This window comes from Sarcophilus harrisii, chromosome 4 (genome assembly GCF_902635505.1).
Source record: "Sarcophilus harrisii chromosome 4, mSarHar1.11, whole genome shotgun sequence".
Taxonomy (NCBI): Eukaryota; Metazoa; Chordata; class Mammalia; order Dasyuromorphia; family Dasyuridae; genus Sarcophilus; species Sarcophilus harrisii.
In genome coordinates this window covers 364,248,656-364,491,154 of record NC_045429.1, presented here as the reverse complement: position 1 = coordinate 364,491,154, position 242,499 = coordinate 364,248,656, and the positions used below count along the sequence as shown (strand labels likewise).

The 242,499-nt window shown below is 34.9% G+C and overlaps 3 protein-coding genes, 1 long non-coding RNA gene and 1 pseudogene across 6 annotated transcripts; 3 read left to right on the top strand and 2 right to left on the bottom strand.

Moving 5' to 3' along the window:
* The first annotated feature begins 47,735 nt into the window (after nt 1–47,735).
* Nucleotides 47,736–49,814, top strand: LOC100933318. Its single transcript, XR_001120960.3, has 4 exons — nt 47,736–47,760; nt 48,124–48,193; nt 48,891–48,951; nt 49,316–49,814. It is a non-coding gene; the product is annotated as an uncharacterized LOC100933318 (long non-coding RNA).
* A 3,580-nt stretch (nt 49,815–53,394) lies between these two features.
* On the bottom strand, nt 53,395–135,827 carry TTC13 (tetratricopeptide repeat domain 13). 3 transcript variants are annotated; one of them, XM_003767830.4, is made up of 23 exons: nt 135,338–135,827; nt 118,937–119,034; nt 107,668–107,743; nt 103,625–103,695; nt 98,235–98,300; nt 95,521–95,613; nt 91,592–91,708; nt 90,695–90,805; nt 82,471–82,553; nt 77,989–78,130; nt 77,391–77,565; nt 75,604–75,760; nt 74,582–74,712; nt 73,751–73,883; nt 73,011–73,103; nt 72,083–72,166; nt 68,552–68,636; nt 63,854–63,963; nt 59,477–59,612; nt 58,059–58,138; nt 55,680–55,758; nt 55,447–55,526; nt 53,395–53,825 (listed from the first exon to the last, which is right to left on the bottom strand). In XM_003767830.4, the coding sequence occupies exons 1-23, from the start codon at nt 135,603–135,605 to the stop codon at nt 53,711–53,713; spliced, it is 2,583 nt and encodes an 860-aa protein (XP_003767878.1). In that variant the 5' UTR covers nt 135,606–135,827; the 3' UTR covers nt 53,395–53,710. The 3 variants fall into 3 exon arrangements, with proteins under 3 accessions (XP_003767878.1, XP_012403433.1, XP_023357837.1); XM_012547979.3 differs by having other exon boundaries at nt 63,854–63,960; XM_023502069.2 differs by lacking the exon at nt 135,338–135,827 and adding an exon at nt 122,349–122,652.
* On the top strand, nt 116,817–117,536 carry LOC111720459 (annotated as a pseudogene).
* Nucleotides 135,822–151,712, top strand: ARV1 (ARV1 homolog, fatty acid homeostasis modulator). The gene is made up of 5 exons (XM_003767832.4): nt 135,822–136,095; nt 143,339–143,458; nt 144,381–144,534; nt 147,742–147,966; nt 148,797–151,712. Exons 1-5 carry the CDS (start codon nt 135,925–135,927, stop codon nt 148,928–148,930), a joined length of 804 nt encoding a protein of 267 aa, XP_003767880.1. The 5' UTR covers nt 135,822–135,924; the 3' UTR covers nt 148,931–151,712.
* Nucleotides 151,713–168,761: 17,049 nt separating this feature from the next.
* Nucleotides 168,762–191,598, bottom strand: FAM89A (family with sequence similarity 89 member A). Its single transcript, XM_031966886.1, has 2 exons — nt 191,185–191,598; nt 168,762–170,339 (listed from the first exon to the last, which is right to left on the bottom strand). Exons 1-2 carry the CDS (start codon nt 191,500–191,502, stop codon nt 170,076–170,078), a joined length of 582 nt encoding a protein of 193 aa, XP_031822746.1. The 5' UTR covers nt 191,503–191,598; the 3' UTR covers nt 168,762–170,075.
* Nucleotides 191,599–242,499: the final 50,901 nt, after the last annotated feature.

The following is a 242,499-nucleotide window of genomic DNA, read 5'->3' as shown; positions in this document are numbered from 1 at the left end:
ATAAATTGTGGTATATGAAATATGGAATAATACTGTTCTGTAAGTGACCAACAGGATGATTTCAAGAAAGGCCTGAGAGACTTACGAACTGATGCTAATGAAATGAGCAGGACCAGGATCATTATATACTTCAACAACAATACTAGATGATGACCAGTCCTGATGGATCGGCCATCCTACAACGAGATCAACCAAATCATTTCTAATGACAGTAATGAACTGAACTAGCTATACCCAGAAAAGAACTCTGGAGATGACTAAAAACCATTCATTGAATTCCCAGTCCCTATATTTATGCACACCTGCATCTTTGATTTCCTTCACAAGCTAATTGTACAATATTCAGAGTCTGATTCTTTTAGTACAGCAAAATAATGTTTTGGTCATGTATATTGTGTTCTAAGTTATATTTTAATATATTTAACATCACTGGTCATCCTGCCATTTAGGGAGGTGGGGGGGTGAAAATGGAACAGAGGTTGCTTGGGTTAATGCGGTTACCCTGTATAATAAACCTAAATTAAAGGCTAAAAAAAAAAAAAAAAAAAAAAAAAAAAAAAAAAAAAAAGAAAGTCAGCGCATAAATCACAATCACAGATGTCCTTCAGAGTTTTGTCATGGGTCTTTTCCATCTATACTACTCATTTGATCTCATTAGATCTCAGAATTATTTGCCATTTTTATACTGATAAAAATTCTCAAATCACTGTTCTTGCCCCAATCTCTGTTGAGCTCTACAATTGAATTTTCAGTTGCCTTTTTAACATCTTGAACTGGATATTCAAATCTTAAACTAGGTTCAAAACTGAACCCATTATTTTTCTCCCTAAATCCTTGCCCTTTTCTCCTCCTATCTTCCATGTTACTATAAAGGGCAATACCACCCTCCCAGTCCCTCACCACCTAAGAGCCATCCTTGACTCCTTGCTATCTTCTTAGCTCCTGCCCCTAATCAATCTATTGATAAGGTCTATCAACTTTACCTTTTCAATATCTTTCATATATAAGCCTCTTTATTTCCCCTTACACTGTCACAACTATAATGCAGGACCTCATCATTTTATGCCTGGGTTGTATAATAGCCTACTGGTGGGTTTGCCTGCCTCATGTCTCCAATTAACCATGAAAGTGATTTTATTAAATCAAAAGTTTGATCACATCATACAAACACACACACACACAAAGAGAGAGAGAGAGAGAGAGAGAGAGAGAGATCAATAAGTTTCAGTAGCTTCTTATTGCCTCCAGATGCAAATATAAAATGCTCTGTTTGACATTCAAAGACCTTCATAACTTAGCCTCTCCTACGTTTTCAGTCTTCTTATACTGTGTTCTATGGTGATATGTATTCTTTAATCCAATGATGACATCCTGGTTGTTCCATGAATAGGATGCCATTCTCAACTCCCATTTTCTGTGACTGTCCTCCATGCCTGGAATGTTCTCTCTTCCTCTCCAACTATTGACCACCTTTGTTCCTTTTTAAGTTCCAACTAAAATCTCACCTTCTACAGGAAGTCTTCCTCATCTCCTCTTATTTCAGTGCCTTCTTTATGTTATTTCCTATTTATCCTATTTCTAGCTTTCTTTGTATATATTTGTTTGTATGTCATCTTCCCCCATTACATTGTAAACTCCTTAAAGGAGTGACTGCCTCTGACCTTTTCTTTTGTATTCCCAGTGCTTAGCACAGTGTTTGGCACATATAAGGTGATTAATAAATTAATAAGTTAATTGAATGACGAGGAGGAAGTCTGTTGGGAGGAGATGGGAAGAAATGGAATTGAGCAGGTAGAGGAGTTAGTCTTGCTAACCAGTAAGTGTATCTCATTATTTAAGACAGGGGTGAAGGAAGATATGGTGTCAGAAGGTGTATGAATATTATGATATGAGGAAGCAGGGAGAAGATGAAGCTCATGGTGAATGGCTTAAATTTCTCTATAAAATAAAAGACAAGCTTCTTAGCTAGGAGAATGGGGAGAGGAGTCACAAAAGGCTTGAGAAGGGATGAAAAGTTTGGAAGAACTTGTTTTGGAGAGTGAGATAGAAGGATTGCCTACCAGCAGTGAGAGTCCAGTTGAAATAGTGTAACATAAATTTGTAGGAGAACCAGTTAGAATAGTTGCATGATTTCTCCACCTTCATTCAGCAGCATGTGTGTGGGAGTAAAGGAAGTGAATAATGGGAATGATACAAGGCAGAAATTGGCAGGGTATAATGGGCGAAATAGGGGAACTAGGGATTCAATAAAGCAGAACAATATAGAGTTGAATTGGTTCACCAAGGGGTCAAGGTGAGGAAAAGAGGAGAGAGCGCCTAGTATAGGGTAGGTGAATCTGGAGAGAACAGAGTGGTTAAGGGACTGAAGGTTACAGTCCAAATGAAGAGTAGTGATTTATAAAGGAAGGCAGAGGAAAAGGTGAAAAGCCAACAGACACTGATTGGATAAGAAGATAGGTCCGAAAACCTGAGCCCCTATGATGGACTTGAGACTTGCATATAAACTTGTTATTGGGATTGTATTTTGGTCTACCTAAAGTTGTTTTTTGTATTGTTTTCCAAAACAAATGCACTGACTCATTCCACAATAATGATAAAATTTGTTTGGGGACATTCTGTTCAGCAGCTATGCATGATAATAATAGTGCAACTGAAGTTAAGAAATCACAGAAAGTTTCAACAGCCACATCTCTGTAGCTTTGTAACTGAATAGAGCAGGCAAAAAAAATACATTGTAGTATTCATTTTTACTGGACAGAATTCTAATGCCTTGGATCTATTAAAGTCTTCAGAAATGAAGGTTCTATATCAGTATATATATATACATCTATATATATATAGATGTATATACAAACATATGTATATATGTATATATGCAAATACATACATATACATGTGTATCCCCTATCCATTTGACAACCAATATGACTTCAGCAAACAAAATATAAGCAGTAGAGAATGGATAAAAATTTAGGCAGGAAAGGATGTCAACTTGTCAACAAAGGTCTGAATTTCAGGTAATCATTATAATTTTCCCTTTGAGGGACAGAGAGACTTCCAAAAAGAATGAAAGGGAAGAACCTGCAAAATGTTATTTTAAATATTGGAAGAAAAATCTATTTTAAATTTTTGTACATTAGTCCTTTACAGAAATCTTAAAATAGTCATAAAATAGAATTAATGTTACAAGCTTCTAGTACCAAATTCTATGAATAAAAGGTATTATAACTGTTATTATCAGCATTAAAATATGCAATCTCAGAGTTCAGGGAAAATGAATACAAGAGCTGAGTTGCTAGGCAACAACCTCAGTTTCAATGTATGTGAAGTACTGTATATGAGAACACTCTACAATTATCATGAGGAAAACAGTTTTACAGAGCTATGATGGGTCAAGACCAGGCCTATTATAAATGTTTTTCTTGTCTCCACCAATGATGCCATTGTATAGTCTTTGGAAGCTGGCCCAAGCCCCTTTGTATTAATTCTCCCTCATTTTTATTTTATAATGTGACTGATATCCACAGGTGTATTGTGAGAAATAAATCAGCCAGGATGGAATGCTTTGAAATTCATATGTGCAAGGTATTTTAAGTGTTATTAGAAGCACTGTCCCATGCTATGTTTAGTTTTCCAAAAGATACAAAGTGAATGAATTCCAAAATCTCTAATAATTTGCACCAAAATATAATATATTATAAAGGAGGGAAATGTTTAGACTTGCAAAATGATACAAATTTGAAATTGCCCAAAGATACTGGCCAAAGTATGCAAATTCCATGAACTAGATGATAAATCATAAAAGAAAAGATTTCCTTTGAGAAACTAAAAAGATCAAAATGTTTTGATAAAAGATTTACTAGAGAACTAGACACACGCGATCCCTGTTCCAAGAGAAAATAATAGTTTTGTCCAAATTCCAAATATGGAAGAAATAAAATAGTAGGATCCAGTGGAAAGAACTTTATATTAAGTGTCAGGAAACCAACATTTTGAAATTCACTTTTCTCTAGTTGTGTGCCCAATCCCTTTCTCTCCCATCACATTTGGGAATCGAACCAAATCACTCTCTTCTCCATCTTCAATATTTTACTCTCTACTGGTTCCTTTCCCCTACTATCTTCAAAGATGCTCAGATCCTCTCTATCCATTAAAAAAAAAAAAAGGGTGGAAGGTTGGCAAGCTAAACCTCTCATGTTATTATCCTATACCTCTTCTTTGTTGCCAAACATGCCCCTCCCCCGAAGTTGTCTACACTAAATCCCTCATCAATATGAAGTTACTTCAATCCCTTGCACTCTGGCTTCTGATCTCATTGCTACAATGAAATTTGTCTTTATTTTTCTTCTGCCCCATTGTGAATGTCTCTCAAGGCTCTGCCCCTTATGTTCTTTTCTCTTTTTATTTCATCTCTCCACTCCTTACGGTGTGAAGTGTCATATGCAGCAGGTGTCCCAAAAAACTTGGTATAGTTTTTAACACTTTTGGAATACCTTATCCACATATGTGTATATATATATATATATATATATATATATATATATGTATGAATATGTGTACATTCCTATATTTCTTACTGTAAAACCTTCCATACATTCAGTGGAATGTTTTTCTTTCTTCAGATTTTCTGAAGTCCACTTATTTGGATTTTTTCTTTATCAAGAAACTTTACCTTGTACTATATTTATTTGTATAGTTGTTATATCTTGTCTAATTTCTAGCATAAAATACATAATATGTGCTTGTAGAATTTAATTGGAGAAATGATGGCTTATTTGATGATCTTGAACAAGTTGATGGATCTTGAGAATAACAATTACTCGATACTTTATATTTGACAAAGCACTTTTTACAATAATACTCAGAGGTATGTTGTACAAATATTGTTCCCATTTTATAAAATGAAAAAACGTGAGAGTCAAAATCATTAAAATATTTTCCCCAGATCAAAACTCTAGTTATATATACATATATAGTTTTATATAGATACATATATAGTTATATATGTATAAATACATACATAGATAGTTACATAGTTCCAATAATTGGATCCACTACACAAATTGAACAGGATAAAGATAAATTTTTTTCCTGTCAGATACTATTGGGTGTCTGGTAAAGCCTATAGATCTCTCCTCAGAATAATGGTTTTAAATAGATAGTCAGATACATAGATTTGCAAAGGAAACCAATTACTGAAATACAGTTATCAAGTTATTTCAAAAATAAGTTTATTGACCCCAAATTGAGAACTCCTGCTCCAAAGCGTCCTAGAAAGTCTAATGATTCTTTCAAAATACTATTTGCTTCTTTATGGCTATTTCCCTATTCAAAAATGAGTCTAATGTGTGACATTTGCTTCACTGAAATGCCAGTGAGGATTTCCCAACTCCAAAGAATTTGAATAAAAATATTTAGAATGATTATTACTAGAATTGTTGGTCTAGTGTTATTTACTAGAATAGATTAAAACACCCACAAACACTTATTAAGCACCTACTGTTCTTTAAGACCTTGAGCATAAACTAATATTCCTGTCAAAGCAGACAAGTATGTAGATTTAATTAGTTCTTCACCCTCCTTTTCCTCTCTTAAGTTTCATGAAGGCTTTTAAATTAAATGAATAAACCCCTAAGGGAAAAGAAATAAGATTTTTCTAGTATCCTGTATTATAGTAGAGAATAAGCTATAAACTTTTAGTTGCAAGGTATTTTTATAACCATAATCAATCTGTGTCCTCATCTCCTTCTGGTAAATCAAATTATTATCCAATAATGAAGAAAATGGGACACTTAAAGAGAAGGTGAGAGTGACAAAGATGTAATTCATGAACACTTATAAGTGACCGTGAATAAGACCATAAGAAGCTCTTATAAAGGCTTCAAATTTGGTATAATCAATTAAGTACTTTGTTGCTAATAATCTGAGCATCTAGATTTTAAATCTTCCATGTTACCCATTCAATAAGAGAAAAGAACTAGTTTTTGCAGTTTAAAAGATAAACAATCCAAGATAATAATTGACATCACACTCATATGTCTGACCTCTCAGTCAGGTGACATTTCTCTGATACCCCTTTATCTAGGTATGAGGGGGAAAAAAGGTATGAATGATAATAGCATAAGAGCAGCAAGGTAACTTTGGAAGCTATTATAGTACCAGCTGAACTCACAGATGATGACTAACCCTCTAAAAGGATTCTACTTTGGGCCAACCCAAATTATCATCAGAGAGAAAACTATCCTCTTGTTTACCTAATATTGGAACATGTGACATTATTCTTTTGTGTATTATCTACTTCAAGTTTCCAGCAGATACTAAAGCTGGAATAAGGATGTTGTTATTAACCACCTTATTAACTTGATGCCTTGAGTCAGATGTCAAGACTCTTGTCAGTGCCAGGAGGTGAGGAGTTAATAGCTGGCAACCACTGAAAAGAATGGTTAGCACTAATTTCTTCTAGTTCTCCTCCTCTTTTTTTCAGTCTTTGCTGGTTCATCATTCATAGCATACCCCTGTGAATATTTCTCAAAATCGTTCTTGAGTCCTCTTCTATTCTTCCTTTATATCAAGGGTTTTTACCTTTTTTGTGTGTCGTGGACCTCTGTAGCAGTCTAATAAAATCTATGAACCCTTTCTCAGTATAATATTTTGAAATGTTTGAAGGAAATGCTAAAGGTATAATTTTTTTCCCCATCTATGTTTATGGATCTCCAGAAATTTAAACTCCATATGAAGAACCCCTGCTTTGTATCCTATCTTAGTAAACTCACCACCTCCAATGAGTTTAATTATCATCTCTATGCCAATGACTCACAGGATTCTATATTTAGCCAAAGTATCTCCCATGAGCTGAAGTTTTTATCATCAACTGCCTATTGGACATTTCAAACTGCATGTCCCAGGGACATAATAGACTCGATATATGCAAAACAGAATTCATTATCTCTTCCTTCAAATGCTCCTCTCTTCCAAACTTCTCTATTTGTATTGAAAGAACTACCATTCTTCCAGTTCATAAGCACAGCATTATCCTGAATGCTCTACTCTACCTACTATAATTTATCTAATCAATTGCCAAATCTTTCCATTCCTGCCTCTACAACATCCCTTATATTAAACTTCTCTCTACTCCTGTAGTCACTGTGTCAGTACAGACCCTCATCATCCCTCACCTAGATTATTGCAGTGGCACTTTCACATGTCTCCTTGCCTCAGGTCTCCTTTCTACACAGTCTATCCTTCATTCTGCTATCTTAAGCACAGAGATGGTTATTTCAACCAATTCAATAAACTCCAGTGGCACCCTCTCATTTCTAGGATAAAATATAAACTCCTCTAGATACCTTTTTAGAGCTCTTCTCAATCTGGCCCTAATTTTTCTTCCCAACCTTATTTTGAATATAACTTCACTTACCACATTCAAGAATTCAGTCAAATTGGTGGTCATTTTGTTACTCATATATAACATTCCATCTCATTTCTCTGTACTTTTATGCTGGCTATCTGCCACCTATGAAATGTATTCTGTTCTCATCTCTACCTCACAGTATCCCTGTCATCCTTCAAGATATATTTCAAGCATTACCTTCGATATGAGCCTTTCTTGAGCTCCCCAATTGCTAGTGCCTGCCCTTTCAAACTACCTTATACAACTTTACATTTATTTGTATTTATTTTCTTTAAATGTAATCTGTATATACTTATATATGTGCATATTGTCTCCCCTGCTAAAATATAAACTGAGAGTAGGAATTACTTTATTCATTGTATTCGTATCCTTAACTCCTAGGATAATACCAGCACATGGTAAGTGCTTAATAAATACTCATAAATTAATTTGGTGAAATCTAATACAAAACCATTCATTCTAATCACCGTTGGTGGATATTAAGCCTTCAAAGGAAACAAGTTTAGCTAATTGTTAGGGATAAAGGAAGTATATACATATATCCATACACACACACACACACATATAGAAAAACAGGGGTCACTGAAATTTCAAATAAAAAGGACAGGAAGATTCCTGTCAAATTCCAGAGTTTTAATTGAAAGAACAATTTAGTGATGCTGAGAGAAAACAGTAAAGGCAAGAATGAGAAATTAAATGAAAGATCATGACTGGAAGAAGCCTAGGTTGAGACCACTGAGAAAACAAGGATTGATCACCATGTAAAGAAATTGTATATTACAGAGTGGACCAATAGATGAGGCATGCTTCCATGTCTATCCCAACATGCAGATCTGACTTGGAATATTATAACAGCGGAAATTGAAAAAAGCAGTTAACTATCTTAGGAAATATCTCCTATATTAGAAGTGACCTCCAAGGTAATATCTAATAGTAATTCTATATTTTTATGTGTGTTTCTTTTGTTGTGATTTCATCTTGTTCACCTGATATTTTGTTGATTTGTTTTTCTTTCTTTTTTTTTTCTATATAAACAGTTTGCAAGAGACTTATCAGTTTCATTATTATTTTAAAATAACCAGCTTTTAGTTTTTCTTTTCATTTCCATAGCCCCTCCCCAATTTATTATCTAATTTTCCTTTAATTTTCAGTATTGCCCATTTTGTACTTATTGTAGGTTTATTTCTTGATTTTCTAATTTTTAAATATGAATATTCAATTAGCTAATCCTTTCCTTTTCTATTTTGTTAAAGCATGTTTTTTTAAATATAATTTCCCCCTTGTGGATTATTGTAGGAACATACCAGAAATTATGATATTTAATCATTATCCCCATCTTTTACATAATTATTATTTGTATAATTTGTTCCTTGACCCTCTTATTATTTTGAATTTCATTGTTGTCTCTACTTAGGCATTTTTATTTATTTGTGCTCTCTGAATTGTTTACCATTTTATTGTTCTATGGCCTATAAAGGATGTATTTACTACTTCTACCTTTTTACATTTATTTACCATATTTTTGTGCCTAAATTTGGTGAACTTTTGTAAAGTTTTCATGTGTTACTGAGAAATATGTATATACTTTGTGGGGCCTATTTAGATGTAAGTTCTTGTTATCCTAATTTCTTTAGTAATTTGATCAATCCTCTATTTTATTTTTTTGTTTATTTTTCTACCTCTGAAAGAGGGACATCAAAAGTTGCCTACTATAATTGTTTTGCTATTTGTGTCTTCTTTCAGTTCAGTTAAGTTTTCATTTATGAATTTGGATGCTGATATTTAGACCATAAAAGCTCAATTTTGAGATTGGTTTGATGTCTATGATTCTTTTCACCATGATGAATTTTTTTTTGCTTATCTCTATGTCATGAATTTTTTATTTGGCTTTGTCTGTGCCATGATTGCAATTTCTGCTTTACCACTTTATATTTCTTTGGTATGTATTCTTATGTATCTTATTCATTACTAAAAGTGTTTAAAAAGTTGAGTGGTCACTTGCTGGGGGTGTCATTTAAGGAAATTTACACTATAGCTGGGGGTTGAACTAGAGAATATAATGCTGGAGAAACTGAGGCAGGATAGAGATTAGAGAACAATTTAATAATTTATTAAAAGGGAGAGATTTACTGGAACCAAATGGATCCATGGTTTGGTCCTAGGGCTGAATGAGACTATCATCTCCAATAATCCAGCAAACAATGAGAGTTCTCAATGACCTATATACACATGGCTCAGACTCAGGGGGGTAGACTGAAGTAGAGGCAGAGTCAGGGTGCTGAGAGCGGGAACGGGACTCTGACAGGGTGGGATGAGCCTCTGGAAATGAGATGACATAATCAAGGGAAGGCACATGGAGAGAGGCATCTTGATAAGATGGTATCTGACATTCCAATAGCTTGGGATGGGGGAGAAGCATTGACATTCTAAAACATAAGATCTTTTATCCTTATCAAATATTCTGATAAAGAGGGAAGATAGGTTTTGCAGGACTGAGCTTTGAGAAGCAGGAAAACTGAGTCAGGACTGGGTCAGGATAATTAGAGAAACTGAGAACTGTGGCATAACAAGAACCTTTAAGGTCCTATCTAACTCAAAGATGCTGTGATTTTTTATTTTTTATTTTTTGTAACTTCTGCTTATATACAGAGAGAAAGAAAGAGAGAGAGTTTATGTATAAACATTTTAGGCATAGTCCCTATTCCTTATGGATTTTACTAATACTTGCTTTTCTTCTACACTGTCTACTAGTTCAGTGCTCTGCACAAACAATAGGAAGCCATCTTAAGATCCTAAGGTTGAATATAGTTTTTTTATTATGATAGAATAATCTGTCTGTTGTTCTTATGAATTTGAAAGTGACTAATAAACTACTGAATTTATAGTAGGCTGACAATTCATACTACTATTGGCATACTAGACAATTTACTTAAGAAATCTGCAAGGTGTAGACAATTGTTATTGTTATGGAAAGAGGTTTCCCATATCCTGGTTAACTAGCAAACAGTTTATTTCTAGTGCATATAAAATTTTAAAACAGGAAAAATTGCCCAGTTGATAAAGCTTCTGGTCTCCTTCTCCCACCCATGACTGCCAAATTGTTCTACCTAAACTACTATTTTCATTATGTCATCCTAGTATTGAAATTAAAAGTAGAATCTAAGGTGAATTACAATTGTATAAAATGTAAACTCCTCAGCCTAGAATTCAAGGTCTTTCAACTGCTCTCATCTTTTCCAAATGTATCTCTCACAATTCATCCCTTTTCATTATTAGCATGCTACTTCCCCGCCCCCCTTTCACATCTTGCTGTTTCTTTTTTTGTGCCTTAAAATTTTCTTAATTTTCTGAAGTGCTCTCCTTTTTATTCTCTGCTAATTAATCCTTGCTTTCCTTGACTTACTTTTCTACCTTCCCTAATCCCAGTCTTTTATAATCATTCCTCTAATCAGCAATTTTTTATATGTGTTTGTTCTTTTTCTTTCTTCCTCTCTCTTTTTTTTTTTAACCACATAATCTTGAAGCTCTTCCTATCTGGCTTATAGTTGTTCTCTTGAACAACTTTTTACTTCCTTACACTTCATTATAAACTCCTGAGGATAAGATTGACATCTTTTATTTCTTTTGTTATCATTGAAAGTGGAAATCACAAAGTAAACTTTCATGAATATTGAATTAATTTACTAATCCACACAAATTATTTATCAGTCCATCTTCCCAAGTCACATGAATTATCTGTCAGTATTCCTATTTATATGATTTTCTTTTTTCTTTTTCTTTCTCTCTCTCTCTCTTCCTTCTTTCCTTCCTTTCCCTTTCTTCCTTCCTTTCTTCTTTATTTCTTTCTTTCCCTTTCTTTCTTTTTCTTCCTTCCTTCCTTCCTTTTTTTTTTTCTTTCTTTTCCTTTTTCTCTTTCTCTTTGTTTGTTTGTTTCTTTTTCTTTCTTTCTCTCCTTTTCTTCCTTTTCACCTCTCCCCTTTTCATCACTAAAGTACTCTCGGGTTCCCAATGTCTATATGGTATCTCTTGGCCGCCAAGTTTCATCCTTCATGCTACCTTCTTGCCCTGCCCACTACCTTTCCTCTGCAATATTATTAGGATGAACAGTTTTCAGTTAATCTGATTTTTTAAAAGTACACTGAGGGTTACTAAATGATAATGTCTTAATATTCTTTGTAAAGAAATATATCTAGGAACTGGGGGGTGTCTTTAAAAGAGATTACTTTTCATTGTTCTTGTTTAAATAATGGCAAAAATAATCTGGAAGAATATTTTTTGGCCTTCTTGATGGATTACATTTAACTTGGTAATCTGAAAGAGAGGAACAGGACATTCTATAGGGAAGGAGTTTTGGTGCTTAGCAATAGAAAGCAGTTCCTGATCTTCCCTGAAGTCATACTTGTTTTAGTGGTTCTTTAATTTCACAGGAGACTACTAGAAAAAATACTTCAACCCAAAGGAATAAATTCAGAAGAGTGAAATTTCATGGACTGTGGCAGGTAGAGAAAAGAAATATCTTCTGGAAAGGAATCTTTTAATAGTGCTCTCCAATTATATCACATAAGCCACCACATACTCTGGCCTTCAGGCTGGCTATGTAAATCTAAGCAGTGTTCCCAAATTATAGTAAATTTCTGTTCTTATTACTGGTTATCATAGCTGCTTTCATATTGTTAGAATGCCTAAATTCTAATATTCACACTCCTCCAGTTTTACCCAAATGATAAGCAATAAGATCTATGAAATGATTTATGGTGGGTATGGTGGATAGCTATATGTCAAAGATTAAAATTCATAACATTTCCACAACTGTGTCCACAATTATCATATGGTAGAGATGGCAATAGATTCTCAGAAGTCTGAGTTCTCAGATTTGAACCTCAGAGACCCTGTTTAATGACTTTTAAAATTCCTAATCTCTAGTATTTGTAAGATGGGGTAGAACCCAATCAACCACTGTGGATCATATGACCTTTCAAGCTGTCTTTCAACTTAGATATTCTGGGCTTCTCACAACCAATCAATAAAAAATTTATTAAGCATCTACTATGTGCCTGACACTATGCCAGGGGATAAACATACAGAGATAAAATTAAGAATCTGCACTCAAAGACCTAATAATTTATGGGATATAAAAGGTGTTGATTATCTTCATAGATAATCAAATATAGTATAGGTATACACCCCACTAACATGAAAACTATTTCCAGAGACAAGCATTAACAAATGAGAGAATCTTGAAAAGCCAATTGAAAAGTAATGCTTACATTGAACTTTGAAAAGACCTAGAGTTCCAAGAGAGAAGGTCCAATGTGGTGAGGGAGAATATTCCAGGCACATAGATAGATAATCTGTTATCCCATACAAGCCAATATTATGAGAGAGATATAAGAGCAAGTAGGTCAATTTGGCTAGAGTACAGAGGGAGCAGATAATTTGTGATCAGTCTAAAAAGATAAAATAGAGCCAGATTGTGAATGCCAAAGAAATTAGCATTTTATTATAGAGGCCACTGAAGTTTCTTGAGTAATATGGTGAGATCTCTACTGCAGGAATATCAATTTGGCATTTGTGTGAAAAATGCTTTGGAGAGGAAAGCATCTGAAGGCAGACAAACCAATCAGGAGCTCATGCAATAGTCTAGGCAAGAGATATCTGTATAAGCAGAGAGAATGGGAGACAAAGGAAAGAATGCTGAAAAGGTAGAATTGACAAGACTTAACTGACTGAAGGAAAGTGAATGTGACTTGTAGGTTGCAAAACTGAATGACTTGAAAAATCAGTTTGTTAGAAATAATTAGGGAAGTTGGAAGGAGAGTTGGATTTAAGAAGAAAGATAATGTGTGTATGTAATAAATAATACCAATTTTATTGAAAAGCAGTTATCAAAATATTTAAAAAGCAGTTTAATAGATAACAATATAAAATGCTTAGAGATTTGTGGAGGATAAACAAGATGCCAGAAGATCAGTAATCATCAATTTTCAAGGAAGTTGAAGGATGGGGATCCAACTTAAGAAAAAAAAAATTTTAAGGTAGGAAGCAAGGTATTCTGGTATCTATAGACAAAGGAATTTGCCATCAATGCTAAGGGCAGCTTTAGAATTCTACAAAGGCACCAAGCTTCAGAGCTTATCAGAGAGCTCTCCCATATTCTCTTTGCTAAGACTCTTTTCTAAGTCTTCATGAAGGCTCTGGAATCCTAGGATAGCAATATCTTTGACTGTCATAGTTCTCTTGTGTCTATAATTGGCTCTCTTCTTTGCTGCCAGAAGAACCACTTCTTAAAGCTCCTTGAACAAGTCTTCTCTTTGCATTTATCTGAAGATTGCAAGTCTCTGCTTCCTGATGGATGCAGTGTCTCCTACTGGTCAAATAGATACACTTAAAATAAATATGGCTAATATAATGAAAAAAGAGAAATCCTTTCCACTCTACCCAAGAGCAACTATATTTTATGAAGTAGTTTTTTTCCTTTACTGTTGGCACCTGGCCTGGACAGTCCAAACAAAGGTATTGCTTTCCCTCTCCCACTTTGAGTTTAATAAGAAAAATAGTTTTCTTAATTGCTTTGGACAGTTCAAGTGTGATATGACTATATAAGCATCCAAGTGATGTCTAGAAGATATTGGAGATATTGTGCTAGAAAACTCAGGGCAAAGATGAGGCCTAGATATGTAGATCTAGGATTCATCTGCATAGACATGGTAGTTGAATTCTAGTTGAATCAGTAAATACAATTCAAGGTATTCAAGTACTGAGGAGATCTGTTCCAGTGACTGCAGGCTCAAGAATGGGTGTAATTTATAAATCATTTATAGCATATGAGACTGATAAAAAGCATCTAATTGATACTGATGTCCAACTCTGTTGCAAAATTAGATCATGGGAACAGAGAGGCTTATACTACCTTCTTCTCATGTATAAACATCAAGAGATATAACAGATGTAAAATGCTTTTGCAATCCAAATCACCATATAAGTTACTGTTATTAATCACAGTGTGGGGAGAATAATGGACATTATGGTCTGAATTAAAAATTGCTTAATATTTCACTTTCAACAATAGTTAATATTATTATAGTGCTGTCCTCATAATAGCTCTCTGAAGAAGGTCATGCAAGGTTTGTTATTCAGGATTCTGAAGTTGAAGAAAATGAAACTCAGTGAAGTTAAATGACTTGCTCATGGTCATACGATTAATATCAGAGGTGGCATTTTTTAAAGGTTTAATTTATTTTAGTTCTGAATTCTCTCCCTCCCACTTTCCCCTCCCTCACCCATTGGAAATGCAAGAAAAATAAAATCTGTTACAAAATTGTATAAGGAAGCAAAATAAATTCTTGCATCAACCATATGGGAGAGAAGGAAGGAGGGGAGGAAAGAAGTAAAGAAATTTGGACAATGAAAAATGACTAAATATTTGAGCAAGGAGTAACATAATCAGATCTGAGTCTTGCAATATTAATACAGCTATAATGTTTAGTATGGAATTGAGCCTTCCATATAGAATTCTCTTCAATTGATCAACAAGCATTGATTAAATGCCTACTATGTGTCAAGTACTATGCCAGGTGATAGGGTTACAAAGATAGGAAAAAAGAAAGAAAGAGAGAGGGAGGGAGGGAGAAGGGAGGGAGGGAAAGAGGGAAGGAGGAAGGAAGGAAGGAAGGAAGGAAGGAAGGAAGGAAGGAAGGAAGGAAGGAAGGAAAGGATGGAAAGAGAAGGGGGGGAGGGAAGAAGACAGAATTCTACCCTCAAGTATTTTATATTTTATAGGAAAAAGTAGTATGTACAATGATAGTTATATGTGAAATAAATAGAATTGATTTTTTTAATTCAGAAGTCCTTTGTTAAAATGTAACTTTACATATACGTTTCAAAATTATGTAGTACTTAAAAGTTTATAATATCTTCTATGACTATTTGACAAAATGTAGAGTAGAAAGAGTATTAGGAAAAACTAGAGTCAGGAGAAACTTAGTTACAAATGCTGCTTGGTAAGCACACTAGGATCTTGAGACTGGGGGCAAGTCTCTTGACCTGTTCATATCTTACTTTTTTTTTTTCTGCAACAAAACTTAACTTATTGAGTTGTGAAACTCAAGAAAAAAATTATATTTTAAAAATGTTTTGCAAAGCTTAAGGTACCATATAAGTCATCCAGAGCCATTTCTGGTCATCCTAATCTATATGTGGCTACTGAACCCAGATGGCTCTAGCAGAGAAAGTGAGATAAGTAACTTTTCACAGCCCTCCCTCACCTAAATGGCATCACCTCCCTGACATTATGGTCTTCTTCAAGAACAAAGGACAAACAACAATAACGACATATTAGTAATTATTGTAATAATTATTGTAATAATAAGGTACTTTCCTCATAAGAAACCTATGAAATAGTATATGTTTCATTATCTTCATTTTGCAGATGAAGAAGTAGAGTCCATCAAAGGGATAACACTGGAAAGAGGACAGTGAGAAAACTGGAATATAAACTTAACCCATTTCAATTTTGCCTAGAATAGACTCTGAGAAACTACAATAGATAGCTTCAATAATTTCTAAGATATTCCCAGCATAAATCCATATACTATGTATATGTAAGTGTCTTAAACTATTACTATTAGCTTATTTTTATTTAGCATTTTAAAGTTTTTAAAGTGCTTGCATGATCTCATTTCTGACTCTCTATGAGGTAAATACTATTATTGGTATTATTGCCTTTTAATAAATAAGGAACATGAGACTCAGAGATCAATTACCGTTGCTCATATAACCCTAGGTTATATGAACTTAGGTCTTTCCCCAAAATTAATGTGATCCATAGATTTAATGGAATGGTGTGTGTGTGTGTGTGTGTGTGTGTGTGTGTGTGTGTGTGTATGTGTGTGTGTATCTATATTATGAAGAAAAGACAGAAATGAGATCAGGAAGGGGAGGCAAAACAAGGGATATAAAAGATAGCTAAAAGAGAGAAAGAGAGAGGGAAAATGTGTAGCAATGATTTATTCATAGGAAAGAAGTTAAGGAAATTCTTCCCCCTCATCCTCTAAACTATCTGTTCTCTAGTTCTAAACAGTCCCAGCTGTGGAATGTATTTTTCTCCTTTCTATTCCTCTCTTCAGGCTGCACTGACATTTGCTAAATGGGTTATTGACCCACTGTTTGCTGAATGTCACAGTTTTAAGATCCATAAATGGTCATCCCCCATGCTCCCTCTGGGAGTTTCATGGACTCATCCCAGCCACAGTGTTTGGAAAGGATACTTGAATCTGTTTCTGTCCTTCACCCCTTTCTTCCAAAGCCAAATTTCAGAAGCTAAATGAAAACTTTAGGCAATCAAAAGGGCTGGCTTATGGAGATCCATGTATTTCCAATTTGTTGAAATTGCTTTTAGTTTTCTGGCATCTTTGAATCATGTTCAGTCTCTAAAAGATAAAAATGTTACAGTACTTACAACACTACAGAGAACATGCAGAATGTCATACATATTAAAAGGAGCACAGGACATATTGGTTAATAATCAATTGAAATACTAATTCTAATGCTAGGGAAAAGGAGGGCATCCTTAGTTGAGGGGTGTGTGTGTGTGTGTGTGTGTGTGTGTTTAAATTCTTTTTCTAGATATATAAATAGATGTAATTTATCCTAGAGTTTTTTTTTCTCATAAACATAATGGTACTTTAAATTTGTCATGAGATTTGAAGAGGTATAGTTAAGGTTGTTAAGTAGAAACCATTCACTTCCCAACTTTCAGTTTCTATTTTCATCATATCTAGCAATCAATTATTTTTCTTCCAAGTATCTCTTGTTCACTTGTTCTTTCATTTTTATTCCCACTACATTTCAGGTCATTGCTGTCTCATAATTGGACTACTAAAATGTTCTATTACATTGCTTCTTTCCTTAGCAGAATGACTCAATCCATTCTACTTGCCAGTGCCCAGACTAAACTCCCCCTAAACAAAAATTTGAGTAGTTCTCTCTTTATTATCATATCAGCTAAATGTTCCTCTAATTGATTTTCAAGGCCCTTCATCATCTGTCCTCTTCCTAATTTCTTTCCCAACAATCACTTTATTTCAATTGATCTCTCATTGTCCTACAAGTATATTATTTCTATTCCCACTTCTTTGCTTTTGCTCATGTTCTTTCTCTTATATGGAAAAACCTTTTCAGATTCTCTTCATCTTTCAGTGCCTAGCTTCTTGATGCTATTCCTCATCAACTTCCTTTCTTCTCAACAATTACAACATTTAAAATTGGTTGTACACAATTTATTAATTTATTTTATTATTTCTTATTTGATATGTTTGCTTTGTTTCCTCAATTATATTATAAACTACTTGAAGGAAGGAACCACATTTAATTTATTTTTCTAAAATACCTTCAGTGTTTATTCAGTCCTAAATGCTTAATAATTACTTATTAATAATCTTGTTGATTGATTATCACATTTCCTTTCAATTTCAGTCATTAGAAGGGTAGGTCATTAGATATCAAATAATAGAATAAAATTTGTACTCATATCCTTCATGCAACCTCCTTTTTCCATCTATTAATCTAGCACTTGGTGAATTTCTAGTAAGAGATCTATTCAACAGTAATAGATATTATGTTAGGTAATACTAGTAGAATGTGGTTTTGTCCAAAGATGTATAACACTCCTACTTATTCTCATGACTATAAAAGTACGTAAAGACATTATATGCATGATCTTGTATGTAGAGTTCCTAAGGAAGTAAAAAATTATGACTGAGGGACAGCTAGATGGTGCAGTATATAGAGCACTGACACTGAACTCAGAAAGAAGGACCTGAGTTCAAATCTGAACTTGAACACTTAACACTTCCTAGGTGTACAACTCTGGATAAGTCACTTAACCCCAAATGCCTCACCAAACAAACAAACAAGCAAAAAACCCAAACAAAAACTTATGATTGAGTTGCTTTTAAAATACTAGAATTTTTTAAAGTAGAAATTTCAGGGATATCTTAAATCCAGAAGAAATCAGTTCCTATGGAATCCTTTGGCTCTCCAAATGTTGTTGTTCAAATATTTCTGACTCCTCTTGACCTTATTTTCTTGGCAGGCATACTGGAATGGTTTACTGTTTCCTTTTCCAGTAGATTAAGGCATATAGAGATTAAATGACTTGCCTAGAGTCACACACTTGTAAGTGTTTGAGGCTAGATTTGAACTCAGTTGAACCTAACTGTCTCTTCATAATTTTTAATAATATGTCATATATAATCCATAGTTTTTTAAGGCAAATTTTTCCTATATCCTTCCTAAATATCTCACATATATATTTTATATAAATATATATTTACATACAAAAGATATATATTGAAGCAAATGAATTTAAAAAATCCTGAATCTCCTAATCCTATTTGTTCAGATAGTTCCTTTATCCCAGAAGCACTAAATGTTTTAAAAATGTTAACTAGTTTGTGTTGACATCTTCCAGGTCAAGTAGAAAGTCAATTTTTTCTTTCATTCATCCATCCATCCATCTATCAAAAAAAATTTTAAGTGCTTACTATGTGCTAGGTATTGCTAAGTACTGGAGATAACAATTTTTCAAAAAAGAACAAGCAAAAGACAGTTTCTGCTCTCAAGTTTACAGTCTAATTGGGAAGACAACAAGCAAATAGACATATACAAAGCAAACTGCATACAGGCTAAATAGGGAATAATTAACAGAGGGAAGGCACTGGAATTAAGAGGGGTTAGGGAAGGGCTCCTATGGGGGAAAAAAAATAATTTTTAGTTGTAACTTAACGGTAACCATGGAGGTCAGAAGTTGGAGCAAAGGAAGGAGAACATTTTAGGCACTGGAGATAGTCAAAGAAAATGCCTGAAATTGAGAGATGAAGTGCCTTGTTCATGGAATAGCCAGTGTCACTAGATCAAAGAGCATGTGCCTGGGAGCAAGGTATAAGAAGACTAAAAAGGGCTGGGGGAGTAGATTATAAAAAATTTTGAATGTCAAACAGAGCATTTTGTGTTTGAACTTAGAAGCAATAGGAAGCCATTAGAGTTTATTGAATAGAGAAGTGACATGATTGAATCTATGCTTTAGGAAAATCACTTTAGTGGCTGAATCATCATTCAAATAAAAGAGAGAGATTTGAGTCAGATCCACCCGCAGGTTATTGCTGTAATTATGTCATGAGGAGAAGGTGTTAAAGTGGTGGCAGTGTCAGAGGAGAAAAGGGGCCAAGTTTAGGAGATGTTGCAAAAATAAAATTGGCAGACTTTGGCAATAACTCAGATATGGGGAGTGAAAGATAGTGAGGAATCCCAGATGATTTCTACATTATAATCCTGAGGGACCAGAAGAATGTTGTTGCCTTCAGCAATTATTAGTGAAGACAGAAGAAGGGATAGGTTTAGGGAGAAAGTTAATGAGATTTATTTTGAACATATTGGCTTTAAAGTGACCTAATCGATATTCAGTTCAAGTTGTGTCTTATGAGTAGAGAGTTTGAGGTAAGATGGGTAGATTTGAGAATCATCAACATAGACATGGTAATGAAATCAACAGGAATTGATTAGAACACCAAGTGAAATAGTTTAGGGGGAGAAGACAAGAGGGCTCAAAACAGACAGAACTGAAACTGAAAAGAGGTAAATGGTTTTTCCAAGATCACACAGTCAATCAGTGGCCAAACTGGTAAACCATCTCAGGGTCTTTTGGTCTCAAACTGATATGCTCACTATTTTACATTACTTCTTTTTAAATTAGTTAACCTTTAAATGTTTCAGTCATTCTATAATTCGATCCTGATCTATAGCTGTAAGATGTGCTAAAATAGATGATATAATTGGATGGTGTAGCCAAGAAAGAAATATGAAAAATGTTTTAACTTGTGTGAAACTTCTTCATATGAGACATCTGTAGACAAAAAGAAAGAAAACAACAAATTATATGCATGCAGTCTGCAGGCTTAATCAGAAGAGTATGCTTCTACTTTCCTTCCTTTGAATTAAGCCTTCTGCCAACAAAGACTCCAAGCTTAGCTTTCCTAAACAACCACTCCTGTGGTTGTATCCTGATCTATGTCCAAATTTACTTGGCCAATTATATTAACTCCATTATAAAAGACAAAGAGCCACTGGATTTTCTACTTGAAGTATGTTGCTTTTAGGAAGATAGAAAGACAATGGTATGGTAAAAATGCATGTAACTGGAAATCAGTAGACATGGATTTAATTCCAACTTTGCTATGAACAAATTATATAATCTTGGGCAAGTACTTAACTTTCCTCATCAACAAAATAGAAAGATTGAATTCCTATAAAACAAAGAGACTCCACTCCTCACCATCCTGAAAACATGCTAAATCCCTGTGTCTTTGCTTATCTTGGAATAAATAGTAAAAGGAGATGAAAAGACAATTTTTAAAAGAGTAGACAAAATACATAAATAATTAATTGAAACTATTAATTAGAACTGTGAAAATTAAAATGCATGGGGTATTATCTTATCTTCATCAATTGGCCACAATGGTAAAAATCTAAAAATTCAATTTTAAAGAAATTTAAATAAAATTTTGAAATTAAATGTTGGTTGTGGGGGAAGTGTTGGTAGTGATGTGGTCCAATGGAAAGACCTCTGCCATTGAAATAGGGACAAATTTGAGTTTGAATCCTATCTCTGTCACTAATTAGTTGTGTGATCTTGAGCTATCCACTTAACTTTTTTAAATCTTAGTTTCCCTATTTATAAAATAAGGACATATTCCTCATCTATGTATAAGAATACTTATCATTGCTACTTTAGGAAGTTGTGAAGAAAGTACTTTGTGAATTTTAAAGTGCTACATAGATGTAAATTATTTTTACTTCTGGAATTGTAAGCAGGTAAAAATCTTTTGGAAAAGAAATCTGCAATTACAAAATTAGAGTTATGAAATTGATCAAACCTTTTGACCTGGATATAATAAGGCTATATTGGCTAAGAACATCATAAGAGTAAATGACCTATAGGTATAAAAGATATTCATAGATGTGTTGTTTATAATCTCATAAAACTGGAAATAATCTAGATATCCAGCGATTAGAGAAATGTGTTCACAAACTGATATGAGAACATGCTTATTTAAAATGACAAATAAGCCATATAAACAAAAGTAGAAAGATAAACAAATGTTATGAAGTAAAGAAAACACAAGAACAAAATAATGATTATCACTATATAAAATAACTTTACACAGAAGAAGACATTGAATAAATTTTTAATTTTTATATTGTTTCTTCTTTAAAATACATAGTTCAGATTGTATAGTTTCAGGCCTTATTTGTATTTGTTTAGATTATTTTTTAAATAAAGTTTATAATAAAAACATTCTTTAAAAGAAGTGTTTGGACTAAATAATCCCTCAAATTCCTGCCAGTTCTAAAGTTGTACAGTCTAAATTGCTTTTTTTTTTTTTTTTTTAAGTACTATGTTGGTTCCCATTTTAAGTGTGTTTCTTTCCTGTGTCCTGAGGACAGAATAACAGGTGTGGCAGCACCAGACTAAAGTTCTTTTTCAGAAATTCCCAGTATATATGTAAAATGTCTAAGTTTAGAGAACTGCAGACTGGCAGGAACTATGAAAAGATACTTTATCCTTCGACACCAACACAAGAACATTATGGGAAAGATTGAAGCGAGGCAGTCAGCCATTTAAGCTATGTTTGGGAGATTAGCCAATTGCATCCTGGACTTAAGGAACCCCACTACAACCCCCAAATAATCTATCTTGATGAGATATCTCAATACTAGTTTTCCATTTTATCTGTAATACTTGGTTATTGCTATTTTAATATAAGTTTTCATATCATATAATGATAAAGTCAATAAAACTGACATGGTGCTTTAAAATTTATACAGACTTTTGCATATATTATCTAATTTGATCATAAAAAGAATTCTTTGAGTGAACTACTACAGATATTATTCCTGTTTTATAGATGAGGAAACAGACTCATCGAAGCTAAATGACTTGCCCATTGTCATATAACTAATTCATATCAGTGACAGCATTCAAGCTTTTATTTATCAGTTAGAACTAAAAAAGATAGAGTTCGCCATACAATTTTTATTTACAAAGTGACTTCTGCCATAGGTTTTTAGAGGTACGGCTTTCCTGTCACTTTTAAATTAAAAAAAAATTAAAACAAAACACAACAAATCATTTCTTCTTATAGATGCAGTGATTTCATGATTTTTTCCTTCCCTTGGTTCCCCAAAACAGCTACTTATCCTTTAGCCATACAAGATTGCTTTGCTTTTTCAAGTTGATTTACTTTTAAAATTTTGGTAACATTAAGTAAGTATGGCTATTTCAGGATATATATTTCCAACTTCTTGGGATTATTGTTCAAAGAAGTTGTGAGATGGAGGTAGGGGGTGGGGAGGAGGCAGTTTGATAATAGTTCCTGTCAGTAGTGCCCTATTTCATTGCTCACAGTGGGGAACTGCTGCCAAAGGGAAAAAGAATAACCCTCACATATATTTGTAAAAATCAAGAAAATCTCAACCTGTATTTACAGTGGTATATGCTGTAATCAGAGCTGACAGGCGTAGGCACTGGAGATGGTGAAGAGAAGTGGAATTTTCCTACAGAGGGACTGATGCTGTGGTAATTTTCCTGACTAATTTGAAACAGAAAATCATTCCTGTGAATTGTAATAATCGAAGACCAAGGATGTGATGTCCCTATCATATAGATCATTGAATTTGAGTATTTATCTCCTAATAGGTGGTACATCTGGAAAGCCGTTAAAATATAAATTATGAGACTTACTCTAGGTCTTTCTTTGAAGAAGTTCAGAGCAGTTTCCAATCACTTAGGCCCCAACATAGTGATAAAGAGCAGATATTTACTCTGTAGAGGGGAAGTTTATAGTAACTTAGAATGTTCTCATATCAATTTGTGAAAAATGATAGTGAATCAGACTCAGGTGAGGCAATGGTTAGTTTTATTATTTGTTGTTAGAAGGGATGACTTCCTAGGTAAGGAAGGAGAGAGGGGGATATTCTTGGAAATGATGTGAATGTAAAAGCAAAAGATGTAAGTTAATCAAAATGTAAAATTTAAGAATAAAGAGAAGTAATAGTAGATTGGAGGCAGACCCCATCAACCAAAATTTCCTGTCTTGAATACTAGAATTGCATTCTAGTTCTTCATTCAAAGTTCATCTTTTTGTTCATTTGTCACTTTTACATTTCTAGATAACTATTTGTTTATAACTGTTGATGCGTAAGTTCTCCAACCAAAGATAAAATTGAACATATCTGTACCCCGCCCCCCCAAAAAACTTAATTAGCTGATTAGATTTAGTTAAAAATAAGGCTTTGCTTTTTCTTTTAAAATTTTAAATATCACCTAGATTTCCCTAGACCCATTCCTTACAAGATTTTTTTTTAAGAGAAAGAGGAAAAAAATTCAACAAACCTAAACAAAATGTCAACAAAATCTAACATTATATGAACATCTGTGGACTGTCTCCCCTCCCACAATCTCTGCAAAGGAGTGGGATGGTGGTTTTCATATTTTTCTTTAGGACCAATTCTATGTAATGAATAATCATTTTAAAGAAAAAGAGAAAAATAGCAAAACTAATCAATACATTTAAAAATTCTGAAATATGTACAATATAACACAATCATGGTCTTCCACCTCTGCAAAAGGATGGCATTGAAGTGTCTTTTAATTCTTCTTCATAGTTATGATTTTTCTTTGTAGTTTTGCAACATTCACTTTTGATTGTTTTATGGTTGTTCTTTATCCTTACATTGTAGTTAATACATATATTGTTTTCTTGTCTATGCTTAATTAATTCTGATTAGTTCATGTGAATCATTTTATGCTTCTCTATATCTATCAAATCCATTGTTTTTTATAGCATAGTAATAGTCCATTCTGTTCACATACCACATTTTGTTTAACCATTCTACAATCAATAAGGCATCTATTTTGTTTCCAATCCTTTACTGGTAAAAAAAACAAAACAACAAAAAACAAACAAACAAACAAACAAAAAAAACTGCTGCTCTACATATTTTATTGCAAGTGAGGTGTTTAAGGTCAATTCCAATGGTCTTGTGATGGAGAGAACCATTTACATCCAGACAGAGGACTGTGGGCACTGAGTGTGGATTACAACATAGTATTTTCATCTTTTTTTGGTTGTTATTTGCTTGCATTTTGTTTTTTTCTCATGTTTTCCTTTTTAATCTGATTTTTCTTGCACAACATGATAATTATAAAAATATGTATAGAAGAATTACACATGTATAACATATAGTGGATTACTTAACTGTCTAGGGGAGGAAGTGGGGGAAGGAAGGGAGAGAAAAAAATTGGAACACAAGGTTTTGCACCATTGAATGTTGAAAGCTATGCATGTGTTTTGAAAATACAAAGCTTTAATAAAAAAGAAAGAAAATATTTTGTTGCATATAAGGGTTTTTTTTTTTTTTAAATCAGTGATCTCTTTGAGGTATAGATAGTAGAATCTCTGAGACAAAGAGTATGGTCATCTGAGTTACTTTATTTCCACAAATTCAAATTGTTTTCCAAAATTTAAAAAAACCTAATTTGCAATTCTATTAATAATAGTGTACTTATATTACCACAATCCCTCCAACATTGACTATTCCCATCTTTGGTCTCTTACTAATTGGTTAGGTATTAGTTGAAGCCTCAAGAATGTTTTAATTGAATTTTACTTTTTAATTCTTTGGAGCACTCTTTCATATACAGATGATTCTTTATGCATTTATATAGTATGCAAATTAGATTTTCTTTTACATAAAGAATTCTGAAAGAAATCCAGATTTAAAAAAAACTATATTAATTTTACTATAGAGTACTGTGCTCTCTTTTTCTTGAACCACAGCAGTGTACTCCTTGGCTCCCCCATCCCAAGTAAAAAAGAAGAACTTTCTATTACCACTACCTTGATGGGATGAGGGCTTGGTTTGAGATCACCTTTGCCCCAGCACTACCCACTGGAATATGTATCTGTCTTGTCTGTCTTCTCTCCATCTGAGCTTGAATACCAGCTGTCTGCAGCAGGCTCCCACATGTCACTAATTCTTTTCTATCTGTATCACATGTTCTTTCTAGGGGTTCCTGCTAGATCCTAACCATTATTGGCCCTAGCCCCACTGTTTCTACTCATTTTCTCACTTTTCTATCCCTGATTCCCCTTGACAGGAGCAATCTCCTTGTTGCCTGTCTGCCACCTCCTTAATTCATGTCCACTGGAAAAGTCACTTTACATAAAAATTGCTATACATAGAGGTCTGCAGAACAGCAAGAACTCTCAATATTTGTTAAAAGTTTTCAATTCTTTTTTTTTTTTTGAGAAAACTCTGTTCATAAAATTTGAACACTACTAACAGGGAATGGTTTTTGCTCATATTTTTCTGATAATTGTCAATACTTTATATTTTGGATACCAAATACTCATCCTAGAAATTTGAGACAAAGATTTCTGCTCCCTCTCCACCACCATTTGAAGGATTGCCTTCTCATTCTAGATGCATTAAATTTTTAAAATGTATTTGTTTTTAATATTAACATTTAAAATTTTTTCAATTTCAAATCTTTCTCTTCTCCCCTCCCCAACCCATTAAGAAGGCAAACAATATATTGTTTATACATGTTAAATCCTATAAAACAAAATTCCATATTATCCACATTATAAAAAAAAATTTAAAGCAAGAAACATAAATAAAGAGAAGAAAAGTATGCTTCAATCTGTACTCAGAGTTCATCAGGTCTTTCTCTGGAAGTGAATAGCATTTTTCATCATGGTTTCTTTGAAATTGTCTTAGAGGATTGTTTTCAATATTGTTATTACTGTGTACAATGTTTTTCTGGCTCAGCTCACTTCATTTTGCTTAAACATTAATTTTGTGCAGAAAGTTGTTCAACCTCATGTAATTAAAATTATCTACTTATCTTTTGCAATTGTCACTATCCTTTGGTTAGTTAGGAAGATATATCAATCATAGCTGTGAATAATAAAGGATCTGTTTTTCTTCACATTTTTATGGTATGATTTTTATTAATCAAGTTATGTCTTTATTTTGAATTTATTATGGAAAACTAGGGAAGACATCAGTCTAACCCTAATTCTCTTCCCTACTATGCTTTTCTAACTTTTCCGACTTTAACACCATGCTGATGCTTGGAGATCCTTTTTCTTCCCAATCAGACCCTTCTGTTCCCCTTCCTTCATGTTTCAGTTTCCCTTTATGCATTAGCTTTTCATATAAACTTCTTGAGAGCAGGGATTGTCTTTCTTTTTGCTTATATTTGCACTCTTCGCATTTAACACATTGCCTAGCATATAGAAAGTACTTTATAAGTATGTGTTACCTTACTTGTCTGCCATATTGTTTTCCAATTTTCCTAGAAGTTCTTGTCAAATAGGGAGTTCTTTCCTAAATAGTTTATATTTCCAAGTTTACTGAATCCTGGGATATTTCCATTGCAATATTTTTTATTGTTTTGTGGTTATCTTTAAGTTTACATTGTTGTAATTGTGTATATTGTTTTCCAGTCTCTGTTTACTTTACCTGTTTTTCTTCTCATATGAAACTTTTAAAATTAGAATCTCATATAGAGCTCTATTGTCACAGGCAAATATTCCTTATTCGGACCTCTCACCCCCCATTTTACAATCAGGATAAGGCAAAGAGAAGGGATAAATATCATACATATAGTAGATTGTTCTTGTTATTGTTGTTACTCAAAATTCTTGAGGATAACAATTTGTTATTATAATCTGTGCATCAACATTACTTTAAGGTTGACAGTGTTTTCCACACAAGCATCTTGTGCTGTCAGTGATACAAAGTATTCTTTTTCTAAAATAGTATTTATTTTTCCAACTATATGTATGACATAGTTTTCAACATTCATTTTGGTAAGACTTTATGTTCCAAATTTTTCTCCCTCCCTTCCTTATCTGGCCTCCTCCACAAGACAGCAAGAAATCTGATATAGGTTAATTATATACAAATTTTTAAAACATATTTCCATATTTGTCATGTTGTGCAAGAAAAATCAGATCAAAAAGGATAAAACCATGAGAAACGAACAGTGAAAATACTATGCTTCAATCCACATTTCGTTTCCATAGTTCTCTCTCTGGATGTAGATGGCATTTTCCATCCCAAGTCTATTGGAATTGCCTTGATTGGCCGCATTGTTGAAAAGAGTCAACTCTATCACAGTTGATCACCACATACTCTTGTTCTTATAATCCTCTCCTGGTTCTGCTAACTTCATTCAGCATCAGGTCATGTTGGTCTTTCCAGGCTTTTCTGAAATCAGTCTGTTCATCATTTCAAACTAATACATTAGATTCTTAATAAACATTTATCAAGTTTCTATGACTTGCCCACAGATGGTAGTAAATTGGTGGCAAAAACAGGGATCTGGGTACTTTTCTTCCAGTCCACAATCACTATATTTGAACTGACAGTAACAATAAATTAAGCCTAATACATGACATCCTCTACAGAAACCCTTCCTAATTACTTACCTGGCTTTAAGGGGACCAATTGTTAGTCCTTTTGTAGGCCAATTTTCTTTATGCTCTGGAATTCTATGCTAAGATGAGGCCTTAGTTGAATCAATCATATTACTCTATATCACTGCAAATTAATGTTTCAAGATAAAGATGCCATCAAGCTTTTTTATTCCTGAGATGTCAACACATGCAGTAAAATGCAAAGTATTTAGTCCAGGTACATTCCTGTAGCAACAAACGTCTGGTCCTTAGCTGACAAAATCACATTTGCTAGGCCAACTGGATAGTCTTGATACCTAAAGATACTTTATTTTGATCTCTGCCCCTTCTTTCAAAAACATCCAAATTGACTGGTATATATAGGACATTTCCTTCCTAAATGTTAGGATTGGATATAAATAAAGCAGGATGTGTTGGTTTAATTTTCCTATTTTAGAATTTATGGATTTATGTAAATTAAAAGGCATTATAAATTTCTGTATTTACTGGAATCTTGGTAGATGGGTCTTTCACCAGGAGAATTGGTGTCCAGTACCCAGAAACTAGTTGGAGAATTCACTCTTAAAACCACACAATCAGAATGAAGAGGAGTTGGATAGGAAACTTTTAGTTTGTGTTTTCTTTGTTGTTATCAGAAAAATAAGTGACTTCTCTAGTAGGATTCTAGAGACAAAGTGGCATAAGCAGGTACAAGACATGTCCCTGTCTGTAGAGAACTCAAGATACACTTGCAACATTGAACAAAGGGGCACAGAAAACAAGGCTTTCATACCATAAACTATTTCTTTATCTCTAGTATGTGAACATCATACTTCTTCTCCATCATGTGGCCTGTTAGAACTGTGATATCTATTATGGGTATACATTGTGTTTTTCTTTGGGCAAGCTGTAGCCACATATATTTATATCTAATATGGTTAAGCTAGGGAGTGAGATATATAAAGTTCATATTCTCTTGTCCTAAGCATGATTTTAAAGTGTTCCAGCAGTGGAACTAGCTGTCTGCTATAGAGAAAGATTGGGGCAAAGCAGAGCAGAAATGGCCCAACAAAAAGGACCATTTCTATCAATAATAATTATCAATTCCATGATAGACAGAAAATGCTTTGTAAGCATTATAGCACTATATAAACAAGTTGTTTTCTTGTGTGTGAGGAAAGAAAAGATGAGGGGACAGTGTTGTTAATTTATTCAGAACCATCCTTCATCTCCAGGAGATGGCATTGGCATTTACAAGGCTCAAGTCTTTATGCATGCTTGGAGCTGAACAAAGAACTGGGACTGCAGAGATCAATTTGAAAATTAGGGAGAGGGTGAAATATAAGCTCTCTTGGTGATATCTCTAGGATGCCATTTTTTACTCTTGCAAGATTCTTCCTCATCAGAATATAGTTTGCATAGAAGACCTGGGAATTGGAGATATATGTCACTTTTGTAAATTAGTGGTTCTCATTATCATTTAAGTATGACACAACTGGCTTAAAAAGGGCAAGAGTAAGGAGCAGAAAGTCTTTATGGATGCAATTTCAATTGTGTGGTTTTCAGTAACTAATACAACAATGTCTTTAAAAAAGAATTATTTATATTAGAATGGTACTGACTTTCCTTTCATAAAGTGGTTCATTATTTGTCAAAATGATCTTCCTCTAGTTATGCTCTAACCATGTTACTTCCCCTAGTCAATAAATTCTAGTGGCTCCCTATCACCTCCAGAATGAAGTATAATATTCCCTGTCTGGAATTCAAAGTCCTTCAAAATCTTCCTCTTTATTTTTCCAGTCTTCATACATCATACACCCCCAGAAGTATTCTTTGATTCAAGAACACTGGCCTCCTTGCTATTGTCTGAAGAAGAAACTACATCTCCCATCTAAGCATTTTCACTGGCCATTCCCCCATACAAGAATACTTTCCTTTGACACCTCTGCCTTCTAGTTTCCGTCAAATCTAGGCTAAAATTCCACCTGCTACAGAAGCTTTTCCCAATCCCTCTTAATTATAGTGCCTTTTCACTATTGAGTATTATACTGTATTATATCTATATGTGTGTGTGTGTATGCATGCAAATACACAGATGGCATGCAAATATGTATGTACAAACAAGCTATATTTATTACATATAGTACCTATATGTTCTAAATATGTACATATATCAAAATGTAAATAACTATATTCAAACAAGCTATACAGAGAAATACATGCATAGACATATGGTTTATATATATATATATATATATATATATAGTTTGTTTATACATATTTATTTGCATGCTGATACAAGAGCATATTATATACATATAGTATATCTCTACATATACCATTAAATATATATATATATATATATATATATATATAAAACTTGTTTGTGCATAATTCTTTGTGTATCTGTATGTGCACACGCGCACACACACATACACATAACTTGTTTGTACAAAGTTACCTTCATGTTGTTTCTTCCTTTAAACTGTGGGCTCCTTGAAAACAGAGACTGTCTTTTACCTTTCTTAGTATCCCTGGTACTTGGCATAGTGCCTAGAATATTTGGTGTTGTTCAGTTATTTTTGTCACGTCTGACTCTTTGTGAGAATAATTGGGGCTTTCTTGGCAAAGATACTGAAGTGTTTTGCTATTTGTTTCTCTGCTCATTTTTCAGTTGTGGAAACTGAGGCAAACAGGATTAAGTGGCTTGCCCAGGATCACACACAGCATCTGAGGCCAAATTTGAACTCAAAATGAATTTTCCTAATTTTAGGTCTAGCACTCTAACCACTGTACTGGCTAGCTACCTCTGCCTGGAATGAAGATGCTTAATAAATGTATATTGACTAATGATAAATGGTCATAAATCTATGGTCTCTTGAATAAGTAAACTTTTACTGCATGCTATCCACCTGGGGGAGTTGTCCCTGACTATGGGAGTTTTGGGTAATTATTATTTGTCTATAGAACTTCTGATGGTCCTAGCTATTGTTTTTTTTTTTTTTTTTTAATTAATTTATTTTTTTTTATTATAGTAACTTTTTATTGACAGAATCCATGCCTGGGTAATTTTTTTTTACAACATTATCCCTTGCACTCACTTCTGTTCCGATTTTTCCCTCCCACCCTCCACCCCCTCCCCTAGATGGCAAGCAGTCCTATATATGTTGAATATGTCCTAGTATATCCTAGATACAATGTATGTGTGCAGATCTAAACAGTTTTCTTGTTGCACAGGGAGAATTGGATTCAGAAGGTAGAAGTAACCCGGGAAGAAAAACAAAACTCCTAGCTATTGTTTTAAACTGGTGCTGGTCTTCCTCTATCTTGTCTTTCTTTTTATATGACTTTAAGATAAATACACAGTTATTAAAATTAGAGTCATCTGGTTTAACTGTAGATTCTCCTATCTCAGGTACCTCCCATGATCTTTAACAAGCCCTGAGCATGATTAATTTCTCAGACACAGTTATAGATCTCTAAAGGAGATGAGAAAATTAATCAACACACAAGTTTAAGGTAGAAACTTAAATGAAGAGACCATCTGTGCTGATGTAAATCTAGTGAATCACTGCTAATCTTGAAACAATGCTAAAAGCTAAAAAGATCTGGCCCTGGAGAGCATGAATTCTGGAAACTGACTATAGAGAGCATCATAGAAACAAAACATGTTGGGAATAGAAGAAATAGAAACACTAGACAAAGAATGTTGGAAGATTGGAAAAGAAATGTTAAAAGAAAATTTTCAACTTTGGAAGAAATTAACAAATTTCGATAAGTGTAATGGGCTGAGGCTTGAGTTGATGCACTGAAGTCCCAAGCACGTGAGGCTAAATAGTAATTGGACTATACTCTATTAATATACATGCTTGGCTAAAGAATGGCCCCCACCCACTCTTTGTGCAAGTCCTGATGTATTGTATAGGAAATGACGATTTGGGTGGGTGGAGGCAGAGAGAGACAGGAAGAGAAGCTGGGAGAGATTGAGCCTGGGTTCCATACTCCCAGCTGCTAGTCATGTGGCTGCTGGTCTAGCTAGCTTCTTGACTCAGCTGCACACATTGCTATTGCCGGTTCCCTTCCACCTCCGATCCTTCTTCACTGAGAATAAAGACTGACGATTTTCCCCTAACCTGAATTCCTGACTCCGGCTGATTTTAAAATACGCGGTCTTCACAGATAAGACCAAAACCAAACCAAACCAAAACAACAGAACAAACTCAAACTTTAGAAACTCTTAGAGGAAGAGACGTAGAGTCCAAGAAAAAAAATAATTTTCTTTATAGTGAAGCTATAGTGGATGAATCGCATAATTTCCAACTTAGAAGGAATCTCAGATACCTTGTTGCAGAACAAGAATTCCCTTCACAATATTCATAGATTCAAAGTCAAAAAGTTGGAGTTGCAAGGGACCTTATAAATCCAATGTAGTACAACCACCTTATTTTACAGCTGAGGAAACTGTGGTACAGAATGTCAAATGACTTGCCAAAGATCAGAGTAAGTCATAAAGTTGGGATTTGAACTCGGACTCTGTGATTCCATTCATCATTTCAAGTTAAGCCCTCTTTCTATTGTCTCTACATTCTTGAGAAATGGGTCATTTAGTTTTTGCTACAAGTCCTCTCATTTTGGGGAACTCATAAACTTAGGTGACAATTTAATCCATCTTTGAAGAGTTCTAATTATTAAGCAGTTCTTCTCTACCTCAACCCTTAATTTACTTCAAATTTCTCTTATTTCTGCATTCTGGGACCTAGCAGAACAATTCTATTTGCTCTTTGACATCAAAATACTTGAAGATAACTGTCCTGTCCTAAGCCCTAAGAAATAATAATAGCAGCTCACATTTCATATAATGCTTTAAAACTTGAAAAGAGCATTACATACATGTCTTTATTTGAGCCTCCTCACCACCATTCTGTGAGATAAGTGTCCCCATTTTACATATGAGTAAACTGAAATTCAAAAGATTAAATGATATCCACAAGGTCATAATGCTAGTGTATGTGGGACAGAATTCAAGTCCAGACCTTCCTGACTGCAAGCTCAGTCCTCTATTCATGACTTCTCAATACCAGTCAATAGAAAAAGAGAGTAAAGAAAATACCACTTCAAATATAGGAATATCTAAATAGATAAAAGGGGAACTAGAAGAAAACATTAGTCATAAATAAATTGAAGCACTAGGAACTTTGCTAAAGTCAAATGAACAAGATACAGAGAAGAGAAGCCCAGAAAAGAAGGAAACACAGAAAGAGGAAGAGACAGTTTTCAAATAGGTCCCAAGGGATATGAAAAGTAAAAAGAGGACACCCAAGTACATTTTATAGGTCTCAAAAAAGGGGAACTTTAAACAATTATCCACTGATAGTCATCCATAAGGAGGCACTTTTTAAGCAACTTGGAAACCCTCCATTTAAAACCCTGATCAACTGGGATGACATATAGAATGCACCTGTGTACAGAGAGGACTATGAAGACTGAATGTGGATCACAACATAATATTTTCAGCTTTTTCGTTATTGTTTGATTGCTTTTTCCCCCTCTTTCTCATTTTTTTCCCCTTTTGATCTGATTTTTCTTATGCAACATGACCAATGGGGAAATATCTTTAGAAGAATTGCACATGTTTAACTGATATTGGGTTTTTTGCTGTCTAGGGGAGGGGAAATGGGAGAAGGGAGAAAAAATTTAGAATACAAGGTTTTGTAAGGGTGACTGTTGAAAACTATCTTTGCATGTATTTTGAAAAAATTTTAAAAACTATTATTAATTTTTTAAAGTGCACCAGTGTACAGGATATAAACAAAATTAAGATATAAGACCACAAGACTCAGCATTTGGAATTCCAAATGCTGAGAAGGCAACTACTCAAGGATCCAGTGATTGATCATGATGATGCTAAGTTGGCACAAACCTTTCCCAGACAGACCTTGGCAATCTGTGAACCAAGAATCTGCAGAGATGCAATGGGGAAAAGGAAGCATAAGAGAGAAATTATTGTTATTATTGGTTTGTTATGCCTGACTTGAACTATTTGGGAGTTCTTTTATTTGTTTTTGCAAGGCAATTGGGATTAAATGACTTGCCCAAGGTCACACAGCTAGCAAATGTTATGTGTCTGAGGTCAGATTTGAATCCAGGTTCTCCTGACTTCAGGGCTGGTGCTCTACTACACTATCTAGTTGCCCCTGCTATATCTAACTCTGCATGATTCCATTTAGGATTTTCTTGGCAAAGATACTGGAGTGTTTTGCTATTTCTTTCTCCAGTTTATTGTACAGATGATAAAACTGAGGCAGACAGGGTTGAGTGAACTGCTCAGGATCAGACAGCTTGAAAGTGTCTGAGGTCACACTTGAATTCAAGTTCTTCTGACTGCAGATCAGGTGCTTTATCTACTCTACTACCTCACTGACTAATTTGGTTTTGAAAATGGTTGTTTCTTTAACAGATAAGAGTTAGATATAAATTTACCAGCCTCAATTCAGGTATAAGTGTCTCATATGTTTAAAAAATACCTCTAAAGTGAAATTAATCTGGTTGAGAAGATCAAATTCTACACTCAATTGCTTTATTCCTTACACCTTTGCTAGGAAATTTGAAATATGTTCTGACAACAAATAAATGAGCCCACAAATAAACAAGGTAAAGCCAGTAGCATCCTAGGGTTGGCAGCATGCCTAAGCTTGGAGCCCTGCCTGAATTCAGTGGCACATCGGGGTTCTAGTCACTAAGTAGATTTATAGAATTAAAAAACTACAGAGGGTTGGGTATTAGTCATAACCATGCTGGCAGACATAACCAAAGGGAATAGGACAAACATTTTTCTTCTTGGGCAAATTACAGTACCCTAATATGGCTGACTGGCTATGATTAGGGAAATATGAAGTATTACTATAAAGCAATGAGGTAGCTAGGTAATATGGAGTCAGGCCTGGAGTCAGGAAGATTCATCTTCCTGAATTCAAATGTGGTCTCAGACACTTATTAGCTGTGTGACTCTGGACAAGTCTCTTAGTCCTGTTGGCCTCAGTTTACTCATTTGTAAAATGAGGTGGAGAAGGAAATGGCAAACTTCTCTAACAAGAAAACCCCAAATAGGATCATGAAGATTTGGACACAAATAAACATGTGAAAAAGACTTAACCACAAAAATTAAAAAAAAAAAACATTATTTTAAAAGAAAAAGTGAAACATACATTTGACTAAAATTTATTACCCTTAGAGGAGTCAGCTCTGGAAGCCATAAACTTACTTTAGATATACAGACATCATTCAAATAATTTGGAGATCGGGATAGCTTTGATCTGTAAAATTCAAGGTTTTGCAGGCAGGTAAAGGCATTTTGGCTGCTATTTGCCCAGTATTGTGATGTTTTTTCTGGAACTGCATCCACCTTCCAAGGAGAAACCTAGTCCTAAAATCTAACTTTGTAGATTTTTCTCCAGTGTAAGTTTAGCTTTATAGGTATAAAGAATAGCTGTTTTTCCTTAGATGTATTAGGATTAATTTGGCTTTGAGAATAGCTATTTCTTTCTCAGAAACCTAGCAAACTATGAAGTCATGTGTCTAAAAGTCATTAAAAAGTATTTGCACTTGAAATATATTAATTTCCTAAATTTGGAAACATTTTTGGACAAAGGGTCTATACTAAGAGTATTTCTATTTTTAATTTTGGCCTAAATATAAGTTATCTCTTTTAGATTAATCAAGGTGAAGGAGATAAAAGCTCAAATAGATCTTTTCTTTCTTGCTTGGGTCTGTGTCTTTTTTTCTTTCTTACTACCTTTCTCTTTCATCCTCTCTCTTTCTTTTCTTTCTTTCTTCCTCTCTCTCTTTTCTTTCTCTTCCTTCTTCCCTTCCTTCCTTCCTTCCTTTCCTTCTTTCCTTCTTTCTTTCTGAATTTTACTGTATTGATCTCTAAACTGTGAATGGCTGGAGCTGCACAAAGCAGGCCTAGACAGAATTTTAGAGATCAAGTAGGAGTTTAGTTAATTACTTGCAGAATAAGGAATGGAGTTTGCAAACATGAAGCTCTCCCGGGTAGTAGTTCCCTCCTGTTGCAGTAAAGACAGAGATTTTATACACAAATCATAAGTGGGAAGCTGGATCACAAAACAATCATTTTCAGAGCCTGAGTGGTTTCCCACAATAAGCCCACCAATACAGGACAACATGGGTGTTCTCCAGTCCTGTGGAAACAGTTCTTAAGTGATTGCTTCAAATCCTAGAAGTTGTTACTTGGTGGAAGACAGAGTTCTATGAGAACACGTTTTGCAATTTTTCATTCACTTCATTTCACACAGGAGAGCATTGTCAAGAATTGATTGATCTTTTTTTGAGGTGTGTTTTTTAATAGTAATAGCTTTTTATTTTTCAAAATATATGCAAAGATAATTTTTAACATTCACCCTTGCAAAAACCTTATATTCCAAATTATTTTCCCTATCTCCCCACCTTCTCCCAACCCTAGACCACACATAAGTAATCTAGTAAGGTTAAACATGCAATTCTTCTAAATATATTTCCATATTTAGAATTGGTTGATTATTTCAAGCAGCATTATAAGACTCTGATCCCAATGGTAGTTCTGGAAAATCTAGATTATTAGTACATTCATTATAAATATATATATATATATATATATTACATATATATATCATATTGATGATTATGAAAATCACAATTTCCTTTCACAATCTCTCCTTTCGATCAAAAGTCAGAATGGCTCTGAATATTGAAGAAGAACAAGAGAGTAGATCAAAGAAAGGAGAGGAGACATGTTTCAGAATGTTTTAGCCTCAGAATGATATGGAAAGATAAGGCGGAAAATTGGAGGGGATGTGGGAAAACTGGGACACTGATACATTGTTGGTGGAATTGTGAATATATCCAGCCATTCTGGAGAACAATTTGGAATTATGCTCAAAAAGCTATGAAACTGTTCATATCCTTTGATCCAGCAGTGTTACTACTGGGCTTATATCCCAAAGAGATCTTAAAAACGGGAAAGGGACCTATATGTGTCAAAATGTTTGTGGCAGCCCTCTTTGTAGTGGCCAGAAACTGGAAACTGAGTGGATAACCCTCAATTGGAGAATGGTTGAGTAAATTGTGATAAATGAATGTTATGGAATATTATTGTCCTGTAAGAAATGACTAGCAGGATGATTTCAGAAAGGCCTGGAGAGACTTACATGAACTGATGTTGAGTGAAATGAGCAGGACCAGGAGATCATTATATACGTCAACAACAACACTATATGATGATCAATTCTGATGGACCATGGCTCTCTTCAACAATGAGATGAACCAAATCAGTTCCAATAGAGCAGTCATGAATTGAACTAGCTACAACCAGAGAAAGAACTCTGGGAAATGAGTATGAACCACTACATAGAATTCCCAATCCCTCTATTTTTGTCCGTTTGCATTTTTGATTTCCTTCACAGGTTAATTGTACACTATTTCAAAGTCCGATTCTTTTTTATAGCAAAATAACTATATGGATATGTATATATATTGTATTTAACTTATACTTTAACATATTTAACATGTATTGGTCAACCTGCCCTCTGGGGGAAAGGGTGAGGGGAGGAGGGGAAAAATTGGAACAAAAGGTTTTGCATTTGTCAATGCTGAAAAATTACCCATGCATATATCTTGTAAATAAAAAGCTATAATAAAAATAAGAAATAAATAAATAAAAATAATGTTTTAGTCTCTATTTCATAAATCTACAACATCCCCAGTGATGGCACAGCATTCTCACCCCCAAACTCCCACCTTCAGCTATACCATGACAGCAAGTATAAATAAACCTGCATTTAAAGGCTAATGACAACTTTCCCTGTATGCACCAGGCTCATGGCTAGTTCTGCCAAGAGGTTCCCAACAGATGAGTTTGGGGGCCAAAGGTCTCTGGAGTACCAGTCAGGTGCTGATGGAGGGGCAACTTTAACTGGAGAGAAACATCAGCAGAGTAGTTCCCTGGAAATAGGGAGAATTTAGATATAGTGTAGACAGAGGCACAGAAGCCTTCCCAGGAGGCAAAGATGAAAAGGAAGAGAATTCCATACATGGAGGACAGTCAGTGAAAATGCATAAAGTTTTAAGAGAGAGAATTTTTTTGTATGAGGGAAAGCAAGGAGATCTGTGTCACTGGATCATAAAGTAAAATGTGAGAAGATTGGAAAGATAAAAAGAGACCAGGTTTTAAAGGGCTTTAAAAGCAAATAGAATTTTATTTTATTTTTAATAATAGCTTTTTATTTTTCAAAATACACAGGAAAATAGTTTCTAACATTCACCTTTGCAAAACCTCATATTCCAAATTTTTCTATCTTTCTCCCCCATTTCCCCTCCTTTCTACAGCAAGCAATTCAATATAATTAAACATGTGCAATTTCTCTAAATGTATTTCCACAACAAAAGGTTTTGCAACTGTCAGTGCTGAAAAAACATACAGGCACATATTTTGTAAATAAAAAGCTATAATAAAGAAAATTTTTTTCATAAAAGAAAAAAGAAATAAGGGGGGAGGAATGGGGGGAAGGAAAAGCAAAGGGTGGGGAAATAAGACAAGGAAGGGATCCTGATTTGGGGGGAGATTAAATAATAGCAAGGCAAGTTAAGGAGTGGATAGAAGGATTAGCAGAATAGGAAAAAGGAGATATACCCAAATTCTATAACAGAGATCAGGAGTAGACTTTATTAGAAAAAAAAAGTATGACTAGTAATCATTGATCTTAGTCATATTTAAGATTCAATGAAGAGAAAAATAATAATAAATAATAAAGTAAAATAAATAAGTAAAATGAAGTTTAAGAAGCATGCAGCAGCAACAAAAGAACCTACAATGAAGTAAAGACAAGAAGGATAATATTATATTATTATTTATCTTCTTGAACTGGATATTTATTGTTACATATTTTGAATCCTCTTTGATGTTCTGCTGGGCACATGACAATGTTTTGTTTTATTTTGTTTTTCTTTTGTGTCTTTCTTTTTTCTATTTTTTTAAATAAACAGAAAAAATTATATATATATCTATATATTTCCACACTTGTCACACTGTGCAAGAAAAATAACATCAAAAGGGAAAAAACTATGAGAAAGACAAAAAATCCAAGCAAACAAACAATAACAACAACAAAAATCATGAAAATAGTTAGCTTTTATTTACCTTTAGTCTCCATACTTCTTTCTCTGGATGCAGATGGTTCTTTCCAACACAAGTCTATTGGAATTGCATTGAATCACTTCATTGCTGAAAAGAATTAAGTCTATAATGGTTGATCACATAATGTTGTCACTGTGTATAATGTTCTCTTGGTTCTACTCACTTCACTTAGTATCAGTTCCTGTATGTCTTTCCAGGCTTTTCTGAAATCCTCCTGCTCTTCATTTCTTATAGAACAATAATATTACATAGCATTCATATACCATAACTTATGGTTATTCAGCTATTTCTCAATTGAGAGGCATCCAATCAGTTTACAATTCTTTGCCACTACATAAAGGGTTGCTGCAAACATTTTTTTTAACATATGGATCTTTTCCCCTTTTTTTATGATCTCTTTGAGATAGAGACCCAATAGAGACACTATTAGATTAAAGAATATGTACAGTTTTATAGCCCTTTGGGCATAGTGTCAAATTGCTCTCCAGAATGGTTGGATCAGTTCACAACTCCACCAACAATGTATTAATGTCACAGTTTTCCCACATCCCCTCCAACTTTTATCATTAGCTTTTCCTGTCATCTTAGCCAATCTGAGAGGTGTGAAGTGGTACCTCAGAGTTGTATTAATTTGCATTTCTCTAATCACTAGTGATTTAGAGCATTTTTTCATATGATTAAAAATGGTTTTAATTTGTCTGAAAACTGTTCATATCCTTTGATCATTTACAAACTGGGCAACAGTTTGTAGTCTTATAAATTTGAGTCACTGGAAATAAGGCCTTTATCAAATACACTGGATTTAAAATCCCCCCCATTTTCTAGTTCTCTTCTAATCTTGGATGCATTGATTTTGTTTGTACAAAACCTTTTTAATTTAATATAATCAATATTTTCCATTTTACATTTCATAATGTTCTCTAGTTCTTATTTTGATTATAAATTCCTCCCTTCTCTATAGATCTGTACCTCTATAGAGGTATAATATCCCTTGTTTTCCTAATTTGCTTATTGTATCACCCTTTATGTTTAAATCATGAACCATTTCGACCTTATCTTGGTATAAGGTATTAGATGTTGGTTAATGCTTTTTTTTATGTTTTATATTTGATTCTGTAACAGGGAATCACTGGAGTTTCTTGAACAGAGGAATGATATGGTAAGACCTGCTCCTTAGGAAGATCACTTTGAGAGTTGAGAGAGTGATGGACTGGAGTGGAGTGAGACTTGAGCTAGAAAGACCAAAAAGTTTCCTGTATTAGCTGAGGGATGAAATGATGGAAGCCTGCACCAAGATGGCAATAGTGTTACAGAAAAGAAGGGAGCTTATATCCAAATAATATGAAATGAGAAGGTCGGGAAAATAAGAAACTATCAGAGAATAACTTCATTTTTTTCAATGAAATATGAGGGATAGTTCTCAACTGAATCTGGGGTGGAAGAGCCATGTGAAGTTTGAGGGATGAAAAGGTTTGGAATACATTTCGTGGTGAATGGGACAGTGACTTAATTAGGAAGGTGTTAAAGGTTGCCTTACTGCAGGAAGACCCATCTGAGACCATATAAAATAATTTGTGGTGGACCCAATGGTTCAATAACCTAAAAAAATGGATGTCATATTTGTCTTTCTGCCAATAATGAGAAAATAAAATTATTGAGGATCATTATTTCTATTCTTCAAGATATTAGGGAGAAGGATATATTCTTTGAAAAGGCCAAAGAAATGTTTACACAGAATGTAAGGGAATACTATTTTAGTATTAGAAATGACAAAAAGAATTGTTCAGAGAAACATGATGAAACTATAGAGTGAAGTGAGCAGAACCAGGAAAACAATTTATACAGTTACAACAACCTCATAAGGATAAACTACTTTGAAAGATATAGAAACTGATCAGTGTAATGACCAGCCATAATTCCACAAGCTTTGTAATTAATCATACTTCCTACTAGAGAAGTAACAGATTGAGAGGGCAAAAGAAGACATGCATCTGTAGATAAAGATATATTTACATATATATATATATATATATATATATATATATATATACATATTTGTACATAGCCTGTGCAGGAATTTATTATATTTGATTGCATATTTGTTTCAAAGACTTTGTGTTTGTTTTCCAATGGGGGTTGGAAGTAGGAAGGAAAAAAATATATTTTTGTTCTTTGAAAAGAATTTAATTTTGAAAAAGTGATGGGATTAAAAAGAGGATAGCATTGCATGTTAAGAATATATATTTATGTGAGGAAATTTAAATTTTAAAATGGGGGATGGGAAATGGGGTGGAGAACATTTGTATGAAATTCAACAAAGGATCAAACGATAGTATTGTCCATGTATATCACAAACCACTTGGAATCATATTGGATGAAGACTGTAAGGAAAAGATCACACACACAAGCTTGGTACAGCAGTATAATATGTAGTCATGAAATTATGAATGTGAGGACATAGGAAGATTTATATGAACTTATTTGGAGCAAAGAAAACTAAATCCAGAGGATAATATGTAAAAGATTACAATAATGTAAATGTAGCATATATTTGGGGATGGGTCTTCCTCTCCCAACCCTACTGGGTCAAGGGTTCCAAAGGTAGCCACAGCTTCTATTTCTCTCCTTAAAATTATAGAGGTTAATCATGAAGGATTTGGGGTGGGATTGTTTCTAATGCAATTGCTTACAAGTCCTCCACCAGGTATACTTCCCCGCATTGATCATCTGTTAATAATCAACTAGTCAGCCAAATTTAATTGACTTTTGTAAATAGATATTTATTACCTGTGGTAATAATGTGGTAAAGATGGTATAAATAAATATGTAATAAAGTTTCCGAGACTTTTCTACAGATTCTCCCTAGAACATGGACTTCAACTTAGAAAACCCAAGTGATTATGGGTAACTCAACAGATCCTACTAGTTGGAAATAATTTTCTATCCTTTGTTAAGGAACTAATGAAATTCCCTTCCCCTTATACATGGTGCAGCTTTTCTGTAGGGTTGCTTGAAAAATCTTTATTCTGTCTTTCCTCATTGTATTTAATGGGTTCTTGCTTCTTAATGAAAGATAATCTGAGAGGGAAAGGGGCTTTGTGCAAAAGGTGGCTACAATTCACTCATATAGCCATTCTCCAATTGAAAAATGGTCAAAGGATATGAACAGACTATTCTCAGATGAAGAAATTGAAACTATTTCTAGTCATATGAAAAGATGCTCCAAGTCATTATTAATCAGAGAAATGCAAATTAAGACAACTCTAAGATACCACTACACACCTGTCAGATTGGCTAAGATGACAGGAAAAAATAATGATGATTGTTGGAGGGGATGTGGGAAAACTGGGACATTGATGCATTGTTGGTGGAGTTGTGAATGAATCCAACCATTTTGGAGAGTAGTTTGGAACTATGCTCAAAAAGTTATCAAACTGTGCATACCCTTTGATCCAGCAGTGTTACTACTGGGCTTATATCCCAAGGAGATTATAAGGAAGGGAAGGGGACCTGTATGTGCACGAATGTTTGTGGCAGCCCTTTTTGTGGTGGCTAGAAACTGGAAACTGAATGGATGTCCATCAGTTGGAGAATGGCTGAATAAATTGTGGTATATGAATATTATGGAATATTACTGTTCTGTAAGAAATGACCAACAGGATGATTTCAGAAAGGCCTGGAGAGACTTACACGAACTGATGCTGAGTGAAATGAGCAGAACCAGGAGATCATTATATACTTCAACAACAATACTATATGATGACCAGTTCTGATGGACCAGGCCATCCTCAGCAACGAGATCAACCAAATCATTTCCAATGGAGCAGTAATGAACTGAACCAGCTATGCCCAGAGAAAGAACTCTGGGAGATGACTAAGAACCATTACATTGAATTCCCAATCCCTATATTTATGCCCACCTGCATTTTTGATTTCCTTCACAAGCTAATTGTACAATATTTCAGAGTTTGATTCTTTTTGTATAGCAAAATAACGGTTTGGTCATGTATACTTATTGTGTATCTAATTTATATTTTAATGTATTTAACATCTATTGGTCATCCTGCCATCTAGGGGAGAGGGTGGGGGGTAAGAGGTGAAAAATTGGAACAAGAGGTTTGGCAATTGTTAATGATGTAAAGTTACCCATGCATATAACCTGTAAATAAAAGGCTATTAAAAAAAAAATGAACAATTCACTCATATTTTGTAATTCTCATCTCCCCCAAGGCACACAAAGGAGCAGACAGCTTTTTACCTAAGGGACCAAGCTTGTAAGTTTTCCTTCCCCCTTTCATTGACCTCAAATTCCCCGAGCTCATATCATGCGTTTTAGTGACATTGACTTCCTGGTTGTGCCTCAAAAAAACTCCATCTTTAGATCTGTCTTTTTGATGAACTCCCTATTGCTCCCGGGATAAAAATTAAAACTTCCTAGCTTGACATTTAAATGCCATCACCATAAATTTCCAACCAATCCTTCCAGAGTTTTCACCTCATTCTCCTCATTTATTCCATGTTCTAACCTAATTGTCTGAGGCAATCTTTTATATAATCTACTTTGATGCTTTTGCAGACTGTATCCTATGTGTCTTGGAGAAGATTGCAGTATGAAAAACCTGGATTCACTTCTACAGGAGGACCTTCCCTTCTCAGATTACTTTCCATCAATGCATATGTACCTCTTATATGTACCAAATTATTTATGTTATCTTCCCCATTAGAATGTATGCTACTTGATCATAAAAGAGGGAAAAGGACCCACATGGCCTTTTTTGTAATGGCAAGGAACTGGAAACTGAGTGGATGCCTATCAATTGGGGAATGACTGGGTAAGTTATGGTATATGACTACAATTATTGTTTTGTAAAAGTTGATAAGCAGACTGAAATCAGAAAATCCTAGAAAGACTAACACGAAGTAATATTAAGTAAAATAAGCAGAACCAAGAGAAGATTGTACACAAAAACAAGATTATGTGATTATCAACTGTGATCTACTTGGCTCTTCTCAAATAAGCAGTGATTCAAATCATTTCCAAAAGTTGGGATGGAAAATGACATCCACATCCAGAGAGAGAAATATGAAGAGTGAATATGGATCAAAGCATAATATTTTCACTTTTTGTTTATTTGCCTTTTTTCCCCTCATGTTTTTGTTTTTCCCTTTTTGTCTGGTTTTTCTTGTAAACATGACAAATATGGAAATGTTTCCCAAAAGTGCACATATTTAACCTATATCAGATTACTTGGGAGGGAAGAGTAAAGGAGAGAGAGAAAAAAATTTGGAACACAAAGACTTTCAAAAATGAATTTGGATTACTTGCTGTCCAGAGGAGGGGGTGGGGAAAGGGAGAGAGAAAAATTTGGAACTCAAGGTTTTTCAAGGGTAAATGTTGAAAACTATCTTTGCATATATTTTGAAAATAAATGCTATCCTTAAAAACCATGAATGTTGAAATTTATGGTGATGGCATTTAAATGTCAAGCTAGGAAGTTTTAATTTTTATCCTGGGAATGTTGAATTTACATGTATTTGGAAAAATAAAACACTATTGAAGATTTAAAAAAAAAATTTTTTTTCTTCCTTGAGGGCAAGGATCAGTTCTTACCTTTCTTTTGTGTCCTCAAGCACATAAAAAGTTATGAATAAATGCTTGTTAATTGAGCTAACTTTTATTTCCCAATGCTTGATTCAAATTCTCTAAGGATGAGTAAATATTCAGGTATGGCAATCAGAATAGATATATGTTTTCTGAAGAACTTCACAAGCAACTTCTCAGGCATTTATGGTCTTACAGTGAAGGGAAGTCTTGTCTATAATTAAATCTCCAAGCAAAGCATTAAAAGCTAGGCTTCTCCTTTACATTCTCAGATCAACAAGGGACAGAAATGAATACTAAAAACGTTGTTCCTGATTTATCTTCAAGGAGCTAGTAGGAGAATGGGGCCCGGCTTCTTGTAGCAGATTTTCCCAATAGAATGGAGGATAAAGAGATAATGGAAATGATCTTGTGATGAAAAAAGCCATCTACACCAAGAAAGAGGACTGTGGGAATGGAGTATGGTTCACAACATAACATTTTCACTCTTTCTGTTGTTATTTGCTTGCATTTTATTTTCTTTCTCATTTTTTCCAGTTTGATTTGATGTTTAAATCAAAGGCAGCAAGATAATTGGATAAATATGTATACATATATTGGATTTAATATATATTTCTACCATGCTTAACATATATTGGACTACTTGCTATTTAGGGAAGGGGAGGAGAGAAGGGGGAAAAAATTGGAATAGAAGGTTTGCAAGAATTAACATGCAAATGTTTTGAAAAATAAAAAGCTTAAAAAAAAAAAAAAAGATAAGGGAGCAAAAGTTTTCCAAGTCTCAAAAATAAGCATAGCTTTCATTCTCTTCACAATAATCTAGGTGCTCAAGCTGAATGTATAAATCTCAAGCTGAATGTATAAATGAGATTCAAGGCTTCTGGCACATTAATTTTGAATGCTAATTTTAAAAAATCATAAAGTAGGGGCTAAGGAGAACCCAAGTCTAGGATCCTTGAGCAACAGAGTCCTCTTAATTTGGAAGTGTAATTGTTCAGTCTAAACTATTTATCTGGAGATGAGATAAGGGAACTTTAACATAATAAACACATTCCAAATTAGCAAGGAGCCCTCAGAGAAGTAAACTGGAATGTAGCTTCAAGACAAGGAATTTTCTTCAAGTCCCTAGAACAGGAAATATAATTTCTCACACACTTTACTTTATTATATGTTGAATTGGGCTGAGAAATTTGGGTAGTTTCCCAGGATACTTTTCAGCAACAAAAGGTGCTATTACTTCCTGACCAGCCCCAACTATGCCAACTTTACTTAGAACATCACCTCCAGCAATCAGGACCTCAACCCCTTAAGACTCATAGGTTCTTTGGCTTTGCTTTAAGGACTGGGATCCAGATTTTTACTCCCCTTCTCACAAAAATACCACCAGCATCCTTCTAACTCACTTAAATCTTCTGTCCTTTAGAAAGCAAGCTCCTTGGGGCAAGACACTGATCACTTGATAACTTTATAAATGTTTGATCTATCAATCTTATTTTGGTATTAAGATATGCAATGGCACTTAGCTCCTAGGTTTGAGAACTAATTGTATAATTTTTATTTGAACTAAAAAGAGGTCTTTTGGCATAGCTAAACAGGGACTAGGTCTAAAAGCCAGATGTGTTAGAGATCTGTTGTCAGACTTTAGATAAACCACTTAGAGAGTGAGTGTGGGATTCATATCACTCCTCTTCTGCTTGACTACCATTTCACTTCTGGCAAGTCAGTCCTCAGTGAACTTCATTACTTTCTTATCTATAAGATAGGAAAGATAATTCCAATACTGCCTACCTCAGAAGGTTATTATGAAGAAAGTATCTTCTAAACTTTAAAATATTCAGTTATTTCCTTCTCCAGCTCATTTTAAGATAAGGAAACTGAGGTAAATAGGGTTAAGTGATTTGCCCAAGATCACACAGCTAGTGATAGATTTGAACTCAGGAAGATAAGTATTCAATCCACTGAATTACCTAGCTGCCCAAAATATTACATAAACATGAGCTATTTTATCTCTGAATGGGAAGTAGATAGGGCAAGATTCTATAACTCCAACAATTTAAACTCTAATGTGAGATTCTCCATAAAGGTATAAATTAGACACATTTTTTCTACCTGGTATCTTCAAGACTACAGGGGAACTAAGGGGAAAATGCATATATATAACACACACACACACACACATATATATATATATATATATATATATATATATATATATATATATATATATATATTATATAGTTTAGGAGGAAGGGAACAAGCATTTAGTGAGCACCTATAGTTGTATGCCAGGCCCTTGTACTAAGCACTTCAACAATTTTATTTGTTCCCCATAACAACCTCATGAGGGATGCTATTATTTCATTTTTCAATGAAATCAACTGAGGTATAAATGTGCCCAGGATCATGCAGCTAGTAGATGTCTTAGGTTTAATCTCTGGTAAGTAAGCTTTAATTTTATTTTATACCTTATTGTATGGAGCGCTCCCTTCCTCTCATATCACTGCAAGATAAACAGACGAATATAAAGTGGTTTTCAAGGATCAAGTAGAGGGACTCCTCAGAAATAATCCTGGAGAGCTCTAATAAAGGTTCAATAGCTCTGAAACATTACCTTCAGTTTCAACCAGGGAAGCTAGGTTCTTCAACCTTTTCTAAAAAAAAATCAGTGATATTTGATCCAGCAGCAATCTGATGACAGTAATATTAGTCACTGTCTTCCTTTTTTGAGTCATCTCTTGTGTCATCAGTTGCTGGATTCCTTCCTGGACAGCAAAAGCCAGATATTTAGGGGAAGGCTAAATGACCTACATTAAGGATCTAATTTTTATTATTTATTTCTTAGGTCATAGAGTGAAATTTTTTACCCCCACCTTTTCTAATAAATTCTACCAAACAAATATGATTTAATTATGGCAGTTTGCTTGACTCAAGCTCAAAGAACCAAGTTCTGAATCTGAATTTCAAATTCTGAGTCTGATCTCAAATTCCAGGCCCATCCTCAAGTACTGCTTTGTAATTCACTTTCATTACCAAGGTAGGGGTACAGAGTTGGTGGAATTACTTGGGGGAGGGAAGACAAGTTTATACTTTGTTTTCTGAAAAATGGTGGCAAAATTCTATTTATTCCTGTCAACATGTCTTAACAATTTGCCTAGTATTATAGTCTAAGAATTTATTCTATTTAGAAATGTTACTCAAGATAAACAAGACGAATTTGATTCAATAGTAATAGAAATTATTTGTTACTAACCACTTGTCAAGTTTTCTCTTCAACAAGCACTAGATCCCAACTCATCCCTCAGATCATTGTGAAGTCAGTGGTCATACCTTGAAGACTAATTGTGACAAAGGAAGGGTGAGAGGGTATAAAACTGGGATGCTTTTCTGTTTGTTTCAGTCTCCAGTCATCAGTCACACACAGCTCACAAACTGGCTCTGGGCAGGAAGTCTAGGGGCCCTCCCCTCAAGTGAGTACTTGTAGCTTTTTTTATTTTTAATTAAAGCTTTTCATTTTCAAAACATATGGATAATTTTCAACATTTACCCTTGCAAAACTTTGTATTCCAAATTTTTTCCCTCACTTAGAGAGCTGTACTTCTATCTTTTATAGAGGTGATTAGTGACTTCTAGAAGGGAGACAACCATTGTATTTGAATTAATTGTGTTAATGTACTAATAAATACATGCACATTTGGCAGCCTATCTCTAGTCAACAAGTTAATGGCCTGCTAAGCCCAGGGCTCACAAATATTACTTGACATCAGGTTGTGGCTTATGTCTATCTTATGCTTTCTTTTACTGTGCTACTATCATAAATTTTGTATTATCTGTTTTTGTCACATACCTTCAAATAGACTTAAGTTCCCCAAGGGCATAGATAGTGTTCCCTTCATCCTGACAGTCTAGCAGGAGAAGCAGATAACAAGGTTTTGTAGAATTGTTGGCTACAGATCCAGGTATAATTGAATATTACTTCTGGGATGGTTACTTGGGGGGAGGTCCCACTAAATCCAGAATTTCACAGTTCCTTAAATGGCCTTAAGGCCATTTGCCTTAGAAAGTAAAAAGATAATCAACAAGAACTAATTCAGGTACCTCTGTGTGAAAAAGTGCTAGGGATACATGTATTTTTTGGACTTGATTTCATGGATTGTTTCTCTCTAGGTTTCGGCTTGTTCGTCAGAATGACTCTAGAGCCAGAACTGTAAAAACAGAAAGAGCTGAGGTGAGTTTTCTACCCAGAAGGGCAACAGGATATCAATAAGTTCTAATCTAAAACTTTTTCCAATTTAACACTGAGGGATTGTAATAGATGTTTTCCTACATGTCATTGCATCAGTTAATCTTCTGTAACAGAGAATCTAGCCAGAATTCGAGACTTTTTTTTTCTCTACTAAATTATTATTTCTTGATAATAGGTTTGTGGGAAGGGCCAAAGGGTATCATACTGTTTATTTGGGATGCCTGATGTTGTTTTGAAACCCCCAAGTAAACCAGTGTTAGATTGTCGAATGAAGATGACACTTACCTCTTTTCTTTCTTGCCCATCAAATTCCCTACTTTTTATTAAATCTTTTCATTTGCATTAGATGATGGATTTCCAGAGAAGAAAACACTACAAGAGATGTTTACAGGAGACCACCCATACTCAGGATTCTCTAAGATGAAGGAACCACATCCTCCCATTTTGATCCACAAGAAAGAACCAAACATTTTCAAAGGCTAAGAAAAAGGGTTTATTGTAATTGTCCCTAGTGAGTAACATTGCTAGATGTATCCACCACTCTCAATAGGCTGATAGTAAGAATTCAGGCAGAATGATTCCTGGTTAGTATTGACAAAAAAAAAAGCCAAAACACCCTGCTCACTCCCCATCTTTTGATTCCCTTTCCTTCTTGCTTGTCTTAACTGTCCCAGTTCCCTTTTCTGTTCTTGATCCTGACTTTTACTCTCATAATTTAGTGCCTACTGGGGGGAGATATGTATGGTGAATTACAAACCTCATGCTTGGGGCAAAAGCCGATTGCCTTAGGGAGTCAGGAAGGAATTTTTTCCACCATCTACACAAAATTGGCCTAAAGTGTGATGGAGGTTTTTCGTCTTCCTCCAGAGCATCAGGAACCAGCTTTTAGCTGGAATTCTATTTAGATATTTGTTGTGCAAAACTTTGTTGCTTAGGAAAATTATTGGCAACTAGGGAATGTTGGAGGCCCTTATACAAAGATCCTATATGAACATAAGGATATTCCTCATCTTTTTTTCCTCCAAGTTGATTTGATCTCGGGGTGACAAATTTGTCGAATTTGATTTGTCAATGGGAATTGTATGACAAACTTTTTAAAGAAAATTCCTGAAACTGAGTTGAAATCAGTTATAAGAGTTGAATATCTACCATATTCAGAACATGATCAGGAAGATGGCAAAGATGCACAACCACTGTGTAAACAGAATTAGGGGATAAATTATATATTTCTACTTTTTAAAAATAAAAAAAATTGTTACAAAAACATTTCTGGTGTTTGAATTTTTATTTGTTTTGGAATTTGTGGTTTGAAAGTTAGCCAAGGGAACAAATGGTGAATTGATACCATCTATTTAAATCTATCCCTAGAAGTACCCTCTTAATGATACTGTGAACAGTAGTTTTCATGTCACACCTTGCTATTTCATGCCAGAGGGAGTGACCATACCTTGATTATATAAGGCAAAACATCAAAGTGAGGAACGTTACCTTAGTTTGGAAGATACTGTTTTGTTTTAAAGATGCAAGTTAGAAGTACTTTCTGCCAAGAAACTGCCCAGGACTTCAGTCTTTCTGCAGCTAATATGACATATTAATGATCCCCATGACCTATTTTTTTGTACCCAGAGACATTTTTTTTTTTTTAAAGATTATGAACAAAAATTTAACTGGAAAAAATGTGGGGCTCAGAAGGGGCAGGGCTTGCTCTATAGACGGGATGAATTACCATTATGGAAGGCACAAGTACAGGAATGGATGAGACACAGCTTAAGTGCCTAGAAGATACCTGGAACCACAGCTCCTACAAAACCAAGGCATCAATGCCTTATTGAAAATAACACATTTTCAGGTGGATTGCTAAGTGCACTAGAGTCCCCCATCTTGTCTTCTGACATTGATGTGGGAAAGATTCCTATCTTTGATTCCCAACCCCCCCACCCCCAAGTTAATGTAATTACTCTTTGACTCCCAAATCCTGGTCTCTTTGAATTCCAAGATCTGGACCTGTCCCAGCCCTACCGGATCTGAGCCAACTTTGGGGCTATACCCAAAAGCCCCTCGAGCTAAATCTCCCATTATAAAAGGAGACGCTGGGAACCCCTTTTTGGCAGATTCCAAACATGCTAGCCATATGAAGACCCTCTTGTCTGGTGCCCTTATCTCTACCTTCACCTATACTTTAACCTTGCTTTTACCTAATAATAAACCTCTTTTATCAATCTAGCTCTTGGGCCAATAAATACTTTTATTGGGGACTCACGCCGCTACTAGACCTCATTTACCGCCGTATCCTTTCGCCGAATCCAAGGGGGTTGTAGGGGATCTGTTTGACGGCCCTGTACCTCAAACCTGCCACTAGACCTCAGTTAAACCCTAATTTCACTTATATACCCCAAATCTAGACCTCAACAACATAACAGGCTAAGAGTATACTCTATTTCTTAGATATGTTCAATTAAGATATAAAATTTCTCTGCTGGGTGTTATCCATATTTGGAAGATATGTACAAATTTTATTCTGGCCTTTTACCACTGTCTTCTGTGACATTTTTTAGCAAGAATAAACCAAGTCTGGATGGAACTCACTCATTCATACACTATAACACTGGGACCTTCCAGTGAACAGTGGGAACTCCTCCCAGATCCTCCATATGAGGAAGGGGTTCAGGATAAGCCACCTCATCTTCCACTTGGCTACAAGTCTTTACACTATCCCAGAGTCAGGTACCCCTTTCATCCCAGCTCACTTTTCAGTTTCTTTTTGTTTTGTCTCCCATTAACTTGTGAGCTCCTTAAGGGTTAAAGGTCTGTTTGGCCTGCCTTTGCATTCCCAGTGCTTTAAGGCACAGCACCTAACAACACAGTAGGTGCTTTACAGATGATTATTGACTGACAAAAAAGTTTGGCCAAAGGAATGATCATAGTCCTTTGTAACACAGGAAAATAGGGTAAAATTACCATACCTTGATATGGTAGTTGTAAATTTAAATTGCTGGAATTTAATCCTACATTTCAAGATGCACATAATTTGAGAATTGAAAGGGATTTCAGTGGGTCACCTCAACTAAATATATATAGGTGTTTATGTATATACAGATATATACCAATATATTTATATATACTAGATACAGGTTCATATTTATGTACACACACTTTCCAAGCCATTTCTCTAATAGAGAAACCATCTAGATTACTTTAAGACTTCCTTTCTACATATGAAATTTTTTCAATTCTTCAAAAGAATAAAAATTTTCCATTTAGGAAATTCCTTACATGTTCTAAAATAAACATTAGCTTAGTTGTCCTGAACTACTTTAAATTTCTTTGTCTGGCATTCAAAGTCTAAAAACCTAATTTCCAATTACTCCCTTACACACATGTCCCCAAACCCTCCTCTTCGTCCTCCTTACACAAATTCACTCTTTGTTGCCAGCTTTGTATGCTTTTGTGAATGTTTTCTTCTTCTGGAATGCTTCTATTCTGTCCCACTTATCTTTCAGATTCCCTCTAAACTCTTTTTAAGAACTCATCTCATAGAAAATCTAGTCCACTAATCATTTATCCCATATCCCTTCAGAACAAATAGCTTCTTTGAAGGATATTAATGTATATTTGTGTATACAAAAAATGCAAATTCCATGTATATGTCGGTGTTATTTTAAAAATTTTTCTCCCCACTGTAAACAAATTACTTAACTGGAGAGAAAGCTTAGCCATAGTTCCTTTTTTCTCTTACATAATGGTTAGTCTCTTGCTAGTTTTCTACCAAAAATGATAGTGCTTTTTTTTGTGGACACTTCTCATTTGTTACCTATGTACAAATAATTCTGTGTTATACAAATGCAGGTCAATGTTATGTGTATTTGCAAGAATTTTAGAAAAATGGTCAAAGTTCTAAAACAGTCAAAAAAGTCAAAGAAAATTAATTTGAAATGTAATCTTTTAATTCATCAGAGTTTCACTGTTTTCATTATCATCTTCCCAAACCCCAAAGGGAAATCAGATTTTGTAAAATTAGTGATTTTAATTTTTGAATTTTCATACACTGCTTACCTGAAATAGCAACCAGTTAATATGACATACAACACACACAATCCAGTGCCAAAAACTGTGATGTGTATACACTTTTCAATAAAAGGAAAAAAAGCACGGTTGAGCAATTCAATGTTCAAAAACACTAGTTGGTAACTGAACCACCAAAATTTTCTGTGTGTGTTATGTGACATCCAATTGGCTGTATAATGTTTTCACAACTCAAAAACATTTGAGATCTTGGAACACAAAGCAGGATTTTATATGAGCTGAAAAGGGCAATCTTATCTGAAAGTTTATAAAGAGAAATATTCCTTGACAGGGGAAAAACCACATAGGTATATAAATAATTCATTCATTTAGGGTTATTTAATTTTTAATTACTAATTTCTGGTTTCTAAAAGTAAAATGTATATATTACTGTTTTTGCTATAGGGAAGCAGTGTATGGCTGTTAATGAAAACCAACAAGCAACATTGGTCAATAGTTTTTTTCCCCTCCCAGACTTTTAGGCCCACCCACAAAACTCTTTGATTTCTGTTTGTCTGGAAAAGTAAAGAAAATGCTTTCAAGTATTCAGTTCCTATCAAAAACTGGTATCAAAAGTAATAAAGGACCTAATTTCTTCATAATTTCACTTTTCAAAAAAATAACTTAAGAGAAGCAAGAGGTCCCAGCCCTTTACTTTATAATAAATACTATAGAACAACTATAGTTTCTTAAAACACCGTGGAGAAGAGTCTGTGTTTAGCACCTCAATCATTGTTCTTAATGTTGGAAATGTCTCTGATACTGATGGAAGACTCTTGTAAGAAGGAGAAATACTGAAAGAGAAAAAAAAAAAACCATAAAGACTACACAATTTACCCAAAAGAACAAGATTCTTATTATTTGTATTCATACATTTCCTAACACACATAAATAAACTGGGTAAGGAGAAAGATTAGAGAAAATAGCTTTGCCTTGTTCAACAGATAACAAAAAAAAGATCATTTTTGTTATTAAGCAGCTTGTATGTTTGAGGCACTGTGTCAAAAATAACAAAGACAAAACCAAAGGGTAGTACCCACTCTCAAAGTTTACATTTTATGAGGGTAAGAGAAGCATAAAAAGAAGTGGAGAATAACACCCATTAAAAAAGCAAATATGTATACAATATAATTTATGGAATAGGATGAAGGGGATATCAAGAGGTTTTTTCCCGTAAGAGATGTTACTCGAATTAAGTCTTGGAAGGTGAACGCTAAAATTAGCTGGGTTGGGAGTTTTGCTTAATAGAAAAATAAACTGAACATTTTCTCTTCCTTTGTAAAGTAAATAGCTCTTCTTTAAAATGTTATTCTAAGGGTAGAGGTGGTTCAAAATTATGTGATAAAAGAAAATCTAATTTCTAAGGCACAGGACAAAGCATGAACATTTCAAGTGTTGACTGCTGAATTAAATATAACAGTTTCAGAGGAGCATATATCTGGAAGGCTAACTAGTACTTTTGTTTTTTAAATGAGGAAAATGAAGGTCCATTAAGGCAAAGTGACTTGTTAAAGTCACACAGACAATCATCCAAAGTGGGATTTGAATCTAGGACCTCTAACACCAGAACCAGGGAACTTTCCAATTTTAATAATCTTTAAACTTTAGAACTGAGTGCATTTTAGAACTGACTTTGAAATTCTTCAGCAATTATAAGGATGGCTATCTATCAAATGGATTTGAAAGCAAAATGAATAGATAGATGGAACCTTAAGCAGGGAAAGGAGGAAAAAACAAGAGAGTTCAGATAGCATAATCTGCTTACTTCTCTGAAGCTTAAAGCATGTCTCACTTTGATTTAACCTAGGACTGATTTTAACCCTCTTTGAGGTTTCCGCAAACAAAAGCCAGGAAACAATATAAAAGCTGCAGTTCCCTTCCCCCACCACTTACAGCAGAGTTACTGGTCTTTTTGTACTTCATTATTAAATAACAATTACTGAAACTTATACTTCTAGTTAAATTGCAGTGAACACTTAACATTGAAAACATGGAAAAAAGGAATAAGATATTTTCTTCTGCTCATTAAAAAATATGAAAAATTTTTGAACTTTCAACAATTTAATATAGGATAATACTATCAAAGAATTCAGTGATTTTTCTAATGAGGTGGAAATAAGGATCTGATTATTTTTAAAAATAAGTTAGAAATAAGATTTTTTGGGGGCAAATAAATTTTGCTTTCAACAGTTAACCTCATTTTAAAAAATCCATTCTATTTCAATATAATTACTCTTAATATGGTCCACTATAGCTAGAAAAAAAAAACTAAAAATTTAAAACATGAATATAACTCATTGGTCAATAATGACTCATATCATAAATATTGATCCTAGAGATCTAGAGAGATCTAGGAGTTGACTTGCTATGCCTGGTCTGTAGCAATTTTCAGCCTTCCCCAAAATATTTATTTACCTTTGCAAGCTCATCCAGCTTTTGGCTATTTTGCTAAAGGCCTCTGACCCAGGAGCTGTCATGGCTTCAAAGTCAACTAGCTGGAGTAGAGGGGAAAAAAATGGAACTTTAGTTTATGTGGTTTAGTACTAAAGAAAATAGCTTGAAAGCAACTGATGTACCTTGAAGTAGAAAGAATTAAACTGAAATTTAACATACAATTGACCAACTTTCTATTACAAATCCCAACATACCTTTCCTTTGGGAATTTTTCCGGCTACTTCCTTCCCACTTGCCATCAATGCACCCACAATCACAGAATAAGCTATTACACTATGTGGACAAAAAAGCAACAATGATCAAATTCTATGCTGCTAATATGACCTTCCTCTTCACTATACAGTTACTTTGACTTAAATTATGTGCTAAACTATATCTATTTACAACAGTATTTTGGATACTAAGAATGAAATTTACAGAAAGACAAGAGTTTTAGAGCAAGAAAGGCCTTTAAGAGATTTAAGTCATTGGATAATTCAATCACTTTGTTTTAAACTCGAGTATTAAAATTAATGAAAATCAAATATTTGACACCAATTAAGCTTTATGGAACAATACTGAATCATATCTTTAGTCTCAGTCTTACAGCTACTTTAATTACAATGAAACAAAAAAAACCTTAGTCACTATATCTAAGATTAATATTAATACAATGTGCTTATTAATGATCAAATAGATCTATGATCTCATTGGTATGGATGTTCCTCCAACAATCTAGATCAAAACCCATCCATGTTTTCCAGTTCTCTGCATTGACACACATTTATTGGCCCTTCTGGATTTAAGAAAAGCATTCTTCATAACTATGCTGGAGATATTTTCTTTCCCCTGTAGATAAGGAAACTTGAAATTCTTGGTCACATGGCTTTCCCCAGTTCACATAGCTGATAAGTATCACAGCTGGATTTGAATCCAGAATTCCTGATTTCTAGACCCCACAGTATGGATTAATGGTTAGAGAGCCCTTGGCACTGGAGCCAGGTTCAAGTCCTGCATCTGACTGGCTGTGTGACCCAAGGATAATACAGCCACTTAACCTCTTGGTGTTCCAGGCAACTTTCTAAGACTATAAATTGTAGAGAAGGCCAACATTCTTGGTAGAGTTTCCACACCAGAGTGGCCAGTAAAATCACAAGTCCTATTCCCATGTCTATGTTCCATTCCAATATCTTCTCATGGAACACAAGTAATCCTGGATTTCCAAAGGTTTTTTTATGTGTGCATAGACTTGACCTATACAGTGCATAGGCTTACTACCTATACATTGATGTATTAAAAAAAAAATCTCCAGCTTTAAAACTTTATTACAACATTCTAAGAGAGTTAAAAGCTGAACTCTGTCTCAGCATGTGATAACCAGACCAATGTGAAAACTAACTTGGTTATAAAAGTTATAAAACTTTGTTAAAACTTTTGTTCATTATTTTATTTTTTAAAGACTATTTCCCTATCTTTTGCTTAAGGTGGAAGTTGAAAGGGCCCTCCACTCACAAGTCTGACTTTCTTTACTGAACCTGCTGGGGCTCAGGAGTCAAAACAATCTGCTTTGTTTCTAACCTGGGTTGGTTAGGCAATTTGGTCCAGGTTCTTTCCTCAGGAGCTCACTGAATTAATGTGGAACTTGGTGCAGACGCTAATCAGAATAGCCTACCTCAGAATTCTCAAGCTCAAAAGCTCCAACAGCCCGGCCTAACTGGAAATTACAAACATGAGATACTGCCTGGCAAAAGTTTCCTTCTTGAGAAGATACCTGGATATTTTAGATCTGTACTTTCTCCATACAATGAAATGTATATAATACATTATATGTATATAACTAGGTTCATTATATAAACATTCACTCATTTTTCTAGGCCTTTAAAGCAAATAAGGTAAATATATATATTGTACAAGAGAAGCAGTAAACATATGAATAAAATAAATAAAAGGTAGTATGTGCCAGGGCTAAAAACTAAATGTCCTGAAGGATCCAATCACCAAGAAAAGAAGAAAGGAAGATTTAGTTACTTAAAACATTATCAAAATTAGTCTGACTTTATATTGCTATGGAAATTAGCTTTATTATCCTGGCACTAATGATTCAAATCTCTCATGAATAATAGTTCACAAATTTGCTTTTCAGAAAATTCAAAGTGGGAACTCATCTTTAGAATTCCTTCTTTGGTATTAGCAGATCCCGAGCTTATTAATCTTTAAACAATAGTACGAGTACCTTTTAAAAAAAAAAAAATTGGCATTTTCTGATATGGTGTTTTATAAGTTTAGTCTTGTTTCATGGGACAGGAAGGGAATACTGCTAGCTAATGTTTTATTTTCTCAATATTTAATCTTCTACTTGTATTCTAAGAGTTTCTTAAATTTTTTCCACTCATGACCCTGTTTTTCCAAGAAATTTTTATATAATCCGAGATATACAGGTATATAAAACATTTACAATAGATAACAAATTATAATTTTAAGACCCTAACATTCAGTTATAAGATTCCATATGAGGTTATGACCAATTTAAGAAGATGAATTCTAAGGCAGTCCATACAAAGTGCACATTTTATATAATTAAGAATATCACTGACCTGGATCCTCTGGAGAGTGGCATTAAGTTATAGAAGTAGTAAACTAAGGATAAGATTAGATTGCAGACAGCATCAGCCTCCTGGGGAGTAAAACAGAAACCCACGAACATCAAATACTGGGTTATAAAATAATTAACCATAAAGGTGACAAGACACACAGGAGTTATTTCTATGAAGAAAAAAATCCCTACATGGAATGAAACTCTTCAACTTTCCATATCATATCCTTTGTAAGTCCTAATATGCAGTCTATACTAAACTGTCTTATTCCTTATCCTTTTTCATAAAAGATAAGGCATACCTGCAAACCAATACCTAGCTACATTTTAAAGAAATTTAGTTTAATGTGAAAATCAGATAAGTTTTAAGTCTTTTGCTAATATCTCATAAATCCTCATGATATATACAAACTAATAAACTGATATCAGAGAGAGGAAGTGATTTTTTTGGATCACAAAGCAAATCAATGCTGAATCTGAATTAAAATATAGACTAAGCAAACAATCAAGGCTTAAAGTTAATAAAATTAGGAAAAATCTGAAATACACAAAGCACAGATAACCTGAAGTGCACTCTTATTACTGGTAAGAAAGTCAAAAACATGGATGTGGCTCTTTTCAACAGCAAGGTGCCTGAGGCTAGTTCCAATGGTCTTGTGATAGAGAGCCATCTGTACCCAGAAAGAGGTCTGTGGAGGATTAGTGTTGATCACAACATAATATGTTCACCTTTTTTATTGTTTGCTTTCTCATTTTTCCCTTTTTGATGTGATTTTTCTTGTGCAGCATGATAATTGTGGAAATATGTATAGAATTGCACATATTTAAAATATTGGATTATTTTCCATTTAGGAGAGGGAGTGGAATGGAAAGGAAGGAAAAAAATTTGGAACATAAGGTTTTGCAAAGATGAATGCTTAAAATTATGTATATGTTTTGAAAATATAAAGCTTTAATCAAAAATCAAAAACAAATATATCATAGTTAATTTAAAAAGTGGATTTTACATAAGTAACTATTATGAATCAACTTGTGATCATTCATAGAAATCATGAAAGAAGAAAAATGATAGGGAAAGATCTTGCTCATGCCATTTTTATTACAGAGCAATTTCTCAAATTTCTCTAGCCAAATCAAAATTACATCATACTACAGTACCTTGCTTTAGTTGTATCATTCTGCTCCTAAATATGAAAACCAGATATTTTATTTCCTTTAACTGAAGCTGCTAAATTCTAGTTTTGTTATGTGTATGTTTAAAGAGTGTCAGAAAAGGAATGTAGATATTACATATAATAATTCCAGATCATTATATGGATAGAGAGTATATGTTTTCATAATGGAAAAAGAATGTTAGCAGAAACATAAAAGATTCATATTAAGAATTTCATTTGAGAAAAAGCAGAAATAATAACCTACCCCAAGTTCTGATGACAGAATTAATACTTTTCCTTTAGCTGTGAGATCTTTATATAGTGCATCTATTTCAGCATGATATAACTGTGTTCTTTCTTCTGTAGTTTGGGTTTCCACAGAAAATAATATATTGCCAACTCTGGAAGCACAAGAATGAATGAACAGAAATGGTATGGATTATACAACTCATTCAGAGATCCAAATACTGAGGATAAGAAAAGAAGCAAAACTCAGGAATTTTTTTTAAAGTGTCAGGAAGGCAATTAACTAAATATCTGCCTATCTTATCTTTCACTGCATTTAGTACCACTGGTTATCTCTATGCATTTAGACTAACAAAAGAGAAAACAGTTCTACATCTCAAAGGTTGACTTAGAGCTGCCAAAGCCATTGTTATAGATGAAAGTTACAAGTTCTGAAAAATCAGCTAGTCAACAGTTAACACGCATAATAACACTTACTATTTATTCAATAGTAAAGGAAGGTAACAATTTCTAGACCTTTGAGGAAATTTGCATATCTGAAATATCTACTATAGAACAACAGTCTTGATCCCAATGTAAGGAAACTAATCCTGGAAATTTCTTATAGTTTATTCAAAGGAATTTAAATATTTTAAGCCATATAAGTACTGTGCACTAAAAACTTCTAAATATAATTAATGATATTATTTTATAAGGTAGCTTTAGATAGGTCATTTATATATGAGTAATTTTATTCAAAGAGAATAGACTGATTCAATATATATCCTTTTAACAATGTACAAGAGTTGAAGAGTTGAATATGAGGCAAAATCTGACAGGCACACTAGACTTGGGAAGACAAATTATTTTAAAACCTTAGATAAGACCCTTCCCCCATAGCCTGCATTCTTAAAATGATTAACAATTACAAATTAAACACAAAGGAAAATGGTATCTATAAATAAACACCTGCAAAAATGTTTATTAATTAAAAATGTAAATGAAAACAACTTTTCACTTTTCGTGAAATTGGCAAAATAGATATATTTGTACATTACTGGTAAAATTACAAACTAATATAACCTAATTTTTTTCCAAGAAGGAATCATAAAACGGATTACTTCCAAAAATCCCAATACTGGACATACATACAAAGGACAAAATTAAACAGAAAAGTGTAATCCTTATAAAGACATAGCACTCAAAGGTAAAAAAAGACCTTGGAGATCTTACAAATGGTCTCATCTTATAGAGAAGGGAAATGAATGTGCCAGAGAAATAATTGCTCAAAGTTACTCAAATAGCCAAGTCAGAATGTGAACCTGGGTTTTCTGGCTACAAATCTAGTATTTTTTATATTGTAAACAATGTATTATTAGTAAATACATTGCTCTTTCCTCTATATCATACACCATTTATTTATAGCCAAACTATTATAGGTAAGCAAAAAAAAAAAAACAAAAAAAAAACCTACATATTCAAAAGTTAGAGAATGAACAACAGTTCGCTGAACAAATAGTAACCGATATAGGTGAAGTAAATTTGCTATTAAGAAGGATAATGAGAGACAGCATAGTACAGTACAGAGAGAACTGGAATCAAGTCAGGAATAATATTTTTATATATAGTAATTTAAAGTTTACAATGTACTTTATATACATTGCCATGTTTGAACTTCTGATTCTTATGGCTGTAACACTTAACTTCTCAATGCCCCAGATAACACTGTGGCTATTGTATGTGGATCACATACTTATCGGAATGAGTGAAGGGAGTTTCTCATTAAGAGTTCCCTATATATAGAAATGTAATCTTATCTGCCCTCCCCCAAAGTACAAGTCAAAAGAATAGTAAGAAATTAAATCAGACATGAAGTGGAAAAAAAAAAGAAATAAACCATCTGGAATAATATTGCTGATACAGCCACTGAACATATATAAAGAGACAATCAAAGACATTATTAGGAGCAACTGGTATGGAGGGAATTAATCACTGCTCTGAGGTTCAGTGTTGCCATCTGTGGGATGGAAATAGTGCAAAATATCTATCTCACAGAAATAGTATGATATATAAAAATTCCTGAAGGGGCAGGATTAAAGAGAAAGATTTTTTTTTTCCTTTTAGAAAAGTTTTATATATATATATACAATTTCTAAAAGGAAAAAGAATCTTTTTTATATTGTAAACAATGTATATTAGTAATATACATTAGTGTGTGTGTGTGTGTGTGTGTATTTATAGTTTTCAAAATTATCCCTGATACAATTCTAGAATTGGAATTAATAAGCTGATGGTTTGTAAGGATTTAGAACACCTGACTATTACAAAGCACTAAAATACAAGTCATGTCAGACATCCCATTTTCTGACATAGCTAATACATTGGTTAAGAGAATACTAAAGAAATAGTTTAACTGAACCTCAGCAAAGCCAAAAATCTCTTAATGATTAACTCTGAGGACAGGAGGGATGGGCAGGAACTAGATGATAGTATTTGTACCAAATTATAACCAGTTGAATAAATAAAGAGTACTGGCTAAAGAAATTATGATAGAGACTTGGTTCTCATAGTCATGTTCAAAAGACCTATTTCATGCTTATCAAATCCTTTGGCTGACATCTTTTATGAACATGTCCTAGCCCCCCAATTAGACAGGGCCTCTCAACTGTTTCATATATTACTGAATTTGCAGTGTCTACTCTAACAGATGCTTAATAAATGTTGATGGTGTTTGTTTATCCATCCCAGTAAGAACATTGCTGAGCCATGTAATGCATATCAACACTGCTTCCTTCATCTGTTTTATGAAGACTTTTCGCACCAACCTTCTTTGAACTTCATTGTAAAGGAACTTCAACCCCTAAAGATTCATTTGTTGAGGAATCACAGTATTCATTTAGGGATCCTATATATGCATGCATACATGGATGCCAAAACATTTCCTAAAGTGATATATATTCATGTGTCACACTATGGAAGCAAAGATCTGTAACTAACTAGTTCATGATTTCATATGCTTCATGTGTCTTCCTGGTCCTGGCTCTGACTTGTGACTTCAAAACCATACCTCTGTGGCCAGAACTTACAAAGCCTGGCACTTCTTTGACTTGGCAAATCCAACAACTAGGGACTTCTCAACTTGGAATATCTCTCGATAATTCCAATGAGTTCCTCCTAGAGATTCCATGATCTGGAGATGGCCCAGACTCTTTCAGCCCTATTCCTGGCTTCTGGATTTCAAAATCATGTCCCACATGTCAGGTCTTCATTACTCAACCTCCCTCACTTTCTAGCTCCCTATTGTATATCATATTTTCCCCCTTAGAATATAAGCTCTTAGAGGGGGAAAGGAGCTGTCTTTTTGCTTTTATTTGTTATCCCTAGAACTTGGCACATAACACTTAACATATGCTCATTTCCTCCCTTCATGTCATATAAAGGTAATATTGTCATCTTTATTATATTTGCTCGCCCTATCCAAGAGCATTTAATATTTTTCCAATTGGTTAGATCAGACTTAATTTGTGTGAAAAGTGGTCTGTAATTTTGCTCATAAAGTTTCTGATTTTCCCTTGGCAGACAGATTCCTAAATATTTTATATTATCAGTAGTTACTTTAAATGGAATTTCTCTTTGTAACTCTGCATGTCATATAAAGGAAAATCATAATTACTGAATGGGACCAACTGGATTTGTCATTTAACCAACTGAACAAATTTGGCTTTAGAGTTGCCTAAAATAAAATGATTAAATAAAAAACAGTAAAAACAGAAATTCTGCACTTCATTTCCCACTCTTTGTTTTACCCTCTCAATTTCCATGTTCCATTCCAAATCATTTGCCAATTACTTCTTCTGATGCAAATTTGATCATGCTTGATTTTGAACTTTTAAGTTATTATGCCCATTTCAAATAGATGAGTTTACAATTCTGCCAGTCAATGCCTATGCAGCTCTGTTTAATCTTCCCTCCCTTCCTTAATCACAAGTTGACACAATTCTTCCCAACTGTCATAATCACTCCAAATCTTAAAAACAATTATTGAAACAGTTTTCTATGGGATCAACGATCCAATAGGAGTTTTTTAAGATATGGGAAAAAATGTACTTTCTAGAAAGGCTATTAGAATACTGTATTTAAAATAGAGGAAACTAATGGATTTGGGCTTGCAGCATCTACTACACCAAATTAAATCTTTAGACATCCCAAATCAGTAGCCCCCCAAAAAGTCAAGGGTTCTAAGGCTATGAATCAGGTCTTCTTGTCTTTTATTCTAATATGAATGAAGCAGATTACCTCTGTATACTATTCCTTATGATAAACTTCTACTTAAATAACACATATATGTATTCTCAGCACATGTACACACACGATTCATGGTCATATTTTATACTCACACTTTTTAAAGCATACATACTTGTCTCCTGTTATAGTAATTGTGAATCCATCATATTCCTTCCCTTGATCTTTGAGGCTGGGAACTTTTGTATTCACAGTGAACCCATCTCTTGTTTTACTGTTAAACTGCTTTCAGGAAGAAAAAAGAACAATATTATTAGTCTGAAACTTCATAGTTGGCCCTACCATGGCTTAGTAAATGTTTTTATATGGCTATTTTAAATAGGGTCAATCTGATGCAATAAATGAATTGTTGTCTACCAATACCAATCAGTTATGACAAGTAGTATCTCTTGCTTGGTGTAATAGAAAAGGCTCAGGATTAGGAATCAGGAAATGGACTATAGTTCCTGCTCTCCATTATAGAAGCTATGGGGAAAACATTTAAAACTTCTCTAGGTCTCATCTTCTAAGAATAGCAAGTGGCACAGTGAAGAGTGCTGGTTCTGCAGTTAAAAAGGCCTGAAGTCGAATCCAGCCTCAGACACATATTAGATGAGTTGCCCTGAGCACAACACTTAACCTCTGTCTGCCTCAGTTTACTCAACTGTGAAATGGACATCATGATAGCATCTTCCTTGAAGGGCTGTTATGAGGATCAAATAAGAAAAATTTTTATATATATATATATATAGTCATTATCATAAACACTTTTTAAGGGCTGTTGTGAGAATCAATGAGAAAAAATATATATAGATAGATAGCATATCATAAGCATTTTAAGGGATGTTTCCCCCCTCCTCACCTCATATGTTAAATTAGAAGGTATAGCATACCATAAGCATTTTAAGGGATGCTTCCCCCTCCTCACCTCATATGTTAAATTAGAAGGCTAGACTAAAGATCCTTCCAAATATCAGATATCAGATAATTTTAGCTTATTCCATGTAACAAAACAGATTTATTGTAATGATCCAGGATTCTATAAATCCAACTTTTAGCTTATCTCCCTCCATATAGCCTGGCAGGGCCAGGAGGGAGAGGGAGGAGGAGAGGGAGTAGCAGCTCATAGACTCATTTTTCTCCTGTATGGTTTCTTTTTATGGCCATCCATATCCATGTTCCTTGAAAGGCAATAATATTCATTCCTAAGACAAAGTCAGTATAGCACAGTAGAAAAGAGCAATAGATTCAGAGTTGGATACAAGGTGAATTCCAAGCTCTGCCATTTATTATGTCACTTTTAGTAAATTACTTAATCTTTCTAAGAATCAACTTCATCATTTGTAAATAAGAGGACTGAAGAAAATTGCTTCTAAAGTCCTTTTAGCCCTAATGTTATGATCCTGGCACACAAGAGATGTTCAATAAGGGTTGTTGATTGGTTGATTAGCATGCAATCAGCCTATTTCAAAATAGAAAACACCTTGATGGATACACAGACCATGTGTAATCAATGCCCTGTCATTTTTGCAGTAGGGTTATTTTTAACAAGAATAGGACTTGAAATGGGACTAAATTTTACTATTTAGGCTGGGACATGCACATCATTCCTTTGTATTCACTGCACAACAGACTGAGCATAAATTGTTATTAAGAACTTAATATCTGTAATCTGGCTATTATGAAAAATAAGCTACCCTAATTTGTGTCAACAAATGCCACAATTACTTTTTATGTGCTGATCAGTGAGAGTAATAAGGCTAAATGAGCAGAGTCATTTAATTTTAAGATTATACTGCAATTTAAAACTGAAAATTTTGTCTGTCTATTCATGCTTAAAGTGCTAGTCTTCAATTTAAGTAAATATATGAAGGACTTCCTAAAATCACTCTTTTTTCTTTTTGTTATTTTAGTTATAGCTTTAAATCTTTTATAAAGCACTATACTTAACTATAAAATTAAAAACCCAACAAATTAGAAATCACTAATGCTCCTTGAGGGCACAGATGACCTCAATTTTGTTTTCTTTCTTTTTTTTTTTTGTAATGCTTATTAACAGTATAAAAATGCTAATAAGCACAGATTTTGCAGGAGAGAGCTCAATAGATGGCAGTAAAAACAATAAATAAATGATCACATAAAAACAAGACAAGATTTCATAGATGATGAGGCAAATCTTAATAAGTTATCAGTGATAAATGATTATTTCAGATTACATTAAGTTAAAAATATTGATATCAACATTTACTATTCACAAAAGAATTGAAAAATGAAAGTATTGCATTTGTCTCTACTCCTCACAAAAAAGAAGTAGATTCAACCTTACATGTTTCAAATTGCTGGCTTCCAAGTCAAGACATGGAGAGACACTGATGGAGTTAATTAAGAAGTTGCTTACTACAACCCTTTTATGGAATTTGGATAGAGAGAGCGCAACATAATTTAGCAGAAACTCTCACGCAAATCAGAGAACCAGTGACGGCACTTGAAGGATAAGAAGCAAAGATCAAAAAGTCTTAAAATGGGCAACTAAAATAACAAAAGTAACAGTTTGATGCTGAAGCAGAGAGTAACATCTCACAACAACTATCCAGTATAAAATGTAAAATGAAATGAAGAAAAAGGCTCAAGTGTATCTTTAACTTCTGCTCCCACTGTAACTTCCTTAGTTTAAGTCCTTTATTACCTCTTGCCTGGACTATTGTAGAAGCCTCAACTGGTCTTCCCGTCTCCAGTCTAATCCTTCTCTAAATCCATTCTTCACACCGCTGACCAAGTAATCTTCCCAGCAACACTCCTCTGATCACATCAGGTTCTTTTAAAAAAATTATTTAAAACCTTCAGTAGCTCCCCATGACCTTTCCCCATAAAATATCAACCCCTGATCCTTGAATTCTGTGATTTCTCTCCAATCTCTTTCCAAATCTTATTTAGTTCATACTACTTCTCTTTCATATGCTTTTTGTTAATAGTCAAAATGTACCACCTGTACCACTTTCTATCTCTCATTCTCATATTTCTCTGATTTTCTGTGCTTTTGCTCACATTATCCACCATGCCTACAATAGACATCTTTCCCCCTCTCTTTTCACCCCAATATGTCTGTGTGCTGAAGCCCCACAATTCCTTCAAAGACAAATTAGGGGCTGCTTCCTTCACAGAACTTTTCCTAATACCTTCTGCCTTTAGCTGAACATGATAACTTCCCTTCACAAATTTCTCAGAGTATAATGCTGAGCCCTTTGTGCTTTACCTTCCCTGGTCTCACATACATCTGTTTAAATATCATTTCTGGACTTTTTAACTGTGAATGTCTTGAAAGAATGTGTCATATCTATCTGCAGTATCTTTGGTGCCCTGTATTAGGCCCTTTAAACCCGATTCTTTTGTTGTACCAAGCCTTCTAAAAGAAGCATATATTTACATTTTCAATGTTCTATTATTAAACAGTTTATTTCACTCTTGGAAATTTTCTTTTTAAATTTAAAATGTCAAGTTAAGTACTTTTTAAAACATACACATTCATGATTCCTTTGTATTGAAGCCAGACACAGAATGTTGACAACTGTTCCATTCACCACTTCATACTCCAAATGACGATAACATTAGCAAATAGATGTGAACAAAATAAGCAGCAATAGGAAGCTTTGTTTTAAATAGTAACCAGACTGACTTAAAGGCTCTCTATACCTTTATCAAATTTGCCTTTTGCTTTTAAAATAAAGATGTTCACAAAAATATCTGCTTTCTTTTAAAGTCTCTTCCTGTGTATGTGTAAAGATGTTCCTTCTCATGATAAAGGTATCTCAAGATATCTCAAAGGCAAAGAGTTTTCATATAGAAAATCTAAGTGATTAAAATGTTTCATTACCAACTATAAAGACCATAATTAACTATAAGGAATTCAGGAGTTTTATAATATTAAATAATAACTTGAAAGCCTAAATAGTATCTTTTATTCAGAAATGTACACTTTCAAAACAATTTTTACATACATTAATCATCAGATACTCATCAATAACCACAACAGATGAATATAATTTAACAGATTAAAAAAAGTGAAGCTCAGAAAAGTTAATATGACTTTTTCAAAGTTAAGTGGTTTATCAACCAATTAAATACCAAACCAAGACTAGAATTCTAGTTTCTGGACTCTTAGTCCAGTTTTCATTATGCTATTTGACTTACTCATTCAACCAATACTCCAAGAGTAAGTTATTTATACTTATACAACAATAAAGTTCAGGAAATTCATGTCATTTATTAGACTGATGATAAATTAGTACATTCTGGTCTTAAATGAATAATAATAGCTAGCACTTTTAAGTTGTAAATCATTTTACATATGCATTATCATTTGGTCCTTAATACAAACTTGTGAGATTGGTACTATTATTATTTTACAGATGAGGGAATCAAAGCCATGCCAGGTAAAGTGACTTGCCTGAAATCACACAGCTAGTAAGTATTTGAACTCAGGTTTACCTGAGCATGCTATCCACTAAATCACCCTGCTGTCTCTATATTATGATTTACTTGATTAGATAAAATAGATGATAACCTCAACTACTTCCTCTAAAACTCACACACACACATACACAGAAAAAAGCAGTACTCCCAATGCCAAAACCAAAATAAGTTAAGGACATGATCTTAATCTCATATTTGTGGCACATAAAATTTGATCCAAGGGAAAAATATGGCCATAGTTAAATGATTTCACAATTATACTAACTAAAACCAGTCATGAAACAAGCAAACTAAGCATTTAGCAGTTCCTTCTGCAGAAAGTAATTTTATTTCTAAAAGCATCAAAGATTTATGACAAATTTACCTTCATAATTGGAAGAAGATCTTCTACTTTGTGTACCTTTTCAAGAGCTTCTCTAACTTCTAACAGTCCTTTGGGATTATTAGCACTAAAAATACAGAAAGGTGGCAGTTAAGGTTAATGCATAAATGTAATAATTAGCCAAGCTATTTTAGAGTAATTTTCCATTTTCAATTTAAGAAACTTTTTCTTAGTCATGAGTTATTCAAAATGTGCAAAGTTAGTGATAAGCTATATAGGAATTTTCTGAACCATGAAATGGATTTGATGATAATGGGCTTTGAGAAATAGACGAGAACTTAGGTGGATAAGTTATTCCCATTAAATTGACCACCATGAAAGTAAGTCAGTGTGTACAGTGTACAGCTGGTTCACAAAAATTTGCATCAATCTTTGTTTCTCCTATGCCAAAAATAAAAACTGGACACAGGTTTTTGTTTCTATTTTTTCCTTTCACAAACTACATTTTAAGTTCAGTTATAGAACAAAAGTATCTATTATCTTCTATAATACGCTTCTATAATTATGCTTTTATAATATTTGCATAGCAATTTACAATCACTTTTATAGAAGGATTGAATGAAGTCCTGAGCAAGTGGATGAGCAAAAAAGCAGAACTCAGAACTCTTTACTCCCACTCTTATATTTACTCTATATAAATTCAGGCATTTTTAATGTTGTATGCAACTTTTTATAACCTGATTGGGGTTTTCTTGGAAAAGATACTAGAGTGATTGGCCATTACCTTTTCCAGGTCATTTTACAAATAAGGAAAACTTGAGGCAAACTGGGTAAAATGATTTGTCCAGAATCACACAACTATTAAGTGTCTGAGGCCAGATATGAATGCAGGAAGCCTAGCACTCTATTCATTATACCACTGAACTATCACATATGTTATAATTTGCAATTCTTCCTCATTCTTAATATTCTCCTCTCTTGGTTTTTGTCACAATGATCTCTCTTGGTTCTCAGGTCACTTGTTTGGGCATTTTTCCCTCCTAGGTTTCTGGATTAATCATTTATATCTTAATTACTTTGTGTGAATATATACCAAGTTCTATCCTGGGCTCTCTTTTTTCTTTTTCTATATGCTTTCTTTGGGTGATTTCATCATGTTTCATGAGTTCAACCATCATCCCAGAAGCAGATGATTCTCAGATCTACATTACCAGACTCTAATCTCTTCTCTGTCCTCTAGTCCCATATGACCATTAATCAACATTTTACACTAGATGTCCCACAAGCATCTCAAACTGATTATGCCCAAAACTGAATTCATAATCTTTCCTCCCAAACTCACCCCTTACTTTCTAATTTTCCTCTTTCTGCTGGCACTGTTATGAGCCAGAACTTGAAACAAGGTGATAACTCAAGGAAGATGTTAGAATCCTAGTGTTAACTCAATGGAATAGATACAATGCTTATTGGTTCACACTTTAGAGCAAATCCTTACACAGTGATAAATCAGTTGCCTAATTTAGCATGGTACTTAGCAAATTCTCTGACTCACTAATGTATTCAAGTACTCATTGGAGTTCACAAGTATGGGAGATTCACAAAGTTAACTTTGTAACTTTTGAATTCACATCTCCCTTAATCCCTCCTTCAGAGGAGGAGTCAACTTTTAAAAGATAATATATAATAAGCAGCTCTTGGAGCTTCAGTTAGTCAGTTTGGAACATTGCCAGGAGTCGGAGAGGAGCACTCTGGGAGAATCAGAAGCCCACAAGCCCACTCTTGGAGGCAAAGTCGGATTCATTCCATTTTCCACCTTTGTGCTGACTGGAGGCTGAAGGACAAACCTTTGGATTTGGAGACATTCGGAGGGAGCTCTTGGAACCAAGCAAGAGAGATAGGCCTCTAAGAAAACTAACCGGGCTATTTTGGAAGGAGAAAATAAACGTTTGGATTTTATCAGCTGGCTGCATTTTGAGGTGATTATTACTCTGAACTGAAACTAAGGCTGCCTCCAGAAAACCTCCCCAAGAAACCTGCTCCTAGAGAGAACAAATATATATTGGCACTACCACCATTCTTTTGGTCACTCATGTTCACAATCTTAGCATCAGCTAAACTCCTCATTCTTCTTTATCCCATATACACATTCAGCCACCAAGTCTTGTCAACAATACCACAATCACTGGCTCATTTGTTCCTTTCTTATTACATAGACAGCCCCCTCCTCATTCAGGATCTAATCATTTCTCACCTGGACCCTGGCAATAAGCTTTCTTCCCAATGGGCTTCCTATCCTACCCCTCTCCTTTTCAATCCATCTAGATACCTGTCGAATTGATATTCCTAAGGTCTGAGCCTAATGATGAAATTCCCTTGGTGTAAGAATCTCCAATGGCCCCCACCTACCTCTAGGACAAGAAACAAATTCCTCTCTTTCACTTTTAAAACCCTTTGCAATCTGGTTCCAGGCTTCTTTTATATCATTCACCTCTACATACTCTATGGCTCAGCCAAACTGGCGTATTTATTATTTCCGTACACAACATTTTACTTCCCATGTCCATGTCTTTGTTTGCATAGGCCATATGTGGAATGTATTCCCTCTGTACTGTGGCCACTCAAGATCTTTGATTCCTTCAAATCTCAAGCTTGCAACACAAAAAAAGCAATTACTCCTATAGATGCCAATGCCCTCCTCACTAAAAATTACTTTATTTTTTTTCTCTTTATGTATACATAAATGGATAGATTTCAATCTATATCTTATCTTTTTTTTTTTTTGTTTCTTTTCTAGATACATGCTATTTCTTCCCAAAAGAATGTAAACTTCTTGAAAGCAGTGACTTACATTTTTGTCTTTGTCTCCCCAGAAACTGTGTTTGGCAATTAGCAGGTACTTAATAGACACTTGAAAGGATCAGAGAGGAAGGGAAGGAGAGAGGCAGGGATAGAAGAAAGAAAGAAGGGGAAGGAAGGAAAAAAGAAAGTAATGAAAGAAGTAAGGAAGGAGAGGAGAAGGAAGAAAAAGAAAGGAAGGAAGGTGATGAGGGAAAGAAGGTATTTAGATACATAGAAGACTATGACTTAAACCTCCAAGCTATAGTACAGATTCAAAGAAAATGCCTGTTCTTATAAAAGAACAGGGTTGAAGAAGTCACACTGTTTTCTGGAAGTTAATAAGACTCAAGTCTAAAGATTAATATTGCAGAGTTCCATGAAGTAGCAGGAAATTTTTAGTATATCCTGCAAAGCTGTTGTGAGGGAGGGTTAATGAAAAAGATTTTACAAAGATAATTAATAAGGGCAGCTAGATGGTCCACTGGATAGAGCACTGCCCCTGAAATCAGAAGGATCTGAGTTCAAATCCAGCCTTAGACACTTACTACTCACTAGCTGTGTGACTCTGGGCAAGTCACTTAATCCTAATTGCCTAGCCAAACAAACAAACAAATATGATTAACAACAAGCCTCATTGGCCTGTCAGTATAAACCATCTTTTCTCAAGGGAAATCTGATTACTGATTATAAAATATATTAGAAGCAAGTCAGTAATATAGAAAAGGAAAGGATTACCCATGATAGACAAGAATCCTGTCTTTGATAAAATGAAGTATTTTCTCAAAATATTCCAGGTATCTCATGTTAATCACTTGACCCCTGTAAGATTTAAATAAAATGTGCTCGTTATTTAATGAGAAATATTTAGAAAAACAATAGGATTCAAAGCTGGCACAGATGAAAACGTCATGTAAGAATCCATGTAATGGATTCATTTCCCATTAAACAAATGGAAGAACCAAGATAGTAAGCAAGGTTCTCACTAGATCTCATGACTTATCAAAGACCTCCCTAAATATGAAAACATAAAGTGAGCCAAAGTTTGAGAGCATAGGAGAGTCAAAAGAACCACTTTTTTTAGATAATATTCACATCAAACTTGTTGGCCATCTACTTTCAAAATATCAGATGCCTTAATAAGCAAAAAACTAAATTCAAACTTCAATATCAATTCCTTTTTGCCTTCAAGCATATTTAGTCTTTAAACCAAAAAAATTCTCTATAAAGGTCACAAATTATTTCATAAAAGAAGAATTCAAGAGATTATGAAGGGACAAGTAATTTATCTCCTGAGAATAGAAAATATTCAAGCACAAAAAATATCATTTTATTAAATATAAACAAATGAAAATGTCAAGTGATTTTTGTAAATTAATAGTCTAATTTCTAGAATCAGAAAACATTTAAGATGTGAAATGATGACGTTAATTTTTGCTAAAAATTTAAGAAATGGGATCTTGCCAAGAATTGGGGGCTCTTTTCCACAGGGCTAAGAAACTAGAGAAATAAAAAAAAGTTTACATTGGAAAAGATGGAACAATTAGAGTGTGAGCTTCCATAGCTGTATATTAGGAAATGAATAGTGGATCATTCATGATCTACCACATCTATTAAGTAGGGTAAACCTCCTTTTAAAACAGAAAAATAAGCAAAAATTTCATACCTGATTAAATTGATGTGGTTATTAAAGCCCCTACTAAGACTTCGAGCTGGCATTTGATCTAACCATAATACAGGCTGGTCTGGATCAGCAATCCTACAAAACAGAGCCTATTAAAATCAAAAAATTTATAAGAACTAGAAATGATCAAAAGTTTTTTTTTTTTAAAGATATGCAAAGTGTTCAAAATACAATGATTAAAAAAAAAAAAAAGCTGGAAGTTCATTTGTACCTGAGAATATGGATCCTTAACTTGGAGTATTATAATCAGAAATTTAACAAATGGGTCCTGATTCTCATAAAAATGAATCTCAGAGGAAGTCCCCCAACTATCTACAGCAGGTTTAATTAGGCACATTTTGAACAGGAGGAACCAATAAAAATGAAATTCACTTCCAAGGACCTTGCAACACAAGAGGTCTTTTTTCAAAGGGGACTGAATTGTGATGAAAATAAATAAAATACTTATTTGCAAATGTTCTCAAAGAAAGTGGTAGCAGCAATCTCTCTGTCATTTTGGGGGGGCAGTGGGGGCGGGATAGAGGAGAAAGCAGGGAAGAGTGATTCAGAACCTAGATTAGGATAGAATGTTATAATTTCATAAAGCAGGGAGAGCAGGACTGATGTAGTGTGCACTAAGCCCATCAATATGCAATGCCTTGTTTTGGTCAAGTCAATTCTTTAGTTCATGCCCATAAGCATCATTTCAAAATAAGGCTTAAAGCTCTGTTCTGGATCATTACCTTCGCCATTTTACTGCAATATCAAACATATCTCTCCACTGCATCAGTCGAGTTTTTCCATTCATTCGTACTTTTGAGTTAGCCCACGTCCTCTGCACTGCTTGCATGACTTCCAATGCAGCCAAACCCATTGCTGAAGAGCAAAGAATATTCAAGATATATATATGAGTTCAAGTGGTAAAGAACAAATTTTCAGACTTAACTGTAATTTTCCTCATTTAAGAAAAGCGTTTCTGAGACATTTTTAAAAAGAATAAAAAGATTTAAGAACATCTCATTATGCTAACCCTACTTAAATCCATAAATGGAAACAAGAGGTTTCTGCAAAGTAACCTCCTCCCTTCTAGGCTTATTACTAAAACTTCATGTGTGCCAGATTCCTCTTCCCTTCAACATGGGCCTCAACACAGCTGCTGTTTATGGAGTATTAATTACTGAGAACTATAATCCAAACTAACAGTAGTAGTTACAGACAAATTGCACAAGTGTCAGAGTATTCTTACCCCAACTCCCCCTCCAATTTCCACTCCCAACCTAAGGATGATATCTGTATAAAGTTTTATGTAAATAAGACAATTTACTTTTAATACAAGTTCTATTGTATAGGAATTCAATAAAACTTAGCAAGGGCCCTCCACATGCACAAGATAATATGACATTCCATGTATAAATTATTCATAATTTGGAATAGTAAACCATAAAACTATTTTTAAAAAGCTAATGCTCCATTCTTCTTGCAAGTCAGTAAAGAGTTACCTTAAATTAAAAATGCCAACCCCAACAAGAACAGGTAGAAATAATTTCCATTTTCAGATCCAATTTCCAACATACCTCTGTGTATTCTCTTATTTGGCAGGAAACCAGGTGTTTCATATTGCATCAGCGATCCCAAACGATCTGCTACACAAATCAGCTCCTGCACATCAGGCTTGTAGCTCTCAAAATTTTGAGGCAACACATCTCTGGGAGAAACATTACACACATGATAAGGGCTTTTACAACAGCCATTTGGAAACTCAACTCCACCCAAGGAGGGATCACTTCCTCCTTTGGGAAAACAGCTAAATCAGACCTACAGTTGAGCCTATGCTGAGGAAATATATTACAACATAATCTCCACTTTGATCTCTGCACTTAATCATATTCAATTAAAAATGAATCAATTAAAAAGAGAAGTTGTAGAATCATAAATGTATACAATAGGAAATCACTTCAAAGGTCATACATATTTATATAAGTTTTTAAAATGAAAGGTGTCTTAAAAGTCAATATAGTTTTAAGTTATTAAAACTTTAAAACTGTACTAAGTCTTTTGGTACCCTGTGTACACACCTACCCACGTACCAGAGTACTAGACTAGATGCTGAGGAGATAAAGACAAAATAAAAAAATCCCTGGTCACAAAAGAACCCATTTGTGATACTGAAGTTGAACATATACATACACTTTTATCAATAGACTTGATAAATAAAATCTTCTATGTACATATAACATGTCACCTGATTTACCTATTATTCCAGTAAGTAGGGAAGATGGTAGAGGAAAGCATGTATCTTTTCTCTGAGGGAACTAGTTTTGAACTAATAACATTTTAAACAACTTAATAACACGTCCACATAAGAGTCCCTTTACTTTGGAATTCAGCTTGGGACTATAGCCAATGGCATATAGCACATAAACAAGAAAGAAAAGCTATCTTTAAACAAGTTTCAACTTGCTTTGTTAAAAATATTTTTGGTCTTATTAACTCTAAGCAAAGTTAACTTGAAGGAACATGTACAGAAAATGTTATTGTGCATGTACAGGGCAGTGAACTGGGGGCCTAAAAAAAGACTTTCAGTTTGATTACTTACTTGATATGGGGCTGTAGTCCAGGCTGCTCTTCATAATCCTCTATGAGAAAGGGCAAATTTTTAGCCCAGTGATCTTTGAAGCTTCCAGGTAAATCAACATCAATATTATACTCTGTAAGTGGGGTATCGAGGTGTGCATGAAGATATCGGGAGTATTCTGTAGAAAAGGAGAAATTTTTGATCCACTCAAACACAGTGCCAACAGTTTTTTCCCTATGGCCAAGTGCCATATAATTGTCTTGTCAGCCAACTGTTATTTAATTTATTCAGAAACTTAAAATGGGCATTCTAAATTTAGCAAATTACTGTGATTAAATGATAATAAAACAACACTAACTTCAAGTGCTAAGGTCAAATGAATCTAGGCTACTTTAGATTAAATTCATGTATCCTTCCATGCACAATAGCAAAGATATGATTTTCTCAATCCTAGAACTAAAAAGGTTTTAGATGACCACAAAAGGAGCATATTTATCCTGAGGAAGATGACACCATGGAACCAGAGTTCTGATTTTTATCATCATTATTATAATGCTACCATTTCCATAGAGTTTTGAAATCTCCAAAGCTCTTGATCTAGCGCAATAATCTTGTGGTTTACAGGCTACTATTATCCCCCTATATTGCAGATAAGGAAACTGAAAAGTATTAAATCATTTGCCAAGAACCACATAACTAATAAGTACTTAAGGTAGGATATGAACTCAAGTTCACTTGCCTCCATGCCAAGTACTCTACTGCAAGACCTAACTGCTTCAAGATTGAAAGACAGACTAAAAATGCCAAATCCACCCCTAAATTAGACAATATGGAAACTAAATTCAGAGAGGAATAAAAATGACATGAAACAATGGAAGATATGATTTCATTGCTATAAGGAATACTACTGTGCTATAAAAAATAATGAGCTCAATGATTTTAGAAAAACATGGAAAGACTTGCAGAAAATAATGAAGAGCAAAATGAGGAAAACCAAGAACATTGTATATGGTAACAGCAAGAATTTTTTAATGACCGAACAAATGAGTTCTTTTGCCTGTTATAAATAACCAAATTAAGTGTAAAGAACAGAGGAAGAAAAACACTATCTGCATCCAGAGAAAGAACTGACAAGTAGATGGATAGAATAATCTTACGTGTGTGTGTGTGTGTGTGTGTGTGTGAGAGTGAGAGAGAAATCTATTTGTGTCTAATGGTTGCCATCTCTAGGGCAAGGGGGGAAGGGGAGAAGACAAAAAGAAAGAAATCTATGTGATAACATATTTGAAAGGATAGCAAGTTGTGCATGAAAGAATTGCAGTTTCATGTATAATCGTCTTTTTATTGTAGTTATGAAAATTATTTTATTCAATAAATTTTAAAAAATTGAAAAAATGAAAAACAGGTGAGGATAAGTCATTGAACTTTGTTTTCTTTCCCCAAAGCAAAATAATCAACACTTATTCTATTAAAGCCACAAGATGCTTTCTGTGAAGAAGACCAATGATTCATAAAACACTGGCTCAAGGGACCTTTACCTGCAAAGGATTCCGTTTTTTGTTTTGTTTTGTTTTTACCACTCTTATCCAACCTATTTTTAGAAGATGACAGAGCTCTCAAATGAATGAAGAGACAATAGAGCTGTTATAGTCTTTGACCAAATATGTTCTTTAAGGATAAGCAATATTTCATTTTTGTCTTTATATTTTCAATGCCTTGCAAGTAAATGACTTGGTGAATTAAGTCAATATAGCTCCAAAGAGGTAAAAGTTGAGAATCAGTTATTGTTTTTGTCATTTGAGCCTTACCTCGGAGGTATTTTACTTTTAGATACTCTGGGCTAGCCTTCTGGCCTGGGAGAGGGTCATTTAACATAACTTTAGTTTGTGCTTTTATTCCTTCATAGAAATGCCCCATTGCCACGTGGCTGAGTCCTTTCATATACTGACACACTTCATTGTATGGCTCTAGTTGCAGGCACCTCTGGAGGATTCAAAAGAAAACATAGTCATATAATCTGTCCAGGTTAAAACAATATCCAAACTCTTTATTCAGATGATACCTATAACTTAGTCATTAGATTTCCACTGCAGGACAAACTAGATCAAATGCATTATAAATTAATCTCTGTGGTACGTATTGCAGGATTTTGGATTCACATGGAAGGGATTTTAAATATAATCCAAACTCTTCATTTTATGTATGAGGAAACTGAGATCCAGAGGAGTTAAATAACTTGCTCCCAACCATACAGGTAGTAAGTGATAGAAGCAAAATTCACACCCTGACCCAGACTCCAAAACCAACCTTCTTTTTCATCTAAATGGTACCTAGTACACTTATTCTCCTGGACAGCATGTAAAAACTTCCACCCTTCATTCTAAGAATTCTATCTATACTGCTCACCTTGAAATTCTTTAGGGCTTCCTGTAAGCTGCCATGGTGATAAAGCATCATCCCACGAAGCTGTAGGGTCTGTACATGATTCTGGTTGAGGATCAAGGCCCTTTGAAAACTCTCAGTGGCTGCTTCAAAGTTGCCCAGTTCTCTAGGTGGTCATACAATAGTTAAAAAAGGGAACAGATATAATTAATGTACAAAATTTGTATTAAATGAATTCTAATCACATCACATTCTTAACATTTACCACTAAATGTTATTTTAAAAAAGTATCTGTGAAGTAGATTGAACATTAGTGAAAAATTTCACCTTACAAATAATGTGAGTAATATAATCAAGGGATTTTGTTCCTAGAAAACAAATCTGCATCTAATTTAGGGCTTATTTTTTTGTGTGTGACATGGAATTCTTTGACAATTTGGAGGAATCTATAGATCATTTCTTAGAACAAGTTTTTAAATGTATAAGATGAAATATACCGAATTTAAGCAAAACCAATTATAGTAGAATATGAATGAAACTCTATATGCATATAATGTGAATAATGTAATCACTTTGATTCACAAAGGGATTCTGCTCCTAGAAAATAGTTCACATCTTAATTAGGGATTCTTAATCTTGTTTTATGACATAAACTTCTTTGACAATCTGGAGAAATCTAGGGATCCCTAGAACCATAAGATAAAATACAGAGAATTTCAACAGAAACCAATTATAGTAGAATACAAATGAATCTATCTACCTACAGACAGTTTATACACATACACACACACAAAGTATACATTATTAAAATAGTTACCAAAATATTTTTTAAAAATCCAAACATGCTAGTAAATATATCCTATGCTAAGAAACCCTGATTTAAATGGTTATTGACTTAGAAAAGATATAGTACTTTCCTTTAAAAAAGGAAACAAAATTAAAAAAAACAACATCATTTGAACCAAAAAGATTTAAAAGTGGACAGGTATTTTCCTCCCAAACCTATTAGCAGATATGCTGAATGGTTGTTAGCTTAATAGGTAAGATGTGTCAAAATAGTCCTGTAAATATAGTGTGAAAGTAAGGTTTGTTGTTACAAAACAAGAAGAATAATATATAATTAGAATTCATCCTATGATCCTGATAGGCCTCAGATAAAATTTGGCAAGCAAAATCTCCCTTAAAATCAAAAAGCTATACAATTTGTAGAGGTTTTTTTGAACAGTTCTGTTTATTGAGTTACATTTTAATTTTGCAACAATCCAATGTTTTATTTTAACTGTTTTTCTGTCCTCTTAAAATATTGGAAAATTTTGTTGTCTCCCACTTTGATAGCATGGTAACAAATTTTTGTTGCTTTCTAAGTTACATTATGACTTTATTCTTCTATTCTGAAAAATCTTAACTTGCTTAAGTGTATATAAGATATATAAAAGAAGCCTTAATGAGTTTGTTTACATAATTTCATATTTTTTGTATTTGTTCTTGTATAATTGTTTTTAACTGTATTACAAAAACGACTGGAATATTTAGAACCAAAGTTATGCTTAATAAAAATCTACTATATGCTTGAACTATGAAAAACAAAAAGCAACCAAAAAAACCCATTATTTATAGAATTACAGAATTTTCAGATGACTACTGTAGGTAGGAATCTTGGTGATATTGATCCTATTTTGCAATCTAAGAACCCAAAGGTCAGAGATGTTAAGTGACCAAAGTAGAAAGACAAGAAAATAGTTTGCACTTGGGTGTTGCAGCTGTCAATCCGGTATTTATTAGTATATCTTCACTGCCTCTCATACCATGCATAATATGTAAAGCAGGGATAAGATGATAAAAAAGAATCACTTAATTTGCTATGTCCACTTCTTTGCCTCATATTAATTTCTCAACATCACTCCTCCTGCAGTCTGGATTCAGTTCCCCAAATAAAATTGCTCTCCACAAAACTCTCTCTTTAACTGCTAAATCTAACAGCCTTTTCTCACTTATTACCTTACTTAACCTGCTGAAGCTTCTAATGCTGTTGATCCTTCTCTGCTCCTGAGCAATCTCTCCTCCTCTGGTTTCATGGAATTTCTCTTAGTTTTCAACTTAACTTCAATGTCCTGGACTGGATCCTCCTCTTCCAATTTACTAAAAGTATAAATCAAGACTCTGTCCTTGGACCTGTTCTCTCTCTATATTCTCTTCTTTTATAAACTTATCAACAATCGTAAGTTTAATTATCTACTTCAGACTTATCTACCTAAGCCTAATTTCTCCTGAACTCCTGTTTCAAATTCCCAACTACCTACTCAATACTTAATTCAATAGTTGAATGAGCATTTAAATAGCAACTTTCTACATTTCTGTGCTAAGTGCCAGAGACAAAGATCGAATAAAACAGTCCCTAATCTCAAGCAACTTACATTCTATTGAGGAAGACAACACATAAGAGTCCAGCTTCATGGTGGACAGAAAGATCCAGAGATCCTTAAGTTGTATCCACAGGGCAGATAACAATGCCTGTGGTTCTGGTATGGCTCAGAGGGAACCAGGTCTCAGGGAGAGCTGATAAAGGGAAGGAGTGTGAGAGAAAGAGGTCCAGGATTAAGGGGAGTTTTGTTAATTATGGAAGAATTTCAGAGAGCACAGCAAAGGGACTGGATGATGTTAGAATAGGACTTGGGCAATGTAGGATTGAGAAAAATGGGGGTAAAAGTCCAAATTACAAAATGGACATGGTTTCTTTCTATATATAGTCAGTGATTGATTTATATAAGGACAAAGACAGAAATGGGAGAAACCACAAAGGTAATAGCTCAGTCTCCAAAAGTTGATAAAATGGCACTACAAACTGTTTGTGTTCTTCCTATATGGTAGCTGCCAGGCAAAGGGCAATGGTCAATCAGGCCTTAACCCAAGGCTTTTTCTACTCCCCTTCAAAGGGAAGCACAAGAGATAGTTTTCCTCTTGCTGACAAAGGATGTTAAATATTGTGCTATTACTACCCGGAGGAGTTATGAAATGATACTTCTTCCAATCTTTTTTGCAAAGATAGGGGGACTATAGGGGATGGCTACATATAATGACAAAATGACAAGCTTTTTTTCATTTCATTTAATATTGTGGAAATTTTGTTTCCTTTTTTTTTTCTTCATACTTTATTTTAAGGAAGAACTCTCTAAAAAGGGTGGAAGGAACATAGAAAATGTAGTTGATGTAAAATGAAAGCTATCAATGAAAATCTATTTTTAAGAAACAAATAAGAGAAGGCCCAGAACAGAACTCATTAGCACAAAGCATGAGGCAAGACTGAAGATCTGAATAGGAGACTGAAGAGCAGTTCAGCAGGCAGGAGAAAGATAAGGAGAGAACAGTGTCAAACAGAGAAAGGCAAAAGTATCTAGTAGAAGATGCTAGTCAATGATTTTGAATGCTGCAGGATTAAGAAGGTTAACGAATGGGAGGGAAAAAACCCTAACGGATTAAGAAGCTATAGAATTTTGGTAACCTTGGAAAAAACAGTTTTAGTTGAGTTCTGTGGTCAGTAAAATAGTAGGCTTATCGGAGGTATTTCACAATTTTGTACAAAACTGCTTCTTTCATTTTTAAGATTTTATCAGAGTCTAATAAAGTAATCTGTCATGCTAATGTATAAAACAGATTTAGTTTAATTTTTTAAGTGGTTATATATATAAAAAGATTAGACTGTATTACTTCCCGATTACACATTCATATACCTATGCAATTTAAACAAATTTAATTTTTTAATTTAATCAATCTTTTAATTTAACTAAATCTGTTTCATCATTAGCATAACAGATCCTTCCTCCCCTTCCCTGCCCCCATTTATCAAACTCTAGCCATCTAAAAAAACAAAAGAAAGAGCAGTTTTGTACAGAACAGTGAAAATACCATGGAGAAGAGCAGTTTACTATTTCCCTAATTTCTACTATGGGAGAATATATGATGAAAGAAACTTTGCTACTTTTTAAAAACTAATTTAAAATTTACAAGGTCCCACATTCTTTCTGCATATTTTTCTATGTTTTAGGAATTTGTGCTATCATAACATTTTGTAATAATGTCTTCCTTTTGTTTATTTGATTTGACTCTTTGCCCTCCAGCTCTTTTTTTTTTTTTTTTTAATTTCTTCTTTTTCTCTTGTTGCTCCTTGACTTCCCCTGATTCAAGAATCTGGTATAGGTACATCTGAAAAAATAATCTTCCTTAAACACTGTCTACCTTTATCAATGTCAGGTATACATTAACAGTATTTTTTTTTTTTTTGTACTGAACAAACTCCACAGTAAAGTATCTAATATTCATTTTTTACAACTAATTTTGCTTTTTAGGTTTCCTTTTGCAGCAATGGCACTAGACTCAGGAGAAAATGGTATATCCCACCAACTTCTTATCCCAATTTAATATTAAAAGATCCTTTTAATATTACTATTGTCTTAGATGTCATTCAAATCAGCCCCCACTCTCAAAAAATACCCAATCATTTTTACTCACCTGTAGGCTTGACCAAGACTTTTATATGCATCAATAAAATCAGCTTTCTGTTTCAAAGCTTCTTTAAAAGACTCAATAGCTTCCTATAAAAAAAGAATTTTTTGGATACAATTTTATTTTGTATTTTACTGATAGAGGCTTTTAAAATGTAGTTGTGTATGTATATATAACATGCATGACCCTTTTCAGATTCTTTATAATAAACTATTCAAGGTAGGGATGAGGGTGAGGTGCAACAAGTCATTAGGAAGGTCACTACTTTATGAACCAAATGAAAATGGTTTCCCCATTAACTCAAAGGAAAGAACAAAAAAAATTTTAATTTCTTACTCTACTCTGCAAAGTGGGAAAAATACTGTTACCTGCTACTTAATTCACTGAGTTCATAGATCACAGAATTTTTAATTCTGTAATGAATAATGATAAAATTCCTATGCTAAAACTACTCTTTGAATAAAAATCTAGAAAAGTACAATTAGTAACATAGTACATGGCTCAGATAAGCATGAACCAGGTTCAAATACTGATTCTGGTATATGCCGGCAATTTAACCTCTCAATATCTGGACCAACTCTTTTAAATGCTTTAAGATAGAGAACAATTGCCAAGCTTCTTCAGCAGAGAGAATTAAGATGTGAGCTCCCCACAATGATATCACAAGCCCATGCTACAAAATAATAAGAGGGTAGCTACTTGTTGTTTATATAAATTTTTATGGTGTGCAAAGAATTTTATATCCATTATCTCATTTTATCCAAGAAACAGCTCTGTGAGGTAAGTGCTATTATAATTTCCATTTTACAGAGAAGGGTACCCCAGCAGAGGTTAAATAACTTGCACAGGTCACACAACTACTAAGTATCTGAGGCCAAATTTGAATTCAAGTTTTCCTGACTCCAAATTCAGCATTCTATCCAGTGCATCACCTAGTTACTCCCAATAAACTAAACTACAAGAGAAAAAAATTAAGTTTGAATAGAAGCCTTCAAAGGAGAACTAACTCTAACTCCAAGTTTAAATGGGATTTAAAAGTGCTGAAAAGGCAAAGGAACAAAATTAAATGTTAATTCACCTAAATTTGGAAAAGTTTATGAAACTGTGAAATATCAGCAAGACAAACTTAGTGATTTTAGTCAGAGGGCATCCATTCTCTGAAATACTATTTTTGGAAGCATGCAGTATGCTCTAGAATCACTATGCAAATTTTATCTGGCTATATATAACCTATTAGTAATATGTGCTATTATATTTATGGCATATTGTAAAAGTTAATAACAAACAACCTATCCTGTTACATTGTTAAATGCTAGATAGAAGAGGGAAAAATCAACTATTTTAATTGTGAAAGTATTTTACACATGTATGTATTGCTACCTATATCAAGGAAAAGATAAGCTCTGAGCAGAACATCTGTTCTTTCATTACATCATCTTCAGTACTTTCAATTAAAAGGATTTTACTTCAAAAATCCTAAACGTGTATAAAATCACACCTAATGATTCTTAAGAGAAGATTATTCAGAAATTTGTCTCTTGGACATGGTAGGCACCCTAGCAATCTTTAAATAGACCTGCCAAGGATTTTTCCCAAATCATGACAATTTCACTTTTAAAAAAATTCTTTCTTCATGTCTTCTCTTTACTTTCTTATGACGAACAATTTTATTGGCTAAAGCAAGCAAGAGACTTTGTTTAAAAAAAAAAAACTTTTTAGAAGACTAATAAGAGGGGGGAATATGCCTACTTATTTGCTAATTCAAATGAATTTAGATTTGTAGTTCAGCAAGGACATAAAAGGAAAAATTAAACAAATATCTTCTATTTTGCCAATTAAAAAAAAACACACAATAATTAGATTTCTTTCCTAGATACCAACATGTTCTGCTTATTGCTTTTAAAGATTACCAAATTTTTAAGCCTGAAATTCAACTACATTCTGTTTTCTTCCATTCATTTCCTTTTTTCAATCCACTACCCATGTTAGTTAAGTCATATTAACTTTTTAAATTAACATTTAGAAAGTCACTCTTTGACTTTCTAAAGCAATTATGTCAGATTTCTCTTTGCTTTCAAAAGTGTGGGGGTCTCATTTTTTTCTTTCAAGTCACTGCTTGACCAAGTTATATTTTTTTTCTGTCTTCCTTTGCCAAAATAGGAGGGGACATGGGAGAAGCAAGATTTAAAACCTAGGAGAAACAAAAAGGCAACTGGAGTTGACCAGCAATCAGAGAACAGCAAATTCATTCATTATCACAAAAATAGTCATCTGTCTTACAGACGAATGAGATCTCTCCTATCTCATTCTGAGGTTATTTACCATTACAAAAAAAGACAGAAATGGCTTGTAAAATGATAGGCAATTCGAATTAGCTACTGGAAATGTTTCAGAGATATGACTGGCAATATGTAATTTTGAATTGTCCTAAAACCTATCCTAAAGCTAACGCTGATGGGGTTCAATAGGAATGTGACCTTTTTCTCAGTAAAACCTTGGCATTTTTTGATATTGTTTGTTAACTACTTTCACATCTGTGAAATTTTTAATATAACATTACTTCAATTCTACTTAATGCTATACCTCAAGGTTTTAGTACATTTTTGCTGTTATTGTTTTACAAGTCATTCATTTAAATTCATTTTTAATTCAATTTAGATCTAAAGGAACTATCATGAGAATATGAAGACAATAAACTCATTGGTCCATGTAATACAAAGACTCTAAAATTCACAAGAGAGACAATATACCCAACAAGATCAAGAATCTGAATTAATGTGTGTAACTTTTACTTTGCCAATGATTCAGTCTCCCATTCCATATTTCACAGACATGCTAAAAAGATGAACTATTTTACTTTATGCAGAGTTGAAAACCTGAAAAGTCTGACAACCTGCTTCAGTTTACTTAAATTTTAAATAGTATTTACAGGTCTAGGTCATTTAGCTTCAAAATGAACTTAATTAAATAGTCCAGTACTATAAATTGCACCTCCATTGCAAACTATAACCATCTGAAATGCTTTCACCAAGTACCATTTTGTGTCTGCCAGATTTGAAGGAGGCAGAAGCAGAGGCAGAAAAGCCCTGCTTGGTCTTGATTCTGCTGATTCTTTGTCAGACATCTTACTACAAAAAAAAAGATTAATATATTGCTTGATGATATCATTTGAAATATTTCCAAGCTTCTAATCATAGTATTTGTATATAATACAGTATAATAAAATCATAGTATTTGGAATTTAAAAAAAAAATTTCTTTTGTGAGGAGTGGGTGGAGAAGACTGGGTTAATAAATTATTTTAAAAGTTTTTTCTTCTTTCAGGTAACCATGAAAGTAAAGGGAAGGAACAAGGTATAGGTATAGGACAAGTTACATAAACTTACTTGAGAGCTAATACAAGTATCTAAGGGATTAGGCTCAAATGAGATAATAATATTTGTAAATCACTTAATACTGTCACATATTTGATATTAACAAAAACTTATTCCCTTCTTTTTGAAAGTTTGAAACCTTGCTTAGGAATAATAACATGGTAAATATAATAAAAAGAAAAAAACATAGAATTCTTTATGTTAAAATCCCAAATGAAATAATCAATGTTAGATTAAGAATAAAATGAAATCTTTGTATATTTTCTTATTGAGAAAAGAATGAACACGCATAATATGGGAAAAGTAAGGATAAGTAAAACTTGATTTTAGAAGATGTTGGTAAATTGATAATTATGATGAGGAATAGGGAGAGATGGATATCCATGAGGAAAGCTGATTTGTATTCTTGAATTTGTTAACGAACAAGTTGAATTTTTTCTAAACTCATAACTAATCTCATATAAACATGGTTAACATACACATATACACAAATCCTTTTTGCAAGGCAACAATACAATTACAGGATAGAAAAGATATACCTAGACAGAAGGAAAGAGTTAAAAGGTTTTAGTTGACTACAAGATGAATAAACAAAATGACACACATGTCACAAAAGCTAATCCAATTTTAACTTGTTTTGGTAAAAGTACTTTCCTTGTCTTACAGGTTGCCATGAACAAAAAAAAAAAAAAAAAAACAGTCAACACTAAATGACCAGTTTATTGGTAACTGGAGCATGTCCAAATGCAAAGCCCAAATAGAAGAGGAAATACCTACAGCTATAAGGTCCTCCAGATGCTCTTGTGAATAACATTGTGCTGAATGTGTTAAAACTAGAACATTTTGCTGAGTTTCAAAAATTAGATCTAGAGTTTGATACAAATCAGTACAATGTCATCTGCAAAAGGATTATCTGAAGAAATTCACTATTTAGATGAAATCCTCCTTAAGAATTGGACCCTGTTATTTATACCTTCTAAATCCTATTCTCCCTGAGCAACAAGAGAACTGTTCGGTTCTGCACACATATATTGTATCCAAGATCTACTGTAACCTATTTAGCATGTATAGGACTGCTTGCCATCTGGGGGAGAGGGTGGAGGGAGGGAAGGGAAAAATCGCAACAGAAGTGAGTGCAAGGGATAATGCTGTAAAAAAATTACCCTGGCATGGGTTCTGTCAATAAAAAGTTATTAAAAAAAAAAAAAGAATTGGACCCTGAAATATACCCTCCATGACAATGCCAAACACCTTTGGCAAACATAATTCTGCCTAATTTTATATTAATAATCAGAAGATCACAAAAAGTCATCTGTTATAGCACCAAGTAAATATTTGTTTGTTGGTTTATTTTTACCATTTTAGGTTAATATAAAAAACAATGTCAGAATAGTCTTTTAAACTATATTTAGTTATAGTGAATCAAAAGCTTTATAACATATTAACAATGATCACAATGGTAGCTTGTAATCTTACCTTTTAGTCAATTATGAGATTAAACATCATTTGTGAAAGTCTACAAACTCCTTTCTCATACCTAAAGGAATATGGATTTAGAGCTAGGAGGGAACTTGGAGGTCACAGATGACGAAACTGAAGTTAGCTGGAATATACTGATTGCAGATTTTTGTTTGTTTCAAACATTTTGTAAGTGTTGGGAAAGTAGATATAAGGGTAGGTTGTTAATATTTTTTTAAGTCACCTACTTAAAATAGTAATAGCATCTATAATTTTCCCAAGCTTTAACATTTTCTTTTTTTTTTTTTTTTTAAGCTATCTTGAAATACTGTGACATGCTTAAAATTGTTCGGAAATGAGCAGGTCTTTGTCTACGTATGCATGCCCTGGTTTAGCTGCTCTTCCCATCTCTGTTTTTTTTTTTTTTTTTTGGGGGGGGGGATGTTTTGTTTTTTTAAATATTATTTCTGCATATCATCATGTAACAAATCAAGGACTGTGATGGTAGAATACAAATGGGGTGAGTTCCATTATTAATGAAAAAGAAAAGACTAACAAAAACCCTGAGAAATGTTTTCCATTTTTGGTTTGTTATGCCAGCTGACCTTTAAATGCTCTTAGAATAACCTAGCTTAACTCTCTCACCAAGCTTTGAGTAAATTTTTTTTTCCACCTATTTTTTTTTTTTTCTCCTGGCTTCTGTCTCTTTCATAAAATGATACTACTACTACTCATTGTGCAATAAGTGGCCAGCTCAAAGACTTTATTGGTGACCTCCAATATTAGGGGGTGATATTAAGGGAAACTAAGGGAAACTCCAGAATAGTATTTTCTCTGTGTCTACTAGACAAGAGTCACACAGGTGAGGCAAGCATGAGGAAAGAAATTGCTATTTGCCTCAATGGAAGGGATATCCTTACCAAAGAAACTTAATCCTCCTCACAGTCTTCCATCATTCTTCATTAAGTTAGTAAGAATGAGTAAATATTTCAATTTAGTATAAATTTTGGCTTCCATCTCTTTCTTTGCAAAGAATATCAAATATTTGCTGATTAATGCATTTTCTATATATGTTTAGCTGATTAGACTTCCTAAAATAATGCTGATAGTCTGCGGCAATTTGTACTGTGTATATTTTCCATTTTTAGATGTCAATAGTTTATAAAAGTTGGGGTGAAACAGTTTTAATTGTATACCAGATTCTCATTTTTATTCTTTTTTTCTGATTTGTTTTTGATTTTAAAGGTTTGAACAACTGATATCAAAATGACTTCTCAATGTCATGGTACCACTGAACACTAGCTTTGGAATCAGAGAACAGTTTCAATTTCTGATTTTTATGATATATAAATTTGGATTCATTTAATGTTTTTGGTTCTCAATGTCCTCATTTATGTAAGGAAGCTAGATAAATGAGTATGATTTGTCTATGAGCCTATGATTTGTAATCAATTGCTTTCTATTCATTTAAGACAGAACCATATTTTATGATGTTATTCAGGACTTGTCATGCTTGCTGCCTCTCTTCTAGAAGAATGTTTTCATGATACCAAAAAAAACAAAACAAAACAAAACAAAACAACAACAACAACAACAACAACAACCTGATTTCTGCAAAATTTGTGACTAACTCCTACTCTGCAAGATTTTTCACTGTTCTTCCCTAAGCACAAATCACTGCAGGATAAAACATATGCTGTCTTAATTTGGAAGTTTTAGGAGCTACTGATATAATTTGTCCTTGTCTTTTGCAACAGATTTTAGAACCTAAACTGTAATTTTCTTCATGGTGGTCTTTTTGCAAGTGCCCATCCTGAGCAATGCAGTATAAGATAATCAAGGGTTTCAACAAATGTTTCTTGTTGCTTCTGATCAAAGAAGAAAACCCAATGTTGTCAAACTCTTTTAATTGCTACTCCAACAAGGACCTACGGGAACATTCTTCCATTTAGCTACAACTACAGAAGGTATCAACCTTCTAATTTTGTTTCTAAGAAGAAGATCAATGAAGATATAATTTGGGTTAACTAGCCATATCAATTTGTTGCTTACTGAACAAGTATCATATTTTGAGAATAATTAAGATTATTTTTATAGACAGCTTAGAAATTGTGTTATTCTTAATTCCTTTTGCCACTCCTCCTAGTCTGTCAACAAGAATTCAGAAGAACACGAGTGCACAAAGGACTGATACCCTTTTATGTTTACTTGTATTATAGGTGGGTCATGGTCAAAGAATTCATCACCTATTATCCAATCGACTGGTGAAGTGCTACTCTGTTATTCACTAGAATGGTCCTCCAAAACCAATCTGCTGCCAGGAACAGGCATGAAGTCTTTATAGCACAGCATATCAGATGAGAGATTAAGTCTTGCAGTCATATCCTTCCAGACCCAAGGATCACCCTCATACCACACCACAGTGAGGCATCAGAGTGGGACTTTTTCCCCCCTAGGGCTTCATACAATAAATAATCATTTTTTATCTGAAACCAAACTTTCCATGTTAAAACCATCTTTAATTTGCCAACTGGTTTAAAGGATTTGATTGGATTTGATTTTTTTTTTAAAGTCCTGACATAATATTAGAAACATGTTAACGGGATTCAATGCATTAACTAAAACAGGAGTCAATTGGACTACAGCTTGCAGGTCAAATCTGGGCCTCTGTCTCTTTCTGTACTGCCTGCAAGCTAATAATGATTTTTCTACAATTTGCTGACTGCTGAACTGAAGGAAACTTTTTATAACAAATTTTTTAACATCCATTATATTTTAAAAGAAATTCTTGTCATGTCATTTATAAGAACACAAAGAATCAGTGTCCTTCAGAAATAAAGGTTCCAATCATTCCCATATCCTATATCCAGTGTATCAATTTTAGTTGAATATGGTCGAACAAACTGTGGCATGTAAACATAATAGTCTATTATTTAGTACTAAGACATGATGACTACCAGAAACTCAAAGAAATATATGAAGATTTATATGAACTGATATAGAAGGAAGTAAATAAAACTAGGAGAACAATTTATATACAAAGACTAGAATAATAATAATCAACAAAAACACTAAAAAAAGCTGACTTCTGAGATGGTTGAAATAACCAATTTTGGTTCTACAAAAAAAGTAATAAAATACATCTCCTTCCTATTGGTTGTAAAGTAGGAGAAATATGGTGAGAAATGCTGCATACACTATTAGACACTGTCAGCTTTCAATGGTTTTGCTAAGTTTGATGGGCAGAGTATGAACTCTCCCCATACTGAACTACAACATGAATCTTCTATTTTGATTGCATCTGGAAAGGACTGTTGCAAAAACAAAAAACCAATAAAATTTACATTTCAAATAAAATAAGTGACTTTTACTCAAAGATATGTTTTACAACATTTTTACCTTCAAAAGACCTCTGTGGAAGAAAGTTAAGCCTTTATACAGCATAGCTATAGGCTGATTTTTGTTCAGTTCTAAAGACTGCTGAAAGTCTTCATGGGCTGTTGCATAATCCTACAAGAAGGGTAGAAAAACCATTGAGAAATGAAAAGTTTTCTTTGTGGAGACAAAATTCTAATTCACCTTACTATGCCAAGGCATCTGGTTTTTGGATTCACTTCAAGGTTTATATTTCATTCACCAAGACGTTTATGATTTTTTAAAGAACTGTTGGAAAGGAAAAATCCCTCACAAAGGCTCAACTACTCTTTATGTCAATTATAAAACTGAGATCATTCCAAAATATCTTTCATGATACTTTACTAGTCAATTTTTATCTTTTCCCTTACCATGAACCTTCTGTTTTGGCTCCATCAAAAATTATAAAGAGAGCAAATCTTCTTGCTATAAACTCCAAGGAACTGTTGAAATTATTTTATTACTAGAATCCTCACAGAGAAGCCAGACACATTATGATACTTGGTCCAGGCTCAGAATCACAGCTAAAAGTTAAATATTAATGTTGCTGGTATGCATCCACAATAACAGTTATAAAAGAAGTGAAAATATAACTTTTGAGCCAAATTTTCTTCTGCTTCTTACTTCTCTTATCCTAATCCAACCAGTCAAGAGGTATAGACCACCAGAGAAAGTAAAATATAGGCCCTTAACATTTTTCCACAGGTTATTACTGTGAAAAAGAAAATGTTTTCAAAAATGCTTTCCATTGCAAAGTTGCAGAAGTTAGAACTATATATCCCCTCTCTCCATTATTATCATCAACATTTTTCTGAGGCAAAGGGAAAGTAAAATTTTTTTCTTTTCTACAGTGGATAACGTCCCAAAGCAAAAACAGCTCACCTCTGATATGAAGTGCAATGTCCCTCTGTGTCTGTAGAGTCGTGCTGATGGCTGCAGTTGGATGGCTTTAGTGAGATCACTTACTGCTTCACTGATTCGTCCCAAAGGAGACAGTATCTAAAACCAAGACATTCTATTAAGCTGGAGGGAGATCTAGGTCACCTTAAAATTGATAGACTTTTAATTTTTTAATACTAATTTGATCTTTCTGTTTTAAAATTTATTTTACTTAGCATTAGCACATAGTTGAATACTTTATACTTTGCTCAAACATCTCCCAAAAAACAAAGTGGCATATTTCTTTGTCCAATGAAGAATACTGATGAATTTATTACATGAACAATTGCTTTTATATTATTTCACATTCAGAGGAAAAGTTGATGCTACTTTTCTTAATATGGTCACATTTTTCTACACTTGTTATATTTATCTTTCAAGTTCTACAAAAATCAGAATTTGATATGTATTGTTTAAAATATAGCTAAGAGGATTCATCTGAATGACATCTCAATCATAAAACTAAGTCACATTTCTGGACACATTTCATCGCTTACCACAATCTTTAAATACACACTCCAGGGTAGCAAGTTCTAAATATAGCTAGGGTAGAATAACAGCTTGCAAATTTACAGCCCTTCATTTGTGCCTAACTTGGTAGATGCTATTTTCACTGGTTAACTTTCTAAAAAATCCTCATTCTTTTATGATATTCTTTTATGTTTGACCGTCGCTTGGACGTGAAGTTATCTTGAAAGTTAAAGAGAAAAGACATGTATTGACTCTATGCCATTTCAATTATCTATAGGCCTCTTATGTAGCAACAGCAACTCTGCAGAACATAGCTGAGAACCTATAGGTAAGCCAAAAAAAAAAAAAAAAAAAAAAAAAAAGGGCGGGGAAGGGGGTAGGCCTCTGAGAAGCCAAATTAGGTATTACAGAATACTACTCAGAGTAGGAGTTCTTAGATCTCAATCAGTAAATATTTATTCTCGGAAATAACCCTAAAAATTATGGTATAAAGAAAAGAATGCTGGACCTGGCACCAGGAGAACTAGATATGTCTTAGACATTTACTAGATATATGAATATAAGACTGTGTTTTGAAAATTCTAAAGTATTAGATGGATATGAGTTTTTATTATTTGTTTTCCCTGCAGATCTGAAATGGGTGAAGTTGAGTTAGAAACAGTGACAGCAAGTAATAAGAAAATAGACAGAAATATTATTTAAAATACAGACATTAAAATACAGGCAGCTAGGTGGTACAGTGGGTAAAGTACCAGCTCTAAAGTCAGGAGTGCCTGAATTCAAATCTGGTCTCAGACACATAACACTTCCTAGTAGTATGACCCTGGGCAAATGGCAACCCTAATTGCCTCAGAAAAAAACCAAACCAAACCAAATCAAAACAGACATTAAGAACTCACAGATTATAGCACTTTGGGCACCCTCTGGCATATAGGTATACTGTCCTATGTTCCCTAGCATCTCTTTAGGGCATCATTAATTATCAGCATAAAATGAAAATGGATATTCAGGCCTCCCTCAGAATAGTTTAATTTAAAAAAAAATACTAGCACTTAAAAGGGTCTTAAATTTGAACTTGGAAGTTTCTTTATAGGTTATCTAGTCTCATTCCTTTATTTTACAGATGGGGAAACTGCAGCTCAGAAAGATTAGGAAATTTGCCTAAAGTCACAGGGATAGTCAGTGGCACAACTGGAATCTGAAATCATAAATTCTAACTTCACCTTCAAAGTTCTTTCTCACTACTATCTCTACTTGAAAGGATAAATATTATTATATTATCTGGAAAGTTCATTTCTACATGCTTATTCCTCAATGATGTTAGATGAAGTATAATTATTTTTCCTTTTTTATTTAAAAAATATCCAAAATATGTCAAACCACCAAAATCTGTTTTGTATTGTAAATAAATTTAAATTAGGATCACAATCAAAATCAAAAAGTAGATTATATAAGTTTTTATCAAAACCCTTGTTGTGCAATTAAGTCTCATTTTTGGAAATATTCAATCTACATTTTAGCAGAGTCAAAGATGGTCATCTTCTTACGTCCCTTCACTAAGGGCATAAGAATATGTACATATTTTGTATCCAGGACATAAGAACACCAAATCAATCATCAAATATTATATATTAAGCACCCAATTGTACATGGTACTTTTTGAGGCTATAAAAAACAGGAAAATCAATATGATCCTTCTATTGCCAAATGATAATATAACAAGTAAATATGAAATTCAATTTTTATTCCAGATTCTTATCCAAAACAAAAGGAGAAAAAAAAACTTAAACTAGCAACTGGTTTAAGAAAGAATTTAATTGTCAACTGATTTTCTGATTAATTGATACCATTTTTTGCTAAAATTTAATTTAAGAAAAAATTTTAAAATAGTTTAAAATTATCAATATTTATTGTTCCCTTTTCTTAATCTTTGCTTTCCCCAAGCAGTACAAATACAACAACAAAATTTAAACCAAATGGGAAAACTGCAAAGACAATATCCTAAGACTACCTAATTAAATGACTTGCCAGAAATCACACACAGAATTAAGTACTTTGGCCACAGTGCACGTAAGGAATGCACCGTATGTAATAAGCATTTAAATATTATATATTTGTTAAATGAAAGAATAAAAATCTCACATAAAGTGTATAATAAAATGAATACAAGATGAAACATTAATAAACTGTTACATCTTCACAGGGGTAAAAATAATTTTATCACAGCTTTTGTGGTTTTTACTTTTAATTAGGGCATAGTTTATAAAATAATTACATCCCTAAAATTAATGTTACCTTATATTTTAATTTGAAATTTCACAACATAATTCCACATACCCTCAAAATAAAAGTACAAAAGTTAATCTCTTGCTTATATTTATTGTGATCCTTATATATGAATTCAGAAATAAGAAAAAATTGTCTTGTTAGAACAAGTACTTTTTTTTTTTATTATAGCTTTTTATTGACAAAGCAAATGCATGGGTAATTTTTCAACACTGACCCTTGCAAAAACTTGATACAAGTACTTTTAAAGACATTAGTTACCTCTCAAACCTATTAAACTGGCAAAGATGATAGAAAAAGATAATGATAAATGTTGGAGGGGATGTGGAAAAACTGGGACACTAATGTCCCAGTTGGTGGAGCTGTGAACTGATCTAATTAATTCTGAAGAGCAATTTGGAACTATGCTCCAAAGGCTGTAAAACAATGCATACCCTTTGATTCAGGAATATCTCTATTGGGTCTGTATTCCAAAGAGATCATAAAAAAAGGAAAAGCACCCACATGTACAAAAATGTTTACAGCAGCCCTTTTTGTGGTGGCAAAAAAAAAGGAAATTGACAGGATGTCCATCAGAAATGGCTGAATAAGTTATGGTATCTGAATGTAATGGAATGCTATTGTTCTGTAAGAAATGATGAACAGATTTCAGAAAAGCCTGGAAAGTCTTACATAAACTGATGCTAAATGAAGGGAGCAGAATCAGAAAAACATTATACACAGTAACAGCAATATTATGTGACGATCAACTATGACAGACTTAGCTGTTCTTAGCAATACTGTGACCCAAGACAATTCCAATAGACTTTGGATGGAAAATGCCATCTGCATACAGAAAAAGAACTATGGAGAATGAATGTGGATCATATTTTCAATATTTGTTGGGGGAGGGGAGAGTTGTTCTTTCTTTTTTTCTTGTGAATTTTCCTTTTTGTACTGATTTTTCTTTCTCAACATGACTCACATAGAAATGTTAAAAATGATTGTACATGTACAACCTATATCAATTTGTTATCTTGGGGAGGAGGGAAGTAAAAGAGGGAGAAAAAGAAAAAACCGGAACTCAAAATCTTAACAATGACTGGAAAGGTAAGGAGAATGTCAAGGGAATTCACCTCAGCTCGCTGTTCAAATACTTCTGGACGATCTGGTTCCAAGGTAATTACTCGACTCAGTTCAAACAAAGCAAGTTCTGCATTCTTTATGTCCTTAAAAAGTAATTATAGAGTTTTTATGTGAGATATATTATTGCTCAAAAACAATTCTAGATGACTTTCTGATCAAAAACATCATTTGGTAATGCCACAAATAAGATAAAAATCTGCATGTAATGACCTAATACTCTTTCCCAAAATATACTTCTTTCATTTACAGATGTTTAGATTTCTTAGTTTTTCTACATATTAACTAACCACTCCTTTTTATCACGACTAATACTATTTTGAATTAATAGGGATTTAATTAAGTCCACCTTAAGCAAATTCACTATAATTACAAATATCCCCAAATGAAAGTATATAATAACTATTTACTAGAGTCAAGCATTTATTTAATATTCTAAAATCCATTCTCCCCAACTTTCATTTTAAAAAACAACAAAAACTCTGATGGAGACTTATTATCTCAATTTCTATGGTTATCATAAAAATAAATTCTCTAAACATGCCTTCATTGAGTCAATGACCTTCGAGGGCATCAGCTTTGCTGTGTGGCAATGAGAGAAAAACAGATTAAATCATAGTCACTATTAAAAAATCATATAATATAATTTACCTACTTTTTCAAAGGCATATAAATTTCAGAATTAACTTTGAACCAAGCTAAGAAGTTTACTGAAAGATACAAGGGGCAGTCATTTCTGTATTCCTAGAATGTACCTATTTCTAATACCATCAATTTCTTACCCTCTGGGTGAAATCATGCTTCTCCACATACTCAATCACATACTGAATGTTTTCTTTGTATGACAACAGGACCAAGAAAAGAGAAATGTAAGTCTTTTTGAAGACAGAGTCTATATTTCATTTTTTTAAAATCTTCATGATATAGCTAGTATCTTATATTACTGGTTGGTTTGTTTTTATCTGGACATTATTGAAATTAAAATTTTAGCTGAGTAAATTCTACCAGTCTTCTTAGTAGTACTTATTAAGTCCTCCTTTGTACCAGGCACTGTACTTACCAAGTCCTATTCACAAGGAACACTTATGGTCTAAAGGAGAGGGTTACAGGCAATTATGTCCAAATCAATAATTATTTAGCAATTTAGAGACTTTTGAGAGTTATCTAAAGCCCTGAGATTTTAAGTAATCTAGGATCTAGGATCACATAGTAAGCTTTCATGGGAAGCCAGATTTTAGCCCAAATCTTCCTGATTTTTAGCTAGACAATTATCTCTTATCTTGAACACAAGAGATGCTTATTAAGAGTTATGTTGGACAGTTTTGGATTTTTACAAAAACTTAGTAATTTCTAAATAGCAAAAGCTTTTAAAAGTCAAGATTCCCTTTCCTAAAAAGTATACCTTAAAGTTTTAGCAATTTATAATATAGTATTCATGGCACAAGCAAGTTTTTATGCATTACGTTTTAGACCAAATGCTTCAAAACCTGCCTCCTGGACAGCCCAGGTCTGACCCTCATTTTATGTCTCTGTTTCATAGTCATCATTTATAGTTGTTTAATACCACTCTCTTCCTATCAGGAGGAGTGAGGGAGGCAAAGAAATAACACCTGAATATTAGTTTGAGCTCTGAAGAATATTTAAAATATCCAAGACATTTTTGGAATATAAGAACACATTCTCCACTTCCACCCCAATTCAAGAAAACCTAAGAAAACTACCAGAGAATTAAAAGCAGTTCCTCATTGAACGTAATGGCAACTATTCTCCAACATGTTTTCAGTCCTCTGCATTTTTCTCTAAAGCTTTTGAGTCCCCATAGGATCATAGATTTGGAACTTAAGAGGAACTTTAAAAGTCCAAGAGTCCAACCCCCATCATTTTTATAGATGGAGAAACTGAGGCCTAGAGAAATAAATTCTGGTATACTGGAAGCTCTAAAAAAGCAGGTTCTTCATCTGTTTTTTTTATATTCCTAAACCCAAACAGGGCCGGGTTCTATCCAAAGTTCTATCATCTCCATCAGTGATGTCAAACTCAGAAAGAAACAGGGGCCATAAATTCCTACATAAGGATTCTTGTGATTGCATGATTTTTTAGTTTTAAAATGTAATATTATTTATGTTTCATTGCATTTTCATTTATTTAGCTAAATATTTCCCAATTACTCTGTCATCTTGTTCAAGGGCTCTAGAGAACATTACAAGTTGCAGACTTGGCCCAGTATGTCTGGCCCCTCTCTGGCCTACAGTTTGCTGACTCTCCACTATCCCCTGAGGAGGTGAGGTGCTATTCAATCCTCCTTTGCCCAAATCATTTACACAGGAGCTCCTTAATATAGCATAATTTCATCCACCTCTGTTATCTGCCTAAATAGAGTATATAAAAAATTATTTAGTCTTTCCTTAATGATCCAAAGGTAAATAATGATGACTTTCTATGCTTTAAAGTAGGATGACCTCAAAGATTACTGAGGTGTATAGAGCTGATTACCCTTATACCAAATGGCTCTAGATCACTATTTTTATTTTGTTTTTCTTAGCTTTTCTGTTTTCTCTTGAACAATAAAGTCTCTAAAAGTTTTCATGAAGAATTACTCAAATAAATTATAGCATTTATGGAGTTTCAAATATCTCAGAAGAATCTAATCTTGATGGTGCAAACCAACAAGACATTCCTATCAAAGCTGCCATTATCAAATACTCACCTGTAGTCCCTTCTTTCCATAGGCTATTCCTCGGCCATAAATTGCACTAACGAGCTCTGGCTCCTCCTACACAGAAGAAAAATATAGCATGGAGTTAACAAATAAAAGAAATCCTAGTTACTAATTAGGGTAGATGTGTGCCCCAGGTAAATGTTTTTCTCCAATAGGCCAATACCACCTATGAATTAATTCAAGCAGGAGATTCTAAACAGCTTCTGATTGAGAAGTATTAGGTGGAAGGGAATCAGAGGATTCTATGTTTGTTTCCATGGAAACCAGCAGGCAAAGGCTACAAGGACTTCTGCAGAGGCAACTGGGGATGATGGTGGCAGGGTTTCTGGTAATAATGACTCCCAGGGAGCAGTTGCAATAGTAGTTCCTTTAATAAATGGTTTGATGGGAGTGAAATGCAAATGAATAAGGCCAATTCTGGAAACAAGAAGGTAAAAAAGCTTGGGGGCTTGGAAAAGATCCAATGGTAAGGTAAGTTTGGTGGCTAGGGTGGAAAGAAGCTAAGATTGCCATGGGGAGTAAGACTGAGTTAACTCTAATATTGGAGGATGGAGAGGGAAACAGGTGAGGTAGAGGCAGATGTAACAGCAGTACAAGTGGCAGGTAGCCAAAATGTCTACTCTAGAAACAGTGTAAAAAGAATCTGGGTTCTTCTTCTAAATAGCTCTCTAAGCTCTCTGGGACTTCTGGAATGGGATGACAGACCCGAGTCATTATCAAAAGAGTGGAGTTTAGGAGTATAGTGAAAAGAAAGGCAAATCCCTAACGGCATGAAAGAAGAAAGGACTGTCTTTGGAGCTATATGAGCCAGAGAGTTGAGTGAAGGTGGCTAATGTTGTTGGTGTGTATCCCTTGTTTTCAGAAAGGACCAAGGACATCACAGAGTGATGTTTTGACTTGCATATGAACTGGACTTAAGTGAGGTAAAGTTGCAAAGTAGTCAACCTCACTGTTTCTTCCTGAATCATCCAAGTCTAGTAGCAAGACAAAATTCAAAATCACCTGTGATGCCCCAAGACGCAGTGGATGATCTTAGCTTCTGATATCTGACTAAGCCATAAATACTCCACATCACCTGCTTCAGCCTCCTTCATGGCCACTGGAACCAAGTGTTCTCATTATCCCATTCTGCTGGAGAGATGTCTTCACATGCTTGGTGTAGACATTCCCTAAAACACCCATGGGTTTGAGAAGGGCTTAGCTCTTCTGCTGAGGCTTTACTGGAGGGTGGCCACAGAATATGCTATATACCTTTCTGAAGTTACAGGCAAGAGTTGGGTGGTAGAAGGAAACAAAAGATAGATGAACAGCCCTAAAAAAGCTCAGCAAGCCCTCACACCAGAGGAGCTAGTCCTCCTAAACACCTTATAACACCCTGTGAATTCTTAGAGACTTTTTTGAAAGAATCAGATTAGCAATGATGATAGAAATGCCAATAAAATCACCAAATTGTTGAAATGATTTCATTTTGAGGGGCTAATGCCAGCTTCTTGGAAAAGTCCCACTGGATTTATTCTCTCTTACTACCTCTGCAAAATAAATTGAAGTATCACTACAAAAACAAAATTCGAATCACTTTTCCATTAATTTGTAAGTACTACACTTTTCTTGGTTCCCCAAGTAGGTCATTCACAAGTCAGAGACTCCTTGTAATAGGAACTTTATAATGAAATCAGAATGTTGTTCCAAGCTCCATCACAGCTCAAACAAAATAACCAACAAAAAAGAATCAACTTCCTTGATTCTTATTCCATACTTACCAATAAATCACTTTTGATTACTATTAAATTTCTAGGAATCCTAAAAATCAGAAAGAAATGTCTTTAATAATGAAATCAGAATTTAGTTTCCTGTGAATTTGGCTAGCATGAATAACCTCTCTTGAGGCTAATCATCCCTAATGAAGTTGAATTTCATTCAGTTTGCACCTCCAAGTCTCTGGACAAAGATGACACCACAAAAGGATAGAAGACTTTTCCTGAGACCCTGCCAGCTTCTTTCTAAACAACTTGATTATAACACAACTCATGACTAGGAGACCGTGTCTTATTTCTAGTCAGCATTTTCTACTTTATGAAAACAAAGATTTATGTGAATAAATGCTAATAAAAAGATTATAAATCACTTTGCAACTGTAAAGTTAAATTTGAATTAAGCTACAATGACGAATTCAGTGAACAAGGCACAGATAATATTTTTATGGCTCTCTGGAACTTCATTGCAATAAAGATGTTAAGTGAAAAACATCTTCCATTCACAGAACATCAGTTTCAACAGTACACATATTTTAAACAATCATATAAGTTCTATGAATCAATTCTAAGTTTTAAATTCTCTGTTATTTCTAATATCACCTATTTATTTCTAGGAGTATTTAGTGTAATGGAATGACAATAAATAAAGCAGTCTAAACTTCCAATCTGGAACTATTTCCAGAGGAAAAGTGTATACAGCAATATATCTCTTTATAAATTTGTTATAATCCTACTCAATGTCATATTTTCTCAAGTTTGTTCTACTAGTAAATAGGATAGGTTACATTTACAAAGTTATAAATGGTTTTTTCCTTGTCAAATCATAACAACAGATTGCTCTCCTTAAACACATGTACTGGGAAGGTTGCCAAGAGAAAGAGTTCTTGAATAATGAGCAAATTAGACAGTTATTGATTTCTGTAATTGCTTGTTTCAAATAGTTGTCAGGAATAAGCTAGTGTTTGCTCCTATAATTGTCCCACTGTAAGTAAGCCTTTCCTTGCTCAACACAGGTAGATTCCCTTAATGTAATTGGCTTCAATTTTTATAATGTTTCGATGGCAAGGAATCAGTACATTAAAAAAAAAAAAAAAAAAAAAAAAAGCCATTCACAAAGTAATCTAACTCTACACAAAACCTAATGAACGAATGATGATAATCCATAACAACTTTGTTCTTGGATCCTCAAATAAAATAAATCAAAACAGAAGGATGATGGCCATGTTATAATTAACTACAAAAAATAAAAAGAGATGCTTTAAAACTAATGCTCCAAACTAGAGAATAAAACATCTGTCATATCAATTACTTTTTGCTTAATAAACCTTTAATTTAGTTATACCTTTGATACTCATGCACAGTGATCATATGTATAAAAACAAAATCTTTGAGCACTGCTTGAGGCAGATAATGCAGAATGTTTAAAAGAGGGTATTAATCAACAAACTGTAATGAATATCTAGAGTGAACATAACTAGAGAACTAATAAAAGACTAGACTGCAAGTTATTTTCAATATTCATATATTTGTGAATATAAATAATATAAATTATTTCTCTTAATGTATGCTTTAATTCAATTAGCAATCTATGTGATAGTCCACATATTTCAATCAGAGAAAATTATGTCACTACATAGAAACAAAGCCATAAATGGAATCTAACTAATCAATTTCTGTACATAAAGTTAAGACAAATATCACTTATTCTTAGTTCAGTGATTCTCTGCCTGGAAACTAGGTAGTATTACTATTATAAATGATTGTTTGGGTTCTATAAAACATCTTCTTTATCTTCTATAAATTAGTATGTTTGCACATAAATACATTATTCTTTTTCAAATGCAGGTAAATGCAATTGTGATTAATAAAACCAAATTTTGGTCACCAAAACCATTTGATATTGGCTGAGAAAAAAATAAACTAGTGATCAGTGGAAGAGGTTAGGTTCACAGGACAAAATAGTTAATAACTATAATAATCTAATGTTTGACAAACCCAAAGACACCAGCTTTTGGGATAAGAATTCACTCTGACAAAATCTTCTGGGAAAATTGGCAACTAGTATGGCAGAAACTAGGCACTGACCTAAACTTAACACTGTACAACCAAGATAAGTTCAAAATGGGTTTATGATCTAGGCATAAAGAATGAGATTATAAGTAAATTAGAAGAACATAGAATACTCTCAGATTTGTGGAGGAAGGAATTTGTGACCATTGATCACAAAATAGAAAATTTTGATTATATCAAGTTAAAAAGTTTTTGTACAAACAAAACTAATGAAGACAAGATTAGAAGGGAAGCAATAAATTAGGAAAACATTTTTACAGTCAAAGGTTCTGATAAAGGCCTCATATCCAAAATACATTAGAGAATTGACTCAAATTTATAAGAGTTCAAGCTATTCTCCAATTGATAAATGGTCAAAGGATATGAACAGACAATTTTCAGACGAAGAAATTGAAACTATTTCTAGTTATATGAAAAGATGCTCCAAATCATTATTGATCAGAGAAATGCAAATTAAGACAATTCTGAGATACCACTATACACCTCACAGATTGGCTAGGATGACGGGAAAAGATAATGATGAATGCTGGAGGGGATGTGGGAAAACTGAGACATTGCAAATGCATCCAATCCTTCTGGAGAGCAATTTGGAACCATGCTAAAAAAGTTATCAAACTGTGCATACCCTTTGATCCAGCAATGTTACTACTGGACTTATATCCCAAAGAGATCTTAAAGAAGAGAAAGGGACCTATATGTGCAAAAATGTTTGTGGCGGCCCTTTTTGTAGTGGCTAGAAACTAGAAATTGAATGGATGGCCATCAATTGGAGAATGGCTAAATAAATTGTGATATATGAATGTTATGGAATATTATTGTTCTGTAAGAAATATCAGCAGGATGATTTCAGAAAAGCCTGGAGAGCTTTACATGAACTGATGCTCAGTGAAATGAAGAGAACCAGGAGATCATTATACAAGGAAACAATAAGACTATATAAGGATCAATTCTGATGGACGTGGCTCTCTTCAACAATGAGATGAACCAAATCAGTTCCAATGGTTCAGTAATGAAGAGAGCCAGTTACATCCAGTGAAAGAACTATGGGAAACGAGTGTAGACCACAACATAGCATTTTCATTCCTTCTGTTATTGTCCGCTTGTATTTTTGTTTTCCTTTTCAGGTTATTTCTACCTTATTTATAAATCTGATTTTTCTTGTGCAGCAAGATAACTGTATAAATATGCACACATATACTGTATTTAACATATACTTTAACATATTTAACATGTATTGGTCTACCTGCCATCTAGGAGAGGGGGTGGAGGAAAGGAGGAGAAAAGTTGGAACAGAAGGTTTTGCAAGGGTCAATACTGAAAAATTACTCATGCATATGACTTGTAAATAAAAAGCTAAAATAAAATAAATAAAATAAAACACAAATTAATTCCACAATGAAAAAGGGAAGTAACCATAAACTAACAATTATTCCAATTCTGAAAGAGCTTTGAACACCATTCCACAGAATAATTTTGCCCCTTGTAGAAAAGTCTTTAACTTGGTTAAGGACCATAAACTTTAAAATTATATCATACAGAGCATGGAAAAATTACCTGGAGCATGGATGAAAAATGTCTTATTGCTTCATCATATAGACCACTGCCAATCAACACATAGGCAATAGCTACAAAACAAAATGAAAGTTGGTTAAGATATAAAATTAAGGTATAAGAAAATTAAAGACAGTTATCTGGTGCAGTCAAGAAGATTTATCTTCCTGTATTTAAAATCTGGCCTCAGACACTTCCTAGCTGTGTGAACCTAGGCAAGTCATTTAACCTTGTTTGCCTCAGTTTTATCTTCTATAAAATGGGCTGGAAAAACAAATGGCAAACCAATACAGCATCTTTAGTGGAAAACCACAAATTGAGTCATAAAGACTCAGAAATGACTAAACAACAAAAATAAAATCATTACACAGAATAAAATGTGAGCTCCTCTTTTCTTTTCCAGTTCATTGATACAGGAATTGAAGAAGCAGCCCTCCATGGGTACTAGAGTCAAATGCAGCTGTTCAGAATGAACTGGATATTTTCAGAACACCTAAACTAGAGGTGTCAAACATGTAGTCCACTTGGCAGGAAAACCAGATTAAAATGTAAATGGAAAATATTTGATAAAATAAATAAAATATGATAAAATTAAAAATAACAAATAAACAGCTAGCATATACTCACTACTATATGCCAGGTACACTGCTAAACGTTTTGTAAATATTATCTCATTTGATCTTCACAATAACCCTGGGAAGTCAATATTATTATTATTATTCCTATTATACAGTTAAAGAAACTGACTTGTCTAAGTTCACCAAGCTAGTAAGTAAGTGTCTGAGGTTGGATTTGAACTCAGGTCCTACAGGCTCATCACTCAATCTACTGAGCCACTTAGTTGCCATCTGCCATAATAAAACATAGATAACACTGCAATTTAAAATTGTCAACCCCACCAGGATTTTTATGTATAGACTAGTAGTTCCCTTTTCTCTGTAAGTTTGACATCAATGATCTAGACTATTTAACCTCCATTCAAGTAACTAAATATATTCTTATCACTTTCTTATTGATAATTAACTTTCATCTGTACAATAATAATCATAATGCACTTCAAAGTGAGGTATGAAACCAATTAAGCTAAGTTATATCCAGCCTAGTTTTCTGTTGGATATACTTTCTATAGTAAGATTCTCTGAAAAGTCACAATATCAACTGGCAAGGTAATGGAGTTAGAAGTGGCAAACAGAGACCAGGTTCTCAATCTTCCCTGTGAAGAGATAAAAAAAATGCCTTTAAATAGTTAGATTAGTAAATTTAAAAGGAGGGAAAAGGGAATTAATTTAAGAGCCTGAAAAGACAATAATCCCTTGGATAAAGAAAAGGGAAAGATGAGGAAATGAGCAATTAGCAGCAAAGTCTCCCAGATAATGAGTAAATACAACAGATTAAAAGATCCAGAAAAGAAGTCATCAGAAGGGGGGGGGGGGGGGGGGGGGGGGAGGGGGGAGACATATTAACTTGAACATTGGACTATAAAAGGGAGATAGTTCCAATGGAATGACATATCTAACTAAATGAATATATTAAAGGAAATGAAGAGGAGTCTAGTATCTATCAGTAAGATTAGTTTAAACATTGGCTAAAAAAATAATAGCAAAAGTAAAAAATTCAAACTGATTAAAAAATTGAAAGAAAAGAATAAATTCATTGTTTAGAATGTCAATAGTTAGACGCAGAAGATATGGAAAAACGATTTTTAAAATAGTTGGAGAAAAGAGTTAGAAAATTTATAAGCAAAGACAACAGAAATAGAATATGGAGCTCAAAAAGATAATCTAAGAAAGATGATTTTAAAAATACAAATACAATTAAGTTTTAACCACAGATTTTCAGGAAATCACTAAAAATAAATAAATAAATAAACAAACAAACAAATAAATAAACCAAGACTCATTAAGATCATGTAACAAATACCAGGATTTTTTTTTAAGCAGTCAAGAAAAAAAATATATATATTTCAATTTAATTTAACTAGGATCAACTGTCTCCTGGATATAACTAACTATGCTAGCTAGGTACAAAGGATACAAAGTCAAATAAGGTGTTTATATTCTACTAATGGTAAACAATGCAGTCATCCCTCAATATTCATGGGTTTCAAATGTCTGTTTGGAAATCAATAACTAAATGGGAATTTGGGTGGATTTGCAGAATATTCTAGAAAACTGCAGACAATGCATGAATATAAAGAAAGACAAAAAAAAGGCATATTGTATGTTACTAACATATTTTTATCATTTATTACCATAAGTATACATACATAAATTTATTCTAAACAGTTAAATTTTATTAAAAATTTCAGTGCTCTAAAGAACTACAGGCTATATATACACACTCTCTTTAGGAACCTCTCCTCTTTTGTCTTTCTATCATCTACACTTGATCACTTGATTTTCTTTCACAGTGATGTTTGTATCTTGTTCTTTTCTTAGAAAAGAAATTTGTGAAGCAGTTGTTGCAGCCATACCAGCTATAGATTTAAAGACTCTGCATAGTGTGCAAGATACTAATCTCTCTCACATACAACCTGAATTTTTTTTTTTTTTGGTGGTACAATGTGTTGTTTTACTTGTTTTGTGTGTTAAATAAATGTTAGAATAATTAAAAAAAAAAAAGATTTTGGGTAGGTTCTAGAGTAATTTGTGCATTTTCACATTTTCAGGGGTTTTGCCCTCTTAATTCTCCTTGAATGTCAAAGAACAAGAAGGGCAACACAAATACACATACGTAAAATAAATGAAAATGGATTAACTTCTAAGAGGATCCAAAATTGCCACACACACCCCTCCCCAAAGTGACATTTGAGCCAAGTTTCTAAAAGTCCCTAGGGGTTCCAGGAGGAACCTGGAGAGAAAAAGGAAGAGCATTAGAGATAAGGGCCAGGCTGCAGCTTATACAAAAGAAGGACAAGAGATGGAATGTCATATATGTAGACAAAATAGATCAGTTTGTCTGGAATGGAGCACTGTAAAGAATGAAACTGTAAAGTATCTAAGAGCTTATTAGAAACTAAGTATTGGGGATATAAATAAAAAGGGTCTCTATGCTTAAGGGGCTCATACTCTAATTGGAAGAGGTAACACAAAAAGGAGGGTTCAGATTTGTTTATTAATTCATGGCAGATTGACAAGACAGTTCTTGGGAAAGGAAAGTAGTAGAACAGGTGGCAAGGTCTAGAGAACTTTAAGCTGTAAATATCAAGACAAATGATTGTTCTTCTAACAAAAATATGGTGGATTCAAAGGTCAGAGTCTAGTGGAAGTCTTGGGATAACTACGACAGAAGTAGAGATTTATAATCAATCTAGAAAAGCAAACTAAAAAAAAGATTATGAAGGGTTTTAAATGTTAAAAGAAGCAATATTTTATCCTAAAGGCAATAAGGAATCAGTGAAGCTTCTTAAGAAGAATGATTCAAAAATAGGCTTCTAAAATAGTAACATGGCAACTCAATGCTAAATAATACATTCACTAAGATGGTAAGGGGACAGGTTCTATTCAAGGAGAACAGTTAAATGTTTTTTTGACAGTATAAGGTCAGAGGTGATGCTTACTCAAGGTGATTACTGCATCTGTGGGTTGGGAAAAAGGGATGGCCAACACATGCTATGAAGGAAAATGGGGGTAAGATTAAAGAGTTGAGGATGACTGAAGTTTCAATCCAGCTCCACAAGGAATATTGAGAGATGTACAGAGATGGTAGTACCTTCTCCAAGTCTCATTCTCCCAACTTCCATAAACAAACATTAGGAGCTAGTGAAACAGGAAAAACTGAAAATGCAAATACCTTTTATCAAAACAATCTTTTTTTTTTAGAATCATAACACTAAGTATATTTAAAGATTATAAACAGGGTCTAGACCCTTCCTTTTACAATAATGAATTGAGGCTAAAAGAAGCTGTTGACCTGTAAAGTCTATACAGTAAGATTTGAATCTAAATACCAGATCAGTATTTGCATTACACAACAATGCCATATTGTTGGGAATGTGGTTATAAAAGCAGAGTAAATGAAGCCCTGATACTTCTAGAATATCTTACCTAATTCTTCATTCGTGTTGTCATTATCAGTAGCAAAAGGTAATCGCTTTTGTTCTGCAAGAGACTTTGCTTGGTTCTGTAAAACATCCAATAATAACGCTTTCAGTAATTGCAGGAATATAGGAAACATCAATTTTTAAAATGTACATTTAACAAACTAAAACTAGAAAAATCTAACAGGAAAACCATTAAAGGTAATTATAAAATTGTAGTAAATACTATAATGCATTTGTCTGTGAAAGGGACAACAATGGGATTGGAAGTAAATCAGGTCTATAAATTTTTAAATTGAAAATAGTACTGGCTGGTTGCACAAAAGTCAGTGCCATGATTCTAAAGATTTCTGGCAGTAATAACGCAATTACTCTGTAAAGACTATACATCAGGAATTATGAGTATATGAGTAATAATGGAATATGGCATTATAAATGTGAACATTAATATTTTAGAAAAAATAATTATGGCATTTATTGGTACAGAGCTGTAGAAAAAAGAAATAGATCCTGACCAAGAGTTAAAATATCCTGTTGTGTGAAGATCGCGTATTTTTAAATCAGCAGGAGTCAGGAATTCAGGTTAGGAGAAAATCATCAGTCTTTATTCTCAGTGAAGAAGGATCGGAGGTGGAAGAGAATCGGCGATAGCAATGTGTGCAGCTGAGTCAAGAACCTAGCTAGACCAGCAGCCACACGACCAGCAGCTAGGAGTATGGAACCAAGGTCCAATCTCTCCCAGCTTCTCTTCCTGTCTCTCTCTGCCTCCACCCACCAAAATCGTCATTTCCAAACAACACATCAGTACTTGCACAGAGAGTGGGCAGGGAGCATTCTTTATCCAATCATCTATATTAATAGAGTATAGCCCAATTACTATTTAGCCTCATGTACTTGGGACCTCAGTGCATCAACTCAAACCTCAGCCCATTACAATGTTGTATAAAAATAAAAACCCAAAGGGTTCTCCACTTAGATTTGTGAAAATCTCTTGCAATCTACGCTTGCCCCCACCACGGAACTGAAATTGTTCTCAAAGGTCACCAATGACATAATTATTGAATCTAATTAGCTTTTCTCAATCTTTATTCATCCTGACCTTTCTGAAGGACAAAAAAAGGGCTAGCCATTCCTTCTTGACACCAATCTTCCTTAGCTTGATGATGTAATCTTATGTTTCAAATTTGTTTTGTTCCCTTCTATAGCTTTTCTTCCTTTTCCATATTCTAAACATAGTGTTTTGTCTTTAAGTCTTCTAGTTTCAATTATTACCTCTAAGTAAACAATTCCTAAATTTATATCTCTAGTTCTAATACTCATCTATTGGACATTTCTACCAGAATAACCCACACCAAAATCTGAAACTCAACATTTCCAAACATAACCTTCAACCTAACTTCTCCATTTCTAATCATACTGACAATCTCACAGTATTTTAAACTCATAACCTTTCAGAAGTCTTTTTTAACTGTTCTCTCTCCCATACCCAGCACATCTAACCAGTTGTCAAATCTTGTCAATTCTACCTCCACAAAATCTCTTGGATCCACCCCTTCCTTTCTATTCTCATCACTTTCTGGTGTTCTTAACAAGGAGTTTGTCTTGTGAATAAATTTCAGAAGATCAGTGAACTTAGATGGGGAAAATAAATGACACCTTTATTTTCACTAACCTCTGGTTTACTTAACCTTAACTATTGTGTAACCTTAAGTATTTTATTGTATGCATCTTAAATCATCATTCTGAGAAAGGGTCCATAGGCTTTAGAAGACTGCCATAGGGGTCTATATCAGAGAAAAAATTTAGAACTGTTGTCTTAAACTTTTGTTACCTCTTAACTGGACCATAACAAAAGACTTTTAATCATTTCTTATACTATAATCTCTCCCTGCTCCAAATTAGTCTCCATATTGCCAGGGCCATTTTTCTAATGTACAGTTTTGATCACACTATTCCCCTGCTTAAAAGTGAAAGACATGTTCTCCCCATACCTACTGCAAATCTCAAAAAAGTCCAAATTCCTTGGATTAGAATTCAAAATCTGCCCACTAGACTCCAACTTTGCAGACTACTTCATTTATTCTATATTCCTGCACTAAGTTTTAATGACAAACTCAATAAATCACTGTACCCCAAAATCATCCTACCTTTCTTTGTGCTTTTATTTGCTCTGTCAACATCCCTTTCACTCCCAACTAATTTCTATTTGACTATGAATTTTTCTCTAATCACTCTAAAAAAGGGAAGAGAAGAAATTCTTTGAATTTCTACTTTATTCTTCCCTTTTACTCCACCCATTTATTGAATTGTAAACTCCTTAAAAGTTTTAATATCGTTGTTTTGCCTAGTAACTAAAATAAGAGCTATTTCAATTCAATTCATTTTTATTAGGCATCACCAAAGTTAAGAAAAAAAACAACAAAAGAAATGCAATTATATAGCTAAGATAGTTTTTTTTTTTATAATAGCTGAACATTTTATACATCTATGGCTCTAACATGTTTCAACAGTTCAAAAAGGCATCACTTTTATACACTTTCCAGACCAATGGGAGATTTAATTCCAATACGCAACTGTAATGTGCTTATCCAATTGAATTCACACTAAAATTATGAGTTCATACTAGATTCATCTGACTCATATAAAATTGGAACATATCATATAGGTGAGGAAAAATCAAATCATTGAGGACTAAGAAGCTTTGCCCTCTATTATGATTAGGATTTAATGACATCCTAGAGTTTCATGAATGAAATTGATCAATTTTCTTAAAAATATTTTTATTCTTTACCACTGGTTGGCATTTCTCTTTTAAGTATGTTATCAATTTAATAAAAATTTAAGTACTAGGCTGGACAGTTTTACTTTTTGAAGAGTATTATAAATTTAATAAAGAGTAAGTTGGGAGGCGAGGCAGGTCACTAAAATGAACTCTACAATTTCTTTGACGTTTACATAGAATTCTTTTAGCTAACAAAATTTAACTGCTTAATGCATCTGAGTCATTTATTGCTCTAAAGTCATGATTTTGGAAACCAAGTTACCTTAATACATATATTATTAAGATTAATAATTTATAATTAGGGCTTTATGATAATTTTAGGTAGGCATTTTTCAAGTTCCCTCTATGAAAAAGTCAAGATGATCTGATAAAATTCTATATCAAGTTCATCAGAAAGTTATAGAATTTATAACCCTAAATTTATAGAATTATAATGATAATGATAGCTAGCATTTATAAAGCACTTTGTAAGGTAGTATCATTATTATTATTATCCCTATTTATAGATGAGAAAGCTGAAGAAGAGTGACTTTTCCACAGTTATATAGAAAGTGTCGGAATCTGCAAATGAAATTAGATCTTCCTAACTCTAGATCCAGCACTCTACTGGATCACCTATCTACACATAGCACTAGCCTATAGGTTTAGAATCCTGCTAGGTAAATATACTTTGGGAATAATTAAACAAGCAATTTATTTTACATTATATCTTCAAGATCTAATTTACACACTGGACTTGCTTTCCAGGTAGTATATACTTCAGGAACTTGAAGCTAATCTCGTCCATCTTCAAAGGAGCATGCAGCATGAGGAAATTCCATTCTTCCTCTAGAACAGGGCTTCTTAAAACTTTTTCCACTCATAACCCCTTTTTGCTGAAGACATGAGCCCCAATATATAGGTATATAAAACAGGAATACAAATCAAAACATTGGCTGATTTTAAAAAATCATAATTTCACAACCCACATATTCAATTACAAGACTCCATAATGGGGCAGTAAACCAGTTTAAGAAGCTGGACTCCAGAAAATCAATCCTTGAGTCTTTAATCTCAAACTTGGGAACATCTGAATTTAGATCAAATGAGGAGTCTATAGTCTTCCTCTGCTATATACTTCTACATAAAATCTCTCTGTGCCCTGACTGCTACCAACTTTGGAATTCACAAGTTTCAGTCTCAGGATTTTATTCTGAGTTATATGCAGAGAAATTTTAGGTGAACACATGTAATTCTCATATGCCACTAGGAAAAGGGAGAAGATATAAAGAGAAATCTGGTTCTTTCTCCTTTGTTGTACTTTTGAGGTGTGGAACCAAATGGTGAGGTCTACATTTGGGGTACCTAAATGAAATTAGGGTTTAGTTAAGGTCTAGTGGCAGGTTTGGGGTACAGGGAGTCAAACAGAGTTCCCCTGCAACCCCCTTAGATTCGGCGCAAGGATACGGCGGTATATGAGGTCTAGTAGCGGCAGGGATTCCCAATAAAAGCATTTATTGGCCCAGAGAGCTAGATTAATAAAAGAGGTTTATTATTGAGTTTAGAAGTAGGAGATAGGTGAAGGTAGAGATAAGGAGGGCACTGGACAGAGGGTCCAGTGGACAGAGGGTCCTCACATGGGGACCATGTTTGGAATCTCTCCAAGAGGGGTTCCCAGTGTGGTCCTTTTAAGTCAGAGACTTAGCTCGAGGGGCTTTAGGGTGTAGCCCCAGAGTTGGCTCAGATCCGGGTGGGGCTGGGACAGGTCTGGATCTTCTATTGGAATTCAAAGGGACCAGGATTTGTGAGTCAAAGGGTAATTTACATTAGCTAGGGGGGTTGGGAATCAAAGATTGGAATCTTTCCCGCATCAGTACTCTACAAGAAAGGATCATGGAATGGAAAAGGTACTGAAGAAAGATTAAACTGATCTGTCAGCTTTTTTTTTTTTTTCTGGATTACTTCACTTTCTACATGGTTCTTGAATAGTGTCTTATTTGGAGTTAATTCGTTGAGTTACTCAGGCAGGGTAGAATCAAAGGGAAATGGAACTGCAGAGATTTATTTTGAGTAATTTCCTTGAGTAACAACAGGTGAGGACAATGACTCAAAGAAAGAAATTTACCCTTATGAATTAGCTCCCATGAGCTATTTAGTTGTATTAGGAAAGAAATTATTCTGATGCAAGCAATGAGATAGCATTAGTCCATCTAATCCACGTGAATCTGGCTTCTTGGGGGAAGAGAGAAACCTGGACCTATATGTTACTAAGGGTTTGACTTCCAATGGATTCTAAATATGTAATTTTGGGGAGTCACACATATTGGGAGTTCATACAAGTAATTAGTTTACTTGCAGGAGGTACATTAGAACAACTTTGCAGTAACCCCTTGCCAGACTGGCCTTCATACTGATGCGGGAAAGATTCCAATCTTTGATTCCCAACCCCCCTAGCTAATGTAAATTACCCTTTGACTCACAAATCCTGGTCCCTTTGAATTCCAATAGAAGGTCCAGACCTGTCCCAGCCCCACCCGGATCTGAGCCAACTCTGGGGCTACACCCCAAAGCCCCTCGAGCTAAGTCTCCGACTTAAAAGGACCACACTGGGAACCTCTCTTTGCAGAGATTCCAAACATGGTCGCCATGTGAGGACCCTCTGTCCACTGGACCCTCTGTCCAGTGCCCTCCTTATCTCTACCTTCACCTATCTCCTACTTCTAAACTCAGTAATAAACCTCTTTTATTAATCTAGCTCTCTGGGCCAATAAATGCTTTTATTGGGAATCCCCGCTGCTTCTAGACCTCATATACCGCCGTATCCTTGCGCCGAATCTAAGGGGGTTGCAGGGAAAACTCTGTTTGACTCCCTGTACCCCAAACCTGCCACTAGACCTTAACTAAACCCTAATTTCATTTAGGTACCCCAAATGTAGACCTCAACATGTGGTCTACACCTCAACATTCGGTTCCTGACCTCAACATTTGGTTCCTTACCTCAACAATACTACAGAGCTCTATTGCAGAAATTTTCAGATGGCACCTCCAGTTTGGATTACCCTATGAAATTATAGAGATCATTTGGATAAGAAACTCAAATTGGTCAAGGACTCTCTCTCCCTCTCCATACATATTTTCATTTTGGTCATGTAAGACAGAAATGTTATCACTTCCATTCTATTTCTGCCTTAGAGATGAGATACATTCTGAAACTCCAGGAGCTCCTTAATTTTCTCTAGGATAAAATAAAATCCCCACTGTTCAGTTTTTAAAGCTTTTCATGAACAGACCCAATCTCTCTCTCCAATCTCAATGGACATTATTCTCCCTCCTAAACTCTAAGCTTCAGCCAAACTGTCCTTTCCCTTAAGTTTTCAAACAAAACACTATCTTTTGTCTCTGTCTTAGCTCTGGTTACTCCCATATCTGGAAGACATTTTCTGCCTCACAGAATCCCTTTCTTCCTTCTAGATATAGAAAAAGAACCACTTTCTACATGAAACTTTTCCTGATCCCCCAAGTGAGTGTCCTCTCCCAAAGAACCTTGTATTTAACTACTTTGAATGTATATATATATATATATACATACATACACACACACACACACACATAAAAATGTAAGCAACTTATGACGGGTGGGTTAATTTATTCTTCATATTTTATCCTCAGAACAGTGTTTGTAATAAATGTTTGTTGATTGACTGCAATCTAACAGATTTAAGAAAATCTAAGGGATGTGTCATGTCCTGTGTGGCTGGGTGTGACTAGAATACTTTTCCTTCCTCTTTGTGGAGCAGTTACAAACACAGAACCTGAAATATTCATACCAAGCAGGTTGTGGGTATGTCTAGACACATTTGTTATGGCTTTTTTTTTTTTTTTTTTTTGGCTTCTATTTTGTACTTATAAGTTTACCATCAAAATCTTGAGTCCAAATCCTGTGGTCTCTCTTTTGTACCATGATACAGAAGAGAAAAGGCTGTCTCTTTGATAGGCCCAGGCTCTTCAAAATGAGGAGTATCTAGCACATGCTAAGTACTTAATAAGTGCTTGCTGATTTGCTAGGACAGGGGTCCTCAAACTATGGCCTCGGCCACATGCAGCAGCTGAGGACATTTATCCCCCTCACCCAGGGCTATGAAATTTCTTTATTTAAAGGCCCACAAAACAAAGTTTTTGTTTTTACTATAGTCCCGGCGCTCCAAAAGTCTGAGGGACAATGAACTGGCCCCCTATTTAAAAAGTTTGAGGACTCCTGGGCTAGGAAGTAGGCAGAAACTAAAGGCAGGACTTTGAATCAAAGCTGTTCTAAGAGCAATGGGTAATGTAAAGTTTACACTTTACAAATAAAATACCTAACATATTTCTCCTTAAGAAGTAAAGGTGAATCTAAGTGAATTTACACATTTATGCATTAAAAGAAAATATATAACAGAATCACTAAGTGATATAAAAAAATGACTAAAGCAGCTATTTGGATAGTTGAAATTAGCTGTATTAAGAAAAAAAAATTATCCTTATGCAAGCAATGAGATAGTGTAAGTCCAAAATCAAGAATGAACAAATTAAGTGAGAACAAATTAATGAATATGAAGCCAAAGTAATTGAGGTTCAAATCCCGGCTCTTTAACTTACTAACTGAATAACCTCATGAAAGTCACTAAATGTCCCTGACTTCCATTTTTCTATCTTCAAAACAAAGGGGTTGAACAAGATGATCTTGAGTGGAAATCATGATACACAAGACTATCTTCCTATCTCTTACAATAAAGCTATAGTATCTTCTATAAACAGGGGTAAGTAATGATGATGCACATCATATTAATGAATATATAAAGAAAGCACTTAAATGTTTCAATAATGTTGCCTTCTTATTAAGCAAGCTGACTGACAGTTTAAAAGAACATGTAACTTATTGTGTATCTAATTTATATTTTAATATATTTAACATCTACTGGTCATCTTGCCATCTGGAGGAGGGAGTGGGGGAAAAATTGGAACAAGAGATTTGGCAATTGTCAATGCTGTAAAGTTACCCATACATATAACCTGTAAATAAAAGGCTATTAAATAAAATTTTTAAAAAATAACTTAAAAAAGAAAAAAAAGAAGTATTGTAATAAAAGATAATTAAATAACCCAGGAGAGAGAAAAAAAAAAAGAACATGTAAACTGATTTACTATGGTTTATTATTATTATTTTTGCTGAGGCAACTGGGATTAAGTGACTTATCAAGGGTCACACAGCTAGGAAGTGTTAAGTGTCTGAGATTAGATTTGAACTCAGGTCCTCCTAACTTCAGGGCTGGAGTTCTATCCATTGCACTACCTACCTCCCTCTACCATATGTTTTAAATAAATGAGTTCTCTTAAGGGTATGGATATAAAACAAATTTCTATCTTGGTTTCTACCACTATCATGTAACTTTAAAAAATTACTCTACATACTCAAAATCTATAAGATGATCATGGTAGCAAATGACAACACAAATGTAGTGTAACAGAAATAGCAATGAGTTTGTAGTTAGAAAACCTCAGTTTTACTGATTGGGGAATGACTAAACAAATTGTGGTACATAGATGTAAGGGAATATTACTGTGCTGTGAGAAATGACAAGGGTGATGATTACAGAGAGCATGGAAAGATCCACATAATTTGATGCAGATTGAAGTAAGCAAAGCCAATAAATCAATAGACACAATGATTATATCAAATGTAAATGAAAGAACCACACAAAAAATGAATGCTGCAGAATTATAGACAAGTATGGTTCAAAAAAAGAGACATGAAAAAACATCCCCATTCCAACCCTTTGGGAGGTTCACAAGTATTATTCACTGCACATATTTTCAAACTTTTTCACTGTACTGATCAATTATGCTGTTTTTTCCCTCTTCTTTTTCATTTTTTCTTTGACTTGAAAAAAAACAAACTATTTGTTATATGGAAAACCCCTTTAGGAGAAAAGGACAAGGAAACATACTGAGGGAAATTATGATAATGTTAAAAAAAAAAATAAAAGAAAGGAACATCAATTTTTTAAAAAGAGAACTTGTGCTCAAATCCTACCTAATTTTTTTTTTTTTTACCACTTATGTAATTTTGGGCAAGTCACTACCTCTCTAAATCTGTTTCCTCTTCTGTAAAATGAGGCAATTTAAGTACATAATCTCTAAGGTCCCTCCCATGAGTTTTGGCTATGTCTTACAGCATCAGGACGCTCTTAGGCTACAAAGAATGCCTCTGTTGCCACAAAATCACTTGGCTTCCTCATATTAAATTAAGCCACATACATCCATTCAGGTTGTGATTGCTATTCATTTACTAACATGGCCTAGCTTTGGAACAGCTGTATTGAATTTTTTTCTTTGAACTCCAATAACCTCCTATTCAAATCATCATATTCTCATTGGGGGTTATCATAGAAAATGTGGTTAAGGAAGGATTCCTAACGCACATTGAAAATGATAGTAAAGACTGCTACCACTGCTACCTGTGGAAACAAATTCTCCCTCTCCCATTCCAGCCCCAGCACAATGACATATCATGTATCTCATGGCTCTGGGGGTTTCAAGGCAATGAATTCTTCTGTGAAATCCAGGACAAGTTCAATCTCACAAGGCTCAATGAACAAACACTATAGGCACCCACTAGACATGACCTTTGATTTGGAAGCTGTTACGACAATTCCAACCAGAAAAACTTAATTAAACAGACAAGCAAGATCCCGTACAGACTGATCCAGGCCCGCTACATTGCTCATAAAATATAGCATCACCCAGAAGTTGGAAAAATACCAATAGGGAGGGGTTCCCATGTATATTGTGAAAAGCATCCCACTGGACTATCTGAAATACCAGTAAGGCCATGGTAAAGCATTATTGCCCCAAGTAAATAGATGTTTACACACCCAAGTTGTCCAGGTACTGCCACACAAATGGTGATTACTTTGGCACTGACTTTTCCAACATGCTTTTCATGGTGCACCTGAATACAAGTGGTCTGCCAAACAATTGTACCCAGGCTGTATGGCTTCAAGATTTACCCTATGGCCCATGAACTAAAACTTAAGGCAGTCAGAAATTGCAACAGCCCCATCAATTATATCCATTGACACGTCTCTTCCTCATTCCCCACTATCTCAGCCTGTGACACCATCACCCCACTATATTTAAAGACACATACCTTTCCAGAACCAAGTTTTCAGTTTAAATTGGTAAGTCATCATTGTGGTGATGTGATGGGAGTGTGAAATAAAACAGAGAGGAAAGCAGGAAAAGAGGAAGGGAGGAAGGGAAAGAAAGAGGGAGGGAAAAAGGGAGGAAGCAGAAAAGGAGAAAAAGAAGGAGAAAAGAAAGGGAGGAAGGAGGAAAGGAAAGGAAGAAGGAAGAAAAATTATGGCAAATGAGCATTTACTATCACAGTTTCAAGATTAAATGTGCATAAAAATGTTCTCAATTTTAAGCTCTATATGAACTTATTACTGGTCATACTAGCATTACATTAAAGCACTGCATGATAACTGAAGGAGCCTATGCTTAGGAAAGGAGACCTCAGTGTGAAGGGCAGCTATAACACTTATAGTCTGAATGACTCCAGACAAGTAATTATCTTCTTCAAGGCCATTTTTTCCTCAAATGAAAAAGGGAAATTAAAAACTTATATTAGTTATATTACGAGGGTGGGACAACCACTACGTACTTTGCAAATATTAAGCCAACATATAAATGTGAACTATGTAATTTTTAACTTACAAAAAACAAATAATGGAGAAAAATAAGACTGATCCTCTTTTCTAAAGATAATGTTATCTTGAACTGATTGAAACAGGTTAGTTTTCATAGTTGTATGAAAATTATCAAGTTATTTTCTAATTTAAGCCCAATTATTTTCAATGACACTGGCATTGAGAGGGGAGGAAAAACACCTTTTTTATTTAGAAGAATCTTTTTTTAAAAAAATGCAATCCAATCCATATAGGTTTAAGTTTTCCCAGTTGGAAATCTGAATTGTGAATAAGAACATTCTGGATATATAATTATCTGGAAAGCTGTTTTCCCTGCATAGGATATGGGATACATGTCAATGTGTAAACCAAACCTTATGAAAATTACACTGCTGTTCAACTTTGGAGTACAAGAGAGAACTCTCTTGCACAATTGAGTCCATAGAGTCAAGAGATCTACATAAATCAGGACTGGAAAAATTAGGTTATGCTTTCACCTAATTAAAAAGTCTTCCCTCCTAAGAATCAAGTATTCAGGCTCCCACACATGGTATTCAATGAAAAGTCATAGGACCCAGGATGTTCAACTTCTCTAATTCACAACCAATGATTCAATATAGATCCAATTTCAGATGACTCCTGCTTATGAAACATACAGATTTTATCCATACAGACAACTAGAACTAAATTCTGGTCAATAAACACAATTAACTTAAGAGTATTTAGAATTTCACCATTTAATTGGGTCACAAGAAAGGCCATAGAAAGCAAGGATAAGAGAGACATACCAGAATCTTTTCAGCATTAAGGGAAAGCAAGGAGTCACAGGGTGGTGATCCTTTTGGCTCACAGTCTGAAGAATCATGGAAGTTCAAAAAAGATGCTTCTGCAAAACAGAAATTTTTCTGATTATTTTCTTCCCACTGAATTCAAGGTATTTCAACAAATATTAAGTCTGGCTTAGGTAAAAAAATTCAGAATTGTCTCAAAACTCAATTAGGATAACCAGTAATTTTGTTGGTGATGTTGGTAAGTACAGATGCTATGGTAATTAACATATTTTACCTCATTATCAAGACAGCATATTCCACCTGCACAGATAAGTACATTCAAAAGGTAAAAATGAGAAAACAACAAAAAAAGAAGCCACAAGAGGATAATTTAAGATCGTGAGATAAGTTACCCAAAGGAGTAATAAAAAACTTCTCATTAACAAAACAGCAAATATTTGTCAAGCAACTCCAGTGTAGCAGGCACTATATTAGGAAGGTATTGTCAGGGACACAAAACAATGTAAATTTAGCCTGTGCTGTCAAAGATGACATTTTGGTCTGGAGAAGATAACTTTTCCGTCAAGTATGTCTCTTATTTAATATTTTGAGTTCTGAGAAAACAAAGATTTTTATGGGTTAGTGATGTCAAGAAAGGCTTCATAAAGAAGGGAGGATCTGAACTAAAGTTTCCAGGACTCAGGCGGAAAAGAAAAAAAAGTACATTTTGAGCAGAGTCAGATAGTTGTACAGATGAAGGCATGGAAGAAAGACAGTACAAAGTTTTTATGGACACTGGAGGAAAAGGCTCCTGTCAAGGACATGAGAACTCAAAAATCTACAGCAACTAGAACCAGATTAAGGAAGTCCTTGGAAATCAGGGGTTGGGATTTTTATCTTTTTTTCAAATAAAGAGACATTTGAAGTTTTTAAACAAGAAAGTGACAGAAACAAAGCCATGTTTTAGGGATGCCAATTGGGCATGTACAAGGAACTGGAATATCAAGATATCAAGGTATGAAAACTAATTGGGGCTATGATAGCAATACAAGCAAAAGACTAATATAAGGACTTGAACCAGCAATATTATTGTTGTTTGTCCTTTGTTCTCAAAGAGGTCCATGACATCAAAGAGGGGATGCCATGACTTGCAAGTGACCTGGATTTTAATGATGGAGGGCTGTGCAAGGTCACCTGCCTCACTTTCCCCTCCAAAGACAACTGGATCCAGTGGCAAAATATGGATCAAGAGGACTAGCGATGGCCTGGATGAAATGGAAGACCTTTGCTTTTTAAAGCTAAGGTCTTCAACAGGTCAGTGGCAAAAAGGAAAAAGGAAATTTATTTCAATGGATCTCGGATCAATGGAGAAACATTCCCTAAGCACCTACTGCCAGGCATTATATTCACAAGATCTCCTTAGATGGGAATACTCATTTCAAAAAAGCAAATCATTACTTAGTTTTGTTTTTCCCCCTCCTTGGGTTGCAATGGCCAAATAATTGATTAGAGGGTAGGCTACTGACAATGAGCTTTTCTGAGGCTGCAAACTTTTTCCATAATTAGCTAGGCTGGTCCTCAAAATGTGAATTCAGTATGTTTAGGGGACAATACTTGAAATCTTTCCAACATGACAAAACCCACTAAAACTGGTTACCTGGCATATCTTTAAGAAGTTAAGTCACCTGTGGACTATAATAAAGCATCCAGAATAGAACTTAGGTGACAGGGGAAAATGGGAAAATATTAAAATGAAAAATCAATAAGGATTTTATTCCTGACCAGCAAATGGGGTGGGGGAATAGGGAGAGAAGGAAGAAAAATAAAAATATAAAGAATTAATCTGAGTAACTAGGGCTACTATACCATTGGTAGATACGGGAATTCAGAAGAAAGATACTTATCCCCCTCCCCCCCCAAACAAGACCAGTTTGATCTTAAATATATGAGTTTGAAGTAATGATATAACAAGTTAATTGTAGAAAAAGGATTGAGAGGTATCAGAAACCTGAAGAGATCATTTACTTGGATCTTCTCCTAAAATTGGAATCTCCTCTAAACCTGTGGTATCAAACTCAATTAGAAACACAAGGGAATGGGGGGCTACTCTATAAATAAAGATCCCTGCAGAAAGCATATTGACATTTTAAATGAATATTAAAAAACATAATAAAATAACAATATTAATTTATATAATACATATGATAATGCTATGTATATATGTTTTGGTATGTTTTTGTTAAAATATTTATATGTATACATTTATTATATTATTATCAATTAATATATTAAATATTTCTCAATTACATTTATTCTGGTTCTGACAACACTGGCTTTCTGTTTGACACTTCTGTTCCAAACCAATCCAAACATAATTTGACAAAGATAAGGAAATTGTTACTATAAGAAGCTTATCCTTATTCCACCAACCTTTGTATTCTTGTAACTTTCATTCATTAATTTAAGTACTTCCTTTTGAAGCAAAAGAAAAAAAGTTTACTTTCTATTTCTCATGACAGCTCTTCAAATGTCTGAAGTTAGCTAACATGTGGCACCTCAATCTTGGATAATTTCATTTCCTTCAACCATTTCAAATACAACATGATTCCAGCTAGCTATCTCTAGCTGAAGAGATGTTCCTGGAGTGTTGAAAGTCAACTTTTCTCACTCTACCTATAACAGCTGCTGTTTTTAATTTTCAGATTTCAAATGTTGTTCCTGTAGCTGCACAGAATGTTAGATATAGGGCTGGATCAGGGTTTCTGTCATGCAAAGTATTAGCTTTTGATTAAGCTGGTGCTTATGCTCATATAGTGCTTCAAGATTTACAAGACTTTAAGGGCATTTTTTTCATTTAGTCCTCACAACTCTGTAAGGGAACTGTTACAATAATCCCCCATTTTGTAGATTAATTAACTGAGGCTGTGAGAGAATATCTGACTTGCCCAGATTCACAGTTAAGTATGGGTTAAAATAGATGGTTGCTGAAGTTGCTTCCAACTCCCAAATTCTGTGATTCATGTGACACTCATAGTGGTAGCTATCCTGTATTAGATTACCATGTGTTATTTAGTTTTAATTCTATCTTCTCTTACTTTTTTTTAAAAATGCATTTCTACTATCAAGCAACAAAGAGAAAAAGGACTCTGATAATTTAACTTGTTATGCAAAAAGGGTGATCATTTACGAATCATTTCAATCCTCAAGCACTATCTACATGTTATTTTATTACTAATAGTTCTGAGTGAAGGAAAAGATTTAATAATTCTACTTTACCTACTTATATGGGATATATATGGTATGAGGGCTGATACCTTTTAGGCAATTTAAGATTTGCAAAACACCTTGGATTACTTAGAAAAAAAAAAAAGAGTTCTTCATTTCAAATTATAATGATAAGAATCTGAAAAGGTTTTGAAATTCTTCTTACCAGTTTTCATACTTTGCTCTCCTGTGAGAGATCAGATGCTTTTTTCTTCTAGTCAACTATAAACAGTTTCTTTTTCTGGGTGTTTTGCAATCTGGGATCAAAATAGGAAATAGTATGACTCAATGGATCTAGCAACAAGGGAAACTCTCAAGACATCTGAGTTCTAATCCCAAATCCTGGCAACGTTATCCTGTATAACTTGCTCATGGCAAAGGTATTAATGTCTCTTGTTTTTCAAAAGGTTGGACTCACCTCACAAGGACAATGCAGGAAATAGCAAAAAATTATAATAAACGAACTCCCCAAAATGAGTATCAAACACATCAATAACAACATGTGCAAGGTACATAAAAATGAAAAGATCCGGCTTCCTTGCAAATAGTATTTACTATTCCAAACTATTTTATGAGTCTACAAGTTTATCTGGGATAAAAGTTCTTAACTTGAAGTCTATGGACAGATTTCAAGGAGTCCATGGATTTGCATGAAGAAAAAAATTACACTGTTATTTTCACTTGCCTCTTCTATGAACAATTTAAAAATATTATTCTGAGAAGGGATTCCTAGGTTTCACCAGGCCACTAAGAGGGTGTATATAACATTGAAAAGGTTAAGAACACTAGATCTAGACGTATCAACAAAGAAACAGATCTACTGAAAATTATGTAAAACGAAAGGAGAAAGCTGTTAAGTAAGCCAATCTATTTTTATGTTTTGCTGGATATATTTATATTTAAAATAAAGTATTTTGCTAAATTTTTAAGATGAGGCATTGTCCAAATCAGTGATCAAAGGATATGAACCGGCAGTTTTAAGAAGAAGAAAAAAAAAAAAAAAACTATAGTCATATTTTAAAAATCACTTCAAATCACTATATATTAGAGAAATGCAAATTAAAACAATTCTGAAGTACCACCTTATAACTATCAGATTGCCTAATGGACAAAAATGGAAAATGACAAATGTTGGAAAGGATGAGGAAAAACAGAAACACTAATACATTATTGGCATGCTCTATTCTGGAAAGCAATTTGGAAATATGTCCAAAGCACTATAAAAGTGTGCATATCCTTTGACACTACTAGATCTGTACTCCAAAGAAATCAAAGAAAAAGGTCTTTATGTACAAAAATAATTATAGCAGCTCTTTTTGTGGTGGCAAAGAATTGAAATTGAGAGGAGGTCCATTAACTGAGTAATAAATGAGTATGTTTGATTGTGATGGAATACTCTTGTTCTAATAGAAAAAATGGTGAAAAACCTGGAAAGACTTCTATGAACTCATGCAAAGTAAACTGACTAGAACCAGAAGACCATTGTATAATACAATAATGGCAAGATGATCAGCTGTGATTGAGCTATTCTGATCAATACAATAATCAAAGATAATTATAAAGAGTGATAAAAAAAAATTCTGTACATCTCCAGAGAAAGAATAGAGGGTCTATAAACACAGATTGAAACATATTTTTTTAAATCTTCATTATTCTTTTTGGGGTCTTTTTGGTTTTGCAACATGGAATTTTTTTTCATGATTGAACATGAATAATCGATATTAAATTGTTTGCCTTCTCAAGGAATGGGAAGATGGAGAGACATGTTAAAAAGTTTTGTCTACATGTAATTGAGAAAAAATTAAATTTAAAATAATAGTTGTTTATCTGATGTATTATTCTTATTCTTCACAACAACCATGCCTATTTTTCTTTTCTTTTTCTTAAAAATGTTATCCTAAGACTATAGCATAATAGAAAATTAGGTTTGAGGTATTAATCCTGATGTGCTTCTTAAAAAACAAACTCACTAATTGAATATGAGCAAATTAACCTCTTTGGTCCTCCAGTTCCTCATCTATAAAACTAAACTAGGTGATCTCCTGTTAGCATAACTGTAGCCCCAATGGCTCCAAAGTTCAAAAATTTGACTTGTAAGTCTAAAGAAAAAAGTGAATGTTTAACAGAAGATACAAAAGTAATTGTTTTGCTTTTAAAGACAAAAAATAGTCCTCTTCAAATCATAAATTTGTGAGGGGTACATGAAGATTAATCAGAATGCAAACATCATATACAATAGGATCCATCATCTTCACATTAATCATATTACAGAATGATCTTTCTGAAATCACCTGAAGAACTGACAATTTTCCCCCCCACAAGTGTACTATGGCATACTTCCAATAGAAGGGCAAAGTTCCAGTACACAGAAGCTGCGCTTCTAACTATTCAGACTTCAATACCATTAGCACTCTTACTCCCTTTTCCAGCTCTCTTATTCTTCCCTGATTAGAACATATGTGCATTGTGGGACTGGCTTTTTTTCTTTGCTTGTAATTTATATCCCTATAGTTTAGTACAAATCCTGGTACATTTCGTGGTCGTTCAGTCATCTCTCTTTGTGACCCTATTTGGGTTTTCTTGGCAAAGATATTGCAGTGGTTTACCATTATTCCTTCCCCAACTCATTTTAAAGATGAGAAAACTGAGGCAAATAGCTAATAAGTGTCTGAGGCCACATTTGAACTCAAGTCTTCCTCACTCTGGTCCTCTATTTTCTATACCACCTACTTGCTCCATCCTGGTACATAGTAAACACTTAATAAATGTTTGTTGCATTGTTATCTTGCTTATAAAGAATACCTGATTAATTTTATTTGAGCATTACAAAGGTTTGATATTTAGTTACTTTGAAAAATGTGAAAGAAAACACTTGGAACTATAACACTATTAAAATTCTGTAATTTCTTCCAAAAACATTCTACTGATGCTCTACCAGTTTAAATGATTGAACAGCCATCCAACCTAGTCTTCCTTAAGCAATCAGAAGGTTAAAAGACACAGGGCTGAAATCAAAGTTACCTATTATATTAGAAAAAGAAAAAAAAATACCTAACAAGAAAAGCAGCTGCTAAAAGCTTCTTTTGCACACTGAGAAAAATAGGAGGAAAAAATGAGTTTTTAAGTCATTCATTTTATTAATTATTAATACTATACTTGAAATAATAAATTAGTATATATAATTAAGAAGTTAAACAAGGTGTGATTAAAAATAATACAACCAGAGTGGAGGCAGATGTTAGGTATCAGATAGGGAAAAAATTCAGAATGCATTAAGATGCAGGGGTTACACTATTCAGAAGCCCAGAAAAAGTGTCTAAGATGATAGAAACAAATAAAATTCACAAGGACTTAATATTACAATGTCAAGACAGTAAGGAATAAGACTCAACTAAAGTAGTAAATAAAAATGTAGAGACAGACAATATTTTAAAATTGTTTTGTTCAGATAAATGGTCAAAATATATGAACAGGAAGTTCTCAAAGGGAAAAATCCAAGTTTTCAACAATCATTTTTTAAAAATCCAAAACACTAATAAGAGAAATCCAAGTTAAAATAACTCAAAGGGCTCCACCTCACATTCAAAAGAGAGACAAATATGGCTATTATTGGAGAAGATGTGAGAAAACATGTACATTAATATACTACTAATTAGAGATTATGGATTGGTCTAGCCACACTAGAGAGCAACTAGAAACTCTACTCAAAAAGTCATTAAACTGTGTATAACTTTTGACCCAAAAAGTCACTACTACTGGATCCATACCCTAAAGATCGGAGAGGGACACATATAAACAAAAGTACTACTATCAGTTCGTTGTATAGTAACAAAGGGGGAAAAGGGGGAGTTAAGGAATGGCCAACTGCCATAAATGAATGTATTGTGTGCCATAAGAAATGAAGAAATAGATGGTTTCAGAAAAAACTGGGAAAGACTAGAGAACATTGTATAATAATAGCAATATTGTAAGAAAAACAACTTTTAAGTATCAAAATATGCTCTTTTCAACAATGAGATGATTGAGGCCAGTTCCAATGATCTTGTGATGAAGCAAGCCATTTACACCCAGAGAGAGGGCTGTGGGAACTGAGTGTGAATCACAACATAGTATTTTCACTCTTGTTGTCTGTTTGCATTTTTTCTTTCTCATTTTTTTATCTTATTTTTCTTGTACAGCAAGATAATTGTATAAATAGGTATACATATATAGGATTTAACATATATTTTTAACATGTTTACCATACATTGAATTATTTGTCATCTAAGAGGGGATGCAAGGAAGGGAGGGGAAATTTGGAACACAAGGTTTTGCAAGGGTCAATGTTGAAAAATTAACCATGCATATATTTTAGAAAAAAAATTAGAAGCTTTAATTAAGGGGGGAAAAAGGAAAAAAAAGCAACTTTTAAAGAGTTAAGAATTCTGATCCACAAAATAAACACTAGATTCCCAAGAACCCATGTAGTTAATACTTTTTCAAACTTCCTGACAAAGAAGCGAGGATCTAAGGCTTCAGAATAAGGTGTATATTTGTGAGCATGGCCAACATGGGGAATTGTTTAGCTTGGTTATACACAGCTGATACAAGCTATCTGTTTTTCTTTCAGAGTAAGGAGTTCACTGAGAAGAAAGGAGGCCAGCAACAAGTTTATAATTTTTTTAAGTTTCAAAAAGATCACTGAAGCATTTTTTTTTTTTTTTTTGAAGTACAGAAGGCAACAGAACAAAGACCAGTGGAAAAATGGCTTTGGAGAATTTGTTATAAGCTTAAAGTAAATAGCAAGCTGTTTATAAAACAGATCCACCACTTTATGTACAATCGTCTTTTTTGGATTTATATATGAAAATGCTCATTTTGCTTAGTGCTGATTAAGTTCAAAAGAAAAAGGAAAGAAAATGGTTTCATCCTAAGAATTTTCTTTCAAAGAGCATGCAAAATGTATTAAATGCATCGTAGCAGACAAACAGAAGTCATTGATCCAAATGAGCCCCAGGAGGCAGTGAAGCAGAGTAGAAAGAGCAATAGATTGACATGCAAGAGATCTGGGTTCCAGTGCTGGCTCTGCTACTTTTAAACACTGAGCAAGTTACCTGACCTTTCTAGGTTTCAGCAGCCTTTTCTATTAAAAGAGGACTAGATTATCTTACTTCCTGATATATAATTCTGTGATTCAAAAGAATAATGTGAAAAGAAATTATTTCTCACTATAAAAGTATGGTTAGGAATAGGATTCTAGTGGAACTTGAAAGTAAATAATTTTAGTCAATAAAAATAGAGATTATCTTGGACTATCTCGTTCAAGGGGTTTTAAAACTGACGTACATGTACTTTTTTTTTTTTTTTAATATTTTAACAACTATATTTTAGTATAATTGGTATTCTTTATAATTCTATGTATTTTATTGTAAGCATTCAAAAACATTTTTCTGAGGAATTTATAGCCTTTATCAGACAACCAAAGAAGTCCATAATACAAAAAAAGATTAAGGCACCTAATCAATAAAGATAGCCAGGTGGCTAGAGCACTTAACCTGAAGTCAGGAAAGCAGGTCATCATCTCTATTTAAGTTTCTCCATCAAAAAGATGGGGATCCTTAATAGCACCTATTTCCCAATATGGTTGTGAAGATCAAGGATGGATGGAGCCAAGGTGGTGGAGAACAGGCAACAATCTAGCTGAACTCTCCCCTCCAAACAATTTAAAAATAATGCCTCAAATCAAATTTTACAGTAGCAAAACCTACAAAACATCTGGATGAGACATTTTCCAGCCTAAAACAATTTAGGAGGTCAGTGGGATTGGTTTGTAACATCAGGGAGGAGACCTGTCCAGAATACAAAAGTAGCAGTATTAGCAACAAACCTTCAACATGGCAGTAACAGTTGCTTCCAGAACACTCAACCCAGGCAGACAACTAGTCAGAAAGAGATTATTTTGTTGGCACTGGATACAAGTAGACTTGATTGGCAATTCTATTGCCCACAGTTCTGGGTCACAGTTCTAGAGTGTTGAGGAGAGATTGTGGTCAGTCACAGGGGAGCAAGGACCCTGCCAAAGCAGGAAAGATATTAGCACTTGTGGCTGCATGAGAACAGGGGACCTGATCTAAGCGCCAAGGCCAAGGAGACCTTAGTACTTAGGGTTGCAAGGAAGCAGGAGCCCTCCCTGGGTTAAAACTAGAATGAAGAACAAGAGAGCAGTGACCACACTTCTTTCCATTTCATACAACTTTGGAGGTACCAAAATCTTGCAGACCCCCAAAACAAGCTCTGAAAACCCTGAAGTTTACAAAAGTACCTCTTCACCCAAAGATGAGCAGAGACCAATTTTAGCATAAGGTTCAAAGTCAAGAAATAGGAGATATTTAAAATAACAACAACAAAAACCTGACCATAAAAAATTATTACAACGGCATGAAATATTAAGACGCAAACTCCAGAAGAAGACAACATCTTAAAAATAGCTACAACCAAAAGTTTAAAGAAAACTACTAAATGGACAAAATAAACTCAATTAAAGAGATAATCAGGTTAACAATATTTTGTTAAAAGACACCACAGCAATATCAGAAATTTTTACAGCAACTTTCTCTGATGAAGGCCTCATTTCTTAAATATATATTGAATATAGAATTGAGTCAAATTTATAAATAGTCACAGAATATGAAAAGGAAGTTTTCAGAAGGAATAAAAACTATCATCATATAAAAATATTCTAAAGCACACTATTCATTAGAGAAATGCAAATAAAAACAGCTCTAGGACAGCACCTTATTTCTACCAAAAATAATAAATTCTGGAGGAGTTGAGGGAAAATAAATACACAGATAAACTATTGGTGGGATTATGAACTAGTTTAATCATTCTGAGGAACATGAACTATGCCCAAAGGGCTATAAAACTTTGACCCCATAAACTACCATTAGGTCTATATCCCAAAGATATAAAAAGAAAATGAGAACTATTTCTATGTACAAAAATATAGTAGTGCTTTTTGTAATGGTAAAGAATTATAAATTAAGGGGATGCTCATCAGTTGGAGTATAGATGAACAAAAGATGGGATATGATAGTATGGAATATTACTATATTAGGAGAAACAATGAGAGGGGTGATTTCAGGAAACAAAAAACATGGGAGGACATTTATGAACTGATGCAAAAGTGAGAAGAATTTGTTGATCACTGTGCACAATTAGACCACTGCTCTAATGATGATCAACTGTGAAACTTGACAACTCTGATTATTACAATGATCCAAGACAATTCCAAAGCATTCATGATGAAAAAATGCTACCCACTTCCACAAAGAGAACTAATGAACTGCATGCAAATTGAAGTGTAACTTTCTTGCTTCCCCCCCCCTTTTTTTCCAGATAATATGGAAATGTTTTGCATGATTTCACAAGTATAATTGATAATTTTAGCTTGCCCTCTCAGTGGGTGGAGGAGAGGTGGGAGAGAGGCAGAAAATCTGAAATCCAAAATTTAAAAAGAAAAGAATATTTAAAGTAATTCTTTTAAAAGAGGGGGAAAAAAAAGAAAGATCAAATATAAAAATCTTTGTAAAGCAATTCACTTGCTGTTATCACCCCTTCCTTTTAAAATAAAAAACTACCTCAGGACGTTTAAATAACTTGCCTCACATCATAATCCTAATTAGTATAGTAGGAACTAGAATTCAAACTTCCTAACTCCAACCTAATTTTCTTTCATTTTTTTAAATTTGTAGATCTCAAAATATGTCACAAAAATTATCTGCTGGAGCTTATAACCTCAATATACCTAGGTTTTTTAATCATGAATACCACCACCAGGCAAACACAGAAACTCAAAAAGAGAGTTAAAAAGAAAGTTTAATTTTCAATATCCAAGCAATCATATTATTTCCTAAGGACACTACGACATTTTTCATGTCTTTTCAGCACTGCATACAGTCAAAATAATTACATGTACAAGAGAAGCAGGATGGTCTGGAGCAGGGGTCCTCAAACTACAGCCTGCCGGCCAGATGCGGCAGCTGAGGACGATTATCCCTCTCACCCAGGACTATGAAGTTTCTTTATTTAAAGATCCACAAAACAAAGTTTTTGTTTTTACTATAGTCCGGCCCTTCAACAGTCTGAGCGACAGTGAACTGGCCCCCTATTTAAAAAGTTTGAGGACCCCTGGGGAGGATAGGTCACTGGACTGAAAGTAAAACCTGAGTCAAAACTTGTTGGAGAGTCTTCCTAACTGTGTGATCCTGGGCACTTAAGTCACTCAATGTCTCTGTGATTCAGATTCTTCAACTGTAAAATGACAAGGTTGGATTCAAGGGCTTCTGAAGAAGCTTTAAATTTTTTATTCTAAAATCCTAAAAATTCAAAGAAATTAGGGGAAGACTAAAATCAGGAGATTAAACTAATTTTAAAAAGACGACATCAACCACAAATTATTTTATGTTGCCTTTTCTAATTTCCTCTCTCTTTGATCTCCCTGAAAAAAACGTCAGTCAGTCAATCTGAATGAATTTGATTCAATTCAACAAGCATTCAAAAAAACATTGTAATAGGCACTGGGAATAAAAAGCAACACTTCTTGCCTACAAGGAGTTTACATCCTATTGGGAAACATACACCATTACATAAATAAGAATTTATACAAAAATAGATACCAAGTATTTTCAAGGAGAGGATCAGAAAATGTCTTATGTAAGATGTGGCAAATAGACAGAGCTTGATAGAAGCTAGGGATTCCAAGAGGTATTGGTAAGGGCGGAGTACACAAAAGACAAGGGGAAAGCTTACTCTCATAAAAGCAATTACTTGTCAGATGCCTTGTCATATACAAAAAACAGCAAGTAGGCAAATTAGGCTGAAAGGCTACATATGTGAAGGTTAGAAATGTAAGTCTGGCAAGAAAGGCTCTAGCTACATTATTGCAATAATCCAGATAAAGGCCATGAGGGCTTGAATTAGGGTGGTGGCTTTCTGAATTAAAAAAAAAAAAAAGATGTAAATGATACAGTGAATTTATGAATGAAAAAAATCTTTTAATAACAGAAATGCTAGACACTGGACTAAGTGATGTGGAGGAAGAATCATGATTTATCTCCTGTAATCTACCATCTTCTCATGGGCTAAGAAAGGAGGGAGGGGGAAAGTAAAGGCAAAAGTCAAGTATGATTGAGGTTGTTTGTGAAACTGCAAAACAAACAGGTAAGATGCTTTTGATAGAAAAAGGGAAGTGAAGAGGAAGGGTATGTTAATGGGGAAAAAACAGTAAGTTCTCTTTCAAATATGAGTTTGATGAGTTTGAACTACCTATGAACATCTAGATAGATCTAACATAAAGTTTACAGGATCATCCATTAAGAGATAGAAGGAACCTCGTGGATAAAGAAACAAAATCCCAGAGAGGTTTCAGGAAACCTATATGGGGATACACAGCCAGTAAATGTCTGAAACAACAGGACATGGGCACCAGGGACTTAAGAGCTAAGGATAGTAAAAAATTGATCAGATTCATTACAGTGTCAAGATTGTGAAGGGAGAACAAACCAGAGCGGGGGATGATGAATTGACAGAGTAGAAAGATGAAGAATATATTCAGAAATTAGGAAGAAAGATGAAAGGTAAGAACTTTTGGAACTCCAAACAAAACAGATCTGGAACTAATATACTGAATAGTACACTTAAAAATAACAACAACAAAAGCTGTACACAATGAGATCCATGGTCTAATATACAATCCTCTTTTTCTATTCTTCTTCCCATTTGAAAATGTTTTTATTTGTTGATGATTGTCAAGTTCAGAAGAAAACAAAAAAGCAAAAAAATAATAATTAAATTTATGTGGTCAAATAAGAATTTCAGTTTTGAATAAGGGAGGTCCAACCATCATTACAGTTAATGAAGAGATCGAAGAAATTTATTTTTACTATTTCTCTGGCAGAGTAAAAGTGGAGATCATAGGAACTGAGGAGACTGATAAGATGGAAGGCTAGGGTATTTGAGAGGCACAGCAAATAGTGCTGGATTCAGTCTGGAAGTTCCAATCTTGTCTCACAGTTTAATAGTTTTGTGACCCCATTCAAGTCAGATAACCTTACTTAGTCTCAATTTCCTCATCCATAAAATGGGAACAATAATACCTAGTACAAAAGGTTCCTGTGAGGATTAAATGAAATAATATGTAAACTGTTTTATAAGCCATAAATTACTACATATTAGATATTATTATTATTACTACTTCATCATCATCATCACCATTATATCCCAAAATATGAAGACAGAACGATAAGCTAGATTCTAAAACCCTTTTGAAAGAATGACCTTGAAAATGGCAAATAATAGCAAAGGTAGAGACAATGAACTTTAAGGGGGAAAAAATTATCCAGTGATCCAGTCAGAAGAGAAGGTTTTGAAGTGGCAGTGAGAAATAAAGAATATGGTTATTACTCTTCCTGGCCTGTATATATTGGGGAACATGAGAGAAAATGCAATTGGTACTAAGGAAGATGGTTAGGAATACAATGTTTTTGAGGTGGAGCCAAGAAGACAACATGTAAAGGGCAGGATTTTTTTTTTTTTTTTTTAACAGAAGATGGGTTATATGAAGATACTGGTGTTCTCTTAACCTAAAATGAAAATGGGAAAGAGATAAAGATGTATAGAAAAGTGAGAGCTTATCAAAGTAAAAACTGAGTCAAACAATTTCTGAGTTTGAGGATTTTTTTGGTCAAGTATCTATAATGCTGAACTTAAGAATGACACCAAAATAGATTCTCAAAGAGTAATTGTATAGAATAAGAAAAATTTTAATTATGTTCTTTTTCCTATCACTTAACATACTTTAACATTTCACGGATGTTAATATTTCAGGAACTCATGATTAACTGGTGTGGGTAATCTCCTATTTATATAGATTCCAAAAATCCCCCCCCCCTCCATGTCACCAGGAGGTTAACCTTCTTGTGCTCTATATTGATGAATTTAGATAAAATAAACCTGACAATTGTGTATAGTTATCACTCAAAAGGGGCCAGACAGAACTTGAATCCCACTAACTGCCTTCAAAAATCCAGGGTCATTTCCATGCCAACATGAAGCAACAGAATAGGACTTTAGTAGGAAAAAATGTACAAAATTTAAGATAAGTTTTGTGCAGGTCATCGAGTCAGTTTTAAGGGCCTCAAACTTACAGAATGATGTGGAGTTTCTGGGGGTTTTTTTGTGGTTTTTTTTTTTTTTTAATTTCCCCACCACCTAGATTCTCCCTTAGCCAAGAAGTCTTTAAAAAAACAAATTTAAAAGGGTTGAAAAAACTATGTTGTGATCCACACTCAGTCACCATAGTCCACTTCTAAGTGCAAATGGCTCTCTTCATCACAAGACCATTGGAACTAGCCTGAATCATCTTGCTGTTGAAAAGAGCCATGTCTGTTAGAATTGATCATCACATAATTTTGCTGCTGTTGTTCTTCTGGTGCTACTCACTTCACTTAGCATGAATTCATCTAAGTCTCTCCAGTTCTCTCTGAAATCATTCTGCTGATCATTTTTTTTTTTTTACAGAAAAATAATATTCCATAACATTCATATATTATAACTTATTCAGCCATTCTCCAATTGATGGGCAGCCACTAAGTTTCCAGTTTCTTGCCCACAATTAAATTTTTTATACAAAAAAAGGGTTGCTACAAACATTTTGTATGTGTATACAAGTCTTTTCCCCTTTTTTAGCCAAGAAGTTTTAAATTTCTAGTACAAATGGTTCTACTACTTTTGTACCATGCTCCTTGCACAAAACATTCTTCCTCCCAAAAAAGGACTATCAACAGAATTAAGAAATGACACAACCCCTCAGATTTTGTCCACCTCATGCAAATTAGGCTGTGGAAATCCTAGCCAGATCTCTCCCTTAGGAATCTAATTTTACTCACCACTAATACAGGCAAAAGAAAGTAATACAGCTGCACCTAAATAATAATAATACTGCACTTAAACCCCAGCTAATTGCAATCCTTGCAAATTCACTTCACTAACTCAAACAAACCCAGGAGAAAAGTTGGAGTGGAGGAAATCCCTTCACTTTTCTCCTCAATAATGCCTTTGAAAAGGAACAAATAAATATCAGAAAGTTTCACACATACACACAGAAAATTAACACCTGATCCACAAGCAATATTTGCTTTGTCTGTGAAACATTTCCCATTACTTATTAAACTGAGGCCAGTAACGTTCAGGCTTAATGAATGAGTTGGCCCATCTCCAATATACACACAACTTCTGATACACCCAATCCAAAGCCTGCAGAGCTTTTTTTTTTTTTTACCCTCTCTGAAGCTTCAAGATCACAAATCAGTCTTAATAAGTGAAACTAAAGAAGAAAAAAAGTTTCTTTTTTTTTCCCCTACTCCTTTCCCCTCTGAGTACATAGATTTCAGAGATTGTGCTTAATACACAGAATGAAGGCAGGGGGCCGGGAACCTCCTTCCCACAGCTTTTAAAAGGGTGCTTTCCCCTTTTCTGGTTTCTGGCTGTTAAAGGACGTAACTGGTGTCCTTCTAGGAGCACAATGGAGCAACGAAAGACGAGCGTCTCGAGGGCTTCGCATACGGTGCTGCTCAGCCTAGAACGTGAGCGGGGCAGGTGTCACTCACCCCCCACAGCCCTAGGACGCCCCGGGCTAGCCGGCCCTCCTCTCCAGGATGCACCCCACCCTGGCCCGCCCCGCCGCACCGCACTGCACCCCGGCTGCCCGCGCTCGGGAAAGGTCGAGGGGGAAGCTTTTAATTTGAGAACGTTTCCCTCGCTTTTTCGTGCGCTCTCCCTCCCGCCCCAGCGCAGGATCGGGAGCTGCAGCAGAGCAAAGCTAGAGCGAGCGCCGGGGAGGGGAGCAGAGGCGGGAAAGCTGCACTGGGGACCCGAGGCTATGCTACCGGAGAAAGAACGGCGGAGATTTGGGCGCCCCCGGGATCCGCGGCAGCGGTCCGGGGGAGGGGGGAGGGGGAAGCTGGCCCGCCAGACTCCCCCGGGACCCTCGGTCCAAGCCTGTCCTCCCCCCCGCGCAGCCTGCCCTCGCCAGCTCCCCCAGTTACAGCGCGGGCCGGGCACCGCGCCTCGGACTCGGGCCGGACTCCCGAGCGCGGCTCGCAGCTGCCTACTCACCGCTGCACTCCGCCGAAGGCTGTTCCCCCCAGTCCCCAGAATGCGGATCGCAGCCTCCGCCTCCGCCAGCCCCGGGCGCCGCCTGCTGCCGGTGCTGCAGCTCCTGCTTGAGCAGGGACAGCGGCGAGTAGTACTCGGTGCCCAGGGCGCCCGGGTGCAGCTCGGCGGACAGGGCCCCCAGGAGCAGCAGCGCCAGGAGGCGCCCGGCAGCGCCGGCTGCGGACACAGCGCCGCCCCAGCCGCAGCAACAGCAGCCGGCAGGTGCCATCTTCCTTCAAGGCGCATGTGCGACCGGCTCCTCTCCTAGACGCTCGAGCTTCCCCGCCTTTAGCTCGCTGCCCGGGCAGGTGGGAGGCGTGAATGGGCGGAACTAAAGAAAAGGGGACGGCCGTTGATTCCTGGGAATTGTAGTCCGTAGCTCGGCCTGTACTATGCTGGGAGCGGAGAGAAAGAACTACACTCCCGGGAGGTATTGCGCTACGTAGCCGTGAGCTCTCTACAAATTCTCCCGCCCCCTCGTCCCCAAACCAGGAAGTCGGGAGCTAACTTGAGCATCGGTGAAGGAGGCGGTGTCGCGGGTGGTGGAGATGGGGACCGGCGGGCGGAGCGGGCTACGGTTCGGGAAGGGAAGCGCGGAAAAAACATCGATGAACTACGCCTCCTCGGCATCCAGCAGCTACAGGTGCATCGAGTGTAACCAGGAGGCGACGGAACTATACAGGGACTATAATCATGGGGTGCTGAAGATTACTATCTGCGTGAGTGCCCGGCTTGACGGGCGCTGGAGGTGGGGACTGGGCAGGCCGGCGGAGGGGGCGGGGCGGCGGGCGCCAAGCGTGCCTTGGGAGGGAAGGTATTGAACGGGGGGGGGGGAAGGAGAAGAATTCGGGGGCGTACCCGAAATAAAGGGGAACCCTGTGGCTCCAGGTACCAAATATGGCAAGAGGGGCGCCTCTTATGTATTCTTATTTGGTGGGTGGTAGGACCTGGTGTGCAGACCTTTTCACCACCATCCCTGGCGAAGGAAGGGAGTTGTGCAGAACCGTGTTGAGTAACAATGTTTTTAATTCTGATTCATTTTTTCCCTTTTTACATTTTTATTTTTTTGAAAGGCATCATTACAAAGTATCAGGAAGACGCATATTAGAATCCTACTTTTGATACTTAGTAGCCTCTGTGCAGCTTCCTGCATCTCTCATGTACCTCGGTTTCCCTCTCTGTACATTAGGTTAGGTAACTCCTGTAGGTACCCAAATCGTTGGGTTTTCGTGGGCTTTGATGTGATTATGCTTACCCCAGAGAAATACATTGCCTTTCCCTTTTTTCTCCTTTAGTCAATTATTCAATTAATGAATAAAAATTTATTAAGCGCCTACTTTGTGCCGGACTCTATTCTAATCGCTGAAGATGCAAAAAAAAAAAAGCTCTTCTGCTCTCAAGGAATTTACAATCTAAATGAGGGATTGTGACAAATCATACAATCAGTATGTATCAGTGGGGCAGTTTGAATAAACTCTAGTTCTGACTTCTTAACTATCCCCTGTACCCAGTATACCATGTTATATACAAGTTAAGTTATTATAAGTGCATAATTGAGTATTAAGAATGGAGGAATTAGAGCTCTCTGGGGCAAAATAAGAAAGATATTTAAATGGAGTCCACATTTGGACTTACAGTTGATCCTTCAGACAATCTCTTCATTAAGAGAAATTTGAGGTCAAAGTATCCTCTTAAAATCCACATAAACGGGTTTTTAACTATCTTTTAGAGTAAGGATTATTGCATTTTATATATCCTTGATTCCTAGCATAGTGCTTAACACATAATGGGCATTTAATAAATGCTTTTTGGTTAATTTAAGATAGGAGAAGAAATATCGCAGGTATACTCTATTGCTAACCGAATGAGTTGAACTGGCTTAATTAAATATCTTATTTGAAAAATGAGCACAGACAGAACAGATTTTGTAGGGGGGAAATCTTAATGCATTTCATTTATTATTTGCAATTAGTTGTTAGCCTTAAAATCTGTGTTTATAGATCTTTGGCATTATATTTGGGAAATCAAAAATCTTTTTAAATTCTTCAAAAACAGTATTTTCTTCTAACTTTGAACTCTGCAGGGAGCACACTTTTGAGTAGTTTGTAATGTAATGGATCCTGTCATATATTATTGGTCTAATTTTTGTATAGAGTTATTTCCCTCATGAGGTGAAGCATATGATGAACTGATCTTAGCATGTTAATGCACACAATGTAGTAAAAGTTAAAGCATTTTGGAGATGTTCCACTTTCTGTTGTCAGAAAGCCTCTTCTCTTGATTGACTAAATTCTTTGTGAAAGCCATCAGCAATTAGTCTTTCGCTTTCCTCTCCTCTCTTTCACTTATAAACTCTAGGTAATCAGGTTCCCAACTTTATTCAGCAGAAGCTGCTCTCTTCAAAATTCCTAATAACCTCTTAATTATTAGATAAAATAACTCTTTCTTAATTCTCATTCTTCTTGTTTTCCCTGCATCATTTGACATTATCAATCACCCTTATTTTCTGCATGTTCTCTTCTCTGATTTTTGTGACACTCCCCTTATATGTCTTATGGTATCTGTCTGACCATTTTTTCTCTGAACTTTGATCCAGACCACATCCGTTATGCTAGGATATTTCACAAGGGTTTTTCTTGGTCCTTCCCTCCTGAAAGTACTCAGAGTATGGTCCAAAGACCCTTCAAAGTCCCTAAAATCTTTCAGAGGATCTGTGAAGTCAAAATATTTTCATCATAATATTGACATTCAAATTTATAATAAGATGTATTTGTGTATATATGTACACAAACACACAAACAACACAATTTGTGGAAGAATTTACAATAATTTTTTAAGAATGTAATGTTTAGCCTATATTGGATTTCTTATTGTCTGGGGGAGAGGGAAGGGGAAGGAAAAATTTGGAATGCAAGATTTTGCAAAAGTGAATGTTGAAAACTTATCTTTGCATGTATTTGGAGGGGGGAAAAAGATTCTATTAAAAAAAAAAAAAAGGAGAAACCAAAAAAAAAAAGTATAAAGGATTCCTGTGACCAAAATTTGAGAAATGGTTTCAAATAAATAAACGAGATTAGAAAAAAAATATATCTATATATCTATATATATATATATATAGATATATATATATAGAGAGAGAGAGAGTGCACTTTATAAAACTTTAAACACTATATAATACTAATTATTATTATTTTACTTGGTCATATCATCAGCTCCCATGGATTCAATAATCATCTCAATGCAGTTGATTCCCATATTTATATATCCTGATTCAGTCAATCTTTAACTCCAACTGGCTCTCATCCTACAAATCTAATCCATTGCCAATTCTTGTCATTTCTACCTTCATGTCCCCTTCTCTCCATTCACACACAGCCACCCCCTCAACACAGGGGATATCATTTCTGTCCTGGGATAATACAATGGCTTTTTGGTTTTTCTCCTTGCCTCAAGTGTTTCACTACAATAATCTTCCTTCCATTCAGCTGTCAAAGTGATTTCTTTACTCAGTAAATTTTAGTGGTTCTCTATTACCTCCAGGAAAAAATATAAAATTACATTTGGCTTTTAAAGCTCTTCATCACCTGTCCTCTTCCTACTTTTCCATTCTTCTTATTCTTTACTTTCCTTCACATGTGCTTCAATCCCCTGGCACTGGCCTTTTCACTGCTTCTCAGACATGCCATGCCATGCTATGCTATGTCATGCTGTTTTGCTGACTGACAGCCTGCCTGAAATGCTCTCCATTTTTTCTCTGCCTCTTAGCTTCCCCAGCTTTCTTGAAGATTCATTTCAAATACTACTTTTTAGGCCATCACAGAACTGTTTCCTTCTTTCAACTTCCACTCCCCTGATGTCTTCCCTGAGATTATCTTCCACTTATACTGTATGTATCAAGTGTATAAAATTTTTGCCTATTAAATGTGAGTTCCTTGAGGGTAGGGACCTTATTTTTTCCTTTCTCTCTATCCTCCTTATTTAGCATAATGTTTGGCACATAATAAGCACTAATGCTTCTTGACTGCCTATTGACTGATACTCATTTTCCAATGGAAATACCATTGCTTAGGAGTTACATTTTAATTATATTAAACTAGTATATAAAAAGTGCCTATCCAATTACATTTATTTAAATTCTTACTTGGAAAACTGAAATGCTTTTGGATATCTTGCTTCCCATAAAGTGGTTGTTAAATTGGAGGGAGCCGAGAGTAATCTATGGAACAGTTTTAGACTGAGGCTAGTCTAATAGGGTCAGAGCTGGTCTAGTAATTTCAGCAAATAAGTGGTACATATAGGGCCCACCTTTTAATTTCTTTCCTATGGTCTAACAACTCTATTTCATTCCTTCTGTATGACTTCTTGCTTATCCAAATCACCTCTCAGTGTACTTACATTGTCTCTCTTTGCCAAGGAGCCTGACAGCAGCACCCAGCTTAACTTTTTTTATGTTTTTCTGATTTTGTCCCCTACCAATATGTGGCCTGACATATATTTAGAAGAAAAATCCTGACATTCTTGTCAGTTTGATCCAAAAGATGAAGTGTACCTTCTTTTAGAGCTAAAGTTAAATTCTTGGAATAATTAGACCAGGGTAGCTGGAATTAATGGGAAGAGGGCAGTGGCTCCAAAAGAAGCAAAATTTGAATACTTTTCCCCCAACTAACTTTATTAACTGTGGCACTCTGCTTCTGACACTATCCTCCTGACTGCTAGTATAGTGGTTTGTCTATTGTACCATGCTACTTTTTTATACCTTGGTTACTACAGAGATCAAATTAAAGTGAAAAAATACATCTGCCTTCATTTATTCAATTGGGAATTGTAACTTCTTGTGGCTTTTCTTTTTTTTTCTCCTGTAAAATAACTTTTTGTTAGATTTAGGGGGTCAGATATGCTTCAGCTAATTTTACCCTGTAGCTCTATGATTTTAATTAAAATGCATTAAATTACTTATGTTTCTAATCTTTTTACAAATTGATTACCTTTTCACCTATAAATAATTTTTTCAAAGCTTCAGTAACATTCTCATGAAATTTGCAAATTATTGCTTCAACTATATGTGAAATTATTCATTGGCTGTGTAATTTCATTATGTTGAACAAAAATATAAATTTTCCAGTGAAGTTGGTCATGTCAATATATTAGGATTCTTTCTAAAACTCCTGTTCCGAATTCTGTTTCCCTTTTATAGGAGCCCCCAAAAGCCACTAATTTAACCCTGAAAAAGCCAGGCTCTCTCTTCTATTACACATAATTCCTCAAATCCTCCTAGAGCAGCCAAAAATCCCCACCCTGGCCCCACTCATAGACATCTTTCCAAAATTCCATATTGTTAAAGAGAAAGAAAGAGCAAGGCTTTTGCTTTCTCTCCCTCTCTTCTGACTAGCCTACGGCTGTTCAAATTATACCAAGGACTTTACCCATCCAGCTGTGAGTATGAAAATCTCTTTAATACAGAATTGGGATTCAAAAATCCTTAAATCAGGTAACAGCCTCTTTAAGGTTTGTTCCTACTGGGCTTCAGGAAACATTTTGTTGATGAAAACAATAAGTATATGTTCACTTTATTTGCTACAAAATAATCCTTTGCTAGCTATCGTTCGCATATAAAAATGGCCCGCTGTTTATCATCTTACAGTACTTGTCTTATGAAGTACTTCATTGATAATATGTTGAAATCTTCACATTTTCCATTGGCCTTTTAGGTGACCTGCAGTTTTAGTGCTTCAGAGACAACTATTAAATAATAACTTGTAACCATATAGTATCAACTATTAAATAATAACTTGTAACCATATAGTATCACGAGAAGAATATCAATGTATAAAGATTGCTATTTGTTTCAAGAAGAAATTTGAGGTTGAGCATTGCAAAATTTCCCAAAGAAAATACTGCCCTTTCTCTTCATGTACAATTTTGGACTAATTTGATACTAATGTTGTTTTTTCCTCCATCTAATCAATGGGATTAATCATACATAGGTATTAATTCCTATATAATTAACCAGTCTGTATATTTGTTGGAAAATAGTACATTTTAGGTTTTGTGATATTTCTTGGTGTTCACACCTAAGACCTACCAACTCTTTCTTTGAAGAAAGTACATACTCTTGATATATTGAAGCTTATGCATACTCTGTGAACCGTTAGCCTTTCTTCATTTATTACTCTTGAATCATGTTTTCCAAAATATTTTTTGCCATCTTCCCTCAAGCCTATCTTAGCATTGAAGCCACTGAGTATTACAGTATACTCTGAATAATAGAGAGGTATTTTGAGTAGGGTTTCTTTACTTCCTCATCCTCTATAGCATTTAGCTTCACTGGCAATCTTTTTTGCAAAAACTGATATGAACACTGTAATATACAGTTTGCAGGTATCCCATGGATCTTGGAAAGGAAGTTTTTTGTTGTGTTTGGAATTGTAGAAGGCTGGAACTTTGGAGAAGTATACTTGAAACAAGGATACTGACAACAAAGCCCATCCGAAGGACCTCCAGAAAGCTAGCTCGAACATTACAGGAATTATGATAAAAATCAATTCCACATATTTGGCTTTTCTGGAAAGGACTCATGAGCCATTACCCCCTTTAGCTACAACTTTTTTTTGTCTTCTGGTTTCAATTATAGCAAGAATTTAAAATTGGTATTATTTAGTTTCTCCAGTAATCTATAAGCACAGTTAACTACAGCGAATTTTGTGGCAGAGTAAACTGAGTGACAGACTTGGAGTCAGAAAGACTTAAGATAACTGTAATGTCTAACAATGCCCAAAGGGCTATTAAACTCTGCATACCCTTTGATCCAGTAGTTTCTCTACTGGCTCTTTATCCCTAAGAGATCATAAAAAAGGGGAAAGGACCCACATGTGCAAAAATGATTGTTAGCCCTTTTTGTAGTGGCAAGAAACTGCAAACTGAATGGATGACCATCATTTGGGGAATCACTGGTATGAATGTTACAAAATATTAACGTTTTATAAGATGATCAGCAGGATGATTTCAGAGAGGCCTGGAGAGACTTGCATCAACTGATGCTAAATCAACTGATGCTAAATAAAGTGAGAACATTTACACAGAGCAATAAATAGCAAGATTATATGATGATCCATTCCGATGGATGTGGCTCTTTTCAACAATGAGGTGATTCAAGGCAGTTCCAAAGGTCTTGTGATGAAGAGAGCCATCTGTACACAGAGGACTATGGGGACTGAGTATGGATCACAACATAGTATTTTCACATTTTTTGTTGTTGTTTGCTTGCATTTTGTTTTCTTTCTCTTTTTTTTTCTTTTTGGTATGATTTTTCTTGTGCAGCATGATAATTGTAGAAATATATGTAGAAGAATTGCACATGTTTAACATGTATTGCATTACTTGCTATCTAGGGGAGGGGATTGGGGAAAGGGAGGGAAAAGAATTTGGAACACAAGGTTTTACAAGGGCGAGTGCTGAAAATTATGTATGTTTATGTTTTGAAAATAAAACTGTTGGGGCAGCTAGATGGCAAAGTGGAGAGAACACCAGGCCTGAAGTCAGGAAGACCTGAGTTCAAATCTGGCCTCAGACACTTAACACTTCCTGGCTTGACCTTGGGCAAGTCACTTAATCCCAATTGCCTCAACAACAACAACAAAAAAAAAAAAAAAAAAAAAAGGAAGAAAGAAAGAAAATTATTATTTTTTTAAAAAAGAAGACAAATGAAACTATGTCCAATGTCAACCTTTGTATACAATTTTACATATAATTCTGAATTCGAGGTTAAAATATTAGTAGTTCTGGCCTGAAAGATTATAATGTAGGACAAACTTTGTCACCATATATGTATTTAATTAAAATGCGTGAAAATGTCAATGTAACCTGATTTTTCAACACCAGAATAGTGCAGCCATTTTTAAATTTGTAAGATTTCATAATGTGGGTTTACTTGTTCTGACATAATCTTCTATTGAAATATTTCAGAAATCTTGCCAGAAGCCTGTGGACAAGTACATCGAGTATGATCCTGTTATCATCTTGATCAATGCCATTTTATGCAAAGCACAAGCCTACAGGCATATTCTTTTCAATACTGAGATAAATGTAAGTTGTGCATTTTTCTCATTTTTGCTTCATTTGAAAACTTTTAAATGTCTAAGAGACTGATAAATTAAAAGGAATATTTACACTATTTACAAGTTGCTATTCCATACCTAGTTGCTTTTGAGTGACTGTGAATATAGTAAATCACCCTTCTGCCATTTAATCTTGAAAGTCATCATAAAGGAAGTAGGATTTCAGAGTTCCATTTAATTTATTGAATTGAAATCTGTTTAACATTTTACATCAGTAAACACTGCATAAATAGTAAGATGATAAGAGTTGTTTGCTCAATATTAGGAAATCTTAGTAGTTTAACAAGAGGGAAAGTCCTTGCTTTGTAGGCCATCCGACCCTATCTCCTCTGCAAGTTTAGGCCTGATCCCTTTGACTTTTAAAAATCTCAAAGGTCAGAAAGATTTTAATTTATAAGATAGGCACATGTAAGGAACATGTCAAAAAATTGCCTTGAATTTCCTAATATTGTCTATTTCTACAACAGCTTTAAACTTTAGCATTTTCCATTGATTTGTAATATGTTCCTGTTGCTTTGAAAACAAAGACTAGATAAGGACTAGAATCAGTTTTATTAGGAATTTTACTGTCAGTACAAATGACTTTAGTTAGTAAGATACCAAGATACCTTGTTTTCTTGCTTCTCTCATCTTTACATGTCACTCTTTTGTGTTTTCTTCTGTGTGAAAGGAAATAAAGAACTTACAAATCATATAGTTGATTAGTGAAATGATTTAAAGGATGAATGCAAATGGATTGTTAATGTGATAGTCCTAAATTTACAAAGGTATTAAGTGGGAACCTACTTAGCAAAAATAAATACTTCACAGTATTTTTGACTTATTTATGTTAAGTACATTTGGGCTGTTTCTTTACCTGACTTAAGTGCCAGGGTGTTTTTGGTTATCAGATCCATGGGAAGCTCTGCATATTTTGTTTGCTTTGTGAAGCATATCTGAGGTGGTTGCAGCTACAAGATTCAAGCCAGCACACTGACCCTGATGACTTAATAAGATATGCCAAAGAATGGGATTTCTATAGAATGTTTACAATAGCTTCTTTAGGTAAGAAGTCGCTCTTTCTATTCCTGTGGAAGTATTAATCTTCATTAAAACCTCATAGAGGTTTGATCAGTTAAATTAAAAAAAAAAAAAAAAAAGTATCTACTTTGTTCACTCTGCTAGAAATTAAAGAGTCAAAAACAGCTCTATCTCTGCCCTCAAGGAGTTTACAGTCTAGTGGAGGATATAGTCTACACACAAAAAAGTAAAAAGGGAATTTAAGGAGGGAGAGAATCATGGTATATGACACCTTTGCTGACCCTTAAAGAAAGCTAAAGATTTTAAGGGGCAAAGATGAGAAAGAGCTGTATTCCAGGCCTGACAAATGACTACTACAAAGGCACCGAGATGGGAGATGGGCGATGAACTGCTGCATTCAGAATGAAGTAGTCAGATGAACTGGAATGAAGAGGTGGAGATTAAGTTCTACAATCGGCCACTGAAGTGCTCTATGATTTTGATTAAATCACTTCAGCTTTTTTGTTGTTATTTTTTGCTTTTTCATATGAAATGGGTGATAAATCATTCTTCAATAAATCAAATAGCTTTTTTAAAAATTTTGTAATATATATGTCATTGTAATAATATACTTCTAATTCAGTATGTCTTATTAATTGGGTGACCAGTTATCTAATTTGAAGAAATTGGATAAATAAACTAAATAGATTTGCAATATATGCATATATATGCTTATCACATGTGTCCCACCAGAGGTAGGACTTAATACATTCAAATATTCAATTTGGTCAGTGGGAGGATTCTTCCCAGACATTCTTCTCTCTGAATGCTGTTGTTTTAACAAATGTCATATATGTAGCACTCACTCTGCTATGTGCAAAATATTTCCCATTATCTCATCTGAGCCCTGTAAGGATAAGTTTTATGTATGTTAATATCTCTGTTTTGCAGATGAGAGAATAAACTTGTTGTGGTTAATTAAATAACTTTCCCAGAATCACAAACTTAGTTAATTTGGCCTCAGGCACTTACTAGCTAGGTGATCCTGGACAAGTCACTTAACCCTGTTTGCCTCAGTTCCTCATCTGTAAAATGAGCTGGAGAAGGAAATGGCAAACTGCTCAAGTCTCTCTGCCAAGAAAACCCCAATAGGATTACAAACATGACTGAACAATAAATGTATTTATAAATAGAGATAACATAAATCTTTTTCAGTTTCTTATAAATGCTTTGGGGATTTTAAAGGAAATTTGTTTTTAATCAAAATTGAGATCTAAACAAATGTTAACAAATCAGGATTATCCAGGTCCCTTGTTTATTGAGGCTGGCTGATGATGTTAATAATGATAATAGCTGACATTTAAATAGTGCTACAAGGTTTGCCCAATATTTTATATAATTTTTTCTCATTTTATTCTTACAGTTCTGTGAGGCAGATGCTATCAGTAGTCTCATTTTACAGATGAGACTTAAAATTGCTTATCACCTGCTGATGTCAGTTCTAATAATTGTCTTATGCTTTACCTGGGGATAACTACTATTATTTTAAAATAACTGATGATAGACTTTCTGGCAACAAACATCCTAGTTTCCAGTATTTTTTTCCCTTAAGTATCAAAAGCTAAGCAGGGTAAGCTACACAAACTCTGGAAAAGGAAACCTTTAAACCCCTGTAGGAACACTTATTCTGTATTTACTTACAGTGGGAATTAAGTAGAAATATTGTATTATTTTCTACTTGTTGAATTTTTTTAATGTATGTGACATTTTCACCATTAGTTTGTAAGCTTCTATATCCCCTATAACACTTGACATAGTGTAGCAATCAGGTTCATTAATTGAATTTAGAAATAAAGTGTCTCAATTCAAGAAAAACTATACAATACCATACCTACAATAAATATTCTATAAGTATTGATGAAAAATGACACAGATACTGATCTATGTTTTTATTCCAAAGGGAAGCTATCAAAGGGTTTCAATCAACTTTTTAAAATAATGAGAGCCTACTGTAAATTTCAGAAACTATATTCTTCTTTTAACACCCTTTGTACTTGTCACTGGAAAACTTAAAATGACTTAATCAATATGGCTAAAGCATCAATTCACAAATTTTCTATAGAAAATTGTTGGAGGTCTTGGCTTCTGTTAAATAAGAGGGAAAAGCTTTTCAATTCAATAATACCATATTAGTTATGTTTTTATGGCTCATTTCCAAGGAATCCCAAGTAGAGTATTCATATTATGTCTTATCTTTCTTGTAAAGGATCATAGGTTCATAAAATTTCATAGATGGAAGGAATCATAGGATTTTTGTAGTCCAATCTTTTCTTTTTATAGATGGGGACACTGAGGTAACCTTATTTTTCATACTTTATAAATAAGGATACCGGAGGCTCAAATTTTACATTATTGAGAAGCAAATCTAAAACAAACTTATCTTTTTTTTTTAAGTTTTAATAATTTTTCATTTAGCAATCATTTGAAAATTAATTCTGTTCTTCTCTCTGGCTCTCCATTCCTGTTGAGAAATGAATGGATGAAACCTTCAATATATAGCTACAGTCTAGTAAAACATTTCCCACTTCAGCCAAGTCTCATAATGTGTGTTAAGACCAGTTTCTAAACCTTAAGTCATATTAAAAGGGACTCTAGTTAAAAGGGAAAGTAAAATACCTTTAGATAGCATTCTTTGCAGATAGTTATCTATTTTCTTTCATTGGAATTGTTTAAGCCAAGGATTTTATAATAAAAAGATAAGTATATTAACGGGGAAAAAAATCATCAGTATATATATATATAAAATCAAATTCCTTACATTTGCTATCTTTGGAATAAATCCTCTAATCCTCTGAATTCAGACCTCTTGTTCCCTTTCTATTTTATTCTTTCTTCCTTTTTAAGATACATCTCAGAAATTATAGACTTTTGGAGATTTTATAGATTATCTCTAGATACTGAAGAAATAGGAACTGAAAATCTAAGAGGAAAAAAAATTGAGTACTCAATCTATCTCTAGTTGAATTGTCTCAGATAAACACATAAATCAAGTTGAATTAAATTGTGTTTCAGAAATTACATTAGCACAGTTTGACTAACAAAAGCCACAGGTCCAGAAAAACAGATAAATTCCCGTAAAACATTATTCATGAAATCTACTGATTGGTTTTTGGAATTAGGGTTTATTTGTTTTTAGGTGGAGTTTGGTTTTGATGTAATGATTCATATTTTCCATTTTCATTTCTTCTATAGAACAAATGACTTTCTTTATTGGGATTTTTTCTGGTTTATGGCTAATCCAACCCACAACACTGAGAAGAAAGTCCAACTTCATTTTGCTTCTGAAAGCACTACTATTGTCCAGCTATGGGAAACTCCTGCTGATTCCAGCCGTCATTTGGGAACATGACTACACTCCTCTATGCCTCAAACTTATAAAAGTATTTGTCCTTACATCAAATTCTCAGGCAATCAGAGGTAGATTCATATTTTAATTTCTGTTTGTCAGTTTCCATTGTTTTTCCATTTGGCATAGAAATAAGTTAATCCCATATATCTAGGGCACATAACTTTAAGATCATAATGAATAGAATAATACATTGTACAGTGCTTATAAAAGCACTTTTCAAAGTACTTTTATATTTCTGTGTGACCAGTACAATGATATTATCAGCTAGGCAAGGTAAATGGTATTATCCCTATATTAATTGTGAAGAAACAAAGATTAAGAGACATTAAATGACTTGCTTGTGGAAGTCACCCCTTTGCATTTCTTGAATTTTTTTTTCATACAAACCCAAATCAAGCAGGAGAAATCAAAAGTTACTCTTTTAGGGAGTGCTGATTTTAATCTGGTATCTCTCTATCCATATGAGGACTTTTCTCAGCCTTTTTGCTGCCTTTGGTACTATTTTTGTTGCCTTTCACCTTTATATTATTTCTAATATTAATACCTTCTCACTGGCTTCCCCCTTTTATTTTGGGTTTCCTAAAGTATGGTTTTTATCTTGGGAGGATGAAGAGACTGTATTGTCCCTATAAGCAAATTTTGGGGCTCCCTCAATCTTGTGATACTGTTGACAGTAGAAAAGTATACAGATGCAAAGGTATGTATGGGAGAAGATAGCAGCATTGATAAATATGGTCCTGTGTCATTGTTCTGTAGAACAAATACATTTTTTAAAAAAATAACCTTTAAGTCTACAAAGTATTCTCTGTAAATAGTCTCAGTAAAAACTTGTACAAAATTTAAATGTCACCAGTTTATTAACTTTGTAAACAATGAGTGATTTTCATTTCTTTTGCAGTGACTCTAAACATCAGTCGAAAGCTTTCATTGTTGGCCATCCTAAGTGGATTAATATTTGAAAGCAGTGTGGTCTGCTTCTTCCAAAAGATGGGATGGGATGTAGAAAGTAATTGTTCCATCTATAAAACTTAAATTTTTCTTGAAAATAAAGAAGAAAAACTTCTTTTCAGGAAACTATCTTACATGGTGATATGAATTCTTTTTTTCTGAAAAATTCATTCAAAAAAGGGACGTGCACTAGCAAAGTAATTAGGAATACAGTGGCACTTCTGAAATACTGGTTGTATTTCAATATTTAATTAAATGGTTTCTTTGTGCTCAGTTCTACTGTGTTTTCTATATCAGGGCTTCTTAAATTTTTTCCATTCATAGCTCATTTTTGCCCAATAAATTTTTACACAGTCCTGGGCATATAAGTTTATAAGATAGGTTTACAAATCAAACTTTTGCTGATAGTAAATTATAATTTCTTAACACATTCTGTTACATGACTCATAGTGTAAGAATTTTTGTTCTCTATCCTTTACTTTTTTTTAATGGTTGTTCTAAAACATCTTTTCTGTTCAAATTGCCAATTCTGTCTTCATTTCCTATTTATATCAGATAAATTTGCCTTCCATTTTTTTTTTCCTGGGAAGGTACAAATCATGAATTCCTAGAATCACAGCTCCATAGACTCATAGAATTTCATTTAGTAAAACCTTCATAGGACAGCTAGTCCAGCTTATACTGAAACATGAATTCTTTTTGAATCTCTTCCAGCTTTCTTGAAGAGAGGTCATGTTCATCAGTGGACACACTACTCATCAACATAATCTATTTTGTACTGTTTTGTTTAAGAAATTTAGATAGGTAGATAGAAGATATAACTGAAATCTGCTTCTTCTCGCCACTCTTTTTTTTCTTCCAGTCTCAAAGATATTTTCAACACCTCTGTGTTTCTAGGGTCTCCTCCTTTCCTTCCATTTCTCAGATCTATCCCCTCTCATCTCAGAAACTGTCAAAATATCCTTCATTCTTTCTGGCATTTTCATTTGCTCCATTGCCACTAAATTGGAATTCTATTTTGCTGCCCTCCTGTCCACTACTGTATCTTTCCTTCTTTTCACTAACAGACTTCTAGAGACAACAAACACATATTACCTGCTGTATCTACTTTGTCACCACTTGCCTCATTTCACTTCACTTCAATCTATTTACTGCTCTACTGAAAGTAATCTCTTGAAAGTCATTTATAACCAAATTAGTTACCAAATTCAGTGTTCTTTTTTCCATCTTAATTCTTTTTTTGTTTCTCTCCAGAATGACATTTGCCTAATTTTTGAGCTTCTTTCTAATTGTTCTTCCTGTCTGTTCACTGCCTTCTTTCCTTCTAATAGCCCCTAAATGTAGCTATTCCCCCAAGCTTTTGTCCCTAACCATTACCCCTCATATAAATGTCTTATTTCCATGATTTCAGTTACCTCTTTGCAAATAATTTACGAATCTAGTCCCAGTTTCTCCTTCAGGTTCTGTTTTTGAATCTCTGTCAGATTTTTTTCACTTAATTATCCATCACCATAAACTCAAAGTGTTCGCCAGATTCATCATTTTTCTCATTTTCTCTCCCAACCAACTGTAAAGGAATTCCCTCTCCTGTGTCCCTCTTTATCTCAGTGGCATTCTTTCAGTCAGGCACAGAACCTCAACTTTCTTGGATTTTACCTTTGCTCCTTACATGCCATCTATTACCATTCCCTATCACACCTTCCCTTTGCAGTCTTACAATGGCTCATTTCTTTTAGTTATCACTACCAGCTCTCTTAATCCTGGGCCTTAATTATCATGCCTAGACTATTTAAATAATTTCCCAACTAATGAGATTCTTTCCTCAAGATCCTTTCCCTCCAATAGAATTTGCACATTGGTAGCAAATTGATTCTTCCTGAAGTGCTGTCTTGATCCTATTCCTCTTCCAAATCCTTTGGAAGAAGTCCCCAAACTTTTCCTAAGAGGCTACCTTTGACTTTCCCTCAGTTTACTGTTCTAATTTTCTTGCCCTATTTCTCAGCTCCCTCTTTCCATTTCCAAAGAAAGATTGATCTCAATGACCCTTAGATATTGACTGTATTAACCATTTTCCATTCTTCCCATCTGTATCTTTTCCTTTTTCATCTACTTCATTAAAGCCTATCATCCTTTAAAACCCAAGTTCAAATCCTTCCTAATTGAAGCTTTCACTCTTAAGTGATTTCTTCCTCCACTAAGTATTATTCGTTGCGTGTAAAAGTCATTTGATATGTTTGTTGTTTCATGACAAACATGACATTTTTGTATTTATTTAATTTTCATTTTATTTATTTTTTCACTCATTTTTTTAAAATCAGCATTTTGTTTTATGTTTTGTACCTCCCATAGGACCTCACATATAGTTGGTTTAGAGTAAATCACAACCTTAAAGGCTTTCTTGAGAGAGATTGAGGAAGGCAACCTGGAATGGCAATTGGCGGAACTCATGTTTCACTGTTCAAGCAAGCAGTAAGGATTTATTAAGTGTTTATAATGTAAAATACTCATTACCTTCAAGAAGGTTACATTTAAACAGTGAAAGATTATTATATATAAAAAGGAGCTGAAACACAGGAGGATACGCACTCAAGTCTATAAAGGACCAAACCAGTTCACCAATGGGAAAAGAGGACGAGCATGGCTGAAGCATGCTCCTGGGGAGGAATACCTAGGCAGTGAAGGAAAATCCCAAAAGGCAACTGAATTAAAAAAATATCTCTGCAATCACATGGCCACTTCCTACTACACTCATCTCTCCTTCTAAGTAAATGTGATCAGATCAACTCTGTCAATGTTCCTTAGATATGTTATGTTCCTCCACTTTCCTATAACTCTACTTACAATCCCTGTCATTTTCCAAATCAAATTAACCCTTCCTGGCCACCACCCTAAACATGAATTTTCTCTTACTACAATGAAAGCTTCTAAGAGCAGGGATTGTTTTTTCTTTTATCTCCTTAGCACTTAGTTTAGTGTTTGGAACATACTAAATGCTTTTTCTATTTGTTCATCCATCTTTTTGTTCTCGTCAAAATGACCAGAATAGAACGAAGCAATTTAATGTCAACAAAGTTCTTCTATCATGGAGGGTGTTTTGCACAAAGGGAAGTGGGATTCACTATAGATGAGGAAGTTCTTCAGGTTCTCTTATTTGAAAATGACATAGTGCTGATTTCATAGGGGGGCTTCTCTGTGAAATTCACAACTAGTCAAGAGAGATTAGCTTTAACATTACATGGGGGGAAAATGCATATAGTCCAGAGTATGACATGTAGTTGGAGAGGCAGTCTATTGAATTAGTTGGTATATGTGTCTAGGACAAGCACTATAGTCAGACTAAGTTGGGTCCAGAACTAAATAAAAATGAAAAGAAGAGTCTGGATTACATTTAGAAAATTAATATTTTGTATTTTTTAAAAAACTTAATGCTGCATTTTTACCCAACAGACACTTCCTAACACCCTAAATGACCCCACTTACAAATATATTCCCCCAAAGTTAATGAATTATTAACAGAAAGGAGAGCTGTTTTCTATCTCAGGCAGGAAAGTGCTAATGTTTGTTTTATTTGAGCAATTTTTCTATCTCTCTTTATTGACCTCATTTTAGTCATTTTAATAATAAAAGATTCTGCTTTCTTCATTCTGTATCACTTCATAGCATTTTCTCTTTTCATAGATCAAATATCAATGATTTTGTTGCTTTACCAATATAACCTGTTTATTATTTAGTTGACAAGTCACAGTTTACTAAGTTGAGTTACTACTCAACTTTTCATGTCTTTGGGTCCCATTAGGTACTACACATTAAGCCAGGAAAGAAAAAAAACTTACTCGTTGGCTCCGCTCTTCCCAGGTCTCCTAGGAGTAATCTAAATGATAGATGGTTTACTCAGTGACTCCTCTTTCCATATGCCCTCTGTCAGAATGAATCTCAAAAAGGCACAAAGGCATAGCTGACTTTTGAATGGAAAAAGAGTGACCTGGATTACATTTGAGAAATGATACCAATACATTCAGTAACCCCCAAAACTACTTTACACGGCCCATTTTCTTCCTCAAACCAACGTTTGCAGTGATAGAACTGAGAATCATGTCATGATTTACAAAAAATCAAAATCAGAAGGGACTGGAAGAATGATAGACCCTTGAGTGGGTATAACTTGTTACAACGCATTACCAATGAAGATTTAGCAAGATATTACCAAGAAGTATCATAATCGTAATCCTCCAGGTCACGTGATCAAAAAAGGAAGTAGGAAGGTTTTGTAGCAAGAATAAGGAGACATCCTGTGATTCTGGTTAACAGAATCAATTCTTTAATCCTCAGTTAAACAGAAATGCTCAATCTTGTTCTGGTAATCACCAATTTTTTTTAAGCATCTTAAGGAAAGTTTCCAACTATATTGCGTTGTACTTTGCAGGATTTATGCAGGCCCACAAAGAATTACACAGAATGAAAACCATGAATAAATAAATAGATATGTCTTCTCTCCATATCTTTGTTAATATTCTCTCTATTTGGAATGGCTTCAGTCCCTGCCCCTTCTCCACATCTTTTAAAATTCTACCTGTTTTTAAGGCCTTTCTCTAATGCTAACTTATAGGCTCATTTATTTTGAAGCCAGACAGGAGTCCTTTATGCTAAGTGACTCAAGATCACATGGGAAATAAATAGGGAAGCAGTAGTTGAACCCAAAGCCTTTTACTGAATCACATGCTCTTTCCACAGTACCTCCTCTGAGATTTTCCACAATCACTAATAACCCTCTACTGGCTACCCTTAGACTCACGCATTTCTTATGAATTATAATGTATTGTTTTGTATTATAATTATTTGTTTGGTTCCACCTGCCACCACTAATTTGATGTGTGTGTGTGTGTGTGTGTAATGAGCTTAAGAAATTAACATCTGGCTACAAAGGCAGTCACTAGAGCACCTGATTTGAAATCAGAAAGCATATGTTCAAATCCCATTTCTGCTACTTCATGCCTGTGATCGTGGACAAGTCACAACTGCTTCAAGCTTACCTGTCAAATGAGGATGGTTTCTAAGTTTCCATTTAACTGGATCATTGGTCCTGGGATATATGTTTTGACCTCTAAGGTGAAAAGTGTGGTGTTCTCTTCTTTAAAATATAATGGTTCTCTCTGGGAGAGAGCAGGTTTCTGGGGTAGGTTTTCTGGAGGCAGCCTTAGTTTCAGTTACAAATAATAATCAGTCCAAATGCAGCCAGGTGATAAAAGTTCAATCGTTTATTTTCTCCTTCCTTGGGCCAGGTAGCTTTCTTAGAGACCTATCTCTCTCCTCTAAGAGCTCTCTCCGAATGTCTCCAAATCCAAAGGTTTGTCCTTCAGCCTCCAGCCAGCACAAAGGTGGAAAATGGAATGAATCTGACCCCACCTCCGAGAGCGGGCTTGTGGGCTTCCTCCCAGAGTGCTCCTCTCCAACTCCTGGCAATGTTCCGAAGTAACTAACCTGAAGCTAAGAGCTTCTTTATTATATATGATCTCCCAAAAGGTTGACTCCTCCTCTGAGGGAGGGATTAAGGGAGGTGTGAATTCACAAAGTTACAAAGTTAACTTTGTGAATCTCCCATGCTTGTGAACTCCAATGAGTACTTAAATACATTAGTGAGTTAGAGAATTTGCTAAGTACCATGCTAAATTAGGCAACTGACTTATCACTTTGTAAGGATTCCAACAGAAAAGGAACAGCTTATTGAGATTTCATACATCTCTAATATTAGTCATAGCATATCCCCTTCAATTCTTCAGGGTGTCAATTACTGTCCTAAACTATCTCTAAAATAGGAAATAAGACTAGGGGAATGCTTCCTTTCAAGAATTGCATTTAGTATTTTCTAAAAAGTTAACTGGCTTTTCCTTATGACTCAATTTTAACTCTGCCCTGCCATCTAGTGGTACAAATCATGGAGAAGAGAAAGCAAAGATCTGTTTTTAAATTTTTAATTAAGGGCTTCCTAACTTGTCTGTGTCTTTTGACCAATTGGGGGGGAAAAAAACATTATTTCAGTGAAATAAGAGTATGTTAACCCTTGAACCTTCTTTGGATCTCTCTGTGTAAAGACTATCTTTGTAAAGACTTTACACTCTGTGTAAAGATATTACTTCAGAGATCAGGGCTTATTAAATTTTTTCCACTCATGACCCCTTTTAGCCCGAGAAATTTTTACGTGACCCTGGGGTATTGGTATATAAAATAGGTATACAAATCAAATCTTCATAATTTCATTACTCCCATAGTTTAAGAAGCTGGGCCATAGAACATACTTTTGACTTGGTCCCTAAAAGAAAGTGAAAATGGGTGTTTCAATTTAATACAAATTCATCTTTTTGGTTATAAATTGAACTACCCATTCTCAGCTTATTCCTATCGTGAGAGACAATTCAATCCATCCTTTCCTCCCCAATTTCTGACTATTGCCTAGATGCTTCCCTAAATCTTCCAAAGAGTGTTGCCTCCATCTCTTGATTTTTCGTGGATACTAAAAAAGGTGAAGATCATAAAATTCTGATTCTTTAGAGGTCACAGGAACTAAACAGATTATTTAATCCAATCATCATTTTAGGGATGAAACAAAATCTTTCACTCCTAGTTAGTTGCTAGGACAAGAAACAAGCTTTCCCGATTTCAGAGTAGGTAGAGTTCTGTGTCCATCAATCCCTGTTTGAGAAAGAATATAACCAACTCCCTTTCTATATCCTCATACACAGAAGCCATTAAGCAAGATTGTCTTGGAAGGACTAGAACCAGATTAAAAGGTTCCCTATTGAGGCAGCGTGGTACAATAGCTAGATTTGGCATTGGAATATTTGGGATCAAATCCTACGTTTCTGTGACCTGAACAAATGATTAAATCTCTCTAGGCCAGAAAGATTTGGAGTTTGCTCATCTGTAAAATGGGGAATTTGTACTGAATGACTTATGAGGTAGTTCCTTCCAGTTCTAAACTTATGATCCAAGCATCTCTCACCAATTCTCTCTCCATGAAGGCAAACAAACCAAACTACAAAAGGGAAATATCTCTTATACCAAGAATAGCATTCCTGCTTCTTAAAGTTGACTCTGAACCTAACCCTAAATAGTGCATTCACAGATTTGATGAGTTGTAGAATGCTTAAAACAGCAGGTCAAATAATCTTCTGTTAATGTTCAGGAACAGATAAATTTTCTAAAACACAAGCAGACAAAAACCATCTTCAAGTTTTCACATTACATCTACAGTAAATGAAAGGCCTGAAGAAATATGAAGTAGATCGGGCCCTGGACTTGGGAGGTAGGAAGCCCAACTATGTAATTATGGGCAAAGACACTTTTACACCTGTTCATTCAAATGAATTGGTCTTTATATTCCTAGAATTTGCTTAGTACTTACCAGGTAACATGTACTTAAATAGTATTTTTGTTGAGTGAATGAATAAATGTTACTTCCCTACAAGGACTCTACATTCCAGTCAAAGTTAACTATTCCAATTTCTGTAAATTGCTCATACTATTTTCTATTCTTGAAAAGCTTGTCTCTCTCCCCATTCCTATTCATTCTTTAAAGCCTAATTCAAATGCTACTTCCTTCAATGAAATTAAGCCTTTTAGTCCCAATACTGCTGATCATCTTAAAGTGATATAAATGTAGTCAGCCCATTTGTTCCTTTCTTAGCTAGAGGGGGAAAAAAAAAATCATGATTCCCTGGAGGAATTGTAAGAATACAGAATTTCTAATTAGCCATGGAGGTCCCATGAGCCTATCTTTGCTTTGGCTTTGTGTTGAGAAAGATAAATTGAACCTCTTTTTTTTTTTTTTTCTTCATTAAAGTAGAACTGAACTGTCAGCTCACTTTTGGTTCTTTAGCTGATCTTTTCCTTCCAATCCCTCTCTCAACCTCTAAGTACACAGAGAGCAAAGGATCTAACCTCCTATTTCATTAAGGAGATAAAGTTCTCTCAGCCTTCCTTTTCCATTTCTTAAAATTTCTCAGTATCCTCAACCAACTTCCTTCTGGTCTCAAAATAGCCATTTTTCTAATTATGGCTAATCCTCTCTATCAGCATTCCTGATCCCATTCCATCCTGCCTTCCCTAGGACCTTGCCCCAGGTGATTTCATCTATCACTTGCATCTTCTAGCTCTTCTTTTCCAATGAGTTATCTTGTTAGAAATATACTTAGGTCTTCTTAAAAGAACATAAAAATGCCTTCCCTTAAACCCTTCCTGCCCATATACCTACTAACCAGACTTTCCTGCCTATATACCTACTAACCAGTCTTTCCTCCCCACCACTGCTGACTTGTCTTGAAAAATTTATCTGCATTTCATTTTTTGTCCATGTTCCTCCCGACCTATTATCTTCTTTATCTCCTCTGTCCCTTTGCAATCAAAGCCACATCTCTGGCTTTACTGAAACTATTCTTTGAAAAATCACTAATGAACTATAGATCAAAATAAATGATCTTTTTTAAGTCAATATTTTCCTGACCTCCCTACTGCTTTTGACATGTTTACTACTTCCTACAACATGAATTACTACACATTCCTCTCTTGATATTTCCTCTTTCTACAGATATTCTCTTTCTCCTTGGCTACAGAGACTCCATACTCTTCTAGTTTTTTCTCTTGTCTGTCCACCATTTTCTCTCTACCAGCTCTAAATCACTGATCCTTTGGTCCTTTATTATCTTTGTCCTTTGCTAAAAGCAACATCTCACTTATCACCACAGCTTCAAAGACCAGCTCTCTGCAAATGACTTCTGAATCTATTCAGTCTTCATTGCTGTGAGCTAAAGACACATATTTCCCAATATCATTCAGGACATCTCTACCTAGATCTCCTACTACCATTCAAATGCAATATGGACAAAATCCAAATCATATTTCCCTCTACACCCGCTCCCTCTCCCTTTCCTTTTGACTTTACTATTTCTGTTCATGGTACCACCATTCCTCCATTCTCATGTTTACATTATTATGATCATCTTTCTCTCCTCTCCTTCCCTTACCATCCACATGCAGTTATGAAGTCCTATTGATTCCACACTGATATCTCTTGTATCCAATCCCTTCCTCTCTATTTCCCCAGTTACTAGCCCAGTTTAGGCCTTTATCATCTACCTAGGATATGCCAACTGACTCTAAAAGATATTACCGTTTTTCATCCACTCTGTAGTCCAGTCAATCAAAATGGTCTACTCTTTCCTGGATAGGGTATTCAGGTAGGACTAGCATTTCTGGTGTGAAAGCTTTTCAGGGCTGCTCATCTATCTTTGGTATCTAATTGCCACCCCCCTTTCACCTGTGGCTCCAAGAAGCTTCTAGCTACAGTGGTCACACCCAGTGAGCCATCTCTGCAAATAGGCTAAACCAACTTGACTCACAGGTGGATGTCAAAACTATCAGTGAGTTAAGAGGATATCTACCCCAAAACATGAAGCCTTCTCTTGGTAGAATTGGCAGAAGAGAATGATTTGTTCCAATGACCATGAAGGCAGCTGAAGCAGCAGTATCCAGTGTGCTTAGAATTTGGTTAGTCATTGAATTCACTGAGGTCATCCACTACATCTCAGGCTATCACTGGTCATCCTGACTTTTGTCTTGCCAATAGACTGATGACTTTGTACAACTCTGCCTCACTGAAATCCAATTCATGGACATAATATTATTGGTCCTCTTTGAAAAAGGACAAACAAAACCATCAGCCCTTCTACCATTAAGTTTTGTGCATGTTGTCCCTCCCTGGACTATCTTCCCTCTCTCTCTTTAGACTTTTGAATTTCTGCCCATCCTTTAAACCCTAGCTGAGATGCTCAAAGGCCATGCCTACCCCTGTTCCTCCATTAAGTCCCCTCATCATCCTCAATTTATTCCTTTCTCCTAATTCCTTCTCTAAAACATGTTCAGTTCTCTTCTGTTTGTTTAAATGAGATATATAGTGTATTGCAAACATTAAAGTACTACATAATCGCTAGCTACCATTATTAGTTTTATCTTTAAAAAAAAAAAAAAAACTACAACAAATCCCTTTTTTTACCTGATAGTCCCTCAACTTATCCATCTTTTTATTGCTACATTTTTAGTGGGAAAAAATGGCCTATACTCATGGCCTTCTTACTTCCCTATTACCTATTCCCTTCTCAGTTTCCTGTAATATGTTTTCTTGCCCAACTAACCTATCAAAATAACTCCAATTTCACCAGTGACCTGTGAGTGGTTATATCCAATGGCTTTTGGTCACTCCTCATCCTCTATCTTTCTAGAAATTTAATACCATTGGCCACACCCTCATCCTGAATAGTCTCTCCTTTCTTATATTTTGACTTTTCTCTCTCCTCATTTTCTTTCCTCCTCTCTGGACTTTCAATGGACCTTCATCTTCCTACCCTTTAAGTTCAGGTGTTCCACCAGACTCTGTCCTAGTTCTCTCTATATCAAGAGTTTTTAACTTTTTTTGGTCATATACTTCTTTGGCAGTGTGGTGAATCCTAAGGACCCCTCCTCAGTAAAATATTTTTAAATAAAGTAAAATAAAGAGGGTTACAAAGGAAATCAATGCTATTATAAAAAAAAAAAACTATTAAAAAAAATAAGACCTGGATCTCTGGCTAAGATCCTTTGCCCTATGTATAGTCTCTCCTTTAATGATTTCCATGGCTTAAATTATCATCTGAGCAAATGACTCCAAAATCTATAAACCTAACCCTACATTGTCTCTTGAGCTCTAGATTTATCTCCCAGCTGCAGGCTGGATAGCTCCACTTGGAAATCCTATCAACATATCAAATTCAACACATTCTACACTGAAATACACGCACACTATCAATCTAACTCCTGAAAGTTACCTAGGTTTGCAACTTCAAAGTGATTAGACTCTTCCTTTCCATTACCCTCCATCCTATCTAATCAATTGCCAAGAGTGCCCTATACAACATGTCTCCTCCTTTCTATTCATGTTGCAATCATCCTAATTCAAGTCTTCATCACCTGTCACTTAGACTAATTGGCTAACTTCTGCCTGCCTAGTCATCCTTCGCAGAACTTCCAAAATAATCTGAATGCTCAACTCTGACCTTTCCCCTCCTCAGAAGTTTTCAATGGCTTTCTAAGGTACCTTTCTAATTTATTTCATACAACAACCCTTTCCACACTCTATATTCCAATCAAACTCAACTTCTACTCATTCCTCAAATTCTCATATATGTGCATTCACACAGGTTATCACTGTCAGTTCAAATGTGCTCTCCCCTATTACCACCTATTGAATTCTTTTTCTTCCTCTATAAAATCTTTCCTTATCTCTCCAGGGAAAAGCAATTACTCTCTCCCCAAATGGGCAGGAGGTGGCTCAATGGATAAAGTACTGGACCTGACATTAGGAAAACCCATCTTCCTATTCCAATTGGGCCTCAGACACTGGCTTTATGACCCTGAGCAAGTCACTTAACTATGTTAGCCTCAGTTGCCTCATCTATAAAATAACATGCAGAAGGAAATGGCATACCATTCCATTATCTCTGCCAAGAAAACTCCACAAGGGGTCATGTAGAGTCAGGCACAATTGAAGAACAACACATATTTCTCCATCATTTATCTAGGTCTTTCCTTTACCCCATTAGTCCACTTGGAATTACACATACTTTTAAGCATGTCATATCCTCCACCTCTACCCTCCCCCATTAGGTTATAAACTCCTTGGGAGCATGATTTATATCAAAATGAGATATTCCCAGGTTTATATGTGGAACGTGAGCTATGATGTTTTTGCAAAGTCTCTAAAATTGAAACTAGTCTGTTCATATATAGGTTACAGAAGTATTGAATTTGGTGCAAATGAGAGAAAAACATTGCTGGTTAAAGTTTCAAACTATATTTCTAACTAAATCTATGAAAGTTTCATTCATTCAAAAAATATTAAGCACCTATACTATGTGTAAATCATCATGCTCGATTAGCAAATCATGATCTCTTACATTTGTAGGTCACCAAATTTCTTACATGTTTAGTTTTTACCTTTATCCAAGCCTAGTGGCAACTCAAAATCTTGAAAAAGAAATAATTTTCTTTATTAAAATCCCTTACCTTTAATCTTGGGTTAGGCTCAACTCTGATCCAAACTAGTTATTTAAAACCTAGATCCTGTCTCCAAATGACCATTTTCCCACAAGAATGATGAATGTTCGTGATTAGACAAGTCCCTCCCTTCAAAATTAATTATAGAGTCTTCAACACATTGGCTAATACTATGGAGTCTGAAATAGCTTGTGATCTTTTTAATCAAGTCAGAATTTTACAAAGAAATTTAATAAGTTGACTAGTTGGCTAAATATTAAACAGAAAGCAAACTTCAAAATTCAAAACTTTATTATAGTTTTTAAAGGTTGTTCCATTCATTTTCTTTTATTCTTTTTATTGAAGACATCTGGTTTACTACTGATTTTAAAACCAAGCAAAAATGCCTACCAACTACTTCTTTAGGAAGGACAAACACCCATCAGCAAACACAACTTTGGGAATCAAATCAAAATCTCACCTGCTGGGCAACTCCTCAGATTCCAGTGCTGTCAGAAAGTGCCTCCCTGAAACTCTTCAAGCATACCACAAGCAGGTGTCAGAGGGCAGTGTTCCAGCCTATCACTTAACAGCAACTCCATAAGCCACACCTGTGTGCCAGGAGCAGAAGCATTTTGAGGGATTTAACACATTCTTTTAAATTCCACTGGCTTAGTTGTTCTCTAAAGCTCCAAAAAGGGAATCATTGAAGAGGAAAGAGGTTGGCAAATCAGAAAACTGGAGTTCTAGAGAATTTCAACTTCACCATTAACTTATGATTTTACCTTAGGCAAATCACTTAACAATGATTCAGTTTTCTTATCTGCAAATGAGGATAGAAATATCTACCAAATATCCTTCCCAGAACTGTTGTTTTTTCTTTTAAAAGAAAATTATGATGAATTTAAGAGGGATAAGGACTGGATCTGTGACTTCATTGAAATCTGTAATTAGATAATAAAACTCCCTTTAACAATGCAAGTAAGCACCTTTTCTGCAATTTAGTCTTAGAGAGTTACCTAGAATAACCAAATAGTTAAGGAACTTGTTCAGTCATATAGCCAATATATGTCAGAAGTATTACTTGTACCTGTTGGAATCTTTACAAAGTGTTGTCATTAGAATTGATAGACAATAATTATCTAATTTAGCATGGGTCAGTATTGTAATGGGCTGAGGCTTGAGTTGATGCACTGAGGTCCCAAGCAGGTGAGGCTAAATAGTAATTGGACTATACTCTATTAATATATATATGCTTGGAGAAAGAATGTCCCCCACCCACTCTCTGTGCAAGTCCTGATGTGTTGTATAGGAAATAACGATTTTAGTGGATGGAGGCAGAGGGGCAGGAAGAGAAACGGAGACGGTTGGCTGGGTTCTTTTCTGGTGGCTACTGGTCTCGTGGCTTCTGGCCTGGCTAGCTTCTTGACTCAGCTGCCCACGTTGCTATTGCCGATTCTCTTCTACCTCTGATCTTTCTTCATCTCTACTGAGAATAAAGATTGAATATTTTCCCCTAACCTGAATTCCTGACTCTGGCTGATTTTAAAATACACGGTTATCACACGGTATGATTGATTTGATCTTGCAAGGAGATGTTATTGGCCAGAAGAAACAAGGTACTAAGTGGAACTAATAGAAACAATGCTTGTGTTCACACCTTTAGAGAGCTCTTATAAGCAAGAAGTATTTAAGTACTTATTGGAGTTCACAAGTATGGGAGATTCACAAAAGTTAACTTTGTAACTTTGTGAATTCACACCTCCCTTTAATCTCTCCCTCGGAGGGGAGGAGTCAACCTTTGGGAGATCATATATAAGAAGCGGACAGAGGCTCAATCGGGAGTTCAGCTGAAAAGATTGAGAGGGGTCAAGTCAGTTCAGAGAGTAGCCGTCTCTCCGAGGCATTCATTCCAACTTTCACCTTGGTGCTGGCTGAGACTTTCGGAGTTGAGCTTAGAGGAGTCAGATCCATTCCATCTTCCACCTTTGTGATGGCTGGAGGCAGGAGAGAGCAGAGACAAAGAATCAAGCTGCAAGAGCTCTTGGAAACAAGCAGAAAGATAGGCCTCTAAGAAAAAGTAATCAGGCTATTTTAGAGGAAGCAATAAAAGATCTGAACTTTTAACACCTGGCTGCCATTTGGGTGATTATTACTTTTAACTGAAACTAAGGCTGCCTCCAGAAAACTTCCCCAAGAAACCTGCTCCCAGAGAGAACTATTATATCTTAAAGAAGAAAAACACCACATGTACCTACATCTTTCTGGTCAATCTTCTATTCACTATATCACAATCAGCAAAAGCAATAAAATAAACATTCAAAATAAAATCACATTAGATTATCAGCATTTAATAAGGTAAAAACAAACATCAAACAACCAAAAATGCTTTGGTTTTATTCTTCCCACCTCTTAGGCACACCTCAAATTCTACTACTTTTTTAACCCTGATTTTTTTTCCCTATTTTTATTATTATTGATACTTTTGTTTTTATGTCACATTTGTTTCCAAATATATCCCTCCCTTCTCTCTTAACGATGGAGCCATCCTTTGTAAGATTAAAAAAGGCGGGGAGGGTAGTTTGGAACAGTTTGGCAAAATTAACTACTTCAACAGTGTCTGGAAGTAAATGAAATATTTTAAGCCTACAGTTGCCCTACTCCTTCACTAATGGGAGTGAACTCTTTTAAGAATATGTTTGGTCAGTATAATTACAGTGTTCAATTTAGTTTTCTTTTTTTTTTTTTCCATTTACATTGTGTGTATTATTTCCATCTCAGAGCTATTGTAAGCCTAAAATGAAATAATCAGAGCGAAAATACTCTAGAAAACAAAAGGACATTATGAATATATAAGGTAGTATAGTATCTATACAACAGATGATTTGTTTTCTGAAAGCCAGCTCTAGCCAAGTACGAAGAAGATCACCCTTGGGAGACTAGCCACTTGCTGATGAGTTCTTTGGCCACAGCAACATATGAAAAAACCTAAGACATTATATCATCATTTGTTGGAATCTACCAACTTGGTGCTGGCTGGAGGCTGAAGAAAGCAGAGGCAGAAGCCAAGGACAAAGCTGCAAGAGCTCAAGCAGAGAGATAGGTCTCTGGGCTAACCGGGCTAATTTGGAAGGAGAAATAAACGTTTGCATTTTTACCAGCTGGCTGCGATTTTGGAATAATTATTTATTTCAACTGAGACTAAGGCTGCCTCCAGAAAACCTTCACAATCATTACTGTATTAAAAGCATCTTCTCAACCACACCTAAGTGGAATCAAAGAATGAGTTTGATTGGTTTATATGCATCTCCATTAGGAGATACAAGTTAGCAAAAAAGAATATCTCCTGCACTGAAGATTTCCTATCATTGTCAACAATTCTCATAAACCTCACACAAAACTTTCCATTTTACTAATTCTGCTTTTTAAGGTGTTGTCCCTTTTTCCATTTTACCTATTCTATTTTTCAGAATTGTTTTCTTTTTCCATTTCATCAAATCTATTTTTAAAGAGTTATTTTCTTCAGTCAATTTCTGTTTCCTTTGCCAAACTCTCCTGCAAAGCTCCCATTTCTTTTCCCCAATTTTTTAAACTCTCTTTTAATATCCTTCTTAAATTCTTCCAAGACTAGTTGGTCTTTTCGGTTGGAGACCAGTTCATATGCCTCTGGAGGTGGTTTGCCTTTAATGTCTTCTCCTGAGTTTGGGTTCTGATCTTTTCTATCTCCATAGTAGCTCTCTATGGTCACAACTCTTTTGTCTTTTTTGTTCATTTTTAAAGATTGAGGTCAGTCCTAGGACCAAGAGCAGAATGTCCTGCCTCTGCAAGATAACAAGGGCTTCATGCTGCTCTGAGACCAGTGGTGCTGTAGATTTTCCCACTGTGATGGATGGGCCTGGCCAAGTCCCGCTTGTTATGCTGAGGTTTCAGGGGCTCCCTATTTGCCTTCTGTAGTTGTGTTAGAGGTCTCACAGCCAGATTGCTAATCCATTGATTTTCTGAACCAGAACAGAATAGCCAACACTGCTTTATTTTGGTTAAGAACCTCCCACTAGATTCCCTACATGGGGCCTCTCTGTTGTGGGCCTCCCCAAGCCATTCCCCCTACCCAGTTGAGACACACCTTTCCTGAAGTCCTTCCAACATATCTTATGCTGGAAAATTGTTATTCTCCAAATACTTGTGGATTCTGTCACTCCAAAATCCATTCAGAGGCTTGATCTAGTGTTGATTCTGAGGAAAGCCAAGAAGAGTTCAGGCAAAATCCTGTCTACTCTCCACCATTTTGGCTCCCCTTGCCCCCCACTCCACACAGGAAGTGAAAAGAAGCTATTCCCCCACCCATCCCTTGCCCCCCCTTATCCTTTTAGAGCATTTGCCCTTAAAAAAGACCCTTTTCTTCATTTATTCATCTCCTTTAGAGGCAGTTAGATGGACCAATGGAGACTGTACAAGGTCTGAAGGAAGGAATTACTGAGTTCTGATCCGAACTAGCTCTGTGATCCTGGACAAGTCACTTAATCTCTGTCATTCTCAGTTTCCTCAACTATAACATCGGGATAACAATACCACCTAAGTCATAGGGATCCTGAAAGAAACAAATGAAATAGGATTTATTAATTGCTTAGCACAGTGGCTGGGACATAGTAGGAACTTAATTCTGGTTCCTTTCCCTTTCTGAGAAGGAAACAAAATCATATGCTATTAGTGATTGGGACTAGAATTAAGGGTCCTTGACTTCCATACCAAATTCTAAAGGATGGTGCCTTAGGCATTGTAGCCCCCTAATTAGCTTCTTTCTGAGCTACAGTTTATGGATAATCAGGGAAGTGAATTTTGCAATAAGTCAAAAGTGGGAAAAGTGGATATCTCACCATTGGATTTTCTAATAAGAAGTGGAAAGCTTACAAAATCAGGATCATCTTGGCCTTAAGCTATCCAGTGACAGTCCAACATTAGCAAATGACATGATGTATTATCCTTATTTCATAGAAAAGGAAAAAAAACACGGTGAGGTAACTCTTCTTGTTATTCAGTCATTTTCAGTCATGGCTCTTTGTGATCGCATTTTGGATTTTCTTAAGCTAAGATATTGGAGTGGTTCACCATTTCCTTCTGTTTCATTTTACAGATGAGGAAACTGAGGCAATAGAGTTAAATGACTTATTCAGGATTACACAGATAGTGTCTGAGGCTAGATTTGAACTTAGGAAGATGAATCTTCCTCAAATATTTGATATATACAATACCCATACATAATATATAATTTCTGTAGCCTTAGAGACCACATAGGTCCAGCCATCTAATTTTACAAGAGCCACTAATCAGAACTAGAAGAACATTAAAGATTATCTCATTCAACTTTCTCATTTTATAAATGAGGAAACTAAGGCCCAAAGGGGTTGTGATTCACTCAAGAGCATGCAAGCTTGTTAATGACAGGGATAGAGCTAAAATTTCTAGCAGTTCAATGCTTTTCTCATGCACTTGTCCAGAGTTTCTTCCAGCCTTCTAACAGACAGTGTCCCATGACTGAACTCACAAGATCACTGTGTCCTTCCTGATGAAATAGCACTTGGTTCTCAATATGAGCATTGTACTACCGTTTCACTTTGGGAGGGTGTCCATAACCTACAGTGAAGAAGAATTTATGCCAAGTGGTAAATAAAGAAAATTCTAGTTTCATTTATTTATCTATCTGTAGACTGTCCCAGCCCCACCTCTTCCCCTGGGAAGGTCAGAGTAATATAACATGTGTGTGAGCTGGTCATTTTTAGCACTAACTTCCCAGGCTCTATTTTTAGCAGTACCTTATATACAGTGTGTCAGATTAGGACAGAAATGAAGCAGGATGGTGTATAAATAATTTTACCTCCATCAATCAGAAAGAGAAATGGGTGATCCAGCACCCTAAGTTAAAGGGATATATTGTCAGACCCTCCAGAAAGCTGGAGGATAGTGTCCTTCCACATCTCGCTTCATTTCCACACTACCAAGCTTTGGAACAATTGCATTTGAGAGAGGCATCATGCTCACCCTTTCCCCCAAATCATTCACAGTCTAGAACTAGAATGTCAGTCCAGATAACAGTAGTCTCAAAGATATTGCCTGAACTGGAACAGATCAAGTTATCCCCTTTGTAGTCACATGAAAGTGGAACCAAGGAGTTTGGGTGTCAGCCTTCATGGTCTGGTCTAGTACAGGTCAGCATTCAGACCTGAACAAGAAATGGTTCTGAATTATATCTGAGAAAGATTCCAAGGAGTTTCAAAGCTCAGAAATGACATGGGAGTTTTAAAGTATGAACTGCCCTCCCCCATGTTTGGGATCATACTACTCTGAAACCATCCAGTTCACCTCAGCTTTCCTGTTTTCTCAACGTCATGTAGCCCAGAACCCAGACAAATAAAGCATTTTGTTAGGTTTTCCTGACAGTGGAGAATAGGGAATAAAATTACCTGGTAAATAAAAGCCTGAAAAGCAGAATGAAAGAGTGGTTAAAGAACCCACCTTGGAGTCAGAAAGATCTGGATTGGAGGCTCACCTGTGACATTTATTAGCTATGTGACCTTAGGCAAGTCATGTAACTTCTAATTATTCTGGGCAACTCCATCAGATTATAATTTACAGATAAACTGCCAGTCATCATTCAAGGAGGAAATTTCCACACCAGCAGCTACCATACACCCAGATTTACTCTTGTGTGGATTTACCCATCAACACAGCAATCCACTGATATTCCCTGTTTGGCCCTTAATTTTGACTTCTTTTACCAGAGCTAATAAGTCATTTTATCTCTGGTATAGTATAATCTGCATGTAAGTGTTAACAATATTTTTTAAAATGATGATTTATTTATTTTCACTTCTCAGTCCTTCACACATTTGATGGAGAATCTAACAATGAAATGACCAAAAGGCAAAAGAAAACACAACAGCTGAATAATCCTCTAAAATAGAAGAGGGTTCTTAAGCCATAGCCTGAGAACTTCTTAAAAATATTTTGACCATATTCCTATATAATTGGTTTCATTTGTAATTTTCTTTTTACTTTACCTCTTTTAAAATATTTTTTTCTTGAGAAGAGATCCATAGGCTTTATTAGAATCTCAAAAAATCCACAGGACATAAAAAAGTAAAGAACTCCCACTCTAAAACCATAGCCCCCAGTAGTTGTCTGTAAACATTTATTGACTACTTACCAAGAGTCAATATTATATTGAATCAACAGAAACCAAAAATTCCTTAAGATATATCATGCCAACTATACCACTCCTAGGTCTGTACTCTAAAGAAATCAAAGAAAAGTTTCCCTTTTCTATTTGTACAAAAAATATGTATAGCAGTTCTTTTTATAACAAAGAATTGGAAACTGGTGAATTTCTCATCAATTGGGAAATGATTGAACAAGTTGTGGCATTTCATTGTAATTAAATAACTAGTGTGCTATTAAAAATGACAAGAAGAATAGTTGCAGAAAAATCTGGAAAGATATATATGAACTGATGTAAAATGAAGCGAGCAGAAGCAGGAGAACACTGTACATAGTAACAGCAATATTGTAACAATGATCAATTGTGAAAGATTTAGTTCTGCTTTGATCAAGGCAATGATCCAGCACAATTGCAAAAGACTCATTATGAAAAATGGTATACAACTCCAGAAGGAGAACTAGTGAACTCTGAATGCAGAATGAAGCACATTTTCTTTTACTTTCTTTATTAGGTGGAAGAGAATTTGTGTGTGTTTTCTCTTGCAACATGGCTAATATGGAAATATGTTTTGCATGAATGAAATACATGAAAAAATGTTATATTATGAAATATATATATACATGAAATAAATTATATATACATATAATTACATGTGCACATGTGTGTGTGTGTGTCTGTGTGTATCCATCATTCCAAGACTCCAACTCTGTCTGAAGCTTCAATCTTTTAAGGCCAGTCATTTCTAAATCAGAGGTAACTTGTGGAGGAAGTGGGGAACAAAAACATGTTTATTCCGTTTCTAATACAATGACCTACTTTAATGCATCCTAAATTTAAAACACAGAAAACTTTTCTCTCCACACTCATAGACCACTCAGTAGTAAACATACCCACAGATTATATAAACTATGACAAAGCTGAATGTTTTTTTTAAAGTATCACTTTAATAAATATGGTAAGGCCAACAGCAATTATTTTTGGGGGTGTAGGGAGCAGTTTGGCTTCTACCATATTAGAACTATACTTTCCAGATACACTTGGAGATTTAAAAAAAAATAACAGTTTCCAATAGTCTTATAATGAAAATTTACATAATACAAAATATTGCAGTTTACCCCAATTTGTCTTATTAAACATAACCTAATATTAGTCTCCCTTCAACTGCATTTGACTAGCAAATGTCTGTGATATCTTGGGAACCAGCAAATTGGCACCCAAATTATCTTAAATGGTCACTTCTCAGTAGGTGGCTCATAAAGTCAACTGTAAGCCAGTTAGTTATGTAGTTTATAAAAATGCCATTTAGCCAAGAGCCCTGAAAGCTCATTTAAACAGAAATAAAAGGCAGTTGAACAGCTGCAGAATATATTCAAAAAAAAGGAAGAGTAAAGTGTTATTTTTAACACATGGCAAACTTGAGGCCAAAAAAAAAAAAAAATCCATAAGCACACAAGACAGGGTGCAAACAACTCACCCAGGGAAGAGTCCAAATATAGAACCATATGGACTCAATAATTTCAGTCTATACAACACAGGTCAGCCTCCCACTAAATACCCATTTTGAAGAGAAGCCTTTTTTTTTCCTCGAAGGGATGCATATCTTCAGCAAAGTCCCCACTACAGGGACATCAAGCATCTTGCTCTAACACTGACAGTTTGCCGAAGCAGAAACTCTAGCCATCAGGATAGATTGCCCACATATTGTGTCAATGGTGAAGAGCCTTGCCCACAAATTAATCTGGCAGCTCCCATCTCAATAGATAGCTCAAAAGTACACACATTTTTTTTTCTTCCAAAGGAATTCTTGCAGGAAAAAGAGAGTGTATTGACTGTCTGCCAGAAACAAACAAACAAACAAACAAAAAATGGGCAGAAGTAACAGGAAAAGCGACTTTTGAGGATTTCCCTTCAAAACACACCCCCTCTACAGTCAGATATGTCCTTCCTACATGTCTTCTAAATAGACTCTAGGATCCAGTCGCTGTTGGAGAGAGGAGTGACCGGCAGTGTAAAGTCCATCTGGGCACCCTGTTCTCTTCCATTGTGAAGTGAACCATGCTCCTGGAAATACTCCTCCTCTTCATCAAAGAAGCCATTTTCCAAGGCATAAGAGCAGTCCGGGCTAGAAGCTGCTTGGCAAGCCCCCTTGTATTCCTGAATTGACTCATAGAGGGAGTACAGTTGACAGAGCAATGACATGTCCAGCTGTCGAAGGCCAACCTTTCATGGAAAAGGGGTGGGGGTAGAGGGAGAGAGAAGAAAACAAAGAGTCAGCATTTCCGTTTCACTTTGGTTCGACAGTCACATCTATATTCTGCTGGCATATACACATTCTTTCCCTGAAGCTGATGATTCAATCCATCGAGTGGGACAGAAGTTCAAGAAAACATGAATTGTGATATTACCCCACCTCAGACAGTTACTCAGCATGTCAAGGAAAGCAGACTGCCTAGGGGCTGTACACATGCCATGGAATTATCCCTGCACTCTTTATGATGATGCAGCAATGTTGGCACACCCTGCCACCTCCAGCCTGTTTCACTGTGAACGTTGGGACACAAACCTGACATGTACAATCACTGTGATCTGATCAAAAGAAAGCTCACCAGGCATTGGTCTCAGAGCAGCTTCCTTCCTTTTTCCCCTGCTGGATTAGAGACCAAGAAAATCAGCAATCCTTAAGATTAAGTGGCAAAGGTTTAGGGGCAAGGATCACAGCACTTTGAAAAGGTTTTTCCCTAAGTAAGTGCCCAAGGATCTTGAATTATTGAATTGCAATTGTTATTTATATTACTTTATTTATTGCATTTAAACTTTGCAAAATACTATATCTAGATATCTATATCTATATATATAAATATGCATACGCATACACACACAAAATAAAATCTCATTTGATCTTCACAACAATACTGGGAGGAAGGTGTTATTATTATTATTATCCCTATTTGACAGATATAAAAACTGAGACAGATCTAGTTCAGTTACTTGTCAAAGTCAATCAGTAGTACTTCTCTGAGGAAGGATTTGAAGCTTCTGGCTCCAAGTTTACTGTTCTTATCTATGATGCCGCTTAGAGCAAATAAATGAAAAATTCAGAGACACAAAATCCCCTCTTTGTCTCAGTGAAATTGATTCCTTCCGGTGGCAGCTGATGATGCATCCATCAGGACCCATAGTTTCTTCAGTGAGGTCTACTCTACTGTGGATTGGAAATAGGTAATTCTAAAGCAGAACCCAAGTAGAAAGCAAGTTCCTTAATCTTCCCCAAGTTCACTTCCTTGTTATAACAGACTAAATCATAAATTGATATACCATATTGCTCTTCAACTTGTCCCCATCCACCACTATCATCATTATGACTGCTACCATTACCACCACCACCACTATCACCATCACCCAGCCCTATGGCCAGACCAGATAGAAAATGATAAAGCATGCTGCTTATTAATATTATTGTGCTACTTCTATCCATTTTGACCATCTCAAAGCATTATAGAGAGGAAACCTGGATCAGAGTGAGTGAGTAGTACCCCCAAAAGCACCTTCATGCAAGTAGAACAAGTCAAGAGATGAAGAATCCTGATAGAATTTAGATAACCTTAAAGCTCTAGCTCTAACTAGCTGTGTTACTTTGAAAAAGTCATAGAAATCACAGAATTTCAAGTTCAAGGGACCTCAAGAAACATTAGCACAAATTACATCTGAAAAAAAAAAAAAGAAAGAAATCCTAACTACAACATACCCTATGGTGGTCTTCCAGCCTTTGATCTAAAGAGCTAAAAAAAAATAAAGAAAGAAAAAAAAATAAGGAAATCCTAACTAAAACATACCCTACAAATGGTCGTCCAGGCTTTGACAGACAGACAGACAGACAGACAAAAAGAAAGAAAGAAAGAGAGAGAGGGGGACAGAGAGAAAAAGAAAAAAAAAAGAAAGAAAAGAAAGAAAGAAAGAAATCCTAACTACAACATATCCTACAAATGGTCCTCCAGGTTTTGACCTGAAAGATCTACAGGGAGAAATTATCCACCATATCCACCTCCCTACGTAGTCCCATTCATGCACAGATCTAATTTTTAGGGAATTTTCCCTGACATCAAGTTGAACTTTGGCTCTTTGCAACTTCTGTCTGGGGCTTCTGGTTCTGCTGTCTGACATCAACCAGAACAAGTCCAATTTCTTCCCCACAAAAGTCCTTCAAATCTTTGATGACAGCTATCATTTTATCCCCTCCCAACCCTATTCCAGCCTCTGTTTGTAGCTAAAGCTAAAGCTAAACATCTCCAGTTCCTTGAAGCCTCATATGCAAGGATTCAATACCTTTTCCATCCTGACTGCCTTCCACTTTGTCCCTTAACTTGTCTCAGTGTCCTCATCTGGCCCAGCCAACTTACAAGGTTGTTGTGAGACATAAATGACATGTCTGTGAAAGTGCTTTTAAAATACATATAGGTAAGGCATCAATGAAATTATTTTTAGAGTAAGAAAACATTTAACATCAAATACTTGTAAAGACATCATTCTAGACACCAGTGATACAAAGAAAAAGATAAGTCTTTTCCTGGTACATCAAAAAGAGAAATGAGCTTGGAGTCAGAGGATCTGAGTTCAATACACACCTATTATCAACTTGGACAAATTCATTAACTTTTCTGGCCCCAGTTTCCTCACCTGTAAAATGAGGGGGTTGAGCTAGATGATTTCTAGGGTCCTACACAACTATAATCTTCTCATTCAATGATCTTTCATGAATTTCAATCTACTAGTGGAAATATGATATTTATCAATCAATCAGCCAATGAGGACACATATACCAGAGACAAGAAACAAAAATCAAGCAATCCCCATCCCCAAGGAACTTATCTTCCAAGGAGGGGAGAGGAGGAAGGGAGAGACATGTACAGACAACATAAACACAAAGTAAAAGGAGATAAATGGGGCAAGTAGGTGTTTGGAACACCAGATCTGGAGTTAGGAAGACCTGAGTAGCTGGGGGACCCTAGGCAAGTCACCTAGTCTTGTTTACTTCAGTTTCTTCATCTGTAAAATGACCTGGAGAAGGAAATGGCAAGTAACTTTGCCAAGAAAACTTCAAATGGGGTCATGAAGAGTTGGACATGATTGAACAAACAACAGAAGAAAATGAAGTTTCAGCAGAGTGTTGAAGGAAACTGAAGCAAGATAAGCATATGAAATGGATAGAGCACCAGCCCTGAAGTTAAGAGGATCTGAGTTCAAATCTGACCTCAGATTCTTTTTTTTTTTTTTTAATTTTTTATTTATTTATTTCTTTTTATTATAACTTTTTATTGACAGAGCCCATGCCAGGGTGATTTTTTTTACAACATTATCCCTTGCCCTCACTTCTGTTCCAACTTTTCCCCTCCCTCCCTCCACTCCCTCCCCTAGATGGCAAATAGTCCTATACATGTTAAATGTGTCACAGTATATCCTAGATACAATATATGTGTGCAGAACCGAACAGTTCTCTTGTTGCACAGGAAGAATTGGATTCAGAAGGTAAAAATAACCCAGGAAGAAAAACAAAAATGCAAACAGTTTACATTCATTTCCCAGTGTTCTTTCTTTGGGTATAGCTGCTTCTGTCCATCATTGATCAACTGAAACTAAGTTAGATCTTCTCTTTGTAGAAGAAATCCACTTCCATCAAAACACATTCTCATACAGTATCGTTGTTGAGGTATATAATGATCTCCTAGTTCTCCTCATTTCACCTAGCATCAGTTCATGTAAGTCTTGCCAAGCCTCTCTGTATTCATCCTGCTGATCATTTCTTACAGAACAATAATATTCCATAACATTCATATAACAAAATTTACCCAACCATTCTCCAACTGATGGGCATCCACTCAGTTTCCAGCTTCTGGCCACTACAAACAGGGCTGCCACAAACATTTTGGCACATACAGGTCCCTTTCCCTTCATTAGTATCTCCTTGGGGTATAAGCCCAGTAGTAATACTGTTGGATCAAAGGGTATGCACAGTTTGATAACTTTTTGAGCATAGTTCCAAATTGCTCTCCAGAATGGCTGGATCTGTTCACAATTCCACCAACAATGTATCAGTGTCCCTGTTTTCCCACATCCCCTCCAATATTCCACATGATCTTTCCCTGTCATTCTAGCCAATCTGACAGGTGTGTAGTGGTATCTCAGAATTGACTTAAATTGCATTTCTCTGATTAATAATGACTTGGAGCATCTTTTCATATGACTAGAAATAGTTTCAATTTCTTCGTCTGAGAATTATCTGTTCATATCCTTTGACCATTTATCAATTGGAGAATGGCTTGATTTCTTTTGAATTAGAGTCAATTCTCTATATATTTTGGAAATGATGGCCTCAGACTCTTAAACACTTCCTAGCTGTGTGAACCTGGGAAAGTCACTTAACTCCAAATACTTCACATTCCCCCCAAAAAATATAAAGACAAGGTAAACTGAAAAGGAAACATATTTATTAAGCACTTACTATGGGCCAGACACACTGCTAAGTGCTTTACATTTATCTCATTTGATTGTCTCAACAACCCTGGATGGGGTGCTATTATTATTCCCATTTGATAGTTAAGGAAACTGAAGTAGACAGGTAAAAATCACTAACTCTTAAGTAAGTGAATGAGGCTGGATTTAAATTTAGGTTTTTGAGGCCTAGTGCTCCATCCACTGTACCCACCTTTCTGCCTAGAATGTGATATAGGCAAAGGAAATGTTCTTTATACATTTTTCCAATAAATAGAGGCAGCATAAGAAAGTGGATAGAATACTGGCTAAGAATCTTCCCTCAATACTAGCTATATGACTCCAGGAAAGTCACTTAGTTCCTATGTGCCTTAGGAAATTTGCAGAGTAGTTCTCACACCAGGAAATCCCCACCCTGAAGTCACAGATGGTGCATTCATTATTGACATTTATAAACTCCAATTTTACTAATTAGGAAACTAAGCCCCAGCAAGAGGATAGAAGGATAGAACCAAAGATGGTAGGATTAGGAGCTAGTTCTTAGGGGTACTCTTAAAAGGAACAAACTTCCACAGCTGAATGAACATTTAGGATTCACCTCCATCACTGAAGGCACCATCTTGTATTTACATAACACCTTCTTCTGAGAAGCTGAAAGGAAGCTTTCTAGAGACTGAGCCAATTCTCCCATTGCTACTACTGTAGCCCACATGGCAGTAGTGAAATATGAACCTTTGGAGAGAGCAGTGATAAATCCTTTGGGGCTATCAGAAAAAGAGCATCCCTGGGAATCAAGAGTCCTTAGTCATCATCCCAGCTCCCCCATTTGACTTGAAACTTTGTGCAAATCACTCCTTCACTCTAATCTTCAATTTCCTTGTAAAATTAGTTTAATTGGACCACATGAACCCTATCTCAGTTCTAACATGTTATGATTCTATGTAGTCATTTATTGCCCTCCCCAATTTTTTTTTTTTGTTTCTGAATGATATCTGACAAATGAAGTAGTTGGTGAGCCTCCAAAGTCTCATGCCCTGTGGTAAAAGCTGGTTTCAGATAATTTAGAGCAACCCCCTCATTTTACAAATGAGAAAACTAAAGTTCAAGCACTTAAAATATCTTGTTCAGGGTCATATAGTTATGAAAAAGAGGGAGCTAGATGGCATGGTAGACAGAGCGCAGTCATGGAGTTAGAACCTGAGTTCAAATGTGACTTCAGACACTTAACTATTACTAGCTGTGTGATCCTGAGCAAGTCACTTAACTCCAATTGCCTCACCAAAAAAAAAAGTTACTAAAAAAAATAATCAGAACCTGAACTCAGGTTGTATTAAAAAAAAAAAAAAAGATATATTTGCAAGTAAGCAAGAGTATTAGAAATGAGCTCTGAATGCCACATATTTGTGTTCGAATCGGGTCATACTTCAGATAGTCACATGTCTTTCTTTGGTTTCTGGCATTCCCCTGTATTCTGCAAGGCTTAGGCCAAAATCAAACCATCTTTTATGCTATCTGCAGATCATCTCATCTAGGCTGATCACACCTCTGGCCTTAAGCTTCTTTCTAAATGATTGGCCTTCCTGGAGAGACTTACACGAACTGATGCTGAGTGAAATGAGTAGGACCAGGAGATCATTATATACTTCAACAACAATACTATATGATGACCAGTTCTGATGGATCAGGCCATCCTCAGCAACGAGATCAACCAAATCATTTCCAATGGAGCAGTAATGAACTGAACCAGCTACGCCCAGAGAAAGAACTCTGGGAGATGACTAAAAACCATTACATTGAATTCCCAATCCCTATATTTATGCCCACCTGCATTTTTGATTTTCTTCACAAGCTAATTGTACAATATTTCAGAGTCTGATTCTTTTTATACAGCAAAATAATGTTTTGGTCATGTATACTTATTGTGTATCTAATTTACATTTTAATTAACATCTACTGGTCATCCTGCCATCTAGGGGAGGGGGAGGGGGTAAGAGGTGAAAAATTGGAACAAGAGGTTTGGCAATTGTTAACGCTGTAAAGTTAACGCTGCATATAACCTGTAAATAAAGGGCTATTAAATAAAAAAAATAAAAAAATAAATGATTGGCCTTCAGAGGTAAACATGGTGTGAGCAAATATGTGTATGCACAATTTCTGGTTTTGTAGGAAGCCAAACTGGACTAGGTGCTAGCAATGATAGAAAGAGCATTCATTTCCTTGGGGATCTCAAGAACCTTAGCACCTTCCACACACCTCATGTTTCAGATTACACAGGCTGGTTGTGTATTTAAGAAAAGAAACCAGATCAGGTAATTTAAAAGTCTCTCCCAATTCTAAAATGGCTTAGTATTTTTCAAATGGAACTCATCCCATTATGCAGAATCATAAATTTTGATTCATCTCTAAATTAACTCAAAAAGATGGAAAATGGAAAACAAATGGAGGTGAGGAGAAAATAATCAAATCATGAGAAATGGATCCCACAAATTCAAAGCATGAGGATTAATATTTTCTGGGCCATAACTGGGCATATAATTATATTTTAAAAGACATCTATGATATTTTATAACCAATTCTGATATACAGCAACCATCCAGAAATTGAAATGATTCATTCTGGGCATCTCAAATGTATTGCTGAATTATTTAAATACAAACTGATATAAGAGATCCAAGAATTACACTCTCACTACTGCCTAATAGTGAAGAAATTCGTAAGTGGCAAGAATCGAAAAAAAAGCTACCTCCAAGACTTTTGAGATAATTTGTGACTCTTGTACCTATGGCTCAGAGATTAAACTAAAAATGACTGCAGAAGTCCTTTCCAGTCCATGACTTGTTGCTAGCCCAAAAGTTGTTCTAGTCTTTTCTTCTTATGCTACTTTTTCCAGATTTATAACAAGGGCTCACCTGCTATAAACTCTTGACTAAGGGCAGGAATCGGAATAGGGCCGAGTTTAGACCTTTTTGAACTGAAACACACCTGATGACTAATAAACCAACCTCTTTAGAGGGTGTGATCTAGTCCTGAAAACAGATTTGGCAAAGGAAGAATGAGTCAAGCTATACAATCTATTACACAATTCTCCGGATGCCAAATGTTTAGAATAAGTAATTAATAAGGCTTTAAATACAAACCTACATATGTTCCACTTTCCAAATTTTCTGCTTTCTCCTTCCCAATCATGCTAAAGAACCAACATTCTCCTCTAACTTCTCAAAAAATCCCTAAATACAAAAAGTCATGAGGCTAGAAGTCAAATGAACAATGCCAGCTTTCCTAGTCGGATCATCAGTCATTATCCAGTCAAAAGTAGCCAAGGTTGCCTTAGCAACTTTACAAGTTAAAGTTGGAAAAGCTGAAAATGCTTAGTTTGGCATTCGTTACTTTCCATGAGTTGGCCCTAATCTACTTTTCTGTCATTTCCTCTCACTAATTCATGCATTCTCTCTATTTATTTATACACACATATATACATATACATTTACATAGATACACATAAAAGTATGGTATATTTTTTTCTATGATCTAACCAGACTGGACCACTTGCCACTTCCTGACCCAAATCTTCATTTCCCCCACTGTAAACCTTTGCTCATGTCTTTCCCTTGCTGCCTAAAGCTAGAAAGGTAGCACAGTGGATAGAGTGCAGGGCCTTGAATCAGGCAGGTTCATCTTCCCAAGTTCAAATCCAGTACTCCAAAACTCAGATACTTATTAACTGTATACCTCTAGTCAAGTCACTTAACCCTGTTTGCCTTTGTTCCTCATATGTAAAATGAACTGAAGAAGAAATTGGCAAAACACTCCAGTATCTCTACCAAGAAAACACCAAATGGGGTCACAAAAAGTTGGACACAACTGAAAAACAACTCAACAACACTAACTCCCCTGCCCCCAATTTAGGAAGTTCTTGACTCCCAATTTTATTTATTAAACTCCTACCCATACTTTGATATAACTGACTGCCACCTGTCTGAATCTTCCCTAATGTCAGTATTTGTGTAAATGTGCTTTGAAAGCAAACTTGTTTTGCTATATTTTGTTGTCATCAGGCAAGAGATAAGTATTTTCACTGATAACTTGCAGATCATTCTGTTTTTCTGTGGTTAAGCCCTTTCCAAAGGGGCAACTTCAAGACTCAGTTTATAGACTTACATTTTCATGGAGCTTTTTCTAATCACCCCTATCTAAAAAAGATCTTTTCCCTCTTCTAATTCCTATTGTACATTGTATTCTTATGGCATTTCTTCTAAATGCATAAAATAAAACACATAAGGTTTCGAAGGAAACCAATTATATTAAAATGCAAATTATCAATACATATATATGTGTATATATACATATATAGGTGTATGTATACATATATATGTATCATATATTCAAAGTTCATGGACCACATGTTAAAAATCCCAGCCCTAGACTTTAAAAATTTTTTTAATTCTGAATTTAAGAAATAAAACAAGCATTTCAATAACATAATAGACTAGGAAAAAAAGATTGTACATGAAACTGCAAATCTATTATGTACAACTTGCTATTCCTCTTAAATATAATAAAATTATACAACAATAGCTACCATTAGAAACAAATATAAAACCATTCTATGCAGCTTCTATTTATCAGTTCTTTCTCTGGACAAAGATAGTATCCCTAAACTTTGATAGGAATGACTACTACCTGTCTGAATCTTCCTTGATGTCTGTATCTGTATAAATATGCTTTGAAAGCAAACTTGTTTTGGTGCCTTTTATTGTTGTCATCAGGCAAGAGATGAGTATTTCTCTGATAACTTGGAGGAGATCATGCTGTTTTCCTGTGGTCAAGCCCTTTCCAAAGGGGCATCTTGGGATAAGTGTACACAAAGAGCTGCCTGTTCCCTCTCCTGCCTCTTAGTTGTGTTCTTTGTACACAATTCTGTAACTGTTAAAGAGCCATTAACCAAGTAAGTCCTGCTTTATCCCAAGAAGCTCCCACTGTGGGATTTTGTGTTTTTGTTACCTGTGCTGGGATCATTTTCTTCTTTCCTTTCCTTAAATATTCTTATTGGATCTGTTTGATGCAAGGCACTTAGGAAATGATGAAAGGCTCAATTCTCCACCCTAAAACACATCCATCCATTTTAAGTCCAGTACTGCAGGAAATACAAAATAAGTAAGATATGGTCCTTAGTCTCAATGAGTTTAAAATCCAATTGGGGAGATAAAACAAATAAGACTGTATATCAGTAGCTTCTTAAGAGCAGGAACTAATTTCTGCCTTTCTTTTTCTTTTTCTTTTTTTTTATTTAATAGCCTTTTATTTACAGGATATATACATGGGTAACTTTACAGCATTAACAATTGTCAAACCTCTTGTTCCAATTTTTCACCTCTTACCCCCCCACCCCCTCCCCTAAATGGCAGGATGACCAGTAGATGTTAAATATATTAAAATATAACTTAGATACACAATAAGTATACATGACCAAAACATTATTTTGCTGTACAAAAAGAATCAGACTCTGAATTATTGTACAATTAGCTTGTGAAGGAAATCAAAGATGCAGGTGTGCATAAATATAGGGATTGGGAATTCAATGTAATGGTTTTTAGTCATCTCCCAGAGTTCTTTTTCTGGGTATAGCTAGTTCAGTTCATTACTGCTCCATTAGAAATGATTTGGTTGATCTCGTTGCTGAGGATGGCCTGATCCATCAGAACTGGTCATCATCTAGTATTGTTGTTGAAGTATATAATGATCTCCTGGTCCTGCTCATTTCACTCAGCATCGTAAGTCTCTCCAGGCCTTTCTGAAATCATCCTGTTGGTCATTTCTTACAGAACAGTAATATTCCATAATTTTCATATACCACAATTTATTCAGCCATTCTCCAACTGATGGACATCCATTCAGTTTCCAGTTTCTAGTCACTACAAAAAGGGCTGCCACAAACATTCGTTCTGCCTTTCTTTGTATATTCAACTTTAGTATAGTGCCTGACATAAAGTTAGTGCTTAATAAATGTTTTTTTTTTTGCTTGACTAAAATAACTATATTATAAGACAGCAAGTATTAAAATGAAATCTACAGTTATATTCAAAAACATATGGACAAAATTAATAAAAATGTATGTCTTTTCAGGAGAAAAAAAATCACACACAGAGCAATTCTCTAATACCTATTCCATAAGCAGGGGGTGTTTGTTATTTTAGTGATTTAATCCCATTTTTCTTGGGGTAGGGAGCTCAGCTTCCCAAGTAACAGCTGCACACAAGAAATCAAGTTCTTACTGAAAGTAGCTTTGTTTTTAAAAACAGAAGTTAATTTCATCCTGAAGAAAAACAGAATTTTAAAGAGTTTGTGGTTCGAAAAAACCCTAGATTTTAACAACAATTAGGAACAATCAACTAATTTCTATTGCTTAAAAGTGTTAATGCAATTCCTTCCTCTCTCTTTGTTTAAACTTCCAGCTTCCTTCCTGTCTGATCACTGATTCTTCTTCTCTCCCATACACATAACCTAGTGTTTAGAAAACAGGTGGTTTCCCAATATGGTACAACTTTCACAAAGGGACCAGACTTGAATCATATTTACCACTGTGTTTCCTTTTGCCTTTGAACTTTAAAAAATGACAAAGGAAGCCACATCAAGATATTTAAAGAGGGGGAGGAAAATCCAGACTCCTTGTAATCTGGTTTCAGGACATATGGTCTTATAGCAAATGTCCTTTAATAGGTCTGGAGTTTGGAGGAGAGGTGGTTTCTTTATGAAATTGTTCTATTTAGCTTTTTTTTTTTTTTAAGATCATAGAGACTGTCTAAATAACAGTGCCTCCCCTCTGATGGCTCTCACCAATTTGTAAAAAATTGGCAATGTGTAAGTATGTGTATATATGTATGTATGTGTATATATATGTGTTTTGTGTGTGTATATCTCGTTTGTACATGATTTTTTCATGTTGTCTCCCCCATTTGATTGTGAGTACCTTGTACAATTGGACATTTTTGCCATGTAGGCATTTTCCCCTTTATATGATCAATGATTAGAATACTTGGCACATAATACACAATAAATATTTAATGACTGATTATAGTCATTGATAGCATTCAAAATGTTTCATATGACTCATCTGACCCTCACAAACCGCCAGAGAAAGCAGTTCATTCACCCCCATTTTACAGATAAAGGCATCTGTGGCATTTTAAAGCTTCCAGAGTGTTTCCTATATATTATCTCAACTGAGTCTCAAATCAATCCTTAAATACTATAGTTATTGTTATGTCCATTTTACAGGGGAGGAAATGGCTAAGTTTAAATAATTTCCTCAGGGTCACATGATACATCTAAGATAGAATTTGATAGCACTTTCTGACTATAAACCCACTGTTCTGCAAGATATGCCATACTATAGATAAGAAACTGAGGGATTACCCAATTTACCCAAAGTGAGAAAGCTGGTCAGTGACAGTCAATCAATAAGCATTTATTAGACACCTAATATGTACCAAAGCCTGTGGCAAACACAAATATAAAGAATGAAGAGGGAGTCTCTGCTCTGCTTGGAGATAACAAATATCTACAAAAATGGTACATACAAGATAAATAGGAAATAATCAAAAGAGGGAAAGTACTGGAATGTAGGGATTTAGGCTTCCTATAAAAGGTGGGATTTTAGTTGAACTGTCAGGGAAGGCAGGAGATACAGATATGAAGAGAAAAGGCATTTTATACATGGAAGACAGCCTGGGAAAAGGTCTAAAACTGGGAAATGGAGAGCATTGTTCAAGGAACAGCAAGGAAATAAGCATCACTGAAAATGAAGAGTACATAGCAGAAGTTATAAGAAGACTAGAAAGGTCAGTGAGGGTCAGATTATGAAGGACTTTAAATACCAAACAGAAAGCTTTGTATTTGATCCTAAAAATGACAAAGAAGCTTATTTTAGTGATGTGGTGGGATCTGTGCTGACAAATTCAGTTCTTTTGATTTCTTTAATGATAGGATGATAGAGCTGAGAGACTGACAGAAGTTAAATGACTCATCCAAAATCCTACAAACAGTAAGCTGGAGAGGAAATATTCAAACTCAGGACTTCTAATTCCAAAATTTTTGTCTTTTTCACTGCACTATGGTGATTTCCAATGACATTCTTCTATAGTAGGAAAAGCAGGCAAAAGGAAAATAATAATGAAATTAATCATCTGTATCACTAATAGCCAGCTGTTTCTCTAAAACAGAGGAGTATATTAATAAGTTTTAAAGAATCTTTAAAAATAATAAGGCAGATTTCTAAACACTAAATGGCTGATTAAGATATTTAGAGAGCATAGATAAAAATACCCTCCTCTTCCAAATGTGCACAAAAACAGAGGAATATGAGCAAAATTATTACTCAACCACGTGCTCTATATCTAAGAAGAAAGAGGCCCAAAGAAGAAGAATCAAGAAAGCATCTTAGATTCATTAGTGAAACCCAAAAATGATAATACAAGCCACCATTTTCTCCAACTCCAAAGTTTTCCATCCCTAATACCACCACCATCCACCACTGCATATACATATGAACCCAGTGGGATAAACTACCATGACCTCTCCTCGTGTGGTGAAGGGTTCTTTAAATTTGAAGCTATTTCAGAGGGATGTCATACACCTGAATTTTTCCAAAACTAATACAAGTATAATTTCGTGGCAATTACTGTCATTAACTGAACATATGTACTTCTTGACTCCCCAATTAGAATGTAAGTTCTTCAATGATGAAGATTGTTTCATTCTTTCTATTTGTTTCCACAGAATTATGTCTGGCAAATTGTAGGCACTAAATAAGCACCATACATTTTCTTTTCATTTTATCCTTTACTCACATCCCATTTAGTTACATGTTTCTCCTTTCCCATCTTATATCCTCTCCTAGACGGATTTAGTGCAGAAAGATTCACCAACTCTCACTTGACTTTTTCCAGAAAACCTAATGGATTCTGTGGTTAGAGGGTTGAACTCCAAGGCAAAAGTATAAGCTGTCTTGCCTGTGGGAATTCATATTAAAGAAGTATAACCAGCCATCTGATTTTACTTGAGTTTCAGACTTTAGTTCACTGTTAAGAGTGGCCCAGTGTTATGGCCACCTCTGAAGAGTGCTGGAGTTCAGCCAACAAAACAAGGGAATAAGGAAAAAAGAATCATCAAAACAGAAATTGCCCCATATCAGGTTATTTTTCCTGGAAAATTGTCTCAATGGAATAAAAACTCACATTCAACTTCCAGAGGCCCTTGATGATCCCAACATACATCTCTGTATGAAGTGTTTTGACCACAGGAAAAATGAGCAACCTTTCTTTAGCTCATGCCTAATTATCATTCACAAACATCTGGAGGGTGTGAACAAAGAAATGTGAGAGAAGTGAAGCAAGACCTCTCAGGAATGACATTGAGCAAGAATGGAGGAAATATCTGGGCTAAACAGCATCAGGACTGGTTTCCTGCTAAGGAGGATTTGGAGGGGATTGGCTCTTCCTACTCCCAGGACTATCAAAAACTTAAGTTTTTCATACTAAAGGAACTGTATATATATGGCATTGTTCCAGGGGAATCATTGGAGACCAAAGCAACAAAACTTCAAACAGCTGTTTGCTAATAGCAAATGAAAAGGTGTGTGAACAAGGTAAGCACAACTCTATCTCTTCAGGTCCTCCCCCACTCTATACTGCTGAAGATCAAAGCTACAAAACATCAAAAAAGTATATGCTGTTGGTGCCTATCAGAACTACTATCCGTTTCCCTCCTGCATCTTCTGCCTCCTTCTTTCCCCCTTTTTTTTACTCTGGTGAAATGGAAATGTGGAGAATGGTTCCTGGAGCCTTAAACTTAAAGCATCACTGGGCTAAGGAAAGCCATCAGAAGTATGGTATCAGACAGAAAAACTCAGCACAGAAGGGGAAGGACTGAACACCAAGAAACCTTTATAGCATGTCTATATTTAAGCTAGGTTCATCACCAATAAGGAATTGCTGTGAAAATGTCCTCAAAGACCTATGGACAACTTTTCACAAAAGCATCTAAAGAGTAGATAATATTGAATCTTCTGTGCCAGACCATCATGTTACCCAAAACAATCTTCTCCTTAAGGTAAAAAAGATACTACATGTAGAAAGTGCTATCTACATATAAAGAGAGAATTATGAAGACTGAATGTGCATGGAGGCATAGTATTTTCACCCTTTATGTTGTTTGCTTGGTGTTTTTCCTTTCTTGTGTTTTTTTTTCCCCTTTTGATCTGATTTTTTTTTTTTTTTTTTGCACAGTATGGCAAATAGAGATATGTTTGGAAGAGATGCACATGTTTAGCCAATATTGGATTGCTTGTTGTAGGGGACAGAAGGAGAAGAAGAGAAATTTGAAACACAGGGTTTTGCAGGGGTGAATGTTAAAAACTATCTTTGCATGTATTTGGAAAAAGAAAAGATATCACATGAAGGCACGGCAGGTGAACAATGTATAGAGGTGAAAAAGACATTACAAAGTAATCTAATCTGATCTCATCACAGCATTCTTTCTATCACACTACACAATAAGAAGAGCATGTTTTGTAGTAAAAATTAAAATAAGACTTCTCCTATACCCAGACTTTTAAACAAATAGCAATTCCAAAAGATACCTAAAATTCTCTTATTTTGTTCAATACAAAAGGCCTACAGGAAATTGAAACCATTTTGTTCCTTTATAGAATTGGGGATGAAATTTTACTTTTTAGGGCCCAAACTCCTCCAGGATATTGGCTTAATATGCAGGGCAAGAAACTATATTTCTTTAAGGGTAGTTGGTTATTCAAGCTAATGTTTACCTCCAGGAAGCATCTGAGAGGCTCATTAATAGTGCCATTCCATGCATTTAAGAACTGATAAATTCAAGGAAACATTTTTTCTTTACAGTGAGTGAGCCAGGAAGGGAAAAAAGCAGAGCTGGTTATGGAAACCAAACCTTTTATTTCTTAAATTTCAAAAGAAAAGCTGTCCTTCAGTAGCCCCTTTCATTCCAGGAACTCAAAGTTCTCTACAAATTTAATGTTTCCGATTCATGTAGGAGTGGGAAGCCAAAATCACTATATCTACACCATAAAGCCTAGAGTAGTAGTAGCATTAGGAGGGAAAAAACTCCAGGATACATTTTTATAAAGTTCTTTTGATGTAGGCTGGAAAACCAGGGTTCCAGGCACATCCAGGCTGTTTAATGGCTTCACAGGTCAAAGGTTCTTCCTCTTCTGGTTTCTGTAGCCTATGATTCCAAGTTCCTTTGTGCCGCTATAAAATCCAGATATTAATTTGTTATAAGTATATTACAATCTACCTGGGAAGGATAGTCTGTATACAATTCTGAAAAAAAGAATATTCTTATTTTTTAAGCTAAATTTTTCAAAGTAGAGTTCCAGTGATGCTAAATTGGTAAATTCTAGAAGCATTCCTTGGAAAAATGTGATATACACTACTATTTTAGGATTATTTCTATAGAAAACTGACCAATGTCATGCCTCTTTCCAATTGCTACTATGATTCCAATTTCTTTTAATTTTAATAGTTTTTCATTTTTCCAAATTCATGTACAGAGAGTTTTCAACATTCATTTTTGTAAAACTATGTGTTCTGAATTTTTCTCTCTCCTATCCTTACCTGCTCTCTCCCCAAGACAGCAAATCATCTGATGTGGTTTAAATATGTGCAATCCTTTTAAACATCCTTTCATATTTGTCATGTTGCATAAGAAAAATATTATTCCATTTTTGAGAGAAACAAGAAATGTGTATAAATACACCAACAAAACAAACCTATTAAATTTTGTATTGAAAACTGCTTTCTTCTGTACAGAGTTAATCACCAGCTAGGAGCCAAGTGTTCTTGATGCTGTTTGGGGTTCATCTTTTTTATCCCACCCTCTGAATTTAGGCAGTCCCTCAAAGTTCTGACTTTATTTTTCTTCTCTTCTGATCCTCTATACTCCTGAATATCACATCACATTTTTACTTCCAATTCTGGCCTGATGAGGCACATGAGAATATTACTGCTTATTGGACATTTCTGCCTGAATATCCTACTTGCCTCCTAACTTCAACAAATCCATAAACTCCTTGTGTGAAACCCCATCATGGCATGAAGGTAGCCCAAGGTTTTTAAGGCTATACCAATAGCATATCCCTGATAAGTCCTATGAAAACAGCCTAAGTATAATCGTGGCAATGATGGCCTATTTGTTGTCCGAGCGCCAGGCTAGCTGAGCATGGAGGGTCATCACCAGAAGGTAGCTGCTAAGTAATACAGATCTAATGAATCAAAAAAATCAGTTTTTAAAAATGTCTCTTTGGATGAAGCAGGCATGTATAGAATGATGAAGATGTAAAGTGGATAAAATTAATCATTTTTTGAAGAAAAAAGTCCTACATTGGACACCTCTCCCTCAAATTCCTCACAATTTTTTATTCAGACTTATTCAAATTAAGCTTTTTTCCCCCATTTAACTACAATACAAATTAGATCATAGTATTTGTATAGATGTCTTTTCCCTTTACGAGATTGTTAGCTGCTTAATGATAGGGACTATGTCTGGTTCATCTCTGTAGTGCCAACAACTAATACAATGAATTGTATACTGTTAGGCACTTATTATATGTAGATTAGAAATCAATGTCCCATATTGAACTTATTCCTGGCCCTATACATTTAGTTATCAATCTCTCCAGATTTGGAGTTTCTCACCAGATCCATATCTTCTAGTTTTCTAAGATCTACTGCTGGCTTTGCTCTACTAGCACTATCTCTGAGAACCCCAGAGTCTCTTCCATGTGGTAAGATTTCTCCTCCTGAGTTTCCTATTTCTATTTATGGGAATCATCAAATCTAGGAAAGACATGTTTGACTTCTTCCCTTGTGATCTTCCCCACTTCCAATCAGTTATGTCACAATACTAATCTCCAACACTTCCCTAAAACAAATACCTTCCTATCTCTAAGGCCTCCACCTTAGTTCAGGCAATGATTATTACCTCCAGTGTGGAGTACAACAGCCGCCCAAATGATTTTCTCATTTCCAGACTTTCCCTTCTCTAGTCACTTAGCACAGTGCCTGGCACCTAATAAGTGCTTAATAAGTATTTATTGACTTATTGAGTGTCTACATTTTCCAGCATTTTCAGACTAATCTTCCTTTTGTACAGACTTGGTCATGCTACTTTTCCACTTATGAAGCAACAATGGTTCTCCCTTGCCCATCAGATATAAAGTCCATATTCTTAAGTCTTTCAAAGCCGTCCACTATTTGTCTTCAATTCACTTTTTTCCCTGTTTCTCTACAACCAATATTCTCTACTACAACCAAAACTGAACCACTCATGTTTCTCAAGAGTTCCTATGCTTTCTCCCACCTTAATGAATTCCAGCTCTCCCCTCCACCTGGGAAGTCCTCTACTGCCACAATTTTCTACCTACTGGAATTATGTTCATCTCTGAAAGCCAATGCCACCTTATACATGAAGTCTTTCCTTAACACCCCAACCAGAAGTGCACTTGATCTCCCAGAGTTCTATTAAAATTGTTGAACCTCTTTCACATCACTTGTATTTTTGTAGACCTATGAACTCATCATTATAGCCATTCCCTCCCTTGCAAATTCCAACCCAACTGAATGTCTTTTTATCCTATGAGTTTTAGTCATGAAATTTTATCATAAATCTTCCTTGATATATACCCTCATATTATAGTTATTTATATTCATTTCTTATCTCCTTTACTCTATTGTAAATTCCTTAAGGACAAAGACACCTCCCTCCATACATGTCAATAAATTATAGGCCTTTAAAAAAAATTCTTTTAAAAAGCTGGTTGAATGTAACAGAATACTTTTTAAGGCTCCAGTGGCATTTCTTTAAAGGTATTTATCAAGACTTAAAGTCATACTTTATCTTCATCACATCTGAATTTCAGATGAACCAAAAATAGATGTTTGTTTTTCTGTGCTGCAAACAATCAGGTTTAGAGAAGGCTTAGGTAGAAGGCATAATTACAAAGATAATGCTATAGTCCATTCTTCATGTTGCACTAAAAGAAAAACTCAACTACTTCAGAGGCCTGAAAAATATCTATCCTAGGGAAAAGGATCTCACATTAAATATGGCAAGACTCCATCAACATCCTTACAAACTACAAGTTCCCAATTTAAAAAAAAAATGTTTGTTGGATATCCCAGTTTCTTGTTCAAACCTGTAACTTAAACATACCACCCAGCTGTTTTTATCTTCTTTACCTCATGTTTCTGCTGCTTGCCCCACTCAGACTGTCAATCTGGTAGTTATAGACAGACATCTAGTTATAGTCTAGATATAGCTGGGGGAGCTAAGTGGTGAATGAAAAGAATTCCTTGCATGGAGTTGTAAAGACTCATGTTGAGTTCACATCTGGCCTGAAATCCTGGGCAAGTCACTTAACCCTACTTGCCTCAATTTCCTCATCTGTAAAGTGAAGGTGAAGGAAATGGCAAATCATTCCAGTATTTTTATCAAAAAAAAAAAAAAAATGAGGTCAATGAAAAGTAGGACACACTTAAACAACAACAGTTATAGTCCAACTTATCCCCTTGTTTGCTGTTGGCACCCAACTTTATAAAGATTGGCATGGAATTAAGTAATTTGGTAAAATATGTGAGAAAGATAAGTCTTCATTAAGGATGGAAAATCCTCTGACAGGCCACAAGGTTGGGGATAAAACCAGAGAATTACAAAATGTTTCATATTGCTTTTCTGCTTAGAGGTGGGCCTTGCAAATACTACCTCTGTTTCAAAGGACCTTTGGACAAATCCTGGCTTAGGAATATAACATGTAACTCTAGGCAAATGACTTAAGGTTTTCTAGATCACAGTTTCCTCACCTGTAAAAAAAACAGTTCCACTACATGATCTTTAAAGTTCCTTGCACCTCTAAAATTTGTGATGCTGTGATCAGATGGGTAACTAAACAGTAGTCAACAGTAGTAACAATAGCTAGTTTTAATATAGCATATTTTGCAAATACTTATCTTTTTAAACCTCACAACAACCCCGGGAAATAGATGTCATGATTACTATTTCTATTTTACAAATGAATAAATTGAGGCAGACAGAAGAGATCTATCCAGAGTAGCACCAAGAGCCTGAAGTCTGGATTTTAACTCAGATCCTTCTTGTCTCCAGGTTCAGCACCCTATCCACTGTGCTTCTTAACTGCCTAGCTTCTTATATATACAGAGAGCTTAGCATTCAAAGTGTTTCCATAGGGAAGTCTATTTAAAAGCAAAGAATCCCCTTATTTCCCTCAATTTACTTTCAGAGGGAAATTTGATTTGCTTTGTGTTTGCTTAAAGTAGGATACACTTGTTCTGGAAAACAAATTTAAAATAGGAGACAGCAAGAGGCATGAGATAGGGTTAAACAAATATCTCCTGGAGTTTGGGTAGGCCACCTAAAGCTGACTGTGGCTAAACCACCAAAAGTTCTCTTGCTTTCCCTCTGACGGGATTCCATCCACGTAAGAGAAAATGCAGAAAAGTTTCCTTGTTGCTTTCCCTTGCTAAAACAAATCCATACTATCCACAGCACAAATGGAACACATCAGTCTATAAATGACATGTGTTTCCAAAAGAATTTGGGAAATCTAAATACTTATATCCACATCCACAAACTTCTTTGTTACTTTAATAGCCAACAAGTAACCCACATGGAGGGAAGTTGAAAGGATGGTACTTTTTAAGGTAAGGAAAGGGTAGTAGATCTATAAGAGCTGAATGAGATTAAAGCCGCTACCAGACAGCAAGGTTAATTTTCTGCTAACACAGCCATCTGTGGGGCCGCAGCATCAGAGCTGTAATCGGATTCTCAGAGGGGCCCCCAGAGGAAAGGGGGAGGTATTCTCCAATCTGTTGTCTCCACTAGCTGCAGGACAAAAAGCCTTTCTCCAGAGTAGGTTAAACACCACCACCCAGCTCCACAGCCCATAATCACCCACCCAGGACTAAAAGTCTCTCCCCTATAGGGGGAATATATATTTCACTCTGGGATAAGAGACAAAATGAGGCAGCTTCCCCAAACTCTGAAACATCCCCCCCAACACACCTCTCTTCGCTGATGGTCGTAGGCCAGCGGGGAAACCATTTCCCAAGTGGGTTTTCAAAGTCACCAACGACAGTCCCCTGAGCCCCTGGCCACAGTCTTTAGAAGCTGGGACCTTAACTGGAACCAATCCTGCCTATTGGAGAAGGCAATTAAGGAGGGGGGAGGGGAGTTTTTCTCCCACTCTAGAGCGGGTGCCTGGGGCAGCGGAGGGTCGAGAGGTCAGAGTTAAAGAAAAAGAAAGAGTGAGCTTGCAGAGGTGAAGACAACAGAAGCAACGGGAAGAAGGCGCCGGAGGAGCTAAAGGCGCTCATAGGAAAGTTCCCTCCTGCTCAACACGGGCTGTTTCAATCTAAAGGGTGTAAGTAAGCACAGCAAACTTTTCCGAGGCTGGAAGAAATGAGCCGAGAGAAGAGAGAAGGGAGAGGAAGCCTCAGCCTGCTTCCTCTCCAATCTCCTGGAACCCCCTTCTTACCATCTCTTTGCGGAGCAGGGCCAGGGCGGCGTCCAGGTTGGGGGGCTTGGGAAGCAGCGCCGCCGCCCGCCCCCCGCTGCCGCAGCAGCCCCCAGCCCCTCCGCGGCTCAGCTCGTCCTGGATGCGGGATTTCTGAGCGTACAGCCGCTCCAGGTGCCGCCAGCCTCCGGACGCGCCCCCCCCGGACGAGGAGTTAAGCAGTCCGCTCAGGCTTTTGGGCAGGGGAGGCAGCCCGTCCACCCGCAGTCCTCGCACCGCGCTGTTGTGGCTGCTCCCGCCGGCAGTCTCGGCCGGCCCCGAGCCGCTCACCCCGGCCATAGTCCAGCACGCGCGCCAGCACACGCCCAGCGGCCGGCTCCGACTCCGGCTCCAGCCCCGATTCGACTGCCTCTCCAGCCAGAATCCAAAGGGACAGGCTCAGCCCGGGCCCGCCCCCTTCCCCGGCCCCCGGCCTGCCCCGCCCACTTCCCTTTCCCTTCTTCGGGCCTCTGACTCTCCCTCTCTCCGCAGGCTTCCCCTTCCTCCTCTCCAAACCAGGTCCTCTCGGTCCTTACTCCACTCCCTGTTCCTATCTCGCTTTACCTGTAGCAGTTCCCTCTGAGCTCAGTCTTTGGAGATCAGGGTGCTGGAAGTATCCCGACTAACACGAGGAGATACCCCTTCGCCCCCTTCACATCCAACAATCATTTATTAAGCACCTACCAAAGACAAAAGTACAGTAAGTTCTTTCCAAAAAGTGCTTACATTCTATTTGGGTACAGATAATGTAGACAAGTATTATATAGGCTGTATATAGAAATTTTTCTGGGCTGATAGAATGTGCATATTTCACTATATGGTTATAGAATATGCATAGTCTGTAGAAATAGACATATTTCTACATACGTAGCAAATGAATTACAAATAAATAATGATATATAATAATTTCCAGGATGAGAGCACTTTAGCAACTGGGGGAGCAGGGACCCCTTACCGCCAGAAGGTTTTCTCCCAGCCTGGAAAAAGAGCCAGTGAAAGAGTGGAAAAGATAGCACAACTTTAAAAAAAATAAACAAACAAACAAATAGATATTAGACTACAAAACTCTTTCTTATGGAAGTTCCAGTCGAGGGTAATTAAGACTCCTACTTATGGTAGGTGGATGGTTAGTTGAAAATCTTAATTTCGGGTCTGCACAGTCATGCTCAGGGAAAAAAAAAGTTTCCACTCTCAAACACAGAGAGAAAAAGGAGACAAGATCCCATTAAGTCTGTTACATCTACATACTTGATCTCGATCCCTCCTTTTTCTAAAAATCCCAAACTCAAAAACATCTGTCACTGCTTCCGTTCAATTCAGTTTAACAAACATTGATCAAATATTATGTACAAAGAAATGGGTAAGGGCTGCTAATATAAAAACAATATGACCCCTGGAGAAAAGAGTCACAACCTGTGAACTCATAAGTAGATATAGTATATATTCAAAATAAAGCAAAATTATTTCAGGAGAGAACCAGAAATGTTTTGGTTGCTTGTAGCAGGGATCCAACAGATTAAAAGGGAAAAGAGAGAGATTTGAAAAATAATTATCACAGGACTCCCACCCCTTCCTGTCTGTTGAAGGTGAGTGCCTAAGGTTTTTCCTCCATGCACCTACCTAACACAGGCATAACAGAAAATCCTAGCTTTTGTATCATCTGAAGTCTGAATCACAGTAAACCAAAACACAGATACAAAAACCCAAAGTTCAGTCCTTCACTGCAGGTCTTCCTGACCTTAAATACAAACTTTAAATATTCAGCTATATGAGCACCAGCCAAGAAAAGCACTCTGCCCACTTTTAAAATGTCCAAAAATAAATAAATAAATAAACGAAAATTTGATTCAGTCTGGCACCTAACACAGGAGTTATTCAAAGTGGAAATTAAAGGAAAGTGAGAACAGGATTAAAGCTAGGAAATCATCCATCAACTGTGAGATAAAATAAGTAGGAAGTACATTTTCAAAGTTTCAAACCCCTTCCCCCATCCACACCCCAACTACTATCACCATGTGTCTTTTAGAGAAAGAGACCTAGAGTCACAGCCCAGGCACTGTCTAAATATTCTCCTACCTACACTAGGAAGAAGCATGCTTAGAAATGCATATAGAAAGGAGTTACCAGACAAAATGTAGGAATTAGAAGTGAAGAAGAGTTACTGATATAATCCTTTCTCCTTTTGTGAAACCCAATTACTGTAAATATAGATGATCTTTTATTATTTTTTCAGTAGCAGTTTAAAAAATTTATTTATAATTTCTAGGTCAGAGGTTCTTAACTTATTTGTGTGTCCGCCATGAATCTCTGGCAAATAGATGATCTTTATTTTTTTTTTATTATAGTAACTTTTTATTGACAGAATCCATGCCAGGGTAATTTTTTTACAACATTATCCCTTGCACTCTCTTCTGTTCCGATTTTTCCCTCCCACCCTCCACCCTCTCCCCTAGATGGCAAGCAGTCCTATATATGTTGAATATGTCCTAGTATATCCTAGATACAATGTATGTGTGCAGATCCAAACAGTTTTCTTATTGCACAGGGAGAATTGGATTCAGAAGGTAAAATAGATGATCTTTAAAAAAAAAAAATCCATAAATATGTTAAAAGAGTGAATCAAAATCACTGTAACCTGATTGTTGTCATGACCCTATTTAGGGTTTGGGGAGCAAAAATTTGGGAGTGGTTCACCATTTCCTTCTCCAACTTATTTTACAGATGAGAAATTGAGACAAAAAGAGTTAAATGACTTGCCAGAATCTACTGGATTTGAATTAAGACTTCCTCACTCCAGGCCTTGTACTCTATCCACTTAGTCACCTACTTGCTCCAGGATCTAGTTGAATTATATTTAAATAAATTCAAAGTGAAGCATAAAGTGTTTGACAAAAAAGAAGGATTTCAGAATAATTATAAAATGAATAGCATAAATGAGGATTGTGTTTGGTGATGTTCACTAAATTTATTTTATTAATAGAAAGTTAAGTAAGAAAGTTTGTATCTCTTCCAATAAAATAACAACAACAACAACAACAAAAAAGGTAGAAGATGCCAGATTTAACAGTTACAATGTTAACCGCCATCCCCTCAAGCTATCTTCTTACATATCATTATCTTTTCAGTGCCTAACTCCTAGAAAGAGTTTACTATTTCTATTTCCTTCCTACCTACCCAGTCTCTTCTCGATCCCTTACAATTAAACAAACTTTAATCCCTCAAACTCTGAAAATGCTGTTTTAAATGTTACCAGTTATCTCTCTGCTGTTTTCTCAGTCCTGTTCATCTCTAGGTTCTGAAACTGATGACCACTTATTTCCCTTTCCTAGTTATAGTCTAGTCATTGTCCTAAAAATCATCTGTTCACATTGATTCAATTATGGTCTCTAATTGGATAACTCCCAAATCTCTAGAGCTAGCTCTATTCTCCTTTATGACCTCCTTTATTTATGTCATTCAATCAGTAAATCCATAACCACTGAAGATACAAAAGGAAGCAAAAAAAAGATTCCTACACTCAAGAAACTTATAATCTAAAACCAAGTCCTTGTCAATTACTTGCTGACTACCTGTAAGTGGATAAATGTTCTGTTGGTTTCTCAAACTTAACTTGGTATTCCCTTCATGATTAAAATGTACATTTCTTGAAAGAAGGCATCATTTTGCTTTTTATTTGTATACTTAGGGCTTAGTATCATTACTGACACAACAAATGCTTATGGACTGACTGATGTCCAAAATGAAGCTCATCATTTCCCCCTTTGAGCTTATCTCATTTCTCTTTCTAAAGAATGTATTAGTCTTCCCAAAACACAAGGATCCAATCTTAAATTCATCTTTGACTTCTCTTTCTCTGCTCTCCTCCCACATGAAATAAGCTGTCAAATGTCAGTTACGACACTATATTTCACATTGCTATATTTCTCCCTGTTTATCATATACCCTAGTTTAATCTCTTAACAACTCTCACTTGGACTTTTTCAATAACTTCCCAACTAAACTCCCTAATTCCATGCTCTCCTCTTTCCAGTTGGTTCTCCCCAAATTTGGCAAGAACTGTCTTCCTTAGGTACTGGTCATTTCCTACACTCAAATCTTCAGTGGCTCCTCACTGTCTCTAGGACAAAATAAACTTCTCAGGCTAGAGACAAAGGTCTTCAACCATTTATCTTCATAACTTTACAACTTTGTTTTATATTTTCTTTTTATAATTCTATCTTCTAGCTACATGAGACTGCAAAGTTTTCTAACTCAATGTTCTATGTTCTATGTTCTAACTCAACATTCCATGTCCCACTTTCATATACCTATATAAACTACTCCCTATGCCTGGAATATACCTCATCTTCAACTCTGCTTCTCATAATCTTAGTATTCCTTTAAAGCTCAGCTCAGGTGTTACTATCTATGTGAAATCTTTCCCTAGATGTTGATTGATATTCTATCCCCACTTAAATTAGCTTGAATTTACACATCTATGTACATATTATGTTCTCAAAGTCAAATGTAAACTCCATTAGATACCAGAACTGTTTTATTTGGGGCTTTGTGTTCTCACTGCCTAGCACACAGCCTTATATATCATACTAAGAATATTTGTTGACTTTTTTAAATTTTTTAAATGTATATAGAATGAATTCTCTCCTCAAAAGAAAAAGGATTTTGGAATCAGTTTTTAAAAAACCAGAATACAATATCTTGTCATGAAAAGTTACAACTAATGGGGGTGGGGGGAGAATAAACAATGAAGAAGAAGCAAGCAGATTTAAACTGAAAGGTGGAACTAAAACTTTAATGCAACAGCTAACTCCAGAAAATCTAAAGATGCATTGATTGAATTCAGTTCAACCTACATTTTAAAATATTTACTATGTACAGGGCATTGTGTGAGGCCAAAAACAAAACTGAAAGAATCCCTGCCTGCAAAGGACTTACTAAGGAAATTTAACATGTATACAGATAAAATATAAAGTCAGTTGAGGACATAAGGACATAGAGTACAAATAATTGGGGAAATAAATGATCTTCCTATAGAAAATGACACCTGAAGTCATCATTGAAGGAAGAGAAAAATCAAGAAAATAAGAAAAATCAGAGATGAACAAGAAATTTATTTCAGATCTGAGAGATGTCTTGATAGTACATAGAGGTAGGAGATAGGAATATTGAATTTGGGAAACATCTATAAGTCCAAGTTGTCTAAAAATCTTCTGAAAGTGAGAAAGGTGTGAAGGATATAGAAGATCCTTACCCAAAATGACTCAGAGATCACTCAGTAGAAGGCAGAAAAGTTGTTTATTGAAAACCTCCCAAGGATGAGCTGCCCCATCGCGAGATAAGAAAGAGAAAGCTCATGGTAGGAGGGCTAAAGAAGTAATGAAGATACATAGCTTTTATACAAGAAATTACATCACAAGTAAGAGAGCATTGAGAAGGGGGGGGGGCATCTAATTGGTTGTTGCTATTCAAAGAGATTGGAATGGAAGGTTTCTGTTTCCCCAAAATCTCCTGATTTCCAGGAAACAGAAAATCAGGCCTTCAGAATTAATCAAGCAGATAGTGGTCCAACTAATAGACTAAATATCGAAAAATGTCAAATACCAATAAATGTAATCAGCTCAGGTTAAGTAAATATGTTTATAGCTGGCCAAGGCTCAAGTAAATATGAGTCTACACATATTATACAGATCATAGGGGAAACACAGAAATAATGAAAATAAAATACAGAAAATGAATTCCTACATTCCTATAATATCTATATTATACATATACTATAAGATATCTTCACATTATCTCTCTCTATTCCATACAAAGGTAAAGGAGACACTGTAAATTTAAACAGAAATAAGAAGGTAAAGTTGAATGACAGCTTTTGAAATTTAAAACTACAGCCATTAAAAGAGATAAACAAGGAAATTTTATTATGCTTAAAGGTCCATAGGAGATATAGATATAGATATAGATACATATACACACAATAATGCTTCAATATTTATGTGTTTTAATGGATCTATGATCAGTATCCACAAAGATCAAGACAAGCAACAATTTTAGATCAGATTTAATGACACGAAATGTCATAAGGTTAAATGTAAATCTTAAATCTTCTTTCAAAAACTCAATTTCAAAAATAAGTTTTGAAGTTGGTGGAAGTTCCTTCCAATACAAGTCTAGGTGTTTTAATGGACTGACAAGTGAAGATTATTCATTCCTCCTCCCCCCCTAAAAGCTAAGGCTTTATCAAAAGAGGTATAAAACCTAAGACAGGAAAGTGATTTTACTAAATACACTAATTTACTAGTGTAAATATTATCAAGGATCCATTTAATAGACTATGTTCAATTAATTTAGGAATTCTGCTGAGAAGTCATTGAGTGTCTAGACAAAAGTAACTAAGGCTTAAGATCATGTCACATGAGGAATGATTTACAGATACTGGAAATATTTATTCTGGAGAAGAGAAAACTTTATGAAGGATGATGATAACCATTTTGAAGAAGAACTTGAAGGACTATTATATGCTAGAGAGATTAGAGTTATTCTACTTGGTTTCAGGGGGAAAAAACTAGGAGCAAGGGCTAAAAGTTAGGAAAAAAGCAAATTTAGGTTTAGTATAAAGAAAAAAATTCTTAATAATTAAAGCTATGTTAAAGTAAAATGGTTGCCAAGGGAAATTATGATTGACTAATCTACCATGTACTGATGATTATCTTAAATGTATTGAATTTAACATATTTAACAGAGTCATTTTGTGTTAGGCTTGTTGTAAGAACATAAATATTACCTTGAGTTAAGAATTTATTGCATTAGCAATACTTCCCCTCCTAAGTATGTTATGAAATAAGGTTCATGATCCTCAGTTAGACCTCACTCCTAAAATTTCCATCAATCCTCTAGTGACCTCTATGATCAAGTAGGATTTATACCAGGAATGCAGGGCTGGTTCAATATTAGGAAAACTATCAATATAATTGGCCATGTTAATAACCAAATTAACAAAAACCATATGATCATCTATAGATGCAGAAAAAGCATTTGATAAAATCCAACATCCATTCCTATTAAAAACACTTGAGAGTATAGGAATAAATGGACTTTTCCTTAAAATAATCAGCAGCATCTATTTAAAACCATCAGTAAGCATCATATGTAATGGAGACAAACTGCAACCATTCCCAATAAGATCTGGAGTGAAACAAGGTTGCCCACTATCACCGTTACTATTTAATATTGTATTAGAAACGCTAGCTTTAGCAATAAGAGCTGAGAAAGAGATTAAAGGAATAAGAATAGGCAGTGAGGAAACCAAATTATCACTCTTTGCTGATGACATGATGGTATACTTAGAGAACCCCAGAGATTCTACTAAAAAGTTATTAGAAATAATCCACAACTTTAGCAAAGTTGCTGGTTATAATAAACCCACATAAGTCATCAGCATTCTTATATATCACTAACAAAATCCAACAGTCAGAGTTACAAAGAGAAATTCCATTTAAAGTAACTACTGATAATATAAAATATTTAGGAATCTATCTGCCAAGGGAAAATCAGAAACTTTATGAGCAAAATTACAGACCACTTTTCACACAAATTAAGTCTGATCTAACCAATTGGAAAAATATTAAATGCTCTTGGATAGGGCGAGCAAATATAATAAAGATGACAATATTACCTAAACTAATCTATTTATTTAGCGCTATACCAATCAGACTCCCAAAAAACTATTTTAATGACCTAGAAAAAATAACAACAAAGTTCATATGGAAAAACAAAAGGTCAAGAATTTCAAGGGAATTAATGAAAAAAAAATCAAATGATGGTGGCTTAGCTGTACCAGATCTAAAATTATATTATAGAGCAGCAGTTACCAAAACTATTTGGTATTGGCTAAGGAATAGATTAGTTGATCAGTGGAATAGATTAGGTTCAAGGGATAAAACAGTCAACAAATATAGCAACCTAGTCTTTGACAAACCCAAAGATCCCAGCTTTTGGGATAAGAACTTACTGTTTGATAAAAATTGCTGGGAAAATTGGAAACTAATATGGCAGAAACTAGGCATTGATCCATACTTAACGCCGTACACCAAGATAAGGTCAAAATGGGTTCATGACCTAGGCATAAAGAATGAAATTATTAATAAATTAGAGGAACATAGGATAGTTTACCTCTCAGACCTGTGGAAGGGGAAGGTCTTTATGACCAAAGCAGAACTAGAGATCATTACTGATCACAAAATAGAAAATTTCGATTATACCAAACTGAAAAGTTTTTGTACAAACAAAACTAATGCAGACAAGATTAGAAGGGAAGCAATAAACTGGGAAAATATTTTTACAGTCAAAGGTTCTGATAAAGGCCTCATTTCCAAAATATATAGAGAATTAACTCTAATTTATAAAAAATCAAGCCATTCTCCAATTGAAAAATGGTCAAAGGATATGAACAGACAATTCTCAGATGAAGAAATTGAAACTATTTCTAGTCATATGAAAAGATGCTCCAAGTCATTATTAATCAGAGAAATGCAAATTAAGACAACTCTAAGATACCACTACACACCTGTCAGATTGGCTAAGATGACAGGAAAAAATAATGATGATTGTTGGAGGGGATGCGGGAAAACTGGGACATTGATGCATTGTTGGTGGAGTTGTGAACGAATCCAACCATTTTGGAGAGTAGTTTGGAACTATGCTCAAAAAGTTATCAAACTGTGCATACCCTTTGATCCAGCAGTGTTACTACTGGGATTATATCCCAAAGAGATTATAAAGAAGGGAAAGGGACCTGTATGTGCACGAATGTTTGTGGCAGCCCTTTTTGTAGTGGCTAGAAACTGGAAACTGAATGGATGTCCATCAGTTGGAGAATGGCTGAATAAATTGTGGTATATGAATATTATGGAATATTACTGTTCTGTAAGAAATGACCAACAGGATAATTTCAGAAAGGCCTGGAGAGACTTACATGAACTGATGCTGAGTGAAATGAGCAGGACCAGGAGATCATTATATACTTCAACAACAATACTATATGATGACCAGTTCTGATGGACCAGGCCATCCTCAGCAACGAGATCAACCAAATCATTTCCAATGGAGCAGTAATGAACTGAACCAGCTATGCCCAGAAAAAGAACTCTGGGAGATGACTAAAAACCATTACATTGAATTCCCAATCCCTATATTTATGCACACCTGCATTTTTGATTTCCTTCACAAGCTAATTGTACAATAATTCAGAGTCTGATTCTTTTTGTACAGCAAAATAACGTTTTGGTCATGTATACTTATTGTGTATCTAATTTATATTTTAATATATTTAATATCTACTGATCATCCTGCCATCTAGGGGAGGGGGTGGTGGGGTAAGAGGTAAAAAATTGGAACAAGAGGTTTGGCAATTGTTAATGCTGTAAAGTTACCCATGCATATATCCTGTAAATAAAAGGCTATTAAATTAAAAAAAAAATCCTCTAGTGACCTTTGCTTCAAAACCATGATTTCCTTAGGTGCCTAGATTCTTCTGGTGAAACACTAGGATCTTATAACCTGTAGAAGGTCCTGAGATGTTGCTAACAGGGTGCTTATGACCTCTGGAAAGTCCCTGGTGGGGTTGTCTGCAGGCTATAGCTGATAACCCCATGAAAGCATTGTTTATAAAGAATTTGTAAGTTGAAACAGATCTTAAATGCTATCTATTCTAATTCATGAGAAAGTGAAATATTTACTCTAATGTATTCCACAAGTAGTTGTCCAGTCTCTACTTGACAATGTCCAGGCAGGGGAATCTACCACTTAAAGTAGAGGACTCCTCTTCATTAGCCATCTTGCAGAAACTTGATGATAATATTCCATTCAATCAGATTCAATAAATATTTATTAAATACCTACTATGATATAAGGCAAAGACAAGATGGTAGGTTGGATTCAGAGCTAACCATTCATGGAACAGTACCACCTCATTCTATTTTTGATACTCCTTCAATGGGTATAAGTTAAATTTTCCCTCAAGCAAAGGCATCCCTGACCATAAAGGTCTTTGGACCCAATTAATTAGGGATCTTTGAATTCTCTAACAAATTGATTACTCATGATAGGAATTCTATCTCAGTGACTTTTGTTACAGATTGGAATTTTGTGGCCCACACTGGCTATGTGACTCTGGTTGGATCTTTTCAACTTTACATGCCTGAACTAATAAATTGCAGAGCAGATGCTGATCTACATTAGTAGCAGAAGTTTCTTTATTAGGAGTTCCTTATATAATTAAAATCCCAACTCTAATTGGGATTAGAGATCTAATTTTTCCATTGATCCCCCAAATGGTATAAAGTATTATGCTAAGCACTAGGGATACAAAGACAAAAAGGAAAGAATTGCTGCCTTCAAGGAGATTACATCTTACTAGAAGGATATATATACAGATGAGTAAATAAAACATACTTTTATAAAGGAAAGAACAGTTTCAACTGGGAATATTAGAAAAGGAGGTACTTATTATTATTAAAAGGAGGTGGTGCTTAATATATAGGTTGGATTAAATGTTCCTTGACATCTCTTCTGATTGTGAAATTCCATGATACCACCATGTAATGTTCTCTCTAAAATGTAATGTTCTCTATTGAGATTTTCTTGGGGTCTCTGGAAGCAGCCTTCTTTTCAGTTCAGTAATCACCACAAGTGCAGCCAGGTGTTAAAGTCCAAATCCTTTATTATCTTTTTCAAAGCCTTATCTCCTTCACTTGGGGCTCCGCTAGTTTTCTGGAGGCATTTGGGAGTCTTGGTTTCAGTGGGGAAGGTAAGGAAGAGAGCCTGCCACCAAGTTGGTGTGAGATGGAATGAATCTGTCTGAGTCCAAGGGCTTGTGCTCCAACCTTCAGCCTCCAGCCTTCTGTCCGCTTTTCTCTAAATCTCCCTGGCTCAGGCTTCTAGCTTGTAAGAATCCTTTGTTTCAAGTTCAGAGTTCTGGCCCATAACACCACCATTCTTCACTTTTTTGTAAGTTGATATTTCTTATAATCTTCTATTATCCTTTTCTATAATATTTCACCAACAAGCTTGTTTCTTCAACTTTTGCTGGCTGAAATGATTTGGGGGTTTCTTTAACCTCCTTATTTTATTCATTATTTCTAAGAAATAGCCATAACCAGAACCAGGGTCATTATTTGTATCTATCTCTGGCTTTTTAGTGATTTTAATGATTGATCATCAAGGCTAGATGCAGTGCTTCTTTATTAGGATTTAGACTCACGAGATTCAAAACACAGACTACCTTTTTTTTTTACGTGATAAATATATTTACGTGCTAAATTAATTTTGCGTCATTTCTATTACTGCATAAGCTAATATTTATAAGATTCATCTATTTATGCAAATTTGATAACTTTATATTCATTACAATCTCAGTTTCCTTTGTAAATCTCTATTCTCCTCTAAACTCAGAAAAATTTTAAAATTTCCTTATATCTGTTTGCATTATTTGCATCAGTTGGGGCTGAAGGGAGGCTTGAGGTACCATCCTTTACCCCACAATTAGAGGTACTTACACTAAATGAACTGGCAAAGAAAAAGGAACTCCACCATTGAAACATATTAGGGGAGTAGGGAAGACTGAGATTCATCTTCAGTGGATGACACTTTAGTAGTAAAAAAAAAAAATGCTTCTACTCCAAAGAGTAACATGAAATGGTTCTCTGCTCAGAGAGAATTTATAGAACTCAAGAAAACAATTCAAAAATTAAATGAGAGACATTGAAGAAAAACTAAAGAAAAAAATTAAAACCATCCAAGAAAAAACAAGAAGCTTATGAAAAAAAAGTTAAATAACTAGAAAAGAGATATAGTCTTAAAGATGAAAATAGTGATTTAAAATTTGAATTGGGCAAGGGAAGCCAGTAAAGCTATGAGAGAACAAGAAATAACAAAACAGATTATAAAGAATGAGAAAATAAAACAGAATGTGAAACATCTTATAAGAAAAATGACAGATCTGGAGAACAGATCAAAAAGAGAAAATATAAGAATAATTGGATGGCCAGAAAGTAGTGACCAAAAAGAGAATCCTGACATAATAATGCAGAAAATAATCCAAGAAATTGTCCTGGAGTGATAGAACATGAGAGAAAAGTAGAAATAAAAAAAAATCCACCAATCACCACCTCAGAGAGATCTTATGTGGAAAACACTAGGAATATTATTGCCAAATTTTGAAACTTTCAGATCAAAGAGAAAATTTTGCAAGAAACAAGAAAAAAAAATTCAAATATGCTGGAGCTACTAGAATTGTTCAAGACATCAGTAGCTACAGTCTAAAAGACCACAGGTCCAGGAATCATATCTATTGATAATGAAAAAAAGAACTAGGCCTGCAGCCAAAAATATATCCAGTAAAATTATCTATAATCCTGAATGAGAAAAAATGAACATTCAGTGAACTTGCAGATTTTCAAGACTTTCTATGTACCAAATCAAAACTTCATAGAAGAATTTTTTAAATTTTATTTTATTATAACTTTTTATTTACAAAATATATGCATAGGTAATTTTTCAACATTGACCATTGTAAAACCTTCTGTTCCAAATTATCCCTTCCTTCCCCCACCTCTTCCTCTAGATGGCAGGTAGTCCAATACATGTTAAATATGTTAAAATATTTGTTAAATCCAATATATGCATACATATTTATACAGTTATCTTGCTGCACAAGAAAAATCGGATCAAGAAAAAAAAAACAGAAAAAAAACAAAAATGCAAGCCAACAACAGAAAGAGTGAAAATGCTATGCTGTGGTCCACATTCAGTTCCCATAGTTCTCTCTCTGGGTGTAGAAGGCTCTCTTCATTACTGAACAATTGGAATGGTTTGAATCATTTCATTGTTGAAGAGAGCCATGTCCATCAGAATTAATCATCATATAGTCTTGCTGTTGCTGTGTATAATAATCTCCTGGTTCTGCTCATTTCACTTAGCATTAGTTCATGTAAGTCTCTCCAGGCCTCCCGAAATCATCCTGTTGGTAATTTCTTATAGAACAACAATATTCCATAATATTCATATATAACTTCATAGAAAATTTATCATATTAGAGACAATATGAAAGATCAATTTTTAAGAAATTTAATATGCACAAACTATTTAAACATGGACAAAATATGTTTTTATATATGTGTGTATATATATATGCATGTATATAAGATTCACATCAAGAGTAGGGTAACTTGAAATAAAGATTAGCAGAGTTAAGGTAATAATTATTATTATTATACGAATGAGGTGCAGAGGAAAAATAGACACAGAGACATTAAAGGGGAGGAGGAGGACTCAGAGTTTTGAAAACCTACTCACATGGAGAATGGGTTCAATAGGAAACACCCCAAATATACCATAAAGGATATAGGACCCTCCAGAATCTATAAAGAAATAAGGGGGGAACAGCTAGCTAACAGCACAGTGGTTAAAGCACCAGCTCTGAAGTCAGGAGGACCTGAGTTCAAATTTATCTCAGACACTTAACACTTCCTAACTATGTGACCCTAGGCAAGTCACTTAACTCCAATTGCTGAAAGAAAGGAAGGAAGGAAGAAAGGAAGGAAAGAAGGAAGGAAGGAAAGGAAGGAGGGAGGAAGGGAGGGAGGGAGGAAGGAAGGAAGGAAGGAAGAAGAGAAGAAAGAAAGAAAGAAAGAAAGAAAGAAAGAAAGAAAGAAAGAAAGAAAGAAAGAAAGAAAGAAAGAAAGAAAGAAAGAAAGAAAGAAAGAAAAATGAAGATGGAGATGGAAGGATGAGTAGATGGGGAATCAAAGGGTGAGGGAAGAAGGATCAAGGGAGGGATCCTTGGGTGAGGGAAGGTTAAGTAATAACAAGGCAAGTTATGGCACAAAATTTAATTAAAGAAACATCAAGGATTGGAAAGACATGTGTGGATGTGGGTTGGATGTGGGTATAAGTATATGTATGTATCTATAATGTATACGTAAATATATTTTTTCTTAAATATTTTCTTGGGAGTGGTGGGGAGGATGAAAGGGGAAAAAAGAATAAAGTAAATAAGGTGAGCAGTAGAGAACCAAAGAACAATTTATAAGAAAGTAAAGGAAAAAATGGTCATTTATGAATATAGTTTCTTCTACTAATATGTTTACTTTCTTGATCTGGTAAATTTATTATATATTTTGAATCCTCCCTGATGTTCTGCTGGACACTTGACAACGTTCTCTTTTGTTTTGTATTTCTTTTCTTGTGATGACATTTTACTGATGACATCAGTCTGTAGAACATCACAATATAAGTAAGATTTGTGATTACTCACAAGAGTCTGGCCTAACGACCCACAGGGGAAAAAAGTACAAATGGATTAAATATAACTACTGTCCAAATTCTAGTATGCAGGTAAGTGCATAATCAAACATCTGGTATGTCAATCAATATATCAGTATTGTACATACACTATAGATGGACAATGAGCTGGTCCTAAAATTGAAGAAGAGAACAGGATAGATCGAATTAAGGAATGTGTTTTCAATAATCTCAAGCTTTTCCCCAAAAACAAAGGGCCATTTTTAAAGTTATAATATTCCTCTGGAAACATTAATATTCATAGCAGTAGTAGTAGTAGTAGTAGTAGTAGTAGTAGTAGTAGTGGTGGTGGTGGTGGTGGTGCTGGTGCTGGTGGTGCTGCTAGTAGCTAATATTTATACAGCATTTACTGTGTGCCAGGCACAGTGCTAAGTTCTTTACAATGATTATTTCATTTGATCCTCATAAGAACTCTGGGAAGTATATGTTATTATTAACCCCTATTTTACAGTTGAAGAAACTGGGGTTAACAGAAGTTAAATGACTTGCTCATGGTCACACAGCAGAGCCAGGTCTTCCCTGACTCTGGGCTCTATGCTCTACCCACTGTGCTATTTAGCTGTCACATGTCATAGAATACCATCAAGTCCAAAGATTTAAAACTGAGTCCACCAAAGAGGAACAGAGAGGTATGTGGTGAGTGTGACTGCATTTGGAGGCAGTTCAGTGTCACAATACATAGAGTGCTAGACCTAGAGTTTGGAAGGCCCAATAAATTCAACCTTACCCTCAAATACACCCTAGATATGTGATAATGGGCAAATTATTTAATCTCTACCTCCCAAGATTCTTGTGTGTGGGGTGAAATAAGATTTATAAATTGCTTTGCAGACATTTTATTTGTTGTGTCTTTGATTAAATTTTATAAAAATGTTTGGTACACAAGGTTCAAGGTTTTAGCTATGATTTATTACATACACATACATTTTAAAGCCAGAATGGACCTTCCAAGAGAACCTTAATTAATCTAGCCCCTCTTTTCACAGATAAGGAAACCAGTTCTCAATAAGGCCTAGTGACAAGTTGAAGATTTAGGGTTCTACCCCCCGTTCTCTAATCCTATTTGTAAACATGTACATTCCACTATACCACACAGCTTCTTTATTCTTAATTTTTCCTGATTATTAGATTATTTGGTGTTGATCACCATTAAGTATGTAATGGTGCATTTGATAAGATGAAAGTTGAAACAAGTATTATAAAAGGCAGCCTGACAAAACCACCTATTTCATCAATTCTGGGAATGTTTTTGGCTGTGCTACCAGTTGCAGACCTACTCCAAATACTGACATAACTGAAACTGAACTTCAAAGATAGAAACACTGGAGTTTCCCCCCACTCACAGCTATAAACTCTTAAAGGGCATCCTGAATGAGGAAGTTATGGGTCACTGAACAAAAATTTGAAACAGGCTAACTCACTGTAAGCATAGAAATCAGCAAAGAGTGAAGGAGAGATTGTATCAAATATGTGACAGAAATCTGAGTCATGAAGAAGCCAATAGCAGGAGGAATCTGGGCAGAGTTGACAGTGTTTTATGTGATAGGATGAAGATAAAATTCACTTTCTGCTACTGTTCGAATTAGCCAAACTAAGCTCTTTAACAAATCCCACATGAAAGAAAGGCAGGATATTCTGAGGTGCCTAGTACATAGCCACTCTTTCCAGGCCACTGAACTGGAACATTTGGTATTGATATTTAATGAACCAGTGAACAGTTGTTTTGTTTTGTTTTGTTTTGTTTTTGTATGCATATTTTAAAAAGTTACTGGATAATAAGATTTTTCCAAAAATTAAATTAAATTTTTATGTTAAAATGAATGAAGGCTGCCCTTTGTCACCCTTTTTTCTCCTAGGAGTATCACACATTCAAGGTAGACTTAAGATAAGGTAATGGATTACATAAAGACCGTGGAGTGTTCCACTTCTTTCTAGGTAGCAAAATGATAAAATACTGAGACTGAAATTAGGAAACTCTGATTCAAATTTCGCTTTCGACACATGTTACCCTGCTTCAGCTTCCTCAGCTGTAAATGGAAGTAAATAGCACTTACTTCTTAGGATTGTTGTAAAGATTAAATGAAATCATATTTGTAAAACACAGCCCAGTGCTTGGAACATAATAAGCACGACATACATACTTATTCCCTTCCCTTTACTATCATCCCATTAGGATCAGAATTTTTATATCCTAAGATCACAGATCTTAGAAATGGAAGAGATCTCAGGAGTCCAGCCCATACCTAAATAGGATTCTCATCTACAATATCTATGAGAAGTAATCATTCAGCTTCCACTTGAAGAACTTTAGTGAAGTAATAAATTCCACTTTTGGGTGGGTCATAATATTAGGAAGTTTTTCTTTTCTTTTCTTTTTTTATAGTTTTTGAGAGAATTATGGTAATTTTGTGAGCCAAACTGAGTCCATCTTATAGAACTGACTCCATTTTCTTGTTTCATTTTCTTGAAATTTCACTTCCTAATTGTTATAATGAAGCGAGATCCTATCTTACATTCAGAAAAGTCCAACTGTTTGCCTTCCTCCCAAATCTGGAAACTCACTTAGCCCCAATTTAGAAAATCCCTAATCTTTCATTTAATTAGAAATCAGATAATCCAATTTTATATCCTGTTTTATATCATTTTCTTTAATGCATAAAAATCTGTCTCCTCCTGTGTTATGGGCCAGAACTCTGAACTTTTTACAAGGTGCTGACTAAGTGGATTGATGAGACAATGGTTATCTAGTTTAGCATGGTGATTAATAGTTCTCCAAGTTCAGTATGATTGATTTAATCTTACAACAAATAATGGTTTCCTAGTGATATAATTAGTTTATGCTCAGTGTGGAGTATATAAGCAGGGACTGAGAGCCACAGGGGAGAAACTCTGGGAGCCAAAGAGACAGAAATTCATTTCCACCTTCTGTCAGGCTCCTGGTTGCAGACTCCTCCAGCATTTCTCCACTGAAACCAAGACTCCAGAAGGCCTTTAAGAAAACTAGCAGAGCCCCAAGTGAAGAAGATAGGTCTTTGAAAGAGATTATAAAGGATTTGGACTTTAATATCTGACTGTTCCTGTGGTGATTACTGAACTGAAAAAAAAGGCTGCCCCCAAGACCTCCAGGACACCAAACCAAAGAACACTACACTCCTATATTCAGGGGAAGGCTTAATCCTATTGTCATGCAATTAGTATTCATTGTATATAATATAGTATGCATTAATAAATTAATATACTTGAAAGCTTGAACTTTTGTTTCCTCAGTTATTTCAGATTTCACCCACCACAATTTATTCTAAAATATGGTTTCCTGTCATTTGCACTCATGGCTTCTAATTTTTACTGCTGTGGTTTAAGTGGAAAACATCTTATCTTTTTTCCACATGATATTCTAGTTTTCAGTCCTATCTAAGTCTTCTCTTTGCCAAGCTAAACATCATCAATTCTTCAATTTATCTTACTTGACAAAGTGTGAAATCCACTGAAAGTTCTAGTTATCCTGCTCTATATATATTCTAGTTTATCCATATACGTCTCAAATGTGACACCAAGGATTAAATGCTTCAGTGCAGTCTCCTGATAACAAAATATGGAAGGATGAATGATATCCATTTGAACTGGTTAATTCCTAACAATTCCAGGTAGTACATATATTTTAATAGTTAAGTAGCTTTTGTTAAACGTTTCTGGTGTGCCGTTGTACTATGTGTACTATTAAATACCGTCTATATAAAGAAAAGTAAAAACACCATCCCTCTCAGTCAACAAGCATTTTTTTATTCTCTTTGTAAATATGTAAATTACATATAGCATAAAAAGAAGATAATCTCAGAGAGAACATGTCAGCAGTGAGGTAGGGAATCAGTCTTTGGGATGGGGGAGTGGTAATAAAGAACCGATTTTCAGTTTAACCCTTGAATTAACTCTAATGAGACATATTTAAGATCACTTAAAAGAGTTCAGTGGTTCTTTTAGAGGCAGGTTGAGATTTGATGAAGGAGGAAATAAAAATGTTTCAGAGTAGGCATGATTTTATAGCCACTTTCAATCTACCATAGAGACTACTATCTACTCTTAATATTCTTGGGGGGGAAGGGCAGAGAAGGACTCTTTGTGTACCATAACACAGATAGAGACCTTTTAAGTGAATTCCCACTTGATTCTTACTCCTGTGCTTCAGGATCAAACATCCTCCTCCCACTTTTTCTTTTAGGTGTATGAGATTTAGCTTAAATGTTTAGGATGCTGCCATGCTTAATGGTCATTATAAAAATCAGTGCAATCTAGTAAACATATTAATGGTTTATAATTTTACCAGGTACTGGAGATATAAAGAAAAAACAAAACAGTCTTTGCTCTTAGAGTACTTATATTCTACTAGAAAAAAAAACAAAACTGGTTTGATTGCCTCCCCTCTGCCATTACTATTAATGAAAAAAAATTATAGTTTTCTTTCAGTGTTAATAATAAGTGAGTAGATGTTTTTTGTATATATCAGCAGAAATAGTTCTGAAGAGAATGATATTTTATAAGCTGGAGAATGCCCAACTAGCTGACTGATTGGCAAGGCTAGACTGTGTCTCTTGCTCTGCCACTAATTTCCTATTTCTGGACCTGACAAACCACACAAATCCCTTGGATTTCCATTTCCCAGCCTGTTAAAAAAAAATAGTGCTTTCCCTTTATTTTATAAATTAATGAATAGTGTAGGTAAATTCATTGTTCTCAGCCCAGAACAACTTGTTAGGCAATTAAAAAGTATCAGGACTGACTTTAAAATCTTAAAATCTTTTATTTACTATTCTGTTCTCCTTAAGGTTCAAATCTACATTACAAATACCTTCTATGTGTATTGCTCCTCTACTGACATGCTAGCATAATTGGGTAGTTTATGGAATTGACATTTTATTAGAAAAAATCAGGAAATCATAAGGCACCCTGGTTGAGTCTGGATTTTCTCTCTCAGAGCTAAGCTTATTATATTTTAGTTATTCCATGGGATTCTTTGGCATTCTGAAGGATTTGGGAAGTTGCTCTTCTTTTCCATAGGCTCAAGTTCCCACCAACTGTGTTCCCTCAGTTTTAGGAGTCCAGTAACTAGCACCTCAATTTTTAACCACTTAATATCTTAATGATTTTATAAATTTATATATTACTTATAATGTATAATATTTTATAAATTTATTTATTTATAATTTTATAAATTTATTATATATAATTATACGTATTTTATAATATTTATAAATAAATATATAATAAATATAAAATATTATGAATTATTGCTTTTATTTCAAAGATACAATTAGAACAAACGTGTATTTTCCTCAAAACCTGAGGACAAGGAGAGAATTCTGGGAAGATGTCAGAGTAGGTCAGAAAACTTTTGACTTTCCAGATTTCCAGAGAGAGAGAGAGAGAGAGAAAGAGAGAGAGAGAGAACATTGCCACCTCAGAACAGCAGAAAAAAATACAGAGCAAAACAATTTAAGTTGGGCCTGAGTACAGGGCAATCGGCTCAGTCTGACTCTGTGTACCCAACAAATAACAAGCCCTGGGGGCAATTGGTTTGAGAGGCAAACTTAGCCTTAGAAACTTTCATCTCATACACAGTGTGGAGATATGATGGCTGAGCAAGAGAATAATGAAGTTCCTTCCACTACCAAGGGATACCAAACACAGTGGTGCTGACCAGACTATCTGAGGCTATGGCTGTGGAGAGAAGAAGCTAGCATACACCTACTTAGTGCAGTAGCAAGGGATGGGAACTTTGTTGACTGTGGGCATTTGCAGGAAAGCAGAGTTCCTAGTTTTAGTTCCAGGGCAGAGAGGACAGCTGTACTTTACAGAGTAGAAGCAAGATTCTTTTCAGGACATTGAAGTGGGGGGGGGGGGCTCTAATCATAGCTTAGGAATGGAGAGGAGAGCCTAATATTGGTCTCTGAGACAGACCCATGAAGAACTTGAGGCTTGGGGCAACATTCCCCATACTTCAAGACTATAACTTGATTATACTAGTAGTTGGTTAAAAAAAAAATAAAGGAATGAATAAATAAAAATGAATAAGCAAAAGTGAACAAACATAAATAGGTACTATGGGGTTAGAGACAATCTGGGGGTTATATCCAGAAGAAGATACTAGAGCTTTAAAAACTGCTCCATTTTCAATTAAAAAATGTCAAATGATCCTAAGCACAAAAAAAGTTCTTGGAAGAACTTAAAAAGGACTTTAAAAATCAAATGAAAGACTGAGGGAAAATTAAAAAAATAATAATAAGAGTAATCTGAGAAAACCAAGAAATTATATTTTTTTAAAAAGTCAATCAACTAGAAATAAAGAATTAAAAACTTAAGAAAATAATTCCTTGAAAATTAGAATTGGGTAGAGCAGTAATGAACTGAACAAACTACACTCAGCGAAAGAACTCTGGGAGATGACTATGAACCACTACATAGAATTCCCAATCCCTCTATTTTTGTCCACCTTCATTTTTTTTATTTCCTTCACAAGCTAATTGTACACTATTTCAAAGTCCGATTCTTTTTGTACAGCAAAATAACTGTTTGGACATGTATACATATGTTGTATCTAACTTATACTTTAACATATTTAACATGTATTGGTCAACCTGACATCTGAGGGAAGGGGTGGGGGGAAGGAGGGGAAAAGTTGGAATAAAAAGTTTTGCAATTGTCAATGCTGAAAAATTACCCATGCACATATCTTGTAAATAAAAAGCTATAATTTAAAAAAAAGTAAAAAAAAAAAATTAGAATTGGGCAAGGGAATGGTAATGCTATTTCTAAGATCCCAAGAAGTAAAACAAAATCAAAAGAATGAAAAATAGAAAAGAAAAATAAAATATCTCATCAGAAAAATTGCTAATCTGGAGAACATATTGAGGAGAAATAATATAAGAATAGTCAAACTATCTGAAAATTATGATTAAAAAATCTTGATACAATATTATGAGAAATTGTCAAGGAAAATTGTTCTGAAATTCTAAAACAAGAAGACAAAGTAGAAATAGGAAAAAAATCCATCAATCACCAACTGAAAGAGATCCCAGGAGGAAAATTTACAGAAATATCACAGACAAGTTTCAAAGTTCCTAGATTAAGGAGAAAATATTGGAAGCAACAAGAAAAAAAAAAAAAAACAACTTAAATATCATGGAGCTACAGTAAGGATTATACAAGACCTAGCAGCTACAACAGTGAAGGACTGTAGGTATTGGAATACTATCTTCTAAGGAGCGAAAAAGGGGGAGTTCTGAGCAAGGGTAACTTACCCAGCAAAGTTAAGTGTAATCCTGAATGGGGGGGAAAAGGATATTGAATTCAAAGACTTTTAGGTTTTTGTGATTATAATCCCAGAACTTAAGGGGAAAATTCAGTATATAACATCCAGGAGAAATACAAGTCAAACATTTGGAAGGAACCAATGGGATCACATATATTTTATATATGTGAAAATATCAGTACTCTTATAATTGTTGTCATTTTTGACTAGTTTGAAAGAAAGTCATGGACTAAGCTGAATATGATGATAATATGGTGATTCAGGGAGAGATAAAAAGGAGTATTTATCTCATAGAAATGAGGCATAAAAGGAAAAAAAATTATGCTGAAGCTAGTAGGAGGAAGGGCAGGTGGTGCTAAAACCTTGCTCTAATTGCAAAGAGCAAATGAGTAATAAGAAAGGAAAGAAAACCTGGACAACTGTGAAAACAATGTATTATATAGGTTTTCTTGAAATGGAAATTTATTGCTTTATATTAAATCCTCTTTAATGGTCTCTGTATACATGGCATTTTTTCTTTTTCTTTTCTCATTTTGTATTTAAATTTAAAATGAACAATTTACAAAAGAAGGCTATTGCAAAAAATGAGAGAGAGAGAGAGAGAGAGAGAGAGAGAGAGAGAGAGAGAGAGAGAGAGAGAGAATAACAAAACTTCCCCTATATCAACTCACTTGGGAGGAGAGGGTTGAATTAAGCTTACAGTTTAGCTCTCTTTCTACATAGTATTTGTCCCATCAAGTTCAAGTTCAAAGCTTCACTGAGCAAGTGTCTCCAGATACTCATCAAGGCTTTGATATTCAGTTGGATGTAATATCTAGCTTAGGTTCTCAGAGTTCCCAGGTTGAAGATTATATTCCTTACAGAAAACAACAAGGACAAAGCCTATTTCCCTGGCCTCCTGGCCTAAAGATGGAGCTGGGAAAGAGGTAGTACTCAGACCCTTCTCTTTGCCAATGAATGTGAGTTTAAAAAAAAATCTTTCACTTTCAGACAAGGATGTGGTAAAAGCCCAGACTATATTGAATTGGGCTATTTTAAAATTAGTTCAGCTATGCAAGCAATAAAAAAAAGGTTGTTCCTAACCTCATGGCAAGCCAACACAGATTTACCATGTATATACCAGTTCTCTTGTCTCCCACAAACAAGTCTCCAGCTATTTCACATGGATGACATCATCTTAGGTGGTCTAAATGTGCCCTCTTATGATAATAAAATCAAGACATGTGAAGAAAATAATAAAAACTTAACTCTACACAATACAATTCATTTAAAAAACTTGTTTTGCAATCATCCATTTTATAGACCATAACTCCAGAACCATGACTAGATACACATTTCTTGATTTCTAAGTCCAATCCTCCCAAGGTCAGAACTGTGTTTTGAAGAGAAATGGGAAGGGGTGAGAGAATGGATTCTTCATGAACCTTTTATAGACAAGTACAAAAGAGACTACAAAGATAGTTGAGTTGTGACTATCAAATAAATTAGACCATTCAGAATCATCTTTTAGGAAAAGTAAACAAAAGTCCTATTCTAAGCCAAAAACATGAAATAGGAGGATTTGTTTTTAATTTTTGACAATGGAGTCTAAGAAGGAAAGAACCTTTTTTTTCTGTCTTTTAAAACACAAGATAACCCAGAATTAAAAAGGTTATAATGTATCAGTATAAAGTACAAATAGGTTGATGAGAAGGTGTGCCCTATATAAGAATTTCAGAACACTGCCATGGAAAATACAATAACTATAGAGAATAACTATTTCCCAGAACTCTATTGTCTTATATTAACTAGGGGAAACCAGACTCTGACGTGACTCGCAACAGAATTAGAGCACCAGCTCCTTGGACAGGATGGCCATCTCCCCACCCTATCTGATACTCCTCCCTCATCCATTTTAATCCATTTGGAATCACCATTCCTATTATAACTTGTATATCATATGTTGCTCCTAAAATTCCATTCTGTTAGCACATAGGCCAAGTTCAATTCTAGAGAATTTTTCTCTAAAGTGATGTTCTTGCCTTTTTTCCCCCTCACTCTGAAATCATCCATGAGAACATTTGGATTTGAATCATTTCTAGTTTTCCCTAGAGGCATTCAGTCCCTCCCTGCAAGCATCTAAGAAACATTTATTATTAAGCATATAAAGAACTGAAATGGGACACACCTCTAAACTCAGGTAGTAAAGGAATGATTATTTTCCCTTCTTAAGTTAATGTGGTATAATAGACTATAGGACCTAGAGTCAGTAGAAACCTGGATTCAAACCTTACTTCTAATATTACCTGTAGAAATTACCTCCCAGTGGGTAGTCAGCATCCTATAAACTCTCAACTTCTAGAACTTCAAGGGCTGAAAATATTCTTTTCTCAGGATTATTATTTGCTGATCATGAAAGAAAACTATATTATACTATATGGGGGAAAAAGCAAAGCAGAAGGTATGTAGGGACTTAGGGTCTCCTAGGTAAGTACTTGTTCTCACTGGGTGGTGGTGGTGGTCCTTGGTTTTTAAAGATGACCTAAATGTTAGAATCAAGATACAGTGTGTTCAACTGTGGCTTATCCAACGAATATGAACTCAGAATGCTCTGACACAAATAGTCCATATAAATATTTGGGGTAGCTTCTCTAATTTTGCGTATTTATATTATTGTGGTTTCTATTGCCACTGGGCAATGAGGAGAAATCAAAGAGTGCTGCATATGTTATGAAAGAGGCGGAATTAATTTTCCTCTTCTACCCCACAGAGTAGATAGGTATTCCTGGCTCAATCACCAGTTGTCTTCAACAAATCCCTTTAGTCACAAGAACCACCAATAAGGAGTGACTTAGTTTCAGCAAGGGACATCCTCTTCGATAGGGAGCCTGTAGAAAGAGGTAAGAAGTCATGTTCAGTTCCATGCAAAGTGCTTCAGACAAGAAAATAAAGAATTCCTTTGATCACTTCCCTTTGCACAGAAAAGTTATCTTGAGTATTGAGTGAAATGGAAGCTATTTTTTCTAGCTTTGCAACATCCTACTGAGAATCTTTTTTACATATAGATATTCGCAGTTTTCCCCTAAACAATAATTGTCAATACATTTTAACATGTTCAAAGAAGTAACCATTAAATGGGGATTTGGAGGAAATTAGCTATTAGTAAACTAATTAAGCCTAATTAATTATAAAATTAGTTGCTATTATTGAATAAATTCCTAACTCTGTATTCCCTGTTCTCCACTGATGACCAGGAAAAGGTAAATTGGTAATGATAAGAACAGACTAGGGACCATACTAGAGTATTACCTATAACTCATGTTCATGATTCAATAACACATACCATTATATTCCTCATTTGATGAAATAGAAGTATCATCATTCTAGGCTACTCAGGATTAATGAATGAAAAAGCATTGATTAAATGCTCATTGTGTGCAAAGCACTACTCTAAGCATTGGTAATAAAAGTTGAAGAGTAAGGCAGTCCATGTTCTCAAGGACCTCACATTCTGATAGGGGGAAATAGCACATATACAGTATTTTAACTGCAAGTCACATTTAAGATTTTATGATTATTAGAGAGCAGCAGCAAAACAAATAATATAGTTGTAATAATTGAAAATAGAGTGCAGATAGCCTACCAAGGCAAATACAAGGGACTGACTTTGTAATGTCATGATCCTTTTGGGGTGGGTCACCATCATACACCAGATGAGGAAACAACCCTTTGAATATTGGCTAGGATATACCATCAAAATAATATAGCCATGGGAGGAAACTGATAGGGAAAAATGAAGGAGGCTGATGGAAAGCCCAGATGACTCATTTACTCTCCAGAACATGTTCTAAGGCATCAGCCTCCAAGACTGAACAAAGAGGGCTCCAGATCACATAGATTCCTCTGCAGAAGCTTAGGGCAAATCTATCCGGGTGTGACATGATGCACAGAAATACTTCTACTATCGGTTCAATAGAATGTGGGACCCAGGTAGCTACACTTATTTTAGTGGACCAGGTCATTATAGGAAAAATATGAAAAATAAAAATAATTTCATTATTAAAATCTGCATGATCAAGTAAATGTTATCATATTTATATGAGATATATTGTATGGGATATGGAAATTTCTGAATATACCTAAATGAAAACAGCCAATTGTCTTGAATTAGACAGGATTATTTTGGATTCCAGTAGCCCTAGATCCCCATATAACAGTCCCAGGAAAATGTTCTGTATTTGTTCAACATTTTCTATACATCAAATGAAGCTTCCACTTGACCAGCATTGGATTGCCTAGATGCTTATGATTATCGTTTATTGTTGCTGTAATGATCACTTGACATATACTATTGAATGAATACACTGCCACAAATGATAAATGGAATATTAACGGATGCAACATGTGGATAAAAGTGTTATAGATTGTTATATGATACTACTTTATAAATGATATGGTACAATCAATAATGTTACGGTAGTAGTTAGTTGCAGTAGAAAACAGTGTGTATGATTAAGTAAGTAATAGTTCACTTTTTTAACTTGAATTAAGTATTGAAACATCATTGTTAAATTTAAAGATTGTCTTTTAACATCTCATGTACATTTCAAGTAAAATATATTACATTACAATTTAAGAATATTAATCCATAAGTATTGATATTAGTAGCATACCTTATTTATTTTTTTATTATAATAACTTTTTATTGACAGAACCCATGCCAGGGTAATTTTTTACAACATTATCCCTTGCACTCACTTCTATTCCCATTTTTCCCCTCCCTCCCTCCATTCTCTTCCCTACATGGCAAGCAGTCCTATATATGTTGAATATGTCGTAGTATATCCTAGATACAATATATGTGTGCAGAATCAAACAGTTTTCTTGTTGCACAGGGAGAATTGGATTCAGAAGGTAAAAATAACCTGGGAAGAAAAACAAAAATGCAAACAGTTTACATTCATTTCCCAGTGTTCTTTATTTGGGTGTAGCTGCTTCTGTCCATCATTGATCAATTGAAACTGAGTTAGGTCTCTTTGTCAAAGAAATCCATTTCCATCAGAATACATCTTCATACAGTATCGTTGTTGAAGTATATAATGATCTCCTGGTTCTGCTCATTTCACTCAGCATCAGTTCATGTAAGTCTCGCCAAGCTTCTCTGTATTCATCCTGCTGGTCATTTCTTACAGAACAATAATATTCCATAACATTCATATACCACAATTTACCCAACCATTCTCCAATTGATGGGCATCCATTTTCCAGTTTCTAGCCACTACAAATAGGGCTGCCACAAACATTTTGGCACATACAGGTCTCTTTCCCTTCTTTAGTATCTCCTTGGGGTATAAGCCCAGTAGTAGCACTGCTGGATCAAAGGGTATGCACAGTTTGATAACTTTTTGGGCATAATTCCAGGTTGCTCTCCAGAACGTTGGATCCATTCACAACTCCACCAACAATATATCAGTGTCCCAGTTTTCCCGCATCCCCTCCAACAATCATCATTATTTTTTCCTGTCATCTTAGCCAATCTGACAGGTGTGTAGTGGTATCTCAGAGTTGTCTTAATTTGCATTTCTCTGATTAATAGTGATTTGGAACACTCTTTCATATGAGTGGTAATAGTTTCAATTTCATCATCTGAAAATTGTCTGTTCGTATCCTTTGACCATTTATCAATTGGAGAATGGCTTGGTTTCTTATAAATTAGAGTCAGTTCTCTATATATTTTGGAAATGAGGCCTTTATCAGAGCCTTTAACTGTGAAGATGTTTTTCCAGTTTGTTGCTTCCCTTCTAATCTTGTTTGCATTAGTTTTGTTTGTACAAAAGCTTTTTAATTTGATGTAATCAAAATTTTCTATTTTGTGATCAGTAATGGTCTCTAGTTTGTCTTTGGTCACAAATTTCTTCCTCCTCCACAAGTCTGAGAGATAAACTATCCTATGTTCCTCTAATTTATTTATAATCTCATTCTTTATGCCTAAATCATGGACCCATTTTGATCTTATCTTGGTATATGGTGTTAAGTGTGGGTCCATGCCTAATTTCTGCCACACTAGCATACCTTATTAACTAAGCAATTACTTTCTTTTGACATCCTATATTTGTTCTGAGCAATTGCTGGCTTTTGATGTCCTATTTTTGTTTCTTAGAATTTCTATGTATTTCATTAGCTGCTTAAAAATTATGGGTGTTTTACCCAATTCTCTATAAGGCACTAACCAAAATTATTTAAAAACATATTACAAACATTAATGTTTTGACTATAACTACAATAAACTAAAATTTAAAATTTTTTCTTGTCTAAAGGAGCATATTGCTGTCATGAAAATGCAGTTGTGTTAGTTGATAATATTCCAAAAATGGTATGTTCTCTCACCTAATATTAAATTAGAAATGAGATAATTTGTATATTTGTATATACAGAATATTTTTATTTTATACTATTTGTATTTGTGTGTTTAATCTAAAGTAATAATACTCAAAAAAGCTATAATGCACTTATAACATGAAAATTTTGTTATGTTTGTATAACAATTGAAATTTGGATTTCACTTTATTTTGTTTTCTTTTTTTGTTGTTGTTTTTCTTTTTGTTTTCAAGTATATTACTCCCTAGTCTAGTTGTGACTGAGCTAGTAAAGTTTTGTTTAACTGGGATCTTTTTTCAGGCTTGAATCAAGAAAGATGTTTCCACACTCACCACTTGGTGCAGTTAGACTGGCTATTACTAAGGATACTAAATAGTAACATGTGCACTTTGCCCATGCTGACCTCTGGCTCCTAGATTCCTGCACACCCTACATAAATTCTGGCAATTTGTGCTTCTGATGGGAACCATGGGTCTTCCAAAAAGTAGTGGGCAAATCATTTGTGTGACTATTAGATAACATGTATAACATCCCAATTCAATCTGAAATTTGATATCATCAGGAATTTTCTGTCTTTGATACATTTGCAACCTGGGTAATCCATCAGTTAAGGCAAGACATAACCATGAAGACTTGGATTAAGTTATAAGTTTTTTATGAGCAAATGATATAGTTTTGACTTAATTAATCTTTAGCATTGCAAAGTCGGAGATGTTGATAGTTATGTTGCAAATAAGCCAGTAATAGCATTTATTAAATATAAAATTTTAATGTAACCTTTAAACATAAAGAATTTAGTATGGTGAATAGAACTCCAGCTGTTTGTTAGGTTGCAAATCCCAGATAAAAGCTAGATACCAAGTTAGGGAGAAAACTAATTCAAAGCATAAAGTTATGAATCAGCCCGGTTACAAAATTACAAACCATTTGAAGAAAGCTTAGGTACCAAATGCTTTGGCATATGGGATTTTATCTAGGCCAGATAGCGGATGAAAGCACACACACAAAAAAGAATAATTAAAGGAAATTTTAGATTGTATGTCCCTGAGAGGAAAACATACTTAGTCCTTAAATATCAACATTTTTGGATAACATTTATGTAGGTCACAGAAGTCTGTAATGGTCAAGTCCTCTGGCTTACTAGAGTTCCATCAAGTAAAACAAACAAAAGAACCAAAAACATCCTCTGGCTGCAGACATTGGTGTGGGAGCTACTCAGAGACAAATAATTCACTTCAGATATAAAAATACTTCCTCTTGAGATTGTAACTCCATTAAGTGGTATTTTTCATGCTCTTCCATTAGTAAGAAAGTAAGGGCTTAAAAGTTCTATTTCTTCATTCATCATTCATGTGCATAAATTATAAAACCCTACCAGAGAGCTTTTAGGCCAGGATCTCAAAGAATATTGTACTTTTAGTTAGTGAGTTTTGACAGACTGGATCAAGGAATATATCTTCAGCTGCCATGTATTGAGATGGATCAGGAATCTTTTCTTAAGTACCTCTAAGAATTTCTCATAGATCATAGATTTAGAGCTGGAAGGAATCTTAGAGGCTATTGGGTCTAACTCTCTCATTTTATAGATGAGGAAATGGAGTCCAACTAGTAGATATCAAAGAAATTTGAATTTGTCTTCCTGACTCCAAGAACAAAACCTCTCACTAAAGAGTTAAAGAAAAAAAGAACAGAAATCATCTCATATTTTTTAATCTTTGAATTTTACCAAAGTGCTTGGATCAATATGTAAAGTACTTTGTAAACATTACAGCACTACATACATGCCAATTATTAATAATTATTGTTTGTATTGGATTGAATTGAAAAAAAGCTATTTATAGTATAATCGAGTAATGAATATAAGTGATCAGGGTTGCAAGCCACTAAATAATTGTACAAGAGGGCAAAATTTGGATCTGATATTTTCATTATGGTTAGCCTTCACAGAGAAACTTTTACTATTTAACAGCAGCTTAAGCTTTCTTGTGTGGTTAAAACAAATGTACTTATTCAGTCCCAAAAGGAGACAAAACTGCATTAAGGCAGGCCCAGGGAAATAGACACCTAAGATTCACTAAATTTATGAACAACATATAAAAGCAAATGTGTTTACTGCACATCTTACCCTCTGCCCAGGCTTCCTTTGAGTCAAACTGGGTAACTTGGCCATGTACCAACATCAAACAACTATAGGCAATGAGAAAAGGATAGATTCAAGATATGAGTTTGAGATGCTATGGATAAGGGCCTCAGAGACTCTCACTACTAATAAACAAACATAAAAAGAACTATAGGCCTTCCTTTGAGAAAATCATTTTTTCTCAGCAGAGTTCATTGAAGAAAGATAATTCTGTTTATTTTCTGCTAAGATTAGATTAAAGCAATTTCAGAACTAGGAAGGAAATTTAACTTGGGAGTTTTTAACTTTTCCAGATTTTTTACTACAGGAAATTTTGATTTTTTTTAAGTGCAAGGGGTTGTGGGGGAAATAACAATTAAGGAGGTTTTTTCACACACCCTGCAATTTGATTGTATCTTTCCTTCTATGGAGTATGCACAGTCTCCTCTTCTCTCTCATAGGAACTGATAATGTCTTCTTTGAATTAGGAAATCATAGTAGTTACATATGCCTACTTACAGTTTTCTAAGCCTACGTCAGAGAATTAAGACCTATTAGTGGAGTTTTTTAGCCCAAGAAATGGCAGAAGAAAGTTTCTGTAGAAGTACACAATAGATGCGGACATGTTTGCTCATATGTCCCATGAAGGTAATTCTTGGACAATGATCATGAAACCCTAAGATGGAAGGATAGCTTTTCTGATAACAATCTGTCCTTTTAAGTCCCAAACAGTTGGTCATTTTGGAGGCAGCTCCACTTACCAAAAATAAGGGTGGAGTTATCTATATCTTCTAAATCAATAGCCTCGAGTTTTTGTTGTGTATCTATCAGTTTAAAAACATTGTTTTCAAACACTCTCAGTATGTATTTATCTTTATTTATAAGTGATATTTATGTTACTGTATCAATAATTGTGTGTATCATAAAAATTGCAATAAAATAGAAAGTTTTAAAGGATGAGAGAAAGATAAAATGCTATTTGGTCTTAAGTCAGGGAAATATTGAGGAAACAGGTAATGATATGAGGGAGGAAATAGAATACACTAGATGGTTTTCTACCATCTACTTACTAGTACTTAGGAGTGATAGTATTAGTAGAAAATACTCCAACCCTTCAGGTATACCACTAGAATTCTGAGGAGAGTAGTCAGTTTTACTCTGAGCATCAAACTTTCCATTTGGAGTATGGGATGGCAGAATGACCCCATAATATATTCACGTACATATATATATAGGTAAATTTATGTACATATGTATAGATTGTCATGTGTACATAAATATACATACCTATAGCATACACTATGTATCATATATACGCATTATATATGCGTCATCAATTGCACTGAATTTCTAACCTGAGAACAAAGCAGGCTAGAAGCAAGAGAGTCAGGAATCAACCAGAAATTTAATTTTAAAGTGAGGGAGACAACTTGCAAGCAAGGAGACAAATTAAGGCATGTTCCAGGATCCCTAGTGGAAGGACCTGCTTTAGAGTAGGCACTTCTCAATACTTATACTAGTGGCTACACAGTGAATTGTAGAACAATGAGCAGTAATAGCAACAATGTGACAAGTTTGATTCCTAACGGCTTAATGACCAGAATTTGGCTGAGTTTGTCTGGTGCTTGTCAAAGCTCAGGGAACACTAGTGCTAGTCAAATCAATACAATAATTATGTAGTATTTTATCAGAGGGTGAAATCATCCAGAGAGTGAGTGCAAAGGATTTTTGTTATGGCAAGATCAGGACATAATTTACTTGCAGGGCTTTAGTTCTGGAAAACAGTGTATCTCCTAACATCCTGATAATGTGCATATCTGTAAATATGTACACATATATGTGTAAAGTGTGCACCTATCCATGTGTATACATGTATACATATACACACATATATAAGTACACACATATACATATATAGTAACACACACACACACACACACACACACACATATATATATATATATATATATGTATATTTTTAGGGGGAAGGGGTTGAACTATCTAGACTCTGAGGTCCCTTCTAACTTTAAATCTACAATCCTCTTTCCCCCCTGAAACTTAGTGGACTTATAAAATGATTAACATCATGATAGGTATTCATTTTTAAGACTGCTTTTTAAAGTGACAGCTGGCTGATAAGGAACTAGACTTAAGAATAAAGTAGTAAAAGGATAAAGTAGTAAAAAAAAAAAAACAAAAAAAAAAAACCACTAGATTTGGAACCAAAGAACCTGGGTTCAAATCTCAATTCTTCTAGTCTACTGCACATTTAGATAAGTCAATCAACCTCTCTGCCTAAGTGAAATGTTACTGTCATTGTTCAGTCATGTCCAACTCTCCATGACTCCATTTTGAAGTTTTCCTGGCAAAGATAATGGAGCAATTTCCCATTCCTTCCCCAGCTTATTTTACAGATGGAGAAAACTGAAGCAACAGGATTAAGTGACTTGCACAGGGTTACATAGATTTACAGCCTCTCAAAGCCTCAGTTTCCTCATTTATAAGATGAGCATGACAACACCTCTAATATCTACCTCACTAGGTTGTAATGAAGATCAAATGAGACAGTAGATGTTAAATATCTTACAATCCTTGAAGCATTCCACACATGTCAATTATACAAAGAGTAATGGAATTATTAGGGGACATATTCTGAAAGTCTATCCTGCAGGCCCATTTCTCACTGCTAAAATCATACCCTTTCCTTAAGACAGCTGCACTTTTTTATTCACACACTAGTCAATTTTGTTTGGCTGATGGTAGCCTTTATGTTATGAAAGCAGGACCTAATAAAATAAAATTCTACCAAATCTCATATCGAGTGTTTTTTATTATGAGGGATGGAGACACAGAGAAATATGAGGAGTAGGTGTGATGGGATAATGTGGTATTGGGAGAGCCTGAGGACAGGAGAGGAATATTATGCAAAATAGAAAGTACCCAGATATTCATTTTTCTGCTTTCTTCTTCCTTACCGACTGACAATCAAGAAGATGAGCTCTTGGTTCATGGGAAGGAGAAATCTAGTACTCTCTAAGTTTCTTATCATCCTAAGTCTCTGTAATTGGTTTGGAATGATAAACTATTATTGATAATCTTGAGAGTGATATTTTTGTATTTGATACTCTTCCTATGGGAGTGGTGCATAATTTCCTTGGGAAAAAATAACTGGGAAATCAGGTAGTTTATGGTCCCTCACAGCCTAGAAGGCCTCAAGATGTCATAAAGTAGATGACACTGACAGCATGGGAATTTTATATGATAAACTTGTTGTCTTTTTCTCTGCCATCAATAAGGACTAAAGGCAGTTTATTTCCCTTCTCTGAATATAACCCCTGGAAACTTAGTCTGAAGCTTGTTTCATGTAAATGCTGGTTAATTTTTACAATTAGGATCTTCATTCATGTTCTATAGAGAGCCACAGATAGTGGGGGAACTCTGGGTGAGGTATAAGACCTTTCAGCCCTGAGGGAACCTGCTGACAATGTCTAGTTTGGCTCCCCATCTCCCCTAAGAGCTCTTGGACTTCCTGAGAAGTCAGGGGATGGTGACAACTTGTCTTATAATTAAAGCAGAGTGATACCAAGGGGCAAAGAGACATTTAAACATAATAGCAAGTTTTTTATGTGGTCCTGCAAGTGCAATATATAGTTAGTGCAGTGTGCTATGGTTATATAGGATATTGGGGTATATAAAGCTGAGAGAAGAGGGAATAAATGGACTCCATGTTTGACCATTCACATGAGTCCTACCTCTTCACTCCTCTTCTAAGATCAAGGACTTAGGCTGGTACCAAAATCCTCCAGAGAACTAGTCCAGACACAACAATGTTCCTAGTCAGTTTTTCAATTATTGCCTCCCAAAGTGGTTCAGGGAGGCTGAGCCAAAGGAAAAAAAAAAAGGGAGGGTGCAAAAAAGCTAAGTCAAGGTCTGAAGCTTAGATATTTTAAAAGCTATAAATGAGCTGCAGATATAGCCAGTTTCATTTTAAAGACTCAAATATGACTGAAGATATACTCAGTTTTATTTTAAGAGGCCCAAATATGACTTTGATGACCTAAACCCATATCCTGTACTCAGAAAAGACAATCAGAGCCTGAAACATAGAGCAACCAGAAAGAGGCAATCCTAGAACTATTGACTTTAAATACATTCCCTGTGAGCCTTTAACAGACTTGCATGCATCTAAGGTCAAATGCCTGTCCTGAAACATGCAAGGGACTGGAAAAGAGATTGTGTAGCTGGAAGCTGTTTGCTCTTTAAAAATTAAAAAATAAAGGGCCTGTAATATCAGACCCTTCCATGTATAAACCAACCTCATTCCACTTCACTAAGAAATTAGCCTTTGCCCAAGAGAAGAGCTTCAGTGAAAAAATTTTAATATACAGAAAAAAATAAGCACAAAAAGATGATAATGATTTTGTTGCTATTTTATTAAAGTTAATGCTAAAAATTTCACCATTTCTTAGACAATTCTCTTTTGTCTTTATACAAAGCATCCCAAAAGTCTTAGTGCAGTTTTAAGTTCTAATAGGACAATCTGAATATTTTAATGTTTATATTATATTGATGATTGTCAAGTTCATAATAAGCAAAAACATGGTTTTGAAAGAAATTTACCTCACAAAATGTTATTGAATTGTCTATTAATAAACATATCTCACTCATCGAATCAAATCTGATGAAAGCTAGAAGAATGAATCTGATGAAAGTTTTGGGTATTTGCTAATGTCTATTGTAAGATTCTTTCTTGGACAATCTATTTAATCCATATCAAATTGCTGGGCCCTCTAAGTTTCCTAGCCAAACTGGATTAGTTTATAAATCTCTAAACCAAATAGGTTTGGGGATGGGCGGGGGGGGGGGGGAGGTAGACAGTGAGGCCAAGTTGAGAGTTACTTAAGAAAAGACAGAAACAAATAAAGAGAGCTCAGTGGGGTAGACCTCAGGAACGTAGAAAGTCTTTTCTTTGCATCTAAGGTCAAATGCCTGTCCAAAAACATTCAAGAAACTTGAAAACAGATTGATAGCTAGAAGCAGTTTGCTCTTTAAAAATTAAAAAATAAAGGGCCTATAACATCAGATCCTCCATGTATAAACCAACTTCATTCCACTTCACTAAGAAATTAACCTTTGCTCAAAAGCAGCTAGATGATACAGTAGATATAGTGCTGAATTTGGCATTAGGAAGACCCTCAATTCAAATGTAGCTTCGGATACTTACTAGTTGATAGTGATGATAGGGAATAAGCAAGTCATCAGACCTTTATTTACTACAATTTCCTTATCTATAAAGTGTGGATAGTAATAGCACCTACTTCCCAGAGTTTTAGGGAGAATAAAAATAAAATAATAGATAATAGAAAATTTAAAAAATAAAATTTAAAAGAGTTATGTACATGACAACTAATTTTATTCTGAAAGGAGTGGTATTTAGTGGGAGTTTTCCAGTAAACTCCATAAAGTCTGTCTCTGGGGAGCTACTGAATAAAAATAGCTTGCTACTCATACTCCTATGTTACTTTAAGGTTTAGAAAGTAATTTCTTCACAATGATATGAAGCAGGCAGCATAGCGATTATCATCCCCATATTGCAGATAAGGAAATGGTCTCAGAGAGGTTGAATAACTTACCCATTCTCATACACCTAGAAAATGCCAAACTTTGGTTCTTGGTAATGCCTTTCCAGACACTGCTAGTCTCCCTCACATTTGAGGGAGTTTGGTGTCATTTCTTTCTCTCTTTCTCTCTGTCTCTCTGTCTTCATCTTTATCTTTAGCTCTGCCTTGTCTTTCTGTCTCTCTCTTTCTGTCTCTCTCTCTGTCTCTGTCTCTGTCTCTCTTTCTCACACACACTCTCTCTCTCTCTCTCTCTCTCACACACACACACACACACACACACACACACACACGAATTCTCGGATTTCCTAAAGTTTCTGTTTCTTCTCTTCAAACTTACAGAACTGGCTCTTGAAGGTCAGAACAAAACTCCCATAGCAAATTTTGTTTAGCTCCCCATTTGCCTAGGTTAAATTAGGGAAAGAGTCATGGGACATTTGATGCAATTCTCCAGACTTAGCTGAGGTCAAATGAGGGTGATTCAAGAGCATTGTTCTTAAATCTGGAAATGGGCCAGGCAATTTAGCAGAGCCTCAAACTCCCTAGAAGATGGATTAAGAAGGATGCTAGGCACAGAGAGTGGTTGGGGGGAGTAGGATTGGAGGAAGAGAGAGGAAAGGAGAGGGAGAAGAAAAGAGAGAGTGAGAAGGAGGAGATTGAGAGAGAGAGAGAGAGAGAAAAACAGAGAGAGACAGAGAGAGACAGAGAGAAACAGAGAGAGACAGAGAGAGAAAAAGAGAGAGAGAGAGATTCAGACAGACAGAGAGAGAGACAGAGAGAGACAGAGAGATTCAGACAGAGTGAGAGAGAGACAAAGAGAGACAGAGAGAGAGAGAGAGAGAGAGAGAGAGAGAGAGATTTTCAATCAAGCCCTGAAATGGAGGAAAGCAATCCAACAGTAGGATTATGACAGGCACAGAAGGGTAGAGAAAGGGATATGAAAAATCAGTGAAAGTAAAGGCCTATGGAAGAACAAAAGGCAGAGAATCTCAAGGGAATTAATGAAAAAAAAAATCAAATGAAGGTAGCCTAGCTGTACCTGATGTAAAACAGTATTTTGAAGCAGCGGTCACCAAAACCATTTGGTATTGGCTAAGAAATAGATTAGTTGATCAGTGGAATAGGTTAGGTTCACAAGACAAAATAGTCAATACTTTGGGATAAGAATACATTATTTGACAAAAATTGCTGGGAAAACTGGAAATTAGTATGGCAGAAATTAGGCATGGACCCACACCTAACACTGTAAACCAAGATAAGATCAAAATGTGTCCATGATTTAGGCGTAAAGAACGAGATTATAAATAAATTAGAGGAACATAGGATAGTTTACCTCTCAGACTTATGGAGGAGGAAGGAAGTTCTAATGAACTAGAGATCATTATTGAACACAAAATAGAAAATTTTGATTATATCAAATTAAAAAGCCTTTGTACAAACAAAACTAATGCAAACAAGATTAGAAGGGAAGCAACAAACTGGGAAAAACATTTTCACAGTTAAAGGTTCTGATAAAGGCCTCATTTCCAAAATATATAGAGAACTGACTCTAATTTATAAGAAATCAAGCCATTCTCCAATTGATAAATGGTCAAAGGATAATAACAGACAATTTTCAGATGATAAAATTGAAATTATTTCCACTCATATAAAAGAGTGTTCCAAATCACTATTGATCAGAGAAATGCAAATTAAGACAACTCTGAGATGCCACTACACATGATGATTGTTGGAGGGGATGCGGGAAAACTGGGACACTGATACACTGTTGGTGGAGTTGTGAACGAATCCAACCAGTCTGGAGAGCAATCTGGAATTATGCCCAAAAAGTTATCAAACTGTGCATACTCTTTGATCCAGCAGTGTTTCTACTAGGCTTATACCCCAAGGAGATACTAAAGAAGAGAAAGGGACCTGTATGTGCCAAAATGTTTGTGGCAGCCCTGTTTGTAGTGGCTAGAAACTGGAATTTGAATGGATGCCCATCAATTGGAGAATGGTTGGGTAAATTGTGATATATGAATGTTATGGAATATTATTGTTCTGTAAGAAATGACCAGTGGGATGAATACAGAGAGGCTTGGAGAGACTTACATGAACTGATGCTGAGTGAAATGAGCAGAACCAGGAGATCATTATATACTTCATTATCGATACTGTATGCAGATGTATTCTGATGGAAGTAGATTTCTTCGACAAAGAGACCTAACTCAGTTTCAATTGATCAAGGATGGACAGAAGCAGCTATACTCAAAGAAAGAACACTGGGAAATGAATGTAAACTGTTTGCATTTTTGTTTTTCTTCCCAGGTTATTTTTACCTTCTGAATCCAATTCTTCCTGTGCAACAAGAGAACTGTACAATTCTGCACACATATATTATATCTAGGATTATACTGTGACATATTTAACATGTATAGGACTGCTTGCCATCTGGGGAAGGGAGTGGAGGGAGGGAGGGGAAAAGTCGGAATAGAAGTGAGTGCAAGGGATAATGTTGTAAAATAATTACCCTGGCATGGGTTCTGTCAATAAAAAGTTATAATTATTTAAAAAAAAAAGAAAGAAAGAAAGAAAGAAAGAAAGAAAGAAAGAAAGAAAGAAAGAAAGAAAGAAAGAAAGAAAGAAAGAAAGAAAGAAAGAAAGAAAGTGAAGGCCTGGCTATCAGCTGAGAGTGCTATAATCTTTTGCTCCAACTGTTAGCATTCAGGTTTCCCTTTTCCAAAGAATGCAAATAAGGTTTGAGTGGAAATGAATAGCTAAGAGTAGGATGAGTCTCATTTCCATGCCCTTAGTATTGCAAAATAAATAAATAAATAAATAACAAATAAATGGTATGAGTACCAGTTCTCCATATCTATACTACCTATGAGGGATGATATAGTTTTAGTGAATTTCTATAGATTGTTACATTCCAGTGAAGATTTGAAAAAGAGAAAACTGCTATGTTCACTGAGAGATTACTTTAAGCAAATCACCACTAATAAACATGGGGGACTTTGGATGAGGAGAGCAACTTAGGTACTCTTCTAATCTTTTCTTCTCTACCTTTTGATTCATGAGCACAAAAGCTATCCTTTCAGACTCCCCCAGCTAAGAGACTTTCCCACTTTGATCCTGTTAACTTCTCTCATCTTTGATCAGGTTCCCATATAAAGATGTTGGGCAACAACAACAACAATAACAATAAAAACACCAGAAAAATGCAGAGAAACTTGAATTACATTTCAGTCTCAGAAATTTGTTAGCTGTGCAATCTGTTATCTCTGTTTGCTTTAGCCTTCTGATCTGTAAAGAGGAGGATATAGTAATAGCCAAAAATCCCACTTTCCTCGATTGTTGTAAGGATTAAAATGATAAAATGATCGGTGAAGTGATTGGCATATGGTAAGTACTAGATAAAAGTTGACTATTGTTGTTATTATTATTTCTATAATTGAATGTAATTATTCCATACGTGATTATTCTAACATAGATTTTTAAATGGGTTTAGTATCAAATACTATTTTAATGATTTCTATGTAAGATAATTTGGAAATTCATTCAGCTGAATTGATAACATCTGGCAATAAGTTTTGTTTCATATTTTAAATACATGATATTTTGTATGTTACTATTGGGTTCCTAAATTCTCTATACATTATGAAATTTGAGAGACTATTGTATAAGAAAACCTGTTAGATAAATAACTTTTAAAAAAAATTCTGAATGCTCTAAAAGAGGAAAAAGGAGCCACATGTGCAAAAAGGTTTGGAGCAATTCTTTTGGAATGGCAAGTAATTGGAAATTAAGTGGAGGCCTATCAATTGGGTAATTGCTGGATAATTTCTATAATAAATGATGAACAGGTTGATTTCAGAAAACCCTAGAAAGATTTACATGAACTGATGCTGAGTCAAGTAAGCAGGACCAGGAGAACATTGGACACAGTGAGAACAAGATTATGTGATGTCTTGTAAATTGACTATAGAGACATTTGAACAAACCAGTAAGCATCAGACACTTCCTCCTGAACTCATCCCATGATGTCTTTGCTGACCAGATCCAGGGAGAGACAATGTTAAAAGAAGGGCTGTGGGACCTTCTTTCCTCTGAGGTTAAGTGGTCCTATAAAAGTGCCTTAGTTCTAAGGCATTTATTCTTCACCAAATGAAAATCCATCATTTTCTCTTCTTTAAGACAGTTAATTAGTATAGTATGTAGACAACTGGACTAGGAGTCAGGAAGATCTGAGTTCAAATGTTAACTGAGTTCAATTGCTTAGTTGTTTATTCCTTGGAGAATTACTTAACATCTCATTGCTTCAGTTTCCTCTTCTGTAAAATGATGGGGTTGAATAGGATGGCCTTTAAGTTCCATTCCAGCTCTAAAGAGATGATTTCTCCATTTCATTTTAGGTCTGGATCATTATCCATTTTCATTGTCTATCTAATGTAGATGACCTACATGGAAAGTTAGGTGAGTTAAAAGAGTTCCCTGATCAAGCTGATGAGTCTTTCAATGGGGCCTTTGACCATATCTTCCTTTAGAGGTTATAGACAGTTTGATGCCTCCTGATGAATGAGTTTCACTCCAAAGAAATCTCCCCTAGATAAAGTGATTCATTCTTATCATGGAAAGGACTGTTTTAGAAAAAGCCATTTCTTTATACTGTTAACCATAAAAAAGAAGTTGGAAGTGTATCTTTAGGCATTTCCTTTTTACCCCTTCTTTAGGAGAGATCCAAAACAGATCTAGGAAAGATCTTAGCTTAAAAAGGTCAGTGTCCCACTGTATCCTGGACCATCACCAGTAGTCTTGACTTATATCTGGACTCTGGTGACTCTGGAGGAGAGAGTGAGGCTGATAACTTTGTCCATCCCTATCTCACTTAAATCCAATTTACTCACAAGTCAAGAATCACCTTGCTGATATCATTGGTCCTCTTCAAAAATAAAGGTTCAATAACAAGGATACTCTTGACAGGCAGGTTTGTGATTATCCTATAGCTTGGTCAATGTAAGTTTCTAATTCTACTGAGTTTGGGTCTGACTCTTCCTCTTCCCCTAATCAAATAGTCCCAGATAAACTTCCAAGATTGTACTCATGGCTTAGTACCTGAAATCCTGGATTCACATAGGATCTGATCCTGCGGATACCTCAAAAGTATCACTTTGGTTTTGGCTCATTTACTCATTATACTGTTATTCAGAGTTTATTCTGGGAAATCTTAGAATACATCTTGTCTCTAAGTCTCTCCGGGTATCCATAAAAGGGTTACCCAGATTCCCTTAAATACCTTCAAAGTAGTAATGCATTAATCACTTATAGGACAGACTTTTTTTAATCCCACAAAAAAAATATTAAAGACACAAAGGCTTAGAGGTCTCAAAATTGCTGTAAATACATAAGCGATTTATAACAGCCCATAAATTCTCTTTCTGGTAAACACTGATTTTTCATAAGGTCCTAAAGTCTACCACATTCAGTACCACATTAACTTTTGTTAATGAACTGTTTAGGGAACTGAATTTGGGGCTGTACAGCCAGCATTACCTTGGATTCCAATAAATCACTCATCAACCCCACAAAGACTTATGTAGATGTTGAACCTTATGACAATCCTCTAAGGATTTGGGTTACCATGAAGGAGTAATACAATCAGTGATGTTAGATAGTGCTAGGTGTTAGTGTTACAAGAGAAAAATGAAATAATCTCTGCTTTCAAAAAGTTTGAATTCTATTATGGGGGTGTCACATATGCAGATATAACTATATATAAAATTATATGAAATAAATATAAGGTAATGGGGAAAAATACTTATGACAGGGAATCAAGAAAAAGCCTGTTATTTGAAGAAATTAAATCTCTAGGAGGAAAAGGTGAGAAGAGACTACAATCTAAGAGTGAAAAGTTTAGACAAAGACTCAGAGATGGGAAATAAAATGTTTCATATGAGGAACTTTGAGATCTATTTGGATAGAAAAAGAATAATGCATAAATCTGAAATAGTAGGTAGCAGCCAGGCTGTGAAGAAATCTAATTGTCAAAGAGGAACTTGTATTTGATCCTATAGGTAATAGATCCAATGAAATTTAGTAAATAAATGATTAACATAGTCAGATATGTACTTGATTATGTAGACTGGTGGTATCTTCCCTCTCCAACCTATCCTCTACATAAAAAGTGTCAAACATTCAAGGTCACATTGCTGCCAACACTCTTGAGTGTAACATGAATCAGATTAAAATAAAGTACAACACAATCATTCATTCACATCATTAATACATGGTTTTCTAAGTCAATATGCAGCCAATAGAGACCTTTAGTATAAAAGAGATTTGAAGCAATGAGACCAATTAGGAAACTATTGCAACAGTCCAATTGAGGAATGGTGTAGATCTCAAATAAGGTGATGGCTATGTGAGTGGAGAGAAGGAATAGATGAGAAAGATACCGAATTAGAATAGCCTTTGACAGCGGTATGGCCTAAAGAAAAATGAAGCATTCAGAATGACCTCGAGATAGTGAGTGAATTTGGATAACTAAAAGGATAGTGGTGGCCATGAAAGATGGCTGGATCTGGGGGAAAGGTAATGTTTGCTATTTTAGTAATGTTCAAGTTGAGATGCTATTAGAAGTAGCATGAAATAATGGCTGAGGTACGGGACTTGGAGTCAAGAGAATTTAAAATTAAATTTCACTTTAGATGTGATGTATCTAGATATATGACTCTAGATGTATGACCTTGGACAAGTTAATTATTTCTCACAACTTCAATTTTTTCATCTATAAAATGATGAAATGATGGACTTAATGACACATAGTTAATTCCATAAAACCAACTCTTAGTTTTATTAACTATTTCAATAGCTTTCTAATTTTCAATTTTTATTAATCTCTCCTTTGATTTTCATAATTTCTAATTTGTTATTTAATTGGGATTTTAAATTTGTTCTTTTTTTAGCTTTTTTATTTACATGCCCAGTTCATCGAGCTCCTCTTTATTTTATTCATGTAAGCATTTAGAGATATAAAATTTCCCCGAAGAACTGCTTTGGATGCATCCCATAAGTTTTGATATGTTGTTTCATTATTTTCATTCTATTGGGTGAAATTATTATTTCTATGTTTTCTTGTTTGAACCCCCCATTTTTTAGGATTACATTGTTTAATTTCCAAATAATTTTCAGTTTCTTTTTTTATGGCTCTTTATTGCATATTGTTTTTATTGACATGATCTGAAAGAATGCATTTAATATTTCATTCTTTCTGCATTTGATTATGAGGTTTTTATGCCCTGATATGTGGTTAATTTTTATGTAGGTGCCCATGTATAGATGAAAAGAGGATATATTCCTTTTTATCCCCATTCAATTTTTCCATCATAATTAAATTTTCTAAGATTCTATTCATCTCTTTAATGTCTTTCTTGTTTATTTTGTCTTATATTTATCTGATTCTGAGAAGGTGAAGCTGAGGTCCCCTATTAGCATAATTTTGTTGTCTCTTTCTTCCTGAACTCATTTAACTTCTTTAAGAATTTGGATGCTATACCACTTGCTACATATATATTTAGTATTAGTATTACTTTATTGTCTATTGTAGTTTTTAGTGAGATGTAGTTTCCTTCTTGATCCCATTTAATCTATTTTTGCTTTTGCTTTGTCTGTGATCAGGACTGTTATCCCTGCTTTTTTTAGTTCAGTTGAAGCATAATATTCCTCTGTTTCAAATGTGTTTCTAAGGTCACTTCCAGCTCTAAATCTATGCTTTTGATTCTATGATCTGTGAACTGTCCCAAGGAACATATATATTCTATTTTGGTTATGTAGACTGGTGGTATTTTCCCACCAGTCTCATTATACACACAGAGAAGTAAATATGAAGTAATATCAGGGTTGTGAAGGGAAGAATCAGGGAGGACCTCATATAGAAGATGGTATTGAAGCTGAACCTTGGAAGAACCAGTGACTCTAAGAGGGGGAGTTCATTTGAGGCATGGGAGATATGCGTTAATATTTATTATTATACATTAATAATAATATTGTTAATATGATATTGTGTTAATATTGATTATAAAATTTTTCCCATGGTATGTGGATTTCTCTGGAGAAGTATTTCACATTTAAAGTAATAGCAATTAAATTAATATTTATAAATGGCCCAAAAGCTGTAATTCTTAGTAACTTTTACTCCCTTTACCACCATTCTACTACTGCCATTGCAAAAGTAAATGGATTGCTTTGTGGTTATAGGAAAATTACACCTTCTTTAAATCTTAGGCAATTTTTGAAAATGATAGCTTATTGGAATCTGTATTGGGAAAGGAAGTTTCTGTAGGAAATGATCCCACAATGGTAATTCCCACACAAATAGAATAATAATTAATCCTTTAATTTTGCCAGGATCTAAAGCCAGCCTTCCATTAGTCAGTTTAAAGACCCAGGTGACCTTTTTTGATGTTCTCTTGATTGCCATGATATTTCAAAAATCATTAACAGTGGTTCAACAATCACTTATCAGTTCTTTCAGTACCCTAGTATTTGCTCATTCAGGACTGATCATCTGATCAAATTGAGAGTCCCCTTGTTATATGTTCATTTCTCTTGTATTTTCAATTCCTCTTGCTTTATTCTTTTGAGTCTGAAGATGATTGATTATATAAAGAAAATAGAAAAAAAGAAACTAGTAGTTCTGCTTTCTCATCATAGTTATTATCTTTGAATCATTCATTCTGTACAGTAGTTCTATTCCTTTCTTAACACTCACTTTTGGAAGTCTAACTCCAATGTGTTTTTTAAATGGGCAGCTAAGCAGCACAGTGGATAGGATTCTGGGCCTAGAATCAAAAAAATCCATCTTCATGAGTTCGAATCTGCCCTCAGATACTTACTAACTATATGACTCTGGACAAATCACTTAACCCTTTTTGCCTTAGTTCCCTCATCTGTAAAATGAATTGGAGAAGGAAGTGGCAAGTTAGTCCTGTATCTTTGCCAAGAAAATCCCAACTGAAATCCTAAAGAATCAGACATGACTGCACAACAGCAACAAAAAATTCTTATGTGGACCTATAATTTTTTGATGTGGGAACTCCTTACATGGAAACTCCCTTGATGACATAGTTGAGTTATTTGTGATTTACTAGTACCAGAGAATTGCCTGGGGGCACTGAGAAGTTGTAACTTTCCCATGATCACATGGCTGGTATAAATTACATACATTTGATTTGAACTTGGTTCTTTAAGAATCTGATGTCATTATTCACCCTCCATGATATACCCATGTCTCCTTATGCACTTATTCCACTCTAGTTCATTCAATAGTTTCCATGTGGATTTTTCCTATCCTTTTAGACTGCAAACTCCCTGAGGGGAAAAAAATCATATGTTCTTAACTTTGTGTCCCTCATTTTCAAGTATATTGCTTTGTAAATTATAGTCTAATATTCTGAATGAATGCATTATTTATTCTCTTGTCAGAATGTCAGTAAAAGTGAGAGTTGTCCAAATTTCCAGTATACCCTGAAGCTACTCAGAATCTTGAATACTCCACTATAATACTTAATCTATTAAATCATGAGTAATTGAATCTTTCCCAACAAAGAGTGAAGTCTAGTACATTCACACATATCTATGTGTGACTATCACAAATAATCTTTACTTGCATCTTAAAAGTACAAGACAAGATAAATTCAGAGGGTTTTGAGTGAAGGAAGGGATATAGACAAGATGATTTCTGAAATGTTTTTGAAATCTCACTCTATGATTATAGAATGAAATAGAAACAGAAGCACCAAGGTTATGCTCAGGAAATTTATGGTCTTGTTAGACTTGATGAGAATTTGCTGTAACCCATGCAAATTATTTCAACTCCTAGAAGCTAATTCTCTTCCATTACAAAAAAAAATAAATAAATAAATAAAGCAAAAGAGAATACTTGGATTTACTTCATAGGATTAACCAGTAAATATAAGCATTCAATTATCACTTCCTATTCAAATGAGAGGTAATTATGATTATTAGTTGACAAAAGTGTTATGGACATATTAAAGGAAGATAAAAGGCTTAATGGAAAGCAAGTCTCTGGTTCACTTGTCAACTCCTTTCATTTTGGTGACAAACTTGGCATAAACGCCAGGGATGATTGTTACTAAAAATCACTAAACCATTTACTTTTTGCATTTTTCACCTCAAAAAAATTTTTGCCTGCATTGCCAGCATGCTTGCTCTCTAGCATAAATGGTATAAAATTGCCAATATGGAGCAATTCCCAGGAAGTGATATTTATGGATATTCAAACGAAATCTGTAAACTTTATTACTATTCTCCTAAGATACCATGAAGCACAGATGCAGGAAATGTTATATTTTTCTTCTGAAGAAAAAGAATTTATCAAAGCATGCAATTATCTCCCTTTTCAGTGGGGCTGTGCTTAATGTTCCCTAGTTCTAACAGCTTCCTTGCTCAACTTGCCAAACTATTCCAGCACTCTGCAGATGGAGCTAATGACTTCCACTTTGATTCTAGCTGCAGGAGACCTCAATGACCTTGTCACTGCTGCAGCTCCCTCTCCCCCCACCTTCTGGCAGGAATCCTAATTAAAATTAACTAGGTTTCAGATAGCCTAATGGGCAGATACTATACGATGTTGACTTGACTCAGATGTTATGGTTATGCATTTTGATTAATAATGATTCAGGATAAAATCTTTTAAAGCCTGATTTCTTATTTTAAAAAAAGGTATTTGTAAAATCACAGCACATCCAGTTTCTCAGTGTCCCTACCTACATGAATAGCTCTGCAAATTCATTTAGTTTCAACTAAATTTCTGATAGAGCCCTGATTGGAGCTGTTGATTGAAACCAAACAAATTTTCTATCAATGGTGTCCTAATGAGAGAAGCCTTTTAATGCTCCGAATATCCATCAAATCGTTGAGATAAATTTTACTAAGTGATATTTTATTATTGCTTTTTCGCTTAGCCTGGAAAGTGCCAAAAAAGTATAGACCTCCCCCCACATAAGACATACATCCTATGGTTTACCCTGTGATGATAAATTTGAAATTTCCCCAAAGCCTCTGTGATTGTAAAAAAATTCTACAAGAAAACTAAAACTATATAAAACTCGATGAGTGGATTGGTTAATAATTAAACACCTCAAGTCAACAGGAGGTCTTATCAATGCAAATAATTGCCTTGAAATCGTTTATCTATTTTACAGATTCAACATGGCTCTGAGTTGGATAATGATTTCATTTAACACCTTGTCCGCTTGTACTTTCAGAAATTCAAAAAATTTTTACAGATTGTCTGGGGGTCCACTAGAAGTCAATATAAACTTATAAGATTGTGATTTCATGTAGCTTATGGAACCAGTCTCACTTTGTAGACATGCAATATTTGCACCTCCATTACTTCTATTTAAGTTAAAAAAATTAATTTTTGATATATTCAGTTGCTAAGAGATAACGAGTTAATGGATATAAATAATTTACAAATGAGAACACACAATGGTAAGGAATAAATTAAAAAATATTTATTTTTCCCAATAACAAAATATATGCAAATTAAAAGGACTCTGAGATCATACTTTACACTCACAACGTTGATTTTTAAAAAGGACAAATAAAACAAAACAAGCAGAATTTTAGAGAGACCACTGCAAAATTCTGAATTTCTGTGCAGAATCAAATGTATACTTCACTTTCAAGTAGGATTCACTTCTGAAATGCACTTCATACATTGCTAGAAGAATTGCAAATTTAGTAAATTTTTTGAAGAATAATATTTTAATTGCAAAAAATTTTTTTAAACAGAAGCATGCCTTCTGACCCAATAATACCATCATTGGGAATTCATGCTAATAACATTGTTAATATAGGAACAATTTTATCTGTTCAAAGATATTCATAGCTGTAATATTTATAAGTATTGTTCTCTATTCTACCCCCTCAAAAAACAGCCTTAATTAAAAAAAAATTTTTTAGCTTTTTTAAATTAAAAAAATAAAAAATCTCTTAATACTATTTTATTTTTCCAATTACATATAAAGTTAGCATTTAACACTATTTACTGTTCTTTTTATAAAGCTTTGTATTTCTAACACACATAAATAGATAGTTTTCAACATTCCCCCTTGCAAAATCTTGTTTTCCCTCCCTTCTCCTCCCTCCTAGATGGCAAGTAATCCAATATATGTTAAACATTTGCATATCTTCTATACATATTTCCACAATTATCATGCTTCACAAGAAAAATAAAATGGAAAGGGGGAAAAATGAGAAATAAAACATAATGCAAGGAAAAAACAACAAAAAAGTGAAAATATGATGTTGTGATCCATACTCAGTCCTCACAATCCTCTCTCTGAGTGCAGATGTCTCTCTCCAACACAAGATCACTGGAACTGGCCTGAATCACCTCATTATTCAGGTGATTGATTATTGAAAAGAGCCACATACTTCAGAATTGATCATCGTATGATCTTGTTGTCATGTACAAAGTTCTCTTGGTTCTATTCATTTCATTTAACATCAGTTCATGTATGTCTCTCCAGGCCTTTCTGAAATCATTCTGCTAATTGTTTCTTATAGAACAATAGTATTCCATAGCATTCATATACCATAACTTTTTCATCCATTCTCCAACTGATGTGCATCTTCTCAGTTTCTAATTCCTTGACATTACAAAAAGGGCTGCTATATCAACATTCATTTTTGTAAGTTTTTAAGTTCCAAATTTTTTATCTTTCCCCCCAAATCAGCAAGCATGAAGACTAAGGTCTTCAGAATCCTGGGTTGTCCTAGTATAAGTCAGAACTAATTACTATTGCTCTTTGTTGCTTCCAAAGTCCACTCTGAGGGTTACTGACTTCACTTCTGGTTTACTAACAGGGTCTATCCAGTTTCATTGCCTACAAATACAGTCTTATAGGCTATACATATTTATGGTCTCATTGAGAAGTTATCATATTGGTTACCTTGCTGGTGTTGTTGTTGTTTGTCCTTCATTCTCAAAGAGGACCATGACACATCAGGGAGGTGATGCCATGACATGCAAGTGAATTGGATTTTAGTGAGGAAGGGCTGCACAAGGTCATTTGCCTCACTTTCCCCTCTAGAGCCATTTGAGTCCAGTGGCAAGATATAGATCAAAAGGACTGGAGTTGGCCCACTGATTGTGCTCTTTTTTTATTTCATGTAAGTTTCTGGATGATTTTTGCATGAATTTGTGCAGTTCTGAGCTGGGGAAAGTAACTGACTGTAGTTTCACAATGGATTTTAAAAATCATTGTTTGTTTTGGTACAATTTTTCATTTTTTCTGGAGTAGCCATAGGGAAGCTAAACTGTTTGTCTTCATTCAGGCATCCAGCTTGACTGAAAATCTCCTGTATACATTGTCTTTAACTACAAAGGAAAATAAATATAAAAATGAGTTATTTGGTATTTTTGGTGTTAAGATCTAATTTCAGAGGTGGAAAGGTATTTCAATAACTGCTGTCTAAATCTGTGGAGATATGTTAAGTCACTCTACAAGGAAAAAAAGTGAAAGCAGAGTCCAATACAAAACTTTCGTAGCCAAATAGGGTTGAATGAAGAATGAACAATAGCCAGTTAGGTAGCAAGATAACAGAAAAAAGTACTAGAATGAGACTTTTCCCATCATTCAGCTCAAGCCTGAGCTTTTTCCACTAAATTGGTGAATTTCCATGCATGTGAAAGGCAGGCAACAATAAATCTTTGGCAATAAAGCAATTCAAGATTGGCATGCCTTTGCTTATGCAGATAAACAGTTGTAATTTTGTTTCTTTATAAAAAAAATTATCAGGAAGGAAGGAAGGAAAAAAGAAGGAAGGAAGAAGGAAGAAAGGGAATGGAAGGGTTAAAAAAAAGAGGGAGAAACTTGAAATTTTATTTTTTTTTATTATAATAACTTTTTATTGACAGAACCTATGCCAGGCTAATTTTTTACAACATTATCCCTTGCCCTCACTTCTGTTCCTATTTTTCCCCTTCCTCCCTCCACCCCCTTCCCTAGATGGCAAGCAGCCTTATATATGTTAAATATGTCGCAGTATATCCTAGATACAATATATGTGTGCAGAACCAAACAGTTCTCTTGTTGTACTGGAAGAATTGGATTCAGAAGGTAGAAATAACCCAAGAAGGAAAACAAAAATTCAAACAGTTTACATTCATTTCCCAGTGTTCTTTCTTTGGGTGTAGCTGCTTCTGTCCATCACTGATCAATTGAAATTGAGTTAGGTCTCTGTCAAAGAAATCCACTTGCATCAGAATACATCTTTATACAGTATCGTTGTTGAAGTATATAATGATCTCCTGGTTCTGTTCATTTCACTCAGCATCAGTTCATGTAAGTCTCTCCAAGCCTCTCTGTATTCATCCTGCTGGTCATTTCTTACAGAACAATAATATTTCATAACCTTCATATACCACAATTTACCCAACCATTCTCCAATTGATGGGCATCCATTCAATTTTCAGTTTCTAGCCGCTACAAACAGGGCTACCACAAACATTTTGGCACATACAGGTCCCTTTCCCTTCTTTAGTATCTCTTTGGGGTATAAGCCCAGGAGTAGCACTGCTGGATCAAAGGGTATGCACAGTTTGATAATTTTTTGGGCTTTTGGGTTTTTGATAACTTTATAATAAAATCCAGATTGCTCTCCAGAATGGTTGGATTCGTTCGCAACTCCACCAACAATGAATCAGTGTCTCAGTTTTCCCGCATCCCCTCCAACATTCATCATTATTTTTTCCTGTCATCTTAGCCAATCTGACAGGTGTGTAGTGGTATCTCAGAGTTGTCTTAATTTGCCTTTCTCTGATCAATAGTGATTTGGAACACTCTTTCATATTAGTGGTAATAGTTTTAATTTCATCATCTGAAAATTGTCTGTTCATATCCTTTGACCATTTATCAATTGGAGAATGGCTTGATTTCTTATAAATTAGAGTCAATTCTCTATATATTTTGGAAATGAGGCCTTTATCAGAACCTTTAACTATGAAGATGTTTTCCCAAAATTTGAAATTTTAGCAAGGCAGCTAAAAGCTTATAGTTTTGATATAGTTAAAGAAAATTCAATTCTTAATTTTGAGCTACTTTTTCTTAGAAAAGGAATCTAACTAAATGGGGATTGCATTAATGGCTTCAGTATATATTAGATAATAAAGAGATGCAACACCACATAAGGCTTAATTCATCTATCAGCCTTATTTTATAGGTTAAAATTCATATATCAGTGATACATTAAATATGGGATGGCAGATAGGTACAGCAGAGCTGGCCAACAAAAAGATTTTCAACTTATTTTCAATGAGAATGGTGAAGAATAAGGGAATAAAAAGGTACTAATAGAGAAGTGCTATCAAGTGTCACCGACTTGCTCACATGGATATGGCATCTGATGTGACAGCCAATCAAATCATTGTGCTCTCAATAATGTAGACAAGAGTTAATATAAGTCTTTATAAAACATCAGCATTATTCTTTTTCAGTGAAACGACAGTTCTATGAGTAGGTCTA

Coding starts and splice junctions, on each gene's coding strand:
- TTC13 (XM_003767830.4), bottom strand. CDS start 135,605: ATGGCACCTGCCGGCTGCTGTTGCTGCGGCTGGGGCGGCGCTGTGTCC. Junction 63,964..68,551: donor ATCTTCTTCCAATTATGAAG/GTAAATTTGTCA, acceptor TCTTCCTGAAAG/CAGTTTAACAGTAAAACAAG. Junction 53,826..55,446: donor AGCTGGATGAGCTTGCAAAG/GTAAATAAATAT, acceptor TTTCTCTTTCAG/TATTTCTCCTTCTTACAAGA.
- ARV1 (XM_003767832.4), top strand. CDS start 135,925: ATGGGGACCGGCGGGCGGAGCGGGCTACGGTTCGGGAAGGGAAGCGCG. Junction 136,096..143,338: donor TGCTGAAGATTACTATCTGC/GTGAGTGCCCGG, acceptor GAAATATTTCAG/AAATCTTGCCAGAAGCCTGT. Junction 147,967..148,796: donor AAATTCTCAGGCAATCAGAG/GTAGATTCATAT, acceptor TTTCTTTTGCAG/TGACTCTAAACATCAGTCGA.
- FAM89A (XM_031966886.1), bottom strand. CDS start 191,502: ATGGCCGGGGTGAGCGGCTCGGGGCCGGCCGAGACTGCCGGCGGGAGC. Junction 170,340..191,184: donor CCCTGCTCCGCAAAGAGATG/GTAAGAAGGGGG, acceptor TTTCCATGAAAG/GTTGGCCTTCGACAGCTGGA.